A 230,344-nucleotide genomic window follows, 5' to 3' on the forward strand; every position below is an offset into this window, starting at 1 on the left:
TCTAATTTTCAACGACTTGGAAAACAAGATAGCATCTCTGATTTTTTACATTTATTTTTTAATAAGTGAGTCACCATGAGGGTACAGTTACAAATTTACCCATCTTCGTTCTTGTGTTTCCCTCATACAATGTTCGAGAACCCATCCCTCCACCAGTGTCCATTCTCTACCACCAATGAACCCAGTATCCCTCCCACCCTCCACTCCCATCCCCGCCCCCACCCCACCCTGCTTCTGTGGCAGGGCATTCCATTTTGTTCTCTCTCCTTTTGGGTGTTGTGGTTTGCGATAGGGGTATTGAGTGGCCATTGTGTTCAGTCTCTAATCTACTTTCAGTACGCTTCTCTCTTCTCGCACAGGGTCCCCAACCACATTTTACTTGGTGTTCCCTACTCTATCCGGGCTGCCTTTCCCCCAGCATGTGAGGCCAGCTTCCAAGCCATGGAGCCAACCTCCTGGTATTATATGCTGCTATTCTTGGGTGTTAGTCTCCTACTCTGTTATTTTATATTCCACAGATGAGTGCAATCTTTCTATGTATGTTCCTCTCTTTCTGACTCATTTCACTTAGCATGATACTTTCCATGTTGATCCACTTATATGCAAAGTTCATGACTTCATTTTTTCTTACAGCTGCATAGTATTCCATTGTATAGATGTAGCAAAGTTTCTTTAACTAGTCATCTGTTCTCGGGCACTTGGGTTTTTTCCAGATTCTGGCTATTGTAAACAGTGCCGAGAGCATCTCTGATTCTTTTTTTTTTTAATTTTGATGACCTGTTTTATTTAAAAATTGAAAGAAGTTTTATGAAAGGATTCTATTCAGCTATCATTTTGTATGACAATTATTTTGACTTTTGAATTTATTTATTTATTTATTTTACATCTCTGATTCTTGATCATTGATGGAGGTTGGAACTTCGGATTCCTTCTCTAAATTGAGTGAATATTCCAAGCATAGCTCTTTTGATTCCTCTTTGGGATATCCGAATAGTGTTCTGGTCCTATTTTCATAGGACCCAGGTCTCTGAGGTGTATGCTAGTGCAGGAAGAATGGTGGAGCTGAAAAGATTTGCCCGGAGCCGGAGGTTCTTCGTCCTCTTAACCACTTCTTCGACGCTCTTGAAGGCGTTCCACGCTGCTCTCTTCCTCCAGTTCAGGTGCCAGGTCGTTTGTCATGTTAAGTTCTCGACCTAGGTACACTTAACTGTTGCATTCAGAGATGTTCGTTCTGTTGAGAGCAAATCAATATAAATAAATATTTTTTTATTATATCAGCACATAATTAGCCACTTAGCAAAGAACCTATCTTTTTCTTGCTTATCATTAGCAGATTCCTCCTCTCCCCTTTTCTTCAAAAGACCTATTTTATCCCCATTTAAATTTAGTTTGTTCAGGGGCTGAAGAGATAAAATGAGTAGGACACTTGCCTTCCAGGCAGCCAACCTGTTTGATCCCGAGCACAGCATATGGTCCCCAGAGATCTTCCAGAATTGATCCCTGAGCACAGAGCCAGGAGTCAGCCCTGTGTACTTCCAGATGTGACCCCCAAACCAAAGACATTACTTTTTCTTTTTTAAAAAAAATTAGTTTGTCTGTGTGCCTTACCCATACCCTCCTCATGGGCCAGGTTTTCTGAAAATTAGTAAGAAAGACTTTTTTTCTATCGTAATCTCCCAAGATCACCTTTGCTAAGATCTTGAGATCGATGCCAAAAACTTCCCCTAAGCTATGTAAGCCCACTCTGGCTCGCTTGAGCACTGTTTCAGCGTTATCTTTCTATTCTGTTGCCTGAGTTTTGCATCTCAGGACCTCCTTCCTCTGAGAGATAACAGTGAGCAGACATTCCACTCTGATCATAACAGTCGATTAGAAAAGGAAACTCTGACTTGGAAACTTTTCAAAATGTCATGCTTTGCCCTTAAAATATAAGTAAAATATCCACCCCCACAGGGGCTGGAGTGATGGCACAGCGGGTAAGGCGTTTGCTTTGCACACAGCTGACCCAGGTTCAATTCCCAGCACCCCTGAGCACCGCCAGGAGTAATTCCTGAGTGCAGAGCCAGCAGTAACCCCTGAGTATCGCTGGGTGTGACCCAAAAAGCAAAAAAAAAAAAAAAAAAAAAAAGTCTACCCCATACTCCATGTCCTGAAGTTTTCCTAACAGGCAAAGATACACCAGAGGAGAGGAGATGTCTGCCGTGGTGTAGACATCCTGGTTGCAAAATTCACCTTAGGTTCCTTCTGGTAATTTCCAGCTTTGTTTTTCAAGATAGCATTTTTTGGGGGGTGAGTGAGGGGGGCAGGGATGGGGCTCCCCAGGGGGCTGGGTGCCTCCAGGTGTGCTCAGGGAGGTCAGGCGGTGCCAGGGATGGAAGCCAGGCCCCTGTGCTCTAGGCAGGCATGCACGCCAGCCCTTTGAGCCTGCTCCCACACCCCAGATCGCCTTTTCCTACTTCCCATTACTGGAAGTTCCAATGATATTTCAATTATCTTCTCAATAAATTTTTCAGGTAGGACTTTGAGAAAAGGGGCTGGAGTGATAGTACAGCAGGTAGGGCATTTGCCTTGCATGCGCCCAACCTGGGTTCGATTTCCAGCATCCCATATGGTCCCCTGAGCACTGCCAGGAGTAACTCCTGAGTGCAGAGGCAGGAGTAACCCCTGAGCATCGTTGGGTGTGACCCAAAAAGAAAAAAAAATAGAGACTTTGAGAAAAGATTGTCAAATATCCTGCGATGTGTGTCAGATCCCAAAAAGCAGACATCACTGATACATGTTGTCACTGTCTGACATGAGGGAGGTTTGCAGGAGTGGGACTCTCCATCAGCCGGCTCTGCCCCGCAGTGGGAAGCATGATGAATGAATTAAGTTTTCTTTTTTCCATTTCCCGTTGACAGACAAACAAAAACATATAAAAATCATTGATTGCAACAATGCCTATAAATTCAAGTAAGGCGATGAGAACAATACAAGTGTTTCATAAGAGAGACTGTAGAAGGCCTGAGAGATACCGCCAGCTGAATACATGATTTGTATGATGAAGGCCCTGGTTGGATCCCCTGTACCGAATGATCCCCTGGCACCACCAGGAGTCACCCCAGAGTACAGAGCCAAGCTCCTGAGCACTGCTGGGTGTGACCCAGAAACAAAAAAGAATGCAAAGAAAGACTAACTCTGTAATTGACAGCTTAAATAATCACTACAACGCAGCATACAAGGCATGACAGATGTTGAGCAAAATTGATCAGTTAATGCATTTAGAGACTAGATCTGTTTGGTTGTTCTAGGGAAACTGGCTCAGAGAAAACAAACAAGCAAAAAAATAGACTTTAATACTTACCTGGCAGGTAAGATCCATGGTCACGAAGGTGGTGTTCCCAGGGCAAGACATATCCATCCCACTCCACAGGTGCTGACCACTGCACTTCCCAAAAGGTGGGAAACTAGGCAGCAGAATTTGTGGTGGGGAACTTCATGCTCTCCTATGAAGGAAAAAAAAAAAAGGCCTTTATGTAAGTTTCAATCGTACATGAGTCTTAATGCCATTTGGATATACGTATGAGGCTAGACAAAAGATGGAATATATACATTAAAAAAGAGTCCAAGAAAGACAAAATAATGAAATACCACATCATGTAAATTGGCTTTTTTTTCTTTTTAGGTCACACCTGGCAATGTACAGGGGTTACTCCTGACTGTGCACTCAGAAACCACTCCTGGTTCAGGGGACCATATGGGATGCTGGGAATCGAACCCAGGTTTGCTGCATGCAAGGCAAACACCCTACCCATTGTGCTATAGCTCTAGCCCCCACATCATGTAAATAGTAAGGGCAGAATATGTAGAACTGTACAAATTTTAAATGCACAAAAATATAAAATAATTCATTGACTGCTTGTCACAAAGCAAATTATAGGGGGTTAAAAAGAGGAAGCAGAAGCTGTAGTGATAGTACAGCGGGTAAGGCATTTACCCTGCATTATGGCCAACCAGGTTCAATCCCCAGCACCCCATATGTCCTCCCTAGAATCACCAGGAGTAATTCCTGATTGCAGAGCCAGGAGTAACCCTGAGCCAGGTGAGGTTCCCCACCACCTGCCCACCACCAAAAAATAAAAAGAGGAAGCAAGGAAAAATATTTGAATTGGTAAATATAATCCAAATTAAAAATGAAAAAGCAGTTTGCATAAACAATGTGTTCATAAACAAACTTCATTTATGAAGTCAGATCTAGGAATATTACCCTGCTGGCTGAGAGGAGTCAAAATACAAACCCTTGTTCAGATGCGTTTTAGTTTTGGCCACTGGGCTTCTTCTCAGAGTGGGGAAGGGATCGTGCCACTACTCAACTTTTTCTGGATTCGGGGGGATGCGCTTATTTTTCACCTGCCTCAGGTTATAGTATACCCCTTTGTGTCTCCCCTTTCTATTGATTCACTGTGAGATACAGTGATAAAGCTTTCATGTTTGAGCTTCGATCATACAATCATCAAACACCCATTTCTTCACCAGTTCACATTTTCCACCACAAAAATCCCCAGTATCCACCCCCATTCCACCCCTTCCCCTGTCTGTGTGGCAAACAATTTGCATAATACTCTCTCTCTACTTTGGTTACATTCGATATTTCGACACCAGTCCCACCACCGCTCAAACCTACCGAAAAGGCCATGCTACACAATTTGTTTTGTATTGCTTGTTATGGATAAAATATTATGTCGCATGGTCGCGTGCTCTAAAAATTCTAAAATTTTAATAATTAGGGTCTGGAGAGATCTCTGCAGTGAGCTGCTCGGTTCCAAGATTCGTGTGTGTGTGTCTCTGGATCATGGCCATGTGGGAGCTTTAGTAGCTTGTGGCTGATCGTGGGCATCATCTCAGAGTCCCATTGGTCAGGGGGGAGGAGAAGAGCTGGCTCCTCCCCAGTCCTGTGAGGCCTGGCATTTCCAGCCACTGCCACTGTGTACCTGGAGCTTTTGTTGACTTCTAGAAGATGGCGGCTGCCGGGATTTCTAGGTGGCAGGCCGAGGGATGGCACCTGCTCCCATCTGGAGTGGCCCAATGAAAGTGGCCTATTGCAAGCCCTGGAGGCATCTCTGCAGCAAGCTGCTCAATTCCGAGGTTCGTGTGTGTGTCCAGTAGCCCAACCTTTTGTACTTGTCATTGACTATGGGAACCACTCTTGTGTACAAGCAGCCAGACCCACTCCTGAAGGCCTTAGGGCCACGCCAGGCAGTGCTGGGAACCCCAGCAGAATTAGGGCCTCGCCTTGCCCCTTGAGTCACACCCCCAGACCCCTGTTTGTGCCTTTGTAGGTGAAATTATTTTAACAGTTGTGTTTTCCCTTTTGATAGCTATGCACTTGAATTCTCCCCTTCTCCCTTGCTGGCCTTTTAGGATCTTGTGAACAGGTACAATGTCTTTCTCAGGCTTCAGAGGAAGAAAAGAGCAAAGACATGGATCCCAGCTGTTTGCCTTTCCCAGCATGCAATCCATCTGTGGGACACCACAAACAAATATCGGGGATCCCCTACCCGCCTCATTGCAACAACGACTGCAACAAAAGGAAGGGAAGAGGGAAATCAACAACTCTGAGCTTCCCAGAGCTGCTGGTGGGGGGCTGGTGTGCTGAGTTCCTTGGGCACATCACCAATGCCTCATCTTGTCCCTTCCCGATTCATGGCCTCATTAATCCCCACCCCATCCCCCCCCAATCATTTTGCTTCCACTCACCCCACTTCCCTTCATTTTTAGGGGATTTTCTTGGGGGCCTGTTCTGGTGAGTCCGTGCCCAAACTTGACTTCTTCCGAAGTGAGGGGACTCAGCCGTCCCATATGGGTCTCCTTACCCCATAAATGCGGAGCCTCTGTACTGTTGCAGGATGTTGGGTCTCTCTGTTTCTGTTTATATTTGATTTTGTAGATTTAATCACTGAGTCTTTTAGGGAACTTCCTTCTGTTGCATGGGAACCACCCTGGCTATGGAGCTACGATTTAAGAGATGCCTGAACTTTGGTGCCGGTCAGAGGTCAGTTGGTGTTTGAGTTGCTAGTCAAACCTCCTGAGCTCTCATATGGCTGGGTTCACTCTTAGGTTCTAGATGCTTCACTGCTGGTGCTAGATGACAGAGCTCATTTTTGTCAAAGAGACAAGTACAATGTGACCCGTTGGGGCACTTGGATCAAATGAAGGAGGGCTGGCTGCTCACGGACTCGTCCTGTTTTGAGCTCTGAATGGCTAACAATTTTTTTGTCCTGGAGCTATTTTCTCCCAAGCTGTCTATGCTCATCTCCATAAAAGTGCTTTTTTTGAACAACACTGATAAGGCTTTTCCACTCTCAGTTCCTGAGCTCTGATGGGTAGAAAGTCAGGCCAAGTGTTAGTGTGGACAAGCATCTACTGGGAGGGTCCCGGAGGAGGAGCCGCAGGAGAGTAACGGGAGGAGGCTTGGGCCAGGGCTTAGAGCTGAGGGAACACTCCCGTCTCGGCCACTAATTCCGCAGGCAGCTTCAAGCCGGGCATTTCCTTCCTGGACGTGACCTTCTCGCCCTGGAAACTGGGCGCCTCACTAGGTAGTTTCTGTCATGCCTTGCTGATCTGTCATCCTATGGCGCTTTCTGTTTGGCTGTATGGCTAAAGAAGGCAATAATAACAGATCTGTATACACAAAGTATGGATTTCCAAAAAAATGGGGGTAGGCTGATCAGACTCCCATGACTCGATCTGTGGGCACAGCAATGGAGCAATTTGGAGGTGGCTAGTTTGCTGATGGCCCAAAGATAACAAACAGATAACAAAAGCTGCAACTCACTTTCATCTGATTGTAATTGACTTGGAGCTTCCAGATCTGTGACAAGGCTTAGATGGATTCTGTGTTTAATGTTGTTGGGGATATTTTCATTTTCAGTCCAGTGGATAAGTTTGGATTATTTTTGTTGAGGAAACTCTCCCTCTTTTTCTTTTCATTGCTTTTCTTTTCTTTTCTTTTTTGAGGGGGGGGGTCGTACCCGCAGTGCTCAAGGGGTTAGGCTCTGTATTCAGGGGTCATTTTTAGCAGTGATCAGGGGGACCATATGCAATGCTAGGGTCACCTTCAAGCAAGCAAGTACTTTACCCCCTGTGTTATCTTCTGGCTCTAGGAATCTCCCTCATAAAAGCCTCTCAGAGGAGCTGAAATTTCCCCTCTGCCACAGAATGTCTGATAGTAGCTGAGAAGAACAGGACAAGAGGAAGGTTAGAAGTCACCGAGTGCACGGATGGCCCTGCTGGAGAACTGCCCATGGGTTTCTTGCTTTCAGTCAACAGGAGTCAAAAATAAATAAATAAATAAATAAATAAATAAACAAATAAACAAGTCATCATCAGCCCAGTGCCACCTTCCCCAGCCCTGTCCCCATCAGTGACTTCCCTCTGATTTCAACTTTACGGGCCTTCTAGGTCTTTTGGGTTTTTTAACCATTAAGAACGTTCACACACTTGCTTATGTGGGGCGGAGGGTGGTGTTTCAAGTCCATTATTGGCGCGACTCCCTCCCGGTTCCATGCCCTTCCGTGTCTGTGGTGATGGAGGCACTGGCGCTGAGAGTTTCCTGAGCTCAGAAGTACGTACTGGGCCCCTGCAGCATGCCAGGTGCTCTCTGCTTCTGGGGACACAGCAGAGCGGTTTATCTTTGTCTTGGTTGTCACTTTACTCGTCATCATTTCCATCTCCCAGATCCTTCCCTGTTCTGTTTATTTATTAGTGTATTTGATTTGGGGGCCACGCCCAGTGCTGCCTGAGGCTTGTGCTCTGGCTCTGTGCTCAGAGATTCCTCTTTTTAAAAAAATTTTTATATTGAATCACCATGAGATACACAGTTACAAAATTGTTCATGATGGATTTTCAGTCATTCAATGTTCCCGCATGTGTCCTTTCACCAAGTGTACATTTTCCACCACCAATGTCCCCAGTTTCCTCCCTCCCCCACCCCCGACTTTGCCTCTAAGGCAGACACCTCCCCCACCCCGTTTTTTCCTTTTAGCTACTGTGGTTTGCAGTATTGTTACTGAAAGGTTATCCTTCGTTTACTTTACCTCCTTTCTGCGCTCAGTTCTTGTCCAGAGGGGTCATTTCCAACTATCATTGTCATAGTGGTCCCTTCCCTGTCTTAACTGCACACCCCCCCCTTTGTGGCAAGCTTCCTACCATGGACCAGTTCTTCTGGCCCTTGTTTCTACTGCTTTTGGGTATTATTCTCATGCTATTTTTCTTAGATCCACAAATGAATGAAATCATTCTATGTATATCCCTTTCCCTTTGACTCATTTTGCTCAGCCCGATACTCTCCATGTCCATCCATGTATAAGCAAATTTTATGAATTCATTTTTCTTGGTGGCTGTGTAATATTTTATTGCATCGATGTACCATAGTTCCTTTATCCACGTGTCTGTTCTTGGGCACTTGGGTTGTTTCCAGATTCTGGCTGTTGTGAGTAGCACTACTATGAACATAGAAGTGCAGATAACTCTTCTGCATTGTATTTAAGGGCCCCAAGGGTATATTCCAAGGAGCAGTATGACTGAGTCATATGGAAGCTCAATTTCTAGTATTTTGAGGAATGTCCATATTGTCTTCCGGAAAGTCTATACCAGTTGGTGTTCTCACCAGCAGTGAAAGAGAGTCCCTTTCTCCCCGCATCTGCGCCATCACTTGTTCTTTTAGATGTGTACCAGTCTCTGTAGCACCTTACATGCAGTATCATTTGTACTGCCTCTCAGGTCCCCCAAAATCACAGGTTTATTTCAGTAAAGCAAGGTTAGCTTAACATTTGAAAGTCAATGACATTTTGTACTAGTAGACTAGAGAAAAATAAACATGTAATTATCTCAATATGCAAAAAAGGATTTGACAGAGTTCAGTACCTGATGATAAAAACTAATATTGAAAGAGACTCATTTAACCTAATAGTGGGTCTAGCTACAAAAGGCCTATGGGCATCCTTCCTGGTGCTACTTAAATAGTGAATACATTTCCCCAAGACTTCAGAAATGTGAATACTTGGTGCAACTATCTCTGCAAATATTCAATATTTCATCATAGGTTCTAGCAGTTACTATAAAGCAAGGTTGGAAATACACAAACATTGAAAATAAGTTATCAAACTCATTATAAATAACATGATGATATCTTTTAAATGGGCTGGAGCAATGGCACAGCTGGTAGGGTGTTTGCCTTGCATGCGGCTTACCCGGGTTTGATTCCTCCGCCTCTCTCGAAGAGCCCGGCAAGCTACCAAAAGTATCTCACCTGCACGGCAGAGCCTGGCAAGCTATCTGTGGTGCATTTGGTATGCCAAAAACAGCAACAACAAGTTTCATAATGGAGAATTGGTTACTGGTGCCCGCTCGAGCAAATCGATGAGCAATGGGATGACAGTGATACAGTGATACAGTGATCTTTTTAATGTGTAAGAATCAGGGATCAGGAGATGGTTTGGTGATTAAAACACCTCTCTTTAAACTCATCTAGTTTTTCTTTTTCTTTTTTTATGCTTTTTGGGTCACACCCGGCATGCACAGGGTTTACTTCTGGCCATGCACAGAGTTTACTTCTGGCTTTGCACTCAGGAATTACTTCTGGCAGTTTTCAGGGGACCATATGAGATGCTGATAATCGAACCTGGGTCAGCCCCATGCAAGGCAAATAAATACCCTATCAGCTGTACTATTGCTCCAGCCCCTCATCTAATTTTTTAATGGAAAAGGCACAAAGAGGATTTCAAAATGGATAAGGACACATACACAAGAGTGTTCAAATAAGGAAAATAGCAAATCAAGTTGACAGTAATTTTCCAATGCACGCCCATGGTAATAGTTCAAATTTAAAAGATAGGGCCAGAAAGATAATTCATCAGGTAAGGTACATGCCTTGCACATGGCCAACCTAGGTTTGATCCCCGGCACCTCATATGAACACAGCATGCAGACAGGAGCGATCCCTGAATGCAAAGAGTGAGTCCTGCTTGTGTGATCCAAAAAACAAGCAAAAAATGAAAAGCCAGATAATACCAGTTGTGTTTTGTTTGTTTCTCCCCTCCCGTCCCCTTGTCCTGACTGGTGGTCACACAGGCTGTTGCGCATCAGCTTGTGTTGCGCACACACTCAGCCCTGGTGCTTTCGGAGCTGCAGCGCTTGCACACGTGTTGGCCTGTGGAGGAAGCTCAGGCTTTTTTAACTGTGCTGCTTGCGCAAGTGCATCCTGGCTGTGGTGCTCACATATGAGCAGTCAGGGCGTGTACTTCCTGCCCGTGGTACTCACACATCCTTTAGTTTCAGTGATCACCAAGGCTTGAACCTCTTTCATTGTAGTGCTCACACACAGGTGTCTACGGTGCAGGTGGAAATTGTGAGAAGCTGTCATGGTTGCACTTGGTGCATGTCCAGCTCCTTGGGATTGAGCTTGCAGCCTTACCCATCACGGCAGACTTGCTGAGCCCATGAACTACCCACAACCAGCTCCCCACAGGACCATACCAACTGCTGATGGTTATTTGGAACAAGCAATCTGATTTGCTGCTGGAGGGAATGTAAATGTTCACAACTCTGGGAAACTGTAAGACACTGTGTCCTCAAGGTAGCGTTGTCCTCTCCTTGGATGCAGCAGCTCCATCCTAGGAGAGTGAGTATACCAGAAGATATGCCAAAGAGCAATTCTAGCAGTTTAATTCATGGTGTAACAGTTGGGCTGGAGAGATAGTAGAGTAGGTAAGGTAATTGCCTTGCACACAGCTGACCAGATTCAGTCCCCAGCACTACTATGATCCCCCAAGCCCCACGCAAGTGATCCTTAAGCACAGAACCAGAAGTACGCCCTGACCACTGCCAGGTGTGGCTCAAGAAACCAAAAGTAAGTAAATAAATCAATTAATTAAATAGTCAAACACTAGCAACCACCTATAAGTCTTTCCATCAAGGACTAGATCAGCAGGTTACATAATAATGGGATGAAATACATCACAGCAATCTGAAAGAGGGAATTGTTGTACATGCCACAGTAGCAGAAGCTCACCGCCTGGTGTTGAGCATGAGATGCCAAAGAGTATACATTGTTTGTCTCAGTTATGTCCAAGAAACAATGGAGGAGCTGGAGAGACAGGACAGCTGGTAGGACACTTGCCTTGCATGCGGCTGGCTGAGGTTGAGCCCCAGTACTGCACATCAGCCCCAAGCACTGCCAGGAGTGATCCTTGAGCAAAGTCAGGAGCAAGACTTGAGCTGTGTGTAGCCCAAAACCAAGGAAAAAGAAAAGAAGAAGAAATAAAATGATGGAAACCATCTATAGCAGTGAAGTCAGTGTGGTTGTAAGCAGTGGGTACTGATAAAGCGAGGGAATGAGAAAACCTTTCATGGTGTAGGATGTGCTATCCCTCTGCCTGGTGGCGTGCCACAGGGGATTCCTTGAATGGCACCTTTGGGATTGACTCGCTCTGGTACACAGCCATAAAACAAACAGAACCGTGGAAGAGCCCATCTAGACAATGAGAGTAAGGCTGATAACAGTCGTGATGGTCTGGACCAAAACAGAGACCGTGATGATGGGTGTTGTGGGAAGCGGGGCGTGTCCTGGGATTTGAGGGGGATGTCGTTATTTCTGAGACGGAGTCTTCAGAACTTAGTAGAATCGATAGTGTCTTCTTAGAAACAAGTGTTAAGCTTTAAAATTGCCACCCGTGACTTCATACACTTATTTTCAATTTTATCTGATATTTCAAGAGACACTATCACTTTAAAACTTTGACAGAGGGCCAGTGGGATAGCTCAGTGGCACATATTTTGCATGTAGGAAGCCCAGGTTCCATCCTTGGCCCCACATGGTTCCCCCCACTACTGGGAGCAACCTCCAAATGCAGAGCAGAGTAGCCCCTGAGCACTGCTGGATGTGCACCCGCCCAAAGCAAAATTAATAATAAAAAGTTGGTAAAGGTGCATTATCTGCTGCCCACGTTATAATTCATGATGTGGACTCTCTCATCTCTCTCTTCTTTTTCACTTTTCTTACATTTTTATAAGTAAAACTTTTAGTGAGCAGGGGGTAGGTGTAAAAAACTAAAGCTCGCCGAGGGGCGAGTGCACTCGCGGGCTCTCCGGGCGGCTCTATCTCACTGCCCGCATTCGGTGCTCTGGAACCACTGTGTATGGGCTGGATCGGGACGGCCGTTGGCCAAGGACAGGCGAAGGAAGAACAAGGACCAAGCTGGTTGCTGATTAGTTACCGTTTCTTCAATCTTCCATCTTTCCCATCTCCCGCACTTCTCGCTCTGGCCTCTCTCTAGATCTACTCCAGCCTCTCTCCTCTCTAGTCTCTCCTCCTACTTATCTCTCCCACCTTGCCCTCTAGGCTACACCCAGCCAGGTAGCAAAATCAACATAAGAAAGCCCTTCCTGAGGGCAGGGCATTCCAAAGCCCTTACTGACTCTTAAGGGTTTTTTCCTTTCCTTAGTCCAAACACTTATTAACATCTTAATACTATTTATTTTTGTATGGATTTAGCAAGACATACATTGAGGCTTGCAAGGCAGCTCTCCTGGGAACATCTTGCCAGACTCAACTACAGCACTCAGGCCAGATTAATCATTCCTCACCCTAGCAGGGTCCGAATCTAATTATCACTGTTTGGATCATGACAACATTTGTCCATGACCAAGCTCTTAACTTATAGTTAAGCATCAGGCACTCTGGCTAGGCCCATCTCGATGCCAGGGTAGCACACAACTCACCGCTTGCCCTGGGTCCATCTCGTCCCTCGTCGGGACCCTGATTTTGGGGGTGCTAGGAAGTAAGGGCAGCTGAGGCTTAGGTCAAGAGAACAGATGCCCAGGAGGAAAATATCATGTAGAGTCAAATGACTCCCAGGTTACAAAAGCATAGCATTTGTTAAGTCTTCCTGTGTCCATACAAAAAGGACATGGCTCTGAATAAACTATGCAGAGGACTCAAGGAGAAGAGAAAAACAATATTTACAAGTCAACAGAACACTAAGAAAGAAGTTACAAATAAACACAGAGGGATGGGAGCACTGTGATGGGAGTAACCCAATAAACCTAAACTACCTGAGGCTATGTAATCCTACATATCCCCCTTTTTCTTTTTACAAAAACACAAAATTTGAAAATGAGGAACAATTCCAAATCACAACACAATTTCAAATCACAATACAGTCATATTAGTTGTACTAAGATATCAGTCCAACCCTGGGCCCAGAGCAGTGCTTATAGTAAAGCTTCCAATTGTCCTGCACTGTCCAGGGGTGATGAGAGTCACCAATGATTAAGAGTCATTTAGTCCTGTTTTGAAGAGATGAAGTGTCTGGATCAAAATTGAAGAGTTGTCCTGTAACAGCATCAGTAGTGGTAGCAGCAATGAGTCTCAGGGGAGCAGATATTAGGAGTCCGATAAATTCAGGAAGAATTGGATCAGTCGGGGAGCACTGGAACAGGAGCATCACAACTTCTGGCAGGAGAACTTCAGCAGAGGAATGCAGCCATTCTCTGGTCTGGTTCCTCGGCAGTCCTAGATGTGTAACCTAGCTTATGTTTGAGAAAAAACACTTTTTTAAAGTTATCAGAGGCTTTGACAGTTAGGGTTTGATCTCCATGCCTGTGAATAAAGAAAGAGACAGAGGAAAGCTCCAATACAAATGGATATCCTAAAGAGAAATGAGAAGGTGTTCCTGTTAAAGGCCATCCTTTCTCCTTTAGGAACCTGTGGATTCCAAGGAAAGGGTAAAAGTAAAGTATTGTTAATTCAAAATACTTTGAATTAAGTATTGGCCTGGTGTTGTCCAATCCACAACCTGTAAGAGGGGTATAAGGAAAGGTCTTAATGTGACCTCATAAAATGTATAAGGAGCTAGAGGCCTTCGCTCTAGGTCCTCTGATGCTGGCTCCTCTTCTTTCCTTATGACTTCCAGCTGAACTCAGTTTGGCGATGAATCAGAGCTGGAATTTGAAGGGCTGTGAGTCTCTGGTGGTCTGAGATCCAAATCAGGTGGTTGAATTCTACTTCTGATGAGAAGTAAAGGGATCCAAAGTTTCTTAGTGGGGTTATCATTTGTTGAAGCAAAAGCATAGCCTTTTCCTCGAATGAGGAGTTTTCCTGCTACATTCAATTGAGAAAATACCTTTTTGTATTTGATCTAACATTCCAAATGTCCACGGAAAACGTAGAGGTGGTGGGCATGAAGCCGCAGTGTTCTCTATTGAAAAGGGGTTGTAATAATTGTATTGGGGCAGGAAATATCCAAGGCTGTGCTTCCTGCTGTCACTGTCTGCAGCGATTATACTGATTGGAGCTCTGAAACTCCACACTGGGGAAAAGGGCTGCAACTGAGAACATGCCCTGATTTTGCGGGGCCTGGGGCTGGCTCCCTTACAGGTGTCCGAGTTGGGGTCACCCACTGCATCAAAATTAAAGCGACAATCTCTGGCCCAATGATTTCCCCTCTTACACCGGGGACAGGGCCCGGGAGGTGCAGGTCTGGCTCTGCAGTCTCTGGCCCAGTGGTTTCCCTTCTTACACCTGGGACAGGGCCCAGGATGTGCTCTCACAGTAGCACGGCTTGGGGGCGCATTGCAATCTTTAGGAAAGGGGCCTGGTTTTCGACAATTAAAACATCTTTTCTGAACTTGTCTCTGTACCTTATGTTTAACAGAGCCAACATTCCAGCATGCTTTCAAGTACCTAAATATGTTTTCCTTCTCCTTAATAGGGCGCAGAATGGCCTGGCAATCCTCATTAGCATTTTCAAAGGCCAATTGTTTAGTCAATGGCTCATGAGTTTCCTTACCCTCAACCTCCATTTCTATGGCTTCCATCAATCTTCCTAGGAAGTCTGCATAAGGTTCTGAGGCTCTCTGGACAATCTTTGTAAAGCTTCCTTTAAATTCCGCATCTGCATCAACCTTCTCCCATGCACACAGGGCTGCGTCACAGACATGAGCAAAAACCGCACGAGGCAAGGTGACTTGCCTTTCTGGGTCGCGCCATTTCCCTTCACCAGTTAACATCTCACAAGTCAACTCAATCCCTGAAAAGTTTTGTCCAGCATGGCCTAGGCCTTGAAGCTTTGCCTTGGCCTTCTTGTTGAGCCACATTCTCCACTGCAAGTACTGAAAAGGGCTTAAGCATGTCTTAGCAACCATGTGAAAATCTTGAGGTACCCAGTAGGCCTTTTTGCTCCAGTCTGCAAGATACTCCCTACAGTACAGAGATGTAGGCCCGTACGAGACACAGGCCTGTTTGAAACGACTGAGAGAATCCATCCTTAACCTGCGATAAGATGGAGGCCGCCGCCTCTCCACCTTGACTGAGCAATTGGGAGCATGTCCCGAGCGGTCTGGAGGCCGATTGGCTGAGTCACTCTCGGACTCAGAATCTGAGAAGGCAGCAGCAGACTCATAATCTGCATCACTTTCATCTAATGCATGGACGTGGAGCTATATTCATCAGTCTGAGAAATATTTATACTATGACAACCCCTTCGAGACCTAGGTACAGGAGGAGCCGAGGCCATATTACCCCTAATATTCTCCTCTACATCAATCGCACTTTTCAAAAACAAGAGAATAGAATTAACAATCTCCCATGTAGTCCAGAATTCCCCAGGGATCTTAGTCCCTTCCTCAGATGCCTTATAGACATTTTTCTTAACTTGCTTCCAAATCTTGGTTTCTAGAGTTCCTTTATCTGGGAACCATGGGTTAACCTCATAAACTACTTAAAAGCAGGACCGAAGTTGGTCTCTGGAAATGCAGAGTTCCGGGTTTCCTATTTTGCGGGAGAGAGACTGAATCAAATCCATAAATAACTTGCCCTGTTCAGTCTGGCTCGAAAAAATACGAAAGATCTTGGGAAGGCCCAGAATCTGCCCCATCTTAGTGGGGGATTGCTGTTCGGATTCTAATCCGCAGCACACTAAAAAAATCCTGATCTCCCACTCACTTTCTAGAGTGGGGTGCAACGAACGCTATTCTTACCTTTAGTTGGTAGTTCGTGCCCGCTCCAGGGATGCCAGCTGTAAAAAACTAAGGCACGCCGACGGGCGTGTGCGCACTTGCGGGCTCTCCGAGCGGCTCTCTCTCACCGCCCACTTTTGGTGCCCTGGAACTGCTGTGTGTGCTGTCGGTCAGGGGCAGGCAACGGAAGGAAGAAGGCCAAACTGGTTGCTCGATCAGTTTATTTCATTCTCTCTCTCTGCTTCTCTCCCGGCTCTGGATCTGTCTCTGGATCTGTGGATCTGGGCCCCCCAACCCACTCTTACAGCCTAGTTAAATCTCCCCGGCATGAGGAGGTTGGGGTGTACACCTAGGTGTGGTCACCATCAATAGGGTTAAGGTTCCTTTCCCTCAGGGGATGCTTCTCCTAGGACTGACTCCCTTTCAGCAGGAGGATCCACCCAAGGGTGGAGTCCCATGAGTGTGTTTTTCCTCTCCTCAGCCAGCAAACATATAAGAATTCATAATATTAATCATTTTGTATGGATACAATAAGAAATGCATTAAAGCTTATAGAATTGCTCTCTAGGGACAATCTCGATCTCAAACTACAGTGCTCAGGCCAGATCAGTCTTTCCTATCCCTAGCAGGGTCCTAGTTTCATCATTACTTTTGGATGATGACAGCATTTGTCCATGACCAAGCTCTTAACTTATAGTTAAGAATTAGGCACTTTGGCCAGGCCCATCTCGATGCCAGGGTAGCACATAACTTACCGCTTGCCCTGAATCCGTCCCGTCCCTCGTCAGGACCCTGCTTTTGGGGTGCTAGGAACTGAGGGCAACTGAGGCTTAAGTGAAGAAAGCAGATACCCGGGGGGGAATAATATTCGAAGCCAATTAAGTCCCAAGTTACAAAAACATAATATTGTCTTCTTGTGTCTATACAAAAAAGACATAGCTTTAAAGTAAATTATTCAAAAGGCATAAAAAGGGAAGAAAGGCAATGTTATAATATTCAGTGTCCTAGGAAGGTCTGACTTTACAAATTAGCAGAGTCAGATTAAGGGAAAGTGGATTAACTGTTTTGGGGAAGAGAGCATAGAAAAGTGATTACAGCTAAACAAAGGGATGGGAGAGATTTGGGAACACCTTGATGGGTGAAACTGGAGTAAGCCTAAACTCCGGGAAAAACCGGGACAAGCTACTCATGGCAAGGGGGGAGAGGACAAAGTAATGTCATCCTACAGGTAGGGTTAAAAAATTTTGCTTTGCACTGTTCACAATAGCCAGAATCTGGAAACAACCTGAGTGCCCAAGAACAGATGACTGGTTAAAGAAAATTTGGTACATCTACACAATGGAATACTATGCAGCTGTAAGAAAAGATGAAGTTATGAAATTTGCTTATAAGTGGATGGTCATGGAGAGTATCATGCTAAGTGAAATGAGTCAGAAAGAGAGGGACAGACATAGAAGGACTGCACTCATTTGTAGAATATAAAAGAACATAATATGAGACTGACACCCAAGGACAGTAGACACAAGGGCCAGGAATATTGCTCCATTGTTGGAAGCATGGCTCATGAACTGGGGGAGAAGGCAGCTGGAAAAGAGAAGGGATCACTAAGTCAATGATGGTTGGAGGGATTGATCGGGTTGAGAGATGTGTGCTGAAAGTAGATAAAGGACCAAATGTGATAACCCCCTCAGTATCTGTATTGCAAACCATAATTCCCAAAAGTAGAGAAAGATCACTTCTCGGCCTTTTGGCTAAGATCAAGTGTAAAGTAGAGAAAGAGTATGGGGGAAATTTTCTGCCATAGAGGCAGGGGGAGTGTTGGAAAGTGGGGGGTAATACTGGGGACATTGGTGGTAGAGAATGTGCACTGGTGAAGGGATGGGTGTTTGATCATTGTATGACTGAAATTCAAACATTAAAGTTTTATAACTGTATCTCGCAGTGATTCAAAAAAAAAAAAAAACTAAAAAGAGTGCTTGCTGACTGTGTGAGCCGTTCCATTCCCGGCACCATTAGACGGATCCCTCATGGCCCAGAACACGTCCAGGAGTGGCTCCCATGAATGAGTTTTTAAGTGCATTCCCAGAGTGTTATGACCACTGCAGGTCCAGGGAGTATTGATTAACTATGATTCCTGCTACCCCCAATGAGAAATGGCAAAAAGGGAGTGTGTGCAAGGCTGGAGCAAACAGGCTGGGAGTAATAGCAAGGAGTGGAAGTATCTCCTCCACTGAGGGGTGTGTGGGTGAGGGTGTGGGCAGCAGTGCAGGGTTGAGGGTGTAGGTGACGTGCAAGGGTGTGTGTGTGTTGGGGGGGTGCAGGTGACAGTGAGGGCCATGGGGGGAGGGTGTAGGTCATGGTGCAGGGGTGTGAGGGTGAGGATATGGGTGATAGATAGCAAGGGTGTGTGGGTGAGGGTGGAGGTGAAAGTGCAGGGATGTATGGGTGAGGGTGGAGATGACAGTGCAGGGGTGTGTGAGTGAGGGTGGAGGTGACAAGCAGGGGTGTGTGGCTGAGGTGACGTCAGGGGTGAGAGGGTGAGGGTGTATTATGCACCAGAATGAACAAAAAAGTCCCCTCCGGGTCAGATTCTCAGAGACACACTCCGACTTACTACAAACGTAAACTAAGCGAGGGTCAGGCTTTGGGGGGAGGGAAAACTGAAGAGAAATTGTTCCCTCTTTAGGGCCAGGTCAGTTTTCCTTGTCTTATGTTGATCTTTGGCCCCAGTTTCAAAACCAGTTTTCAAATCCTACCTCTGCCACACACGGATGGAAAGTTACATTTACTCTACCGTGCCTTCCTCCCCCCTCCCTCCTTCTCTCTCTCTCTCTTCTTCCCCCTCTCCTTCCTCCCTTCCTCCCTCCCTCCTTCCTTCCCTCCTTCCTTCCTTTTTGGGGCCACATTGTCAGCTGTTCAGGGATTCTACTCCCAACTTTTGCTCAGGGGAGATTCCTGGAAACGCTTGAGGGACTTGCATGGATCTAACCGTTTCCCGCACACAGAGCACGTGCTTCAGCAGGAGAGAAAAGCCATCTCCCCTCAGTTTCGTAATCTGTTAATAGGAATTTTTGAAGAAATTCTCTGAAAAGAACCCCATCGGCAGCCTGCCCCAGACGTCTGGCGTCGGTGCACGCCTGCCCCCTGGTGGCCCCTTGTTAGGACTGTGTTTGTGGGTTTATTTTTCTCCATCCCACGGAGAAAAATAAAACAGGAAACGAAAACAAAAATCCTGACACGCCTTCCTTGAAATCCTTTCCAGCTTTTTAATCGTGACTTCCCTTGCCTCTTCAATGACTTCCCCCTCTGATATTTGAAGTTCAAACGCACCATAGGAATTTCCAGGAGTCATCCAGTTATCCAAGAGAAATTTGCATCTTTCCTTCCCCAACCTAGGTGGATTTGTGGAGCAAATCCATGTCTTCATGTCTTTCTATTAACATAATTTTTGTGTACCAGGGCTGGAACGCAGGGCCTCACACTGCGTGCGTGCTCCACTGCCAAGTCACAAAACAAGGCCCAGCGTGAGTTTTTAGGTGTGACAAGGACCAAGTAAAGAAGATTTAAAAAAAAAAAAAACAACCAACTGGAAGTTATTAAAAAATCTCTAATGGGGCTGGAGAGATAATTCAGCAGGTAAGGTGCTTAGCCTTGCATGCGACCCACCCGGATTCCCTCCCCGGCACCCCATATAGTCCCCTGAATCACACTGCCAGGAGTGATCCCTGAATGCAGAGACAGGAGTAAGCCCTGAACACAGGCAGGTGTGGCCCCACCTGAGCTGGAAGTCGAGGTAAGTCTTTGAGTTTGTGCTTTGTGACCTTCAAGACTGAATTCTATATTTTTCCACGGACGTAGTTTGATTTTAATTTGGCTCATATAACATTCAAGGCATCGGTGTGGGACCTGAGAGACAAAACAGTGAGAGGAGTTAGTATGCAAGTTCTGGAACCAGATGACTTTGGTTCAGGTCTCAGCTCCTTCATAGTACCCGACTATCCTTGGCAGAATGCCTAACTCCTCTAAGTTTCTAGATTTTTTTTTTTTAATTTTATTGAATCACCATGTGGAGGGTTACATAGTTCTCAGGATTATGTCGGTTATACAATTCTCAAACACCCTTCCCTTCACCAGTGCCCATCCTCCATCACCAACCCCCCCAGTATACCTGCCGCCCCCTCCCACCTCCCCAGTCCCCACCCTTGTACTTGATAAGTTTCACTTCATTTATGCCTTATCTCGATTACATTCCATGTTTCAACACACAACTCACTACCGTTGTTGGGGTTTCCCCCAAAAAAGAAAAGCAGTCCTATTGCCAAGGAGGCATTTGATAGTTCTCCACTGCTAAGAATATAGAGATATTAAGTCCCGCTGTTTGTTACATAACTTTTCTTTTTCCCCCTTGCCCCGCGCCACCGAGTTCACGCCTGTTTAGTAATCGCCACGCTGCCTGACAAGGGAAAAGAAAAAAAAAACGAAAAAAACGAAAAGGATGGTTATTTCCCATCATCAGCAGACGTGGGGCTCTGGCTTAGTTGGTAGACTAGTAGAGTGTCTGGAAGCAGTTTCTGGAACCGAAGGTCTTGCGCTGGTATCGGCTCCGGCTCGAGATTCCACCAGCGTCCCACTGTTCCATGTACATAATTTTTCCCCTTATATCCCATTCCCACGCCACCAGGTCTGTTTGCTTAATGGACATCACACTATGGTTGACGCCACGCCACGTTTCTTCCTGAGAAAGAAGAAAATTTCTTCTCAGCTGGCGTGGGGATATAGCTTAGTTCAGTCTAGAGAGATGGCTACCACTTTGATTGCCTTCAATATTTCAGCAACAGACTTACTATTCTTGTTAGGATCTCCCACAAAAGTCCGACCCATTAAAAGCGAACCGTTACATATTGCTGATGCTAAGATGACATTAGGTCGCGCGGTTTTGGGTTTCTGTATAAAGTCCAGGGAAAGTACAACCAGAAATAACATCACTACAAACTTTTACCCTTTTATGGTGCTCATAAGATGGAGAAGTCCTGCGCTGTGTTCAGGAGGGAGGAGTTGAGAGAGAGAGACAGGTTAAAAGAATTGGGGGATGCCCGGGTCCCACTGTTTCAGCGCACCGTGGGGTCTCTGGTCCCATGCCGGAATTAGTTCAGTGGGCTGCCTGGAGTCCAAGGGCGCTCCCTTGGGCTCTTCCATCCTGTTCGCTCCGCAGCCGGATCCAAAGGCAGATTTTTTGTTTTTTAATCAGTAAAATGTAGCACTGTCACTCTGTTGTCCCGTTGCTCATTGATTTGTTCAAGCGGGCACCAGTAACATCTCCATTGTGAGACTTGTTTTTGTTTTTGACATATCGAGTACTCCACGGATAGCTTGCCAGGCTCTGCCGTGTGGGTGGGATACTCTCAGTAGCTTGCCAGGCTCTCCGAGAGGGACAGAGGAATTGAACCCGGGTCGGCCACACGTAAGGCTAATGCTCTTCTCGCTGTGCTATCATTCCAGTCCATCAGTAAAATGAGGGATATTAATAATTCCTCCCTCTATAAGTTTTTTTGAGAGGATTAAGCAAGTTAATAGGCCTAAAACAGCACAGGCTTGGAACTTAAAGTTATAACACTTACATGTTAAAAAGCTGAAACTCTGCAGCCAGAGAGATGCTCAGAGGGCTGGAGCACAGCTCTGCGTGGTGGAGCCCTGGGTCAGATCCCCAACAGTGCACAGTCCCCAGAGGACCTCCACAATGGCCTCCCAAGCTCCACAGTGTATGGCCCCAAACCAATACAATTCGGAAGCTCCTCAGAAATTTAACTTTAAAATTTAAAATATCCACTTAAGCTTCCTTTCTACCACGTTTATCTCAACTCCTTTTCACAGGCAGCTGTTAACTGTTACTTTGTCCCTCAGGGATTTTCCCTGAAAGCTGGGGGTACAGCTCATATATGCCTTCTATGTGGAGATCCTGGGTTCAATCCCTCGAGCTGCCAAAAAATACCAAAAAATAAAAATAAAAACCATCCCCTAATGGACTGGAGCGATAGCGCAGCGGGTAGGGCATTTGCCTTGCACAGGCTGACCCGGGTTTGATTTCTTCGTCCCTCTCAGAGAGCCCGGCAAGCTACCGAGAGTACCCTGCATGCATGGCAGAGTCTGGCAAGCTACCCATGGCGTATTCAATATGAAAAAAAAAAAATAACAAGTCTCACAATGGAGATGTTACTGATGCCCGCTTGAGCAAATCGATGAACAACAGGGCGACAGTGCTACAGTGCTACAGTGCATCGTTTATAAGTGGTGAAATTAAAATGTGCTCTCCACTTGGCAGCTCGCTTTATCCACTTCATCCAGTAACTAGGACCTCTTTGCAGGACACCACATCCGGTTACCTCTTCCCCCCTCCCCCCCATGGCTATCACGGCTTGTCCCAGCACATCGCAACCCCATGACATCCCACAGTTGATTTCAAGCATGGTCGGATGAGTGACTATTTGGGTGCGTTCCAATTTTCCAGTATTATTTTTTTTTCTCTTTGCACATTCTTTTCTTCTTGCAATTCAAAACCTTCTCACTGAAGGCCGGCAGGGCTTCCTCTTTCCCCAGCTGCTTGTTTCCTATTGAGCAAAGCTTCTTCCTCAGGTCAGCTCTAGCCACACCCTGCAGAGTGGTTTTTTTTTTTTTTCCACAGAATGCAGAAGTGGGAAGAGCGTTCCTGGGCCTCTTCCCCCCTGTGGGTGGTGCCCACACTGCATGGCCCAGCAGCTCCCTGGGCTCCTGATGGCTCAATAACCGGATGCAAGAAGATCCACATCCACCTCCCTCCAGGCGAATGGCACTTCATAGTTCCATAATAAAAATTATATAAGAACCAGAGCAATAGCTCAATGAGCTGAGCGCGGACTTTACACGAAGATGAGTGGGTTTGAGCCCCTGAGTACCACCAAGAGCGACACCCCAGCCCCAATAAGGAATCGGGAATAGTTCCTGAGTACTGCCTGGTGTAACCGCGGTACAAAAAAATTCAAACAGAAAAGAAATTTCTGGAGGGTAGCTCAGAAAACTCTAGTGACCCTGAGCCTGATCCCCAACACTGCTTGTCCTCTCTGCAGCACGGGCTGTGCCCCCCCCCCAATAAATATTTCAATGAACGCTGCTTCTGGAAGAGTGTGGCTCAGACAGAATCTGGTCAGCGCAGCATGTGATGGAGCCATTCCTTCCGCTGATTGAGACATTCAACCTTAATTCACACAGCACAGAGTTCCGTTAGCCTCCTTGGCAGCTGCTCCCGATCTGTTCATGCCGAATCTGCTGCCCATTAACCCCCCTCTGTCTGCTGCATGTTAATTGCTACTAAGTGAATTAGTTCTCTTCCATACTGTGCTCCTGCAAGTTGATATTTCTTAATATCAAATGGACTTTCACTTTTCTCTCCATTGTATCCCATCCTGTTGATTTTCAAGTCCGGTCACTCAAAATATTATTCAAACTCTTACTGTTGTTTTTGAGCCACTCCCATGGGGGTCCCAGCCTGTTGTGGAAATTATTTCTGGCAGTGCCCGGGGCACCATATGCTATGCCAGGGACCTAACTGGGCTTCCAACACGCACAGCCTGCCCTCCAGCCCACGGAGCTCTCTTTCCTGCCTCGAAAATTTTGATCCTGTGCAATGGGCTATATCCTATCTTAGTGCCTTAAATTTTAGTATTAATTCTGAAGATCTGGAAATCCACTAACCTATCACTCTTTTGGTTTGTTTGTTTTTTTTTGGGGGGAGGGGGAAGCGGGCCACTTAGTGGTACTGGGGGGTGCAATAGATTCTGGGCTTGGGGTTGCTTCCGCCAATGTTCAAGGAATGACGTGGTGCTGGGGAGTAGCGCTGCATCTCCTTCATATGGGAGACACTAACCATCAGAAACCATATCACACATGCACACACATTTCATGATCTTTTTGTCTGTTTTTAGCCCGTGCTTGGTGGTGCTCTGGGCATACTCTGGGCTCTGTGCTTAGGGGTTCTCCCGGCGGGTCTCAGAGGGCCATATGGGGTACCAGGGAATCAAGTCTGGGTCAGCCGCTTGCAAGTCAAACGCCTGACCCAGTGTACCAGCTCTCCAACCCGAACCTAGGAGTTCTTACCCAAACCGGAAAGCTCCCAGACTTATAATCATAATTAGATTTTCCATATTAAATCTGGGAGCGAAGAATAGACATTGAATTCATTCAATGGGAAGAACGGTGTGTCTGCCATCAACAAACTTTGTGTTTTTTTGTCTGTGTTTGGTGAAAGATGTATCCTTCCAAACAACAGAACAGCCTCTTAGCATGTTTTGCTTGCTCCTTTGTACTTTATCCTTTCCCTCTGAATAAATATCTACTATTAAATCATCCGACATTTTCTTCAAATTATTGATGAATTTAGCCAAAACCATTTGGTGGGTTCTGACTGGGCTAAAAACCTGGGGTTGCTGGGGCTGCTTCTCTCAGCGCTGTGCTTGGACGGCCATTCTTGGTGATGCTCAGGGGACCCAGCCTCCTGCCTAGAAATTGTGCTCAGTCCTTTGAGCCATTTTCTATCTATACAAATGACTTTAGGATCTCGCTGGTTTTCTTCTCACCTTCGCCCCTCATCGGTGTCCCTGGAATCTTTCATCAACTGAGCTGTGTAGTCTGGAGTTTCTCAAAACTCTTGTTTTTGATTTTGTGACTTCATGACCCACTTTTCTGATTGTATCACTTCTCTACCAATTTAGGTCTGAAAAGCTTAGATGCAGGCCGGAGAGATAGTATAGCGGTAAGGCCTTGCACATGGCCAAACTGGGGTTCAATCCCTGGTGTCTCATTTTGTCCCCCAAGCACTGCCAAGAGGGATCCCTGAGCACTGAGGTGGGAGTAAAACATGAGTACTGCTGGGTATAGCACCAAAACAAAAGAAGAAAACACCCCCACTCCCCCAAAAAATTCAAATAAAGAACTTGTGCCAGAAAGAGAGAGGATAGGAAATAAATCGTTTGCTTCAAATGTAATAGACCCTGATTGTCAGTCTGAAGTTGCAGCGGCTAAGCCTATACTGGTCCCCTTCGTCCAACTACCCAGTTGGATCTCCCAAGCATCATGAGGAGTGACAACTGAGAACAGAGGCAGGAGTAACCCCTGAACAATGTAGGGTGTGGCCAACCCACCTCCAAATAAAAGAAAATTGAGACATATTATTTCATAATATCCCAAAAAACCCAGGTGTGTGTAATCCCATCAATGGCCAACATCCAGAGAGAGACTTAAAAGCAAGCTCTCAGAAGCGTGTGGCTGCTTCTCCCTCTGGGAGAAACTGGTAATCTTCTGAGGGTTTCCTGCCCCCCATGGGACAGCCTTGCAAGCTCCCCATGGGGTATTCATATGCAAAATCCAGTAACAAGCTGGATCTCATTCCCCTGACCCTGGAGAGCCCCTAGTGCAACATCGTTAGGAGGGCCGAGTCGATATGGACTTCTAAGATCTCAGGGAAAGAACGAAATGAGATGTTACTGAGCCCACCCGAGAAATCGGTGATTATTGGGATATCGTGATCGTGATCCCAAAGAAAGGTCGGTTCTCAGTGCAGTATACCTGGTGTCAGCACTGTTTTCCTGAGTTTCTTTGCTCTGCCCTCACACGAGTATATCCTCTGGCTGCTCTGAGATGTGCGCACTGTTTGCAGGTGTTGCATCAAGGGACACAAGCAGGCCCGCAGACGCGAAGGGCACTTTTCTCCAACAGAGAGCCAACTCTGCCCCACGAGTCCTGGGGGCGAGGGTGGGGCTTCACAAGCGCCTTCACGTTTTATCGGCCGGAGCTGGTAACATGCCCATCTTTTAAGCAAAAACAGGCAAAAGAAACCACGGGGAAACCAACTGCGCTCTGTCTCTGGATTTGAGACGCACGTGGGAGAGGCTATACTCGCATGCACTGGGCCTCTGGTGGCAACGAAGGGGAAATGTTCAGCGTTTGTGATGATGAGGAAATAGGCCCCTTTCAACCAGGCCCACTTCCAGCAGGCTCAGGCCAGAGAGCAGGAGCTTCGGGGAGCAGCTGGGCCGAATGACACAATAGAACTGTGGAGAGCACTCAGGATGTCCTTGAGATGGTCCTAGTCTCACTTTGCAACCTTGGTAACCCGGGATTGTCCTCCAAATGTGCTCATGTCCTTGAGGAGGTGGAAACCCTGCTTTGCAAGATAACATGCGTGGGAATGTCTGCTTCTGTCCTCTCCTGCCAGCTGCCTGCAAGCGTTCCAAGTCCCACCAGACAGTCCATGAAACCGAGCACTCGCCTTTGTTCTGGGCACAATTCTGGGACACGAGCTCAACTGTGTCCACTAGCATGACGATAATGTTTCCCCACTTCTCAAGGTGTGCTGCTTGCTTCTTAGCTGGCTTTTGATGGAAATTTCTGCAGCAGTGATATTAGGACCTTATCTCAATGGTCCATCATTTTTTGAGGGGGTCACACCCTATTGTGCTTAGGGCTTAACCTGGCTCTGTGCTCAAAGATCACTCCTGGTTGTGCTCAGGGGACCATATGCAGTGCCGGGCATTGAGCCCAGGTTGACTGCATGCAAGGAGAGTCTTACACACTGTATTATCTCTCTGGCCCTTTGTTGAACGCTTTTTGGGGGTTTGTTTTGAGGCAGCATCCAGTGATGTTCAGGGGTTACTCTTGGCTCTGCGCTCAGAAACCACTCCTGGCAGTGCTTGGGGGACCAAATAGGATGCTGCAAAGGATCCAACCCAGGTAGGCTGTGTGTAAAGCAAATGCCCTGTCTGCCATACTCTCTCTCTGGTCCCACCTAATCCAGTTTTAACATATTCTTCTCCGGGGCCAGACTGATAGCACAGTGGGTAGGGCGTTCGCCTTGCACGTAGCCGACCCGGGTTCAATCCCCGGCATCCCATATGGTCCCCCAAGCACCGCCAGGAGTAATTCCTGAGTGCAAAGCCAGGAGTAACCCCTGAGCATCGCTGGGTGTGACCCAAAAAGCAAAAAAAAAAACAAAACAAAACAAAAACCATATTCTTCTCCCCTTCAAAATATCTCATGCTCATCTGAAGTGAATTTGCACTCCTCTGTCTCAGTCCCAGGTAATTATTAATCTGCTTTCTGCTTCTATAGAATTTCCCTTTCTTATATCTTATAATACATTCTTCTGTGGCTTTCACTTAGTATAATGCCTATTGCTGAATGTTGTGCTATTGTGTAGATACTATACATTTTGTTTTTCTCACCAATTGGTAATAATACTGGATAATAATAGTAATAATAATAATAATAATTTTGGATAATATATATAATACTGGATATTTGAGTGTTTCTACTGTTAGGCTATTAGGAATAATGTTGTATGAACACTCAAGTGTGCGTTTGTGGCTGGAGGTACGGTTTTGTTTCTCTTTTACAGATTCCTAGCGGTGCAATGCTGAGTAGCATAGTAAGTGTATGTGTAACATCTTGAAGAAACTGCCAAACAGTTTTTCAAAATGGCTGTCATTTTCCACTGCCACAAGCAACATACAAGGGCTCTAATTGCTTAACTTCCTCACTACACTTATTAGCTGTATTTTTAAAATTACACATTTCCCAGTGGTGTAAAATAGGTTTTCTTTGCATTTTTTCTCTTTCTCACTTTTCTTTTTGGTTTTCTTTCATTTTGGGGCCACACCCAGAAATACTGAGGGGCTACTCCTGGCTCTGCACTCAGAAATTACTACTGGGGTTCCTTGGTGGACCGTATGGAGTGCTGGGGATTGAACCTGGGTCAGCAGGTCCAAGGCAAGCGCCCTACCCCTGTGCTATCTCTTCGGTCCCATCTTCACATTTTCACATTTTCTTAATGTCTAAACATGTTGAACTTTTTTCTTTTTAATTTTATTTTTATAAAGTCGCTCACAATGATTATATTTAATATTCCAACACCAATCCAACCACCATTACACCTTCCCACCACCATATTTCAAATGTTTCCACCCTGACCCCCAAAGCCTGGCCCGAAAGCAGGACCTAAAAAATTTATTTTGTATTGCTTGTTATGAATAATCTGCTAAAAATGATCCAAAACAGTTTTCTTAGAGGAAAGTGTGTGGAGATTGTTGTATTTCACCCTGCCATTAAGCCCTTATCTTGGTACATCAGTGGTGTAGAGTATGATGTCACGCAACCGTGAGTGCAACCATGAGCTCTAGGAATTCCAAAGTGTTAAATTGTTAAATTGTTAACTATGCTGATACGGCTGAGGTTTAGTCTTTTTTTTTTTTTCTTTTTGGGTCACACCCAGCGATGCACAGGGGTTACTCCTGGCTTTGCGCTCAGGAATTACTCCTGGCGGTGCTCAGGGGACCATATGGTATGCTGGGATTCGAACCCAGGTTGGCCGCGTGCAAGGCAAACACCCCACCCGCTATGCTATCGCTCCAGCCCCCTTAGTTGTTTGTTTTTTTTTTTAAATGAATGATGACTTTGGGATCAGGAAGCATCCCTTCAGAGTATTGCTCTCATGTTACTCTTCTGAGAGATTTGTTAAGTCTCTGAATCACGGCCAGTTAATGAGTTTATGGCGCCAGAAGCAGTTTGTGGGCATGACTGCCAGGTTACTGGAAGCACAAAGAGATGGGGGAGGTCGTCCATTCCTAACTCATGCGAGCCTGGAGATTCCAGTCACAAATCCCATATACCTGGGTTTTTCAGCAGATTCACTCATGGATAAGGTTCATCTGAGCCTGTGGAGATTGACTGTGAGCATGGTGGCAATTGAGTTCTGGAGGTTTTTGGCTGCCGGGGCTTTTTGGGGTGGGTGGAGGGACCCACTAGCCCCACTCCAGGTTGCCCTGAATGTGACAGTCTGGCACAAGGTCCAGAGGCATCTCTGTAGATCCTTTTTTATTTTCTTAATTTAATTTTATGATTGTTCACAATAATTTATTACATTCAATATTCCAACACCAATCCCACCACACTATACCGTCCCATCATCGTTATTTCAAATTTTCCCAACCACTACCCATACCTGCCCCAATAGCAGGCCCTAAATAATTTATTTTGTATTGCTTGTTATGACTAATCCTCCAAAAATGATCAAAAATGGTTTCCTTAGAAGAAAGTGTGTGAAGATTGTATCTTACCCTGGAACCATCAAGCCCTTGTATTAGAGATTACTAGCATGGTTACAGGTTGAGCCTTGTGTGCTAATACATTTGTAATTGAGATTGGTTGCCTTCTACCTTACATCATTTCCAATGTGTGCTACTCCTGGTACATCAGTGGTATAGCCTGGCCACACATTCCAGGAATTCTAAAATTTTGAATAAGGTGATACAGTTGGAGTTAAATTTTTAACTGGATGGCTACTTTGGGGTCTGAGACATCTCTGCAGCTTGTTGATCTCTTCCAAGATTTATTTGTGAGTCCCTGGATCATATCTGGTTAATGAGCTTATACCAACTGTTTCTAAATTAGCTCCTCTTTCTTCAAGGACCACTCTTGCCAATTTCATAAATTCTGCATCTCTAGAACTAGAGCCATATCTACTCTAAGGGATGAATGAGGGGGTTAGGATTAGATTTATGTAATCAAACATAGTTGTTATTTATCTAACAATTAAAGGAGCTACAACCTTATAGTATTAGGAAAAGACAAGGAAATTATTGTTTTCATAAGGCAAGGTCTTACTTATGTTGCAGGCTGCTGCAAATGAGCCAGAAGAGGATGAAGCTTAAAGATGGGTGGGGAGAGGTGAAGTGAGCTGTCAACTGTTAAAATATACCATGGACAACCATTGGAATACTATGTAGATCTACAACCATTGGAATACTATGTAGATGGAGAAGGATCTGTGATTTTTTTTTTTAACAAGTGAGTCAGAGTTTAAGAAGGGAGCTGTGAAGGTGTGCTTCAAATAGAAATATACACCATCCAAAATCAACCAAAATCTGATATTTCTGGGGAAATAATATCTGTTGGCTATAGCTAGTCATGTTCTCATTGACAGCAGTCCACTGACTCGGGAGGTGGGTGGGAGGTCAAAAGGGCTTATCGAGGAGGATGTGGTGATGGGGTCACAGGACCCACTTGCTATTTAGGCTGGGAAGGACCTCAGAGTTTCCAAGGCCAGATTGTGTCACAGGGTCCCAGCTCCATAGTGAATGCAGTCAGACCCGAGAGGTCTCATCTGCAACGCCCAGGCCTGGAGGCTGAGCCACGTGTGCTTGTGAGTGGACGTGCTGCTAACGCCATGGGGAGGCCTGCTGCTGTGTCCCATGGTTGCACTGGATTCTCAAGGCTGTTGCCAAGAGACTTTTCCTTGACTCTTTCTGCAGTTCTGTGGACACTGGGGCTAGAGCTCTTCGCTACTGGGGGCTGCAGTGGGTCAAAGGTGCTCAAGTCTCAATCCAAGGGGGACAGGTCCCAGGCAACAGTGGACGGAGAAAACGAGATCTTCAGGACTGAAGAGGGAGTACAGCGGGCAGGGCACTCGCCTTGCATGCGGCCAACCCAGTTCAATCTCTGGTATTCCATAAGGTCCCCGCTAGGAGCCCCACTGGGAGTAATTCCTGAGCATGCTGGGTGTCGCCCCAAACCAAACCAACAGATCTTTGAATTTCGAAAATTCCTTTGCTACCTTTGGTAAATAGGAATGTAAGTTTCTGATGGTATAAGAATAATCCCTTTAGGACCACCAAGTAAAGGGTGCTAGGAGGCCCTGTTCAGGAAGGGAGATGCGAGTTGAAAGTAGACTATAGACCGAACACGATGGCCATTCAATACCTCTATTGCAAACGACAACACCCAGAAGGAAAGCAAAAGGGAATGCCCTGCCACAGAGGCGGGATGGGGTGGAGAGGACGAGGTGGGGATGGTGGGAGGGATGCCGGGACCACTGGTGGTAGAGGATGGCCACTGGTGGAGGGACGGGTACTCAATCATTGTATCACTGAAATGCAAGCATGAAAGTTTGTAAGTCTGTAACTGTATTTTTATTAGTGAATCACAGTGATTCACTAATAAAAAAATATAAATAAATAAATAATTTGTAAAAAAAAAACAAAAAAAAATAATCCCTTTAGTGGGGACATTTATGGATAACAAGAATGGAGGTAGACAGAGTGATGCAGTTCACAGTTTTTTTAATCAGAATTCATCTCCTTGCAGAGAACATTGTCTTTCTACCAAGTAAACAGTCCAGTAGGAAGCAAGATGCATCTGTACACATATAACCTTGTTCAGCAAACAACCTTCTCTTCATAGATCCGGGTTCGTGAATAGGCCTAAACTGGCAGTAGCTGTTGTTCATTTCTTATGAATGGAGTTCCCATTTTACACATAAACCTCATACCTACGGAAGAGGTTCAGGGTTTCCAAGTGTCTTTAGCATACACTTCCTGATTGCTGAGAAGCAGAATTCCCCAGCTGCCCATCAAATGCCATCCATTTGCAGCTGCAGGGCCTCTTGCCAGGGTAAGCTACTACTGCAGAATCAGTCCATATGAAATGGAGCTACGCACACACAAAGTCCTACTGCATACAGAATAATTCCCTGGAAGCCATGTAGTGAAACTTTGCTTGCTGTTTCTCAAATAAAAAATTGAACTCCCCTGACCAAGAGATAATACAGTGGATCTGTTACGAGCAACCTGGGTTTGATCCCAGGCACCACATGGGTCCCTTGAACCCTGCCAGGAGTGATCCCTGAGCACTGCCGGGTGTAACCCCCAAAATAAAATTCTAACTCCTATCTCTTTAGCAGTTTTCTCCCTCCGAGTTTCTATATTTGGAATCCAACACCAGCTTCTCTACAAGTACTGTTACTTCAAGGGTCAGACAGAGTCCCCTCTCTCTATTAAAGGATAAAGCCTTTCCTGAATATTCTACCCGGTAGCCATCTAGATTCTGACCCTCCTTAATCTTCACCAAACCCTTGGTTCTAATGTTTTTGCTGCCTAAAACTACTATTGTTGATTAGCTTTTTGTGTGTGTGTGTGTCACAGGGGTTACTCCTGGCTGTGCACTAAGGAATTACTCCTGGCAGTGCTCAGGGGACCATATAGGATGCTGGGATTCAAACCCGGGTTGGCCGCGTGCAAGGCAAACGCCCTACCTGCTGTGCTATCGCTCCAGCCCCGTTGATTAGCTTTTTACAAGTATTTAGCTTATCTTCTAATTAGATTGTGAACTTTTTTTTTTTTTTCATTTTGGGTCACACCCAGCGATGCACAGGGGTTACTCCTGGCTCATGCACTCAGGAATTACTTCTGGTGGTGCTCAGGGGACCATATGGGATGCTGGGAATTGAAACGAGATCAGCCATATGCAAGGCAAATGCCCTACCCACTGTGCTATCAATCCAGCCCCTGTAAACTTCTTAAAGGCAGACCGTATATTGTCATTTTCCTATAGTACTCATACTCATGCATTTATCGGTAATTGCTCTAAGTATCCTGGTTCTGAAAAGTAACACTGTCAGGACTGGAGAGAGAGTTCAACAGGCTGGAGCACATGCTTGCATACAAATGGCCTGCAAAGTTTCATCCTTAGCACCACATATGGTCCCTCTAACAATGCCAGAAGTAACCTCTGAGCACTGAGCCAGGAACAGGCCTTGAACACTAGCAAATGTGACCCTAGAACAAATTAGAACAAAAGTAATAAGATCAATCCAATTATGGCCCAACACAGATGTATTAGGGTTCTTCAGAGATTTTTCTAGAAGCATGCTTTGGATAAACATGGATTTTCTAGAATCAACTCTTTGCGCGTGTGCTATCAGGACTCATCAGTTGACTCAGTGTCCCAACCACAGGACTGTAGCTGTTCATCTTGTGGGAACTCAACTTCAATGTCATAAACAAAATTTGGATCATCTTTCTTCTTTTGATTTTTCTCAAAAAGTTCATCCATGATGCTCTTCCTTTTGGCAAGTTCCTTATCATCAAGTTTGTTCATGTCTTCCTCAGGGTCGATGGTTGTTTCCTGTTGAATCTGTTGCATTGTTTCTGCCAAACTCTGGCCCCATAAGTAACCTCGTAAAACTCTAAATAATTTCCCTAGTTGCTTTAGGGATACTTGTTCCAGGTAACTCTTGTGTCGGGGATTATTCTTTAATTGTTCAGCAGCTCTGCTGCAATCTAGGAGGAAAACAAAACTATCATATCACACATAACAAACTACTGGCGGACCATAAACTACACACAGCATGAGATGCCGGTACAGGCCAGCAGCTAACTGGCTGTTGGGATTCTCTTACAGAAGTGCTGCTCTCCATGGAGCTTTCAGTGTGGTGGGACAAGGCGGGATGGGTTCTGGATTTCCTTAGCTTAAAATCGCTTTAAAATATGAGACTTTTTCTTTTGGCAGGGGAAGGGGCAACACCTCCCCAACAGCGCTTGGGGACTGAGGGGACATGCAGAGGGACACTGGACCAGTCAGGAAGGGCAGTTCAGTGTTAGGACCCAAGGATGTGGCGCCACTCAGGCCCAGCACTGCCAGCCAGCCCCAGGCTCACTGCCAGCAGAGGGAGAGGCCATGTCTGGTGGTGCCCGGGGACGGGCGTGGAGCCAGAGCCCTGTGCCTATCTCCCTGTAGCGGAGATGCTGAACACTGGGACCTAGAGGAATTACCTGAGGGAAAAAGTGGCATAATAGCTTGAGATATTGGGGCTGGAGCAATCAATAGTACAGCGGGTAGGGCGTTTGCCTTGCAAACAGCTGACCCGGGTTCGATTCCCAGCATCCCATATGGTCCCCTGAGCACTGTCAGGAGTGATTCCTGAGTGCATGAGCCAGGAGTAACCCCTGTGCATCGCCGGGTGTGACCCAAAAACAAAACAAAAAAAAATAGCTTGAGATATTAATATTGTTTCTAAGAAAACACCAATACTACAAGTCAAAGTGATAGTACAGTGGGCAAAGCCACCTTGTGTGTGGCCACCCCAAGTTCAATCCCCAGCACCCCATATGGTCCTCTGAGCATGGCCAGGAGTGATCCCTGAATGCAGAGCCAGGAGTAAGCCCTAGGAACTGCTGAGTGTGGCCCCCAAACAAAACAAAAACAGAACAAAAGGCAAAACAAACAAGAAAATATAAGAACCATAAAAACACACTTGCAGGGTAAGGGAAGCAGTTAATACTGTTGGCTAGAGCTCTCTCATTTAACCCATCCTGTCATTCTAAAGAATGAGACCATTAATTTCCTTCAAAAGAGGAGGAAACTGAAGCCATTGGCATAGAAGTAATTTAGCTAGGATCACACATCAACCGGAAAGAAATGTGATTTGGACCTAGGTCTAACTCAGAGAGTCATGGCACCGACACAAGATGCAAGCCCTCTAGTTATTCATTTTGGTTGCTTGTTTTGTTTTGGGGACACACCTGGCAGTGCTTAGGGCTCTGCACTTGGGGATTACTCCTGGCAGGCTTGGGGGACCATATGGGGTGCCGGGGATTGAATCTTGGTTAGCTGCATGCGAGGCAAGCGCCCTATCCACTGTTCTGTCACTCTGGCCCTCTCAAACTGTTCTTCCTGATTGATTTAGAGGACACTTAAAATTGTGATTTAGACAAAGCTTCACACAGAATACTCAGAGAAAACATGAGGTACCTGAAAACTTTGAAAAGTTGCGAACTGGCATGATCCGCTGGCGACTTTTCCCCTTGATTTCATTCTCATAGATTAAGATAATAGCTGGAGGTTGGAATCGAATTCCACATTTTTTGGCAGTGCACATCATCCTCATACACTTCAGGGTAAATCAAAGGAAATCTGATGAAAATGTGTTAGTCACATAATGACTTCCTGCTTAAAGGGAGGAAAACCAAGAGTTAGATGACAACAATCTTAGCCCTGCTCACTGCACACTTGGCTTTCATCCAGCTCTAGGGGTACACGCTCAGCCTATCAAATGCAGCAGCCAGAAAATGCAATTCAGTTTAGATCCCATTGGGTGCTGCATTCTTTCTAAAATTAATTAAATATTTTGATATTTGGGACCACACCCAGCATGCTCAGGGGCTACTCCCTGCTTTGTGATTCAGGGTTGTTTCCAGCAGTGCTTAGGAACTGGAAGTGATGCTGCAAATGGTTCTCTTCCTCCCTCCCTCTCCCTCTCTCTCCCTCCCTCTTTCTCCCTCTCTTTCTCTCCCCCTCTCTCTTCTCTCTCTCTTTCTCTCTCTCTCTCTCTCTCTCTGGTCCCTGTGTTGTATTCTTATCCAAAGATTAAATATGTACCTTGGAGTACACCCAAGAACTTACAGGATCTTTCAAATTTACTTACAGGATCTTTTGAATTTGCCAATTATACAAGTATGTACAAGCACTCTCTGTGCCAAGTACCAAGAGTCCTTGAACCTTAAACAACATATCCTGAGTTCACCAGACCAGATCTATCTCCTTTGTATTTTCCCAATCATAACATGTTTTGTAATCATTTAATCCTTTATCCTTCCTACTATGCCCTGCTTATGCGGGCAGAGAATTCATCATCTACAATATTCCACCACAACACTTAGAACATAACAGGTATTGTATACATACTAGTTCAGTTCAATGTATTGATACAATATATAACCCCTTTACATCCTTTGAGATCTTACAGTCTGAAATTCTGAGTTTTAAAAAGGCTGAACTTGGGGCAAGAGAGATTGCACAGGTGATAGACTCTGGTTCGAACACTGGCACCACATATAGTCCCCCAAGTATTAACAGTGACCACTAACCACAGAGCCAGGAGTAGCCCCTGAGCACTGTTGCATGTGGTCCACCTCCTCCAAATACCAAAAGCATACCTGATACAGATTCAGCTTCTACTTGTTCAAGGTGATGATGTCTGCATAATTTCAACTTATTTGTCTTTACATGAGATATATGTATATATATATATGTATATGTGTATGTACACATACATACATTCAGTTTAATAGTTTTTTTTTTTTTGCTTTTTGGTTCACAAGCAGCAATGCACAGGGGTTACTCCTGGCTTTGCACTCAGGAATCACCCCTGGCGGTGCTCAGGGGACCATATGGGATGCTGGGAATCGAACCCGGGTCAGCCACGTGCAAGGCAAACACCCTACCCGCTGTGCTATTGCTCCAGCCCCAGTTAATAACACATTTTTGAGCTGGAGAGAGAGTACAGGAGGTAAAGGCATTTGCCTTGCATGCAGCCAATGCTGGTTCAACCCTGACAGGACATCTAGTTCTTCAAGCAGCACCAGGGGTCACTCCTGAGCACAGAGCCAGGACTAGCCCCTGAGCACCACAGGATGTGGCCCAAACCCAAACCACCCTTTGAAAAAAAAAAAACAACCAACCATTTTTCCAGTTTAATACTTTCTATGCCCTCTTCCCTTTCCTGACCCCAATGCCAAAATGCACTTAAGAATAGGCCACTTAGAGAGTCTCAGGAGTATTTGCAAATGGCCAGTAACTTAGAGGGAAAATAGCAGGGGGGGATGATAACTTCATTAGCTCAGTTCTGTTAGAAAATCTCTATGGGAAGATTATTATTTAGTACATGTTCTTTGTAGAAATCTGGAAGCAGGAAGACAAATAAATTAAGTTATCCTTGATTTCTTTCCGTGTCTATTCTAGGCACTCAGTTTGATTTTTCAGTATTTTTAATATTATACTATTTTCTGACTTTCAAACTGAACAACCAGTGTGAATGTCATTTAATGTTTTGCCTTTAACAGCAGCACAATATCAGTTCTTCACAGTCAAGCAAATGAATGATGATTAAAATGCAAATTTTCATGATTCCAAGTGTTTTATCTTAGGAACAATCAAGATTATTGACTTCTTATTATTGTGACTCTGCTTTTGGCTGATTTGCTTTGAAGTCACAGTCAGAAGTTCTTGGGAGCTACTTCCAGCTCTGTTCTTGGGACTGATCTGAGGGATGCTGGGGGCGGGGGGTGTCTTGCAGTGCCAGGGATGGAAGCTGGGCCTCCTGTATGTAAAGCAAATGCTCAGCCCACTGAGCTGACTCTCCAGCCCAGAATTTCTGCTTTTTTAAAAATCCCTGTGCTCGGGTGGGGGGAGATGGGATTGGGGAGGGTGGGAGGGACGCTGGGTTTACCGGTGGTGGAGAATGAGCACTGGTGAAGGGGTGGGTCCTCAATCTTTGTATGGGGGAAACATGAGCACAAAAATGTATAAATCTGTAACTGTACACACCTCATGGTAATTCACTAATTAAAAATAAATAAATTAAAAAAAACTAAAGGTTTAATGTAAATCGAAAAAAAAAATCCCTGTGCTCAGGGCCAGAGAGATAGTATAGGGGGTAAGGCACTTGCCTTGCACACTGCCAACCCAGGTTCAATCCCTGGCATCTCATATGGTCCCGCAAGCAATGCCAAGAGTGATCCCTGAGTATACAACCAGGAATAACCCCTGAGCATCACTAGATGGGGCCCAAAACAAAGCCAAAAATTCCTGTGCTATCTCTGATATGATGCAATTATCCACTCCATCCCCAACTCCTCCTCCTGTAACAAGTATCATCCCAGTCCAGCTTATTAAAGTTCGATCTGTTGAGAAGCTTCCTAGATGACAGTACTGAGGCAAAATAGCAGTGCTATATACCTCACCCTCAAGCAAATGAATGATGACTAATATACTTAGTTGCTTATTTCTTTCTTTTTAAAATTTCTTTTAACGAGACTTTTATTTTTCTTTTAAAAATGTACTTCTAGGGTGGGACATATACACTGGTGAAGGGATAGGTATTGGAACACTGTATGACTGAAACCCAACCATGAAAAACTCCATAACTGTATCTCAGTGATTCAATTAAAAAAATTAAAAAATTAAATAAAATGCTGAGATAACTAAGAATCTGTTATAGAACAAAAAATAAAATAAATTTAAAACTGTACAAAGGTTTCAAAAATAAATAAATAAAAATGTACCTTTAGGCCTGAAGGAAGAGTGCAGTGACTTAAAAGCTGAGTTTCTTAAACTTTCTTAATCTGTGACACCCTTCTGCCTGAGAAAATCTGTACATGATTTTCCCAGGCATAATACACCAAAAGTTTATTTCATTTATTTGCTTTGTTTGGGGGACACACCCAGCAATGCTCAGGGGATAACTCTTGGCTCTGCACTCAGAAATGACTCCTGGCGGTGCTCGGGGGACATTGGCTGAACCCGCGTACGGCACATTCATGGCAAGCTCTCTCTCTATCTGCTGTACTATCTTTCCAGGCTCCCCCAAAGTTTATTTTGAAATAAAATAAAACAAAATTTTGTGGGACCCTCTTCCACATTGCACGACTCCGTATGGATGGATTCCCAGGATCCGGGTTCCAGAACCTCGGACTCAGGGCTCCTGCCTTGCAAGCGCATGGTGATGTGTTCGAATCTCCAGTGCCCACCTGTGCAGCGCACTCTCCTGGCAAGCTCTGCCTCTGCCACCCCCAGCACTGCAGGCAATTTCTGGCCACACGGTGGCCAGGTGTGTGTAAAGCACCACATAAAAGGATGACACCCTCTCCCCAAAGTGCAACTAAAAAGATGTGCGAGCACTCTCCAGGGAGCACTCTCCAAGAAAACGGTCACCGGAGAGTGGGGAAAGTAGCACAACCCAAGCCGCGCCTCAGGAAGGGCGTGCACGAGCCCAGTGATCAAAGTAGCACGAACTCCATCCAGCAAGCACCCCCGCGTGTATGTGACCCTCTCCCCACTCTCACCCCCACCCCCCAGTCCTTACAGTATCGTACCGTCAGCAACAACAGTGATTGGGGGGGGGGGATTTAAACTTTAACTAATGTTTTATTCTCTTTAAAGCATTAAATTAAGGGACCAGAGCGATAGAACAGCAGGTAAGGCGCTTGCTCTGCACTGGACCAACCGGGGTTCAATCTCCGCATCCCATATGGTCCCCCGCCCCCACCTCCAAACACCACCAGGAGTGATCCCTGAGTGCAGAGCTAGGAGGCATCTCTGAGCATGGCCGGGTGTGACTCCCCCTAAAACCAAAACTAAAGTGCTAAGTAAACCTGCGGTCTCTCTGCCCCTTTGGCTAGACAGGCAAGCGGTTTAGATCCTTTCCTTCCAAACAACGACATCTCTCCGTATTTCTTCGCTACAAGGCTCGGGTCGCTATTTTCTGTGTTAGCCTCTGGCTTTCTTCTTTGAGATGTGCATCCTAGAGCCCTCGGTTCTGCTCATTTCATCATCCCTGAGGCTCTCTAGGCCTCCTTACAGATCAAATGCATGCAGGGAGATGGCACGTTTGAGACATTCACACCTTTCTCACCCCAGGGATAAGCCACAGTCCCAGTGCTACCAAACAACCCCCACGGCACCGAAACGGTGACGCATCTGGACGATATAATGGACAGCCCTCAGTGTTCTCACGACCCCACTAAAGTAAGGCTGACTTTCTTACCCTTAGAGAAGCACAGTAGAAACATCATTGTTTGCAGGCCAACGTCTAAAACGGCCGTGAGAGACCTTCTTCCCACCTAACTGCAACACACACACACGCACACGCACACGCACACGCACACGCACGCACACACACAGAGCTCGCCGGGAGGAGCGAGGTGCTGCAGGAAGACGTGGACAGCCAATGCCCGGGCAGGAAGTGCAAATCTGCAAACACCTGCAAGCGGAGGTACTTCCCAACGCCGAGAGCCGGCTCCCGCGACCGCTCCAGCGGGTCTTGGCTTCCGCAGTAGAGGGCGGGCACTTAGCCGTTGCCCCAGCAACAGCCCGGTCGCCTGTCAGGACGCATGCGCCACCCTTTGCCCCGCCCCCTGACGGGCCGGTAGGGGCGGGGCATCGACAAGAGCCAATCAGGAGCCGGTCTCGGCCGCCTCCCGGGACTCCGGAACTTTGGAGCGTGGGGGCTGCGGGGAGGTGGGGACCCACGGAACTGATGGCGTGAGCGCGGTGAGTGCGCTACTCAGCTCGCCTACTCCCGGAGCGGCGGGTGCCGGCTTCTCCGTCCCCATTTTGTCCCCGCGCGTTCCTCCTGGGCGACGGCCCTTCGGCGTCCTGGCTGCCTGGGACGTGACTTTCCGGGCGGCGGCCTGGCTGCTCCTGTGGGTGGCGGCTGGGCTCCCCAGCACACCTGCCACGACCCCGACTCAGACCCAGACCCGGACCGACACAGGTAAAGCAGGGCCTGGCGGGGCAGGAGCCACAGCAGAGCGGGAAGGGCGCTGGCCTTGCACGCGTGCTAGCTACCTGGGTTCAATCCCCCGCACCCTATGTTGTTTCCCCCCGGAGTCCCGTTTCTTAAGAATGATTCCTGAGCACAGCACCAGGAGTAACGCCTGAGCACCGCCGGGTATGGGAGACTGGGCTGCGGGGTGCCGGCGGGACCCGAAGTCCCAGAGGGTAGGTAGCAGGATCCCGGCCTGCCCCGAACTTGGCAAAGGTATTTCGCTGCACCTGCTCGCTGGAGCTGATTAGAACTGTAGGGGAAGTGCAGAGGGTTGCAAACTAAGGCGCACTGCCAGCCCCCCTCTCCTTCATCCCCCCACTCCCCTTTGCCCATTGCTCAGTGACCGTAGCACCAGGGCTTTGCAGAGACGGAGCTTCAGCATTCGAGGGAGTACTTTTTGAGGTCGAATTTTTACTAGAGTTGCAAGAGAAAACCAGACCGAAAGCGATCTGGAACGCTCTCAGGGTGTTGAAGTTCTCTAACTCTGACCACGTCGGGGCCAGCGGGACCCCAGCACCCACAGCGTCCTAGTTCGGAACAGAGCGAGTGGGCAGGGAAGGAAGATTGCTTTTGATTTACGAACGTCTTTGCGGATTGAGCAAGGATTCCTTTTTGGTTCTGGGCAAGCGAGTTGATTCATCTCTTTGGACTATCGTGGTGTATTACGTTCTATGAATCCAACTATTTGATAGGGGAAGGGAAGTCGGTGCAAACAAGTGAGCCTATTTGGAAAAGGAGGGTTTTAGAGTAGTATTTTGTCAAATCATTGCAGCTCTTTTGCATATAAAATTTCCAAATGTATTGTAAGAAAGGAGTATAAAGCCCCCTATGCATTGAAGTTGATTGCTTTTGACGGCTGGGTTTGGTGATCTCTTTAAGGACTTCCAGGGGACCAGAGAAATAGTACAGTGGCTAAGGCGCTTGCCTTGCACATGAGCAACCCCTGGTAGATTTCTGGCATCTTCTATGGTCCCTTGAGCACTGGCAGAGTGCAGATTTCTGAGTGCAGAGTCAGGAATAACTCGTAAGCATCACCAAAACAAAACAAAACAAAAAAGTTTTCTAGCTCAGACATTTTGTAATTAAAAGATTAGAGTGTCCAGAGCCAGTTTAGGCCACAATGAGGCATATTTGGGGCTTCCTGGAGGTGCCCGATCAAACTCTGCCTCCTGCGTGCATTGCTTGCTCTCGGGCTCTGTGAACTGGCTTAGCAGCCTTTGAAGTAGTAAATCTCGAAAATGGAATCAGTTGCAACCAATTTTGAAAATTTGCTTTATATTATCTGGTGATATCCTGTAGAATTGAGCCTATTTTAACCTGTTTTGCTGGCTTATAGGTAGTTATAAGCCCTTCTTCTCCCCCACCCTCCCTGCACTCCATTATATGATGAAGCATTTGGATTTGTACAAGAGTTCCCTAAGATAGTTGTCTGGGAAAAGATGTGCTTCTTTAAAGTAAATACACTATCTTTAAAGAGGAAAAAGAGGCCAGAGCAATAGCACAGGGGGAGGGCGTTTGCCTTGCACACTGCCATCCTGGGTTTGATACTTGGCATTCTGTATGGTCCCCTGAGCACTGCCAGCAGCTCTGTCTAGCTCACTTTCTCCTCTCTCTCTCTCTCTCTCTCTCTCTCTCTCTCTCTCTCTCTCTCTCTCTCTCTCTCTCTCTCTCTCTCTCTCTCTCTCTCTCTCTCTCTTCCCTCTCTCTCTTCTCTCTCCCTCTCTACCCCGTACCCTCTTTCACTCCTCTCTTTCTCTCTCTCTCTTAGTTATTTCCTTGATCTTTCATTGAATGTTTATTTTATTTAAAAAAAGGAATAAATCTTTTGGTTCTTGAGTGTTCATTTTATAAAAGGGAATAAATCTTTTGGTTCTTATAGGCACAAATGCCACTTGTTCTGAAATCATTTTGAGACAAGAAGTTTTGAAAGATGGTTTTCACAGGTAAGTTGACTACTTGATATATCTTTACCTCAAAATGCTGTTTTATATAATTTAGAGTATAAAAACCAGTATTTGAAAAGTGGATAAATTGAATATCACTTGTTTTCTTAAAGCTTATCAATGACAGATTTCTCACATGTTGTTCACAGTTTGAAATAATGGTTATACAAATCATCTTGAATAACTTTGTAAGCCAAAGTATTTATATAAAGTGTGAGGTGAAAATAAAATTTTTAAAAAAGAATGAGGGGCTGGAGCGATAGCAGAGCAGGTAGGGCATTTGCCTTGCATGCGACTGACCCGGGTTTGATTCCCAGCATCCCATATGGTTCCCTGAGCACTGCCAGGAATAATTCCTGAGTGCAGAGCCAGGAGTAACCCCTGTGTATTACCGGGTGTGACCCCAAAAAAAAGAAACAAACAAAAAAAAGAAAGAATGGTAATAACTGTAGAGGCGAGAAAAAACAACTGCTTATTACCTGCATATATACATACGTGTGTGTATATAATATGTATATATATTGCTAGAATATATACATACACTGGTCATTTTAATCTTAACAATCTTAACATTTTAATCTTAACATAACAATCTGATACGCTTCATATCAGATTTTGTTGAAAATCTAGGTTAATTTGTAATGAACTAGTATGTGAACATTTAGGAATGTCCCACTGCATAAGTATGCCAATTCCATTTATTTAGGCTTTGTAGGTTGTCTTAATATTTCTTGCACATGTCCTGTTAAAAACATGGATTCTTACTAGTAAGGTGCACAGTTGAAAGTAGTCTGGACTTGAGGAATGTTTGAGGCATTGAACTAAAATTAATTGCTGGTTGATGGGAATGCTACAGAGATTGGGTCATCAAGTTTCCTCTCTCCTGCTAAGGATTGGGAATATCTGGGTACCAAGTACCTTTGTACTTAATCCTGTTTTTTTTTGAAGTAGGCTTTAGACGCAGCTTGTACATTTTGATAAACTTATTTTTATTTTCAAGTAGCTCAATATACCTTCTAATTTCCTTTATGAGTTTTTTTTCTTTTTTTGGGCACCGCCTCCCCATCAGTTAGTTAGACAGATTTTGTTTGATTTTTAGACTTTAGGGGGCTTTACAGAAATCCATCTTCCAGATATGTCTCTCCCACTTTTTTTTTTTCTTTTTGGGTCACACCCGGAGATGCACAGGGTTTACTCCTGGCTCTGCACTCAGGAATTACCCTGGCGGTGCTCAGGGAACCATATAGGATGCTGGGAATCGAACTCGGGTCGGCCGCATGCAAGGCAAACACCCTACCCGCTGTGCTATTGCTCTAGCCCCTCTCTCCCACTTTTTAAAAATTACTTTTTCCCTCATTTAATAATGAGTACTTCGTTATTAAAAACAAACCCTGGGGCTGGAGCAATAGCACAGCGGGTAGGGCGTTTGCCTTGCACGTGGCCGACCCGGGTTCGATTCCCAGCATCCCATATGGTCCCCTGAGCACCGCCAGGAGTAATTCCTGAGTGCAGAGCCAGGAGGAACCCCTGTGCATCGCTGAGTGTGACCCAAAAAGCAAAAAAACAAAAAAAAAAAAACAAAATAAAAACAAACCCTGGGGTAGTCGAGCATTGTATGACTGAAACGTAACCACAAAAGTTTGTCTGTAACTGCGCCTCACGGGGATCCATTACAAAAAATAAATAAATTAATTTAAGAAAATAAAGTAGATAAATTCTTCTTTAAAAAAATAAATACACTTGGGGCTGGAGCAATAGCGCAGCAGATAGAGTGTGCTTGCATGCGGCCGACCCAGGTTCGAGTCCCAGCATCCCATATAGTCCCCTGAGCACCGCCAGGGCTAATTCCTGAGGGCAGAGCCAGGAGTGGCCCCTGTGCATTGCCAGGTGTGACCCAAAAAGCAAATAAATAAATAAATAAATTTTAAAAATCTGTGCAAAAAAACAAAATAAAATAAAAAAATAAACCCTGGGGGCAGAGAGACAGTACAAGATTTAGGGTGTTGTCCTTGCATGTTTCAGACTCAGGTTTGATCCCAGGCACGGTATATGGTGCCCCTGAGAACAGAGCCAGGAGTAAGCCCCAGTCACTGTGAGGTGTATCCCAACACCCCCTTGCTCCATAGTAAAATAAACACTGATTGGAACCAGAGTGAGAGTACAGCAGGTATGGTGTTTGCCTTGCATGTGACCGACCTGGGTTCAATCCCCAGCATCCCATATGGTCCCCGAACCACCTCCAGGAGTAATTCCTGAGTGCAGAGCCAGATGACCCCTGAGCATCTCCAAGTGTAACCCAAAAAGCTACAAAATAAATACAAAGTAAACACTGATGAGCTTTTCCCATACTAATTCTTAATTACTATGAAGGTGCATATTTTCCTAGCATTCCATATATAAGTAAATATCTCTGACACATGGTAGATTTCATATGATGAAAAGGAATAGGGGCCAGGGGGAAAACTCGAAGGCCCTGAGTTTGATCCCTGGCACGGTATGGAGTATAGTTGGGTGTGGCCTTGGAGGCCTCTGTCACCACTGAACCTGAGCATTTGGCCTCAGCATTTGGCCTCAACAGTGCGGAGCTCTCCCCAATAATGTAATAACAAGTCTAAAACAACATAATGTATTCAAGCAATCAAAATGAAGTGAACTTGGGATAAATGCACTACGAGATTCCAACACACTCGATACTTGTGTTACAGGTACTTGTGTTACAGATGACAGGTATGTTGTTCATGATGGTTCAAGTCTGGTAGGAATGACTAAAGCCCATTTCTTTCAAAGGAGGAAAAAAAAGAAAAGGATTCACTCTATGTACTTTTGCTAAGAACTTACTATGTACTTTTCAGCAAATCTTAAATATTATAGACAAAAAATATATATGTATATATGAACACACAGAAACAAACACAGACTACAAAGTGGTACCTGATTGTACAGCGAGGATCAAAATTAAAATGACCAGCGTGACTAAATAAGTCACAGATACCTGACTTGTTTTATTTTTGATGAAGAACTCATGTTTGAAGGAAAAGCTGTTTATTAAGATGGATTTATGAATTTCCTTATGCCTAAGATAAGATGAAATTACTCTGTTTGTTTGGGGTCATACCTTACACTCAGGGGTCACACCTGGCGGGGGTCCTGTGCTTAGGGCTTATGCCTGGTGGTGGTCTGTGCACCGTATGCAGGCCTGGATTCAAATGAGGGTCGTGGCTACAGTCTTATGCTTGGCCAGCACCTTAACATCTGTACTATCTCTCTGCCACCTCCCCCATCTCCTTTAAAAAAAATAAATACATGCTCAATGATGTGAAAGTGCTGGCCGTAGTTTAGAAGCTGCTAATAATGTACACTTTGTGTTGACTGGGTTTTTCTTCGTTATTGGCCACATTTTCCTATTTCTTTGTATGGTTAGTAACTTTTGATGTGTGTGGATTTTGTTCTTTTTTTAAGTGATTGGGCTTTCTGGTTAGCAATTACGATAATTGTTTACTATCTCTTCCTTTCTAATTGTGTAGGTCTGATATAAAGGTTGCTCTTACTTTAACTTTAGACCTACAGAGGCTAATTAGTTACCATGGCCTTATGCTTTTGGTGTCTCTACTGAATGCTTTTGGTCTCCGTGCTTTAGTTGCAGCTGTTCCTAACCCTCTGTGAAATTGTAGAATTTTCCTTTCACTTCCTTGATAATTTTTTTGCCAGACTTCATGAAATTGTACCTTACTCAGGTTTACCTTGATATTAAAAACAAACAAACTCGAAGTGACCCCAGTCTTTCTGGAACTCCCTATAGTTCTCACTTCTCGGAGGTTCTTTGCCTCTGTGCATTCAGCCTCCTCTCACCTCCATCCCTGTTTCGTCACGTAGCAAAGCCATCATGCTTGGCTCTCCTTTGGCTCTTCTTCACTTGAACTTGGTCCCAACATACCAGACAGGAAGCTGGGACAGTTCTACATTTAGGTGTGTAATCTACTGCAGAGTAATTATTGCACAAAGCTATTAGGCAGAGACTGTTTTTTGTTTGTCTTTTGGGTCACACCCAGAGGCCTGCAGAGGCTCCTCCTGACTATGCTCAGGAATGAATTGGTGAACCACATGTGGGGCCAGGGATTTGAACCTGGTTTGTTGGGGTGCAGGGCAAGCATCTTAACCCCAGTATTATTCTAGCTCCCAAAGTTCACTTTTTTCTATCTAGATCTCCAGCTGTTTTAGTCCCTGTGCTTGGAAAGATTTTTTTTCCACTAAATTGTATGGACATCTTTGCTAAAAATATATGTGTGTCCATTTTTGGCCCTGTTTCTTAGATCTTTACTATCACACTAATAAATGTCATGTCTAGGGGCCAGAATGATAGTACAGCAGGGAGGGTATTTGCCTTGCATGCAGCTGACCTGAGTTTGATCCACGGCATCCCATATGGTCCCCAAGCAACAACAGGAGTAATTCCTGAATGCAGAACCAGGAGTAACCCCTGAGCATCACCAGGTGTGACCCAAAAAGCCAGGAAAAAAAAAACCTCACTCTTATAAATATCATGCCTAATAGACGATTCTGATGTGTAAACCACTTTATAATCTTCTTTTAAAAAACTAAGTTGAAATATAGTTTTCCGGGGCTGGAGCAATAGTACAGCGCTTAGGGCGTTTGCCTTGCACGAGGCCGACCCGGGTTCGATTCCCAGCATCCCATATGGTCCCCTGAGCACCACCTGGAGTAATTCCTAAGTGCAGAGCCAGGAGTAACCCCTGTGCATTGCCAGGTATAACCCCAAAAGCAAAAGCAAATATATATATATATATATATATATATATATATATACACACACACACACACACACACATATATATATACACACACATATACACACATATATATAACTATATATAAAACTATATATATATATACATATATATAGTTTTCTTCCTAATGTGAATAAATGTTATACTATCTTAGAGTTAGCAATTGAATGAAGAGGTTTACTTTAAATATATTTGTGTTACAGAGACCTTTTAGTAAAAGTGAAATTCGGAGAGAGCATTGAGGACTTCCAGACATGCCGACTCTTACTCAGACAGCACATCCCCGCCGGACTCCTTGTGGATCCATACGAGTTGGCTTCATTAGAAGAAAAAAACTTAACAGAGGTACGACTATGGAAGGATTTTTATTTGGAGAAAACTTGTTTTAGGGATGCCATGATCTGAGGCAAAATAACAGACAACACTGTAGTGATTTTCATAATTTTTCAAAGGATATAAAGTAGCATTTTGGCTAGGGTGGAAGGTTTTTTTATTATTGTTTGGGGGGGCCATAGCTGGTGACGCTCCAGGGATATTCCTATTTCTGACTTCGTGCTTGGGTCACTCCTGGTGGCGCTTTGGAGAACCAGGTGGTGCCAGTGACCAAATCTGGGCCTCTGGTGTGCAGAGCATGTGCTCAGCCCATTGAGCTCCCTCTCTGGCCCAGGATGGGAGTTTTTAAGAAGTGAACAATGACTGTCATAAGTATAGGAATGAGCTAACTAAACTGAGCTATTTAAATGGGTTTATTTTTTTGGCTGGGTGATGTATAGTAGAGTGACTAAGAAAATTATGTATGTCTTGAGGGGCTGGAGAGATAGGACAGTGGGTAAGGCACTTGCCTTGCATGTGGTTGACCCAGGTTTGTTCCCTGGCACCCCAGATGGTACCTCTGAACACTGCCAGGAAAAAGGCCTGAGCACAGAGCTAGGAGTAAGCCCTGAGCACTGCTGGGTGTGGCCCAAGAACAAACAAATAAAAATATTAGGCAAAATGGATTTCAGAGTTGAGATTATCATAAGAGCTGATGGAGGTTATTTTGAAAATGAGATAGACTTAGCAGAAAGAAATAATTTTAAATATCTAAACACCTTAAGACTTGAGTTCTTGGGGCTGGAGCGATAGCACAGCGGGTAGGGCATTTGCCTTGCACGCGGCCGACCCGGGTTCAAATCCCAGCATCCCATATGGTCCCCTGAGCACCGCCAGGAGTAATTTCTGAGTGCAGAGCCAGGAGTAACCCCTGTGCATCGCCAGGTGTGACCCAAAAAGAAAAAAAAAAAAGACTTGAGTTCTTAAATCTTAAAACTTGGACTGGAGAGGTAGTGGAGCAGGTAGGCGCTTGCCTTGCACGTGCACATGTCTTACCGGGGGTGGATCCCAGAAGGCAGAGCCGGAGTAAGCCCTGAACACTGCCAGGTGTGGCCTCCCCCTTAAAAAAATCCTAACAAACTTAAGTGTAATAAAGTATGACTACAGAAGAATTAAATTAGAAATCAAGAACAAAAATATCTTAGGGAAAGCTTTGAACATTAGGGAGCTAATTAACATACATCTAAGTAATTCAAGGTCAAGGAAAAATCAAAAAGAATGTCCTATAAATTTGGACTGTCTGAACAAAAATTAAATATCATTAATCAGATGGGATACTGTGCAGAGGGTACTGCTGAAATGCTCCATAATTGGTGGGATTCTGCAGAAGCCCCATTCAGGGGCATTTTATAGCACCGAATCTGTAGAAAGAGGAAAGATCTAAAGTCTGTGATCTCTGCTAAATAACCTTGAAATAGAAAAAGAAGGTTACATATAACCAAGGTAAATAGAAGAGTGGAAATGAAGATTGTAGAGAATAAATATAAATGAAATAGAAAATGGAAATGCAGAAGGGGAAAACCATTGGAATGCAGTTCTTTGAGAAGACTGAGTTTGATAAACCTTTAGCCAGAATTATCGTTTAAAAATATACTGTTTTATAAATTTCATTTTAAAATTGCTTTACTTTTTTTTTTTTTAAATAGGATCTCTCCCAGGGACCACAGACCAAGTGGTTCTGTGTACAAACTTGCTTTGCCATCCTGCTCTGCCCCTGTGACCCTGGGGACCACCAGAGATGCACAGGCTGGCACTGGGAATCAAATTTGGGGCCTTCCGAATGGGAGGCATACTTCCCATTTCTTTAAATTATCTCTCTTGCCCCAGGTTGTATATTTTTGATTAAGTTATTCAAAGGCACTTTTAGTATAATTGGAGCTGTTTCTCTGAGGTGGGAGGGGCCCTAGTCAGTAGCTCAGTGGTGTTGCAGGGCTTGCTCTTGGTGATACTTAGAGGGACCACATGGTGCCAGGGATCAAACTGGGGCCATTTGCACACAAGACAAGTGCCCTAACCCTGTACTATCTCTCAGGTCCAGTTTTGGAATTTTTGTTTTGTTTTGGGCCCATACCTGGCAATGCTCAGGGGTTTACTCCTGGCTCTGCTCTCAAGAATTACTCTTGGCAGTGCTCAGGGGATCATATGGGATGCCAGAGTACTAACCCAGGTCTATTGAATGCAAGCAAGCATCCTACCCACAGGGGCTATCTCTCCAGCCCCTGCAATTTCCTTTCTTAAAAAGGGCTCTAGGGACTGGAGCTACAGCACAGCGGTTAGGGCGTTTGCCTTGTATGTGGCTGACCTGGGTTCGATTCCCAGCATCCTGTAAGGTCCCCTGAGCACTGCCAGGAGTAATTCCTGAATGCATCAGCCAGGAGTAACCCCTGTGCAATGCTGGGTGTGACCTAAAAGGCAAAAAACAGGAAAAAAAAAAAGGCTCTAGTCCCTGAAAGATCTAATACATGTTAACATTTATGGAATAATCTATAGCTTAATCTCTTTGACTTTGATATGGTGATTTATAACATGTAAATGAGTGTTGTCATGAAAAAGTGTGGGTCCATGCCTTTTGACCAATGTAGATTGCTTTAGGATTAATTTTGATGCATCATTTTTAACTTCTTGATAACCCGATACTATTTGTGATGAAAATGGCATAACAAGTTACAATTTCTTTTAAAAGCTGCATTAATCGTTTTGACACATGTTTGAAGATTTATCAGCATCCAGCTTTTGTTCGAATCACTTTCGATTGTTATGTTTTAGTCTCCAAAAATGTTTCCTATAGTTTTAAATCTAAAGTGATATACCCATCTCCAACTTTTTGAGTTCTTAGATGGCCTGTGAACTAGTGTTCTACGACTTTCCCCCTTCCCTGTGGAAGCTAGGTGTGATTGGTTTTGTTCTCAGAGAACCTGGGATTGAAACCAAGGCCACACACTTGTAAGGCAAGTGCTCTGCCACAGACCTAAAGTGCCGTCTCTGCTTCTGGCCCTCTACCTGTTGGGAGGATAGGATCTTTGTTAGTGCTATAGTTGTGCCCAAAGGACAATCAATTCCTACCAGGCGGTCTCTAGGGGACTTTGCTCTTGGTCCTCTGGCTAGCATTTTTCCTCTCCACTCCTGGCAGTGCTCAGTGTTGCTACTTAGGATTACCTGGTGGCTTTGGCAGTGAAACCCAGCCTTTTCTGTGTGTGACTGAAACCCCTCCACACACAAGTTGTCTGTGAGACACAGGGCCAGAGAGATAGCTTAGTGGGTAGGGCACTTGCCTTGCTCACAGCTGACCATTCTATTCCCAGCACCCCATCTGGTCTCCTGTCAGGAATTATATCTGAGCTCAGAGGCAGAAGCAAGCCATGAGCACTGCGGGTGTGGTCCAGAAACTGAAAAAAATTAAAAATATATACACATACACATGTACACATCTATCACTGGAGTAAGATTTCTGAGAAGCTCATGCACATTTTGGCTAAGGAAGGTTAATATGTTCCTGTACTTTCTGTGTATTTCCAAAGGCTGTCTGATGAATGCTGGAAAACAGCTGTGAGAGAACTGTGGACATTTTTTCTGGAGAGAAATTTAGTGAAGGCAGCATGAATTGATTTTGGGATGGGGGGTACTTCTGGGATTGCTTGGGGTTCTGTGTGGTGTTAGCAGTCAAACCTAGACCCTCACACATGCTTGGTATGTGCTCTGCCATTAGAACCATAGCCCTGACCTCACTCGGTTGCCTTCTGACGTCTGAGGGATCCTAGTGGAATAAGGAATAGATTTATTGTAGTGGAAGGAAAGACAGTTGGTAATTGTTTACTGACAGCATCAAGTTTCAATTCTTGAAAACAAATAACCTTTTACAAGCAGATAAAATGAGATGACTCAAAGAAATAAGCTCCCTCCCAGTCACTAGAAGTAGTCAGGCACTAACTATGTGCTTGACAAATACTCGCAGTGGGAGAGTGACTTAATTTGATCACCTAGGTTCCTTCTGACTCATAAGATTATCTAATTCCTTGACCCTTGACAGAAATTCTGTTATTCTTATGATTAACAGAGAAGGAACAATGTGAAAAAGTACAACACTTAGTTTCACTTACCAAATAGCATTAGGCATTTGCTGAAATGAAGTCAATGCTGTTTCCTTCTACCTCCCCTCCTGCTGGATGTGACCCCCCCAATGTTATTTACCACATATATTTAAAGAATTACCAGTTTTCCATGCTCTTTTTATACTTACTATAGAGAATGCTAGCTTTTGCTTTGACTTCTTAGCTACACTGCGGTTTTACTATCATTTTACTTGCTACTCTGAAAAATTGGAGGGTTACTAGAATGTTACCAATCCTTTTTTTCATATTTGGGTCACACCCACTGGTGCTCAGGACTTACTCCTGGCTCTACATTCAGGGATCACTCCTGACAGGGCTCCAGGACCATATGGGGTGCCAGGGATCAAACCAAGGCAAGCAACCTACCATACTATAGCTCTGGCCTGGATACTAAGCCTTTTTAATCTAATACATTGTTAACTATTTTTGTCCATTGCTTTCATATTCTTGGGTAATGCTACATTTGCAAAACTTCTCTGAGTACCTATTTTGTCATATGATCTAAAAGTGACACGGAAATTACATAGTTATAATTTTTATTAACACGGGGAACTTTGGCACCCCAGAAGATAACTTTTCATTTTGCTTTAGTAAGCTACTTTTATTGAATGGCAATTTAATAAAATTTGTACTTTTATCAGTTTGTACTTTCTACTTAAATTGAGGACGGAGAGGCTGGAGAGCCTGTGAGCTATAGCCCAGTTGACCTCTGGCAGGTCATGTCATCGTCCCCTCACACTGCTGGGAACAGCCCCTGAGCCTAGAGCTCTAACAGCCCCCCACAGTACTGGGTGTGACAGAGAGACAGACAGACAGAGAGGGAGGGAGAGAAGGAAGGAGGGAGTATCTTTAAATTAATTTTTTGGCTTTGATATTGGGCTACACCCATCGTGCTCAGGGCTTACTCCTGGCTCTGCACTCAGGATCACTCCTGGCAGTGCTCAGGAGACCATATGGGGGTGCCGGGGATCGAATCTGTGTCCGCCACATGCAAGGTAAAGCGCCCTCCTTGCAGTATTATTGCTCCAGCCCCTCCTTTATTAATTATTTTTTCTGGATTAATATTTATTTTTTCTTTGGCAGTCAGTGATTACTTCAGAAGATAATAATATAGAGGCACCCAGTTATTTATCCAAAGAATTGGAAGTTCTCATGTATGCTACACAAGATCCAAAGTGCATTGACTGTTTCCAGGCTTTTATACCTGTGCACTACCGCTACCATCGGCCTCACAGTAAGGATGGAGAGACTTTTATTGTGATCAATGATCCTGATTTATTGATGTATTGTGACCAAGGTAAGAGTTGTTGGAAATCTTATCTGATGCTTAAATATAAAAACTCTGACAAGTCAAAAGCACATTTCTCTTTTCTTTCCTTTGAGCTTTCTGTTTGCAAAATAAGGCAGAGATAGAGAAAAATTTCACTAATATGCAAACTGTTAGAACCCTTCTTGTAACTACCACAAATAGAACTTTGGCAGTGACCTTAACAACTCTGTGTGCCCCGTCCCAGTCATAGCCTTCTCTTTCCTTTAAGAATAAGGGGCTGGAGCAATAGCACAGCGGGTAGGGCGTTTGCCTTGCATGCAGCCGACCCGGGTTCGATTCCCAGCGTCCCATATGGTCCCCTGAGCACCACCAGGAGTAATTCCTGAGTGCAGAACCAGGAATAACCCCTGTGCATCGCCAGGTGTGACCCAAAAAGCAAAAAAAAAAAAAAAAAAAAAAAAGAATAAGTTACTGCCCGGTGGCAGGAATGGTAGGACAGCAGGGAGGGCACTTGTCTCTCATCTTAACCGCAGCTAATCTGGGTTCAATCCTCAGTATCCCACATGGTCCCCTGAGTTACTGTCATGAGTGACTCTTGAGTGCAGAGCCAGGAGCACTGCTGGGTGTGACACAATCCCTGCTCTCCAAAAAAATAAAAAAAGGAATAATTTACTGTCCTTACTATATATATATGTATATATATATATACACACACATATATATGTGTATATATATATATGTGTGTATATATGTGTATATATATTTTGCGTGTGTGTGTGTGTGGTGAGGGATTACATCCAGCAGTGCTCAGGTCTCACTCCTGGTTGGATTCAGGGGAACAAACGGAATTATGGGGATTGAACCAGGGTCATCTGCATTCAAGGCAAGCACCCTACCTGCTGTACTATTGCTCTGATCCCAGATAGAAAATTTTTAATCGTATCTTTAATGTAGGATGAATGGAGACGTTACTAGGCCTGCAGGAGCAAATCATTGATCAATGGGATGATAGTGACAGTGACCTTTAATGTCATCAAATATCTCATGTTTAATTTTATTTTGTCTCGGGGCTGGAGCGATAACACAGTGGGTAGGGCGTTTGCCTTGCACGTGGCCGACCCGGGTTCAAATCCCAGCATCCCATATGGTCCCCTGAGCACCGCCAGGAGTAATTCCTGAGTGCAGAGCCAGGAGGAACCCCTGTGCATCGCCAGGTGTGACCCAAAAACTAAAAACTAAATAAATAAATAAATAAATAAATAAATAATTTTATTTTGTCTCTATCTTTATTAGCTTTATTTATTTCTTGGCTTTCGGGCCACATTGCAGTGGTACTATTCCCTACTCAGTGCTCAGGGATCACTCCTTGGAGATGTTCAGGGAACCACATGGAACTGGATTGCACCCAGATCGCTAGCTTGCAAAGCATGCTCTTAACCTGCTGTGCTCTCTCTGCAGCCTTTTACTTTAAAATTGGGGAAAACATCATTCTGGGGGAAGAGCATCTGAGTTCTGGTACTATTCAGTAACCTATGGGAATGGGTTGAGTTGTATACTTAGGATCGGTTTGCATTTATGAAATGATTTCATGTTACTCTTTCATTTTGTTTTGGTCACACTCAGCAGTGCTCTCATGGTATGCTCCTGTCTCTGAGCTCAGGGAACCATATGAGGTGCCAGGGATTGAACCCAGATTGGCTGTGTTGCCAGACAAACGGCCTACCTGCTTTTCTATCACTCTGGTCTCTCTGTTACATTTAAAATGATTATTTAAGTGTCCTAAAGTCATGGTGGGATTTGTTAAAAATTCATGCTTAAGTTACACAGTCTGTCATTTTGTGATTTCTTAGGCACTCAGAGTCAACTACTAAAGCAAGGTAGCAATAGACAGATGAGTCTGAATCATATTAAAAGGTTCAAATTCTCATCACCCAACATAAAGACTCACCTGGCTTCAGATTCAGGTTTTCTGATATGATGTTCTACCTTTTTTTCTCAGAATTTCCGATTTTGAAATGCTGGAGTCGGTCAAAAGTGGCACTTCCTTGTACTCTGAAGAGTAAGGATATCTGCCTATGGAACAATATGAAATATAAATCAGTAAGTTAATAGGTTCTGTTGCTTCTGTGCTTAAAGAATTAATATTTTGTTTTCTACTGTAGGAAGCTATTATTATTATTATTATTATTATTATTATTATTATTATTATTATTATATGTTATTCCTCCTTTGTATAGTCACAGAATTGATTTGGGTGCTGAAGATTTAGGGTAATTCCTATAGGCCCATGCCTTATTGTTCCAGAGTATAAGCATAGCTAATCTGCTTTATAAAGGTATGGGATGGCAGAGAGGAACTGGCGTGTCACTTGGTTTGTTTTATCAGTTAACTTTATTGTGTTTTTCTTTGGGGACTACAGGGGTTGAAGGCAGCTTTTCATACATATGAAGCATGTTCTCTACCACCAAGCTACAACCCCAACCCCTAAAATTTTATTTTCGTTTAGAACAAACCTTCTCTTCCCCAAAGTAGTGCTTTTTAGTTTTGAAAACAAAAATTAGCTCGTGCTGTTATATTACACTGAGCAAAGTGATGAAAACAAAACTCCAAGAAGTATTACTTCAACGGCAGTAGTTTCCAACAGCTGTATTGCTGTTGGGGACTCTGAACCCAGGCCGTGTCAGGCTGGATTTGTGTATGGTTTTGACACCCACAGCATTCTAAATTAGATGCTGTGATTCCTAGAGGCAGTGACACTTGTTCTTCTGGGAAGGGGGGCGGGATCCCTCCAGGACGGCAATAGTGGCCTTGGATACAATTGGGGGTACTTTCTGCTTGTTCACTTCAAGATTTCCAGGGGAGAGCTGAATTTTTTTTGTAAGGGTAATTGGCCAAATAAGTTTGTGAACCTCTTAATTAGACTATCAATACTTCATTAATATCAACTTTAAGGAGTCTGTAGTGTTCTGAATTTTCTATTTACCTTTTTCTGTTCTTATTCTTTCAGGTGGGAGTTGAGGGGGGTGGGGAGTGGGTTGTGTGTCCTGGGTATTGAGGCTGAGCCTCAGACTAGCCCTTTGAACTTCCCCCCAGCTTTTCTTTTCTTTTTTTTTTTTTGCTTTTTGGGTCACATCTGATGATGCTCAGGGGTTATTCCTGGCTCTGCACTCAGGAATTACCCATGGCGGTGCTTAGGGAACCATATAGGATGTGGGGAATTGAACCCGGGTCAGCCACGTACAAGGCAAACACCCTGCCTGCTATGCTATTGCTCCAGCCTCCCACCAGCTTTTTACCTACCCTTTGGGTGTGTGTGTGCGTGCATCTGTGTGTGCATGTGTGTGTGTGTGTGCGTGTGTGTGTGTGTGTGTGTGTGTGTTTGTTTGTGTATGAGCTCGGAGAAGGGGGACACACCTGTCAATGCCCAGGGCTACTCCTGGCTCTGCACTCAGGAATTACTCTGTGGGGGGTGTGTGTGTGTGTGTGTGTGTGTGTGTGTGTGTGTGTGTGTGTGTGTGTGTGTGTGTGTGTGTGTTTGTATGTGTATATGAGCTTGGAGAAGGGGGACACACCTGGCACTGCCCAGGGCTACTCCTGGCTCTGCACTCAGGAATTACTGTGGGATGCTGGTAATCAAACCTGGGTTGGCTGTGTGGAAAATAAACATTCTACCCACTGTACTATTACTCTCCCGCCCCCATCCCTACCTTTTTTGATTGACATAATCTACTTTCTTCTCTTCAGAATGTTTTTTTTTTCTTTTTTTTTTTGGGTCACACCCAGTGATGCTCAGGGGTTACTCCTGGCTTTGCACTCAGGAACCACTCCTGGCGGTGCTTGGGGGACCATATGGGATGCCGGGGATCGAACCCGGGTCGGCCGCGTGCAAGGCAGACGCCCTACCCGCTGTGCTATTGCCCCTACCTCCCTCTTTTAAAAAGTACATTTCTGAGAGCCAGAGTTGTAATACAGCAGGTATGGCACACTCGCCTTACACATTACTGGTTCAGCTTCAATCTTTTGGCAAAACAAGTGCCCTACCCACTATATTCTTTTTCTAGCCTTTGATTGACAACATTTTATTTTATTTTATTTTATTTATTTATTTATTTATTTATTTATTTTTTATTTTTTTTTATTCAAATTTTATTGAATCACCATGTGGAGGGTTACATAGTTCTCAGGATTATGTCAGTTATACAATACTCAAACACCCTTCCCTTCACCAGTGCCCATATTCCATCACCAACCACCTCATTATACCTCCAGCCCTGCCCCCCCAGTCCCCGCCCTTGTAAGTGATAAGTTTCACTTCGTTTACGCTTTATCCTGGTTACAGTCCATGTTTCAACACATAACTCACTATTGTTGTTAGGGTTTCCCCCCAAAAAAGAAAAGACAGTCCTACCTTTTTAGGTAATGGATAGCTCTCCATTGCTGAGAATGTAGAGATATTAAGTCCCGCTGTTTGTTACATAACTTTTCTATTTTTTTTCCCCCCTCGTCCCGCGCCACCAAGTTCACGCCTGTTTAGTAATCACCACGCTGCCTGACAAAGGGAAAAAAAAAAAAAACGAAAAAGATGGTTATTTCCCGTCATTAGCCGGCGTGGGGCTCTGGCTTAGTTGATAGTCTGGTAGAATGTCTGCAAGCAGTTTCTGGAACCAAAAGTAATACGCTGGTATCGGCCCCGGCTCGAGATTCCACCAGCGTCCCGCTGTTCCAAGTTCATAATAATTTATTCCCTTGTATCCCATTCCCACGCCACCAGGTCCGTGTCAGCTTAATGGACATCATACCATGGTTAACGCCACGCCGCGTTTCTTCCCGAGAAAGAAGGATATTTCTTCTCAGCTGGCGTGGGGATATGGCTTAGTTCAGTCTATAGAGATGGCTACCACTTTGATTGCCTTCAATATTTCAGCAAAAGACTTACTATTCTTGTTAGGATTTCCCACCAAAGTCCGACCTGTTAAAAAGGAACCATTTCATATTGGTGATGATTAAATGACATTAGATTGCGCAGCCATGGCAGCGGCCTCGAGGCTTTGGATTTCTGTATAAAGTCAAGGGAAAGTACAGCCAGAAATTACACGTCACTACAAACTTTAACCCTATTATGGTCCCCCCAAAGTCCAATCCGTGATTGACAACATTTTAAAAACTATTTGTGGAGAGAAACAACAAAACAGGAATGAATGGATATATTCTTTTTATTGCTTACATTTTTTTCCTGCTCAGTTTACAATTCTGTATTAGGTACTAAAAGGAAGTAATTTTTTTTTTCTTTTTGGGTCACACCCGGCAACGCACAGGGATTATTCCTGGCTCTGCACTCAGGAATTACCCATGGCAGTGCTTAGGGAACCATATGGGATGCTGGGAATTGAACCCGGGTCGGCCGTGTGCAAGGCAAATGCCCTACCCGCTGTGCTATTGCTCCAGCCCCAAGGAAGTAAATATTTTACATTGATTACAGTGGTAACATTAAGATATAGCTACAATAAAAAAATACTCTGTGAAAAAACTGTCAGAACTAATGAGAATTTAATTCTGGGTCATGAGGTAATATTGTGGGAGTTGAGTCTTATCTGGGACATTAAATGATATGTTGAATCCAAAAGATTATTTGAACAGTTAAACAATAATTCAATCCACATGTGATGCTGGATAGACTAACAGACATTTAAGAGAAAAAAGAAAATAAAATGGAAAAAGAAAAATCGAAGGAGTAACTTTCTCGCCATGATCCTGTATTTTCAGTTCTAAGTTTTCTGTTCCTCTCTCCCATAGGTGTCCGGGAACGTGACTCTGCAGGTTCCGGTCGGGCTGACTGTCCACACCTCCTTAGTGTGTGCCGTCACTCTGCTCGTCACCTTCCTGTGTTCCACTTTGATCCTTGTGGCCATTTTCAAATATGGAGATTTTTCATTACTATAATATTTATGCTGTTAAATGCTTTATGTAAACCTAAATGACACCTATCCCTTTATGACTAGAGAATTATATAACTATGTTATTCCTTTTGTCATTTTTGGCAAAAATTGGTTTTCTGAGGAAATTTTGGATTACTCTCACCTGATTCCAGAATTATAAAATGCTGAGGAATGATCCTGGGTTGGCTGTGTGCAAGGCAAGCGTCCTAACTGCTGTACTATCTCTTTGGTCCTATTTTGGTATTGGAAATAAATGTTTTATAACAGGACATGCATAGCTTGACTAGTCACCACATTTCTATTTGGGGGGTTTGGGGTGGGGTCGGGGAGAGGGGTGCTTCTCCCAGGAATTCTCTGTCAATTGGGCTGGCAGGTCCATGTGCAGGCCTGAGGGATGACACAGCTGCTCATAGCTGCCCAGGCCCTGCAGTGCTTGGGGCTTCCAGGACCACACTCTGAGGTGCTTGGGAGCCTCCAGATGGCACCTGACAATGCCCAGTAGGCTCTGTGGTACCAGGGACAGCCACATATAAGGGGTGCCCCTTCAGCTCTGTGATATAGCTCTGGCTCTTTTATTATTTTGTTGGGTTGTGTGTGTGTGTGTGTGTGTGTGTGTGTGGGTATGTATGTGTGTGTGTGGTGACAGCCTAGAGCTTCATACATGCAGGGTATGTGCTGTACCACTGAGCTATATCTGGGCCAAAGTTCTTTTGGAAGCTATTTTTTTGAGATTTACGTATTGAAACAGAGAACCCAATGCTATAAATAAAAAATTATAGGATTTCCTAAAATATTTTGTGTTCTGTTCACTTATTTGGACTTTTGGGTTTGTTTTTGTTTGGGGGCCATACGTGGCGGTGCTCTGGGGTTACTCTTGGCTCTGCACTCAGTTACTCCTGATCTATGGCTCAGGGGACCATAGGGGTGGGACCATCTAAGTTTGTTTGCATATGCTCTAGCCTGCTGAGCTCTCTCTCTAGCCCTACTTAGTATTTTCTTACGAGAAAACATTCCATGATTTGCAACCATTTCTTACACTCTGGAGCAATAAAGTGATACTAATCTTGATTTATATATAAGGTAAAGTTCATTAACTGCGTTTTTCAATATAGTTAAACAGAATGGGCAACATGATACTTTCATTTGGAGGGGAGGCTTCACCTGGTAGTGCTCAGGAGTTATTCCTAGCTCTGTGCTCAGCGATCATTCCTGGTGTTACACAATGACCACATGTAGTATAAGGGATTGAATCAAGGTCAACCACATGCAAGGCAAGTACCTTAACCCTGCACTGTCTCTCTGGCTTCAGCATGGTATCATTTAGCCTTAGGTGCACATGTATGTTTTTTGTGTGTTTTTGCATATGTACATGTATACACAGGCATATGTGTTTTTGTACGTGTATTTGCACATCAGAACCAAGTTTTACCACTGTTTAAACAAGTCTTTAAGTTGATATGTAAGATTGTGAATATAAAAAACACAGAATTTATTCAATTTATTCATTTATACAAGTAACCAGAGTGTAATAGAAGCGTGGATGTGAATGAAGAAAACTTCTCTGTGACTCTTTTCTCTTAAACTTTTTTATTCCTGGCTTTTAGGCTACACTTGGCTACTCAGGGGCTATTCCGTGCATACTCAAGGGTCGCTTCCTGAGGCTCCACGGGAATTGTACCATTCTGGCAAGCAAAGCATGTGCTCTAGCCCTTGGCGCTTTCTCTCTGTCCAGCTTGACTTCTTGCAGTGGTTCAGGTGACAACTTTTTTTTTTTTTTATTTACTTTTTTGGGCCATATCCAGTGATGCTCAGGGCTTACTCCTGGCTCTGTGCTCAGTGATCATTTATGCAAGGAGGGAGTCATATGTGGTACCAGGGAACAAATCCAGGTCGGCTAGATGCAAGGCTAGTGCTCTACCCACTATACTATCTTTCCAGCCACAGATGACATCATTTTTGATATCACAGAATGTTTCTTTTGAATTCTGTTATCATTTTGATATTTGAAAAATGAATACACTAGTTTTAAAATCAGCTTTATAATTCTTTGCATGTTTTTTGTTGTTCTTGTTTTTAGACAAGAAAAGGGCTATTTTTTAAAATTAAAAAAAATTAGAGGGACTGGAGCAGTAGCACAGCAGGTAGAGTATTTCCCTTACACGTGACCAACTCGGGTTCGATTCCCAGCATCTTATATGGTCCCCTGAGCACCGCCAGGAGTAATTCCTGAGTGCAGAGCCAGGAGTAACCCCTGTGCATCGCCGGTGTGACCCAAAAAGAAAAAAAAATTAGATACTATTCTTTTGACGACCATTTATTTTCTTGTCCTGTTCCTTCTTTTAAAAATGTGGGGTTGGAAGAAAAAAAAAAAGGGGGGGGGGCTGGAGCAATAGCACAGCGGGTAGGGCGTCTGCCTTGCACGCGGCCCATCCGGGTTCGATTCCCAGCATCCCATATGGTCCCCTGAGCACCGCCAGGGGTAATTCCTGAGTGCAGAGCCAGGAGTAACCCCTGTGCATCGCCAGGTGTGACCCAAAAAGCAAAAAAAAAAAAAAAAAAAAAAAGTGGGGTTGGGGCTGGAGCAATAGCACAGTGGTAGGGCATTTGCCTTGCACGCAGCCGACCCAGGTTCGATTCCCAGCATCCCATATGGTCCTCCGAGCACTGCCAGGAGTAATTCCTGAATGCACGAGCCAGGAGTAACCCCTGTGCATTGCCAGATGTGACCCAAAAACCAAAAAACAAAGTGGGGGGGATTTGGGCCAACATGGTGGTGCTGAGGGGTATTCCTGGTTCTGTGCTTAGGAGGCCTTACATGCTGCTAGGGATTTGAATCTGGCCAGCTGGATGCAAGGCCAGTACTATCTCTCCAGCCCTTTGTTATTTTATGTATGTAAATAAAATATACAAGTTACTTTATTTAAGGATGATCATGGGGGGGTGAGAGATATGGGAAATAAAATATACAAGTTACTTTATCTAAGGATGATCATGGGGGGGTGAGAGAGATATGGGAGGGAAGGAAGAAGGGAGGGAGGAAGAGAGAGAGCACACCATAGTTATTTCTCTGTAGGGGTTGTCCTTTTTCTTTTCTTTTCTTTTTTTTGAGTTGCTTTATCTTTGGTCTTCTGCAGTTTTGCTTAGATGTATTTTAAGATTTAATCATGATTTATTCATCCTGGTTGAGATTTGCTCTGGTTTGCTCTGGAATCTGAAGATTCTGTCTTTAATCAGTTCTGGAAAATTCTTAGCTATTATGTCATCATTTTTTTTCTTTTTGTTGTAATTCTTGTTAAGCATAAGAAGACTATCACAGTTTATTTCCATATCCCTTAATTTTTCTTTCATATATTCTTATTTCTGAGTAATTTGTTTCGATCACCTTCCAATTTATTAATTCTCTCCTCACTCTGTCTAAGTATAATTTAATCCTAACATTGACTTTCCTTTCCAGAGATGTTTGTTCATTTAAGTGAATAAATAAATGAAACACAATTTTTTTTTTGCTCCTGTCTTTGTTTATTTATTGTTCTTGGGCCACACCCAGTGATGCTTAGGGTTTACTCCAGGCTCTGCACTCAGGAATTGCTGCACTTGGTATTGGGGGACCATATGGGATCAAATTTGGGTTGGCCTTCTGCAAGGCAAGTGCCCCCCTGCTGTACTATCTCTTCAGCCCTCCTGTCTTAAATAATTTCAGTTGCCTTATTTGAGGTAAGAGGTTGAGTGCTTACTTACACTTGGCTGTGCTTACTCCGTGCTCAGGGATAACAAGTGCTTGGGGAGACCACATGCACTGTTGGAGATGGAGCCAGGCCATCTGTGTGCAACTTAAGCGCCTTAACTTCTGTACTATCTCTCTGACCCTATGAATTTATTTTCTATTCTATAACCAGTGATTTCAATATATATCTTTTGAATAGATCTATCTTTTGAAGGGCTTCATTTTTCCTTTTTAAAATTTTATTTTAAATTTAGATAGCACAGCATGTAGGGCCTTTGCCTTGCACGCTGCCAACCCTGGTTCGATTCCTCCGTCCCTCTCAGAGAACCTGGCAAGCTACCGAGAGTATCCTGCCCATATGACAGAGCCTGGCAAGCTACCTGGGCGTACTTGATATGCGAAAAACAGTAACAACAAGTCTCACAATGAGACATTACTGGTGCCCGCTCGAGCAAATCGATGAACAACGGGATGACAGTGCTACAGTTTATTTTAATTGGCTTTGGGGCCATCCCTGGCAATGCTCAGAAGTTACGCTTTTCCCCTCTGCGATTGTCCCTTCCCTAACTTATGACCCTGATCTCTTTGGGCTTCATCTTTCTTGATTGTGGTTTCCATCATTCACTCATCGTAGCTTTTTTACAGCAGTATCCTAATTTCATTTGGGTGCTCATATTTATTTGTTTTTGGATTTGGGGCTACACTTGTCTATGCTCAGAGATTACTCCTGACTCTCTGCTCAGGACTCACCCCTGGCAGTGCTCAGGGGACCATGGGTGCTGGAGGATCTAACCTGGGTCAGCAGTGTGCAAGGCAAACACCCTGCCCTCTGTTCTCTCCCTCTAGCCCTTCAGACACTCCAATTTGTTATGTAATCCTGGTGACAGAAATTCTTTCACACTTTGATTCAGGGTACGTTTGTGGAGTTTGGGTTTGCGCTAGCGTTCTTACCACTCTATTCTTTCCCCTTATTTTGAGGTGCTAGGAATCAACAGTAGGACCTCACACAGGCTCTGCTGTGGAGCTACACCCCTGCCGCCTACCTTCTTCTTGTCTTGAGATTTTTCAAGACAGTCAGCTACTGTAAGTTTGAATATCCACATTCTTATGTGAAGGAAAAATCTGTGGTTATGAATTCTAAAGGGAAAATTTTCCCTGTCTATACCAAATGTAAGCTAAAACATAAATGTTCTTATTTCCCTGGGCTGGTATAGAGCATTCTCACCCCTGCCACCTCATTCTGATCTAAGGGAATATAGAGCTTTTAGGTTTCCTAGTCTTATAGTTCCAAGAATATAGTTGCAGCTCCAAGAAGGGCAGTAATGCTTCTTGTCTTTGGCCTTTTGTCTCCTGTGCAGCCAACAGACATGTGGAGATTCTAAGGCAGGTAACACACAATCAAGCACCACCATGGCTTCATCACCCACTTACCACTCTGGTTTCCTGTCCTGTTTTTGAGTTGTGGCTTTTGGAAGACTAGCAAATGTACTTCCACTTCTTTCTTCAAAGTCATACTTGACTGAATGGCACATTATCCAACAATTCTGGGTGTTTTAATAATGGAATTGTATCTAACTTGTGTTGTATTGGTCCTGTGTTGTGTTTTTCTCCGTTATGACCTCCATATAAAGGTTTTTTTTTTTGTTTGCTTGTTTATTTTTTTAATCTACTGCTTTAAATAAGCACCATTTGGTTATTTTTCCCCGCTACTATCAGTCATAATTACTGCCCCCCCTTGTTCATTCCCCTTCTACTTTTGCATATCTGTACTCCATTCTGCAAAATCTAGCCATTTTAGGGGTTAGAGTGTTAGTTCAGTGAGTGGGGTTGCACGTGGCAGAACCTGGCACCCCAGATTGTCTCCTGAGCTCACCAGGAGTGATTCTGATTACAGAATCATGAGTAAGCCCTGAGCAGTGCTGGGTGTAGCCCCAAACCAGTAAATAATCTAATTATTTTAAAGTATAAATTGGGGAGCATTACTTCCCTTCTTAAAATTCTCTATTAGTTCTTGGAACAAATATGAACTCTTTATTATGGTGTTAAAAAATCTTTCATGAGTTAACACTATTGTGCCAAATTACCTAAATCACAATAATAACAAAACTCTTTATGACACATAGTACCCCACCTTTCTTGTACTATGTACCAACTACATAGTCCTCCTAAACTGGTCATAACAAGCCCTCGGCTTCCTCTTCCTGCCTGTAATGATTTACACTGGGTGCTTCTGGATTTTTGTTTTTCCTTTCACTTCCTTATCTCTGGAGACTGGGGCAGTGACGCAAAGGGCTGTAGCCCGGGAGCCCAAGATCGATCCCTGTCTCTGCATGTTGAGGCTCTAAACGGGGGCACCCAAAGAAGGCCTTGTCTGACAACTATATAAAATTTCTGCAGTCTTATCTCATACCCAAATATCCCTGTTTTTAATTATTGTGTTTTCATAATTGTAAACAGAAGATGTTCGCCCTTGTACCTGTCATGCCTAAACAGTGTTACACATTAAAACACTCAGTTGCAGAATTAGTGAATACATTGACCAACTCTTCCATGGATAAAACAAAGGCCTTAATTTATAACGAGGTGGGATTTTGTAGTAAAACATAGCAGTAAACACATTAAGCATGTAGATAAAAAAAACATGGCTGACAGGTCAGAGCAGTAGAACAGCACGAAGAGTGTTTGCCTTGCATGAGGCCAACCTGGGTTCAATCCCTGGCATCCCGTAAGTTCCCCTTGAACACCACCAAGAGTGATTCCTGAGTGTATAGCCAGAAATAACTTCTGAGCATCGCCAGGTGTCTCACACACACACACACACACACACATTAGTGACTGCTTAAAGATACTATGGTATACATATACAGCAGAGCCTGGCAAGTTACCTGTGGTGTACTGGATATGCCAAAAACAGTAACAAGTCTCACAATGAGACGTTACTGGTGCCTGCTCGAGCAAATTGATGAACAATGGGATGACAGTGCTACAGCGCTACACAGTGAAATACTATTTGGCTATAAGAAAAGATGAAATCGTGCAGTTTGCTGCCATGTGGATGGAACTGGAGGGCATCAGGCTGAGTGAAATCAGCCAGGGTGAAAAGAAATACAGAATGATCTCTACATAATGAATATAACTGCAGCATAGGAACAACAAAAAACCCAACAGAACAGAACCTAAGATCTGCTATACAGAGCAGAGCTTACCAGAACAGTGAGACTGGGGAAGTGGGATGGAGATGGTGAGGTGCGGTGACGCGGGGAGGGAAATGGCACTGTGATTGGTGGGTCTGGTGTCTGAGTGTTGTATGCATGAATCCCTACCATTGACTGTAGTGTAAAACCGTAAATTACGGTGGCTAAAAATAAAAAAGAAAGCAAAAAAAAAAAAAAAAAAGCTCACAGGGCAGGGAGACGACTCAGTGGTTGAAATGCCTGCTCTGTGTGCGACCGTGGCTTTGATTGTGGGTGCCACTGCTTGCCCCAAGCACTATCATGACAGCTCTGCTGTTTGTGCCTAGCAGCTCTGCTGACTGTGATCCCAGGGATTACAGAAATTTCCAAGTACACCCCCAGCAAAGTGTGTGTGAGCCTTGCACTGAAGCAGAGCGTGTGATTCCCATCACCACCACCACCACGGTATCTCAAAAATAAAAAGACCAAACTCAAAATCCACAGTGGATAATGGATGAATTATCAGAAAAAGATTTTCTGCGGCACCTTCATGTGACAGCAGTCCTCTGTCAGCATCGCTGATTGGCAAAAAGCACCTGCTTGGAGACAAAGCTGCACGCAACACTCAGGTCGCAGAACCCGCGAGACGCCGGTCAACTACAGTTCCCGGCAGCCATCGCGCGGCCCCGCCCACAGGAGGCGGGCCCGGCCCCGCCCAGCGGGCCCCGCGCTGAGGGGCGTGTCCGGGTCGGGCCCCGCCCCCTCCCGCCGCCGCCGCCCTCCCCCAGGGTTGTGGCCACGCGCAGCAGCGGCGGTTGTTCCGCTTCCCCTCCGGCCCGGCCCGTCGCCATTGCCGAGGGCTCCCTCCCCTGCTTCCCGGCGCCCCGGGGCTCGGCTGCCGCTCCGGCCCGCCGCGGGGACGGCGGCTGCGCTCGGGCGCGGCTTCTCTCGCCGCCCCGCCGCCCCTTCCCTCCCCTCCCCGCGCCGCGCCGCTTCCCGGGGCGGCTCCGGAGCCCGCCGGGAGCCGGGACGGAGGCGCCTCGCCGGGGCGGGGACCTTCCCTCGCCTGAGGTAAGTGTGCGCACAGGCCGGCCGCCGCTTTCCTGCCTCCCGCGTCGGCGCGGCCTGGCGGGCCGGGCCGGGGCGGCCACCTGCGCGCGGGCAGCGGCGGCGCCCGGGGCGGTGGCTCATTGTCTGCTCCCCGCGGGCCGCGCTCTCCCCGCCCGCGGCGTCCAGCCCTAGGGGCCGGCTCGCCCCGCGCCCCCGGCCCCGGCCCTGCCCGGCGCCCTCGCCGCCGCGCCTGGAGAATGAATTCAGCCTCTTCCTTTCCCCGGCGAGCGGAGCGGCGGCGCCCGCGCTGATTTCCTCTTCCCTCAGCCCGGCCCCTCCTGGCTCACCTCTCGGCGCGGCGCGCGGCTGCCCGGGCGCGTCCCGCTTCCATGTTAACTGCAAGGGCAGCTCGGGTGGGGGTGCTACTCGTTTCGGTTCTGTCGCCCCCCCCGCGCCCGGAGGGTGTTGAGGGCCTCCGTCTCGGAACTGAACTTGGGGCTCCTCTCGCGAGCCCTGTGAGAGCCGCAGCCCGAAGGTGAATACTTGCTCCTTGAGGTAACTTAGGTGAGGATGGGCCTATTTTTTCTCCATGTTTGGCTTTCTCGAGAGCCCGGGCTCGGGCGGGTACACTCACAGACACGCATTCACACACACACACACACACACGCATTCACACACACACACACACGCATTCACACACAGGCACTCACAGACACGCATTCACACACAGACATGCAGTCACATAGAACGCACACACACCTTCACACAGACAAGCACAGACACACATTCACACACAGGGACACGCAGTCACATAGTACGCACACACACGCATTCACACACAAGCACTCACACACATTCACACACAGATACGCAGTCACATAATACGCACACACACGCATTCATACACAGACAAGCACTCACAGACACACATTCACACACATAGTACGCACACACACGCATTCACACACAGACACGCATTCACAAACCGACACGCATACACACACACACACACACACACACACACACACACCACCCCACCCCACCCCACCCCACCCCCCCACACCTGCAGGGCTCAGCCCAGAACCGAGGGGTGGGAGATGATGGCCATTGTCAGAAGGGGCTTGTGCCGGTCCCTGTCCTTTCCCTCTAGTGGGCGTGATTTGTTTGCTCCTTTGTAAAAAATAAACCACGATGCCGGCACCCATTGATATCATTAATCTCAGCGCAGCTTTACAGTGGTCTCTGGGTTTTTTGGTGGTGGTCGTCGTGTTTGGAGATTTTTTTTTTTTTTTTTACTTCTGAAAAGGTTAATAGAAATGTTTGGCAGGCCTAAAATTAGACCAAGAGGAGTTGTGTTTTGGATCAAGGTTTCTTCTGCACGTCACTTTTTTTCCCCCTACTGTTCTAACCCTTCCGCTCTTGTAAGTAGGCAGGATATTGAAATGGGCAAGAATTTGCGTGTTTTCTTTTTTCTTTTTTTGGTAGGACTATCCAAAGGAATCACATTAAATAAAGTCAAATTGGGAGGAAGGCAGTGTGACTAGTAATTTTTAAAGCAGGTTAGAACTTGTCTGATTTGCCAGAAGCTCTGTGGCATTTGGAAAGCACTCCTTATGCTGTGTACATAGTCACTGTGGGGTGTGTGTGTGTGTGTGTGTGTGTGTGTGTGTGTGTGTGTGTGTGTGTGTGAGAGAGAGAGAGACAGACAGACAGACAGACAGACAGGCAGAGAGAAACTATATAAATGAGAAGCTTTGTTCATGTACTTTTTTTTTTATTTTTTTGCTTTTTGGGTCACACCCAGTGATGCTCAGGGGTTACTCCTGGCTTTGCACTCAGGAATTACTCCTGGCAGTACTTGGGGGACCATATGGGATGCCGGGGATCGAACCCGGGTCGGCCGCGTGCAAGGCAAACACCCTACCCGCTGTGCTATCACTCCGGCCCCTCATGTACTTTATTGTTAAGGCTATTGATTTGAAGCATCTCTTTAATTCTTTTTTTTTTGGTTTTTGGGTCACACCTGGCGATGCACAGGGGTTACTCCTGGCTCTGCACTCAGGAATTACTCCTGGCGGTGCTCAGGGGACCATATGGGATGCTGGGATTTGAACCTGGGTCGGCCGAGTGCAAGGCAAACGCCCTACCCGCTATGCTATCACTCCAGCCCCCATTTCTTTAATTCCTTGACTATTTATTTGTGTTTGGTTTTTATGCCACACGCGATGGTCCTCAGGGCTTACTCCTGGCTTTGTGCTCAGGGATCACTCCTGGCAGGGCTTAGGGGACCATTTGGGATGCTGAAGTTCGAACTCAGGTCCACTGAGTACAAGGCAAGTGCCCTCCGTCCCCAAATCCCTTGACAATTCTCTTTGTCAAGGGCACCAATTTACATTCACATTTTGAAAAAAAGAAACCTGAAAAACATGTAATATATGTAGGTCTTAAATTTGATTTCAGATTCTGGTGAAGGAGGTTGACCTAAATTCAGTTAATTTTGTGTTTTTGCTTCATTGTTGCCTAAATGACCTAGTACTGAGCTTCAGCACTGGGATCATTTGGTAATCAATTATTCTTAACTTAATGGGAGGTCTTGTTGCCCTAAGGTATTATCCTGTGGAAATGTTACACGGTGATACCTGATCGGATGATGTCAGTTTCTTTGCCAGTTCATGCTACAATCAGGTGATAACGAGTTTGAGGTATTCTGCTTCCCGTGGGGGCCTGGATTCTGCATTTTACCTTTAGTGGAGAGTTAGTCAGTCTCCTGGACTTTGTTACATTTAATGCTAATCTTGCAAACCCAGATTCATAAAGCAACAGCAGGTTTCTAGTTATCTGCTGAAGGAATGAATGGTGGTTCTTACGCTTTTCTGTTCTTTATGATAGGTGGGTATCCATGAAGACTTTGATAACAGTGATTTTATATTCAATTACACTTTTAAAACAGCCTAAAACTTGTTGAGGCAGCTAAGAAGGAACTTTCAATTCATGCTTTTTTTTTTTTTATGAGATCTTGTTTATATAGTTAATGATAAAATAGGTACTGTTAAATTCTCCCTATCTTTAATCTGCCAACATAAAGTATAATTTTTTTTTTTTGCTTTTTGGGTCACACCCAGCGCTGCTCAGGGGTTACTCCTGGCTTTGCACTCAGGAATTACTCCTGGCGGTGCTTGGGGGACCATATGGGATGCCGGGGATAGAACCTGGGTCGGCCGAGTGCAAGGCAAACGCCCTACCCGCTGTGCTATCGCTCCGGCCTCTAAAGTATAATTTTTTTAACCTGTTGTGCTCTGGGCTTAATTAACTCTTGACTTTGTGCTCAGGGACCAGTCTTAACTGTGCTTCAAGAGAAACTTGCAATGGAACTAGGGCTGGCTGTGCACAAGATGAGGGTCTTAACTGCTGTACTGTTCTATAGCCCCCATGTTTCTTTTGACTTTACTTTTCTGGACTGGAGCAGGTAGGGCGTTTGCCTTTCATGCGGCTGACCCGGGTTTGATTCCTCCATCCCTCTTGGAGAGCCCAGCAAGCTACCGAGAGTATCCCACCCACACCGCAGAGCCTGGCAAGTTACCCGTGGCATATCTGATATGTCAAAAGCAGTAACAAGTCTCACAATGGAGATGCTACTGGTGCCCGCTCGAGCAAATCGATGAACAACTAACTGGATGACAGTGACAGTGCTACTTTTCTGATTTTGATTACAACTAGAAATTGAGCCATTCATGTTGAAGGCTTTATTCAAGGACTCACAGTTCTGATCAGCTTGTTTTAAAGAGCTAATTTTTAATCAGAAGTGTATTATGTTGCTTACAAACCTTTTTTTTTTCTTTTTTTGCTTTTTTTGGTCACACCTGGTGATGCACAGGGGTTACTCCTGGCTCTGCATTCAGGAATTACTCCTGGCGGTGCTCAGGGGACCATATGGGATGCTGGGAATCGAACTCGACTTGGCCTCTTGCAAGACAAACGCCCTACCCGCTGTGCTATCACTCCAGCCCCACAAATCTTGAGTTGTACCTTGTATTCTTATACCTTGATATAAGCAGAAATTAAAAAAAAAAGTTTCTTCTCCCCCCATTGCCTTCATTAAATACTGATTGTTTTCTTACGTGATTAGAGCTAAGTTAATTAGGTCTTCACTTCAGAATTACTAACCTGATTGAGATAGTGTGTTACAGTGAACTTATTTACCTAGAGGACATAATGTTGAAAGAGACTGATTTATAATACCAGAAACTTATAATTCAGTGCTATTTCAGTTAATTTTTTTCAAGAGTAGTCAGTTTGAACATTCATTCCTTCAGAATTTAAGAGTTCTGTTATCTCAAAGTGTTTTATGAGTATTTAGCATTCCATGTCTCAATAGCAGCTAGAGACCTGGGTTTGAATCCTAACTTAGTACACTTGCCAACCCTGAGCAAAATATGTGTTTTTTGTTTTTTAAGACTTGAATTTTTAAGTCTAAATTGAGAATTAATAAGAATATAGTGCAAATTTTGTGCGACTGTTATTAACAAATAAAATAGTACAGGTAAAGAACTTAGCACATGCAGTGCTAAATTGCTCAATAAATGTTAATAGTCGATTCTGAATAGGTTTTACCTTTAATTGCTTTTATAGCAAATGTGATACTCCCAAACATATTAAGACTAGCTTCTTAAAGAGGTAAGATACAGGACCGAATATTCAAGGCTAAAACTGTTAAGGGAGAAATTGTTTTTTAGGGTTGCAATGTGAGTTAGTAGTACAGTGTGTGTCACCCATGTGTAATGCAAAAAATAATTTTTTCAGGAAAAAATATTTCATCCATAACATTGTACCTCTGAGACATAAACATTTATGCTTTTATCAGTGTTACCTCAGAAAAAGTTTTACCACAGAAATAAATAGCAGGATTTTGAAAATATATAGATGTATATATTTTAAAGAACTTTATTCACTTCATTATTACCTTTACCCTTGTTTCATTGTTAATGGCATTGACAGTGATGGGGCTGTCCCCAGTCCTGGCTGGGTGCTCGCACATTTTTTAGCTGTGGTGTTCATGGTGGCCCTTCAGGTTGTGGAGCTTGCACACTCTGCTGCTACATTGCTCCTTGAGGTCCCAACTCCTTTAGTTAAGGTGCTTGCACATGTGCTCACACTCAGCTACTGTGCTCGCACGTGGGTAGCAGAGCTGCCAGGATCAGGGGGCCTGTGGGACATTGGAATGTGTGACCCTTTCCCTCTCTCAGGCCCCTAAACACATATTTCTTAGATCTTAAAAATGTGTTTCTTATAGGGTATTAGGAAAAAAATGAAATTTGCCTGAGAACAGAGCAAAAGTTACTTTAGTGTCAGCTCTCAGATAGCTGCCATCATAAGACTAGAAGTGTTTATTCCCTTATATTTTTTTCCAGAAGCAGTGTTAATGTACTTCTTAAAGGATTCATACAAATTAAAGTAAAACTTGTAAATTGCTGCTTCTCACTTTTCTTGTCCTATTTAAAGGTTAACAGATTTCCTTATTGTGTTAGAAATAAGCACCATGTGTATAGCTTTTGCCTTGAATTTTTTTTTTTTAATAGCACCTGCTTCCACTTCCAGTGGTGCTCAGGCCTACTGGTTTAGTCATCAGCATTATGCACCAAAGACCACATCTGGCGGTTTTCAGTTGTGGGTGGGAGCAGGTGCTGCTGGGATCAAACCCAGGGCCTCAGATGTTAAGCATTTGCTCTGTCTCTTGAGCTGGCTCTCTGACCCTGGCCCTACCTGGAATTGTTTTGCTTTGGTTTTGGGCCTTCCTGGTTCAGGGGTCCCTCCCTCTGGTGCATAGGAGACCGTATCATACCAGGGACTCTCTGACCTTGAGTTTTAAAACTAAAATGTCTGATTGTGTGTGCTTTTCTTTGGTGGTTGTGGTGATGGTGTGTTGGATCACACCTGATGATATGCAGGGCTTATTCCTGTCTCTCTGCTTAAGGAAGTGTGTGTGTGTGTGTGTGTGTGTGTGTGTGTGTGTGTGTGTGTGTGTTGGGGGGGCGGGGGAAGGTGTCCTGAGCATCCTGATGATGCTCAGGGGACCCTTTGTGGTGATGGGAATCTAACTGGGATTGGCAAGCAAGCAGGTTGAACACCTTAACCCCTGTACTATCTTGGCTACTCGTTGTGTATTTTCCCCCGATTGGTACATGTAGGTTTCTCCTTTTTTTGTTTGTTTGTTTTTAAATAGTTATATGTCATTATATCTTTATAAAATAGATAAATACCAAATATTATATGCATTATGTTAATTAATGCTGGCTTTTTCTTCCAAGCCTAAGTTCTCTCTTGAACATATCTCTGTCTGAGAATATGATGTTGCTTGGGCCTTGCAGTGCTGTGGATACCTGGGTCATTGTGGCGGACTGAGGCCTCCATGGATGTGCCTAGTGATATTCTGTGGAGTCTGTGGGGCAGGGAATTGAATCTGAGTTGGGCGTGTACCCTAACTGCTATACTATCTCCTAGACCTGAAACCACCATCTCTCTGCCCACCTTTTTTTTGATTTGGGGTTTTTTTTGCGGTGACGGGGGTGTGTGTGTGTGTGTGTGTGTGTGTGTGTGTGTGTGTGTGTGTGTGTGTGTGTGTATGTGTATAGAATGCACAACAGGCGATGCTTGGGGCTTAGTCTTGGTGTGTGTGTGTGTGTAGAATGCACAACAGGTGATGCTTGGGGCTTACTCCGGGGGGGTGGGGTGGGGTGTGTGTGTGTGTGTGTGTGTGTGTGTGTGATGCACAGCAGGCGATGCTTGGGCTTACTCCTGGCTCTGCCTCAGGGATCACTTCTGGCGGGCTTGGGAGACCAGGATGCCAGGAATTGGACCTAGGTCATCCACATGCAAAGCAAGCACCTGTACACTTTACTGTCTCTGCAGCCACAGGCACACCCCTCCCCCCTTTATTTTTAAGTGAAGCAAAATAGTTTTTATTGAAAAAGATTTAGAGAATATGAGGGATGGAAAGAGGAATATGTGTTCAAGAGAGAACACAGGCTTCTCCAGATGGAAAAGCAGAGAATGACTTTCAGGAGAAGGTTATACAAAATTTCTCCTAATTGTCTTGGCCTGGAGTTGGCTGCATACATGAAAGTTAATCTGGGCACTGTCACAGTAAAAGCCTTGAACTCTAGATGGTCCTTTCATATTCATGTTGCAATCTAAGATTATTTTTCTTCTGATGAGTATACCCTTCTCTTGGTGACTGTTTCTGCATCTGGGTGGTGCCTCAGTTCTCTATCTCCTAGGAGCTCAGGATTTCATCTCAAAGAGGATGTGGTCTGTATGCTTTTGGGCTCTGTCGAGTCTAGATAATTATTTCCCTAAAGCTCTTTAGTAGGGACCTTCTAGCTGCCTTTAACATTCTCACCCCTTTTCCTGAGATTGCACCTCTTAAGTATTTTTTCCCTTTATTTAAACAGTGAATTGCAAAGTTGTTCATGGTGCATTTGTTATAGGCATTCAGTTTTCCAACACCAATCCCACCATCAGTGTGACCTGCCCTCTACCCATTTTCCCAACCACTCCCCCAAGTCTGCCCCTTTAGGGACAAAATAATTTATTTCGTATTATTTGTTACAACTAAATGGCTAATGCAATTATCAAAAAATACCTCATCAAAAGAAAATCTGTGGAAAATGTTATATCTCACCGTGAAAACATTAAGTCCTTGTCTAACGGTTTACTAAGCTGTTGCTAGTTGAGTTTTCTGTTAATATTTTTGTTGAGCTAAGTTGGCCTCTATGTTAGTTTCCCACCTAAATTGGTGTGTTTTACTGAGATGTCTGTATTGTGGAATTCGGAGGTGTTGTATGGCTGCAAATGCAGCTGCACTCTCCAAAAACTCCAGAATCTTCAACTGGGCAATGAGCTTATATGGTGACTGTTGAGGGCTGCCAGGACTTCTCAAAGTCGGGGGTGGAGCAGGAGGTTAGGGGGAGGTTGCCCACCCCCACTTAGAGAAGACACCAGAATTCTCAACCTGAAGACCTGGTGTACTTGATTGTCCTCCTGCTTAGTCGTGAAGCGATGCAATCGGACCTTTGGCATGGTGGCAGCTGTGGGGGTGTGAGTTTGGCTGCCAGGGCTTTGACAGGGATGTGGCACACACAACCTCCTGAGGATGCCCCAGTATTTTTGACTTTGGAGACTGGTGTATGATGAATTTTTGTGGCTAGTTGATCTCTCCCGAGATTTAATCATGAGTCTGTAAAGCTGGACCAATAAATGAGCTTACATGGCAGCGGTTGTTGGATGTCTCCCTTTAAATCTTTGAGGAACCAGGGTGCATCTTTTGTAACTACTTCATGCTGACAGTACGAAGGCCCTGACTATGTAAAGGTGTGAAATCTCATGCTAATTTAATACATGGGGCCCAGGAACCATTCTATTTAGTTGTTTTTTTGTTTGTTTGTTTGTTTGTTTTTGGTTTTTAGGACATCCAGCAGTGCTCATGGCTACCATGGCTACCTGTGTCTGTGTTCAGGGGTCACTCCTGGCTGATGGGGTGTTGAGGGACAGTGTGGAGTGCCAGAGATTGAACCTGCGGAGTCCCCAGATGAAACCAACATTCTTAATAAAGTTAATCAGATTTGCTTATTGCTAGGCAAATCAAAGTAGTTTAATTTGCACTTCCTATTTGTTGAAACTGTTAGTAGATATTCCTATTATTTCTGGTAAGAACAAAGAAGTAACTAAAGTTCTCCTGTTCTTTTTTTTGGATTTGAGGTTTAAATTTTCTTTTAGTTCAAAACCTGTGGTTTGGGGCCAGAGTGGTAGTACAGCAGGTAGGGTGTTTGCCTTGCATGTGGCCGACATGGATTTGATTTCCTGGCATCCCATATGGTCCCCCAAGCACCACCAGGAGTAATTCTTGAGTACAGAGCCAGGAGTAACCCCTGAGCATCGGTGGGTGTGACCCCCCAAAAAAACCAAAAAACAAACAGAACAAAACAAAAGCCTGCGATCCATAGACTTTGAAAATAATCTTATTTTGGGGCCACACTTTGTGGTGCTCAGGACTTAGTCCTCACTCTGTGCTCAGGTTATAACTCCTGGTGAGGCTCAGGGGACTATATGGGATGCCAGGATTGAACCTGGGTCAGCTACATGTAAGGAAATTACCTTTACCCACTGTTCTATTGCTTTGGTCCTAATTTCTTGTTTTAGATTTTGGGCCACACCTGACTGTGCTCAGGGATTATGGCAGTGCTTAGGGGACCATATGTGGTATCACAGATAAAACCCAGGAAGGTGCACGTTCTTTACCAACTGTTCTGTCTCTCAGGCCCAAGAAATAACTAAGTTTTTGTGTTTACTTATTACCTTACTGGACTTAAATAAACTTCAACAGCTTTTGATGTCCAGACTCATTGTCTTTGGGAAGGAGGGATGGTCACACCCAGTGGCGCCCAGGTACAATGCCCAGCTCTGTGCTTGGGTATTGCGTCTAGTGGCTGTAGTGCTACAGTACGTAAGGGACTATTTGGTGCTGGGATCAAACCAGGGTTGACTACGTGCAAGGAAAGTGCCTCATCCCAGTATTATCTCTCTTCAACCCCAGATTTATGATCTTGAGCTGAAAATAATTTTTTTTATCCTATCCATTAGTCAAAATATTTGGGGCCACACCCAGCAGTGCTCAGGGCTTACTTCTGGCTCTGTGTTCAGGGGTCACTCTTGGCAGGGCTTGGGAGACCTTATGTGGTGCTGGGGATTGAACCCAGGTTGGTCACTGTGCAAGGCAAGGACCGTACTTCCATACTATAACTCTGGCGCCTATTTATTTCTATTTTAATAGAAATAATTGGCCAGTCTCTAATTGCCCAGAATCTCCGCATCATGATTAAAATAAGAGGTGATAATTGTCTGGGAATGTCTCTGGAATTTTTACAGCTGTTAATTTTAGAGAGAGATTATTTTTTTCTGTCCTACTTTACAAAAAGTCTTCGGAATTTTGTCAGGTTTTTTTTGTAACATTTAGGGTGATAATGAGGTTTTTCTTTGAACTGCTGATAAGAATATAGGGTAGTAAATATTTTAATAACTAAAGGTACCCTAAGGCATATATTTCAAGAAATTCAAACTGTTTATGATAATTAACTAGACAAAATGTTAGGAATAGAGGACAATCTCATAGAAATTTAGTTTAATAATTGTATGAACAATCTTTTAATGGAAAACTAATTATCAAATGCTTCCTTAGTAGGGCTGTCTTGTTTGGGGGTAAAACTCCCACAACAATAGTGAGTTTTGTGTTGAAATATGGAATGTAATCAAGGTAAAGAGAAAATAAAGTGAAATTCATCAGTTATACAGCTGGGGGTGGGGGGCGGGGGCAGGGGGTATACTGGGGATTTTGGTGGTGGAATATGGGCACTGGTGAAGGGATGGTGTTTGAATATTGTATAACTGAGACATAAACCTGAGAGCTTTGTAACTTTCCACATGGTGATAAAATAAAAATTAAAAAATAAAATAAAATAACAAAAAAAAATAATTGTATGAAAACTTTGACAATTGCTTCTATTAAGTGGGGAGGGGGATCATACCCCACAGTGCTCAGGACTTACTCCTGGCTCTGTGCCTCAGGGATCACTCCTAGTGGAGTTAGAGAACCATATGAGGTGCTGGGAATTGAACTGTGTTGGCTGCATACAAGACAAAGTGCCCTGTCTGCTGTAGTATCTCTCCAGCCGCATAGTTACTTTGTGGTCTTGAAGAATTATTACTTAGTCATGAGTTTTAATAATTTGCTGAAATTTTATGAATATCTGTTACAGTTTTCAAAGTTTATTATTGTACTGGATTATATAACTTATACAAGTCAGTTTTTCTATCATTTACCAGTATTTTGTTGTTCATTAATTTGACTTGCTAGATTTCTTTTTTTCTTTTGGAGTTTTAAAGTTATACCTGGTGATGCTTGGGAATCACTCTGACTGGTACATGGGGTCACTCTCAGTGGAACATGTGAGACCATATGTGGGGGATGAACAGGTCAGTGCATGCTCAGCAAATGCCTTAACGCCATACTCTCAGGCCCTTTTTTAAATTCTTAATAGACAGCTTTGAGATTTAGTCTGTTGATTTTCTGTTTTCTGTTTCCTTGGTTTAAGAGAAAATTTTTTCTTCTCTTTTTGCTTTTTTGGGGGTGGGTTGGTTTTGGTGGGCACACCCCAAGCAGTGCTTAGGTGTTATTGATGGTTCTGTACTCAGAAGTGACCTAGGTAGTACTCAGGTAATTCAGGTACTCAGGGCCATAAGCAGTGCTAGGACATAAACTCCACTGTAGCACTGCACTGTCGTCTTTTTGTTCATTGATTTGCTCGAACAGACACCAGTAGCGTCTCCATTGTGAGCCTTCTTGTTACTGTTTTTGGCACATCGAATATGCCACGGGTAGCTTGCCAGGTTCTGCCATGCGGGCAGGATACTCTCAGTAGCTCACTGGCCACTCCGAGAGGGACAGAGGAATCGAACCTGGGTCGGCTGCGTGCAAGACAAACGCCCTACCCACTGTGCTATTGCTTCAGTCCAGGACATAAACTAGGGTAGGACAAAGTGGCTGCATGCAAGGCAAGTGCCTTACTTCCTATATTATCTTTCTGGTTCCTCTTCATATGCTTTCCTAACTCAATTTTTAGTTCCTTTTTTTAAAATTTCCTTTCTCCTCCCCCTTCCCTTTGTTGTTTCAGCAGTGACCAGGGATTGTATGCCTGACTGGTACTCACCAGGGGTTGCATATCAGGTTGCAGGGGTCTTTACACATGTGCTTGCTAGGGACCACGCCCCTTTGTGTGCTTTTACATATCTAATTTGTGACACAGTAGGAATTGCATGCAGCACTGGAAATCACAGACAGGAGAACTGCCAGGGCAGCTGCTGGCGTGTGTGGAATACCAGGAAATTGAAACTTGTGACCCTATACCTGCAAGGCATCATTATAAACTACTGCATTGGTCCTTCAGATTCCCACCCCTTTTTTCATTTTTATTCAGGTGATTTATAATACATGATTTGTAATACTGTTTATTAGTTTCAGGGCTGAAGCGATAGTACAAGGAGGTAGGACACTTGCCTTTTATGCAGCTGACCCGGATTCAATCCCCTGTATGCCCCATGTGGTCCCCTGAGCTTGCCAGGTGTTACCTGAGCTCAGAACCAGCAGTAGACCCTTCATACTGCTGAGTGTGGCTTCAAACCAACAAATAGTAATAATAAGAGTTTCAGGCACCCAGTGTTCCAAGACTGCATCTACTACCAAAGTGTCAGGGTCTCTCCAACCAGTGTCTCAGGATCTCCTCCCATTTCCTCACCTTACTCTCCTCAATCTTAGTAACGATTAGTAACGACTCTTAGTGTCTGTTACCATTGATCATTTGGTATTCCTGTATTGTTTCTTTATATTCCACATAGGAGATTATTCTGTATTTGTACCTCTCCTTCCTCATGACACTAGTTTCCTTCATGGTGTGGTGAGTTGTGTGATTTCATCTTATAGTTACTATTATTCCATTATATATAGAAACAGAAACCAGCTTCTTTATCCACCTGTTGGTTCATGGGCAATTGGGATGTTTCCAAATATTGGTTATTATGGTGTTGCATAGGAATATCATGTAAATATCTTCTTGGCATAAATATCTTTTGGGGGGTATAACTCAAGAAGTGCAATTGCTGGGTCACACGGAAGCACAATTCTTAGTATTTTGATAAGTCTCCATACTATTTCTCAAAGAGCTTGAACTAGATAACATTCCCACCAGGAGTGGATGAAGACTCCTTTTAGCCAAAACCACACCAGCATTGGTTATTTCTACTCTTTTTAATGTATGCTAATCTCTCTGGTGTGAATTCTTAGATATTTCACTGTTGGTTTGTTTTGTATTACCTTGATGATAAGTGATGAAGAGAAATTTTTATATGCCTTTTGTTTCTCAGTGGACCTCTTTTGAGGACTTGTCTGTTCAACTCTTTTCCCCAGTTTTTGATAGGATTTTTGTTTGTTTGGTTTGGGTTTGTGGGTCATTCTGGTGGTGTTCAGGGCTTATTCTTGGCTCTGTCCTTAGGGATCATTCCTTCCTGGTGGTGCCAGGATTGAACCCAGATCTGACAGGTACAAGGCAGATGTCCTACCTGATGTATGTACTGTCGATCCTGTTTTGGTTTTTTGAGTGTTTTATTAAATCAAGGGGATGTGGTTCAGTAGCAGAGCATATGCCTTATATGTATGAGACGCCAGGTTCATTTTCTGGCACAGCCAAAAAAAAAAAGCAACAAAAAATATCCTAACTTCTCCTTCCCAGCTTCCTCTGCTTTGATGTGTGCTACTTTCATTACAGTCAGTAGACTCTTAACTCGCATACTTATGATTCAAAGTTTATAATTTGCATAAGGTTCACTCTTTGTAGTGTTTTGATAAATGTATGACTGACATGTATTCACTGTTACATTGTACAGAATAATTTCTCAGCCCTGAAAATCTCTTGTGCCATGTACCATGTACCATGGTACCATCTCTGTACCATGCACTTCCTAATATTTTAGCTCTTGTGATTGTATAAAGTGTACTGATGGATTATTTAGTGCGTGTATTTTCTATGTTGTTAAAAATCTTCATTGTGATTATACCTTGTCAATTATGATTGTTGTGTTTAATAATTTTTAATCTTTCATTTTATTTATCTTAAATTCTTATTTGTGTTGTTTTTCTTGATTCAATAAATTACTGTCCAAAATTGCCTGTACAGGACATTAAAATTTTTTTTTGTCTTTTAAATTATACTTAAGTCCAAAATGAAAGCTTAAAATATTTTTAAAATCACAGTGAGTTCTTCGGTCTTTTGTCATTTTATATGATACTTCGATGTTTTAACAATTCATTACTGCCTTGTTGCACAGTATACATGATATGAATTACCATCTCACCATGCATTTATTCATTTTAGAGGATTCCTCCTGGCAGTGCTGGTGTGGGGTGTTACAGGGTGCTAGGGATTAAACTCAGGGCCTCATCCCTCTAGGTATTGCTTTAGTCCTTGAGCTGTCCCCTGGCCCTCACTAGTTTTTAAATATACAGACTTTCGGATTTAAGTACATAAATATTGTTGTACAGCCATTGCTATTATTCATGACCAGATCTTCTCCAACATAACCAGTATTCTCATTAAACACTTAACTCCTCATTTCTTACTACATTTCTCTTGTCCTACTTTTAGCCAAGTAGCCTAACTCGAATATACTTCTGTCTTTGATTTTTTTTTTCTTTTTGGATCACACCCGGTGATGCACAGGGGTTACTCCTGGCTCTGCACTCAGGAATTACCCCTGGCGGTGCTCAGGGGACCATATGGGATGCTGGGAATCAAACCCGGGTCCGCCGCATGCAAGGCAAACGCCCTACCCACTGTGCTATTGCTCCAGCCCCGTCTTTGAATTTTGCTTATGCCATGGGCCAGAGCAATAGTATAGCAGGTAGGGTGTTTGCCTTGCAATGCAGCCAACCCTTGTTCGATTTTTAGTATCCCATATAGTCCCCCAAAGCACTGCTAGGAGTAACTCCTGAGCATCTCTGGATATGGCTCTCCCCAGTGAAAAAAAGAATTTTGCCTATGCTAGGCAATTCATGTAAGTAGAATTAAGCAGTATTTATACATTAGGATTTGGTTTACTTCAAAGTATGCTAACTTTTGTCTACATAAATTCAAATAGAAATCTTTTTTTAAAGTAAAATTGTATTGTACCTCTAAAAATTATACCTGGTTCCCCCCATGTAAAACATTTTTGTTTTTGTTTCAGGTGCCACACCCACTGGTGCTGTGTGGTGGCTGTCCCTGGCTTAGTGCTTGGGAGTTGCTCCTGATACTGCTCAGGGTGCTGGGGTGGACTCTGGGGCTCCCATATGCAAGTATGCACTTCTAACTATTTGGGCCATCTCACCCCACGTCTGCTTTTTAATAGGATCTCAGCTTTAGGCACATGCTAGGCAGGAGCCTTAGCCTTTGTACTAGCTCTCCAGCCAGTCTTAATTTTCTTTCTTTCTTTCTTTCTTTCTTTCTTTCTTTCTTTCTTTCTTTCTTTCTTTCTTTCTTTCTTTCTTTCTTTCTTTCTTTCTTTCTTTCTTTCTTTCTTTCTTTCTTTCTTTCTTTCTTTCTTTCTTTCTTTCTTTCTTTCTTTCTTTCTTTCTTTCTCTCTTTCTCTCTCTCTTTCTCTCTCTCTTTTCCTTCCTTCCTTCCTTCCTTCCTTCCTTCCTTCCTTCCTTCCTTCCTTCCTTCCTTCCTTCCTTCCTTCCTTCCTTCCTTCCTTTCTTTTTTGTGGGGGGGGTCACACTCTGCTGTCCTCAGTGCTTATTCCTGGCTCTGTGCTCAGGGTCACTTTTTGTGTTTAAAAAAAAATTTGATTCTTTTTTAATTGAATCACTGTGAGATACAGTTACAAACTTGTTCAAGAATGAGTTTCAGTCATATCATGTTCCAGCACCCTTCCTTTTACCAGTGTATACCAGTGTACACTAATATACATTAGTGTACATTTCCTACAACCAGTGTCTCCAGTTTCCCAGCTGCCTCTGTGGGGGCCATTCCCTCCCTCTCTCCCTCTCCCTCCCTCCCCCCTTTTGGGCATCTTTCAGGACTTAATTTTGTAGGGCCAGAGTGATAGGACAGTGGGTAGGATGCTTGCCTCACGTGTGATTGACCTAGGTGTGATCTTTGGTATCCTATATAATCCTCTGAGCATCACCAGGAGTGATCCCTGTTTGCAGAGCCAGAAGTAACCCCTGAGCATTGCTGGGTGTGATCCCAAAATTTAAAAAAAAAAAAAATCTTTTGTTAATTACATCATGTTAATGCAGATTACTTAAAACTTTATTAGAATGGAGTCTGTGCTCATTTCCACTTTTTTCCTAATTAGAAAAGATTCTGAATAAATACTAATGTAGTAAGTACTGATCACTAATGTCCTTAAAATTTGTAGAAATCATTCAGTGATGTCATGTATTAGTCATTTTGTTTCAAAGCATCATAATTTCTAGAAATATTTTGGTTATGTTAGCTCTTCCTTGAAAACATTTCCTATAATTTAGCTAATCATTTCTGTCCTTTTGTGTCCTGTTTGTCATTTGTTTTGCTAAAAACTTGTTTTTAATTGATTTGTAATACTGTCAATGATAGGGTTTTATTCCAATACCGCATCCCCCAACCAGTGTTTATTTTACCATTGTCGCAGGATGTACCCCCTTCTCTACACCCACCCACCCATCCCATCACTTACCTTAGTACCATGGTAAGCTCAGTCTGTGGACCAGTTCTCAGATTCTATTGCCTGGCCATTCTCTTATCATGCCTTTTTTAATTTTCTTTTTTGGTTTTTGCACATGCAGCAGTGATCAAGGTTTAGTCCTAGCTCTATGCTTAGGGCATAGTGTCCTGGTGGTGGTTGGGGGACCATATGGGGTGCCAGGATAGATTCCTGGTGGGCCACATGCAAGACAAAGCACCCTATCCACTGTACTAGCTCTCTGGCCCACCATGCTGCTTATGTCACTTTCAATGTAGACTATTTCTTTTATTGAAATTTTAGTTTCTTTGCATTCCATAAAAATTTACCCAACTCCCTATCTTATATATTGCTCCTTTTTACTTGATCTTTTTACTTTATATGTGAGTTTCATAATTTGCCCATATTTTCAGATAAGTTCTGTATACTAAAGTAATTCTGATTCAGGCTTTGATTCTGTGTAAAGAGTATTTTTTCTCTTTTTTTGTGTGCTGTTACTTCCTGATGGAATCAGTTTTGGATTTTTCTTTTTCCTTGAGTGGTAACTGTTCTTTATTTTGTGGCAGCCTTTGTCAAGATGTTTTTGGATTGTCTTGGTGAGTATAATTCACTGGAATTCTACTTGAAACACTTGGGTATGGTATTAAAGGATAAATGAAGAGCTCCTTACCCAAGTTCCAGTAATTAATATACATTGATCTAATATATTACTGTGGGCTGAAATGGTACACTTTTTAACTGTCTCTGATTTCTAGTATGTCCTACTATTACTTGTCTTATTTTAGCATTTATTTTCAACACAAATTCCTTGTATAACTACATCTTTCAGGAAGCTGTTTGCTAGTCCATTTTCTTAGAAATTTACTCAACTCCACTTGAACCTTACATACACAGAGGCACCTAAGATGTGCCCTTGCTTGTATTTTAGAACTTGCATGGTGGTTTCTAAAGGTCTGTGGAAAACCAGTTAAGATAGGAACTCTGCCTGCCACAAAATCTTACCTCTGCTTGTCTGAAAATAGGAAGGGTGACTAGCTTGTTTTTTTGAAGCAGACTTAGAGAGTTTCTAAATTAAACACAAACCAAAAAACTAGCCAAGAAATACAGGGTATCTTCAATACTTTGTATTATAAAGCCTGTCTGGGTCAGTTAAGACTGAGTGACTAATTATAAGTAGTGACAATTCTTCAAAGATTGAATTTGAATTGTTTCGTAGAGATTGGAACAGGTAATTTCTGATTTGATAAAATGTTTTTCTAGAATAAGCTAATTGCACAGGAGGTAAGGTACTTGCCTTGCATACAGTTGATGTCAGTTCAGATCCCCAGCACCACATATGGTTCCCACAGGATAGCACTTTAGCACTTCCAGGAATGATCCCTGAACATTGTCAAGTATGGCCTAACCTCTCCTATGCCCTCCTTCCCCCTACCAAGATAAACTATGGAATAAGTTGGCTTTCATGTTTGGCTTTTTTTTGGAGGGTTAGGGGGCACACCCAGTAGTGCTCAGGGGATTACTTTGTGCTCCTGGATCACTCCTGGTTGTGCTCAGAGGATCATATCAGGTGCCAGATATTGAATCTAGCTTGGCCATGTGTAAGGCAAGCACCTACCCACTGTACTGTTGTTACAGCCCTTAGTTCTAGTATTTTTTTTTTTTTAAACTTGGATAACCACTAAATGATCATTGTGAGACAGGAGCTATAGTACAGTGGAGAGGGACCCTGCTTGCCTTACATGCAGCTGACCTGGGTTTGTTCCCCGGCATCCCGTATGGTCCGCCATGATTCCTGAGTGCAGAGCCAGGAACCTCTGAGCACTACCAGGGGTGGCTCCCAAACAAAAACCAATAAATGATTGCTCTGCTGTACCTTATTGCAATAAAAGGGCATAATTTAGATTAATTGATTGTTTTGTAGTAGGACTTCAATTCAGATCTCTTATGTCTAGCAGAATATTTAACTTTTCTTACATTATTGTTCCTCTCTGCTTTTTTAAAAATTATTTTTTTATTGAATGACCTTGATGTACAGTTACAGACTTACAAATTTTCGTGCTTATGTTTCAATCATAAAATGATCGAGTACCCATCCCTCCACCAGTTGCTTCTGTCATTTTGAATTGGCATTTGAGGCTTGTGACCAAACTTGGGGGAAGTTAAACTTTATGCATTAAACTTTTTTTCTTTTTTTTTGCTTGTGCTTTTATTGTTTTTTTTCTTTTTTTTCTTTCTTTTTTTTTATTTTATTAGTTCACCATGTGGAAAGTTACAAAGCTTTCAGGTTTAAGTCTCAGTTATACAATGCTCAAACACCCGTCCCTTCACCAGTGCACATATTCCACCATCTTGGTTTTTTTTTGGGGGGAGGGGCACACCCTGTGATGCTCAGGGCTTCTTACTTTTGCTCCTGGCTCTGCACTAAGGGATCACTCCTGGCGAGTTCATGGGTATCATATAGAGTGCTGGGGATCAAACCTGCATTGGCCGTGTACAAAGTGAACGCCTCACCCACTGTGCTGTCACACCGGCCCCTTTACTTATTTTTTAAAAGTCATCTTTGTTGTTGTTGCTTGTCTTTCCATTTCATTCCCTATTTTACAGCCAGGTTATTAAAATTCCCACATTCTTCCCTCCCCCCACCTCATTCCACCTGTCCGTCACTTTTGATGCTGTTCTAATGGCGGGGGTGGGTGGGCTGGAGGGTGTCACACAGTGCTCCCAAGGACTTGGGCATTTGTACACCTCCCATTACAACTCTGGTCAGGTGTTGTACATTTTTGCAGTGCTCATGCACACTTGGTTGGCTGTAGTGTGGGTGGAAATGGCTCAAAGTGCCCGGAATCATGGACAGCAGAGCTTGGAGATGATGCACAGCCCCTGTTGCAGCAACAGGGATTGAACTCATGACCAGTATTGCAAGCCCCTGAGCTGGTCCTCTGGGCCCCCTTGGAATTTCTGGAGGCATTTTCTGAGTATGTCTTTTTTGTTCCCTCTTTTTTTGGGGGGGTCACACCCGGTGATGCACAGGGGTTACTTCTGGCTCTGCACTCAGGAGTTACTCCTGGCGGTGCTCAGGGGACCATATGGGATGCTGGGAATCGAACCCAGGTCGGCCACGTGCAAGGCAAACGCCCTACCCACTGGTGCTATCGCTCCAGCCACCTCTGAGTCTTAGTCTTGTGGGAGTTGTTTCATTTGTTTAGTGTAATAATTTGGTGGAAGCCAGAGTGAAAATAGGAATCACATTTAGATCACCAAGTTTCTTTCCCCACCCTGCTCTCTATATTGCAAAGACTTTCCTCTCTTTGCTTGTAAATTTCTTTCCATTCTTCAAAAGGCTATTTTGATTTATTTGCCTAATTACTCATATAAATCAGGAGTTCTGGGTCCTCCTTTCCATTATCTTAGACTCATCCCCGTCAGCACATTTCATTGTAGATGAGTCATCTGATACTGTTTCCCAGTCACAGTGAATTCAAAACTGAGTAAGTCTTAATTTTTGGCTTGTAGTGTCTGACATATACTAGGCACTAAATAATTGTTTGAAAGGAAAAGAAACTTTAAGAGAGGGTTTTTTTAATTTATTTCTCTTTCCTTTTTTTCCTTTTCCTTAATAGATCTTTTGGGGTAATAGCTCAAGTGGTAGGGTGGCTGGTATGCGAGAGCAGGGTTGGATGCTTGGCCCTGACAGTCCTTTCCCAACCCCTGGGTGTGGTCCCTATAAAAAGTAAAAGAGGTCTCTGGGAAGTGGAATTGAGGAAAATATTATTTCCCCCTGAGAGGTTTGAGGTTTGAGGTGTTAGTTTTCCTTTTGTTTCTTTTTTGGTAATGATTATTTACTATGTTTTCTTTTGTTATTTAGGCCACATCCAGTGGTGGTCAGTGCCTACTCCTGGCTTTGTGCTCAGTGATCACTCCTGGTGGGATTTAGAAGACCATATGGGGTGCCAGGGATTGAAACTCGGTCTGCCACGTGCAAGGCAAATGCCTTGCTTGCTGTACTCTCTCTCAGGCCTCCTATTTACTACTTTTATTATGAGAATAACAAAACATTTAAAACCCAAACTCTGAACTCCCTTGGGTTCCTGGCACTACTCAGCAGTCTTATTTCCCTTCTTTGGGACTGCTCGTCTCCTTGCTGTCTGATGAAGAGCATGCTTACTGTTCTTCTTACCTTCTGGGGAGGAATATGATCCCTTGTAACTTGAGAAGGATTAAGTGATAAGAGTTTCATGATTTTATCCTGAATATATGGTGGCTAAGTTGAGGGTTTTATCACCTGTGAAGATCAAGATAGATGGAGCAGTCAGTTTTCTTAACTTTCTAGAATCAGAGACCTTAAAGAAAATAGAATGCAGGTATATTTTCAAATTTCCTAGATTTCTCCTAGGATAAAAAGACAAGACCTTGATTCTGGGACCAGGTGAAATAACTGAAAAGGCTGGAACCTGTGCCTGGCATGGACACGGCTCCAGGTGTGGCCCTGGAGACCCTAGTATTAGTTCCTCTGATCAGGCACTGATTGGGAGCCCCCACCAAAAAAACCATCCAAAACAACAAACCCTTGGTTCTGGTGCCATCATGGGTAAAACTTCCACTCGTTCATTCATAAGCATTATTCATCCCCTAGATTCGCATGAACCAGACACAGTGCTGTTAGAGATAATGGTCAACAAAATACTTAACTGGACTTATGCTTGTATAATTTGTAGGAGAGAAGAAGGTCTTGGGATCTAGGGGTAACCAGTGTGATGAATGTTAAAAATATTTATGGGATGGGGTGAGGCAGTGTCTGAGATTTCTTAAGCAGGTGACACTGAGAACAGTGCTTGGGATAGGTCTTTGACGGGTGGAGGACAACCAACTTGATCCTACTTTGCCTAGCCGGAGGTCTTTCCTGGTGTGAGCACTGAAAACCCCGTGACTCAGGAAACCTGTCTCAGGTGTGCGCGCGCGCACACACACACACACACACACACACTTACTTTCTGGTCACGGAACAGGAAGTCTCTGTGAAAGGTCATGTGTGGAGGCCTAAGGTGACTCAAGAAACTGAAGGAATGCATAAACTCAGTATGAAGAGGGAGAGATAACAAAAAACTAAATGAGCCCAGAAATTTAGGGGTTTGTTTAATTATCCTACTTAAAGCTATAGTTTGAAGACTTGATAAAGTTTAATAATTTTAAAAGTTGCTCCCAGGGCTGGAGAGAGTACAGTAGATCACTTCCCTTGCTTGCAGAAAACCCAGGTTCAGTCCCTGGCACCCAATATGGCCCCAGGCTCAGCCAGGAGTGATCCCTGAGCAGAGAGCTGGGAGCAAATCCTGAGCTCTGCTAGGGATGGCCCAAAAAACAAAAAAGTTGCTCCTGCAGTATGAAAAATAGTCTTGAAGTAAGTGGATTTGGAGATAACAGTAATGTAGTCACAGGCTGTAGTGACTGAGAAGTTTGGGGGAAGGTGTTCTGGGAGGCATGGTTAATTTTGGAAATTGGGATGGTACAGAAGTGAGAAAACCTGAAACATGATTTTTATAAATTGCTTTCGTCCAAGAAAGTTAATTTTTTGAAAATGGAAAAACTGTGGGACTAGAGCGATAGTACAGCGGGTTGGGCACATGGCTTTCATGTGGCTGACCTGGGATGGCCCTCTGGCACCATATACGGTCCCTGAGCCCTGCCAGAAGTGATCCCTGAGCATTGTTGGGTGTTGCCCAAAAACAGAACCAAAAAGAAAAAAGAGACTAGGGGGATAGTATGGTGGGTGAGGTGCTTGTCAAGCAGCTGACCCGGGTTCACCACATATGGTGGGTCTCCTGAGCCCCACCAGGAGTTATCCCTTGAGGGCAGAGCCAGAGGTAAGCCCTAAGCACTGCTGGGAGTGGTTCAAAAACTAAACAACAACAACAACTAAACAAAACGTTTTACTCCTATATTTTTCTTGTTCCCAGTTAAAATTATACCAGCAGATTGATTCAGTTATCCAGATAACAGTTCTTTCTTTACGTATAGGTGACTGTCAGCCCTTTTTCCCTCTCAGGAAGAATGGCATAGATTGTTGGAGCATTGGCTTGCTCTTCAGCCCATGTTTTCCTTTGCACAAGTAATTGTTTGTCTCTGCTTCTTTGCTTGCCCGTTTCCACTCTGGAGAAGTCTGTGTTCTCTCCCCTCATATCTTTCCAAATAAGTTGCAATAAAAACTATTATGCTTAACCAAAAAATAAAATTAAATTAAAAAAGAAGAAGAAAGAAAAAAGAATATGTGTCTTTGGACACATGACTGTGAATTTGTAGAGCAGTTCTTTGCCTAAATGTAGAGCTATAGTTTTGTCACTTTCAGAGTAGTCCTGTTGATAGACAATACTCAGGGGATCAAACTGGGTTAGTAACATGCAAGGAAAGCCAGCCTGACCACAAGCAAGTTCCACAGCTGAAACAGTGTGACTACCTCATCCAGGCATGCACACAAACCCTTGTCATTACCGCCACCAACACAGCAACAGGAAAGGGGGGTGGGCAGGGAAGGGGATAAGAAAAAATAAAGAGCAAAAATTTTAGCATCAAGTAGAGGCTTACCATGACTTACATTTCTAACCAGATCACCCTGAAATTCAAAGATACTTATTATTTTCTGAGTGATATTTGGGAGTGGGGTGCTCCCATCAAAACTGGGACCTTATACTTGTGAGACAAGTGTCATAACTATGTCTGTATCCCTCCAACATAATTTTCTTGTTTACAGTAGTCACCTAGCTGTAACATTGTTTCTGAGTAAAATGTCTTTCCTCATTGCTCACTTTCATGTATATAATTTACATAAAATGTAAACTGTTCATGCTTGGACCCATTATAACCCTGTAGTCATGAGCAGTTTATAAGAATTGAGATATTCATTATTCTATCTACAAGGTCTTGGAGGTCTGAACACATGGGCTGGTCCTGACTTTGAATTCTGATAGTCTAGAGACATTAATGACTACATTCTTTTTATTTATTTGTTTGTTTGTTTGTTTTGTGGGGAGGTTTTGGGCCACACCTGGTAGTGCTCAGGGTTTACTTGTGGTTCTGTGCTCAGGGAGGGATCACTTTTGGTGGGCTCAGAGGACAGTATGGGGTGTCAAGGATTGAACTCAGGTTGGCTGCGTGCCCAAACTGGAACTGCATTTTTATTTTATTATTATTATTATTATTATTATTATTTGCATTTTGGGTCATACCCAGTGATGCGCAGGGATTACTCCTGGCTCTGTTCTCAGGAATTACTCCTAGTAGTGCTTGAAGGACTATATGGAATGCCAAGGATTGAACCCCGGTGGGTTGTGTATACAAGAAAAATGCCCTACTGCTCTGTCCACCCCTCCCTTTTTTTCTTTTTTAATTGGATCACAGTGAGATACACAGTTACAAAATTGTTCAGGATTGGGTTTCAGTCATAAAATATTCTAACTCCCTTTCCTTAACCAGTGTATATTTCCCACCACCAATGTCCCCAGTTTCCCTCTCACCATCCCCCTGCCGTCCCCCAGTCATAGCAGGTACTTTTCTTCTTTTTCTCTAATTCTTTCTCTTTCCTTTTGAGCATTATGATTTGTGATGCAGGTACTGAAAGCTTATTATGTTTATCCCTTTACCTACTTTTGGCTCTCAGTTCTTGTCCAGAGTGATCATTTCCAGCTATCACTGTCATTGGAACTGTGTTAATACTAACCTATATGCTTTGAGTAGTGAGAATTCTAAATAATCAAACATTTAATAGTACATTTGTGAATCATTTGTTACTACCTTTGTGATAGAACATTGTAAAATAATGTCAGACACAGAGAAGTAATGAAAGTGTTTCTTGCAAGCATAAATATTTTATAATGTCTGAGAGATGAAAGATTTAAAGCCAGGTGACTAAAGTTCAGAGAAATGTGTCATTGATAATGGATCAAAGAAGAGCAGAAAGGTTATTGTGATGCTACATTGACAAATCTGCCATCCGGGATGCTAGGGAAAGCTGTTCATAGTGGGTTGTTAACTTTACTAACAAACTGTCTGAAGAGGAGACTGGGCGAGGCTGCCCCACAGGTCTGTAGAATAGATCCTAGTACCTGGTGAGCAGGCAACAGGAGCCAGGAAGCAAACTTGGCCTTGTCTCTCCAGTGCCCTCTACTGTTAGTATCAAGTGGTGTCAGTTGGCAAAGGAAAAATACTTAAGGTCCCAGATCATTTTCAGAGTAGGCAGAGGGATGGATTTAGAACTGAGAGGCGTTAAATACGAACTGGCATGGGACTAATGTTAGTTCTGTAGATGCTCAGAAGAGGAGTGGAAAGCCTATAATGTTATGACAGTAAAGATGGTAGTATTTGACAGAGCTCTTGTAAAATGAGTATGTTTGGTTTTTCTAATGAAAGAGGAGGTGTTTTTTTTCTGTTTTTTTTTTCTTTTTGGGTCACACCTGGTTCTGCACAGGGGTCACTCCTGGCTCTGCACTCAGGAATTACCCCTGGTGGTGCTGAGGGGACTATATGGGATGCTGGGAATCGAACCCGGGTCAGCCGAGTGCAAGGCAAAACACCCTACCCGTTGTGCTATCGCTCCAGCCCCCGGTTTTGTTCTGTTTTCTATATTCTAAAAAGAAAGGAAAAGAACTGTTCTTATTACCTTCAAAGAGCATGTGTCATTGCATCAGAAATACCACTAGTGGTGGGTGTAACAGGAAGAGAAGATACAATTTTTACAAAAACACGAAAGGGGGATTGACTTTGCTAGATAATAGAAACTTCCTTGTGTTCTTGTCTTTGGTTTCATCCTATATATTTTTTTAATTTTATATTTAGAAAGTAGTTCACAGTATTTGATTACGTTTAATATTTGAACACCAATCTCACCACTATTGCACCTTCCCACCACCATATTTCGGATGTTTCTATCCCAAATCCCAACACCTGCCCCAAAGAAGAACCAAAATAATTTATTTTGTGTTGCTTGTTACAAATAATCTGCTAAAAAAAATTATTCTAAAAAGGTTTCTAAGAGGAAAGTATGTGAAGATGTATTTCCAAATGTCCAAAAGGCACATGAGGGGCCGGAGTGATAGCACAGCGGGTAGGGCATTTGCCTTGCATGTGGCCGACCCGGGTTCGATCCCCGGCATCCCATATGGTTCCCCAAGCACCACCAGGAGAAATTCCTGAGTGCAAAGCCAGGAGTAACCCCTAAGCATCGCTGGGTGTGACCCAAAAAGCAAAAAAAAAAAAAAAACCATGAAAAAATGCTCTACATCACTAATCATCAGGGAGATGCAAATCAGAACAACGAGGTACCATCTCACACCACAGAGACTGGCACACATCAAAAAGAACAAGAACAATCAATGCTGGTGCAGATGTAGGGAGAAAGGGAGTTCTTTCATTGTTGGTGGAAATGCTGACTGGTCCAGCCTTTTTGGAAAACAATATGTGCATTCCTTAAAAACCTAGAAATTGAATTTCCATGTGACCCAGCAATACCACTTCTGGAAATATATCCCAAGTGTGCAAGAAAGAAATGACATCTGTACCTGTATGTTCATTGCAGCACTGTTCACAATAGCCAGAATCTGGAAACAACCCAAGTGCCCAAAAACAGATGACTGGTTAAAGAAACTTTGGTACATTTACACAATGGAATACTATGCAGTTGCTAGGAAAGATGAAGTCATGAAATATACTCATATGTGGATGGTCATGGAAAGCATATTGCTAAAGTGAAATGAGTCAGAAAGAGAGGGACAGACAGAATGACTGCACCCATTTGTGGAATATAAAATAACAATATGAGACTAACACCCAAGGACAGTAGAGACAAGGGCCAGGAAGATTGCTCCATAGTTGGAAGCCTGTCTCATAAGCTGGGGGAGAAGGCAGCTGGGATAGAGAAGGGACTACTAAGTCAATGATGCTTGGGATGGGAGATGTGGTCCTATAAAGGACCAAACATGACGGCCTCTCGTTATTGCTAACCATAATGCCCATAAATAGAGAGAAAGAGGAAAACTGTTTGCCATAGAGGCAGGGGGAGGGATGGGCTGGGGAAGGATAGGGATACTGGGAACATTCATAGTGGAAAATGTACACTGGTGGAGGGATGGGTGTTAGATCATTGTATGACTGAAACTCAAAACATGAAAGCTTTTAAAGTGTAGCTCATGGTGGTTCAATTAAAAAAAATAAGATGGGGGGATTAAGTCCTTCTATAAGAGATTACTAATATGTTGTTAAAGGTTGAGCCTTATGTGCTTATACATATATACATATATCACTGTCTTCCCATTGCTCATCGATTTGTTCGAACGGGCACCAGTAACGTCTCTCAATTGTGAGACTTATTTGTTACTGTTTTTGGCACATCCAATACACCACTGGTAGCTTGCCAGGCTCTGCCGTACGGGCTCAATACTCTCGGTAGCTTGCCGGGCTCTCCGAGAGGGGCGGAGGAATCAAACACGGATCATCCACGTGAAAGGTGTACGCCCTACCACTGTGCTATCGCTCCAGCCCATATACATATATATCTTTAAAAATACACTTCCCTCTAATATTGGTTGCCTTCTACATTAAACCCCATCAAATGTGGTGCATTGCTTTTGTAATATTACTGGTGTTAGGTATGAGATGGCAGCTGCGCAGTCAGGAATACATTCACTCATGGGAGAATGGCTGTGAGCATGGAGGTTTTCGGCTGCCGAGGCTGGGTCCTTGGGGCAGCGGGGAACTCACCCCCCACCTCCCACCCCCCAACCCCCACCCCTGGTTACCCTGACTGACTATATTATAGTTTTTTTGTGGGGTTTTGTCCCATTACTGGCTATGCTCAGGGCTTACTCCTGCTCTGTGCTTGGAAATCACTCTGGAAGTACTTTGAAGTTTTCTTCCAGCTTTCATAGCTGTACTGTTTTAGTTTTTTCCAGTTGGTTGTTTTGATCCATTGGTGTAAGTCCCCTCGTCTCTCCCATTTTGTGTCTCCTCGGAGCCAGAGACCTATGTTTGAATGAGCCTGGCTGGCAGCCAGAGGTTTGAGGTAGTGAGAATCTGTGAGGTGGGGTACTTGTGAGTTGAGTCTATGAGCATCAGGCCATTGTGACTAAACTATTCAAGGTTCTCAGTGCTCAGCAACCATTGGGTTGCTGTTTACCTGACCTGAGTGTGCTTAGGTGGGTTTGACAGAAATCTGGGCCTCAGTTCTGCCTCGTGACAGAGTGGGCATGTCAGTGTTGGCAAGGAGCTGAGTTTTGTGTCTGTTTCTTGGCAAAGTTGTCTTTCTGTCTCCAATCTGTTGGGTTACCCTCTTTCTGTACCTTTTGTCGAAGTTGTCAGGATTTTAACTCAGTTTCTCTGTTGATTAATCAATTTTTGAGTAGGTTTGCTGTGATGGGAGTTGCTAACACAGATTTTCCTTATCACCCATCTTAGCCTTGAATACCTGTCCCTACACTCAGTTCTCCTATTTGTTTGATTGGGGGGTTCAGAACCATTCCCAGTATTTTTAACTGGGCCAACTGGTTGAATACTAGGTCCCGAGGATGCAGTGCCCAGGGACATTCTTCAGGGCCTTACCCAACAGTACTGGCCGGAGCATGTGGTGCCAGGGTCAGGCACAGCCGTGACGCCATTCTCCCTGGCCTCTAGTTTCATTTTTAGAGGCCTAGATATTTGTATTTCAGAGTGACCACCTTCCTTTCCCAGTATGAGCAGTTGTGTAGAAAGGGTTAGAACAGTGCCAACCATTTGAAACTGATTGCAATGATGAAAATGGTCTTTGTCTTTGCTCTCTAGTATGGTAGACACTAACTACTTGTGACTGTTGAGCACGTGAAAGAGTCAATGCGGGGGCTGGAGTGATAGCACAGCGGGTAGGGCGTTTGCCTTGCACTCGACCGACTCGGGTTCGATTCCCAGCATCCCATATGGTCCCCTGAGCACCGCCAGGGATAATTCCTGAGTGCAGAGCCAGGAGTAACCCCTGTGCAGAGCCAGGTGTGACCCAAAAGCAAAAAAAAAAAAAAAAGTCAGTGCGACTAAGAAACTAAACTTAATTATTTTATATTTGTGTAGCAATATATGTCTAATAAGGCCACTCGTTGGTGAATATATATTTCATAAGGTAAAAAGGATGTAAAAAAAACCTCAGAGGATGACTTTAGAGCAAATTCCCATTCAGGCAGGGCTAACTTGTTTACAGTAACACTTCGTACCCTCAAAATATCTTAATTTAATGCTGTATTTTTTTCATATTACTGATGTAATTACTAATATTTTATCAAAATCCAATTTGGGGGGCTCTTCCAAGCAATGTTATTATATTGCATCGAAGATAATTTATCTTTTTTATTACAGGGCCCCAGGGGCCACTCCTGTCAATACTTGGCTGGTTGGCAGGTAGCTCAGTGTTAGTGCTGCTTGAACCCTGCAGTATCAGGTTCTGTCAGGGCTACCCTGGCAAGGCTCAGGAGACTAGGTAGTACTGGAGGTCAAACCAGTCAGGTGCATTCAAAGTTTGTGCCCTAACACCTGCATTATCTCCCCAATCTCTGAAAATCCATTTTTAAGGTATCTTGAAAATGCATATCATCTTTAGAATATGTTCCAGTGTAACTACTTACACATCTGATCTTGGTTCATTTTAGTAAACTTTGTTGAGCACATATGTTTGGAGTACACTGATAAGTAGGGCATGATTGCTGTTGTTAGCAGTTCAGTCTTGTTGGGATTAAAGGAGGGAGAAAAGGGAACCTGGGCCAGAGAGTACTGCAGGAAGATGCTGACTCTGGTTTGACTCCTGGCACCATGTATGGTTCAGGTTCCACCAGGAGTGATGCCTGAGCACAGAGCTGGGAGTAAGCCCTGAGCACCACTGGATATGGGCTCTTACCCTTAAAAATAAAGCTTTCCAGGCTGGAGCGATAGTATAGCAGGTAGGGCGTTTGCCTTGCACGCAGCTGACCTGGGTTTGATCCCTGGCATCCCATATGGTTCCCCAAACACTGCCAGGAGTAATTCCTGAGTGCAAAGCCAAGAGTCACCCCTGAGCACTGCTGGGTATGACCCAAAAAGCAAAAAAAAAAAAAAAAAAAAAAAAACCCTTTCCTCACATTTTGATGCCAGGGATTGAATCGAGGACCTCATGTATTTAAGTCATGCATATTCAGCCCTTTCAGCTGATCCACATCCATCCCTGTCCAAAAATACAGTTCTTGGGGCTGGGAGAGACAGTACTGTGGGTAGGGCACTTGCCTTGCACACTGCCGATCTGGGTTCAGTCCCCAGCATCCTGTGTGGTTTCCCCTTAGTGATTCCTGAGTCCAGAGCCAGGAATAAGACCTGAGCACCACTGGCTGTGCCCCTCCTTCAAATAAAAACAAACAAACAAAATAGTTCTAAACGAACTTATATTCTATGTATGGTTTATCCCATAAGGAAATTTCTTTAGAAAGACATGAAAATCTAGTTTTTAGTACAGAAGTAGCAGCTGAAATTAATCTTGTATTTGCGATTACTCCAAATTCCTCTGCTTTGGATGCACTGTCATATAACCCAGCAATTCCAATCCTGTAATATACACCCCAGACCCAGAAGCACAATGCAGAAAAAACATTTGCATGCCTATGTTCATTGTAGCAAAAAGAGCAAAAAAAAAAAAAAAATGGGAAAAACCTAAATGCCTAGGAACAGAGGTTTTTGGGTTTTTCACAAATTGGATAAAGAAACTATGGTACAGATACCAGTGGAATATTATTCAGCCATAAGAAAAGTCATATGATTTGCTGCCACATGGATGGATCTGGAGATTACCCATGTTGAGTGAAATCAGTCAGAGGGAGAGGAACAGATTCATTGATCCTCTCATGTGGGATATAAAGAAATGTCATAGGGGAATATCAAATGTCTAATTGGTAATAGAAAGGAAGAACTGGTCTTCAGGGGGAAGCTTGGCACTGTGGCAGGGCTGCGGGGAATAAGTTAGGGACGGTAACACTGGGACACTAGGGGAGGAGAAAATGTGCCTGCCACTGAGGCAGGCTGAGGGGTGGGAAGGAAATGGGACATTGGTGGACAGTAGTTGGGTACTGGTGAAGGGATTTATGTTGCAACAATATATGCTTGAAACTCAATCATAAAACTCTTTGTATCTTTATAACTCACTGATTCAATTAAAACATTTTTTCCAAAAACATACTTGTAGGATTCATTAACACAGGAGCTCCATTATTCTGAGACTGACCGAGAATCTTTAGAAAAAGACTGTAGTAGTGGCAATAATCTGTTTTAAGATGTTCAGTCTAATGCCTGAAGGTAAAGTCCAGTATTATACTTTGGAGAGAAATTTTAAGTCCTTTTTTCATTCCTTCAACAGACCTTGTTTATCCAGAATCCATTTCAAATAATGGGAGTTATGCCAGAAGTTGTCTGCCATGGAACACGGCTTGCCCTGATTTAGAACCAAAAAAAAGTAGCCAGCTAGTGGAGCAGCCCGTTCAGTAACTGCACACGGCAATCTCATCTTCATGGCTCTGCTCCACTGCTTATCCACTTTCTATGTGAGAAAGTTCTGTCCTTTAGCTCATTTACCAAGTCACAGACTCTCACAAATCATTCTGAGTTATTAGAAGTATGCATTCATTCAGCAGACATTTCTTGATTGCCTTCTGTTTCAGATTTTCTGGAATCATTGAAAGGTGGGGAAGTATGGGATGGGCAGAAACAGTTAAGAATTTACATGGCCTGTGGAATTCACGCCCAATTCAATCAGCTTAATCGATGGCTGAACAAATAGCAGTACTCCTGCTCCTACATTATTAAGAAAAAAAAAATTTTACGTGGCCCCCTTCCACTCTGTTTTCCATTTTGGAGGTGACTTGTTAAGTTTAAGATAGTTGTAGGGGGGGTATGGTTCCACCAGCAGGTAAACCTATACCTGTGGGGCGAGTGCATCAGCAGCTTGGTGATGCCTTCAGACTTCTAGATACCCCAAAATTGCTGCTGTGCTTTTGGCCAGACCCTAACAACGTGGGGCCAAGTTTACTAAGAAATAAATGGCCAAAAGTTAGGTATGTGGGAGACACACCCAGAAACACCTCTGGCTCAGCTCTATAAGCTCACTTATTGGCCTTATTTCAGAGAATCATAAATCTCGAAAGAGATCAAAAGATGCAGTTAGGGCCTGTAGCACAGAGATAGTTGGGAACCCATGACTGAGAGTCGCAGGCTCGCTTGGATCAGGACTTGGCCTCCTCCACCCAGGTCCCCAGTTTTTCAGTAGCTTGGCAGTTGCACCCACAAACTGCCCCTGGCACCATGTAATCTCATCAATGGCCAAGACCCAGAGACTATAAACCAAAGCTCCCAGAAGAGAGCGCCACAGGATGTCCTGACCCTGTACCAGGCTGTCTTTACCCAGGCACCTCGGAGGGGGACGGGTTGGGTTTCTCTCCCTGCCCCAAGCAGAACCCCAGCAGCCGAAAACCTCCAGAACTCAGCCACCAACCACCATGCCCAAGGCCACTCTCCATGTGCTCGGACAAGCCTCACCCAAAACAGGATGAACCTCACCAGGGAGCGGACCTGCAGGAAAACCCAGATATGCGGGAACCTGTGACTGAGATGTCCAAACCTGCTTGGATCCGGACTGGGCCTCCTCCCCCCAGGTCCCCAGTTTTCCAGAAGCTTGGCAGTCACACCCACAAACTGCCCCTGGTGCCATGTAATCTCATCAATGGCCAAGACCCAGAAACTATAAAACTAAAGCTCCCTGGAACAAGCAATGCAAAACAAATTGTCTAACATTGCCTTTTTGGCAGGTTTGAGTGGTGGTGAGACTGGTGTTGAAATATCGAATGTAACCAAAGTAGAGAGAGAGTATGGGGGAAACCGTCTGCCACACAAGCAGGGGAAGGATTGGAACAAGGTGGGGGCTGGGAGGGAGTACTGGGGATTTTGGTGGTGGAAAGGGTGCATTGGTGAAGGGATGGGTGTTTGATGATTATATGACGGAAGCTCAAACATGAAAGCTTTGTAACTGTATCTCACGGTGAATCAAAATAAGAGGGGTGGGGAATAATAACAACAATAAATTTAACATTCAGAATAGAATAAAAAAATGTGGAGTTCATGCTCAATTCAATCAGCTTAATCAATGGCTGAATAAATAGTAGTACTTCTACATTATTAAAAAAAAGTTGCAGCCTATATCTATATACCACCTTAAGCTGGAGTGTTGGTGTTTCATTGCTCGCTGACCTGGGTCCCTTGCATCCCTTATGGTCTCCTGAGCACTGCCAGGTATGATTCCTGAGTGCAGAGCCAGGAGTAAGCCCTGAATATTGTTGTGTGTGGCCCACCCCCAGTTCCCTCCCAAAAAACCACCATAAAGAGTAAAGCTAAAATTTAATACCATTGAGATTTGGAATAGATGTTACTGATATATAACCTAATCCAAGACAGAGTTGACAGTGCTTTTATAGCTGTGCTATTATGACTATTTTTGTTTTGGGGCAATGATCAGGACTTACTCCTGGCGGTATTCTGGAGACCCATGTGTGCTACTGGGGATTTAATAGGGGTCAGCAGCATGCAAAGTAAGCACTTTAACTCCTGCTCTGTCACTGGATTAAACTTTGAAAGGCTGCTTTATGCTCACAACTATTTAACATCAATGCTGCTAACTGAAAATCTTTTGGTTCATAAAACAGTTTTTAAGAGGTGTTATTCTGCCGGAATGAGCATAAGATGCTTGCCTTGCACATGGCCAACCTGGGTTTGGTCATCTGTGGCATTCCATATGATCCACCAAACACCAACCAGAGTGATCACTTAGTGATAAGCCAGGAATAAGCCCTGAATACTGCCAGGTGTGGCTCCACCTCAAAAACAACATACACAACCCCCACCCCCCAAAAAAAAACAGTACATTCAGACAGTTCTTAACTTCCCCCTCCCCAGCATTTAATGGTATTAGCTTTATATTAAACTTCACATACTGAGGACACAGCATATATGAAACAAATCACAAAAAATTGTATTGCCCAAAGTTTTTTTTTTTTTTTTTACTGGGGAGGGGCAGGGGGGAGACGAGTTTTTATTTTTATTTTTTTGCTTTTTGTGTCACCCCTGGCTGTGCTCAGGGGACCATATGGGATGCTGGGATTTGAACCCGGGTCGGCCGCATGCAAGGCAAATGCTCTACCCGCTGTGCTATCTCTCCAGCCCCAGGGAGATTAGTTTTTAATGGGAGTCTTTTATTGGGGCAGGAGAGCAGGAGAACTGATTCTTAGTAGAAAGCTTGCCACTGGCCAAGGATGGTGGGATTGGAGTAGAGGCCGGGATTGGTCAGAGGGACCACACAATAGTGATAGGGAGAAGAGGTCACTCTGGACCAGGACTAGGTGCTGAAAGATGGTAAAAGTGATATTTATGATACCTTGTCAGTAATGGTATTATAAGCCTGGTGCCTAAAAAGGAAAAAATGCCTGCCGTTGAGGCAGACCAAGGAACAGGAGGGAAACTGGAGATAGTGATGGAGGGAAGTGGACACTGGTGAAATGGACACTGAAATGGACAACCAGGAAGTGGACACTGGTTGATGTTGGAACATTGTAAGCCTGAAACCCAATTATGGATAACTTTGTAATTCATGCAAGTCAATTAAAATATTAAAAACAAGCCCCCTAAAGCCAAAAAGATATTATACATCAGTATCTTGGGACATGACTAAAGCAATGCTTAGATTTTTTTTTCAATGCTTAGATCTTAAAGAAAATTTTGTTTATGTATTCAGAAAGTAATTCTTTTTATAACAAAATTATAGAATGGGAAAAAGAGCAAAATAATTTTTTCAAAAGCAGAAATAAGGGCCAGAGAGAATGTACGCTAGGTAAGGCACTAGCCTGCATGCCACCAACCCCAGATTCAATCCTTGGCATCCCATATGGTCTGTCAAAGCACTGCCAAGAATGATTACTGAGTGCAGAGCCAGTAGTAAGCCCTGAGCATTGCTGGATGTGACCACAAAACAAAAGCAGAAATAACCCAAAAAACAAAAGCAAAAAATAAGTGGCTTTTTTTTTTTTGCTTTTTGGGTCATACCCGGTGAAGCACGGGTTATTCTGACTCATGAACTCAGGAATTACTCCTGGCAGTGTTCGGGGGACCGTATGGGATGCTGGGAATCAAACCCGGCTCGGCCGCATGCAAGACAAACGCCCTACCTGCTGTGCTATTGTTCCAATCCAATAAGTGACTTTAAATATATATATATATACATACATATACATATATATACATGCACACACATATACATATATATATATATATACATCTGTGGTGGTGCTTCATTAAACTCAACATGCCAGTCATCTGCTAAAAGTGTGCACACATTTCTGTATAACTGCACATTTGTTCATGTACACACGTATACAGACATCTTTAGGAAAATGTGGTGCCAGGGATCAAACCAATGCCAGCAACATTCAAGGCAAGTGCCTTAAACCCTGTACTTACTTTTTAGCCCCTTGAAATTGTTTCCTTACTAAAAGGCTTTCTGTTTCTCTCTTTAAACTTTAAAAAATATTTTGGAGCTTTATTAAACTTGATAGAGAAAAATGATAGTTCGCTAAATGTTAATAGCATTTTTTGTATTGTAATATATTGCCTTAAATAGCTTTCTGTCTTTTTTTTGCTTTTTGGGTCACACCTGGTGATGCACAGGGGTTACTCCTGGCTCTGCACTCAGGAATTACTCCTGGCAATGCTCAGGGGACCCCATATGGGATGCTGGGAATTGAACCTGGGTCTGCCGCATGCAAGGCAAACACCCTACCCACTGTGCTATCACTCCAGTCCCAATAGTTTTATGTCTTATGGAATTGTTAATATTGTATATTGATGAGAAACTTCTGGTAACAAACAAGGTTAAATAGTAAACATTAATATTATTAACATTATTAATATTTTATTATGCTAAAAATATATAACATACACATTTAAGTTCCCATTACTCAATGAATGGCCCTGCCTGTATTACCAAAATATAGATATCATAGTATTGTATAGTATTTTTAAATGGCAAAAGGAACGGAAATGGCATGTTGAATTCAAAATAATGCCTCTGTCAGACTGCATCCAAGTAATACTAGTATTTGAAAAAAGTTTTAAACATACTGGATTTGAAAATAATAAATTATTTTATATTCAGGCATACCTAAATTTAAAATATTAGATTGGCAAAGATCATTGGCAATTTTTCTCCCATGTATAAGATTTTATGCTATACAGTATCACTTTGTTAATATTCCTCTCTCCTGATTTAAAATCATTGATACAATTATGTTCAAAAAATGCTTAGCCAAGAAACTGGCAATGTTATAGTTAACATCTGCAAAAGGAAGTTTTAGGGTTGGAGGGGGGTGCGTGAGAGTGGGGCACACACAGCAATAGTCAGGGCTTACTCCTGTGAGTAAAGTTCTGTGCTAGGAATTAGTCCTGGTGATGCTTGGGGCCTACTGTATGGGATGTGAAGGATCGAATCCAAGTTGGGGGCTTTCTGTTTTGAAGAGTGCTCCAGCAGAGCCACAGTCAGCCTTTGCAGTGTGTTTGTTTTGGACCACTGCTCAGAGTTTTCCAGATTGGTCTGTTGGGTGCTCAGAGGAACATGCTGTGCGAAGGATCCTGGCTTTTGCAGACAGTGCTCTCTCCCCAGGCCACACCCCAGCCAGTCTGGGATTTGGGATTTCTTACAGACTAAGAGATGGGATTAATCAAACCACACACACATTTCCTAGTTTGAGTTTCTTGAAGGCTTGAACTTTTCCTCCCCTCTGACGGCCAGGTTAAAATACTTTTTTTAAAAAAAATGTTGCTTTCCAAAGGGCCTTTATTCCTGTTTACGCTTTTTCTTTTTAAAGGAAATTTCTATTTAAATCCTCTCTGTTTTTAGGGTTTTTTTTGTGGGGCGGAGTGGAGGGGGGAGGACCTACACGAATTGATTCCCAGGACTTGATCTTGGGCTCTGCGCTTAGGGATCACTACTGGTCGGATTCGTGATACCATATGGGGTGCTGGAGATTGAACCCAGATTGTGAGACCATATGGGTTGCTGGGGCATAGAACCCAGGTAGGCAGCATGCAAAGCAAGCACTCTATCCACTGTACTCTTGCTCCACCCCCTTTTTAAAATTTCATTAAATTTTATATTTGATCTCATTATGGTAATAATTATGCCTTACCTGTCTTCAATAAAACTTGTAAAGAAAATCTGTGCTGATAAATTTTGGAGTTTACATGAAATAGGTTCCCCCTATATCTGATATAAACACGGTGGTTTGCAAAGTTGATCATGATGGTTTATTATAGTCACTATTATAACACCAATCCCATACTCTGGCTTCTTAAATCCTTTTTTTTTTTTTTTAACTTTAATTTTTATTTTTTGCTTTTGGGGCCACACCTAATAGTACTCAGGGCTTACTCCTGGCTCTGTGCTTAGGGATCACTCCTGATGATGTTCAGAGAACCATATTTGGTGCAAGACAGATGTCTTAACTTCTGTATTCTCTCTGGCACCCAGTTTTACTTTTATGTAGATTATAGCCTTCAGTTTATAGTGTTTATGGTGGAGAGACTTCCTGTTAGATTTTTCAATTAAATTTTTTTTCAATATCACCAATATCCTGTGACAGTTACCAAAGTGGAAGCACAGCTGGAGAGATGAATTTGGTGGCTAATAAGCAAAGGCTTTGCTTGTATTCCTGTGCTCTGTACCCAGGAATGTCCCAAGTGCTGCCAGGAACATCCCGCAAGCACAGACCTGGTTGGAAGTAGCCTCTGAGTCCCATGTGGTGTGGCCAAGAATTACTGAAGTGAAAGCTTAAGGGCTCTAGTGATTTTAGCTGACTCTCTCTGGAATAACTGGAGAAGTAAATTGCTTGCTCACTTGGAGTTTCACTTTGCCTTGGGGCTCTGTGGAAACATTCCTTTGATATTAACTAGCTTATCTATGCATTTTTAAACACTTAGTATATTACCCAGGTTTTTAAGTTGGAGGCAGCATTTTTCTTTCTTTACAAGTTTGTGATTGTATTTTCTATCTCTCTTACCCCCTTACTCCCTTCTTTCTGATTCTGCTTTTGATAGTCTTTTCCACCAAGTAAATGCGTTTCTTGTGATTTATGAGCTTTTCATTTACTGTGTATAGTCTTCATTTAGTTGATTTGAGATCTTATTGGTGTTTTTGTTCAAGGCACTTGATGCTTTGTTTCCATTTATTTTGGAAGGATGGGGAAGGCCACTTCGTAGTCTTAGTGAGAGATTGTTGGAAATGTATTATAATACAAATAGTGCTATATTATTACATGTGTATGGTACTGACGATCTAAGGTTTGTTTTTATATGTAAAATATAAATAAGATTGTGCTTTGAAAATTATATTTTTCCTAGTTTATATTTAAAGGACCACAGATTTTAATAAATTTAGTAATTTCTACTAGTTGAACTCACTGATCCCAAATACCACTCCCTTTTTCATTTGTATAATTAGCTTCTCCTAGTCTCCTTCAGTAGACAATTGAAGAATTGTTTGTGTTTGAGTTGTGTCACAATTGAACAATGGGCCTGTTAAAAGAGTACAGTGTGTTTGGGGCATGCTTTTTGTTCGCCTACTTGTTTTTCACTGAAAAGTAGCAAAAAGTGTTTGAATAGATTTGGAGGAAAGTGTTGGTGAAACTGAACATAGATAAATAAATCCGTGTTTTTTACTTACATGACTTGTTTATATATGGTTTTTGATTAAGATATAAGATGTATGGAGTGATAGCACAACGGGTAGGGTAGCCTTGCACATGGCTGACCCAGGTTCGATTCCTCTGTCCCTCTCAGAGAGCCCAGCAAGCTACGGAGAGTATCCCAGCCACATGGCAGAGCCTGGCAAGCTACCTGTGGCGTATTCGATATGCCAAAAATAGTAACAAGTCTCACAGTGGATATATTACTGGTGCACATTCAAGCAAATCAATGGACAACAGGACTACAGTGCTACAGTCTTAGGGCTGGAGCTATAGTATAGTGGGTAGGGCATTTGCCTTGCACGCGGCTAACCCGGTTCAATTCCCAGCATATCCCATATTGTCCCCCTGAGCACCGCCAGAAGTAATTTCTGAATGCAAAGCTAGGAGTAACCTCTGTGCATCGCTGGGTGTGACCCCAAAAAACAAACAAACAAAAAAAGATGTATACAGTCTTATCTTTTCTCATTTTGTCCTTTTTAGGCATTTGATAATGTCCATAGTCTCAATTAAAAAAAAAATTACACCACTATGGATATGGATTGAGACAAAGGTTATAACTTTTTTTTTTTTTTTGCTTTTTAGGTCACACCCAGCAATGCACAGGGCACAGGGGTCACTCCTGGCTCATGCACTCAGAAATCACCCCTGGTGGTGCTCAGGGGACCATATGGGATGCTGGGATTCGAACCCGGGTTGGCCGCGTGCAAGGCAAACGCCCTACCCGCTGTGCTATCGCTCCAGCCCCCAAAGGTTATAACTTTATGGTTGCTAGGAGAAAAGTCTGAATCTTTCCAAATCTTTGTCTATGCATGGTAGTTTATTAGTGAAATGATGGCAGGTGATCTAGGGTATGGTACTAGAAACCAATAAATATTTAATGGAGATCCCCAAACTCATTTGGCCTAATGCCCTTATCTCTGTGACCTCCTGGAAGTATACTTTCTTTGAGCAAACAAAGTAGAAAGCATCTCTCAGTTGCAATGGTGATGGAGCCTGTATCAACCAATTTAGGGCATACTCGTCTAATATATGCAAAAATCTCTGCTAAATGTGACAGGATATGGTAGATAGCAGAGTTGTGCGTTGGTGGTAGTAGTAATCTTGTCTGCTAATGTCTTGAAGTTTGGGCCAAGAAAGACACCTGAAATAACAATTAGTGATGCACAGTTGTGAGTCATTGCTAAGAAAGATATAATATAGTAATATAATTACTTCTACAGAGACTGAGATTAAGAAATGTTAGTAGCTTTGAATTCTTTTGTTTTCACTATGAAAGAGACTTCTCACATCTTAACTCTATGTTGTTTATACCACTTCTTAGATCCCATCCCCATTTCTTCTCTCTCTCTTTCTGCCCTGCCAGGGATTGTAGCCAGGACCTGACACATGTTTTGGGCATAGACTGTCACTGAGCCACATTCCTCAGTCTGCATTTCTTCCTTTGACCACCAGTTCAGTTTCACTGTGGGCAGTCTTACTTCCACACAAGTAGGGGGAAAGGGTTTTTTTTGCACCTTTACCTACCTACCCCCCCAGAATTTTTTTTTTCCTCTTTTGCCTTTTTACATTCTTCCTCTGTGCAGTTTGAAAATATATACCTTTTATTATGGTATATAAAAGATAGAGTGCTAGTGACTTATCAAGGAGATCAAAAGCTTTAAGATGTAGAGTAAGATTAGGTATCTGTTTAACTCAATTCTTTTTTTTTTTTTTCTTTTTGGGTCACACCTGGCGATGCACAGGGGTTACTCCTGGCTCATGCACTCAGGAATCACTCCTGGTGGTGCTCAGGGGACCATATGGGATGCTGGGAATCGAACCCGGGCCGACCGCGTGCAAGGCAAACGCCCTACCTGCTGTGCTATTGCTCCAGCCCCCATGTTTAACTCAATTCTTACTGGTGTGTGTGTGTACAAATTCTTAGCTAACCACTTGTTAACATCATTGGGATGATCATTTTTATTATTAACCAGCATGTTATATTATTTACAGGTATTCTTATTAACGTTTTCATATTTTGATAATATATTTTAGAATTCCCAAATGGGGAAATGATTGTTACTGTATTGTGCTTGTCTGCACTACTGTTTTTTCTTTTGGGCCACACCTGGTGGTGATCAGGGCTCATTCCTAGCTCTGTACTCAAATATCACTCCTGACAGCTCTGGGAACCATATGGGGTACCAAGGTCAGCTAGACCTGGGTCAGCTGCATGCAAGCAAGTGTCCTCCCCCTGTACTGTAATCTTTAGCCTTTATCTTGTGCTACTTTTTAACCCAATTATTTTCTCTGCCCTTTTGCTTATCTATTTCAGGCTATACATAATTTGAATCATGTCTGATAACGGAGAACTGGAAGACAAACCTCCAGCACCTCCTGTGCGAATGAGCAGTACCATTTTTAGCACTGGAGGCAAAGATCCTTTGTCAGCCAATCACAGTTTGAAACCTTTGCCCTCCGTTCCAGAGGAAAAAAAGTCGTCCAGGAATAAAATCATCTCTATATTCTCAGGCACAGAAAAAGGTAAGTAGCTCCTGTGGTTTCCAGAGTCCATTAATATGTATTTTTAAAAATTATAGCAGGGGCTGGAGCGATAGCACAGCAGGTAGGGCATTTGCCTTGCACGCGGCCGACCTGGGTTCTAATCCCAGCATCCCATATGGTCCCCTGAGCACCACCAGGGGTAATTCCTGAGTGAAGAGCCAGGGGTAACCCCTGTGCATCGCCGGGTGTGACCCAAAAACACACAAAAAAAAGTTTGAAAAATTATAGCATAAGGGGCCGGAGCAATAGCACAGTGGGTAGGGCATTTGCCTTGCACGCGGCCGACCCGGGTTTGATCCCTGGCATCCCATATGGTCCCCCAAGCACCGCCAGGAGTAATTCCTGAGTGCAAAGCCAGGAGTAACCCCTGAGCATCGCCGGGTGTGACCCAAAAAGCAAAAAAAAAAAAAAAAATTATAGCATAATCAGTATTTATCATTTATGGTGAGGGTAAAAAACAACTAGGAAAATTATTCCTGTTTGTAGAATTATTATTAGGAAGGTTCATTTTAATACCAAAAAAGAATTAAGCTTAAGTTGTTGCTCACCCTATTATGTATTGAGAATTTCTATACTTGTTTTCTTAATTTTTTAAGACTTAAACCGTAATTTGTGAGTGCACAGCATTAATCATATTTGTGACTGATGAGAACAATGTCTCTTATAACACTGCTAATTTAGAGTCTTCAGTGATCTCTGAAATCTGTGAAGTCAAATATTAAAGATATGTTTCTCTGATAATTTTGAGTAATAGCATTCACTTTTTATCTTCTGAAAAGAAAAACAAACATGTATCTAGGTCAGGGTTTAGTCTCCCAGCCTCATTACTGATTGACATTTGGGGGCAAATTATGCTTTGTGTGCAAGAATCTGCCATGTATGTTATAAGCTGTTTGTTGTCATTCTTAGTTTTCACCCCCTAGATGTTAGTTGCACATCTCATCCAGTTGTGACAACCAGAAATATCTCTAGACATTGCCAGATTGTCTGCAATATCACACTTTGTTAATGAAATTAGAAATTAAATCTTTTGTGGAAACTTGATGGAAGAAATGTTTTTCACATACCTGTTAATATGTATTGTACACATTGTGTGTCTACAAAGAGAATGGTGGTTCTGCCCTCATGGTTCTCCTCATAAACTCTAAACCCTAATTACCACTGTTCGAGTGGGTACTGACAAGCTTGTGGATTAGCCTGCTGAGGGGACTGCACAGGACCAATCTGGATTCGATCCTGACACTACATGTGATTCCCCTGGAACCACACCAGGAGTAAGCTCTGAACGTGGCCAGGTGTGTATCCCCCAAAACAACAAAAAAGATTAGCTTGCCAACCACCAGACTATGTCATGAAAAAGCAAAGCAACCTCATTAGCTTTTCTTCTTCTCCTTGCCACTGTACTCTCTGTTTGGAATCTGCTCACACTTACCAGTTCTGTCTTCTTCCTCATCACATGTTCTACTTTCTTCCTACTACTTGGTCTTTCACCCCAGAACCCCACTATGTAGTGATCTGGGTTTATACACATATCTCCTCCCTTTCTTTGCTTCTCCTATTTGATTGGCTGTGCCCTAGGAGACATCTGATTGGAACAGCCAGTTGGATTGTGTATGCAGATGAGGGCATGGGGTGATTATGAGATGACCAGTGGGATCACACATGCCTTGTGTTTCATGCTACCCATTCTAAGGGTTTGTAAGATGATCTCATGGATCCTTAGGCAGATACATTTTGTAGGATGATATGTAAAATTGGGGTGTATAAGATGATCCATCCAATTTCTAGCTCCTCCCTAATTCCTTTATAACAACACAATCATGAAAAATAATAATATGGATTATGTATAAGACATCGGTCTTATCTGGAAAGGGATCTTAAAGATATATTAGAGCTAGAGACTATACGATAAGTGAAACAGCTGCCATCAGGTATGTCCCATGCTTAGAAAATAGATCATTTGGGGCCGGAGCAGTGGTACAGTGGGTAGGTACAGTGGGTAGGGCATTTGACTTGCAAGCAGCCAACTTAAGTTCGATCCCTGAGAAATTCCTGAGTGCAAAACTAGGAGTAATCCTTGAGCATCACCAGGTGTGACCCAAAAAAACCAAGAAAAATAAAAGAGAAAGAAAATAGAGATCATTTCAGTAGACAGGAACAATCATACACAGCACATTCTTTTCTTGTTATTTTGGACTTTTCCCCCCTCCTTCTTCTGTTGGCAGGGAAGTATAGAGAGTAGGGCCTTTTGGTCCACACCCAGAGATGCTCCTGGCTCTGCATTCAGACATTACTCCTGGTGATGCTCTAGGGACCATATGAGATTTCCGCATGCAAGGCAAAAATCCCTACCCTTTGTATTATTTCTCTGATCCTCATAGCACATTATTGGGACTATGTATAATCACATATATATAGTATGATTTGAAAGAAAGCAAGAATAATGGCATGATAATATGTACGAAAATACAGTAGAAGAGGTTGGAAAAGTAGGTAAGGAGCAGGTACTAAGGGCATTATGTTTCATGCTACAAAACTCAGATTTTACCATTTCCTGGGGAACCATTATAGAATGTTGTTATACAAGGGGAGTTTTTGATCATATTTCTTTTTTTTTTTCAAATAGGAAAAGCTTCTAGCTCTATAGAAAAAAGGTTGAAGGTCCAAAACTGAATTTGGCAATTAGGAGGATTTTACTATAATCCAAGTCAGAATAGCTTTGCAGGTCCAGAAATTTTGATTGTAAAAATTGTAGTCAATCATTGTCTTGGCTTATTTTTAAATATTCTCTTCAGAAAGTTAGGCTGGAAAAAAAATAAAAGAAAGGCTGAACGGTACAATTTTCACATCTATTTATGTTGTGTATGTATGTACATTCATATTTAGTTTTTGGTTCTAAACTTGCTAGACTTAGAACTAATCTTATGCTAAGATTAATACTAGCCTATACACCTGCCTTTATTGGTAGAGAATGCCCTCAATGTTTATTTTCACCAGCTTGAAACCATTCTAGGTCAAAAGTACAAAGGGGTAATAACTGATTGTTAGAGTAGAATAGACCAAAGTGTCTTCCTTTGAAAGAGAATAGGGTTTTATCTTAGCCTTCAGCCTTAACTCACATGTAGCTTGGAAAGTGATGGCTCTAAGGATGAGACAGTAGTGTGCTTAAGGTTCTTTTAAGTGCTTTTTTAAAATATAAAACACGATTTAAGCACCCACGCCTTTTGATTGAAGGTTGCTACCTTGCTACGTCTTTTATATATCTAATGAAGTTTGAAAGTTATGAATTGTTGCCATATTGATGGGTTGTGTTTTTATTAAGTTGTTTCAATAAAACAATTGGTCCATTAGTTTCTATCAAGTGGACACTGTTGCCTGCTGGACATCCTGTGTAGAGATGTCCTATGAGTTTTGTTGCTTAGTTATTGGTACTTCTAATTCCAGACTTCATGAAGGTTATAGAATGGTGGTATTGTTTATATGGCAGTTTCCTGCCAGTACATTCTTCAATTTGAGACGTGCTCATGTATCTTTTTTTAGATACTCTTTTTAATATTCTTTTCCTCCTACTACTAAGATTATTAAAATACTGGGAGTATTTGTGTATAGATATGTGTGTGCTATGTTAAAAAAAATGAAAGTAAACAGTTTTTTTAGGATGGTGTCCTCTTTTACATTAACCACCGTATATCTCAGATTCTGCTTGATCATTCTCACTTCATTTGGCGATTGGGGGACATTCCCAAGTGTTGCTGTCTGCCAGTTCAGTGCTAGGACCTACAGATAGAGTGCTGCTTGGGCCTTGGGATACTCGAATTGAACTGAGGTCAGGATTTTACAAGACATGCACGTAACCTCTGTATATTCTCTCTCCAACCCACACTTGTTCTTTTAAAAATATTGGGGGTTAGAGTGATAGCACAGTGGACAGGGCTTTTGCCTTGCACATGGCTGACTGGGGTTCAGTCCCCAGCACCACATATGAACCCCTGAGCACAGAGCTAGGAGTAAACCCTGTACATTGCCAGGTGTGCTTCCCTCCCCTCACCCCCGCAAAAGACTTTTAATCTATATGGCAAACATAGTTTAATATACATGTCTCTAAATTCTAACATACCCAGATTGAAGGGCTGGAGCGATAGCACAGCGGTTGGGCGTTTGCCTTTCACGCGGCCGACCCGAGTTCAATTCCTTTGCCCCTCTCGGAGAGCCCAGCAAGCTACCGAGAGTATCGAGCCCGTGCGGCAGAGCCTGGCAAGCTACCCGTGCATATTGATATGCCAAAAACAGTAACAATAAGTCTCACAATGGAGATGTTACTAGTGCCTGCTTGAACAATGAGCAATGGGATGACAGTGACAGTGACCCAGATTGAAAAATATTGCTGGGCAATAGACCGTGTAAACCAGGAACTCTGTTGTTATATGTTTTGTCTTTTCCCTTTTTGCACCTATTCATATTTATTTCTTTTTTCAGTTTGTTTTTGTTGTTGTTGTTGTTGTTAGGAAATTGAGTCCTCAGTGGTTCCTGGGCTTTATTTCTTATAACTTTGTTCACTGGTGAGAGATTGATTTTCAGGATGCAGAGACTGTCTTGGGTTAGGTATCCACCCCTCAGAATAGCCTGGTTCCCTAGAAATATTTAAGGAACTTACTACCTGGCTTGAATTAAATGACTGCTTTGGACTAATCATTTGTAATCAGACTCACATATGAATATAGCATCTTTTCCAACCATATGTATAACTATATGCTGAACAAATTAAAAGAAGAAAAGTATTTTCAGATTCTGTGAAGTTGTCAGTTCTGAGAAGTATAAAAAGTAAAATAGATGATTATAGTCAGTTGGTGAATATTTTCTTTAGTATGCAAGATACTAGAAAAATTTAAAGAACATGTAAAGAAAAATAAAGTTCTTGACCTGAGATTACTCATAGTCTAATGGAAAATGATAGATGTAATGGTGTATTTCAGTAGAGATCGTAAAATTTATACTGTGTTTTTTAAAATAGGCTCTTTTTCTTTTTTTTTTTTTTAATGCCTTCTAGGAAGTAGGAAGAAAGAGAAAGAGCGACCAGAAATTTCTCCTCCATCGGATTTTGAGCACACGATCCATGTTGGGTTTGATGCTGTTACTGGAGAATTCACTGTGAGTTTGCCTAATTTACTGATTTACTGTTGTATGTGTATAGTGTCCTTCAAACGTGTTCCTTCAATATTGTTGGAAATTAACTTCTCCATTCACTTGTTTAACTATACTTTCTGAGTGCTTTTCTGTTATAAATGTCTTGTGGATCTGTCTTTGTTCTTTGAGCCTGTTATAATTATGCAAAATATCCTCAGGAAAAATAGACATTTGGAAAATGGGCTTTTTAAATTGGGGGGGTACATTGGGGCCACATTCGGTGGTGTTCAGGGGTTGTTCCTGTCTCTGCACTTAGGAATGGCCCCTGCTGACTCCAGGGACCATGGGATGCTGGGACTGAGCACAGGTGGGCCATGTGCAAGGCTGTACTATATCACTCTGTCCCCGAAAAGTGCCTTTTAGAATTATGTCAGACTTCGAGACTGGAGAAAGAGCACAGATTGTGGTAGGGTGTTTGCCTTGTATGTGTCCAACCTACAATCAGTCCTTGTACCCCATGTGGTCCCCAAGCACTGCCAGAAGTGATTCCTGAGTACAGAGCCAGGAATCTCTGGACAGATTTTAATAGATCAACTTACAGAACTAATTTCTGAATATCTTTTTTAGGGCATGCCAGAACAATGGGCTCGATTATTACAGACCTCCAATATCACCAAGCTAGAGCAAAAGAAGAACCCTCAGGCTGTGCTAGATGTCTTAAAGTTCTATGACTCCAACACAGTGAAGCAGAAATACCTGAGCTTTACTCCTCCTGGTAAGACATCAGGCAATTTTTCAAAGGAAAGTTAGACTTTGGTTCATGTCTCTACTTTCTTCCCTATGTAAAGCTGCCATATGTAAACTGATAGGGACAGCTTTTAGGCATAATTTGGAGTCTGGTGTTTATATGAATGTCTTAGTTTTATAAAAAGTGCAGTTCTATTTGTTTTTTATCTTAAATACTTTTATATCACTTCCAGTAAGAGAAGGAATATATGCTAATTTATCAACATATATTAATACTTGAAATGTATTTATTGTGATGGGACAGAAGAAGGTTATTTTACTATAAAATACAGATTTTTGAAGTAAAGAGTGTTTGAGTACACTCAAAATTGGAACATCAAAAAACATTTCTACATACAATAAGCATTAGAACTAAAAGTATCTATTTCAGAATTAGAGTGTCATAAGGTAGAATTAGAAGATAGTGGATGTTTTAAAAAGAGTTTATTTGGCCCAGATGAGACGCTTGGAGGCAACCAGCCTATCTCCAGCACAACATAAGGGTCCTCTGAACACTGCCAGGGGTGATCCCTCAGCATAGATCCCTGAGCACAGCTGGGTGTACACTCTTCCTCGCCCCACACAAAAAAAAGTTTAAGCCAGTATCAGAATGAACTCCACACTCAGCTGTGCTCAGGGATCAAACCCAAATATCCTACATGCAAGACAATCACCCTGCCCTCTGTACTACTTTTCCAGCCCCAACAACTTTTTTTGATCAGGACTGGAGATAGCACAGCGGGTAGGGTGTTTGCCTTGCACACGGCCAACCCAGGTTCAGTTCCTCCATTCCTCTCAGAGAGCCCAACTAGCTTCCGAGAATATCCCGCCAGCATAGCAGAGCCTGGCAAACTACCTGTGGCATATTCGATATGCCAAAAACAGTAACAAGAAGTAACAAACAAGTCTCGTAATTCTGGTGCCCTCTCAAGCAAATAGATGAATCTATTTCTGACCACAATTTTTTTTAAAATTTATATTTATGTATGTAGTAAAGTATTGTGATCATCTTAAAATGAACAAAATTGAACTTGCTCTAATAATTTCCAAGATGAATATTTTGACATTTAATCTTCATACAGTTTCTGTTTTAAGGAATTTGCTTTCATGCTGATATAAATTTATGTCAAAAATTTTCCCTTTTGGGGGCTGGAGCAATAGCACAGCAAGTAGGGCGTTTGTGGCTGACTCGGGTTCGATTTCCAGCATCTCATATGGTTCACCTGAGCACCACTGAGCATCTGAGTGCACGCTGGGTATGACCCAAATAGCAAAAAAAGAATTTTCCCTTTTGGAAGCTCTGGTAGTGCACAGTATTGCACATACTTGAACTCTAGCTCCACCAATTTTTGTTTCCTTTGCATAATTGCTTTAGATACCTCAGTGAGTAATTTTCTAGAGGAAGTATTTAAGTGAATTTTTTGTATTCTGTTTCAACACAGATTTCACAAGAATAGTTTTTTTTAATCATTATAGCTTTGTTAAATAATTTGCATGCCATAAATAAAATTCACCCATTTAAGTATGTCATTAATGATTTTTGTGTTAACCAAGGTTGAACCAAGGATCTCACATATGAAAAATGTTCTCTACCAGGTCCCCAGCCTATAAATAAATAATATTTAGAATTTATTTCCAATTTTTTGGCTTTATTTTGAGGACATACCTGGCAGTGTCTGGGGCCTTCTTCATCATGATGGTTGCTCAGGGTACCGTAAAGTGTCAGGAATTGATCCTAGGGTTGCTGCGTGCAAATCATATACTCCAGTCCTCGGCTCCATTTCCTTAGCCTCTAGATAATGTTTAAATAAGTTTATTGAGTTTGATTTAGTTTTTAAAATTTATTTTATATGTGTTTGGGCCACACCCAATGATGCTCAGGGCTTACTCCTGGCTTGAGGTCAGGGATTATTCCTAGGTATCTTGGACGAACATATGGGGTGCTGGGGGTCAAGTTAGAGTCAGCAACATGTAAGGCAAGCATTCTACACACTGTACTACTTCTCTCGCCTCTATTGAATTCAGTTTAGATTTGAGATTTACTAGCTCAGTTATGTATGGTTGTCTATCTGAAAACGAAGAGTCATTTAAAAAAAATTCAATGTAAAGTTGTGTGAGAACTTAAACTTTTTCCGCTTTATTTATATGGAAGTTTTATGTTTTGAATTAATAGCATTATTTTTTGTTTGTTCTTCAGAGAAAGATGGCTTCCCTTCTGGAACACCAGCAGTAAGTTTATATGTTATTTCTTAACTACTCTTACTCTAATATACTTACTCAAAAAAAGTTTTATTTTCTAAATTATTTAGGTGTCTAAATTAATTAGTTGTCAAATAAAATTACTTGTTAATGTTTTAACTAGCCACCTGGTTAAGAGAACTGAAGAGACTTGATATGATGCTTAAAGTATATAAATACTAAATAAGTATATAAATACTCGTTCAGGCGAGCCTCACGCATGAAGGAACTGGCAGAGGAACTCGGGTGTGTGGGACCCAGGGCCGAGATCTCCAAGGCTGCTCGGATTGGGACTGGGCCTCTTCCACCCAGATCCCCCATTTTCCAGTAGCTAAGCAGTCACACCCACAAACTGCCCCCACCACTGTGTAATCCTATCAGTGGCCAACATCCAGACTATAAAACCAAGCCCCCAGAAGATATCTAATAGCCTAGACTACACATCTAATAGCCTAGTTCTTCCTCTTGGAGAACCTAACAAGCTACTGAGAGTCTGTTGCTTGCACAGCAGAGCCTGGCAAGCTCCCCATGGCGTATTCATATCCCGAATACAGTAAAAGATATATACATAGATATATACATACCTCTCTGAGAGCCCAGCAAGCTACCAAGAGTATCCTGCCCACACGACAGAGCCTGGCAAGCTACCCGCGGCGTAACAGTAACGATAGGTCTCATTCCCCTGACCCTGAACGCCTCCAATCATTGGGGAAGACGACTAAAGGAAGCTGCTAAAATCTCAGAGCTGAGTGTAATAGACTCGTTACTGGTACCGGCTCGAGTAAATCGATGAACAATGGGATGACAGTGATACAGTGATAAATACTAAATGCAGTAACATGTAAAGTACTTCCTAGCGCACATTTGACATGTGAGATCTTCTATGTAAAGACTAAAACCTTCCTTTTTTGCTTCATTTTGTGTTTTGGTGAAATTGGCAGGCATAGCCAAGAACATCTTTGCTTTGGGTCTTAACAAAGTAATTTTTTTTTTTTTTTTTTTTTTTTTTTTGCTTTTTGGGTCACACCCGGCGATGCACAGGGCTCACTCCTGGCTCATGCACTCAGGAATCACCCCTGGCGGTGCTCAGGAGACCATATGGGATGCTGGGATTCGAACCTGGGTCGGCTGCGTGCAAGGCAAATGCCCTACCCACTGTGCTATCACTCCAGCCCCAACAAAGTAATTTTTTGCTGTTGCAAAGAGTATTCTCTTTGAAGGGTACTTGCTTATGTGGTCAGGGATGTAGCTCCAATAGAGAGCACATACCTTGCACATATATATATATATAGGCCTTGTGTCCAGTTTTTGGAACTGCCAAAATAGAAATTTAAAAATGAATACGTGATATTTACTGTACATTTGATTCATAAACTTTCTATAACTTACATAATTGTCTTTGCTTTTTAAATTAGTTGGTGTGTTAAAAAGAGAGGGAGTCATATTTAAACATATTCTTTGATTTGTCATCCTTACTTTACTCATATGATAAAATCACAGCTCACCACCAAGGTATCTGAAACATCAGCAGTAGTGGCAGAGGAAGATGATGATGATGAAGAGGAGGCTGCGCCACCTGTTATTGCCCCAAGACCAGATCATACGAAATCAGTAAGTAGATCTGACTGGTGAATTGGGCTTTGTATGTCTATTCATGTCTGTGGATTTTCTTTTCCACTTCCCCCCTTTGTTGTTTTGATATCCAGGGGTCACATTTTTGATCTGGCGCTGGGTTTCCCTCTAGGGTGTGGGCAGTTCTGGGAACTGAAGATTGTCTGCCATTGCGCCACTTGGGCTTCTGTGCTTACATGTTTTTAAAAACATCAGCCTATTTTTGACTTTTATGGTTAAATGTTCATGACTTCTCGTTATTCCATAAAGTCCTCAGATTCAAAATATTTAAGTACTGAAAAAATGTTCGTTTGGTTTTGGGCCACACCCAGCCGTGCTCAGGGCTTGTGCCCAGGAATCACTTTTGGCAGTGCTCAGGGGACCATATGTGATGCCAGGGATCGAACCCAGGTTGGCTGCAAGGCAAGTGCCCTGCTTGCTATATGATACTGCTCTGGCCCAGTCCTGAAAATTTATTTAAGATATTCTTTTTTTACTTAAAGAACATCTGGGTTTTTTGTTGTTGTTGCTTTGTTTTGCTTTTTGGGTCCCACCAGGCGATGCTCAGGGGTTACTCCTCGCTCTGCACTCAGAAATTATTCCTGGCAGTGCTTGGGGGACCATATGGGGTGCTGGGAATCGAACACGGGTCGGCCACGTGCAAGACAAACACCTTACCTGCTGTGCTATCGCTCCAGTCCCCAAGAACATCTGCTTTTAAGGGCAGAGCAGGTAACAACATGGCTGATCCAGGTTGGATCCTTAGCATACTATATGTTTTCTCAAGCACTTCCAGAAGTGATCCCTGAGTGTAGAGCTAGGCATAATTCCTAAGCACTGCTAGGTGTGGCAAATAAAATTTTTTAAAATTTAAAATCATGGTTTTTCTTTAAAATTTAAAGTATTAGATTGGGATAGAGTTTCCTGTATATTTTCTCACTTTTTTCAGTGGGGGAGTATTGTTTTTTGGTTTTGGTTCATTTATCAAAATTGGGTATTGTAACTTTCATTTTACATTTCTCTTAGTGCCTTTGGTGTCTACTAAGAGGTTGTTTAGAAAAATTACTAACCCAGGGGCTGGATTGATAGCACAGCAGGTAGGGTGTTTGCCTTGCACGCGGCCAACCCAGGTTCGATTCCCAGCATTCCATATAGTCCCCTGAGCACCGCCAGTGGTAATTCCTGAGTGCAGAGCCAGGAATAACCCCTGTGCGTCACCAGATGTGACCCGAAAAAGAAAAAAAAAGAAAAAAGAAAAATTACTAACCCATTATGGGGGGATTTTAATAATAAAGACCTTAGATAGTGCCCTGAGACAGAGCTCTGGCCTTCTAAACTAATCCAAATGAAAAATGGGTAAGGGGCTTTTTGCCAGAGGGAGAAGTAGTGGCACAGTGTGCTGTTATTAGATCCTTATTTAATAATGGTAGAGGGCTCTGGTTTTGATGTTTGTTTTTGAGGGTTTTTTTTTTTTACTTCCTAGAACTGACTCATTGGAATGCAACAGTAAATTTATGCATAAAAACTTTTGTAATAATTATTTCACCTTTAAGCGTTTTTTAAATTCATCTTCTTTATGTAATAAGAGCATGGTTTTTAACGCTAAATTTTGATTGTTTTTTCTTTTCATCGTATTTTTCTATGTATATTTAGAGTAGGTAACAGTTTACAGAAAGGATACATAGGGTAATAAATTAACACAAGTACGGGGATAATAACAATTTTACCAATTACTCAAAATAGTCCTTAAGCTACAAGAGCATAGTTTTTAAACTTGTGTTTTTTCCTCTTTTGGGCCATACCCAGCGATGCTCAGAGGTTATTCTTGGTTCTGTATTTAGAAATTATTCCTAGAGGTGCTCAGGGGACCATATGGGTTGCCAGGGATAACCCAGGTAGATTCCATGCAAGGCAAAAACACCCTACCCACTGTACTATCACTCCAGCCCCTGAGCTTGTGCTTCTGTTTTTTTCTTTCTTACTGTGATAACGATTTGTAAAACTATGTTTTAAAGGTAAAATTGCACAGAAAAATATGGAAAACATAAATTTGCTTGTATCTTTGCTCAAAGGCCATTCTAGTATCTATACTATTCCAATTTAAGTATATGTGCTAACAAAGCTGAAAATTTATATTTGTTTACTATGTTGTTAGCATGTCATTTTAGATTCTGGTACACTAAAATTTTTATGGATTGGCTGTTTTGTTAGACTATCAAAACTGTACATGTTAAGTATAAATCTTTTATAAGACAAGTCTGAGGGTATTCTCATTCTTAAGAACAGTACAGATAACTTAAGTTTGGTTGAAAATCAGAGAACTGAACTGGAGAGATTTACAGGAGTTTAGGTGCTTGCCCTGCATGTGGCCAAGCCTGGTTTGTTCCCTGGCATACCAAGCACTGTCAGGAATAATCCCTACAGAACCAGGAGTAAGTCCTGAGCACTGCTGAGTGTGGCCCGAGCCCAGCCCCCACAAAATAACAAAGGCATCAACTGAATCGAGTGCTGGTAAGAATTTGTAAAAATAGTTTTACATCAGGTTTCAGTAATGATTATCTTTCTGCAGATTTATACACGGTCTGTAATTGAACCTATTCCTGCAGCAATTGGTGATTCTAATATTGATAGTGGTGCCAAGTCTTCAGACAAACAGAAAAAGAAGACCAAAATGACAGATGAAGAGATTATGGAGAAATTAAGTATGTTAACTTCATTTTCCGTTATCCTTAGGTGGCTAATGGTTCTTAAAACATTGACCCAGATGGGTTTTTAGTTTATACCTTAAAGTTTGGTGTAAAACTAATAGTAAGTTGTTTTCTTCTAGGAGCTGTGTTTCAATTCAAAGCTTCTAATGTCAGAGTACATATTATCTGATTATTGTGTGTTTATTTGGGAGCACTATTTTTTCCTGAAGGGCCATAGTTGGAAATGTTGTAAGCTTCAAAGGAAACTTACAAATACTTTGTATATATCTATAATTTCTCTGTTTGAAAATCTAAATAAATTGAAATTATGTGTGTGTTAGCATAATATGTGTATTTTTCCCTTCTTCCCTTTTATTAGCTACCATTGGAGCTTAATCAAGCATTAAATGAATGCTTGATACATTGATAAACAGTTCTAGGGAGAAGGTAGTAATATTTGATTACAATTCTTTTTTGTTTTGTTTTGTTTCTGTTCTTTTGGGCCACACCAGGGGTTGCTCAGGGATTATTCCTGGCTCTCACTTAGGAATTACTCCTGGTGGTGCTCAAGGACCATATGGGGTGCCAGAAATCAGACCCCAGTGGGCTGCATGTGAAGCAAGCTCCTTACCCACTGCACAATCACTCTGAACCTCTGATTACAATCCTCAGACCATCTGTAGTTATGAAGAACTCTGACTTAGAAAGATCAAGGAGATACTATAACTGTAGACTGGAAGTAAGATGCCAGTATAAAATAGCATTACTGATATGAATTTTCTTAATATGCCTTTGTCTTCCTATAAGTAAAAATTTTAAAGCATCTGAAAATTTAATATGGTTTTCTTTTTTTGACTTACTTGTAAACAGAATATATTTTGGGGACTGCAGTGATATTTTACAGCGGGTAGGGCATTTGCCTTGCACGCAGCTGACCTGGGTTCAATTCCCAGTATCCCATATGGTCCCCCAAGCACCGCCAGGAGTAATTCCTGAGTGCAGAGCCAGGAGTAACCCCTGAACATCACTGGGTGTGACCCCTCCCCCCAAAAAGAGAGAATATATTTTGGTTTTGTCTAGCATCCTAATTTTGAAACCTATTTCTTAGTTATAACTTTGTGAACTTCTCTAACAGTGACATTAGTTCATATTAGAACAATCTCTGTGTTCACTTTATTAGAGAGTAGCACTGTAGCACTGTCTGTCCAGTTGTTTATCAATTTCCTTGAGCGGGCACCAAAAACTTCTCCATTGTGAGGCTTGTTACTGTTTTTTGGCATATCAAATATGCCACGGGTAGCTTGCGGGCTCTCTTAGAGGAACGGAGGAATCAAACCCAGGTTGGCTGTGTGCAAGGCAAACACCCTACCCGCTGTGCTATCGCTCCAGTCCGGAGAGATTATTAGAGAGTAATATGTAAAAATCTAATAAATACACAGTTTGTTATGCTTTTTTGTTTGTCTTGGAGTCAAACCCAGTGGTGCTCAGGGCTTAATTCTAGCTCTGCACTCAGGAATCACTCCTGGTATGCTTGGGGGACCATATGGGATGCTGGGGATGGATAGAACCGGGTCAGCCACATGCAAGCCCTACCTGCTGGGTGATCACTCTGGCCTCCATGTGTTTTTCCTTTTGTAAAGAAGTAACTAGAGGGACTGGGGAAATAATTCCAGTGAGGAACAGATGCCCTGTATGTGCTGCAAGAACCAAGTTTGTTTTCAAATTTTTTAAATGTTTTCTGTTTGCTAGAGGTTTCCGGCACCAGAAAGCTTTGATTTTTTTTTTCCCTCTATTCTGCTGGGGAAACATGATGCTTCCCCATTTCTGTTATTTCTGATTGTTGTTTTTTCATTTCTGCTTTCATACTTTCTTGTGCTTTGTTGACTCTGTGCTACTGTTTCTTGGTTCCTAGAACAATATAATAATAAATAATTGCATAAGTGTATTGAAAGGTAGAAAGTACAGAAGTTAGAACTACTATTTAAGATATTTCTCTGTCATTTATTATTTCTGATAGCAAATAGTCGTATAACATCGTTATGGGGGGCAGGGGGCTTTTTAAAACTACACCCTGCAGTGCTCAGGAACCATGCCTGGCTCTGTATCTGGGGTTTGTTCCTTGCTTGGGGACCATAGGGTACTGTTGATAAGAATCTAAGTTACCCTATGCAAAGCATGTCCTCCAGTCCATTTTATGACCAGACATCCCTAGTGCTGAGAATTCAGTTTAGTGTCACGACAGATTAGTGCAGTTGGTCATTTTAAAGCATGATCATCTTGAGAAAGTGACAGGATAATCAAGATATTTCTTTGGAGGTCTGACTTAATGGATATATTTGCTTTATAACACAACTGGTAGGGCATTTGCCTTGGCACATGGCCAACCTGGGTTTGATTCCTCTGCCCCTCTTGGAGAGCCCAGCAAGCTACCGAGAGTATCTCGCCCACATGGCAGAGCGTGGCAAGCTACCCATGGCGTATTTGATATGCCAAAAACAGTAATAAGTCTCACAATGGAAACATTACTGGTACCCACTCAAGCAAATCGATGAGCAATGGGATGACAGTGATACAGTGTGACGAGATACTGCTTTTGAGATTATCTAAAAAAATAAGGAGATGATTTAAAGAAATATCAGTTTATAACTTTATTTTGCTTGAGTGGCTTCCAACTTTGTTGTTTTTGTTTAAAATAGGAACTATTGTGAGCATTGGTGATCCTAAGAAAAAATATACAAGATACGAAAAAATTGGGCAAGGGTAAGTATTAGTAACTATATTACTATAAGCATTGAAGCTTTCTAGGTGTATAGCATGGCATGTTTTTTGCCAGTTGATTTTGGAGCACTTATTATAGCCTATGAATAGTACCTTTAAATTTGTGCAAATAAGTAGTACATTTTAATTTTAGATGCTAATTAAAAATATTGGGTCAAAGAGAGTTCAGTGGGCTGTGTGCATACTTTGCATATGGAGACACAGGTTCTGTCCTTGGCATTGCTGGCAGGAGTGAGTAGCATTCTCCTCACCTTGATACTTTTGTTTGTCTGTTTGTTTAGGGGCACACCTGGTGGTGCTCAGTGGCCAGGTTGTGCTGGGGATCAAACTGGGGTCTCCTGCATGTAAACCATATACTTTAGCCTGTTGAGGTATCTGTCTAGGGCAACGATAAAAAGATCTACTGCAAGGTTAATCCATTAATAACAACATGTATTATAATCATATCATTTAATATTGAACTTTAAGTCAGGTGATCTGATTTTATTTAATAATTTTTTTAAAAAATTCTTTTTTGGGGGCTGGAGAGATTGCACATCGGGTAGGGCGTTTGCCTTGCACGCGGCCAACCCGGGTTCGATTCCCCGTATCCTATATGGTCCCCTGAGCACAGCCAGGAGTAATTTCTGAGTGCAAAGCCAGGAGTAACCCCTGTGCATCGCCAGGTGTGACCCAAAAAGCAAATTAATTATTTTGGGGGTCTCACCCAGCAGTGTTCAGGTCTTATTCCTAGCTCTCCAGTCAGGGTTCATTCCTGGCAAACTCAGGAGATCGTATGATGCCAGGAATAAAATCTGGGTCAGCGCATACAGGGCAAGCACCCTACTTGCTGGTCTATTACTCTGACCCCAGTAATTGTTAATTTTTTTTTTAATAATTGGTATTTTTTAATGTTCTGCCTGAACTCCTGAGTTTCTTTTTTTTTTTTCTTGTTTTTTGGGGGGTCACACCCAGCAATGCTCAGGGGTTACTCCTGGCTTTGCACTCAGGAATTACTCCTGACGGTGCTTGGGGGACCATATGGGATACCAGGGATCGAACCCGGGTCGGCCGCATGTGAGGCAAACGCCCTACCCGCTGTGCTATCGCTCCGGCCCCACTCCTGAGTTTCTGTTGTCACTAACTTCTGGGCACTGTTCTGTGATTAGTAAGAGAAATCTTTTTGGAAATCTTATGAATTTCTTTATAAAAACTAAATCAATTGTAATAATAGTTTTAGTAAGAAATACTTGAAAACTTTTACTTTTGAGCCTAGTAATAAACTACAGCATAATAAACTACAGTGATTAATGCATATAAATAATAATGAGTATAACTCCAAACCATTAGAATGCCCATCACAAATCCACTGTTGAATACAAAATCTAACTGTGGGAAAACACATAAAATGAAATCATATATGTGTGTGAAACATTTAAAAACTTATATTTTGTAATGATAAATTATTTCTTTCATAAAGTATATAAATATGCATGAAATGGTGTGTATCAAACGTAAACACCTAATATAGATGACTTCTGGAAGAAGGATGTTTTTGAAAACAACATCCAGAACCTTCATTTTATTACTGCTTTTATTTCTTAAAAGACTATTAGACCTAGGGCTTTATGCTAATCTTTTTTCTATATTTTTGTAGCCTGAAATTGACAATTTTCAAACATAAATTTTGCAACTGAATTTACTTTTTCTTACTCCACCCCCATCCTTTGTTTTTCCCTTTGGTCACACTGGCAATGCTCAGTGTTTTTCCTGGCTCTGCATTCACGAATTATTCCTGTCAGTGCTCTGGGGACCATATGGAATGCCGGGATTGAGCCCAGGTCAGCCACGTGCAAGGCTATGTACACCCTATGTGCTATACTATCATTCTGGCCCTATTTCTCCTTTTAATGTTGCTTTTATTCTTTTCACAATTAAGTCTTCAGTGTTCCTTAATCCCTTTTTGTCAAATTCATGATCCTTAATCCTAGTTTTGGGATGTTATCAATTGCGATTATTTATAAACCTTACTGGAGCAATAGCACAGCGGGTAGGGCATTTGCCTTGCATGTAGCCAACCAGGGTTCAATTCCTCCATCCCTCTCAGAGAGCCCGGCAAGCTACTGAGAGTATCCCACCCACACAGCAGAGACTGGCAAGCTACCTGTGGCGTATTCGATATACCAAAAACAGTAACAAGTCTCACAGTGGAGACGTTACTGGTGCCTGCTGGAGCAAATCGATGAACAGTGGGACGATAGTGCTTCTAGAAACCTTAAATCTGGTTGTGTTTTTTCTCTTAGGGCTTCCGGTACAGTTTTCACAGCTACTGATGTGGCATTGGGACAGGAGGTAAATACTTTTTCTTATTTCTGGGGTCTGCTGTTAGTTTTTAGTGGAAGGAAACTGGAAAAAAAAAACAATTAAAAAAATACTGCATATAGTCAGGTTTTTAAATTGACTGTTGAAAGAATTACTGTACTTATTAAGGGGAAAGATGGAATTATATATTAAATTTCATAAGTAAAATATTAAAAAATTAGTTTTTCAGATAGGAATAAAAAAGCATTAATTTTTGGCAGTGGGCTAATGTAAGGTTGGTTAATGAGCTTCAAGAAATACAAAATATGAAGTTGGGGATGTATCTCAATTATAGAGCATTGGCCTTGACTTCATGATGTCCTCAGGGCTGGTGCCAGAAAAAGAGGGGGGGAGGGGAGAGGGAGAAAATACTAATAAGCAGTATTGCAAAGCAATCTAAGCAGCTAGTATCAAAGTGAAAATGTTTCCATAACTACCGTTATCATCTTACTGTACAACATACTACATATATGTGCCATAGAACCATTGATTCACTGTATGGTGCTTGTAATGTTGTAAGTTAATTAGGAAACTTGTTCTGATTTTTTATTATAGGTTGCTATCAAGCAGATAAATTTACAGAAACAGCCAAAGAAGGAGTTGATCATAAATGAGATTCTGGTGATGAAAGAATTAAAGAATCCTAACATAGTTAACTTCTTGGACAGGTAAATGTTAATATTTTCTGTGCATTGGAACAGAAGTAGAGAACTTGGAACCAGAGAGATAGTATAGTGTATAGGGCCCTTGCCTTGCAAGCGGCTGGCCTGGGTTTGAGTCCCAGCACCCCATATGGTCCTCCAAGCCCCACTAGGAATTATCCCTGAAGTGCAGAGCCAGGATTTAACCCTAAGCATAGCTGATGTAACCCAAAATTTGGGACTGGTATGGGAGCACCAAAAAAGGGAGAAATTTCAAATCTCATTGCTTGGGCATATTTCCATTTTAGTTGGACAAGAATGTCATTACTAAAAGTAAACTTGAAGGAAGAAAATAGTAGTTCTGGAGATGTTTCCTAAGGAGATGTCTTTTGGCAAGTGAGAACAGACAGTTAAATGTCTGTGTCTGGTGCATCTATCAGTTGCAACAATCAGAAGCAGAAACTTTAAGGAAAGACTGGCTGTGTTTTATGTCTTGACATAGTCCCACAGTTTTTACATTTAGAAATAAATTTTTATTCCAAGTGCTATGCTATTCATCTATCAAAGCTTCATTTAATTTAGTAAATAGAATTATGTGCCCCTCAACTGTTTTGTTTTTCGTGTTAATGGTCAGCATTATTTTAGAGGCCATATGGTGATATTTGGGTACCACTGAGCACCAGAGCCCAAACCCAGGCCTCTCAACACTTGCAAAATACAGGCTTGATGATTTGAGTCACAGCCCTCATCCCTCAACTTGTTTTTTTCTTTCCTTGTTACTTTTTTTCCTTTGGAGCAGTTATATGTGTGAATGAAAGAAAATTAAGCCAAATTTGGGCCAGAGCAAATAGTACAAGTAGGACACTTGCCTTGCATCCAGCCGACCAGGGTTCGGTCCCCAGCATTCTGTATGGTTCCCTGAGTGTAGAGCCATGAATAACCACTGAGTATCACCAGGTGTGGTCCAATAATCAGAAAGGAAAAAGAAAAATCAATTATAATAATGATTGTATTAGATAGATTTTCTCATGTCCATGTTCAAATTTCCTTCAAATAGAGGGAAAATAGCACATTTTAACATTTTAGTCTTTATTTATGGGATTCATGGTTTTAAAAGTCACTTTCTATCCATTTCCCATGCTTTTTAAAGTAGTTTATTGTTTTGTATGTTTTAGATTTTGGAGCCACACCTAATTTTTGCTTAGTGGCTTCTTCCAGCTCTTGATTGGGGAGAGAGATCCCTCACCATGCAGTCTAGGGATTGAACCTGGGATTCTTTGTTCCCAGTTTCCTATATACAAAGCCTGTGCTCTGAACTGTTGTGCTATGTCTTTTAGCACAATATATAATGCTATTAAAGTAATATTTTATGGTAGTTTAGCATAATTTAAGGTAAGCCATAAGCTTTGGAGACTGCTGTTCTTTATGTCTGTCCCGTCACTTTTTAGCTATGATACCTCATATGAGTTACTAAAATTCTCTTTGCTCCTGTTCCTTTGTAAAACAGAGCAAAAAATTCCTACCAGAGGGGCCAGAGCCAAGAGAATAGCTGATAGGGTGCTTGCCTTGCACACATCCAACACTGGTTCAACCACTGGCATCCCATATGGTCCCCAAGCCCACCATGGGTGATCCTTCAGCACAGAACCAGGAGTAAGTCCTGAGCAACACTGGTCAGCCCATAAACAACAAAAATTCCTACTAGGAAGGGTTATTTGAATTGGAACAATCTTTGTGCATGAGCAACTATAAAGTAATCCAGGAGAATCTTTAATGAATGCTCTTGTTATTTTTCTGTGTTGTATAACAAATTCTGTAATAAGTGCTGTGTGTTTAAAGAAGTAAAACTGTGTGTGTTGTATGTGTAGTTTATTGTTGTTGTTGTTTTTCAGTTATCTGGTGGGAGATGAATTATTTGTAGTAATGGAGTACCTTGCTGGGGGGTCACTTACTGATGTTGTAACAGAGACCTGCATGGATGAAGCACAGATTGCTGCTGTATGCAGAGAGGTGAGTTAGTGCTTGATATATTAATGTGATACGTGATTGATTAGCCGGAGTATTAAAAAGGGAGGGTTTCTTCCCCTCCCCCCCTTTTTTTTAAACATAGGTAATTCTTCTTGTCTGATATACTTTATACACATTCCCTACAAGTTATCTCCTACACAAGAGTTTTTACCTTTTTCGGGGGCTGGAGTGATAGCACAGCGGGTAGGGCGTTTGCCTTGCACGCGGCCAACCCGGGTTCGAATCCCAGCATCCCATATGGTCCCCTGAGCACCGCCAGGGGTAATTCCTGAGTGCAGAGCCAGGAGTAACCCCTGTGCATCGCCAGGTGTGACCCAAAAAGCAAAAAAAAAAAAAAAGAGTTTTTACCTTTTTCTTCATGTGTAAGGATAGCTCTGGAAGGAAACATACCCAGTTCAGCAGGCAGATTCTAGTGGGGAAAAAATTCTAATTATCATTTAAGCAAGATTAATTTTAGAGTTTTATACCTCTATAAATATTTTGACTATTTAAAATTTTAAATACTTTAAAATTTTATATTTTAAATATACACCTCTTAAAGACTATCTTAGGCAATGCAGAACACTTTATCTGATCCTGGTTTCAGTAGTCTCAGGACAGTGAAGAGGGTGTTGGTTTCTGTTTCTTTATATTCATTGATGACTTAGACTTGTTTGCTTAAGCCAGAATTCTGATAGATTACCCAAGTCAGAATTTTAAAAAGCTTTCATTTGTTATATATATTTGTTGTTTGTTTTTTTGTTCTGTTTTTGGGCCGTACCCAGCAATGCTCAGGGCTTATTACTGCCTTTGTGCTCAGAGATCACTCCTGGAGGAACTCGGGGCACCCAGTTTGGCCATTTGAAAGCCAAGCACCTATTCCTCTATCCGTCTCTGTGACCCCTTAAATAATCTTCTTAATTGCTTTGTAAATTTACTTTGATAATACATAGCTATTTTTCCTTTAATGAAGTTCTCCGAGATTTTTGTTAATAACATAAAAACTTTATTCGCTGTTTTCTAACTGGAGTAGAAGCAGAATATTGTTTCCAGTTTTACAATTTATATTCTCAGTTTTTATTAAAGACTATAGTAGCATGCCAGTACTTAAAATCTGATCTTCTGGGGGCTGGAGTGATAGCATAGCGGGTAAGGCGTTTACCTTGCACGCGGCCGACCCGGGTTCAAATCCCAGCATCCCATATGGTCCCCTGAGCACCGCCGGGGGTGATTCCTGAGTGAAGAGCCAGGAGTAACCCCTGTGCATCGCCAGGTGTGACCCAAAAACCAAAAAAAATTAAAAAATAAATAAATAAAATCTGATCTTCTTAAACTTAAGCAAACAGTCCTCACTTTTGAAATATGACATGGGGGAGCTAAAGAGAGTACAGCGGGTAGGGCACTTGCCTTGCATGCAGTCATTCTGGGTTTGATCCCCAGCATTCCATATGATCCCCCTGAACAACAAGAGTGATCTCTGAGTGCAGTCGGGAGTAACCATTGAGTATTGCTGGATGTGGCCTAAACACAAAAACAAAGAAGAAAGAAAGATAACATGGATTAAGATCTTGCCCAGTTTTCAGTTTTGTTACATTGATTTGATTTCTGAATATCCCAGATTCAAATGGGAAAGTTCTTACTTATCTCTACTGTTGTGCATATTTAACAAGTGCTGCATGTCCCTAGGTGTTTAAAAGTTGAAAAGTGGGTGGGCTGGAGGAACGCCAGAGCCAGAAACAAGCCCTGTGCTGAGTATTCCCAGGTGTGGCTCAACCCCTCCCCATTCCCCCAAAAAGGCCTAGAAATGATATAGACATATATATATCATTTTACAAATTAGAACATTGAACATTAGTGATATTCTTACAGTTTTAAGTAATCAGTGACAGAAAAAAAACAAGTAAGACACTATGTAATAATGCTCTCTAAGAGGAGATTCATTAAGAAATTTTGTTTTCATCACTGTACAGAACTATTGAATACTTGAAGCAGTACTGAGTACCAAACTGCTCACTGTGAACCTCTCAGATTTTTTTCAGGAATTGTTTCATTGAATGTTTTTTTTTCTGTTCAGTGTTTACAGGCATTGGAGTTTTTGCATGCTAACCAAGTCATCCACAGAGATATCAAAAGTGACAACGTACTTTTGGGAATGGAAGGATCAGTTAAACTTAGTGAGTAATAAACAAATAACACTTGGTATTTACTTTTCTGCCTTTTGAAAACCTCTTTTAGGAAGCTCTCTTGTTGAAAGCCTCTTCTGTTAATATTTACATGTGGATAGAGGCTGAGAAGAGTGGTTGAGAAAATGTACTTTATTTAGGCAGCTGGGATTGATAAAGTATCTGCCTCAGAATTCAAGTGTTAAATTGTAAGGTGCTGGGAAGTAGTCTAAAGCTGTTTTAATAGTGGTGCCAGCACCCAAAGATAAACCTGAATTTATCTATTACAGTCTCATGCTATTCATCTTTAGACTTGGTTGAACATGTCTTAATTTGGAGAATGACTTGACTCTGACCTCGGGGGTGACCAAAAGGGGGAAAAAAAACACCATGTAAACCACTTTGACCTAACTATTTTCTGTATTAGTCATGGAAAAAAATCAACTTTCCTGTGCTATCCATGTCCTCCAGTGGACCTAGCAAACTTCTGCTGAAGTTTCTTCAACTGAACAAAGTTTGCTATCTTAGTGGATAATTTAGAAACAGTGTGGCCTGAGATGTCCCCTCAATAAAGTTACTAAGCATATGCATAAGAAGTACAGTTATTTTTTTGAAAATGAAAGTTGAGCAGTAAGGGGGTAGCTAAATTATATTTTTATGTTTCAAAAAGTTATGTTGTTACAAAAATGTTAAACACCATGCCAATATAGAAATAGCTTTAAAAATAAAATTTTGAAAATATCCAAAATAGCTCATAAGTATTGCGTTTGGGAGCCCATGGTTGAATCCTTAACACCTGAGCAAAAAAAGTAAGCAATGTCCTAGTTAGATAGAATAAATCAAGCTGTTTATAGAGATTATTTATATGCATATAAATGTATAAGAAAAGTTTATATCTTACACATATACATGTTAACAGTATTTTTAAACAGAGTACGCTGGGTTGAATAGTGGGAGAGTGGGAATTTTTAAAATTTAACCCTGACTCCCACTGAATTAACACTGAGTACTAAACTAAGTGTTCTTCTCCTCAATTATGAAATAGATAGAGCAGAATGATGCTGGGGAAGACTTTGTAGGTAAGTTGTAGTGAAATGTTTCATCTTTCTCTGCTCTTGGCAAGTCAGATGCTTGTAATTTTTGTTGCGCTTCATTTTCTTCAAAAGTAGTTACTACCTCCTGAGCTTTGTTTACTTAGTTTACTACATTTAAAGTGTCCACCTTCGGTGACCTTTTCCTTTACACTTTTTTTTTTCAGTTTTATTAAAAATATGGGGCTGGCAAGGTAGCACAAAGTGTTATGAAGGAGGGGTTAGGGCTAGTGGCATCCACACGAAATTATACACTATACATACTATGTTTAGATAAATAATCCTGTTGTCCTCAGCTTAAAAAAAAATTTTATGTGTGACTTTTGACTCCCTGAAAACTTAACCTGGGGACTGGAGAGATAGAACAGGTAAGGTATGATTTCCTTGCATACAGTTCTCCAGGTTCATCCCTGCTTCACATATATATAGTCTCCCAAGCCTTCTCACAATGATCCTTGAACACAGAGCCAGCAGTAAGCCCTGAGGCTGCTGGGTATCAACTCTCCCACCCCCTTAAAAAAAAAAAACACTGAACAGAAAGATACCAATCATATAAATAGTTCATTAGCACAGAATTTCTTACACGTCTTACCTACTGTATTCTTACAATCAGATAAAGCATTAAGAAATCATTAAAAGAAAGTACATTTCTAGTACTGTATTTTATTGGTACTATAATTCACAATTACAGAGGATACTGTGTAAAAGTTGACCTTCATAGTTCAAACCTGTTTCATTCAAGGGTCAATTATAATTATTTAGCATAAAGGTCCTCCTTGAAAGCATGTCGCTTAGATAAATTATCTGGAACTCATTCTGGTTTACTTTATTAACAGTTTAAAAGCAGGCTAAACTTAAATGTAATTTAAATATCTAAAGTGAACTTTGATAGAACCATTCATGGTCTCTACTAACTAAATGTTTTGTGTTGTTTTTTTTTTTTTTTATAGCTGACTTTGGTTTCTGTGCCCAAATCACCCCTGAGCAGAGCAAGCGAAGTACCATGGTTGGAACACCGTACTGGATGGCGCCAGAGGTGGTTACAAGGAAAGCTTATGGCCCCAAAGTAGACATATGGTCTCTGGGTATCATGGCTATTGAGATGGTAGAAGGAGAGCCACCATACCTCAATGAAAATCCCCTGAGGGTAAGGTTTTATCACAAGAGAAATCTTGTTCTTTAGAACGTTACTGAGAATTGGTGTGTTCCCAGTACTGACTGAGAGTTTTGGATGCAAGGTTGATAAAACCTAATTTTTGATCTCTGAATAATAAAAATGAATCAGTTTAGCATTCTTTTTTTTTTTTTTTTTTTTTTTGCTTTTTGGGTCACACCTGGCAATGCACAGGGGTTATTCCTGGCTCATGCACTCAGGAATTACCCCTGGCGGTGCTCAGGGGACCATATGGGATGCTGGGATTCGAACCCGGGTCGGCCGCGTGCAAGGCAAACGCCCTACCCGCTGTGCTATCACTCTAGCCCCCAGTTTAGCATTCTTAATATAGGTTTCTTAGATAAGTATGACTTAGATACGTATATACATCATGTAAATAAGTTTTATAAATATAAAAGTGTATGTTATATAAATAAGTAGATATTTTGGCTCAGAAGGCTGAAGCACATGCTTTGCATATACAAAGCCCCAAGTTCAGTCCTTGGCACAATATTCCCAATAATTTTCTTCCATCCTTTCCTCCCTCCCTTTAAAATCACCACTTATGGACTGGAGATCTGCATGTGGTTGACCCTGATTTGATTTCCAACACCACCTGGTCTGTGCAGCATGCTAGGCACAGCCTGGAGCGGCCCCGATAACACTAGCACCTACAGTACCTGCGTAGCATAGTATCCTTGGGTCCTTGCATTTTTTTTTCTTTTGCATTCTTTTTTCTTTTGCTCAGCTACCAGTCTGGTTAGCTGAGAATCAGTAGAAAGGTCTCCCAGACTTCCTGAGCACCATTTGAGACAACTTTCCCCCCCCAAAAAATATATTTATATCATTTGTGGATTAATATTATTAGTTATTAAATACAAAGCCTGGGGCTGGAAAGATAGTACAACATGTACCTTGCATGTGGCTGACTTTGATTGATCCCTGGCATCCCATATGGTTCCCTGAGCCTGCCAGGCGTAATTCCTAAGTGCGGAGCCAGGAATAACCCCTGAACATCTTCAGGTGAGACCCCAAAACAAAATAAAAAATCACAATAGTGCTAAGCCAGGTTTCTCAAAAGATGTCACTCCACACCTTCAAGATCACTATAATAAAAAAGACAATAGTGTTTCGATCAGAATGTAAGGAAATTGGAATCCTCATGATTCCTTTCAGTGAGCGCTGTATGTAAAGGGTTAGAAATTTGTTTTTTTATCTTTTAATGTTTGAAACATTACTTCAACACTTGTGACTTATAAAGTTGTGTCATAATTCAGTTGTTTTAAATATTCAAGTGTTCCAATACCAGTCCCACCCACAGTATGACCTTCTCTCCACCAATGTCCCCAGTTTCCTAATCCTGCCTCCCTCAGCCTTCCCCCTTAGCAGGCACAAAATAATAATAATTTTTTTCTTTTTGAGTCATACCCAGCAATGCTGAGAGGTTACTTCTGTCTCTGCACTCAGGAATTACTCCTGCCATTGCTCAGGGGACCATATGGGTCAGCAAATGCCCTATAGGCACAAAATAATTTAGTTGATACTGCTTGTTTCAACAAAATGGCAAATAGCATTTACCAAAAAACAGTTCAGTAAAAGGAAATTAGTGAAGATTGTTATTATCTCACAATGTGTTACTAAAGTCATTGTCTTCGGATTTACTGAATGTTTGGTGCCAGTTGTACCCTCCGTGTTACTGTTTCTCATTGAGCTAAATGAACTTCTACGTAACTTTTTCATACAGTTAGCTCTGTGCCTATGGGCTATGAAATTTGGAGGTGTCACTTGGCAACTTATGTGGTCATGCACTCTGGGAGCTGTGAAACTGGCATGATTGAACAACTTGAAAAGCTCCAGAGACTGTGCTAACTGGGACGAACCATTCAATGATTTAGCAGTGATATCTCTTTGAAATCAGTTGTGGAGCCATGAGCCTGGCTACTTACATGGCAGAGGATGTTGGGTTGGGTGGGGTGCTGGGCCTTTCAGCTGGACTTGGCCCTCCCCCATCTCAAAAAGGCACTGAAAGATCAACTTTACAATGGAGGAGCCTGGCAATACTGGTTCAGGCAGTCAGCAAATATCAGGTAAAAGTTAAGCTGAGGGCCAGAAAAATAGACCCTTGCAGCAGCTTGCCTTTGGCAAAGTTGATCCCAGTTCAGTCCCTGGCACCGTGTAAAGCGCCACCAGGAGTGATCTTTGATCTTTGAGCGCAGCTGGATGTGGCCCCCAAACCCAAAAATAGATAGTAAATTATGCTGAAACCTTTTTAATATGATGCAATGAACATGGCATGCTATTTATCTTCCTCACTAATAACCATAATCTCAGTATATAATGAAAAAAATTAAAAAACTAAACATTCCATTAGAGTTATATCCAATAATATATAACTTGATCAGTTCTTCAAATCATCAAGATTGGGGCTGGAGCAATAGCACAGCGGGTAGGGCGTTTGCACACGGCCAACCCGGGTTCGATTCCCAGCATTCTATATGGTCCCCCGAGCACCGCCAGGAGTAATTCCTGAGTGCAGAACCAGGAGTAACCCCTGACCATTGCCAGGTGTGACACGCCCCCCCTCAAAAAAAAAAAGCAAAAACAAATCAAGATTATCGAAGGAAATGAAAGTCTGAAAAATAGTCATAGTCAAAAGATCACTGTATGAGTGAAATGTAAACACAAAAGTTCATAAATTTGTAACTGTACATCACACTGATTCTCTAACAAAAAATTTACAAAAAAAGATCCTAAGAGAACATGACATGACAGCTTCTGTTGTAATGCAGTGGTCTTCAGACATCAGTCTGTATTCTGGTGCAGTCTGCAGGTGTAGAAAGGTTGAAAACCAGGACCAGAGAGATGGTTGCAGGGGTCAAGGTATTTGTCTGCACACAATTGATCTTTGTTCAAATCCTCAGCTCTGCATGCAGCACCCCAACAACTACCACCAGGAGTGATTGTTAAACAAGAACCAGGAGTGATTCCTTAGCACTGCTGGTGTAAACACACACCCCCCAAAAAAAATAATGTAAAGGAAAGAAAAGGTTAAATACCAATGGAACATTGCCCCTGTTCTTACGTTAATCAGCCTCTTTCTTTTCCCCACCTCCCTCCCCCTTGTTAGTTTTGTAATATAAGGCCAAGATTCATCACTGTTCAGTATGTGGATTATTGTGTTTCGTTTCTCCTTATATCTCTTTTATTTTGTTTCTCTTATTATATGCATACGATCTTCTGGGATTTACCCATATTTCACCTAACATGATATCCTACAATTCCATTCAAGGTGCAGCAAACTGCAAGATTTTATCCTAGAGCTAATTTGTATTCTGTTGTGTATTTATACCACAACTTTATCCATTCATCTGTTACTGTGGTTGTTACCCTGGCTATCTTGCTTAGTGCTGCAATAAAATTAGCTGTACATTTATTTTTCCAAAGTAATAGTTTTGTGGTTTAAAATCTTTTTCAATTTTTGGGGTTTTTTTTTCCACACCCAGCAGTGCTTAGGTCTTATTCCTGGCTCCTTGATTAGGGATTAGTCCTGATAAGGCTTGGGGTACCATATGGGATACAGTACCTACGATCAAACCTGAGTCGGCCACTTTCAAGGCAAGTCTGTAATATCACTCCAGCCCCCATTTTATTAAAGTATCGTGATTTACGAAGTTAGTCATAGTTGAGTTTCAGACATACAATGTTCCAGCATTAATACCACCACCAATATCAACTTTCCTTCACCAAAGATCCCAGGTTCACTCCCATATCCCTACTACACCCACCCCTGCCAGCCTGCTCTCTTGACAGGTACCTTTTTAAGTTAGGTTTTTGATGTTGGGTCTCATGACTTCAGTGTAGTTGACTCTGTTTTGGGTATTTGGCTCTATTGTTCGTTAATACCACCAGTGTACCAGAGTTTCCTTGACCTGTGCATCCCCTTTTCCTCACCCCCCCCCCCTTCTCATCTGTCTCTTCTTCCCCTCCCCTCCATTTGATTTCTTTCCTTTGCCATATACTTTGGGACCAAGGGTGATCTGGGCATTCCCCCACACACCTTTAAAACTCATTCCAATTGCTCTACCACATATATGTGATCTCATCCTGTGTGTATCCTTCTGGCTTATTTCATTCGACATGATGTATTCTAGTTCCATCTATGTTGCCATGAATTGCATGATTTCCTCATTCCTTTGTAGTGTAGTAGCTGTATAGTATTTTGTGTATATATACCACATCTTCATGATCCACTTAGCCATTAGTTGGATATCAAGGTTGATTCCATATTTTAGCTGTTGTACTGAGTGCTGCAATAATAATGGTGTACATACATTCTTTTGAATGAATGTTCTCTGTCCCGAGAATAGATACCCAAAAGTGAAATTGCTGGGTTATATGGGAGCTCAGTTCTGAATTTAGTGAGAAATCTCCATAGTGTTTTCCTTAGGGTTTGGACCTAATAACATTCACCAGTATGGGTGAGAGTTCCTTTTAGACCACATCCCCGCCAACAGAGATTGTTCCCAGTATTTTTAATATATGCCATTCTCACTGGTGTTAGATAATATCTCATTGTCCTCTTCATTTGTCTTTCCCTAATAAATGACAACGAGCATTTTTTCATGTGCCGGTTTGCCATTCATTGGTCTTCTTTGGATAAGTGTCTGTTCATTTTTTCTCCCCATTTTTTGATGGGATTTTTTGTTATTGTTGGTCTTTGTGAGTACTTGATATATCCTAGATATCAACCCTTTATGTGTTGAGTGTAAATAGTTTTTCCTACTCAGGTAGCTGACTTTTTTTTTTAATCTAGTGGCATTTTATTTCTTTAAATTTTTCTATCAGAAGAAATTGTAGCACTCATAAATTCCTATTCTCAAAGTAGGTTTAAATATAAAATAAACAAGGTACAGAATATAAAGGATCTTTTCATAACTATATAGTAGACTTACCCAGAAGACATTGCCTCTTAGCTACAAACTCTTACTGTTCTTTTCAAAGAAAAATCACTTTTGAATGGGACAGATCATTGATACAGAATAATGAAATGTAGAAATTAGAACATTTATTATAAATATTTCTAGAATGTTAACCTTGAAACTTTTTGAACTATTGTATCCTAGGTTTATTATCATAATGTATTTAATTTTCCATTTCCCAATCTAGAAAATACACTGCAAGTTAGATCTAACAACAAAAAATTCAATCATAATTTTTTCATGCAGAAAACTAATGAATATAAAACTACCCCACCCAAAATGAAAACAAACCCAATCAAGAAATAGATTCTGCAAAGCCTATTAACTTTCTGATTTACAATAACCTCCCAAGGAAAAAAATACTTCCACCATTATAGAAATTTGATGAATAAAAGAGCCACTGTCAATAGGGGAAACTATATGTGAGAAAAATATAATAATGCTTTTAGAATGTGAGTTAAATTAATTTCCATGATGGAGAGTAAGCATCTACTTTTTGTTAACTTGGGCTTTGTTAGAAGTGAAAGTACCTGTTCACATAAGGAAAATGATATGAATATGAACATCTTAAAACCAAGCTCAACTAGTTTTCAACTGAACTTTGGGAGCACCAATTCAAGAGCTTCAAAATCCAAGGATATACTGGTCCCAAAGCATTTCTTCATCTGTCCTTTCTTTGCCTTGTTCCATTTTCTCTTTTCTACGCTTACATTTCTCTTTCCTAGAGGCTACATCTCGACTTTTCTTCTCCTTTCAATTCTTAAGTTTTTCAGTACTGACCTTGACTGTTTCCAACTCTCTTTTATTCCTTTGGTAGCCCTTGTGTTTGTCTAAATCTATTTCCTCAAAACTGTTTTTTTCCTTATGCTTAGGCCTTTCCTCTTTGGGTCTTTCTTTGCTTTCCTCTGTATGCCTTTTTCTCTTGATGTATCTTTTTATGACTGTCCTGATGGGCACTGGTATTATTTTCTGGGAAGAGATGCTTATGAACTTCAGATTCTACACTGTATGAGTTAGAGTTATATTCTTGCTGACTAGGGTTCAGGGCTACTGCTTTTTCTGAGAAACACTCCCTGGTGAATTGACAATAGCTCAGTGAGTCTAATCTCAGCCTATTGTCATGAGCAGGTAGCCATTGTGGTAACTGGTTTTCCACTGTTTGTGAAGTAGAGCATGATCTTGGGTAGGTCTGGACGGTTCCAGATGGAAGTCTTTGAGCAAACATTCTATATCTGGGTCTGTGATCAATCTCTTCTTTGTACCTACAGGTTTCCAAATAGTCCTCTCTCGTCTTTCTGAAACAAGTCTTTGGCTCTAAGCCTCTGGCCTTCTGCACTTTGATATAATCTTCAAGTTCATCTTGAAAAGAGTCGTATGTCTTCATTGAATGCTTCATTAGGTTGACAACGAGAGATTCTCCTTATCAGGCTGAGAACTTGGTGGAGAAATCTGATCATATTCACTTATTAATTGCTTCAGTGTTTTAGCATACAATTTAGCCAAATAGTTTCATAAAGTGAAATCCTCTGTGATTCGAACTGAAGCACTGCTCCACATTTACCTTTTATAAGAGTTGTCTGTAAAATGTTCAAATCTTGCTCATTTGCTGTGGTGTCTTCTCTGAGGCAGGGGCGGGCATCTACAACTACTGTTCCCCCTCCCTCAACGCAGCTATCCAAGAGAGAGGCCGAGGTGGAGGTGGCGGAGAGGCAGGGACAACCGCTGTTGCCACCGAGCAGGCAGGGTGGGGGGAGGGTAGCTGACTTTTAGTTTTAGCCTATGTTTCTTTTGACGTACAGAAACATTTTAGTTTGATATCATCTCAGTTTTGATTTTGTAGCCTTTACCATTGGCATCTATTGTTGAAGAATCCTTTGCGATCTTACTCTGGGAGCATTCTGCCTATGTTTTCCTCAGTGTATAGATTCAGGTCTGATCTCAAGGTGTTTGATCTACTTTGAGTTGACTTGTTTAAGGTGTGTGATTTAGATCCAGCTCTGGTTTCTTGCATGTGGCTATCCAGTTCTCCCAACACCGTTTGTTGAAGAGGCTGTCTTTATTCCATTTCATGCTGTCGGCTCCTTTATCAGAAATTAGCTGACCATATATATGGAGGGTTATTTTTGGTACTTCTATTCTCACCCATTGGTCAGAGAGTCTTTGTTCTAGTACCATGCTGTTTTAATCACTATAACTTTATAGTATTGCTTCAAGATAGGTAATGAGATGCCCCCCAGCTTCTTATTATTTAGTGTGGATTTTGCTATTCAGGGTCTTTTATGATTCTATACATGTTTCACATGTGTTTTGTTGGGGGGGGGGGGGCACTTTTTCTTAGTTTGGCCACTTGGAAGGCAAGAGCCCTACATGCTGTACTATCTCTCCAGCCCCTCTACTCATGTCTGTGTTTTGGGGATAAAAGCCAAGTAGTGGAATCATTGGGTCATATATATGAAAATTCCATTATTACTATTTGTTTGTTTTGGGGCCTCACCTGGCTACGCTGAGGGCTAACTCATGACTGCACTCAGGAATCACTCCTGAAGGGGCTCAAGGGATTAAAACCCAGTCGGCCATATGCAAGGCAAACACTGTACGCACTATACTGTCACTCCAACCCCAGTTATTATTACTTTGGGTGGGGGGGCGCTGGGTCACACCGGCAATGCCCAGGGGTTACTCCTGGCTTTGCACTCAGGAATCACTCCTGGCGGTGCTCAGTAGACCATATGGGATGCTGGGAATCGAACCCGGCTTACCCGCTATTGCTCCAGCCCCTATTATTTTTTTTAGAAGTCTACATACTGTTTTCTGTAGAAGCTGAACTAGACAATACTCCTAACAGTGAATGTGGATTGCTTTGTCACTTCATCCCAACCAGCACTAGTTGATTGGAGACACTTTGATGTATGTCATTCTTACTGATATGTTTGGTATCCCATGAGCATGGAATATATTTTTAGGGCAGTGAAGTAGTTATTGTAATACAGTAATAATTCTTGGTTACCTGACAGTATGCATTGTTCAGAATCCGTAGAACTTTATAAAGATTTAAGGTATAATTCTGGGAATGCTTTCCTAGCAGTGTGCTGGGTGTAGCCCTTAGGCACTGTTGAGTATGACCAAAAACAAACTTCCCCCAAATAATTGTTTAATAAAAGTTTATCGGTATTGATTCATCACTTGTAACTAGTGTGTCAGGCTAATGTACAGTATTATCAGGAACAAGCTACTCAATTTTCTGTACATTTAAACTGTGCCAAATTTAGTTTTGTTGTTGCTGTTTTTTCAAAAATTATGTTTCTAGGAACTTAGATAAGCCTTTAAAGACTGCAGAGTTTTTCACAGATATCATCTCATGAATCTTCATGCCATAAGGCACTATTTCAGTTCACTCATTAAAATAATTTTGTACAGGCCAGCAAGATGGTACAGGGCTTAGGACACATGTCTCACAAGTTGCCAACTCTGGTTCCGTCCCTGGTACCACACTCATACATTTGGTAAAATATTCACTTTGTTGAACTACCGTAAATATATCAGTGATATTCTACTTTTAGGCCTTGTACCTGATAGCAACTAACGGAACCCCAGAACTTCAGAACCCAGAGAAGCTTTCCCCAATATTTCGGGATTTCTTAAACCGGTGTTTGGAGATGGATGTGGAGAAAAGGGGTTCTGCCAAAGAATTATTACAGGTGAATTTGGAAATGTTAATTTTTTAAGAATAAGTTGGCTTTTTTTGAGTAACCAAACAAAATTTTACATAGGATTAATAATTACATTGCATTATCTATTCATCACCTGCTACAAGTTGGGATTTAATTTACTGGAAATATGTTACCCATAATATAGTAATAAGTGTGTGCATTTTTGCATGTTATCAATTTTTAGACACATTCATTGCTATCCTCGGAATCTGTTCATTGATATTTTATGTTAGAAATCTAATATTATACTTTGAACCTCAAAAGTGCATGTGTTGGTGGAATTATTAGATGCCTCAAATTGCTGGAACGCATGTTTTGCATGCAGGAGCCTTGGACTTGCTCCCTGATACTGCATGATTCCCAGAAAACTGTTGGGACTGAGCACCACCATGTGTGACTCTCACCCCCCCACCCCCCAAAAAAACTAGGGTACAAGTATTAGGCCAGCAATTTATCTCTGAGCTGGAGATCTCTGGCTACATGTATGAGGCCCTAGGTTTAATCCCCAACACTGCCCAGAAGAATAAATGTGGAAAGTATTTTTTTGTGGGGGTTGATTTTATATGGGTATTAAAATGTATGTGTATTAAATTATGATCCATCGGTTTTGTAGGGCTTTACTGAAAAAGAAATACTTTGTTTCTAAATCAAGGACAGTAATCTTATTTATCTCCTCCTCTTTTTGGCAGCATCACTTCCTGAAACTGGCCAAACCATTATCTAGCTTGACACCACTGATAATGGCAGCTAAAGAAGCAATGAAGAGTAACCGTTAACATCATTGTTGTGGCCTCATTCTTTTTGTGTTTTTTTTTCCCTTCATTTTCTAAAGAAGTCTTTAATATATGGAAGTTACTACTCTTTGGGTGGGGGGGGGTTATAAAGAAATGGTCTGCATAATATGGAAGAGAGAAGCAAACTATTTCCTGAAGACAACCAAGAAAAAATTGCAAAACAGAATGTCAACTTTTGTTGAATCCCTTCTTTAGGGTCCAAAAGGAATTGTGGACTGATTCACTAGCCTTACTTCTTTCAGTAAACAGCCTGTTAGGGCTATTTATCATGCTTGAGATTTGCATTTTATTTTGCTGACTTATTGTAATGGAACCCACTCATCATCCCTTTGAGGGCATTTTCTGTACTTGGATGTCAGATTTGAGTTTTTCCAAGTATTTGATTCAATCTTTCCTCTCTCCTTCATAGCTCTACACCTCCCTCTTCACTTGCTCTTTTGATGAGTTCCTTTGAGATTTTTTTTTCCCCTAAATTCAAAGCAAGTGTGACAGAAATTATGTAGTTCCTTATAGTGGCAAGGGAGCTTGATAACGGTTTAACTTTTGTATAGAAGTTAGGACCAGCTATTGTTACAATATTTCAGTTCAGGATCTGAACTGAAGGAAAGGAAGTATGTGATTTTTACCTTTTTTAACAAATGTGAAAAAGTCAGTTTTAGAAATTTTGTGGTAGTTGTTTGGCCTTTGTTACATGTATAGAAAGAAGACTAATAATCTATATTTATAACTAAATCATTGAGATAGAAAAAAATTCCACTGACTATACATCTTTACAATTTTGTTTTCCTTTCTGATTGTCTACTCTCCAGATTTGGCTTCAGAAACCAAAGTGATTTATTCTGGTTCCAACTTCCGCTTTATGACTGGTTGGTGCCATCACTTTTCTCCTCTTTTCTTATTTTGGAAATAAGTTTCTGTATATGTTGTAATATTTTTTTTTAATTAACCTTTTCTCTCTTCTCCCCTGACTCCCTCCAATATGGTAAATAATATAACCATTGAATTTTCAGAATTTTAAAGTTAATTGTTTTCTTTTTTCTTTTTTTCCATTTAAAGGAGAAAAATATTTGAGGCTAGCAGAGACAGAGTGAGAGACTTAAGCCTTGGTGAGCTCTAAAATAAGTAAGATTATATTCATGAAAGAAAAATGTCAAGTATATAAAGATGCAGTTTCTGACCAGTAAACTGGAGAGGTTTGTAAGTTACAGTGTTCCCAAACCTGTTGCCAATACTAGTAAAATGACTTTGTGAGAACTTATGTTTCAAAGTTCTTCTTGAAAAATTCATGAATCTTTTGAGATGTTTAATTACTTTTTTCAAATAAATTATCTATCTTCAAAAATAAGAAAAAGTGAGAAAATTTATATGTGCTTATTGATAATTGATAGAAATGCTTTTTTTTTTTTTTTGAAGATGAAGAGGTCTGTGACCTATAGCATTACATGAGTACGCTGTCTTCCTTTCCACCCCCTTCTCCCTCTCTTCTTTTTGTTCTAGCTGTTGTTTACTCTCTGGGACAGTATCAAGCCCCTTTATCATGCCAAGAATTGTGTAAAAGGAAAATCTGTGCTTTGGTTCTGATGGTTTGTCCTGCCATCCCCTCTTAATGAACTTTACACCTACTTGCTATCTTGCAGTAGTATAAAGTATGAATAAAAATAGTTTTGACATTTTGGAGTGTACTAGGGGAACTAACAGTTTTTTTATCATTCCCATCATATTTGTGATAAGATAATAGATATAAGCATAGGTTTTTATTGATAATGCAGGAAGACTTTCACAAAAGTTAGTAATAGAGTGAAACCTGTATAAGCACTTAATGTTCTGTTTCAATTTAATTCTTCTATTCACTTTCTCTGGATAATATTGAACTTCTATAGCTGTTACTAAATTACTTTACAGAAGCAAGCTGGTTTATTTCTGATGGAAAGCTACAGTGCCTCTTATGTTCCAGATTTGAACATTCTTTGTAAATAGTTGCTGGATGGATTATGATAAAGAAGATGCTACCAGTGAAAAAAGCAAGTAGATGATAAGACTGTGATCATCGCTCTAGAAGGCACTTCCATCTGTATTATAAAGACCATAGCCATTGAATACAGTGCCAATGCCCCATTTTTATGCCTGTGACCCAACAAGGGTCGTTTCAGTTTATAGAAGCAGTTTGGGATTTGTACTTGCAACTTTGATGGTTACCTGCACGTCCATTGCTGGCAACGGACTTTGTCATTAAAACCTGACTCCTCGGTTAAGGGAGCTACACTGTGGTTTTGTCTTCACTTATTCGGTTAAACTAACTTGTTACAGAATTACATTACAGTTAATTCTCAAATGTGTCATTTTGAACAAAATAACTTTAAGAGCAATACAGACTTGTGATTCATTAAAATATTTAGATCTTGTTAAAAGAAATACTATATCTGGATCGAGATTCATGGTTTTCTTTTTTTAATGATTGCCTTTTTTTCCTCACTTTAAAATGAAAATTCCCTTTTAAATGTAAAAATTTGCCTTAGTCTTGTTTTATTAGGACAATATTGCCATAGTACTTATTTATTCTATTTCAGATTCTCTGGTGGTCTTAAAGTTTCCTCCTTCTCTAATTCCTTTTGCTGCTCTATGGGACGGTTGAAACTGGGAAACCATGAAAATATTAAATACGTTAATAGATGAGTTTAGTGTTTGTGACAGCTTCAGGTGCTGGTACAATTCTGTCCTTATGTGTTTAATACTTGGCACATAATACAAATTCTCTTTCCTTCAACGTAAAAATATTAAGCTGCTTAAAATAGTTACCACCAGTATAAAATGAAGCTGCCTTTTAAAAGGAACAAGCAGTTTAAAGCTACCTATGAGTATTTCTTTGTAGGGCTCACTTAAAGACAAGTTTGTTTATACATACCGTACCCTAGTCAAATCTGATAGTAGGGGATGGGTGAAGAAATTGCATCTTTTTTTTTTTTCTGGAAGTTTTTAGTGTACTGAGATGTATAGTGAAATGTCAAAAAAGTCATAGATTATAGATAAAATTCCAATTAAATAACTAATTTTGGGTTTTTTTATAGTAGAATTTCATAGTAATGTGAAAAGCAAGTGTCTTCCTTGTCACACTGCTCCCACAATAGATATTTCAAGTTAAATGGGTTTTCTGCCTTGCGTATACATATTTGTGTGTGGTGAGTAAAAAGAAAAAAAGAACCTGTATGTATATTTGTGCACATATATACATATATAATTTGACCTGTGCATTCAGTGACGGTCAGTCACTGGTAGATTCCCCAAGGACTTTTAGCCTGTGGCCTGGCCCAAGACAGCTGCAGCCTTTCTCTTCTCCATCCAGAATCTGCCTATCAACTTTTTTTTATTATTAAGAAAAGCAGTAAATTTATCATTTGTAATTGAACATCTTTGGTAGGAAAATGTTGCTCTTATTTTGGTAGATAGAGATGGAATTAAGTGAAAGTACTTCTTCTGTTTGTCCTCAAATTTTGTCCTCTTAATCTTATCCTGTTTAATGTTACATTGACTTTAACTGCTGTATTTGATGACTTTGTTTAATAATTTTGTTCTTTCAGGGGTAGAAATAAATTTTTTTTAATGTTTATTTTTCCCTTTCCCTTTCCTAAACTTTTTTTCTTTAGGGCAGATCAGAATAACTTAATAATTGTAATGGTTTATCTGTGACGGTTCTTCTTTTATTTTTTGCTTTATTTTTGGTTATTTGCGGGGTTTAGAGTTACACCCAGCAGTGCTCATGTGCTACTCTGGACCATCTTCAGGGTAACTCCAAGCAGTGCTTAGGGGACCACGAGGTGTACTCGGGATCAGAGCAGGGCCCCTGCAAGCAAAGTATGCACTCCTGTGCCTTGAGCCATCTCCTCTGCCTGAGCATTCTAGTTTTTTGCTTTGTTTTTGCGTTCTAGTATTTTTAAGGAAAAATGTCTTCTAACATGTCTTGGCATCATTGTACATACATTACAACGGTCCACATTTGAAAGCTTTCCAGAAACATGCATAGGAGGTATTAGATTTCCTCCCTTCTAACTCGTTTCAGAATAAATTTCTTACAAATGTTCTGGTTTTTCTGATTGTTTTGAATACCTATAATAACTTGAAATTTGAAGGTTTATCTGGCTGAAGTAAAGAATCTTATCAGGATGTTTGTGTTAAATGCACCAAAATCTTTTAAAAGTGCATTATTTCAAGGCTTCGTTATAGGCATTTAGTTTTGACTGTTGAATATTCTGACCTGTATAACAGCTACAAGACAGTTTACTGTCAAAAAGGGAAATGAAAGGATTGCTCTTCAAGCCCATGTTCTTCCTTATGTGTATCTCTCTTCTCCACTCTGGAGAAGCTCATGTTCTCTCTGGAATTACATATTCCTCTTTTCCTCTCTTGCATCTAAGTAATTTACATTCAATAAAAACTATCTTGCTTCACTTAAAAAAAACAGATACATTTCTTAGCTGAGAATGAAGGGTATTAGGCAATGACTGCTTGAAATGTATTTGTTACAGTATCAAGTTGTTTAAGTGTTGTTGTAACATTTATATTTGTTTATAGGAAATGCTCAGAACTTTGTCTTAAAGTTTAAGGTGTCTGGAAGATTGATTTCAGAAGCAATGTTTATAGGCGTTTAATGCATGCCTTAGCACTACTTTGTTGTTTATGGCTTTTAATTTTTAATTAGGGAGTTATTTTTATGCTAAAATTATTTTTTATATTTTAAAATTTATTGACTTATTTTCTTACAATTCTGTAGTATTTCAGGGGTATAACTTTATGTCTATATTTTTGTATATAGGACTTACCAGATCCACCACCAAAGTTCTGGTGCAATCCTACCTCCCAAAAGAGCTAAAATTTTTTATGCTGTACTGTTTAATTGCTTTTGTCTTTTGATGAGGCCACAGCGATAGTATAGCAGGTAGCATTTGCCTCGTAGGCGGCCGACCTGGGTTGAATCCCCAGCATCCCATATGGTCCCCCTGAACACCGCCAGGTGTAATTCCTTAGTGCAGAGCCTGAGCATCACCGGTGTGATCAAAAAAAGCAAAGAAAAAAGTTTTTATCTTTTGAGAAGTAAAACAACAAAAGGAACTATCTTTTCAGGCCCAATTATCTTAGGCTTTCAACAGTATTTAATTGTTGGAATAATTTTTAAGAGATTTAATGAGCAATGCCAAGCCCACAGCTTTATGCTTCCTCACTGCCAAGACTGTTCCAAATTCATAATAACCACATTTCCAAACTTAGAGTTCCACAGGTATTTCTGTATTACTTCAGTGACTTTCTGTTGTGACATTTGAGTATTTGGACATAGTGATACTATCCCTTTCTCTCATTTTCTATTGAGAGGTGGCAGTTTTTATTAGTAATGGGTGTTTACCTTATGACTGTGTAAGAGTGCTGTTCACTTAAGTGCTAATTTATTTATTATGTTTATGTGTGTTTGCCTTCTCAGTCTCAGTGGCAAGTGTCCTTCATCAGGGCAGCAAACCCACCAGGGATCTGTTCTCCTGTGTTCCACCTCCTCCCTAGGCCTCAAACCACTCTGGCTTCCCTGTTCCTTTGGTATCCGTAACCTGCCTGTCCCTCCTCTAAATCTTTGTGACATTTTTTTTTCCCACTACTTTTTGGGGTATGCCCAGTGATTCTCAGCCAGTCAGACCAGTAGTCAGTGCAAGGACCTGAAGATACGGTTGTTGGGGGGGCCTTGCAGACCTGTACAATAAAGTTGAGATTTTTCTGTTAATCTTCTAGAAAGGTGCCAGCAGTGGCCAAACTTTCTCAGTTCTCATCACACTGTATCTTCCATAGTCACTGAAAGTTCCTTAGTAACATCACTGGTCGACGCTGAATTTCTGCGCTGGGTATTTTAGGTGGGGAGTTGGGGGTCACACCTGGCAGTGCTCAGGGCTTTTCCTGCTCTGTGCTCAGGGATCACTCCTAGCATGGTTCGGGGGGATCAAATGGGGCACAGGGGGTCAAACCTGGGCCGGATATGTGCAGAGTAATCACCCTACCCACTATGTCTCCGGCCCCTCCAAGAGATTTTTTTTTTTTAAACCTCAAAAAGACTTTGCTTGTGTACTCACAGATCTTTTTAGAGCATTTCTGCAGGCCCAGAGCAGTAGTACAGGGGTTGTTAAGCTTACCTTGCTTGCAGGCAACTCAGGTTTAATCCCAGCCCTATATATAGTCCCCAAGAACTGCCAGGGGTCCTTCCTCAGCATGGAACCTCTGAGCATTGCAGGCAATGGCCCAGAAACAAGCAAAAAATTAGAGATTGTGTACAGTCTGCTTGTTCCACTTGTTATTAGACTTCCTAGTTAAAAAGTACAAGACTTTATTCCTAGCTTTTAAATGCTATGACCAGATGTGTTTGGGACACAGGCCAGAATATGATATGTAGGTATGGATCTGATAAATTTCAGTCAGTATTAGTATAAACCTATTTTCACCATTCAGTATACAATATGCAAGCATCTCTTGGGCTTAGTAGTTAGGAGCATTGGTGAGAGAGGATAAAAGCAAAATCTTGGGCCAGAGAGGTGGTACAGGAGAGAGGGCATTGCATACAGCTGCAGCACCTTGAATGCTTGTTGGAATTGCCCTCACCATATATGGTTCCCCTCAGCAGTGCCAGGGCTCAGCTCTTGAGCACAGCTGGGTGTGGCACAGAAATAAACAACAAAAAAAAAAACTTTAAAATATCATCACAACTTCATATGTAAATGCTGGCTTTGTAATTTTGTATTAAACTACATAACACATGAGCCACCTATGGTATGCACTAGTGTCAATGTGTTGCTGTAGAATACACATCAGATTGATCCTCTGATGATTTTTTTTTTTCCATTTTAAAATGTTTTTGTTCCCTGAGTACATTACTGTGGGCACCAAGTGGCTTCTCATAGAACAGTTCAGGTGGCAGGGGAAAACCAGCAGCCTTTAAAACCAGACGCAGGGCCCCAGAGAGAAGACAGTAGGTAGTGTTGATCTTGGCACTGCAAACTACCAGTCCCACCAGGAGTGAGTCCTGACCATATCTGGGTGGCACCCCAAAACATAAACGGTGTTGCCTGGGGCCACAGAGGCCCTCATCAGTCTTGTGCTGCTCATTCCCCTAAACACTGTCTGATATGGTCTTGAAACTTCAACCCCCAAACTCAACAACTTCAGCTGGTTTTTTGGCCAGGAATTAAAAGTCTCTGCTGTGCTTCCATCTTTAAGAATATGGTTTTGGTTTCTGAATCATACTCAGCAGTGCTGGGGGTGGGGTGGGGTTGCAGGGATCAAACCTGGAGTTTCTATATCCAAAGCATGAGCTCCAGTCCTTATGAGATTTTTGTAGCCTTAGTGACTTTCAGTGACTCTTAGCAAGCAACATGTCTTAGTTTGGGGTTAGGTGCAAAGACTAAAAATTACTGCATTTCTGCAGAAATCTGTTCAGCAAAAGTGATAGATTATAAGTTTGAAACCCAATTTTATTTTGAAAGGAACACTCATGTCTACGCAGTTTCTGATACACTTGTTGAGGAAAAAATACCTGTTACATTGCTTTCCATCTAATGACCCTAACTCTTGGGATTTTACACTGGTAAAAATATTTTTTTTTAGGGCCGGAGAAATACTGCAGGGGTTTAATAGCAGTGCTTTAACAGAAGTTACGGCACTTGCCTTGCATACCCAAGTTCAATTCTGAGCACTGAATATTGTCCACCAAGCACTGCAGGGAGTGATCCCTGAGTATCTGTGTGTGGTCCAACCTGTCCCCTGCCACCACCACAAAAAAAAAACCCAAACACAGCCCTAACTGTGTTGTCCTTTTTTTAATCAAAACAGTGGCAGTGCCACCAACATTCCCTTTTCCGTTCTTAGATGTTTATGTGTATCATCTTGAATGCCAAAATTTTCTTCTTTTAATGATGTACTTCACACTAACTCCTAGTATTTAAAAACATGCAACACTTTCAAATTTTATATGATGTGGATCTTAAGATTAAGGAATATCTAACTATTTCAAACTGATTCTGATTGATATATTGTCATTAAAATCTTTAAGACATTTTGTAGTTGAAACTAGAAGACGTAACATTAAATATTTCTTAAACTTTAGGATACTTAAACTTGCTGCTAGTAATTGTTGAAGACTTTGTTTTTCAATAAACTATAAAAAGAACCTTAACTATGTGAGTTTTTACTGGCAGTTGTCATTGTTTTTGTTAACATCGTTGTTGTGATGTGAAAACTGTTTGTTCACTTTATTTTGCTCACTTAGAGATCTTACAGTAGTGAATTTCAAGACTACTTGTGTCCCTGAGAAACATCCTTAAGAGCCTGCAGTGTATCGCAGGTAGGGTGTTTGCCTTGCTAGTGACTGACAGGGGTTTGATCCCGGGCATCCCATATTGTATCCCAAGCACCTTTTAAGGTCCATCTATGGTTTAGCCTCGTGCAAGACAGATACCCTACCCACTGTACTATTGATCTAGTCCTATCTGAACTTTAAGATTGTGAAGAACATGGGGTTGGAGAGAGAGTACAGAGGTACAGTACTTGGCCTTGCACATGCTCAGCCCGAGTTCATTCCCAGGCACCCTATATGTTCCCCGAGCACTGTTGCCATGAGAAATTCCTGAGTGCAGAGCAGGGCACCACCAGCTGTGGCCCAAAACAAAAGAAATGAGGAACTAAATTTGTTTATTTTCTTGCTCAAGGTGGAGAGGACGCAATGGTAATTGAGAGTCCTAGTAGGGGAAAACTTAATTTGACATCAGATCTAACTTCCAAAGAATGGTGTTCATGGTAAAAAGCTAGGGGAAGTGACTGTTGTTAAATGCAGCTTAAAGGCGGTTGCAGCGTTACACAGTGGCTAAATATCAGTGGGAGAGACTGCTATAAATCCTTGGCTGTGTGACTCAGTGAGGTGGCCTCCTAGAGATCATAGTGGAGATGATCCATTTTAGGTGCAAATTCGTTTTGGTGGCTTTCTGTGTTCCTTCAGAGGGCACTGCTGTCACAGGGCAGGTTACTAGCAAAGGTGAAAAATCCAAACCTTGCCACTGCCCGGTTGCATTCCACCATTCTGGAAAACAGTCTGTTTTAGAAACGCCAAATTTGTTAGGGAGATGGTTCAAAGAACTGGAATGCATGCTTTGCCCCTGACACTACACCAAAAATAAGCAATAAATTTAAAAAATTATTATAACCCCTCAAACCAGATTCATAATTCAAATCCAAGTTCCTTTCTTACAGTTTCTCTTTTCAGGACATGTTCTATGTATTAGATCTAGATATTTACAGCCATATAGAATAGTTCTTTTTCCTGGAGAGATGGTACAGCAGGTAGGTAGGGTCGCCTGGGTTTGATCCCTGGCACCCCATATCGTCCTATCCCACACTCCCAACACACCCTGCCAGAAGTGATCTCTGAGCACAGAACCAGGAGTAAGCTCTGAGCACTGCCAGCTATTGTCCCCAAACATCAGAAGGTCTGATAAGAAAGAGAAAATACTAAAAAGAACCGGAGCATGCTCTTTCTGAACCATTCTCTTCACAGGAACCCTTGTCCTGAGACCTGGCTGCTCTGTTCTCCTTTGACCTCTTCCCCTCTTCCAGGGGGTCCCCAGCCCCGCTTAGTTCCTCTGCTGTTTTCATACCCTGGAGACTCCAGGCAGTACACTTGGGACTTCAGGACACACCCATAAATATTCCAATTCTCAGGCCAGAAAATTATCAGCCTTATGGCAAATTCCTTGAAAACTGTTGTTTTATACTTTTTTATTTTTGGTGTTGGGTCACACCAGGCGGTACTCAGGTTACTCCTGGCTCTGGACTCAGGAGTTAATCCTGGAAGTGCTCAGGGGACCATATGACATGCGGTGGATCAAACTCCCACTGGGCCACATTCGAGGCCTACCCCTGTACTACCTCCAGTCAATTATCGTTTGTTTTGGGAACGAGAAATCTGAGCTCTGTGATACGATTTTTTGTTTGTTTGGCTTTTTGGATCACACCCGGCTTTGCTCAGGGGTTACTCCTGGCTTTGCACTCAGGAATTACTCCTGCCGGTGCTCGGGAGACCGTATGGGATGCTGGGAATCGAACCCGGGTCGACCAAGTATAAGTCAAACGCCCACCCCGTGACTTTGGATGGAAGTGGAAACCCTGTAAGATTTATGTAGGTAGAACCAAATACCTCATTCGTGAGAGACATGTGCTCCACCACCGAGTTACATCACTGGCCACAAACGCTTATTTTTAGGGACCTGGAAGATGTGTTAGCGCACAGGCCAGTAGCACAGGAAGTGATCTGAGCACCTCTTAGATGTACATTTTGTGAGATATTTATCACTATGGGGAGCTGGGACACACACGGTTGTTTGTGCCCAGGGATCCCTCCAGGCGGGGCTGGGGTGGGGTTGAACCCTAATGGAATTCTCCGGGCTTAAAACTGGGTCCGCGGCGTGAGAGGCAAATACCTCCTAACCCCAGTCACTCTCTCGCCCGCCCCTGCAAGTCACTTTCTTCTCCCATCCGCAAGAGCACCGGGAGCCACTAAGCACGTGTCAACTCTAGGAGTTGGAAGCTCAAGGGTGCCCCAGCCCCGGCCTGGCCTTCCGGGACGGCTCGCCGCGGGGGCAGAGGCGGGGCCCAGCTGCAGAGGCCAATTGCAATCACCCTGGGTAAGATTACCGTGGGAAAGTGGGAGGGAAAAGCTCGGGCCGGGCTCCCCGCGCATCCCGGGAGGGGGGTGCTGTCGCTCGGGGCGAGAGGTATGGAGAGAGCTGGGCTCTGGGCGGACAGAGAGAACCAGCGCAAAGGCGAGGGCTGGGAGGGCGGTGCGGCGGGTGGGGACGCTCGCCTCGCACACGGCCGACCTGGGTTCGAGCCTCCAGGAGCGATCCCCGGGCGCAGAGGCAGGAGGATGCTCCTGCGCATACCCTTGCGGCCTTCACCCCACACTCCCCTCCCCAAGCGAATACAAATAGAACCCCGGGCGCGGAGCCCCCCGGGCCGGCAGCCGCGCGGCGCCGCCGGAAGTGGGCGCGGGGGCCGAGGCGGAAGAGCGCGGGGAGGAGGTGACGCGGTAAGCTAGCGCCCAGGGGCCGCGGCGGCGGCGAGCAGGCCGGACGCCTCGTCGCTGCCGGGCTGTCCCCGCACCCCGAAGCCGGCCGGAGCAGGGCGCGCGCGGGGAGCGGCGGCGGAGAGGGTGCGGGCCGCCAGGGACGCAGGTAAGCGGCCGCCGGGGGGTCCGGCCCTGCCCGCGCCGCGCGCGCCAGCTCAGCACCCGGGCCCGGAGGCCGCGGCGCTGCCCACCCTGCCCCCACGCGGCCGGGCCCGCGCCCCGCGCCCACCCCGACGCCCAGAGCGGGGCTCTTCGCCCCGGCGGCGCCGCTTCCATTCTGCCTCTCCAACCCCACTCTTGCCTGGCCAACAAGCCTGAAAGAAGCGAATATGCCAAGGAGGGGGCAGCCGGAGTGGGGGTGCGGGAACCCTGTTTTCGTGGCCGCCTGCCCCTGATTGCTCGGGCAGGTCGCCCTGCCTGGGACAGAGCCGAGCCGGACCCCCAGCCTGCCGTTTGGGCTTGAGTCTCGTGCTCGGGGGACCCAGGGACGTTCTGAGCTGCGCGTGGAGTTTTCTCCTCCCCGGTCGTGATTAGGAGCGGAGATGGGGGGTGGGGGGAGAGCAACAGGGACACGGGGAAGGCAGGTGGGCTCTGGGATTCCGATCCAACTTGGCTTAAGAATCACCAGGAGAGGGGACCAGGGGCCTGAGACATGGGAGAACCAGTCGGGCACTTGTCTTGCACATAGTTGATCTGGGTTTGATCCCCTGGCCCCCCAGGAGTGATGCTTGAAACGAGCATCTGGGCAGGAGTAAGCCCGGAGCGCACCCGCTGTGCTGGGGGTGGGAGGTGGGCCACCCCCAAATAGAAGTGGGGCTGGAGGGGTTAAAGCGCTTTCCGTGCATGCGGTTACTCAGGCTCCGTCCCCATTTGGTCCCCTGAGCCTGGCCAGGAGTTATACCTGCACACCACTGGGTGTGGCCCCACGTAGAAATATTTATATATGTCTATTATATTTATATGTATGTACATTGTGACACTTCCAAATTCTGTCTTTTACCCAGAGCTGGTGTGAAAAACGGTGCGAGAGCAGGTAACAAGCTGTGGTCTAAACCGCAGTCCCTGCTTTGGGTTGGGAAGCTTTGGGAAGAATAGGACACTTCTGCTTACCACTAACACCCTCCTCGCCCCCCCCCCCCAGCCGCTTCATACTTACTGACCAGGCATTATTCGTGTTTTAGGGGTGACCCAGATCACTTTTGCTCCTTGTTCAAGAGGGCTTTGCCCAGTGGGCCCTTTCTAGGAGAAAAGCTGGGAGGAGCTTTCTTTTCACTTGCTCCTGTGCTCCTTATTTCTTAGGAACCCTCATTCTCATTCTGCCTCTCAAACATTTCATGTCCATTGAAAATGTTCAAAGAATAAATACAGAAGCTCAAGTCCTTTTAGTAGCAGAGTTATAAGTTAAGATGTTGCAGTGTCCTAATACTGGGGAGATAACATTCATCTCTCCCCAGTCTATTTGATCCCAAGTGTAACATCTCATTGATTGGTGTCTCTTAGTATTGGTTTTAAACTTGTCTTTGAATATTTGGTTTTATCTGCCTCCTCTTTTTTTGGGGGGAGGGTGTTTTTTTGGTTAAGTGTGGACCAGAGATATAGTACAGTGGGGTAAGGTGTTTGCCTTGCACATACCCCACCAAGACTCAGTCCCCGGAACCCATATGATCCCCAGAACACCGCCAGGAGTCATCTCTGTGCCCAGGAGTCATTCCTGAGCCAGGAGTAAGCCCTGGGCACTGCCAGGTTTGTGCCCTAAAACCAAAAAAAAATCACTGAGAGTGAAATTGATAAATGCCTGTACAGGATAATGTGTTGTCAGTGCCTCACCTTTGTCTCTTACACAGGACCATAAATTCTCACCACTTTTAGGAGAGAGGTCACATTTTCAGAATTATTATGGGAGTGTGTCCTCAGGCCGTGTTGAACTTTGTCTTTGTGGGAGCTAGGTCCGTTTTTCCAATTGATCTTTGACAGCCCTCTTGATGTTTCAGCATTTCCTGTTCTTTGTTAGTGGAAAAGCCAGAAATGGACCTTAGGTCACAAGTCTCTAAAGGAAGATGCTGAATTATTTTCTTTCTAAAAATGACCCTGTTGGTGGCATGCTAACTCTGACAGCCAGAGAACAAAAGGTATTCTGAACTTGGATAGTTAATCTACTTTTTATCTGGTGGCCAGGCCGATACAAGTATTAACACCAGTAGGTACTAGTTTAAAAAATTACTATTTTTTTTTCAACAAGAGAAGGGCTTTATTGGCTGCAAAATGACTTATAAGTTGGGAAGCTTGTCTGGCTGCCACAGACTATACAATAATTCTCATAAGAATTGTATTCTGGGGGCTGGAGCAATAGTACAGCAAGTAGGGCGTTTGCCTTGCCACGCAGCCAACCCGGGTTCGATTTCCAGCATCCCATATGGTCCTCTGAGCACCACCAGGGGTGATTCCTGAGTGCAGAACCAGGAGTAACCCCTGTGCATTGCCAGGTGTGACCCAAAAAGCAAAAACAAAAAACCAAGCAAAAAAAAATTGTATTCCGAGTATACAGTTCTTGTTTTATATTTAGGGGCCACATTTTATGGTACTCCTGGGCTATTTCTGGCTCAGGAGTCACTCCTGGCAGTGCTATGATAGAATGTGTTGCCTAGGATAGAATCCTGACCTCTTGCATGTAAAGTATGCCCTCAGCCAGTTGAACTACTTCCAGGTCTAAATCTACATTTTTTTTTCTTCCGTTTTGAGTCACACCTGGCAATGCTCAAGGCTTAGTGCTCAGGGGACCATATTAGATGCTGGGGATCCAATGCAGGTCAGTTGCATGCAAGGCAAGTGCCCTACTTGCTGTACTATCATTCTGTCTCTAAATCTACAATTTGAGGTGTTAGGGGGGCGTGGGTCACATCCAGTGGGACTCAAGACTTAATTCCTGACTGCACTCAGAGATCACTTCTGGCAAGGGTTAGAGTACCATTTGGGATACCAGGGGTCAAAATCAGGCCAGATATGCAAGGCAATCCACTGTGCTACCTCTGTGTCCCCCTCCCCCAAACTGCAGTTCTTGATCGTTTCATTCTTATTTATTTATTTATTGACTTTTTGGATCACAGTTGGTGAGGCTTAGGGGTTACTCCTGTCTTTGTACTCAGGAATTACTCCTGGCAGGATTGGGGAACGATATGGGATGCCGGGGACCGAACCTGGCTCAGCTGTGTACAAGCCAAGTGCCCTCCCCACTGTACTACCGCTCCGCTCCCTTACTTTGATTTGTAGGGGCTGGGAGACCCTGGGCACTGCACTAGGTGTGCTCTAGCACTTGAGCACATTCCAGCCCTCAGGCTTGAGCTGTTTTGTTGTCCTCTGTGCCCTCTTATCTCAGGAAGCAGTTTCTGTTGGTTTTAAATCATGTTTCCTACGATATCTCTTTTCTTCTCTCTCATTTTTGTCAGGTGGGTGACCCTCTTGCTGTTTACTGCCCAGTAGCTCTTCTCTTTACTGTCTTACTGCCTCTAGGAGAAAGAACTCTCTCCTACAGTTGCCTGAGTTAGCCTGCAGAGTCAGCTGTCCTGCAAACTTTCACCCAAATATTGGTCCCTTTAGGATTGTCCAGGCTTCGGCTGTCTTAGGGTCAGTGAATGTGTTGAGTTGAAAACTCACTTGCGTTTCCCTTGTGTGTGTGTTTTATCTTTGAAGGAATGTTGGTATTTGGTGAACATGAACACACAACCGCACGACCAGGAATATGGGGACAGAAATGTAAAGGGACCCTGTGTGGAGGTAATTCTTAATTACATGTGCTCTGAGTACGTGCTGGGATTATTGATTTTAGGGTGCACAGACTGACCTCTTTAATTAGAGAAGCTGTAGTAGTACTATCTTTTGAGCTAGTTTGAGTCTCCGAGGAAGAATCTTCAAAACTTCAAATCTCCCTGCTCCTTATAAGCTGGTTTGTCAGCATATTCAATACATTAGCACTCACTTGTCTTTATTTAACTCAACTGTTTCAGTATTGTCCTCGTGAAAATATGCTGCAGGCATTTGGAAATGTGGGAGAGGGTCATTTGGATGGTTTTGTGGAACATAGGAGTATCTACATGATGGGACCAGTTTTATTTTTTGCCTCACGTTCACAGTTCTTCGAGAAACTACCACTGCCAATTCCTGACTGTTTTTGAGACTGTTCTCTTCATTGGATTGCTTCCTTCTTGCAAACTTGAGATCATTTTCTTAGGTCTTTAAATCAGTCTGAATTCCAACTTCCACAGTGCCTTTTGCTACTGTCCTATTTTCCTTTATGTGTACATTTTAAAAAGTTTTTTGCTCTTTTAATTTTTTTTTTCCTTTTGGGTCACACCCGGCGGTGCACAGGGGTTACTCCTGGCTCATGCACTCAGGAATCACCCCTGGCGGCGCTCAGGGTATGGGATGCTGGGAATCGAACCTGGGTCGGCTGCATGCAAGGCAAACAACCTACCTGCTGTGCTATCGCTCCAGCCCCTGCTCTTTTAATTTTGGGTGTTTAGGTCACTCTAGGCAGTGCTCAGGGTCCATTCCTGACTGTGTGCACAGGGGCTGCACACAGGAGTGACCAGTGGCAGTTCTCAGAACCAGATATGGTGCCCAGGATAAAACCCAGGTCGGCCACATGCAAAGGCCACTGCCTTAACTTCTGTGCTGTCTTTCTGGTCCCAAGGCAGGTGTCTTACCCCTATACTCTCATTCTGGCCTCTACATCATTTTTTTTTTAGCTTTTCTTGGGGGGGTGGAGGGGTCGTCACACCCAGCAATGTACAGGGGTTACTCCTGGCTCTACACTCAGGAATTACTCCTGGCAGTGCTCGAGGAGACCATATGAGATGCTGGGAATCGAACTCAGGTCAGCCGTGTGCATCACTCCAGCCCCCTGGTGTTATTTTTTAAACAAGAAATAAAACAGCCTTTAAGAGTATTTCACTGTATGTAAATAGTATCTAAGAAATGTAAAAAAATTCTTTATTCTCACTTTAATAAGGTCTTAGGAAGGAGTTTAGTAAAATGTGTTATCCTGTTGCCCAGCTTCTTGGTTATTGTTTTTGGGACACACCTGGTGGTGCTCAGGGTTCACACCTATCTCTCTGCTCAAGGATCATTCCTGATGACTCAGGGGACCATTGGGGTCCCTTAAAGGCAAGAAGAGCCTCACCCACTGTACTGTCTCTCTGGCCCCTGGAATGTAGGGAGAAAGTTTAAGAACTTAATTCTGTGCTTTTTCCTTTCAATCAGCATTTGTTGTGGACTCCTAAATAGAGAGAGAGAGAGAGAGAGAGAGAGTGTGTGAGAGTGTATGTGTGTGTGTGGTACAGTTGGTGGTGGTGTTTTTTGGAGAAGCAAGATAATTGTTTGTTTTTGCTTTGCTTTTGGGGTCATATCCAGCGATGCTCAGGGGTTCCTCCTGGCTCTGCATTCAGTAATTAAATTACTCCTGGTGGTGCTTGGGGGACCGTATGGGGTGCTAGGAATCAAACCCAAGTCGGCTACATGCAAAGCAAACGCCCTACCCACCATGCTATCACTCTGGCCCCAAGCAAGATAGTTTTAGTTGAACAAAATTTACTTAGCCATGATGGGAAAGAAGGGAGAAATATGTGTTCAAGAGAGAACAAAGGCTTTCTATGGAATGGAAAAAGCAGAGAATTCCATATTCAAGGGAGAACACAGACTTGAAAGAGCAGGCCTGGATCATGTTAATAAAATTTTAGAAGAGGGCTCAGTAATTAAATTGCTGAGGTAGTATAGCAGGTAAGGTGCTTGCCTGCCCATAGCAGGCCCAGGTTAGGCCCCACCAGGAGGGATCCTTTTTTTTTTTTTTTTTTGGTTTTTGGGTCATACCCGGCAATGCTTGTGTAAAAACACAAAAATAAAAAGAACGGGGGCGTGGGAGGAGCGCCTCACCGCACCGAGCCAGGCACAAGGCGAATGAAGGACGGAGGCAAGCTGGTTGGTCTCAATCGCAGTTTATTCCAATCTCCTCTCTAGACACTCCCATCTCTCTCTCTGCTTCTTCTGAGTACCCCTCTCTGCCCCCACAGTCTTAGTTTATATAGCAAATTACATAGGGCGGTGGCACAAAGGTGGGTTTAACATCAACAAATCAACAAAGATCATTTTTTGAGGAGATTAACAATCTCATCTAAGGAGATCCACTCAAGGGTGGGGGTCCAAACAAGGGTGTATCAGGGTGTAATCTAGTAATCTACTGAAATAGTTACTGTAAATCTACTTCTAATATTTCTTACAATGTTATTCTGTATGAGCACAGTAAGAGATATAAAGTTTGGTTTTTCCTGAGGACATCTCCAGACCACAGTCCTCAGGCCAGGTTAACCTTCCTAACCCCAGCAGGATCCTAATCTCGTCGTTACTTTTGGATCATGACAGCATTGTCCATGATCATGCCCTCAACTTATAGTTGAGTATTGTGGCACTTTGTCCTGGCCTATCTAGATGCCAGGGTAGCACATAACTCACTGCTTGTCCTGGATCCGTCCTGTCCCTCGTCGGGACCCTGTTTTGGGGGTGTTAGGAACTAAGGGCAACTGAGTTGAGAAAGCAGATGCTCAGGAGTAAATATTATTGGAGTCAATCAACTCCCAAGTTATAAGCACAATATTAACTCTCTTCCTGTGTCCATACAGAAAGGACATTGCTTTAAGGTAAACTATGCAAAAGACATAACTTATAATACAAGTTCAGAGCCCTTAGAAGGATCTGATCTTACAAGATAACAGAATCTGATTAGAGAAAAGGTGATTAACTGGTTGGGAAGGAGGGTGCAGAGAAGAGTTTACAGATAAACAAAGGAATGGGAGTGTCTCGCAGTGTCTAAACCTAAGCTCCCTGTGGCAAGGGAGGAAGGATAATCAATGCTATCCTAAAGTATTTAGAGCTACACTCCAACAAATGCTCAGGGGTTACTCCTGGAGATGCACTCAGGAATTACTCCTGGTGGTGCTCGGGGGACCCTATAGGATGCTGGGAATTGAACCTGGGTCGGCTGCATGCAAGGCAAACGCCCTACCCGCTGTGCTATCTCTCCAGCCCCAGGAGGGATCCTTGAGTACAAAGCTAGGAGTAAGCCCAGAGTACCTCTGGGTGTTGCCCCCAAAACCAAAACAAATGGAAACAGACCAGCCCATATATGCCATACACATGGGAAGCTGGCAGGGTGGTGACGGAGCTCAGAGGTGGAGAACTTGCTTCAATGTATTTCAGGTCCTGGATTCCATCCCCATCCCCAGCACATGTTCCCTCCCCTCCCCACCTGCCCAAAATAGAGACAAAGAAAAATATACAGGATTGTTTGAAAGTCTTTAAGAAAAATATTTTCAGATCTGAAGTTTACTTCTCTCTTTACTGTAATCAACACGGTAGTTGGAGATTTAGTATCTGGAGTGCAGAGGGGAAGTAGAGCTTGATGGGAGAGATTCTGCGCAGCTGAGGGAGTGCTTTAAACAGAGGCTCCGTGGGAATCAATGTACCAAAGGCAGAAACCTGTAGCCTTTCCTGCCCTTGTTCCCCAAGCCCTGCCCCCTGCCATCATTTCCCATTCCCCAAAGGCAGTCCCTTACAAGTCTGTAAAGTCTTCTTGATTTGAACATCATGTCTCTAAATTAAATTTTATAATGCTGCTTTTGATATCCTAGATCAATAATTTGGCTGGATCTGATATTCTGCATTAAAAATACTTTCCCCTCAGAATTTTGAAGATATTAGAACATTTTCTTCTAGTTTAGTCTCTTTTTTTATTTTTTAAGACTGGAATGTGACATTTTGTTCTACCAAAAATGAAGCAGGTCCAGAGAGAGTACAGCGGGTAAGGCACTTGCCTTGCACTCGGCCAACCTGGGTTTGATCTCTGGCACTACATACGGTCCCTCGAGTCTTGCCAGAAGTGATCCCTGAGCACAGAGCAAGGGGTAAGTCCTGAGAACATCCAGCTGTGACCCCAAAGCCAAAACAAATTAAAAAAAAATCAAAACATAAAGATACAGCTGTACTGGACTTTTCAGTATATCTTTCCTAGACTTAAAATTATATAGATTAATTTAAATTAAATTACATAGATTTCTCAGGGATACTGAGAAAATGAATCATAAAAATAATGCATCCAAGGCAAGTGCTACTGTACTGTCTGTCCGGGTCCTTTCATTAATCCCTGGCGCCTGATTAAGTTGATACCAAATTTTTTCACAGAAAGACAAGACAGTATATCACTTTGTAATACTAGGTATTTGTGGAAGATATTTTGAACCCTGTATAAATACCGTTTTGCAACCATGAGCACCCATTGATTCCTTTTTGAAGTCACTTATTTCTGAGAAGAGTTGCAAATTAGAGTTTTTCTTTGTCCATCATTCCTCCTTTACTTACTAATTTTGAAATTCTGAGTCAAATCTGTAACACCTGGGCCTGAGTGACAGTACCGGCGGTAGCCGGGAGAGCCTTTACCTTGCACATAGTCAGCCTGGGTTCTCTCCCCAGCGCCTGTAGGGCCCCCAGCCCAAAAGGAATGATCCCAGAGTACAGAGCCAGGAGCAAGCCCTGAGAACTGCAGGTGTGACACAGAAACAACCCCTGTGACTTCCCCCCGTTTCTGTGGTTTGTGTTTTTGGCTGAGCGAGCCCGCTGAGGAAGTCCAGGGCCTCCAGCGCCACTCCTTGATTCTCAGCCTTCGAGGCTGGCAGCTCTGTGCAAGGATCTGAGGATGCCTCAGCCCACCCTGTGGTGCCTGGGAGCCTCCACGTGTGCCCCAGCAATGTTCAGGGGAGGCGGTTGGTGCCAGGGCTCAGCCCCGACTACCATACTCCCTCTGTTCCTTTACTCAATGATATCACTGTCAACTCGAGATATCGAAAGGTTTTTGGGTTTTTTTTTGGCTTATTTAGTTTTTTAATTTTACTTGGTTTTGTTTCTTTTCGCTTCGGGGTCACACCTGGTGATAGTCGGGTAACTCCTAGCTCTGCAATCAGGAATTACTCCTGGTGGGGTGGGGGGAACCATATGGGATGCCAGGAACATACGATGCAAGCGCCTTACCCACTGTACTATGACTCGGGCCCACAGATGCTTTTCTGTTCTTGAGTTATGACCTACTAGTTACATACCCATTTGCTCTGTTAGTTTTTGGACAGAGAGGTGGTGTTATTTTGGGTCACGCATGGCAATGCCCAGGGCTTGCTCCTGGCTCTGTGCTCGGGGGTTACTGTGATCCTCAAGGATCATATACAGTGCCAGGGTTGGAACTGGTTCAGCTCATGTAAGGAGAGCTCTTTAACGCCTGTACTCTGATTTCCAGCCCAGTTTGCTCAACTGTGTGTTTTGGGGTTTTTTTCTATTGCTAGGTTTTTCAAGTTAGCTCCTATGTTCTTTTGACACTCTATATTTTGAGTGCTTGCTACTTTCTTGTGCTACAAAGATACATTCATTTCCTCTGCCCTAGTTCTGGAATTAGGCATTTCTTTAACTGAAAAATAATACTTGGAAACCAAGATCTGGGTGCTAGGAATGCTTATTACAGCTGAATGTTATTCTTGATAGACTAAGAGGCTGGAAGCTAGTAATAAGTATATGCTTGTATCCAGATATGTATCTGTAAGCACAATGAGCTTATAGTTACATCTCTGTCATCACAGATAATAGGTTGTCTTTCTGTATTTCTTTCAAATTTGTAGCCCCTCTTAGTGTAACCATTTTTTAAATAAAATGTAACTTTTTAGGGTGAAATGCATAGTCAAAAAGTTTTTATGTTTATGGGGCTGAAGCTATAGCACAGCGGGTAGGGCGTTTGCCTTGCACGAGGCCGACCTGGGTTCAATTCCTAGCATCCCATATGGTCCCCTGAGCACTGCCAGGGGTAATTCCTGAGTGCAGAGCCAGGAGTAACCCCTGTGCATTGCCGGGTGTGACCCAAAAAGCAAAAAAAAAAAAAAGTTTTTATGTTTATGCTTCAGTTATGCAGTGTCAGTGTAACATTTCAACAGTGAGAAAGCTAGTTCTAATTGTCTACTTAAAAACTAGTTTCAGAATAAACTATTTCTCTATGAATAAAAACAGATTTACAAACTAATACAGTGCTTCTTTGTAGTTCTTTTGGTTTTTCTCTTGTATAGTCAGTTGTTTTTCAAATTTTTCAAAGTGGGGTGGGAGTGATAGTACAGCGGGTAGGGTGTTTGTCTTGCACACAGCTGACCTAGGTTCAGTCCCCGTCATGCCATGTGATCCCCCAAGCACTGCCAAGAATAATTCCTGAGTGCAGAGCCAGGAATAACCTCTGAACATTGCTGGGCGTGACCCAAAAAGCAAAAAATTAAAATTAAAGTAGTTTCAGAATTAGCCATTTCTCGATAAAAAAACAGTTACAAGCTAATACAGTGTTTTTATGTAGTCCTTTTGGTTCTTGTATAGTCGAATGTTTTTCAAAATTACTTGGCAATATTTTTCCACTCTGCTTTCAATGTATTTACAATTATCTGTAATATTGTTAGGTTTATTTGTTAATGTTTGCATTTTGAATATTTCATGCATTGTTTTTTCCTTGCTGTTGTTGTTTGTTTGTCTTGGGGCCATACCTGGCAGTGCTCAGGGCTTACTTCCTGCTTCTGGCAAAGCATGTGGTGCCAGGGCTCGAACCCAGGTCAGTCATGTGCCAAGCAAGCACCCTGCCTGATGTACTGTTCCTCCAGCCCCATTCTGGTTGGTTCTGAACGTCTGTATTTTGTAACTTTACTCCTTTCTGTGTTTGTTGTGAGTGCCACACGGGTGGTGCTGGGGACCCATTATCCAGCAGTGCTTGAGAGGGCTCATGTGCTGAGGAGCAAGTTTTATGCTCCCCCATGGGACCCACACTCTTGTCACTCATTTGCATTCTTTTAAGAATACGAAGCATTAAAAACTGTTCCCTGAGTGCCTACAGGAGTGATTCCCAAGCCAGAATTAAGGACCGAGCACTGCCAGATGTGGCCCCAGAATAAATAAAATTCATTAGAGAACCCACAGAATAACATTAGCAGTAGTCTTCTGCCAGATGTGATGGTGTGGCATATCTATTAAAAGGATGGTCTTTGGGGCCAGGATCGATGCTCAGAGTAGAGTAGTCACCGTGCGTGTGTGAGGACCGAGGTTTGGTCCCCACCAGCAGCACCAGCACCAGCGGTCTCAAATTACGAGACAAAAATTAAAAAGCGGTCTGGAGGGGCTGGAGTGATAGCACAGTGGGTAGGGCGTAGTGCGTTTGCCTTGCACACGTCCAAGTACGACCTGGGTTCGAATCGAATCCCAGCATCCCATATGGTCCCCTGAGCATGGCCAGGGGTAATTCCTGAGTGCAGAGCCAGGAGTGACCCCTGAGCATCGCTGGGTGTGACCCAAAAAGCAAAAAAAAAAAAAAAAAAGCCGTCTGGAGAGGTCGCCTGAAGGCAGGGCGCGTGGTTCCACTCACCAGCCCCAGGTCAGTCTCCAGCACCACATGTGGCGCTGATCCCTGAGCACAGCAGAGCCAGGAATAAGCCCCAAGCACCCCTAGTGTGGCTCCAAAACCAGAAATCAAATTTAAAAAAATTGAAAGTCTTAAATTACAGTACATTTTAAAGATTACTGTAAAATGCCAACCATTGTAAAGCCAATATTAACTACCTGTTTTTATTTTATTTTAATTATTTTTTTGCCAGAGGAATTCAAGATCGGATCCAGAGACTGAGAATAGTATTAGGACAACGCACCCATTTTCAAAAGTAAAGAAAATGAGTATAGAGTAACCCTGGTTTTAGGCAAATATTAAGTTGAGCCAAAATATATCAGACACTGTCAGGACCAGGGAGATGTCTCGGAGGGCTCGAACTTTTGCTTTGGATGTGGGAGTCCTGAGTTAGGTTTCTCTCACTGGTAGGTTTCTGGAGCACCCCTGGGAGTGAGTGCACCCAGCCCCCTAAATGCTTTTTTTTTTCTTTTTGGGTCACACCTGGCGATGCACAGGGGTTATTCCTGGCCCTGCACTCAGGTATTACCCCTGGCGGTGTTCAGGGGATCTTATGGGATGCTGGGAATCGAACCCGGGTCGGCCGCGTGCAAGGCAGACGCCCTACCCACTGTGCTATTGCTCCAGCCCCCCAAATACATTTCTTAGACACCAAGACCTGGGGGTAAGTCAGCGGGAGTGCGCCCGCTTTGCAGGTGTGAGGCTGCTGGGCTGGGAGTTTGAGCCCCGGCACTACCCCACATACGTGAAGAGAACAGACTATGAAGGGGGTAGGATGCCTCCCTTGCACATGGCTGATCTGTGTAGATTGCCGGCACCACATATGATACCCCAGCAGTGCCAGGAGTGAGCCCCCAGCACCTGGTTTTAGGCCCAAAAGCCAAGAAGGAAAAAAGTGAAGATAACAAGGAAGCAGTCAGTAAGCTTGGAAAGAAAGTCCCTTGTAGTTTCCTCTTCCCATTCTTCCAGGCATCTTATTAGTTCTGAATGGGGCTTCTTTCCCTCTTAAAACCATTAAGTATTTCTTGGAAAACCACTTTGGTGACAGTGAATCCCTTTCATTGTGTTTGTGTGAGAAGACCTTTATTCCTTTTTAAATTTGGGATCACCTTCCCAGGTAGAGTATTGGCTGGAGATCTTTTCCGTGTAGCACTTTGATTTTCTGTTTCTTTTTAGGCCGAACCTGTTGGTGCTTAGCGGCCACTCCAAGCTCCGCTCACCCTTGCTCTCACAGTGCGGGGGTGGGACCAAAGCTTGTCTGCAGCCTGTCCTTGAGCTGTTTCTCCAGCACCCCACTTAACACTTTGTATATATCTTGTATAACTTTCCCTTTACTCTCTGTTAAACTTTTCATCTCTTATATTTTCCTTTTTCTTGTTGGTTTTGCTGTTGTTTGTTTTTGCTTTGGGGCCACATTCAGTGATGCTCAGGGCTACTCCTGGCACTCAGGAATTATTCCTGTGCTCAGGGAACTGTATAGGGTGCCAGGGATCGAACCCAGGTCAGCCGCATGCAAGGGAAATGCCCTACCCACTGTGCTGTTGCTCCAGCCCTTATTTTTCTCTTCCCCTTAAAATTTTTTTAGTTTAAGGCACAACACGATTTCAGACACCATTCCAGCACCACTCTCACTATATCCTAATATCCTATTATTTTTAATTTCCAAGTCTCTTATTGTTTTTGTTTTCTTTTCGCTTTGGGCAGTACACAGATGCCACTACTGATGCAGTTCCAGGATCGAATGTGTGGTTCCTGTGTGCAAAGCATGTACTCCAGCCCTTTAAACATCTCCCTAGTCCCGATTATTTCTTTAAAATGATAATAATAAGAATAATAACAACTCCTGGAACCAGAGAATTTGCTCAGTGAACTAAGAACATGCTTTGTGTACAGGACCACTGGTTTGATTTCTGACTCTGCATGGTCCCCTGAGCACCTCTGGGAGAGACTTCGAGCACTGCCGGGTGAGACCCTGTCACTGTCACTGTCATCCCGTTGCTCATCGATTTGTTCAAGCGGGCACCAGTAATGTCTCTCATTGAGATACTTATTTTTACTGTTTTCGGCATATCCAATACGCACGGGTAGCTTGCCGGGCTCTCCGAGAGGGGCCGAGGAATCGAACACAGGTCAGCCGTGTGAAAGGTGAACGCCCAACCGCTGTGCTATCGCTCCAGCCCACCGGGTGAGGCCCTACCTTCCAAAAATTAAAACAAAAAAAGCCACTTTCTGATCTTCTCAGTGTGCCCCTATGCGTGATGTGTCTTTCTTGGTTGTTTTCAGAAAATGAAGTTTAGATTATTTGCTAGGGTAAGAGAAGGGGTCTTGGAGTCTCACTGCTTCTAATCAGACTTCTTTTTTTCTCCTTTTCTTTCTCCTCCTTTTCCTCCTCCTTCTTTCTCCTTTTTATTTGGTTTTCGTGCCACCTCCTGCTCCACACTTAGGAGTCACTCCTGGCAGTACACTGGGAATCTAACCCGGGTGGGCTGCGTGCAGGCAAACGCCCTCCCTGCCGTCCTGTTGCTCCTCCCCGGAAGATTTGACCTTTGGGAAACCCTTGTTTCTGGGTCCCCAGCAGCTCTACATCCTTAGACTTTAGCATGAGCTGTTTGACTGCTGGGCCTCGAGCACTGCTTGGGGAGACCCCTCCCCCAGAAAAAGGGAAAAAAACCCTCAGGCCGATAGTGATAGTGTAGCGGGGAGATTGTCTCCCTTGCACGTGGCCAACCCAGGTTCGATCCGCAGCATTCTATATGGTCCCCGACCCATCCAGGAGTTGCTCCTCACTGCAGAGCAACCCCTAAGCATTGCTGGGTGTCACCCAAAAAGCCAGAAACCAAAACAAGCAAAGCCCTGTCTGCATCTGGATTTGTCAGTGGGTCTGAGAGAAGTGTGTTCAGTTCTTTGTTGCCTCCCAGAGATAGCTGACCAGCAGACAAACACAGCTTTTCCTCACATGTTATCAAGAAGCTGAAATTAGAGTGTTGGGGGGCTGAAGGATGGCTTGGTGACGGCAGTCCCGCTACTGCTGTCCCGGTCCCCGGAGAAGAGGCTGGGAAGATGACTCAGTGGGCTTCAGCGCTTGACTCACAGGTGCAGGGCGAGAATTCAAGCCCTGGTGCCCCCTGTTAGTTCCATGGCAACAGCTCTGCGGCTGGGGCCAGTGCGGAAGGGTGCTCGGACCCAGGGCAAGTAGGACCCGAGCTTCAGCCCTGAGATGATTTTTTTTTTTTTTTTGCATTTTTGGGTCATACCCGGTGATGCTCAGGGGTTACTCCTGGCTCATGCACTCAGGAATTACTCCTGGCGGTGCTCAGGGGACCATATGGGATGCTGGGAATCAAACCCGGATCGGCTGCGTGCAAGGCAAACGCCCTACCCGCTGTGCTATTGCTCCAGCCCCCCTGAGGTGATCCTGACACGGTTCCAGCAGGAAGATTTTTTTTAAATAAAATGCTGGTTTTCTGATTCATAGTCTGGAATTTTATTCCACCTGCAGTGGCTGGTGCTTTTTTAGCCAGGAGCCCTCTGTAGTATTGGGTGTCCCTCATCAAGTCAAATGATTTCTGTTGTTTGTGTGGGATGGGGGAGTGTCAGGGCCACACCCATTGGTGCTCAGGGGTCACTGAGATGCCAGGAGTGAGATTCAGGCTTCCCGTACACAGTGTATATATTTAGCCCATTGACTGTCGCCCCCGGCCCTGGTTTCCACTGTTAAGTTTCATTTACCATCCCCTTGAGCGTTCCTGAAGCACGGACACGTGCCGACATAAGTATCTACGTGTATCAGATAGATGTGCCTCTGCTCTGGTTTCTTATTCAGGCCCGTCTCAGGAATGTTGCAGGTTCAGTTCCAGCCACTGCAGTGAGGCTAATACCACAATAGAGAAAATGCTGTGTTAACTGGGGAGTGGGGGTAGGGCGGGGCGGTTAGCATCACAGCTAGGGCTTTTCCTGCCTCTTTGGTCCGGAGTGACCCCTGTGTGGCGCCAGGAATTCGCACCAGAGTTGCAGTAGAGTGCGGGCAGTCATTGTTCAGTTTCCGCAGCTAGTCTGGTGAACGTGCCTTTTGTCTGAAGGAAATAAGGTACACCTCAATTTAGAATTTCTCTTGGTAAAAGCATGCTGACCGTCACCGAGCCTTCAGAAAGGCCATCTAGAACACACAGTACCTTTGGTTTGGTTTCTGGGGCATACCGAGCAGTACTCCTAGCTGCGCTCAGGGATCACTCCTGGTGGTATTTGGGGAACTGTATGTGATGCTGGGGATTAAACTTGGGTTGACCACGTGCAAGACAAGCACCCTACCTGCTGTTGCTCGGGCCCCAGGAAACACTGTTCAAAGCTCAGTAAAACAAGCCGTACCTATATTGACTTGAGTGGGAGAACAGTGACTCACTGCGGGGCCTTGGAGTATCGTGCCCCTGCATTGCCAGTCAGCGACTTTGGCTGAGTTTGGGGTCCCAAAGTGACTCCTGAGCACAGCCAGAAGTAAACCCAGAGCAGCGGTAGGTGTAGCCCATGCCCCCCCAGAACATGCCCCACCCCCAAGAAAAAAGTCTTTGAGCTGGTAAAGAGACTCAGCTCCCTACTGAGATTCTGATGTGTATGCGTTTATTGAATCATTCCCTGTGTCTGCGTGTATGATGTGAAAACACATGCCCTTTCCAGAACGCACTGCATGAACAGCTGCTACTCTGCAGGTGTCTAGTCTCTTTTTTCTTCCCAGGCTTTTAAAACTTTTCAGTGTTAAAATTAGCTGTGATGGGGCTGGAGTGATAGCATAACGAGTAGGGCGTTTGCCTTGCATGCAGCCAACCCGGGTTCAAATCCCAGCATCCCATATGGTCCCCTGAGCACCGCCAGGAGTAATTCCTGAGTGCAGAGCCAGGAGTAACCCCTGTGTATCGCCAGGTGTGACCAAAAAACAAAACAAAACAAAAAAATTAGCTGTGATGAGAAGTAGGGTGAAAACTTAAAAATTTCCCTCTGACTCTCTGCCCTGTTTGTTTTATCAGAAACAAATTTCAAGGCCAGAGAGAGGGCACAGGAATTTAGGTCCTTGCGTGGTAGCACAGGGCCCAGTCCACTTCAGTTCCAGGCACTGCTGGGAGCGACCCCTGGCGAGCGCTGGCATAGTCAGGTGCAGCCGGCAAACCAAACAACAAAAAACAAACTGTTTTTCAAGAATTGATTCTTTGTTTTTGTTTTGGGGCCACAGGGCTCATTCCTGGTGGGTTTGGGAGACTGTCTGAGTGCCAGGAATCAAACCTGGGTCAGCTGCATGCAAGGCAAGTACTTTACCTGCTGTGCTATCTCATGTGCCATCTCCTTTATCTGGATAAAAGATAGCACAGTGGATTTGGTTTTTTGTTTGTCTTTTGGCCACGCACAGCATTGCTTAGGGCTTACTTCTGGTCCTGTGCTCAGGGATCACTCCTGGCAGTGCTTTGGGGGATCAAACATGAAGTGGAAATTGAATTGGACTTGGCCACATGCAGGGCAAGTGCCTTAATCCCTTTACTGTCTTTCTGGCCCCAGGGAATTATATTTGACTCATTTGCAGATTTTTTGCAACTATAGCAAACACTCATGTTAGAGTATTCATGTCTTCCAGAAATGTCACTAGGTGGAGTTTCAGTATTTAATTATTTATTCATTTATTTATTTAGGCTTTTTTGGGTCATGCCTGGCAATGATCAGGGCTTACTCCTGGTTCTACACTCAGAAATTATACATGTTGGTGCTCGGAGGACCGTATGAGATGCTGGAGATTGAACCCGGGTCGGCCTTGTGCAAGGCAAACACCCTCCCCACTGTACTATTGATTCAGACCTTGAGTTTCATTATTTCTCATAAGTCTATTCCTCAGAACTTTCTGTACTCCCAGTTTTCAACCTTGTAACTTAAATTGCAATGAATTCAGGTTTCCCCGCTCTAACCAAATGTAGAATGTGCCTGTGAAGCCTTTAGAACAGCATGAAGTGAAGAAGCAGTTCACATTAAATTGTATGGAAACATATGTTTGGTGCCCCAGACCCACATAACCTACAAAGTCACATCAGATATCAGGTGAAACAAAATAATGCTAACATAGAGTGAACCTAAGAGTTGGTGTTATATTGGGAGTGTTCCGTGATGTGTGAGACTCCCCCCCCCCCAGAACAGCTGCAGCAAATAAATGTTGAACACACTTTTCATCATTTTGCCATCAGAAGAGGAAACGCTTCATGTTTCTTTTAGTTTATGAAAAGTAGTGTTGATGTAAGTCTTTTGTCAAAGTGAAGTGGCATAATGTGAACCTTCAGAAAGTGGGAATAGCTTGTATATTGTTAGGATTTACTTTAGGGTTGAAAGTAACTTTTTTTCGGTGGCTGGAGAGATAGCACAGCGGGTAGGGCGTTTGCCTTGCATGCGGCCGACCCGGGTTCAAATCCCAGCATCCCATTTGGTCCCCTGAGCACCGCCAGGGTTAATTCCTGAGTGCAGAGCCAGGAGTAACCCCTGTGCAGAGCCAGGTGTGACCCAAAAAGCAAAAAAAAAAAAAAAAAGAAAGTAACTTTTTTTCTTTGCCTTACAGCTGCTTCCAGATTTCATTATGCATCAGAAAAATGAAAAAACAGAGGAAAATTCTATGGAGAAAAGGAATTCGCCTCGCCTTTTCTGAAAAATGGAATGCAGGATTTGGAGGTTTTAAGAAGTTTTACTTTCACCAACAGTTGTGCATCGTGAAGGCCAAGTTGGGAAGGCCCGTTAGTTGGAGCAGGCGGCTGAGAGATTGCCAGTGCAGAAAGAAGGCCCTTCGGCTCCAGAAAACGTGGATCCAGGTTGAACCTCCTTTTGCTAAGATAAAGTCTAGCCTGGCTGCTCAAAATGTTAGTATCTTGTCCTCTAAAGTGAAAAGGAAAGACACGAAACACCTCATTGCTTCTCCGAGGCTCCTCCTGAAACTCCAGACGGAGAAGCCGCTGGCCTCGGCAGAGAACTCTGACCATGAGTACCGGGGGGAGGAACGTCTCCCGAGGGCCGTTGCTGACGTGCCAGCAAGTAGCGTTTTAGGTCGGGCCAACGGTGGTCACAGACCTCGGACAGAGCCACGCGCTTCTGAGTTTCCCATGAAGTTCATCGGGGAGAGCCAGAGGCCAGGCGGGAGTGGCACGATCGTGGTCACGCTGAGCAACCAGAGGAGAAAGCGCTTTTGTTATGGCTGTTATCACCACAGGAATGGGGGCTCTCTGGTTCCAAAGCGATTCCAACTTAACCACCATCGAAGAACAAAATTATCTCTTATGATGTATGATAAATTATCCATGATCAGATTTCGGTACAGGATTCTCAAATCCCAGCACCTCAGAACAAAGAGCAAAGTTTGCAAGCTGAAGAAGGCCCAGCGGAGCTGGGTGCAGGTCACTGGGGACCATCAGGAGACCCCGCAGGAGACGGGTGAGGGGAGCAGCTGCAGCCCGCTCCCCTCCCCAGAGCCTGAAGACCCTTCCTGCCGGCATCCACCCTTCTGCCCAGATATGGACAGCGATGCTGTGGCGCGGGGCAGGAGCTCTCCCGTGCCTGCCGGCCCCGCTAAGGGAAGCTCTTCCCTGGGCAAGGAGCCCAGTGTAGACGGGACGTTCCCTGCGCAGCAGAACGGCAGCGCCACGTACGGCTGGGACGGGTCACCCTCGCCCTCGCCTGGGTGGGAGTGCACAGAGATGCTTCCTGGCACCCCCTTCCCAGAACACCACGCGAGTGACATGCTCATCTCAGAAACCGAAAGGGAGGTGCAGACCCCAGACCAGGAAATTCGGACGAGTGTCGTCAGCGACGACGACCGAGGCGCGCTGCCTGCGTCTGGGGCAGATGAGTCTGTGCGTGGTGTCAACGGGCCCGTGGCTGGCGAGCCTGTTGAGAATGAGGGCGCCTGCCAGATGGAGGAGGCTGGGTCTCTGAAGCAGAACATCCTGAGTTCCGAGTTGCTGGACCACCCTTACTGTAAAAGCCCCCTGGAGGCGCCGCTCTCGAGCAGTGGGCTTAGACTAGAGAACCAGGTGGGCGGTGGGAAGCACAGTCCAAAGGCCTCGCCCGTGGATGACGAGCAGCTGTCCGTCTGCCTGTCCGGTACGCCCTCCCCTCCCTCCCCCCTCCCGCCGCACTCGCTGGGAGAGCGCCCTCTCACGTCTGGATTTTCCCCTAAACAAGTAGGCGTTCTTCCCGGAGCCTTTGTGTTGCTGTATTCTTAGGTATTCCAGAGGTTACTTCATTTTGCTTTCTGGGCTACGTGTGTTGCTGTCTGCATCTTCCCTGTCTGAAAGAAAGAAGCAGCTTCTTTATGCTTACACAGTTGTTTCTGTACGTTACATTCCTAGCAGTGGAGTAGATGTTGAGCGAGCACTCACTGAAGTTTTAAAAGAATTGTTAAGTTATCCTCTGAAAAGTTGAGCCAGTGTATACCTATTGAGCCCTGTCAGTCTCATTAATCACATAAGTTCTTTGTTTTATTACGAGTATTTATTTTTTTTTTTTAAACGGGGTTTTGTGGGTGGGTCTGAGCTACACCTGGCTACTCTGTGACTGGCTACTCTGGGGCGGCTCTGCTCCCAGCGCTGCTCTGGGGTCACTTGGAAGAGCATGGAGTGTTGGGGGTTAAACCAGGGTTGGCTGTATGCAAGGCAAGCGCTTTAACTCCTCAGTCTCTCTAGCCCTAATTTGAGTATATTTTTATATGTTATTTTCTTGTTCTGTATATAGTTTTCCTTTATTTATTATGGAGAGGCCGTTCCCAGCAGTGCTCAGGGCTTACTCTGTGTTCAGGAATTACTCCTGGTGGGGCTCAGGGGACCATATAGGGTGCCAGGGATGGAACCTGGGTCAACTGCATGCAAGGCAAGCACCCCGCACCACTGCACCATACAGGCCACCTTTGTTTTTTATTTTGCACTGTTGATACTTATTGAATATTCAATCCATTTGTGTATAACACAGACTGTTAGCGTTCTGAAAAATGTGGCAACAGATAGGATACAACTCTGTGGATTTTAAATCATTCTAATTGTAAAGATAATAATTATAGATAATTATAAATGTCACAAGTTTAATTTTTTTCTCTCACGAAAGGTAAAAGTTTCTGTAGCCTAACTTTGTTTGTGGCATTTTTCTTAGTAGAAATTTTGTAAAGAGTCAGGTCATTCTTCACTTGTTTTTGCTTTGTTTTGTTTTACTTTGGGGGCACACCTGTTGATGCTCAGGGGTTATTCCTGGCTCTGCACTCAGGATTTACTCCTAGCAGTGCTCAGAGAACCATAAGGGATGTTGGGGGTCAACTCAGGTCGGCTGTGCACAAGGCAAATGTCCTACTCGCTGATACTGTCTCTCCGGCCCTGCGTCCACTTGAAGGCTCCTGATTTTTACATTATGCTTTTAAAAGTCTTGTCATAATCTTTCCCATGAATTAAATTGGTTTACCTTTCTCTTTTGGAAGAAATGTGGCAATATCAGTCTTGGAATTTACTCAAGGTATGAAAGAGTGCAAGTATATTGGGTCATTAGTGTTGTCTTGGTAGCGAAAAGAAAGAAAGAAAACAACCAAAACAAGTATTTCCATGGAAACATAAATTATGCTGTTGAGGCAGCAGCATACCATGAAACTGTTAAAGAATAAAGTCGGGGTCAGAGAGATAGTGCAGTAAATCGGATGCTTGCCGACACACAGCCAACCTGGTTTTGATCCCCAGCGCCCCATAGGGTCCCCCAAGTCCTGCAGGGAGTGTCTCTTGAGCACAGAATCAAGAGTAAGCCCTGAACACAGTCGAGTGTGGCCCCAAGACAACAACAAAATCAGTACTCAGTTGTGCTTGTACAAGGCAGCTGGAAAAATCAGTACTCAGTTGTGCTTGTACAAGGCAGCTGGAAAAGATTCGAGAGAGGCTGAGGATGTGGTGTACAGGGCAGGGCACATCTGCAGGGCGCAGGGACCTGGGTTTGGTGCATCAGGCCCGCGGGGTATGGCGCCCACAGCAGCCCCAAGAGTTGAGGGAGAATGCGAAAGTCTAGGATTTGCATGTGGTGCTTTTTGTCTTGTTTCGGGGCCACACCTGGCGTACTGTGGGCTTGCCCCTGACCCTGCACTCAGGGCTCATTCCTAGTTCCTAGCAGGGCGCAGGACTCTGGGATGCTGGGATCGAATACAGGCCTGCCATGGGCAGGGCACGCACCTTACCCACTGTACTGTCTCAGGCCCCGCACTCGCGCAGTGGTTTTGTAAGGAAGATTTCCGGTGGCACATCGATTCTAGGTGTTTGAAGCATTGTTTTATGTTGGGGTCACACCTGCAGTGCTCAAGGATTACTCCTGTCTGTGTTCATGGAATCCCTTCCAGTGGGGCTTGAGTGGGAGACCCCTGACGGGGTGACACGGGGGGCTCACCACGTGAGGCGCCAGGGATGGGACTCTGGGTGGCTGTGTGGAAGGCAGGCACGTTATCTGCCATGTTATCACTTTGATTTGGATCCCATGGTTTGGTGGTGTTTGTTTCGGTTTTGTTTTTGAACCACACCTGGCTGCTGTGCTCAGGGAGCACTCCTGGCTGACTGGCGGGACACTATGGGAGGCCAGGGATTGAACCCCTGGCATCCACGTGCAAAGCAAACGCCCTACCAGCCATTCCAGCCCCAACATGTTTGGAAATTTTTAATTAGAAACAAATACAGATACAAAACTCACACATAAATGTTGATAGCATCGTTATTCCTAATAACTTAAAAGTGAAAACAGTTTAAGTGTGCATGAACAACTGGTAGTTGGATATATATCATTTGGCCTAGTCCTGCACTGATCTGCGGAAAGAAGTGCAGTTACTAACACAGTTTCCGTGTGCATGAACCTTGAAAACATGTTAAGTGAAAAGAAGCAAGACAGGAGGTCAAGTCCCATGATTCTTTTGATTGGAAATGGCAGGCAGAGGCAAATACAGAGACGGGAAGTAGATTGATAGTTACCAAGGGCTGTGGTTATGGGAGAAATGAGGGACTGCTTGTGGATACAAAGTATGACAGAGTTTCTTTTTGGAGCAGTACAAAGTTTCTGGAATTTGGCAGTAATACTGTTTATAGAATGAGATTTTTTAGAAAAACAGCAGTTACAGTTAAAGAGGGTCAAGTTTGTGATGTACACATCACAATCCTGGAAAGCTGTTAAGAAGAAACATTGGTAAAACGTTTGAAACATGATCAGAGTTACCACAATAAGAATACCAACAGTTTGGACCCCACAAACACAGAATCTCGTGTTTGCACATAACCAAAGTCATAAATGGATATTTGAAATACTTAGACATACATGTTCTTTGACCAAGAAACTTGAGGAAGCAGTAGAAGAAAGATATAAAGAGTTAAACATGGCATTATTTAGTCACTTAGAAATGAAAAGTCTAAATGGTCATTAGAAGAGAATTCTTTAAAAGTACGGCATATTCATTTAAATGTCATACTAGATCGCTTCTATATTGACTTGAAATCATGTGTTGAGCCTAGAAAAAAGCTTCAAGAAGAGGAGCTGGAGTGATAGCACAGCATGTAAGGCGTTTGCCTTGCATGCAGCCGACCCGGGTTCGATTCCCAGCATCCCATATGGTTCCCTGAGCACCGCCAGGAGTAAGTCCTGAGTGTACAGCCCTTGTGCATCGCCGGGTGTGACCCACAAAGCAAAAAAAAAGAAAAAAAAAAGTATGGTCATAAGGGCACAACAGTTCTAAATGAACCGTGGGTGACTGCCACTTTATTTTATAAAATTATTAGAAAAAGCAGTTTATGGGGCTGGAGAGATAGCACAGCGGGTAGGGCGTTTGCCTTGCACGCGGCCGACCCGGGTTCAAATCCCAGTATCCCATATGGTCCCCTGAGCACAGCCAGGGGTAATTCCTGAGTGCAGAGCCAGGAGTAACCCCTGTGCGTTGCCAGGTGTGACCCCAAAAAGCAAAAAAAAAAAAAAAAGAAAGAAAAGAAAAAATCAGGTGCCAGAGAGAGCTTAACAAGCTGAGCACATGCGTGGACCCCTGGCCTCGCATAGTGCCCCCAGCACTGCTGGGAGCACCCCCTAGGCACCACCATGTGTGACATCCCCCCCCCAAAAGAAGGAACTACTTAAAGCTCCTATCCATTTCAAGTTTATGAAAATGGTCAGTCCTACTTTCTTCTAGACTATTAGCATGTTTTTTCACTTAGAAGAGAGTAAAGATGTCTCTGGCTGCTTCTTTATAGCAAAATGAATTACCTCTGTGAATAAAAGATGGTTGACAGTTGTGATACTGCTTAGCGCTCGTGGTCAGGGGACGGCCCCTGCCATCAGGGCCCGGTCTGGACTTGGTGTCTCTGTCTTTATTCTGTTCTGTTCCAGTTACTGTAGTTAGCGTGATCATTTGGTGAGAGTGGAACATCCTAATCGTGTCCCTACTCACCATCCCTTTTTCTTTTCTTCTTCGTTTTGTTTGTTTGTTTGTTTGTTTGTTTGGCTTTTTGTTCTAGGGCCACACCTGGCAGTGCTCGGGGCTTACCCCTGACTCTGCACTCAGAAGCCTCTTCTGGGCGGTGCCCAGGGGACCCTGTGAGATTCCAAGTAACAAACCCCAGGTCAGCGTCGTGCAAAGCAAGCGCCCTACCCACTGTACTTTTGCTCCGGCCTCTCACCTTCCCCATTTTATCTTTTAAAATAATTTTAAGAGTTTCTCACATTTTTGTCCCAAGATTAATTTCTGGTTCTTTTTTGTTTTTGTTTTTCAATTAAAAAATTAACCGTGGGGCCAGAGAGATAGCTCAGCAAGCCGGAGCACATGCTTTGCGTGTACTCGGCATGTCATGGCCCTCGAGCACTGCCACTTGTGGCCCCAAAACAGAATAAACTTTGGGGGTTGGAGATCTAGTACATCAGTGAGGTGCTTCCCTTGCACACCGCCAGCTTGCTCAATCCCCGGCCCCCCAGATGGTCCTCGGAGCCCTGCCAGGAGTGACCCTGAGCACAGAGCCTGGAGTAAACCCTGAGCGTTGCCGGGTGGAGTCCCCAAAAAAACACAGTCCAAAATTAACTTTGGTCTTTGATAGGTATCACATTATGCTTACAGGATAATTGAGTAAAAATCGCATTAATCGCTGAGTTTTCCAGCTATTTTTTCTACAAAGCTAATTTTTATTGTCACTTATTTTATTTTTTTTATTTTATTTTATTATTTTTTTTTACAGTTACAGATTTATACATTTTTGTGCTCATGTTTCTCCCTTACAAAGTTTGATAACCCATCCCTTCACCAGTGCCCATTCTCCACCACCAGTAAACCCAACATCCCTCCCCCCTCCCCAGTCCCGTCTCCCCCCACCCCACACTGCCACTATGGCAGGGTATTCCCTTTTGTTCTCTCTCTCTCTGATTAGGTGTTGTGGTTTGCAATAAAGGTGTTGAGTGGCCATTGTGTTCAGTCTCTATTCTATATTCGGCCCGCATCACCTTTCCCCCACATGACCTCCAACCACATTTTACTTGGTGTTCCCTTCTCTGAGTTGCCCAGAATGAGAGACCAGCCTCCAAGCCATGGAGACAGCCTCCTGGTACTTATTTCTACTATTCTTGGGTGTTAGTCTTATAGTCTATTATTCTCTATTCCACAGATGAGTGCAATCTTTCTCTGTCTGTCTCTCTTTCTGACTCATTTCACTTAGCATAATACTTTCCATCCTTATCCACTTATATGCAAACGTCATGACCTCATTCTTTCTAACAGCTGCATAGTATTCCATTGTATAGATGTACCAGAGTTTCTTCAACCAGTCATCTGTTCTAGGGCACTCGGGTTTTTTCCAGATTCTGGCTATTGTAAACAGTGCTGCGATGAACATATAAGTGCAGATGTCATTTCGACTATACTTTTTGGCTTTTCTGGGATATATTCCCAGGAGTGGTATTGCTGGGTCAAATGGGAGCTCAACCTCTAGTTTTTTGAGAATCGTCCATACTGTTTTCCAAAAGGGCTGAACTAGCCGGCATTCCCACCAGCAGTGTAGAAGGGTCCCTTTCTCTCCACGTCCTCTCCAACAGCGGTTGCTTTTGTTCTTTTGGATGTGTGCTAGCCTCTGTGGTGTGAGGTGGTATCTCATGGTTGTTTTGATCTGCATCTCTCTGATGATTAGTGATGTAGAGCACTTTTTCATGTGCCTTTTGGCCATTCGTATCTCTTCCTTGGTAAAGTTTCTGTGCATTTCTTCGCCCCATTTTTTGATGGGGTTATTTATTTTTTTTTTTTTTGCTTTTTTTTGGGTCACACCCAGCGATGCTCAGGGGTTACTCCTGGTTCTGCATTCAGGAATTACTCCTGACAGTGCTTGGGGGACCATATGGGATGCCGGGGATTGAACCCGGGTCGGCCGCGTGCAAGGCAAACGGCCTACCCGCTGTGCTATCGCTCCGGCCCCTTGATGGGGTTATTGTCACTTATTTTAAAAGATGGGAGGGTTGAGAGGAGAAGTATGTGCTTAAAAGTGAACACGGGCTCCTCCAGAGTGGAAATAAGCAAGCAAAGGAACAGACAAGCAAGTGAGATATGTGTTCAAGGAAGAACATGGACTTAAAGATCCTACTTTCGGGCTGGAGTGATAGCACAGCAGGTAGGGCGTTTGCCTTGCACTCGGCCGACCCAGATTTGATTCCCAGCATCCCATGTGGTCCCCCTAGCACTGCCAGCAGTAATTCCTGAGTGCAGAGCCTCAGAGTAACCCCTGTGCATCGCCAGGTATGACCCAAAAGGAAAAAATAATTCCTAGTTTTCCTTTTTTTTTTTTTTTTGCTTTTTGGGTCACACCTGCCTCTGCACAGGGGTTACTCCTGGCTCTGCACTCAGGAATTATCCCTGGTGGTGCTCAGGGGACCATATGGGATGCTGGGAATTGAACCCGGGTCGGCCGCGTGCAAGGCAAACGCCCTACCCGCTGTGCTATCGCTCCAGCCCCAGTTTTCCAATTTTATTTTATTTTATTTTATTTTGCTTTTTGGGTCACACCCAGCGATGCTCAGGGGTTACTCCTGGCTTTGCACTCAGGAATTACTCCTGGCGGTGCTTGGGGGACCATATGGGATGAATGCCGGGGATCGAACCCGGGTCGGCCACGTGCAAGGCAAACGCCCTACCCGCTGTGCTATCGCTCCCAGTTTTCCAATTTTTAAGCAAAGAATTATTCCAGTTCTTTGTCTCTGTCTTACTAGAATTACATACTGCTTTTTTACTTATGTTTTGCATATCCTTTAAGTTTATCCTTAAATATTTGTCCTATTTTGTTTTCATTTTAAACACTATGGTGAAAATAATGATATAATGATAATAATGATAAGATATAAGTGCATCAGATATGCAGTTGTAATGCATATCTGATGCACTTATAACATTTTATAAGTCCAAAGTGTTTATTAATACTCAGATTAATACTTATCAAATATTATTTACCTGTATATTTTATGAAGCCTACACACTTAACAGTGCTAATTTTTATCCCCATAAAGATAGAAAAAAGTACGACAATATCTCAAAGACTTTTTTCTTTTGGGGAGACACACCTGGTGGTACTCAGCGCTTACTCCTGGCTCCCTGCTCAGGGCTCACTCCTGGCAGGGTTCGGGGTCCCATATAGGGTCTTGGGGATTGAACCCAGGTCGCCGGCATGAAAGACAAGCACCCGACCTAGTGTACTGTCTCCCATCCCCTCAAAAACAGTTTTCAGGAACAAGTCAGAAATTATTGATCTCTGCAGTCTTGCAGACTAGGGGAGAAATATATATTGTCAAAGACTGCAAAAAGCAGATAATTTAGAAAAGTTGAAAAAGTAGGGTCACTTGAGTCATAGAACTTAGAAAGGCCTTTGAAGTGGAGGAGATTGGCTACCGTCCACGTAGGCTTTGAGCTCAGTGGGCCTCTGGTCACCTCATTAACATTGATGAGCTATTTCAGGCTGGGACAAGGCTACTAATACTGTTACGTGCCTGGGCTGAGCCAAATTTTTGTTGATAATCAAGTGTGTTTTACTTTGAGCATCCTTTCTTAGCAAGATACTGAAATTTTTGTTGCAAGTTCATATCTAGGCTCTTAAATCTGACAAAACATTTCTGCAAAGGTATTCTTTTTCACAGCCTTTATCTCTTTATTCATTGAAGTATAGTTGACTTCTTTTCCAGTGGTACAGCATAAATGTCTTGTTGTTTTGGTTTGGGGCCATCCCCAGCAGTGCTCAGGACTAAATACTGGCCGTGGTCAGGGGACGGTATGCAGTGCTAGGAATCAAGCCAGGCTCATCTGCTTATTAAATTGACCTGAAAACTATCTTATATTCCTGCAAAAAGTTACCCTTTAATCCTGTTTCCTCTCCTAAAACACACTTGACTAGCTGTTATCCAGTTAAACCACTTCAGACTATCATTTCTGTATCACCATAATTCTGCCAAGCTGATGTTAAAAATTGCCTTAGAATTTGTCCCCTGCTGTGTGATGGAAATTGCATGACGACAGTCTCAGCAGTTCATCACTGTGCTTTCTGCGCTGTTTTGCCGTGAGGTGTCCGGGGTTCATACAGCAGTGCTCCGGGAGTCACATCTGCTGTCACACTGGGCTCTTTGCTAGTGGGACTGCCTGGGGACCCAGCGAGCAGCTTCAAACATGGACAGCAGGGTCTTTCCAGTGACCACATTCCCAGGCTCGGGATTTTTTTTTTTTTTTAAGAATTATTTTTGTTTCCAGTGTTGTGGAGAGGAAGTGGGCAGGGCGGCAGGGCTCTTGGCTCGCATGCCGCGGACTCGGGTTCAATCCCCAGCATTCCCTTCGCTCCCCTGAGCCCCACCAGGACTGATCCCTGAGTGCAGAGCCAGGATTCTGTCCTGAGCACTGCTGGATATAGCCCAAAGAAAGGAGTCACCTAGTTGCCAAATGTGTCAGACACATTTAGTCTGGTGATTAAGATCTTTGAATTTTATGCTCTTTATAAAAATGTTTGAGGGGGGGCTGGAGTGATAGCACAGCGGGTAGGGCGTTTGCCTTGCACGCGGCCGACCCGGGTTCGATTCCCAGCATCCCATATGGTCCCCTGAGCACCGCCAGGGGTAATTCCTGAGTGCAGAGCCAGGAGTGACCCTTGTGCATCGCCAGGTGTGACCCAAAAAGCAAAAAAAAAAAATGTTTGAGGGGCTGGAGCAATAGCACAGTGGGTAGGGTGTTTGCCTTGCACGTGGCCGACCCGGGTTCGATTCCCAGCATCCCATATGGTCCCCCAGCACTGCCAGGAGTGATTCCTGAGTGCAGAGCCAGGAGTAACCCCTGTGCGCTGCTGGGTGTGACCCAAAAAGCAAAAAAAAAAAAAATGTTTGAGAAGGGGGCCGTAGAGTACAATGGGTAGGGCCCTTGCCCTGCGTGTGGCCAATAGGATTCAGTCCCCAGCATCCCATATGGTTCTCCGAGCACTGCCAGGGGTAAGCTCTGAGCACGAACAGGTGTGATCCTAAAACCAAAAATAATTTTTTTTTAAATTTTAAATCATTCTGATGCATGTGAAATGGTTCTTTGAAATATTTAGACAAAGCTTGGTAACTGGATGGGGGTAGTAGGGGTGGGGGCACCCTCAGTGGTGCTCAGGGCTTCCTGGCTCTATGCTCAGGGATCATTCCTGTGGGGCTGGGGGACGCTCTGGGGTGCTGGGGTCAAACCAGGTCATCTGCCCGCAAGGCAAGGGCTCTGCCTGTTGTACTACTATCTCTCTGGCTCCTAGATTTTACTCCTTAATAGATCGAATTCTTCCTCAAGAATTAAGCTACTTAAAGATATAAGATGAGTAGTATTCCATTACTTATATGTGGGTATATATATGGCATATATTCCATACTATCTTCACTTATTCATCTGTTTAACTGGGTTGTCTCCAAATCTTTTTGTTTTGTGTTGGGGCCACACCGGCAAATCTCAGTGATCACCTTCGTGTGCTCAGGAAACCAGGTAGGGTGCCAGGCGCCACAGCAGGTTGGCTGCATGCAAGGCAAGTGCCCTGCCCATGGTGGCATTGCTCCAGCCCTGGTTTCCAAATCTGGTAACTAACACAGCAGTGAACAGAGGTATGTTTGGTGTATGTGGTAATGACAGGTTAGGTATTTGTTAAGTGTTGTCTGTAGGTTAGGAGCTGGAGAAAGACTTTGCTTACTGAACTTTTTTTTATCATTTTAATTTCCATTTCTTCCTTTAAGGATTCCTGGATGAGGTTATGAAGAAGTATGGCAGTCTCGTCCCACTCAGTGAGAAAGACGTACTCGGACGATTGAAAGATGTCTTTAACGAAGACTTCTCAAATAGGTCTGTCCGTGATGCTTAATCGATGAGCCTTTGAAAGTAAAACTGCTATGACTTTTAAGAAAAGTAACAGTAAACTGAGAAGTCATGATTTATACCTTTCCTTAAAATTTTTTCTATTTCAGGAAACCATTTATCAATAGGGAAATAACAAATTACCGGGCCAAACATCAAAAATGCAACTTCCGCGTCTTCTACAATAAGCACATGCTGGATATGGATGATCTTGCCACCCTGGATGGTCAGAATTGGCTGAACGACCAGGTCAGTGCACTGGAGCATTTCTGTGTGGGAAAGGCCCAGAAGGTAGTAGACAGTACATTTAACTCAGAACCTCTAGGTTGGCCTCACAGTATTCTTTGGTACCAAAGATTCTTTTTATTCCTTACTAAAGTAACTCTCGGTAACACCAGTATCCAAGAGATTTAGTTACTGTTAGCAATATGAGTGTGTTTCTTATTCTGAGTGGGACGTTTTGAATTTTATATATATATATATATATACATATGATTATTAAAGTTATTTTTTTAATGTTGCCCTTTTTTAGGTCATTAATATGTATGGTGAGTTGATAATGGATGCAGTTCCTGACAAAGTAAGTGAAAACTTAGTCTTTTGCTTCTAAAGGAAAAGTTATTTTTAAAATTTTGTATAATCATTTTATTCTCTTTAGATTTTCAGAAAGGGGTAGATTTAGTTTTGATCATGTACTAGTTTGGGGGGTAAGTTCTAAAAAATATTTCTGTACAGGGATGATTTTTCTATTACTCTTTTTTGTTTTGTTTTTGTTTTTGTGCCATCCTTGGAACCATTTCACATTGCTGACAATTATAGATGTTAAGTTTTGGATTTCTGTATAAAGTCCAGGGAAAATTCTGCCAGAAATTGCATAGCCCAGCTCACAGTCCCAGTGCATTGCTGTAAGAAGTCTCTGGAATCAAAGTCTTTAGACGCAGAGGGTCCGTTTCAGTCTCAGCAGCTCCGAATTTATCTGGGCCGAGGGCGTGCCGGTTACACCCACTTCCCATGATTCCCTAGGAGCCCCAAGTGTAAAAATCATATACCTCTGGGTTAGGAGTCTTAGAAGATGGCTCCTGCCATGTGGATGATGCTGCCACCGCCATTTTCCATGCAGGGAGACAGGGTGGGGAGGTAAGATCCACCCCCAGGCAGCACGGAGTTGTAGCCCAGTTCACAGTCCCAGTGCATTGCTATAAGAAGCTGCGCTGGATGCCCGAATGTGTTAGGTCTCTGGAATCAAAGTCTTTAGGCGCAGAGGGTCCCTCCTTTTTTTTTTTTTTTTTTTTTGAGAGGTGGTAAAATTGTTATAAACATTCTCTTTTTTGGAGAGGCGGCCATAGCTGGTGATGCTCAGGGGTAACTCCTGGCTCTGCACTCATGAGTCACTTCCTGGCATTGCTCAGGGAGCCACTCAGGATGCTGAGAATCGAACCTGGGTGGGCTTCATGCATCGCCCACACTGTGGGGAACTTTGACTCCAGTCCATTCATGGTCATGTTCACAGGGACAGATCTGAGAGTTCAAATGCAAATTTCCTTAATTTCTTTCAAGAATCTAGTTACGGGCTGGAGAGATAGCACAGCAGGTAGTGCGTTTGCCTTGCACTCTGCCAACCCGGGTTCAATTCCCAGCATCCCATATGGTCCCCGAAGCACCACAGGGAGTAATTCCTGAGTGCATGCGCCAGGAGTAACCCCTGTGCATTGCCGGGTGTGACCCAAAAAGCAAAAAAAATAAAAAATAAAAAATCTAGTTACAGGGACTGGAGGGATAGCACAGCGGGTAGGGCGTTTGCCTTGCAGACGGCCGACCTGGGTTCGATTCCCAGCATCCCATATGGTTCCCTGAGCACCGCCAGGAGTAATTCCTGAGTGCAGAGCCAGGAGTAACCCCTGTGCATCGCCAGGTGTGACCCAAAGAGCAAAAAAAGAAACAAACAAACAAACAAAAATCTAGTTACGTATTTATGGGGCCAGAGTGATAGTGCAGTGAGTAAGGCGCTTGCCCACGTTAGTGCCCGGGCACCATGGGGTATGGCCCAAAAAAACAAACCCAAAAAAATAATAAATTTAAAAAAAAACAAACTTGTATATTAAAAACTCAAAACATTTAAAATACCTTTTCTTTTTCAATGTTCAAATTCCTGATGGGCTGTTTCTCCAAAACCTTTCTAAGTGTCTGTAAACTTTCGTACATCTTGTTGAGCAGGTGCATGTAGCGAGGCTCAGACCCCGACACTATTGACGAATTCCAGTAAAAAATCCCTTTACTTTACACTTGAAAGCACGACTCTGTGGTTTTTGAGGGAGGGAACCTCCCGAGCAGTTCTGCAGGAGGCCCAGCCTCCAGGCTGCCCCGTTAACCGGCCAGGCCTCAGTCAGCGGCCATGCAGATCCCTGCGGAGGCCCGGGCGGTGCTCCGAGCTCTGGCCCACCCCTGCAGCGTTGGGGGGACTGAGGTGCATGGGCTCCAGCCCTTTGAACGACCTCCCCAGTTCTTACATTTCATTGACTATTGTGGCCTCATCTGGTGGGCCACAGTGCTTAGGGATCACTCCTGGCAGTGCTTAGGGGACTGTACAGTGCTGGGATTCAGTCAGGGGCAACTGGTGCCGGGCAGGCACCTTAGCCACCTGCTCCCCCCCCCCACCACCACCACTGTCACTGTCATCCCGTTGCTAATTGATTTGCTGGAGCGGGCACCAGTAACGTCTCCATTGTGAGACTCGTTGTTACCGTTTTTGGCATATCGAATACACCACGAGTAGCATTTTAAATTGGAAGCATAATCTTACATCCCTCATCCTTACATAGCCTCATTCGACTTTGTCACCTGATTTGGAGGCATTAGTCAAGAGTAGGTCATAGTAATTTGGAATAGAATTGTTTGTGAGCTGTCTAGTGTTTTTTCTCTGTTGTGATCATTATTTATAAATTTTTGCTTTCGCTTTTGGGCTACTTCCAGCTCAGTGCTCAGCGATTGTCCCTAGCATTGCAGGGGGTCCTGTGGCACCGGGGATCGAACTCAGGCCCCTGTATGCAAAGCATGTAGTCTATTGTTGAATGATCTCTCTAGCCCCTGATCTCGCTCTTATTTTTTTTTTTTTTTTTTGGCCATGGGTAAGCACAGGTGCAGTGGGAGTTGGGCCACATCTGGCCCAGGGCTTACTCTCTGCTCTGGCTTGAGGTCACCCCTGTCAGTGCTCAAGGGGCCATATGCAGTGCCAGGGATCTCGCCAGGGTCCACTGCTGTGAACATGGCAACAAGCACTTAAAACCCTGGCACTGTCTCTCTGGCTCCTCATTATTTGTAAAAGAAAGTTTTCATCACCTTTTTTGCGTACATTCTACTCAAGGATTTTCAAATTCCTATTTTCTTTTGATGTTAAATCTGACACAGCATAATGCAATAATAATATAACATAATGCATAATAACACATATAGTGCTTGCATTTGGTGTCTCTTCTAGGTTCACTTTTTCAACAGCTTTTTTCATAGACAGCTGGTAACCAAAGGATATAATGGAGTGAAAAGATGGACTAAAAAGGTACTTTGATTTCTTTCTTTTTTTCTTTCTTTATTTGAGTAGATGAGGCCACATTTGGGCCACATCTGGCAGTACTCAGGGGTCACCCCTAGCTCTTCACTCAGGAATGACTCCTGGCAGTGCTCAGGGACCGTATAAGATGCTGGGAATTGAACCCATGTCAGCAGTATGCAAGGCAAGCGTCTTACCCACTGTGCTATGTCTTTGGCCCTCTCTTTTCTTTTTTTTATTCTAAATTAAAAATGCATCTGATAATGCATTTTTATCCTTTGGTGAAAGGATAAGAATTTTAGTGCCAACTTGCTGTTATTAAAAAACTTTGTGGGGGCTGGAGCGATAGCACAGCAGGTAGGGTGTTTGCCTTGCATGCAGCTGACCCGGGTTCGATTCCCAGCATCCCATATGGTCCCCTGAGCACTGCCAGGAGTAATTCCTGAGTGCATGAGCCAGGAGTAACCCTGTGCAACGCCGGCTGTAACCCAAAAGCAAAAAAAAAAAAAAAAAAAAAATTTGTGATGCAATGGATAGCTTTAGTTGGTTGACTGGTTATTTATGAGCACTGCACTCACTGGCGCTCAGGGGAAACTCCCTGGCACAGTGCTCAGGTACCTGGAAACCCAGGACTCCTGTGTGCAAAGCAAGTGCTCCAGCCCTTTGAGCTATCTTCCCAGCCCCCTTTCCTTGCTCTTATTTTCTATATTTAGTCTAAAAATTTACCTCCTATGTTTTCTTGTAATAACTAGATTTAGGTATTATGTTTAGATCTTTGAAATACCTCAGTTTTTGAGAAAAACATGAATAACAATAAAGGGTGTTTGTTTGGGGGCTGTACCCAGAGGTGCTCAGGGGCTGCTCAGCATGGTGTCGGGGTTACACCTGAGCTCTGGGTACACCAGTGCCGGGAATTGAACCCTGCTCTCCTGTGTGCATACACGCAGCCCATTGAACTCTCTCCGGCTCGTTTGTTTCCAGATGGTACTCAGTTTTTCTAGTATCTTTGGTTAAAAGGATGTATGTTGGAGAGGTAGTACGGAGGTCAAGGTGTTTGCCTTCTCTGCTAACCCCTGGCATCTCACACAGGTCCTAAGCACTACCAGGAGTAAACCCTGAGCACCGCCAAATGTGGAATGGGGAAAAAAAAGATTTATTTCCTGGTTTAACACTTTAACACTGTGGGTTTTTTTTATGTTTTTATTTTTGGAGTTTTCTTTTTGGGTCACACACAGTAGTACTCAGGGCTCACTCCTGGTTCTGTACTCAGAAACTATTCCTGGCAGTGCTCGGGGGACCAAATGGGACAACGGAGATTGAACCCAGGTGGGCTGTGTCCGAGGAAAGTGCCCTACCCACTATACTATCTTTTCGGCCCCCCAGTGTAGCACTTTTGTAGCCACTTCAAAGTGTAGGTCTATTTCTGGACTCACATATAAGTCTTTTTTTTTTTTTTTTAGTGGGAGTCAGAGTAGCAGTGCTAGGGTACTTCCACTTCCACTTTAGCCTCCCGGGGCTGCTCTGGGAGGTGCTCCCAAGCCGAGCCACACAGTGTGTGGGAACTGAGTGTTGGGCTCCCGAGTGCAAGGAAGTGCCCCAGCCCCACAGCCTTGGGCTCCTGCTGTCAGCCACGTCCCCAGCCCTCGACAGTCGGGCACAGCGGGTAGGGCGTCTGCCTTGCATGCGGCTGACCTGGGTTCCATCTCCGGCCTCCCATATAGTCAGACCCCTGAGCACCGCCAGGAGTAACCCCTGAGCGTTGACCAAAAACAAACAAACAAAAAATCAGTGCTACCAAGTCGTATCAGGAGGTTAATGAGCCCAGAGTTAGCAAAATAAACAGAAACAGCACTCTTTTATGCACTAGTAGCTTCGTGGTCAAATGCACAGCCTTTAGACTGAGATCCGCTTCCCGGTCTGGCTTCCCCACTTCCTGCCCCCCGTGCGTGACTGCTGTGTGCCGCTTTGCACAGCCCGAGCTGAGAGCTGCGTTTCTTTGTCTTTTCTCCATTAGGTGGATTTGTTCAAAAAGAGTCTTCTGCTGATTCCGATCCACCTGGAAGTCCACTGGTCTCTCATTACTGTGACTCTCTCTAATCGAATTATTTCATTTTATGATTCCCAAGGCATTCATTTCAAGTTTTGTGTAGAGGTAAGTTCGAGGACTGCCTCATTTCCTTTGTTCATCTTGTGAGTGACCAGGCGCTCTCCTAGCTCTAGCTAGGCCAGCAGAAGTTGGTATCCTAATAAGTTTCCCCCCCGAAACGCTGAGCGCTGCAGAGGAAAGCGCTGCGCGTGGCAGCCGTAAGCTCCCTCCCAGGCTCTCTCACCTACCATCCGGCTGTGTTTCCACAGCGCCCCTTACTTAAACTGTATTTTGAGGGGCTGGAGCGATAGCGGGTAGGGCATTTGCCTTGCATGCGGCCGACCCGGGTTCAAATCCCAGCATCCCATATGGTCCCCTGAGCACCGCCAGGAGTAATTCCTGAGTGCAGAGCCAGGAGTAACCCCTGTGCACTGCTGGGTGTGACCCAAAAAAGCAGAAAAAAAACTGTATTTTGAAAGCAAATAGAAATAATTTGACTAGTTCCTCTTAAGGTTGAATCATTAGTGCACTTAGGAAAACCAACTGGCAAAATAATAGAGTTCAGTTCTGGTCTAGTGGAAGTCAAAACAAGAATGATCACTAAGTTCTAAGAATCACCAGATTTTCTCATACTAGCAAGACATGGTTGGGAAATATAACCAAGATTCCATTTTCCAAGGCAGCAAAGACAAACCCTAATACAAATCCAGAAATAAACCCTAGAAAAATTATCAAAGTTAACATGAAAAATCTAAAATATTTAAAGGAAATCTGAATATGCAGAAAAATTGGAAAGAGGTTAGCAATTCCTAGGTAGTAGATACCAGTTTAATTCATTTTATAATAAAATCTGACAAGCTCGTCCTAGGCTTAATATTGTATAACAAGTAACTGTGTGATTACAAAAAAAAAAAACGAGCTAGAACAGTGAAAGTGAGATTATGCGGTTTATTAACTGTTAAGCATATTATAAAATTTTAGTACTTAAAACTATATAACGGCTTAGTGAACAGACAAATAGATTGATGGGATAGTATAGAGAGTTTAGGAATGTCTCTGTAAATGACTCCCACCTGTAAAGTTGGAAAAGAACAGAGTAGTCAATATTGAAAAATCAGCTCTCTTAAAATATAGGTCATATTTCTTTTTTTAACTAAAAAAAACTAGAATTCAGGGTCCTGGGATGTGACTCAGTTGTAGAGCTCTTGCTTTACATGGATGAGGCCCTGGGTTTGATTTCCGACACTTCCTGGTCCCTTGAGTACCACCAGGAGTGACCCCTAAGCACTGCCTTAAACAGCACTGTTGCCCCAAAACAAAAGCACTAAATAATTATAGGTGAAACAGTGACCTAAATATAAAACATAAATCTGCATAAGTCAGAATAAAATATCGAAGATGTTACATTCTTAGAGTAATGAAAACCAGCTTACATGGAAAAGAAAAGGCATTAAGGAAAAGATTGATAAGTTTGATTAGACCATTTTTTAAAACTTCGGTATGCCTTAGTGTTAAAAGATAAAGGACTGACTTGGAGAAAATGTTTGTGACATAGACCATTTGGTCACTACCCAGAATATATAAAGAACTTATACCAATGGAAAGAAATGGACAAAGGGTAAATAATTTTTAGGAAAAAAACATGGAGTGAGTGCTCAGCATCACCAGAAAAATACAAATGAAAATTAATACTATATCTGGGTTTTATTTTTTGTTTTATGGGCTATGCTCAGGGTGTTTATCCTGCAGTGCTTAGGGCTTACTACAGGCTCTGCACTCAGGGAACACTCCTTGCAGTGCTCAGGGGAGCTCTCATGGTCATATGTGGTGTCAAGAATGGAATCCACATTGGCCACGTGCAGGGCAGTTGCCCTACCCACTCTACTCTCTTGTCTAGCTCTGAATTGTGTTTTTTGTCTTTTAGGAATGGTTTGATGATATTCCCTATGTAGGTATAAGGAAACAAGTATTCTATTTTCTGATGGAGTACAAATTGTTATAGCCTCTTAGGGTCAGTTGCGATTCTAATCAGGTCTAAGTGCCTTATAAACTAAAAGGATAAATATCCTACTGCAGATTGGTTTTGTTTCTTGGTATCTGCCCCACAAGTGTTCATATATGTGTACAAGATGGGACATACACCAGAATGTTCATCACAGCATTATTGAAACAGTCAAAGTTTTGACTTAGCTCTCCAAGAGAATAATAGCCACAAGCTTATGCTATAGTATACTCTCTTTAAGTTGATCACAGAAGTTAGGAAGGATAGAACAAACTCCATACCATGGAAGATCATCAGCCCACCTGAATTTTACAAAGCAGGTTGCAGGGCTCTTATGTTTACAGAGAAGCCATGTTTGCATCCAGGTACCTATGTGTAGAAACTTGCATACGTTCACACACATCCATCTGCTCTCACATCAACTCTGCTTCATCTTCACGAGGGTCAGTTCCTTTGATGTAACTGATTTCACCTTAGAGAATGCAGAGAGCTCTGAAGAGGCTGAGAGCTTGAGGATAAAGTTGGAGACCTCATAGGCTTCCTCTTCATAGAGACTTCAGGAGTGGACGTCTATATTAGCACCTAGAGAGATTTCCCTGTAACTTCCTGGCGCCTGGGGGAGCTGCTGCCCACGGCCTCGGGCTGTAGGAGCCTAGCTCCGGTGGTTGATGTCTGCCATGGGTGTTCCAGGGTTGAGCGTTGGCAGTCACTGACGATTCCCCTCTGTTGTGCCCGTATGTGAGTTTCCAGTTCGGCCGTTGACTCAGTGTTGGCGAAGGCTGACCGAGTCAGGGAGGTCTAGGTGTATCTTCATGGTACCCGTGCCAGCTGCAAACTGCGCCGTGGGGTCGGGCCACAGCCTCCTCTTTGCTTCTGTCTGCTGTGGGCATGTTCCCTTTTCCACCAACTGATGGAACACAGCATGTGTGTTGTGGTTTCTTTTTAACCAGAATATAAGAAAGTATTTGCTGACTGAAGCCAGAGAAAAAAATAGACCTGAATTTCTTCAGGGTTGGCAGACTGCTGTTACAAAGGTAAGTCTGTAATACAAATAAAGCCCCTGGCATGCCAAGGGGATGGAATGACCCAGGGGGCTGGGTGTCTGAGAGCCTTTGAAGACAAAGATCTTTGGTGACAAAGATGTGGATACAGAGCCTGAAGGCTGCCTGGAGGCAGCGTAGCCCAGTGTAGTAGTATCCTCTGGTCGTGCGCTTGCTGGTACTCATGGGGCAGCCGCTCATGGAGTGATCGCTCTGTTGGCGGGGAGGGGGGTATAGATCAAGGAGGGGGCTTGGGGGGATTTCGGTTTGGGGTTTTTTGGTGGCACCTGTCTTTTTCTAGTGCTTATTTTCCCTGAGAGGCGGGAGAAATGCGTGAGTGCCTGTTTGGCCCCACGAGGGAGGAATTCCCTCCAGGCGTCTAGGTCAGCACGTGCTCTGGCAGCGCGCAGCGTGCAGGGGACAGAGTGCCACGTGTCTGGCCCGCATTGGGCTCTCTCCAGGGTGGGCAGGGACGTCTCATGCGATCCTCATGTCTCGCAAGGGGGGCGGGTCCGTGGGCAGAAGCATCCTCTTGGCGCTACGCGCTGACTCCGGAGCTGTGCTCCCCTCCGAGGCCGCTGCAGACAGCGCCAAGGCCTGGACTCAGGTGGGCCTGGGTCACAGGCAGGCAAGCCCCGGCCGGAAAGGGACACAGATTCGTTTCTCATCCTTGAACAAAACCAAGAACTCCTTTGTACACTTAGGTTTTCTATGTTAGATAAAAACTTAATGCCAGAATTAAATTTGTACATTTTCTGAATTTACTCGGTATCAAAATACCTAGGTATTTTCTTGAATTTAGTCCAGATCTTCCACTGATAAACGTCCTGCCTGATTTCACGATTTGACCCTGTCACAGAGTTGTGTATTCTGGGATTAAAGGGAGGCAGGATTGTTACCATCCAACTATTCAGAATCCAGGCGTCTGTCCTTTGAAACGCTCTTTCATTTTTACTCCATTGTTGGTAACTAGCAAAACTGATTTTCCCAACGCGAGATTTAAAATAGAGTTTCAGGCGATGGTTTGTTGTGCAGGAAGTATTCTGCAGATTGTGGTTGGTAGCGCTCTCCCTGTGGCCCAAGGCCTCCAGGAACTTAGACACTTAAAATGACAGACACATATGCCAGCTGCCATGGAGAGATACAAGTATCTTGTCACCGGCTCATTTTTTCATTAAATACTTTTTCTTATTTGAAGAGGAGTACTTGGTCTTATTTTAATGATGATTCTGTTTTTTTCCATAGTGTATTCCACAACAGAAAAATGACAGTGACTGTGGGGTCTTTGTGCTCCAGGTAACGAAATCCTATTTTTCCAGCACTTACAGTGTATGTTAGACTTCCTGGGTGGGGGTGAATAGGGTCCTTGGGATTTGCACCTAGGACAGAGGTACAGGTGAAGGAACTTTCCTCTCTCCCCGTGTTGTTTCAGAGTAGTTCTGTACTTGCAGATTTCATGGTTGAAAAATGAATGATTGGCATTGTCCCTTACCTTCAGAGCCACAGTCGTGCACTAGAGGCCCTGCTGCTGCAGTGAGCCATACTGGCCACTGACCGGAACTTGTCTGTGTCATACAGAACTACATAATTTAGCCTTCGGCAAGTGATTTTGAACTCTAGAGTAAAACCTAGACTTTTCGGGGGGTCAGAGTAATAGTACAGTGGGTAAGAATTTGCCTTGCTTGCGGCCAAAGCAGGTTCAAGCCCCAGCACATTTGGTCCCCTAAACACCAGGAGTAAGCCCTGAGCTCCAAAACAAAATTTTTTCTTGGGGTGAGAGCCATACCCAGTGAAGTTCAAGAGCTGGGAGCCATTGGGGGGGGGGGTCGCTGCGGAACTGGGGTGCCAACCCAAGGCCCAGCATACGTGAAGCAAATGCTTTGCCACTTGAGCCACACTCTGGGCCCCCGAAGTGAATTTTAAATAAGGCTCAGAATAATCCGCTCTTGTCACAGGTTCCCTTAGTTATTGGAAAGGCTATTGGTATGTTATGATTTATGAGTAGTCTGTAATCCGTGTTTTGGAAAGATACACATGCAGAAGTTTGCAAAAAGTGTAGGAGATGGGCTCAATCACGTGACTCCCGAATGTCTAGAGTAGAAGAATTCAAGTTGTCACTCACGGGCAGGTTGGGTCACCTCGGGCTGCTCCCTTGGGGTTGGAAACACATTAGTGCCTTGCGCCTCTCACCCGACTCTCCGGGAAGGGAGTGGCGACCCCAAACTCTGCTTGCCTGAATAGCTGACCAGAGTTTAGAAATGTTTTCCTACAATGCTTTCCACATCTGTAAACTCGAAAATGCTGCCTTAGACCCCGTCCTGTTCGGTTCTCCTCGGGTGAAATGTGCCAGGTCAGTGCACAAGCCCACGGGTCACTTGTGTTTCTGGGACCTTTGCAGTACTGCAAGTGCCTCGCCTTAGAGCAGCCTTTCCAGTTTTCCCAAGAAGATATGCCCCGCGTGCGGAAGCGGATTTACAAGGAGCTGTGTGAGTGCCGGCTCATGGACTGAAGCCGGCAGGGACTCTAGGAGGTCTGACCAAGTTGGAGCAGATGGTTCGTTACTTGAATCTCCACTTATTTGAATTTTTACAGAGATTTCAGATCGGTGGTATTGGGCCACTGTTGTTACCTCAAATTTTATTTTATTTTTTGCCCGTATTCATTACTCTAGCTACCATGTACTATTTTTTATGTTCAGTTTGATTTCATTTTTAATTTTATGGATTCCGTGTGTTCCCCACCCCCCATATTTAATATTTATTATCCAAACGCATGCATATAGACAGAGCATGCAGTGCAGAGTATTAAAAAAAAAAGCAGCCTAGTAGATTTGGTGCAGCTTTTGAAACTTAGATGTGAATTGATAACAGGTTTAAAATTTAAATCCAGAACCTAAAAATACCGGATGTTTTTGATAATGTGTAATTCTAAGAATAGATGTTCCCTGGGGCATACGTGGTTTTGACTGATCCAGTACTGTCTGACCAGCAGCACCTCTCACTGACTTCCCTCTCACACATGAGACTCGGAGAGCGAGTGCATTCCTTCCTCCTGAAGGATGCGAAGGGACTACTGCATTGTTTCTGGAGGAATTCTATGAGGACAGGACAGTGCCCGCGTGGAAAGAGTTGATTAAGCTTTGAGGAAAGACAACCTGGGGGCCAGTTATCTTAACATGAGAGATTTCAGTCTTCTTCAAAGAATGGTGATAATGCCTAATCTTACAAAGGCTCTTGCTTAGAATCCCCTGCATTTTTCTGGGTTTGACCTATTAAAAACTTAAAATCCATCAAACTACTAGTGGTCAAATGAAAATTCAGCCTGACAACTTTGCAAGTTGTTGCTTGTATTGCCACCCAGGTGGAAGAAATTAAGATTTACCAAATACTTTTCTATTTCAAGAATATCTAAGATGTAAACATTCAGAACAAAGACTAACTTCTGGCCTTTTGTTAGGGTGAAGGGAGAGAGGGAAGTTTGGCTAAGCTTCGACTCTCCTGGAGTATGAGCAGATGTTCTATTAGCTTTCCCTCCTCTCATCTGTTCAGTGGTCTTGGCAACGCGCAGGCTGCCTCTCAGCCTCTGTGACAGACTCCCACACGGGAGTCTTTTGCTTCCTTCTATGCATCTCATCTGGGGAAAGGCAGAAGCGGCTCTGTCCTTACACTTAGCTGCATTAGGATGAAAGTGATAGACCTTGCTGCATCTTTAATTTACCTTTTTGTGATGTTTGAAAAGGGAAATGAAGAAAGATGCATGTTAAACCTGCACAATTTCCTAAAACAAGGCAGGTAAAACAAGTGTGTATATAAGCAACTCGGGGCTTGTACAGAAAAATACCAAGTAAATGTCAGAAGATACTTGGATTTATGCTGAATGAGGTGTGGGGTATTGGGAGTTTTAAAAAAAGGAAAAAAAAGAAAAAAAAAAAAAAGCTAAAACCTGCAGTTCAACTGACCAGAAGGCTGACTGCTGGCAGTGAGGGTGGAGTCAGACATGTTTACATGCAGGGTTCCTGCCCCAGACATTCCAGCACCAACTCCAGTGTTTACATTGTAAACAGCCACCCCCCACCCACCCCCAACACTTTCCTAAATTCCCAGGCTCGACTAGTATGAAACCAGGTCAGTATTTCTTATTGTGTGCTTCAGGTCCTTAAGTAGGCTGAGATTAGAGGCACTTCTTGCTGCTACAGGTAGGGGGCGTGTCAGCACTAGGGAAGATAATTTACAGTGGGGAGAGCGTCTTGAAGTTTTTCAGATATAATTATGCAACATGCGATTTTTCAAATCTGTGAGAAGCATTAGCCTAATTTTATTTTTTGTAGCTATTTCATAGTGGCCAGTAATAGGCTGTTCATCCAGACTGTCTCATACTTTAGAATTCATGCTGTATATCCTCACCGAGAGAAACAGGCATGCAGAGACATAAAGAATAGTGTGTTGGCAGGAACCTTCCGTTTCAGTGCCCAGCTTGACTCGCTGTTTCCTGCTGAGAGCTGGTCCCTCGCTCAGCACAAGGCAAGCAGGGGTGTGCAGAGGGCCTGGGCTGAGCAGTCCCGGGCCTGTGTCATAGGGCACCTGGAGGTGCATTAGTCTAAATGTTGGATATTTTTTAATGCTTCTGTCATCCAAGGATCTGGGTCTTCGCACACACGCACACACAGTGGCTTCCCCCGCTCATGATTTAGCTATAGACCTTGATTAGGTCTCTGTCCTGATTAACTGCTTCCCTGCCACAGACATTTTGGAAGTACAGTCTGGACCACTGGTGGGAGAGACAGGCATTGTTTTCTTGTCAGTAGCTTGGCACTGAACTACCAGAGTGCCCACAGGTGGGCAGACCTTATGCTTTTCGGGTTGAGTGCAGGCCTTGTACAAACTAAAAGCTATTCATGATGTGCCTTCAACAAGCCGTTCAGTTCTCTCCATCAGCAAACTTAGCAGGCAAGACTTGCTTCTTCCCAGTGGTGTCTCCTTTTGTTAAATCTATAGCAATGAATGTAGACTTAATTCAACTTTTAGTTAAGTCCTGAACCTCAAGGATTATAAAGAAACTGACTTCGAAAGGGAAAAGGCAGCAGTTGCTGCCAAATGATCCCCAAGTTCCTTTCTAAAGAAATTTAACATTTTATTTTCTGTGTATCACTGAACAAAAGCAATGCTGGTGATCTTGAATTCGTAGTTGGAACAAAGATTAACAGGTCTAACTGGGACACAGCCAGCATTAGCTTCAGCTGAACTGCCCACCCCTGCATCTGTGCTTCGTGCGATTAGGAAAGGTAACTGGGGGTCTGGCTTTAACAGACCCTTCAGGCAAGACACTGTATTAATAGTGTGAACAACCAGATATACTGACAACCTGCTCTGCTTAATTATGTTAAGAAACTGAACTAATCCGCCACGAGAAGCACATGCTCTGTTATGTATGTGCTCAGCTCTGCCTCTTGGCCTGCAGATAGTCAAGGTGACCTAGGAAGTACCATCCGAGAAATGCTTGTTCTTTTTGAGTGTTACAAAAGCAGATCACACAAGATGTTCACTTAAATGCTATCTTTGGTCAGGAAAAAATTTATTTAAAGATTGTGATCATGTAAAATTAATCAAACCTTCTAGCAAAAATATTTTTTTGAAAAATAAAACTAAATGCCTTTATAAATGTGTATTCTCTTGTGTTGCATAACGTGCAGTTTGGCAAGTAGCAGTTCTTCCTAGTAACATCCCCGAGATGGCAAGGCTTATTTATGAACAGAACCAACAGAACTGGGCTAGACCCCTAAGCACTCTATCCTTCCAGCACAGTTTTCGGGGAAGACAGAAATGTTCTAAATCTGTATTCAGTACAAATAGCCACGTGTGTGAAGTGTGGCTAGTGCGAATTCGGAACTGGATGGTTTAGGTTAAATAGTGTTAAATAGGTTAAATGGCTGTGTTGCTAGTGGCTCATTAACTGTCACTTCAAACTGGGGAATATGCAAATTAGTACAGTATTAATTCCACATAAAGCACAAGTGTTCCAGAGTAAGATAGTTTCTCTGTCCCTCTTTACACAAGTGAGGAAATGGGCGCTGACAATAAGTTGGTCCAACTTTATTGAAATCTATTACAGAAGATACAGTTCAAATAAGAACCACTATCTGTGGTTTTAAGGCCTGTAGAAATCCGAGTTGTTTTATTACAAAATAATATAAAAGACATTAATTCAAACTACCGTGTAAAAAGAAACTTTAAAAAAGTATAACATTAAATTAAACGTTTGCAATACAACTGTAGTTTTAAAAATTCGAATGACCAGTCTGCACTGAATGAGAAAACTTACACTTAGTGCAACGTGAAAGTTGCTCACATTGAGAGCCTTCAGCCTCAACTGTCACAGACTTACGTGTCAGAAGAACTGCTGCTAGGTGAAAAAAGCTTTCACTTTGGGGAAATGATAGAAGACAGGTAATTTCAATGAGCAAGTTCACGTTCGAGAGGATTCACCTTGCCTTACAACTGGAAATCTACGTTCTCTAAATTCCCCTCTCTCTGTAAAGACCACTAGCTCACTGTCATGGCTCTGAAACTCAAAAATAACATTAGAGAAAAACTAAAAGAGAGTTCAGTATGGAAATTTGACCAAATACATTTCCCAAGGGAAGCACTTATTTCTGTTCTCTCAGCCTTTATGCTGTTTAAGATCACTCCACTCCCAAGATCGCTCTGAAGCTGAGTCAACATGACCCGCACTACAACCTTCATTCTGCAAAGGTATTGTTTCAGCTTTTTCCCTGACAGCCTGTTTCCTACCCTAGTGCTCCTTCCCCACCTAACCCAACTTAGAGTATCTCAGAGTCTTCAGAGTATGAACTACCCTTCTTGTTGGGTTTTTAAAGCTTTTGGTACAACTTATGTCTTTTGAAAGTTGTACTGCGTAAATACCCTTCAAGTTCAGTGTCTTATTTCCTGACAGGTACAGCACTGGAGTGGGTGGTGTCTGGCATTGAGGCTGCTTTTGCACCAGTAGCTTAAGAAGTTCCCTTGGCTCCTAAATTCTGCTTACAGAGCCAGAATCCCAACACTGAAAACCAGTTAATCCATTCAACATCTGTTTCTAGTTTGGAGCACAGCTGTGTGACCCAGCAAAGCTCCTATCTGCTGAACACAGATACATCTCAGGCAAACAAAAAACCACTCCAGACCCAAATATAGACCAAAAACTTACAGGGACTGAAACACGGTAAAAATTTTTAAATTTTCCTCATCTTCCTAAAAGAAATACGGTGTCTGGGCTCATAGAGTAATCAACATTACAGAATAAATCTGTTGCCAATCACAATTTCCGACCTGGTATAAAGAAAATTCTTCTGATAACCTCACATGGCACATATTCTAAGATTTGAAATTTTCTGAAGAGGACCATGAAGAGGCTTCAGTTCAGCAGACACACTGATGAAATGCTGGTAAAAAGGGCAGGTTTGCAGGCTTTGGGTAATGCACATTAACAAACTCAAACAGGCCAAAGGAGAGATATCACGATGAGATCCTCACCGCTCACTGGTTCTGGGCCAGTTTCCCATAGCCACCTCTGCCGGCATCATAGTCCTGCCGGTACTCATCTCGTACCTATGGGAAAGGACACAGGTTACACGCTCCAGAAAACTGGTGCCACAAATACACTTCCCTCCCATAAATATGTCAGGATGGGAATATTTAAGTTGGATTTTATTGTTGACCAAATAAAATAAAGCTCGATTGCCTTGCAGAACTAAGATTACCTATTTCAGAAAGAAAGAAAAGCAGGCTTGTATTAATTAGTCAACAAAAATAACATCCCAAAGAATATTTAAGTTAGACTCTTATTTTAAAAGAAAAATTTTAAACTATTTTCGGTGCATTGCAGAGCAGGTGGAAAAAATGTAGCATAGCAGGACAATACGTGCTGGCAGAAAGGGAGAGCTCACAGCCTACCAGCCCCGCGCTGTTGCTCCAACTGTCTAGAAGCCAGAGTTAGACACAGTTCTTTTCCAATGAGTCCGTACAAAAACACCTGGGGACAGTGGCCACTGTGGAGGATGGGGTGCGGGAGGAGGTAAAAAGTGCCTGCCACAGAGGCAGGCTGAGTTGCAGGAAAGGAGGAAGAGAGGGAAACTGGGGACACTGGTGGAGGGACGTGGACGCCGGGAAAGGATTAGTGTCTCGACACTGGACACCTGAAACTCAATCATGAGTAGCTTTGTAACTCAGGGATAATTTAAGTCTGCTTGTGGGGGGACCTGTCTCCAGGGCGGGGCTCCCAGGCAAATGGGGCTTACCTGGCCTCCAGACCGCCCTCGGCCATACTGCCTGCCCTCCTTGAAGCCCGCGTCCCAGTCTGTGCGAATGATGCGGTCATCTAGCCGGGTCCCGTTTATGTACCGCATGGCATTTTCTGCATCTGCTCTGGAGTAGTATCTCAAGCACAAAAGTTAAGGCATGCTTTATGACATTTTTACCAAGTTTTTTCAGGAGTAAGGAAGTGTACTTCCCTCCCTGGGTCTTTCCACGAATTGCTCTGGGGTCCCTGGGGTCATTCAGCTTTCACAGTGAGGGAGGGACTCAGGCCCAGTGGTGGTACAGGCAAGCGCTCCAGCTCTTGAGACCTCCCTCACCCCTAGAGCTGGCAAAAATATAAAAACTAACTCAAAAGATACTTTACAGAAAAACAGTAACAGGCTTGTTTAAAGATGGTCGAGAAGCACCAAGCAAGTCAAATGTGCCATGGCTGCACAGATCATGAGTTCCTGAGTAATTCCATTCAAAATGGCTTGGCCCCGGGGCTGGAGCAGTAGTACAGCGAGTACGGCGCCTGCCCTGCATATGGCCAACCTGGGTTTGATCCCCCGCACTCCATATGGTCCCCCAAGCTTGGCAGAAGCGATTCCTGAGCACAGGGCCAGGAGTAACCCCTGGGCATTGCCAGGTGTGGCCCCAAAACAACAACTAAAGAGTGATAGAAATTTCTTCTTTTGTTCTTGTTTTGGGGCCATAGCCAAGGGGTGCCCAGAGCTTACTCCTTTCTCGGCACTCAGGGATCACTCCTGGAGGTGCTCAAGGGATCATACGCAGTGCTGGGGATTAACCAGTTCAGGCACATGCAAAGCATACTCCCTACCTGCAGTACTATTGCTCTGGCCTCAGGGATTTATTTTCAAAACAGCCATCTGCATGTTTTTAACACCATGAGACTAGATATTGTCAGAAGACTTTTTCTTAAAGCAAAGCATGGATTTCAGAGTAGAAGATAACTGCTGCCAGCTTTCATACCTCAGAATGAGAACACAGTGCTATGAAAAGGAGCTGAGGTAAAGGGGAAGGATTAGCAAACACTGTCATTCACTTCTTCCAGAGAGGTGACCCACCACCCACCCTGAACTGACACGAAACATGTGGGAAGGATACTCCACAAAGCAGAACCCACATGCAGTTTTCTTCATTTTATCCAGGCCCATAATGATTTTCTTTATGTCACCACTTTTGCTGAAGAGTTCATAGATTTGTTCTTCAGTTGTGTAAAATGAAAGGTTTCCAACATACAGCGTGCAGCTCTTCTTCAGTAATTTTTCCTGCTCTTCATTGTCACCCTAAGATTCAAGTACAGAAAAGTTAAGCAACACCATTGAAGAGCCTGGTCTAAAAAAGTATTCCCAAGCCAGGAAAATACATCCATCCTGGTTTCTCTCACCAGTGAGGGCAGGTGGGGGCGCTTACACATCCCACGCCGCCCCATGCGAGGTACAGCTCCGCTCTCGGTGTGAGCCCCGGTGAGAGCCGTCCCGAGGGCAGGCCTCCGGCACCACACTGACCAGTGCCATGCCTCGCCTTGCTCATTCCCATTCTAAGCAATGGGTTCTTCTCTGATGGACCAAATTTAGTTTCTCTAACTTGAACTAATACATTAGATGTGCCTTTTCCTCCTTTGTAATGGAAAATTAAATTTTAGAGAGTACCCATAGAGAGCAACTGCTTAATTTAAATGTATTTGCTATTGTCTGTTTCTCTAGGGTGACACCCAGCAGTGCTCAGGGGACATGATGCTGGGTGACCCTACTGCTTATATTCTTCTCTAAGATCAGGAGAAAATGATCACTGAGAATAAGAGATCTTACTTTTCTGAAAGAATTACCAATTTATAACCAGGATGATGGGGCTGGAGCAATAGTGTAACAGGTAAGGCACCTGCCTTGCACATGGGAAGCCCAGGTTTGCCCCTCAGAATCCCATGTGCCCCCGAGAGTGCTGGGCGTAATTCCTGAGTGCAGAGTCAGGAGTAGCGCCCGAGCACCAGCTGTGTACGCCCCTCCAAAAAAAAAAAAAAAAAAAAGCCAGAATGAAGCCAGAGACAAGAATATAGCTAGGCGTCAGCACACCTGACAATCCCTGATGACGAATGGCTCATGATGGGCTGGATGCTCCTCGACTATCTTTGGCATCCCCAGCCGAGAGGACAGTTGCTTAAATAGGTTACCAGCTGAACCAGCTGACTTGCTCTCAGGTCCTGCTGACCCACGCTGGGACTTGAAGTAGCTAACTAAATCCATACGTGGATCCTCTGAGCACTTCTTCGTTTACTACTCCCTAGGTAATGCTGACTCAGCTTCCTTCACCCTGAAAAGGAGTCTCTGTGTGCATTGTCTCCCAACGCTCAGAAAGAAACCATCGAAATTGATGAGGGTAGGCCACAGATGGACAGCAGGCAGGGCACTTGTCTGCACACAATTAACCAGGCTCAATCCCTGAGCACAGCTGGGTATGCGCCCCCCCCCCCCAAAAAAAAAAAAAAAAACCCAAACTCTGATGGGGCCACGGAGAAAGCTGAAAGGGCTAGTGTGCACGTTTCGCATGGAGGGGTGCAGGGCTGCATCCCTAGTACCGCCTGGTTCCCTAAGCACATACAAAAGTAACCTGAACTGTCACATGTAGTCCCTGAGCACTGCCAAGTGAGGCAAAAAAACAAAATGAAATAAGCACAGTCCTCTAACACATAAAACATATACTCCTGCCAGTTGAGCTATAAATACCCCCCAAAATTATTTTATATATTGGTTTAGGAAACCATGCAGTGCCAAGAATTAAACCCAGGGCTCCAGTGAGCAAAGCCCTCCATGCCTTTAAGTGAGCACCCAGCCTCAAGTTCCACTTTTTATTATCCTATCTTTGGCTTTTGGTCCACACCCAGTAGGGTTCAGGGCTTATTCCTGGCTCTGGGCACCATATGAGGTACTGGGAATTTGGGGTCAGCCATGTGCAAGGCAAGTATTTTACCAGGCTATATCATCCCTCCAGCCTAACTTATGGCTGCACTATGGTTTTGGACCACAACCGGCAATGCTCAGGGATCAGTCCTGACATGGCTCGAGAGACTATGGGGTGCGGGGCACCGAATCCGGGTTGGCCACATACAAGGCAAACACCCTACCCACCATACTATTGCTCTGTCCCCAAGTTAGGCTTTTTTAAGGTAATTAACACATAGACATCAAACCTAAGAAAGAGGTGTGTCTGCCAAGATCCTAGTGGGATCAAGGGACCGTGAATCACAGACTTACATGAGATACCACTTACAAAACTGAATAAGGTATTTTTGTAATGAAGCATTATATCCATTACTGATCCTAGGAAAGACAAGTAACCTATCCACAGCAACAGCTACTAATCAATAGTTATAGCTGGAATGGAAACACATTACGATCTGCAATCCCAAACCTATCCACAATCCACAATGGTCTACAATCCCATACTGCTTCAAGTCTGAGGCCAGTGGCCACCAGTGTCTGCCTTCCAGCTTAAGGCAGCCAGCTGGATCCCCGGTGCTGCCTGTCTGCATTCCCCAATGATGGTCCTGACAGCCCGGCTGTCTGATAACCTGGTTATACACCTGGTTATCCAGGTGATTCCTGACCACACCATAGCCAATGTGTGTGAGCACCAACTACACAGTGCAGATCAGCAATCACTACACCTGCAGTTCCACCGCTGGCAAGCATGCATGTGACAACCACAGCAACCCCAACCAGAATGTTCTGAACACCAGAACTAAAGGGGCACGACCACAGAAACATGGAAACCAAAGTGCTCGAGTGTGTGTGAGCCCCACCCCCTTCACAGCATAGCCACAGGAAAGGCAGGGGAGTCCACAGGACATGAGCCACCGTACAGAGTAATCAGCGGGCTGGGAGACCGCCCAGGGCTGCAGCGCTCAGATCCTGAGTTCAGTTCTAGTGCTCTGGGGCTGAGCGGCTGAACCAGGATGCCCGCACTGCTGGGTGGTATTGCGCGGTGTGCTCTCCTGGCCCTCGCACCACCGGGAAAGCCAAAAGCAAATCCTGTCTTTCCTAGGATCAGTAATGGATATAATGTTTCTGAACCTGCACTGAGTCACCAGGGAGAGTGCACTTACATTATTACTGTTGTCCTCCAAAAACGATTGCAGTTGGGGGGGAGGAGGACATTTTCTTACTTTTTGCAGAAAATGTAAGTAACAATTAAAGGGAAAACTCATGGCTTTATGCAACGGCAATGTCATTAGTGTAAATCCTATTCAGGGAAACTAGAAATCATGAGTTTCATGATTTACATGTGTTACATCAAAATAAAGCTACAGACTTCAGACTGCAGAGATGAGTAGTAACAAGTCTCATCCATTTAGTTTAAACTTTGTATCGATTCAGTTTAAACATGTTTGATTCCAGATGGGCTGAAGAGGTAACAGGGCTGGAGGTAGCAGGGCTGGAGCAATAGCACAGCCGGTAGGGTATTTAAATTCCTTGCATGCGGCCGACTAGGGTTCAATTCCTCCGTTCCTCTCGGAGAGCCCAGCAAGCTACTGAGAGTATTCCGCCCGCACGGCAGAGCCTGGCAAGCTACCCGTGGTGTATTCGATATGCCAAAAACAGTAACAAGTCTCACAATGGAGACGTTACTGATGCCCGCTCAAGCAAATCGATGAGCAACGGGATGACAGTGACAGTGATGATTCCAGATGTGGGGCTTTCCAACAGAATACAACTGTTAAAATAGTATAAATGAGAATCCTGCCTGATCCACCGTAAGTCTTTAAAAACAGTTGTGGGGGCCAGAGCCATAGTATAGCAGGTAGGGAGTTTGTCTTGCATGCAGCCAACCCAAGTTCAATCCCTGGCATCCCATACAGTCCCCAGAGTGCTCCAAGTTCAGAGCCAGGAAATCCCCGAGCATCACCAGGTGTGGCCCAAAAACCAAATAGATAAAATAATAAATAAAAGCAGCTGAGGTTGAAGCATGAACAAAGGTTAAGGAATTTTCCTTGCAGTGGCTATACTGACAGCCAACCAGGTTTATCTCGGGCACGGTATGTGGGCCCCTAAGCACCATCACGAATCACTCCTGAGCACAGAGCCTTGACTAGCTCCTGAGCACCTCAAAGAGTGAGCCCCAATAATTAAAACACCTGCTTTTATTTAAATTAAATCACCATGAGATAGTTACAAAATTGTTCAAGATTGAGTTTCAAGCAGAGGTAGGGCCTTTGCCTTTCATGCAGCCGACCCGTGTTTGATTCCTCCGCCCCTCTCAGAGAGCCCGGCAAGCTACCGAGAGTATCGCGCCTGCACGGCAGAGCCTGGCAAGCTACCTGTGCGTACTGGATATGCCAAAAACAGTAACAATAAGTCTCACAATGAGAGATGTTACTGGTGCCCGCTCGAAAAAATCGATGAGCAACGGGATGACAGTGACAGTGACTCCCTTCACCAGTGTACATTTCCCACCACCAGTGTCCCCAGTTTCCCTCCTTCCACCCTCCCCCTCCTAAGCCTGCCTCTATGTCACTTTTCTTTTCCTTTTAGACACTGTGGTTTGCAATACTGCTACTGTAAGGTTATCAAGCATATCCCTCTCTACTCCTCCTTTCAGCACCCACCCAGTTCTTGTCCAGTGATCACTTCCTACTCCCATTGCCATAGTGGACCCTTCTCTGTCTCAAAGGCACCTGCACCCACCTTGTTGGCAAGCTTCCTACTAGGAGACAAATCACCTGCTGAGAGAATGAATTCAGGATCCTCCTCCACCTGGCCTCAAACAACAGTTCCCTTTTCCTTTCTTGGGGGTGCGGGGGGGGGGAGAGCTGGGCCACATGGGGCGGCGCGCACGGCTTACCCGACTCTGCTCAGGGATCCCCATGGCAGTGATGGGGGACCATATGGGGCAAGTGCCTTGCCCGCTTGTGCTGATCGCTCTGCCCCCACTCAAGTTCCTTCTCCCCCTCTGCTAACAACCCACCTTCCTGGCAGCCCCTGTGCCCCCTCTCGGCTCCCCGCTTACCCCCGGCGGGGGATGGGGGGCGGGGACTCTCTGCTCGGCATCCTCCGCCCCTGCCATGCTCGTTTCTCCCCGGACCCACCCGGGCTGCACCCGCCCGGCTGACCTATGGAGCAACAGCAAATACATTAACAACCAGCCCGGTGGCGGAATGAGAAGGACGGCTCCCCGGAAAATCAATTTAAAAGACCAAAAAAAAAAACCAAAAACCCGCTACTCTTCCCGCCCGCACTGCCCAGCAGGCTGCGGGAAGACGGAGGCGGGAGGACGACACAATGGGCGCCGCGGACCCCGCAGCCTCTCCCGGCCGCCCGGCCTCCCTCACCCGGAAGTGCTGGTCCCGGTACTGGCTCAGCTCCACGTAGGAGTCGCTGCGCAGCGCCTTCAGGAGACCCCCAGACATCGTGCCGAGCGCGACGGGGACGCAATCACTCGCGTGAGCCCGGCGCCTCGGCCTGGCGGAAGCGGAAATGGGGGGGTGGGCGGTGGTGCGGGGTGGGAGGGTCAGCACTCCCCGCCCGCCAATCCGAGCGCAGCACGGAGGCGTTTTCCCCGCCCTCCCGCCTGCCGCGCGCCTGCGCGCCGGGCGTGTGGGCGGGGCGGAGTTCCGTCCCTTCGGCCGTCCCGGCTGGGAAGCGCGAGCGGCGCGCTCTGGATTCCGGGCTCGAGGATGGTGCTCCGCAGGCTGCTGTCCTTCTGGCTGCACAACGCGCAGCTGGTGGAGCGCCTGGCCGAGTCGCGGCCCATCCGGCGGGCGGCGCAACTCACGGCCTTCGCGCTGCTGCAGGCGCAGCTGCACGGGCCCGAGGTGGCCCGGCGCCTACGAGCCCTGGCGGCGGGGTCCTCGGGCTCCCTGGCGCGCCGCGCCGCCCGCTTCAAGGAGACCTTCGGGCAGGAGCTGCGACGCGGCCTCCGAAACCGCCCGGGGCCACCCCCAGGTGACCACCGCCCGTAGGCCCGGGCCGGGCCCGCCACCGGCTTTCCCCGATGCCGCCGACGCCTCGATGTTCACCGCGACCGTCGCTCTGCAGAGGCCCCGCCGTCCCTGCGCGCCCGGCAGGAGCCGCCCCGGAGCGTGACCGCGCGCCGCGGACCCGGACCCGGACCCAGACGCAGCCCCGAGGAGAGCCTGCCCGCCGCGACCTTGCCCGCTGCCCTTGTCGCCGCGCCGATGACCTGCAACCACACGGCGCAGGACAGGGGGTGGAGAGAGCCGGACTGCAAGGACAGCCGAGCCGCAGCGACCCGGACCCACTGATTAAATGTGTGAGCTGAGCACTGGGTGTGCCAACGCGTGTGCAGTTACTGTTCAGGCGGCCTAGGGTGCCTGGGGACCGCAAGCCGTGTGGCGGTGACAGTGTGAACACACGTGAGGGCCGGGCCTGGGAGATGACCCACTTCCGCGCGGCAGGCGGGAGTCCCAGGCTCCCCAGACCCCTCTCTCCCCGGGATCCTGAGCACGGGGGAGGACGCCCCAACACTGCGCCAGAAGTAGCCCTTAAACCTTCTCAAAAGTAAAGCGTGTCTAGGGCTTACTCTGGGCTGGAGCGCTTTTGCGAATTGCATTTGTGTTTTCCCACTTACCCTTACTCTCGGTGCGAGGAAGCATATTCTACCACTTGGGGGACACAAACACACTTCTCTGTGATTGGCATACAGGTGTTTTAACTCCTGGGTCTGCATCCCTTAAGCTCTAGATCCTTCCCCCAGTCCCATCCTCCTTACCCCCATGAAGGTGGTAGTTAGGACTGCTATCTAGAATGGAACAAGCTGCTTGATGTTATTTATTTGGGGGAGGAGGGGCGTTGAGTCACACCTGACAGTGCTCAGGGGTTACTCCTAGCTCAGCACTCAGGAACTTCTGGCAGTGCTTGGGGGAACCATATGGGATACAGGGATCAAACCCCGGTGGGCCAGGTGCAAGGTAAACACCCTACCCACTCTACTATCACTCTGCTCCCCAACAAGCTACTTGGATTCCTGGTCTTCGTTTGAGGTCTGGATACAATTTAAAGACTGTGGTCCTGCCAGTGGACTCGTGGCTAGGAATCCGTGGTGTACAGAAATGTCCTGTGCTTTGTGGCTTCTCACTGGGTCTCTCATCCTCTCTAATTAGGCTGGAAAGTTCGAAACCACAGGAGAAGCTTTTAGGCGCTAACCCAATAATTTACATTCCGGCTTTTTGTTTTGTTTTGGGGCTACACATTGAGGTGCCCCGGGATCATTCTTGGCAGTACTCAAGGTACTTATATGGAATTCTAGGGATCAAACCCAGGTCAGCCGTGTGCAAGGCAAGCACCCTACCCTCTGTACTATCTCTCCAGTCCATTCACCCCAGCTCTACTGATCCAGTGAGGAAGCTGAATAGGGCCAGAGACCCTGGGAATAGAGGGAATAGAGAAGCTCACTTAGCTCTTTTTTTTTTCTTTTTGAGTCACACCTGGTGATGCACAGGGCTTACTCCTGGCTTTGCACTCAGGAATTACTCCTGACGGTGCTCAGGGGACCATATGGAATGCTGGGGATCGAACCTGGGTTGGTTGCGTGCAAGGCAAACGCCCTACCCACTGTGCTAGCACTCCAGCCCCTCACTTAGCTCTTATTCTACTTTCCTGGCGTTCAGACATCTGATTTAACAGCCCACCCTGCAGTGTTTCGTAGAGATGCTCTCACTCCTCCCGGAAGGCAGAGGGCGCACACTGCCGCTGGCCGCTCCCCATGCAGGCTCCTTCCAGGGCCTCTCTGCAACCCTGGCAGTGTTAGCAGTGCCCAGCCCTCATCCTCCCTGGGGACAGTCACACATTCAGGAAGCAGTGAGCCTTCTAAACCTGTTTGGACTGAAGGGAAAGCATGAATGAAGGGCAACTGGGGGGTGTGTGTATAAGTATTTTATGGACCCAGAAATAGGAAGAGGGTCTGCTCTAGAGAGCTGGTGTGGATGCCTTCCCTTCACTGGGGACGCCTCTGGTGTCCATCAGGGGCTGACTGCCCATCAGTGACTCACTGACAGAGTCACACACCAGGTCTTCTGGCACCAATGCCATCCTTGGCCCACCACAGTTGACAGGGACATGGATGGCTCTACCAACAATTCCTCCTGAGATGGGACGACAAAGAATCCCCTCTCTTGCAAACCCAACAGTCTAGTATTTTGATTTTTTTTTGTGTGTGTGAGTTTTTGGGTTTTTTGGGCTATGCCCAGTGGTGCTCAGAAATGAGTCCCGGCGGTGCTTGGGGGAAGCAGGGGAGATGTTGGGGATCAGGTGCAGTTAGCCACGAGAAGCCGTGCTGTCACCCGGCCTCTCAAGGAGGTGTTTATCTGTTCTAAAGGCCATTTGACTGCAGAGCGAGTAAACGCCGCCCATAGGCCACTCTGCCGCAGACACAGGGTGGACACGGAGGGGTAGGGAGAAGCAGCGTGAGCTACAGATGGAATGGCCGGTCCCGTGGGTTCGAGCCTTTAATTGAGAGGCATGTCCAGTGGTGGGCTCCATCCCCTCACACTGGCTCACAAGGGCAGGTCCTTGGTCTCTGCTCGCGGCCCAGAATTCAGTCACTTGAACCTGGCCAGCGTGGGAATCCGTACACCGCAGAAATCAGCCAGCCGTTCCGATCGGGGCTTCCCAGAGTTTCCCAGCATACTGCTGACCCCTTCTAGGGGCTGGATGTGGGGCGCCCGAGCCCAGGGCTGTCACAGAAGCCCGGGATGCATTTCCCCGTTTGGACATCTCTGGCCTCCTCTCCCCGCCTGAGCCCCAGCGCCCGGGTCTTTCCTGCCTCTGGTTCTCGTCCGAGATGGGCAGAAGGTGGGGACAGTGTCGCAGCTCCCATGTCCGCTGGGATGGACTGGGCTGGGCGCCCTCGGGCATGCAGGGCAACATGCTAGGACAGGAGCAGCCTGCAGGGGCCCCTGCCTGCTGTCGAAGAGCAGTTCCACGCAGGGAAGAAGATCCAGGGCACACGGAGGGTCTGCTTTGGCTTGGGGGCCCGCCCAGCAGCCCTCGGGCCTTACTCCTGGCTGTGTGCTCAGGGATCACTTCTGGCAGAGCTCTTGGGAGTATATGTGGTGCCGGGACTCAAATCCGAGTCACACGCATGCAAGGTAAGCAAGCGTCCTGTGCCCGCTGTGCTCCCCCTCTGCCCCCTTTCCTCCGGGCCTGGGGAAGAAGAGAGGATCGGCGGGTACCAGGTTATCTCCAGTGCCACCAAACACAGCACACTGTGCTTCCACTCCCACCGCGACAGACCGGGGAATGAGGCATCTGGGAGGACTAAGAGTCAAAGTATTAAAAAGTGCAAAAATGAGGTGCAGAAGGGTTCCGCTACCTCTCCTAGGGAGAGCAGTTGGAGAGGATTCCAAGGAAGGTTCCAGAATGACTTGTTGGTGACCACACTGATGACTCACACTGCACAGGCCCCAAAGTGCACCCGGGGGTACATCGCACCCACTCCAAGCCCAGCTGCCAAGGACCTCAGCGTGACGCTGGCAGCCAGCAGATGCCTCGCCGGCTTATGTCACAGAGGGAAACTTGAGTCTGGCTTTCCTCAGATCGCACAGCCCGCCGGTGGCAGAGCAAGTGTGTGGCACGGAGCTGTCTGCTCCCTGCCATGGTTAGGAAGCCAGAGGGTGGACGCGGGCAGAGGTCGTTCCCGAGTGGCGCCAGCAGGGGGCGCTTCTGTTCGTACTTCACACCTCACAGTGGCCCGAAGGAATGGGCCAGGGACAGACAGTAGGTGTCACTAGTTACACCAAATTCTTGGGGGGTCTTGGGTAATTTGTCAGATCTTTGGTCTTCCAGGGAGGGCGTGTGGGGGCTGGGAGGGAAATAGAAGGCACCAGCTCCCCCAGAACAGAGAGTGGCCACAGGGATGCCCAGGAGAGCAGAGGGGAAGGAAGAGAGGCCCAGGAAGATTGTTCCAAGGGCTGGAGCTTGTGCTTCACATGCGGGTTCGATCCCCAGCATTTCATGCTCTCCTGAGCACTGCCAGGAGTGATCCCTGAGCACTGAGCAGCCAGAAGTAGCCCCTGAGCACCCCTGGGCATGGCCCCCGACCCAAAGACTAGAAAGGGTAACAAGAAGGCAAGGAAGAGCAGGTCCCACGCCGTGAAGGGGCGTCCCCCAGCGCGGCTACGTGGTGGCCCTGTGGCCAGGCTCCTGCCCCAGCTCCAGGATGTGAAGGCTCAGCTGCTCCCGCCAGGCCCCGCTCAGCAGGGAGGTCAGGACCGGGGGGTCCTCCAGGCTCAGGTGGGGAAACACGAGGGTCTCACTCGCCAGGGGGAAGCCACACTTCTCCACGGCGGGCCTGGTGGTGCCGGGGGTCACCACAAAGAGGCGACAGAGCCACGGCCCGCCAGCCCCCTGGCAGTCTGGCTGTCTGGCCAGGTCCTTCAGAAGGTGGCACAGGGCATGGACCTCAGCCCCACCCACGTCCACTACCTCCACGGGCGAGCCTGGGCGCGGGAGGCGCAGGAGGTAGCGGGGCGGCATGTAGGTGTGGCTGAAGAGGAGCGTGTAGCGGGTGGGAGCACCGGGGGGCCGGGGAGCGTGCACCACCCGCCTCAGGTACTCCAGGCCCCCCACCAGGCCGCCCTGGTGCAGGCAGCCGAAGAAGAGGGCACCCAGGACATTGAAGAGGACCAGGGTGCCCTTGGAGGGCACAGGTTCCGGGTGTGCACTGCACAGCAGAACCAGGGGGACCAGCAGGGGAATGAGGAAGCGCGCCTCCTGGTGGCTGAAGGCCGACAGCACGGCCAGGGGCGCGAAGTAGAGCAGCAGGAGGGGCGTCCTGGGGCCGGCGCACAGCCCCTTCGGGAAGCCCTGCTGGGCAAAGGCCTGGAGGCCGACTTGCAGCTGCTGCCAGGCCGCCCGCAGGGCCTGGGCGTGCAGCCCCCCGAAGAGCAGGAAGCCGTTGGCCGCCAGGTGCGTGAGCCGCACGTGCGTGCCATGCTGGGCCAGGTTCTGGGGGTCCAGGTTGTAGCGCAAGAAGTTGGCGGGTGTAAGGACCAGGGCGCTGGCTCGGGAGGGGCTGGAGAAGTACCAGCTGTCCACGGCCACAAACAGCGCCGCCGTGAGGGCTGCCCCCGGGAGCAGCGCCAGGACGTCCTGGCTCAGCGACCTGAAGCCCGGGTTGGGGGCTCCCCCGACGCCCCAGAGGAAGAGAGGGGCCAGAGCGAAGGCCAGAAAGGTGGGCCGGTTGAAGAAGCCAGCAGCCACGATGCCCCCAAGAAGCCAGCTGCGCCACCAGGGTGTCGCGGCCGCCGGCGGCCGGGCCCCGAGGCTGCGGCCCGCCCGGGGGGACACCAGCACCAGCAGCCACGCGAACAGCAGCCCCTCGACGGCGTTGGAGAAGGTCCTGGTGTAGAAGACCAGGGTGACGTAGGAGCCGGCCAGCAGGACCAGGGCGGTCCAGCGCTCCGCACCCCACCGCGGGGCCAGGAGGTACACGGCCACGTCCAGGGCGAAGGAGAGGGCCGCGAGGAGGAGGCGGGGCGCCACCAGCAGCGCGTAGCCGCTCAGGGGGCCCGGGCCCGGCCCCCACTCTTCCCAGAGCCGGAGCAGCCAGAAGGCGGAGCCCGAGGTGAGCAGCGGGAAGACGGCCGTGCGGCAGGAGTTGTTGGGCTGGAACTCCCAGGGCCGGGCCGCCTCCACGCCCAGGATGTCCTCTGCGGAGAGAGGCAGGGAGAGACGTGAGGGGCTGTGCCTTGGGGAATGGGGGGAAGGAGCTCTAGGACCCGTCCCGCTGTCTGCCCCACCAGCCCCCAGGACTGTGAAAACAGGGGTTTGTGGCTTTGTTTGGGGGCTACTCCTGGCTTCCTGCTGCGGGGTTGGGGAGAGGTTGAACCCAGCCCTCCTGCATGCAAAGCCGCTGCTCAGCCTGGCCCCAGACAATCGTGTGAGCTGTGCCAAGACAGCCAACTCTAAGACAGGGGCCACAGAGACAGGAATTAAGGCATTTATTTGCCTTGCATGCGGCCAACCCAGCACCACATACGGTCTCCCAAGCATTGCCAGGAGTGACCCCTGAGCACTGTGTAAGCCCTTTACTTTTTAAAACCTGTTATTTTTTTGGCTTGGGGGTCACACCTGGTGATACTCAGGGGTCACTCCTGGCAGTACTCAGAGGACCATATAGGATGCAGGGATGGAACCCAGGTTGGCCACATGCAAGGCAAACCCCCTACCCACTGTACTCTGTACACTGTACTCTGGCCCTATATATAAGCCCTTTAAAACCAGAGAGTTTTGACCCGGGTTGTGGTTCAGTGGTGAAGCTCAGGCCAGACATGTGTGAGACTCTAGGTTTGATTCTCCAGCACCTCAAAAATAAAGAACTGAAAATAAAAACGAGACTTTTCTCTAGCCCAGGTGAATGTCAGGAATTCAGGTCATGATTGGGCTGATATCATAGCAGGTATGATGCTTGTCCTGCACATGGCCAACCCAGGTTCAGTCCTAGGCACCTGGTATGGTTCCCTGAGCCTGCCAAGAATGATCCCTAAGCACAGAACTAGGAGAAGCCCTGAGCATGGCCAGGTGTGACCCAAAAACAAAGAGAAAGAAAAGGAAGGAAGGAAGGAAGGAAGGAAGGAAGAAAGAAAGAAAGAAAGAAAGAAAGAAAGAAAGAAAGAAAGAAAGAAAGAAAGAAAGAAAGAAAGAAAGAAAGAAAGAAAGAGGGAGGGGGGGAGGGAGGGAGGGAAGGAAGGAAGGAGGGAGGGAGGGAGGGAAGGAAGGAAGGAAGGAAGGAAGGAAGGAAGGAAGGAAGGAAGGAAGGAAGGAAGGAAGGAAGGAAGGAAGGAAGGAGAAAGAACAAAAGAGAGAAAGAGGAAGGGAAGGTGCACCCTCGCTAGCCCAATATGGGGCCCCTGCGAGCTAAGAATAGCCCCCACCCCCAGCCCCGGTGGTCAGCCGGCCAAAAAACTGGCTCTAGTTTCACCACTGAAAGAAACTAAATTCTGCCAACCAAAAGGAGCTTAGAAGCAGATCATTCTCCAGAGCGTGCAGATAAGAGCCGTGTGGCTCTCGCCTGACCGCAGTGTGTGGAACCTGAGCAGGGAGCCCTGGGCCGACCCCCCCTCCCCAACACTCCTGCGAGCTGAGGCTGTGGTGCTTCTCCTCCTGCAACCCTCTAGCCTTCTGGAATTCTCTCTGTCAGGAGTGAAAGGGGAACAGAAACTGTGGCCTGAGGCCAGTCGGGGTGTTTTTTGCTGGCTCCGGGGTTTTTGTTTTTGCATGTCCAGGAAAGAGGACTGTCCCTTTCAATCTAATAAAAACACAATCCCCCTCTGAGTGACCCCCGTCTCCCTCATGGCCCTCTCTCCCCGCTCCTTCTCCCTCCAACCCTAGCCGGCGCTTGGTGGGCTTTCGAGATGAACATCGTAGCTGTGTGGGCCACTTGACCCATGGAAATGGGCCAGAGGGCATGTGGCCTTCAAAGCACGCCCAGGAAGAGGACAGTCCATCTCCTGGCCGCCAGCCAGACACACTTGGTTTTAGAAGCAATGGCTTGAGCCGTTTTGAACCAGGAGGCAGATGCCATCCCGCCACGATGTCTCGAGAAGCCTTAAGGTCCCGACAACCGTCCCCAGGGTGTACCTGCACCACTGAGCACATATGGCCTAAGGAGATAACCGTCCGGGGCTGGGTCCCCTCTCCTGACCGCACAGAAGGGAAGGTTCATTAGCGGAGGCCACTGCCTTGAAGAGGCTTCCCGGCTGCCGGGAAGCTCAGCTTTAAAATCCCTCTGGGGGGGCGGGAGGGGGCTGGAGTGATAGCACAGTGGGTAGGGCGCTGGCCTTGCACATGGCCAACCCAGGTTCGATCCCCAACATCCCATATGGTCCTCTTAGCCTGCCGGTGGTGATTCCTTGAGCATGTCTGGGTGTGGCCCCAAAACAAACAAGCAAAAAAAAAAAAACCAAAAAAACCCTCTACTCAGGGCTGGAGAGATAGTACAGGGATTAAGGCACTTGTCTGGCACGCAGCCCACCTTGGCTCAACCCCTGCCCCCAACACCACATATGGTCCCCCTGAGGAGTGATCCCTGGAGTGATCTCCTGAGGACCACCAAGTGTGACCCAAAATATACAAATACACTCCCCTTCCCCCCACTAATAAAAATCCACTGGTGGAGGACACAATGGTTTGCATTCTACACAAGCTATCCTGCGGGTTCAAGCCAGAGAACATGAAAGGTATGTCCTCCGCAGCAGACACAAGGGCAGTGCCAGCCCTCGGGAAGGGCAGCTCTTACTCCAGAGAGGTGCCCCGCTGGCCATCCCCGGCAGACACGAGTGCCCCTCTCCCACCAGCCTGCTCCCACCGGGACTGGGCAGCCTTACCTGCCATGACCTCGGGGTTCTGGAAGAACTCATCTGGGTGCACGTAGCCCGTCTGCGGAAGGAGACACCACGCCAGGCGGAGCAGGCCCAGGCCACCCCACAGCGCCCGGGCTTCCATCTGTGGGTCAAGCTGCCATTTGGACCAAAAACACACTGGCCGAGAGGCTAGAAAGACTCCCCAGCGGTCATTCCGGATCCTCAGAGCTGCATTCAGTGAAGGAAACTTCCGGTGAGTTATCCTAATGTCACTTTAATAATGTGATCTAAAACTCCACCTGGGCTACATGTGATGAAAATGTTACCAGAGCCATAGCACAGCTACGGGAGGGCATTTGCCTTGCATGCAGCCGACCCGGGATCAGTTCCCGGCATCCCATATGGTCCCCCAAGTACGGCCAGGAGTAATTCCTGAGCGCAGGGCCAGGTAAGCTGGGTATGACTTCAAAAGCAAAAAAAAAAAAAATTGTTACCATAATAGCAATGGAGATGGTCAGGGGTCACTTCTGCCCCTGCACTCAGGGATCACTCCTGGCAGGCTCAGGGGACCACATACCATCCCAGGTCGCCCCGAAGTACAGGTCACTCTTCATTCTCTCCAGCCTTCATGCTGCAGAAGGGGAGAGTGCAGCCCCTGGAGTGACCCGGCTCCCGGCTAAGCAACACGCCGTGTCGGAACGTGACATTTGCCGTCTGGGCTTCCCGGCTCCATCCTGTCCAGGGCTCTCTTGGCAGTGTGTTCCTGACAACCTGGACACTTCAAGGGGTTGCATCCGCTGCCCCCAGCCCCCTAATGCAGCACACTGGTGGGGGGAGAGAAAGCTCAGTGGACCCCCAGGTGGGATCGGGGCCACTGCCAGGAGCGACCCCCGAGCACAGGGCCAGGCTTACCCTGCAGCACTGCAGGATGTTACCCCCAAATTAAACAAGCCGAACAAGAGAATTACTCTCAGGGCCGAAGAGATATTACGGGGGAAGGCGCTGGCCTTGTGTACTGTGGGGAGATCTCGGCCACCACATGTGACCCCCACCCTGAGCACAAAGCCAGGAGCCAGCCCTAAGCACTGCAGGTGTGTCCCCCCAAAAAATAAACACCCCCCAATTAATTACCCTTAGCCCTGTTGTTTCCAGACACTCTCTCCAGCTCTCGAGGTCCTAGAGGTTTGCATCCCTCCAAAGGCATCTACTGAGGGTCCGAGGAAGTGTGGCCTGGGGCAATGGGGGGGAGGGGGAACAGGGGGTCTTTGGTCTGAGGATGAATGGGATGATGGGGTCTGTCAACGTGACCATGCCCAGATCCCCACCCTGTCCACTCTGAAGACGCACCAGAAAGATGCTGGAGTGGTTCCCGGAACCTCCTAGGCAGAGCGGGCTGTGTCCATTAGCCTAATGGACGAAAGCCCTCACACCAATCTGGGATCAGGCCTCTCCCGGGGGACCCTGGGGCTCAGCCCCAGGGCGCCTGTGCACTGCACCCCCCAGCGCGCCTCTGATGAACAGAAGTGTGAGTCTGACAGCAGGGTTACCTTCAGGTCCTGAGATGCGACTATTCCCTCCCCTCTCCCTGGGGTACTGGCTGGCGTGAAGCAGCATCTGTTACTGGGTATAACATTACACCAGAGGTACCAGACTAAAAGGGCAAGGCCACCTCCGCCCTTATTTTCTGTTTCTTCTTTTCTTTTTTTTTTTTTTTTTTTGCTTTTTGGGTCACACCCAACGATGCACAGGGGTTACTCCTGGCTCTGCACTCAGGAATTACTCCTGGCAGTGCCCAGGGGACCATATGGGACGCTGGGAATCGAACCCAGGTCGGCCGCATGCAAGGCAAACGCCCTACGTGCTGTGCTATCGCTCCAGCCCCTGTTTCTTATTTCTTATTTTCTGTTTCCGCCACATCCGGTGGTGGTGCTCAGGGCTTACTCTTGACTCAGTGCTCAGGGACCCCTGCAGGCGGGCCGCAGGACCGTATGTAGTGCTGGGAATCAACCACGGGTTGGCTGCGTGCAAGGCCCAGCTAAAGCGCTGTACTGTGGCTCCAGCCCCTTCTCAAGGACCCTCCTGACGGGAGCATCTTTCTGAGCTCGGGAGGCAAGTCTCACACTGGCTCGGGCTTGCACTGGGCCAGTGACTGTCCTGATCTTTGGGGCCGTGTTTCCAGCTAGAAGAGAAGGGCCAAACTTGGGACTGGAATGAAAAGGTCGTACCATCATTTTCCTTGTTCGCAGCCAGAGTGATACTGCAGGGTCGGGGTCTGGGGCGGGAGACACAGTGGGGAGAAGTGCAAGCCCCCAACTCTGTCCTTTCTACTGTGCTCTTTATTTCACTTATTTACTTATTGTTTTAGTTTCTTGGGTCACACCAGGCGATGCTCAGGATTACTCCTGGCTCTGCACTCAGGAATTGCTCCTGGCGGTGCTCAGGGGACCATCTGGGATGCTGAGAATCCAACCGGGTCAGCCGCGCAGAGCAAACACCCTACCCGCTGAGCCGTTGCTCCGACCCTTCTACTGTGTTTTGTATGTCTCTTATATCTCTCAACCTCAAGCTCCTCCTGGGGAGAGTCAGATACTATTAACCTCCTGGTGCTGTGTTAGGTTTGGCCTGGCAGTGCTCAGGGCCCTGGCTCTGCACTCGGGGATCGCTTTGGGACCAGGTGGGGTGCTGGGAAATTGAACCCAGGCCGGCTGTGTACAAGGCGAGCACCCTACCCGTAGTACTATCACTCGGGCCCCTAGCTAGACCGCCCCCCCACCTCCATTTTATTTCGTTTCAATGCTTTGTGGCGCAGGCTGTGGACATCAAGTGCAGGGAAAGCAAGCGCCTGGCCGCTGACCGCAGCCCCGGCTGTGTTCCCATTGGACAGATGTGGAAAGTGCGGCTCGGGGAAGTCAGGGGGCACCTGCGGTGGGGAAAGGACTCGGGCTTGGCGCTGCAGCATGGACTACCGCCACAGGCTCCCGAGGAAGCATGTCCAGGAGCCCGCCTGTCCTCCCTAGCTGGGGGGTGGGGGTGGGCAACGAGCCCCCCAGAAGGCAGAAACGGAAACGGCCGGTCTCCCTCCCTGCCCTTCCCTCCTGCTGCTGACCCTCTCAACCCACTCACCCTCACGCTGCCTCTGGGCTGGAGCCGCGGGGGCCGGGGGCCGGGGGCGGGCAGCGGCTGGCGCGTCCTGCAGGCGGCCACCCCTCTGCGGGTCCCCGGGAGCTGGGCACCGCGCAGTGAGTCAGCAGGGGGGTGGGGGGGCGGAGATGTGGCCGAGAGCACTGCAGGCGGGGCTGCGCGGGCGGGCGGGGCTCCCGGGGGGCTGCCCGGGGCTCTCACGGCGCGCCCTCCCCGCCGTCCAGCGCGCCCCCGTCGCCGCCGGGGCGCCCCGAGGTGGGGGCGGTGCAACGCGCCGGGCCGGGTCCTCCCGGAGCATTGCGGAGGTCCCCAAGGGTGGCCGGGCAGAGGAGGGACGAGCCGGCGGCTGCGGGGTGGTACCCGGGCGCTGCGCATCCGGGCTGCCCGCACGCCCACAGCTCTGCCAGGGAGCAGGTGACCTGCCCCGGGGGTCCGGCCGGGCTGGACGCCAAGTCAGCGTCCACCCAGGCGCGGCAGAGGTGGCGGGGGCGCGCCCTGGAACGCCCCTCCCTGGACCTTTGGGGAGGGGTCCGGGGCGGAGCTCCGAGCGCCGCACTGGGAGGAGCTCGAGGTTTCTGGGGTTCCTCCGGGTCCTCCCCCACGCCCCGGGCTGCCGGCCCGCTGCACGGCGCCCCCTGCAGGGAGAAGCTTGCACTGCGCCCGCGCGGCCGGCCTGCGACACAGCACCCCGCGCCCTGTGGATTACTACATGCAGGCACACTTTCAAAATTTATTTATTTATTTATTTATTTAGGCTTTTGGGATCACACCCGGCCGTGCTCAGGGCTTAGTCCTGGTGGTGCTCGGGGGACCCTATGGGATGCCGAGGATCGAACCCGGGTTGGCCGCGTGCAAAGCAAACGCCCCACGCGCTGCCCTATGACCCTGACCCGAATACTCGAAATGTTAAGTGCGGTCTGCGATCCTGGGACTGATGGAATTTGGACAGGAGGAAACAACACCAGGCTGAACCTCTGTCCGTGACCCCGAGCTTAGCGTGTCCACGACTCGGACAAGTCCCCTAGCAACCCCTTGTCGTCAGTTCTTAGTCCCCCGCCCCTTTTCCTGTCGCAGACAATTCCACACGGGGTTCCCAGCACCCGATTCTTTCTTTCCTAGAACTTTATATAAATAGGAACATCCAGGATGTGATTTCTGAGCGGTGGGTCTTTCACTAAGCACAAATGCTTTTCTTTTTTTATTATTATTTTTAAATTTTTTTCATGGGGGCACGGCTGGAATTGCTCAGGGGTTACTCTTGGCTCTGCACTCAGGAATCACTCCTGGAGGTGCTCGGAGACCATATGGGATGCCGGAGGTCCAAGCCCGTTGTTGGCGTGAGAGTTAATGCCCTCCCTGCCTCCCCGCTGTACTATTTCTCTTAAGCGCCCTGCTTTTTCGGATATTCCTCGTGCGGTTGCGCTCCTAGCCCCCAACCCCTCCTCACTGGCGTGGGGTATTGCATTGCGGGCATATTCCGAAGGTTTTTACCAGCCTGGACATTGGTAGGTGGCCTGGGGGAGGCACCTCTCAGAATGTGCCCACGGGAACACATCTGAGTTCTTGTTTAGACATCTGGGTTAGTTCCAGTTTTGAGAAATTGTGGGTAAAATTGCCTTAAACATTTTTTTTTTTTTTTGCTTTTTGGGTCACACCTGGCGATGCACAGGGATTACTCCTGGCTCTGCACTCAGGAATCACTCCTGGCGGTGCTCAGGGGACCATATGGGATGCTGGGAATCGAACTCGGGTCGGCTGTGTGCAAGGCAAACGCCCTACCCGCTGTGCTATTGCTCCAGCCCTGCCTTGAACATTTCTATATAAGTCTTGGTGTGACCTTTTATTTCTCTTGGCAAAGATACCTGAATGGTGGGGTGGTTTGGTTGTATGGTATTTGGGGGATGGTGCCTGGGAACTAACCAGAGCTTCATACATAAACAGATTATGTGCTACCACTGAACTACACCCCCATTTTTTAAAAAAGTTCTTGGGTCACACCCGGAGATGCTCAGGGGGTAAGCTACTCCTGGCCCTGCACTCAGGAATTACTCCTTGAGTGCTTGAGGATGCTGGGGTTCAAATCTAGCTTGGCAGGATCGAACCCTGGTCAGCTGGGTGCAAGGCAGGTACCTTAGAGTCTCTGGAGAGACTGTCCTATCTCTCCAGTCCTGGGTGCTTTTATTGTGTAGGAAACCGCCCCGTTGTCTTTCAAGGTGGGGCCGTACTAATGTACACCACTGTGCAGTCTGTTGAGTTTGTGCTTTGTCACTGCATTGTCCTAGAGCATCTTTCATTTAACTTCTTTCTTGCTTGGGGGAGAGCTCCCCGGTGCAGGAAGCCACTTCCAGTCTGAAGTGCTGGCAGCGCTAGTGTCTCAGAGTCACCGGAAGTCTTGAACCCGTTAGCCCCACTACTCTGACGATGTCCCTCGGTGTCAGCTCCCCGAACATCTGCTCCTTCCTGGGCCCTGGCCCGCCTCATCTGCTTGCTGCATCCAGGGCCTGAAGCAGCGGAGCGTTTTGCTAGGCTCGGCCTTTTGCTCAGCTGCCTAATCACACAGCAGCTTCCCAGAGCCCCTGAGACACAGGCTGGGAGGAAGCCGCTGTGCATGGCAGGGAGCGAGGCTGACTGGCTGGTTTGGGGGGGGCATACCCTGCCTTGCTCAGGCCTCTTCCTGCTCTAGTCTCAGGAGGAGCAGTGTAGCAATGCTCAGGGGACCCTAGGAAGTGCCTGAGATTCAAACCAGGATTAGCGGAGTACAAGGCAAGTGAGTTATCCCTGTACTATTTCCGAGACGTAATACAGTGCTTTGGTTGTTGTTGTTTGTTTTAGGGCCACACTGGAGGTGCTGAGGGCTCCTGGCTTTGTGCTCGGGGATCACTCCTGGTGATGCTCAGGGGACCATATGGGGGGCCAGGGAGGGAATCAGGGCTGGCCGTGTGCCCCATCTGCCAGCCCTGCAGTGTGACAAGGTCCACGCATGGTGGAAGGACATTCGAGGAATGTCTTCCTGGAACAAGACAGCAGCCTCCGGCCCCCCCAATTCTTGGAATCAATGAACTTACATATGTGCATTGTGCTTGGTCTGTATGTCTAGTCCTGCGAGTTCCAGAAAAATGATGATTGGAGACTCAGCCCTTGCGAAATATGCAACAGGTCATAAACTACATGGGTCTGTGAGGAAACCTATGAATGGCTTATGGAAATGTGAATTAGCATTTACACAAACACCTGACAATGTGTTAGGCACCCAGAAAGTGGAAGATTAAATAGAAACTAGAAAGCCCACTATGGGCCCCGAATTAGGACAAGTGTAGTGCCCACTCTACTGACTAAATGTATGACACACTGAGCCTTTGGCAAAGGTGCCGCAGGCCATTGTGGTGTTTGTTAAATATAAAACAAAAGGTTGATCTTATCAGGCAAATTAGAACCTCGAATCATTGGTGGGGAAAAAAGTTGGTTACAGTTTAACGAGAAAGAACAAAGGGACCTGGATATCCTGAAAGCCTTAAAAAGTGTCCTCGGATATGGAACAAAAAATAGTATTGAAAATATAGTTAGATATAAATCAGTGTCTAATGAACCCTTTGTGCTAATTTGACGCAATTTGTGAGTTGTATTTCCGAACCCTGCATGCTATGCTTGAGCTACTTATTTTTTAAGTCTGTGCAACCACAACAGGCGAGACAATGCTTCCTTCCTCATCTCTGCTATAATGCAGTTATAAGTTAGATGTGTATGTAGAAAATGAATATCAGTATAGACACAAAATGGAATAGAACAGAGATCTTCTTCAACACCTGAGAAAGTTTGCTTGTGTTTTTTCGCCAACTCTACCAGCCCACCTTCTGGGGTTCTGCAGCTGGACCGCAGCAGCCGTGTGCAAGACAAGTGCCCTACCCACAATACTATCCCTCAAGCTCTAGTTAGTGAGGATTAATTTAGTGGCCTGGCTCAGTACCTCTGCTAGCACTGTCTGCCCTCGCTGGCCCAGCGGTACTCAGATAATCAAGTTTGTGTGCATGGATCTCCTTGGCTGTCACCTTCTAGGGTTTGTATCCACAGCTTGGAGTTGTTAGAAAATCAGGACATTAGGATTTGTTTTCCTTCTGTGTCACACCCGGTGCTACTCAGAGGCTACTCCTGGCTCTGCACTCAGGAATTACCCCTGGCGGTGCGTGGGGGACCATATGGGATGCTGGGGATCGAACCCGGATTGGCCGAGTGCAAGGCAAACCCCCTACCCGCTGAACTATCGCTCTGGCCCTTTTGACCCACAGCTTGGGAAAAGAATCTTCTTCCTAGAGTGGGAGAAAACCCTTGAGTGGGAAAACTGTGGCTCAGATTCAGACTCTGAGCCCAGCCATGAATCTGCCTCACTCAACTGAGTCACCTTGTGCTACTTATTTAAATCCCTTTCAACATGATTTTTGTCACATCTCCAAAAGGGACAATTAATCATACTCACCTACCTACCCCAGAGATGTTCATAGAGTATATGTTATATATTATCTTTATTTTATTTTTAAAATTTATTTTTTCTTTATTTCAACACCATGGTCTAAAAGTTGTTCATAATACTGGGACTGGAGCGATAGCACAGTGGGTAGGGCGTTTGCTTTGCACGAGGCCGACCTGGGTTTGATTTCCAGCATCCCATATGGTCCCCCGAGCACTGCCAGGAGTGATTCCTGAGTGTAGAGCCAGAAGTCAGCCCTGAACATCACCGGGTGTGACCCAAAAAGCCAAAAAAAAAAAAAGTTGTTCAAAATACAGTTGTTTCAGGCTTTTGATATTCCAACACCAATCCCTCCACCTGAGTGACCTCCCTTCCACCACTGTCCCCATTTTCCCAACCACCTCCCTCCCCCAAGCCCTTTAGCAGACATGCAACAATTTTTTTTCTTTTTTTGGGTCACACCGGCGATGCACAGGGGTTACACCTGACTCATGCACTCAGGAATTACCCCTGCCGGTGTGCTCAGGGGACCATATGGGATGCTGGGAATCAAACCCAGGTTGGCCGCATGCAAGGCAAACACCCTACCCGCTGTGCTATCGCTCCAGCCCCACAACAATTTGTTTTATATTACTTATTACAACCACATGGCTAAAGAAAACATTAAAAAATACTTCAGTAAAAGAAAATCTGCGAAAATTGTTATATCTCACCACGGGGTTATTAAGTCTTTGATAATTTACCAGGCTGCTCCATGCTAGTTGAGCCTTCGTGTTACTGTTTTTGTTTGCTCAGTTGAGTGGGCTTCTACGTTATTTTCTCACCTAATTTGGTGTGTTCCCACGGCAGTTGCTGCACCGTGGAGTTTAGAGGTGTCATATTCTGGCCGCACAGTCCAGAAACTTCAGCATCCGTGGAACCAGGGTGAGTCTGCAGAGATCCTTAGTGAAGCGGCCAAGTTAGGCGGTAGGCGGCAGCAGTGGCTTGTGGGTGCTGCTTGGGCAGGGCAGGGGCGCCTGAGGACGCCGGAGAGGGCCTTTCAGCTGGGGGAAGCCGTGTGTTCATGCATTTCCGCTGCGGGGGCTTGCATCTCCTGAGTGCTTAGGTGGTGAATCTCAAGGGCAGGGCCAGTGGGGTGGTGAGTGGACATGGCGGAGGGGCTGGGGGAGGTGTTATTTTTATTTTAAAATTTATTTCATTTGCGGTCCCTTGATTTACAGCCCTGTCGATGAGAGGGCTTCACGCATGCAATGTTGCACCCCCACGCCCCGCACCGGAGTGCACCCGAGCACACGTCAAATACCATGCGGCGCGGTGGCAGTGATTACCCAAGGAAAGCTCCTCTGGCCCGCGGATTTCAGCTCCGTTCCCGCCGTGGGAGTTCCAGAAATATCACTGTTCTCGTCTGCGCAGTTCATAAAACAAGCCCGGTTTTCTTTTTTCGGGGCGGTGGGTGGGTGGGGCAGCTGTGCTCAGCTCCACTCCTGCCTCTGAGTTGCGGGAGACCTGGCGGAGACCCCGTTTTTTTCTCTGACCACCAGGTGGCGCCACAGCCCTTGATCCATAGTCCATATTGCTGTCTCTCCAACCATCCAATTACCTGCAGTTCCCCGCGGTTCTCGTTGACGTTTTTTCGCTGCTGCAGTTTCCTTTCCTGAAACCTTCAGGAAGCCTTGGCTGTGTTAGTGCCGGGGACGGCCTGAATCTGCCCACTGGCTACCTCCCGCCCCACCCCACCCCCACACCCCCAGCTGATTTGCCCCAAAGACTCAGCTGGAAGGATGGCATTAGAAAGAAGGGACACAGAAAGGCAGAAAGAAAGCTGGCCGTCCTAGGAAGCTCGGTAGCAGAATCTCCCAGGTTGCATGCATGCAAATCTCCTTGCTGAGTCCAGGAAGCCATTTCTCAGGAGATTCAAAGGACACCCAGGCTCAGGTGCCCCTGACCTTCTGTTCCCTCTCTCTGTTCCCTTCCTCCCTCACGAGGGGCGCTGCCCTTGGGCCCCTCGCATTGGGAAAGAATTGAGAAACACGAGAAAGATCTCAGATCATTAACAGAATAGACTAGTGACCCCAGTCGGTGGGGGGGAGTGGTTCATTGAGGGGGCCCCCGGGCAGCACTTGCAGGGGCCCTCAGGCCAGCAGCGGCCGGCGTGCTCCGAGGTTGAGCAATGCTCCACATCTTTATTTTGAGGGATCCTCTGCACCATCAATCTGCGTCTCTCCAACCAAAGGGGCCCCAGAGCTTTCCCTATGAAGATGAACTTGGATCTGCTGAAGAAACAGAAGCATTTTATAAGCAGCTTTTCCATATTTGTATTCATATACAAATTTGAAATCTTTTATATTTCATATTCACATATTTGGTTTGGGGGCCATTCCCGGGGATTCTCAGGGCTTATTCCTGGCTCTCTACTCAGGGATCAGTCCTGGCAGACTCCAGGGCGCATAAGGAGTGGTGGGAATGGAACTCAAGTTGACGGCATGCAAGGCAAACACCCCGCTCACTGGAGGCTCTGGCCTCCATGTGCATTTAGTATATGTATACATTTTTTCAACCGTCCCCAGCTGTACTCAGGGATTTCTCCTGGCTCTATTCTCAGAGGGTCACTCCTGGAGGTGTGGCACTGGGGGTCAAATGGGTCAGCTATGTGCAAGACAAGTGCCTTACCCTGTACTATCTCTCTAGCCATTAATATAGTTTTGAAACATGGATTCACTAAGAAAGTGGCTTTTTTTTCTTGAAGAATTCAGGGTTATTTAAAAAATACTTCCTGGGGCTGGAGAGGTAGTATAGTGGGTAAAACACTTGCTTTGCATGCAGCTGATGCTAGCGCTGGCATGGCATATGGTCCCCTGTGACCCCTGAGTGCAGAGCCTCAGTGGGTATGGCTGGTTGTGCCCCCACCCCTAGAAAGACAAAAAAAAAGTGAAAAAAGTAACTTCTATCATGTATAAGGATAATTTAGTATTAGGAAATCCATCAATGTAGTTCACTATATTAATAGATAAAAAGAAAAATCGTCTCCAAGAGACTGAGAAGCCCAACAGTTTAATATGAATGAATAATCCTAATAAAATAGAGATAAGTGGCATATCCTTATCGTGCTGTCATTTACCTCAATATCAAAGGCAACCGTGAGCTTAAGAGGGGACACACAGGAAGCTCCCCCCAACTGCAGGTCAGGATGAGCTGGGAAAACAGCTTACAGGGCTGGTGCTCATGTTCTGCACTGCATTAGATCCCTGATGCTGAACGTCCCCCTGAACACTTCGAGGAACCGCTCCTGAGCACTGGACAGGGAGTAGCCCTTGAGCACCTTTAGGTGTGGCCAAAAAACAAGATAAAGCAAAACAACTAAAAGTATTAGTCAGTGTGGGGCTGGATCGATAGCACAGCAGGTAGGGTGTTTGCCTTGCACTTGGCCGACCCGGGTTCGAATCTCAGCACCCCATATGGTCACCTGAGCACCGCTAGGAGTAATTCCTGAGTGTGGAGCCAGGAGTAACCCCTGACCATCGCCAGGTGTGATCCAAAAATAAATAAATAAATAAATAAATAAATACATAAACAAATGAATAAAAGTATTAGTCGGTAAGACCTAATTAGATAGAATGTAGGAGTATAAAAATCCCAAAATTTGGGCTGGAGTGATAATTCATCATGGCAAGATAACTTGTCTTGTGTTTAGCTTACCTGTTAGTTCCCTGGCATCCCATATGGTCCCCCGAGGACCACCAGGCATGATTCCTGAGTGCAGTCAAGAGTAACCCCTAAGCACTTCCTGGTGTGAGTCCTCTCACTCCCCACAAAAGAAAAGTACACACACACACACACACACATGAAAAGTACAAGTTAGAACTCAAGAAACTCCATCTCTGTGTGCTCTCCACCTTTGGAGAAGCCAATGTTCTCTCTTGAGTGCATTACTCTCTGTCTCTCTCACTCTCTCCCTCCTTCCTCAAAACCTCCAAATAAAATTTTATTGTATTAAAAAAAGAAATTCCAGAGGCTGGAGCGATAGCATGGCAGGTAGGGTGTTTGCCTTGCACGCAGCCAACCCGGGTTTGATTCACAGCATCCCATATAGTCCCCTGAGCAGAGTGCAGAGCCAGGAGTAACCCCTGAGCATTGCCGGGTGTGACCCAAAAAGAAAAAAAAAAGAAATTCCATTTCTACATATATATATATATATATATACACACATACATGCATGTATGTACAACTGTATATGTATTTACTTATGATCTCTCTCTCTGAGCCACATCTGGACACAGAATTATTGTGTGATCCTGTTTCCTGAAAGGATTCAAACTTATTGGAAAGTAGTAAAGTACAGATATTAAAAAATCATAAGCCAAAAATTTACAGCAGAAAAATGCATTAAGTGCAAGCTAATGTAGGAAAATGAGATTGATGAGCAAAGACCGTGTCTTTTAAAGACACGCAGCACGGAAAGGCGAGCTTCATTGAGGTGCGAGAGGACCTAGGACACACTTAGATGCCACTGGGCAGGCGGGGTCAGGAACTGGGCCCGGGATAAAGGGGAATGATAAAGAAATAGATGAGAAGGGCCTTGGGGTGTGACAATGGTGATAAGGTCTGAAGGAAGGGCATGGTCACCTCCGCTGGCACGCCCTGCCCCCGATGCCCCCTTGCCTGCTTTCCTGTCAGCAGGAAGGCTTGGCTGTCACGTGGCCCCACCCACAGCACATTCTAAAGGGCAGGGGTGAAGGGAGCTCTGAGGTGGGCACTGGCCAGTCCCCTCTCCCCGCACCCCAACCCCCCGCACTCCAGGGCTGCTCGAAAGCCCCACTCACAACTGCCATCTCAGGCCCCAAGAGATAGTACAGGACAAGGCGCTCTTGCCCTATAGCCCACAGACCCGGGTTCAAAACCCTGTTGTTTTTTTTCTTCTTAGTTTTTTTTTTTTTCTTAGTAACATGTATGGTCCCCTGAGTACCGCCAGGAGTCACTCCTGAGCACAGCCACGAATAACTTCTGAGTACTACTGAGTGTCACACACACACACACACACACACACACACACACACACACACACACACACACTGGGCGTAATGACCAGCAGGAGCGAGGCAGAGCGACTTCTGAGTTTCCTCAAGCCGAACAGGGTCACCAGAGCAGAAGGGGAGCCCAAGAGGGGTGGGATTTCTCTTTCCACCCACTCCCCCTCAGGACTGCCTAGGAGGCTGTGGGGAATCGTAGAGAGAAACAGCCCCCAGAGACCACCTTGAGAGCCTCCGCAAGAGGAATTTTTCATCCAGTGTGAAATTGCCTGAAGGACTTGACCGGAAGCATCACAAAGGACCTGCAAGAAGGAGAAAGACCCTCAACAGTGCCCTGCCCCGAGGGGAAATGCAAACCAGTACCACACACCCCATTAGGGTGAGGCTATGAGCGTTTTTAAGGGGCACACCTGGCTGTGTTCAAGGGTTAACTCCCGGCTCTGTGCTCAGGAAATCCTCCTGGCAGTGCATGGGAGACCAGATGGGATGCTGGGGTCTGAGCCCAGGTGGGCTGCCCGCTCTCTGCCCGGGATAAGGCTGTTAGAAAGAAAAACAAAGGTAGCTTGGGTGAGGGTGTGGAAGGATGGAACCGCTGTACACTGCATGGACAACAGCTGTGCAACTACCGAGCGTTCAACATGATGAAGATCTGAGGGCTGGAGAGAGAGCTCAGAGTGAGCTCAGGTTTGACGGGCCAGAGTCTGTGTGGGTTCTGTCCCAGCACTGCGGGCTCCCCTGAGCACTGCTGGGTGTGGCCCCAAAGCAAAGAAGCCAAAAATTAACATATAACAAAAAAGAAGTGACAACAGTTATTTTGTAGAAAGATGGAAATTACCCAACTGAATGTACAGGCTATATGGTATATGCATGTACATATGGTCTGTCGGGACCAAGGGACATTGTGGGGGGCGGGGACTCAGCGACGCTCAGGGATCACTTCTGGTGGAGCTTGGGAGACTATATGGGGTACGAGGGATCAAACCCAGTTTGGCCACTTGCAAGCCAAGGACTGTCGCTGTTCTTGCCTCATGTTACTCAGTCTTAAAAAGGAAGGCCCTGGGGCTGGAGCGATGATAGCATAGCTGGTAGGGTGTTAGCCTTGCACACGGCCAACCCGGGTTCGAATCCCAGCATTTCATATGGTCCCCTGAGCACCGCCAGGAGTAATTCCTGAGTGCAAAGGCAGGAGTAATCCCTGTGCACCACCAGGTGTGACCCAAAAGGCAAATAAATAAATAAAAAATAAAAAAGTAGGCCATTTGGGGCTGGAGTGATAGCACCGTGGGTAGGACATTTCTCTTGCATGCAGCCAACCCGGGTTCGATTCCCAGCATCCCATATGGTCCCCTGAGCACCGCCAGGGGTGATCCCTGAGTGCAGAGCCAGGAGTAACCCCTGTGCATCACCGGGTGTGACCCAAAAAGAAAAAAAAAAAGGAAGGGCCTTCATGCTGAGTGGAGGAGGGCGGGGGATACAGAATGCATTCATTTGCTGGATATAAAATAAATCTATAGTGGAATACTAATATCCATGGCCAGGGAAAACAGGGGCTAGGAGGACAGGTCAGTGGCTGGAATCAACTACAAGTGTGTCCAGGGCAGAGAGTATGTAATAGAGAAGGGACCGGTATGACAATGATAGTTGGAAATGATCACCTGGACAAGAACTGAGTGTTGAAAGCAGGTACAGGGATATATATATATATATATATATATATATATATATATATATATATATATATATATGATGTTTCAGTATTTGTATTGCAAACTGCAATGCCCAAAAGGAGAAAGAGAGGGAGTGAGAGGGAGGGGGAGAGAGAGAGGGAGAGAGAGGGAGGAAGAGACAAGGAGAGAGAGAGAGAGGGAGAGAGGAGGGAGAGAGAGAGGGAGTGAGAGAGGGAGAGAAAGGGAGGGAGAGACAGGGGGAGAGAGAGAGAGAGAGAGAGAGAGAGAGAGAGAGAGAGAGAGAGAGAGAGAGAGAGAGAGAGAAAGCTCCTGCCATAGAGGCAGATGGGGGTGGGGAGTTGACGGGAGGGAACCTGGGGACACTGTTGCTGGGAAACGGGAAGAAATTGGCTCTGGGGGATTGTCATACACGGTGAGTCTGCAATAAGGAGGGAGCACAAACATGCAACTGTGACCCCCGTCCACCGCTACGAGGCCCCCACAGCCCACAGTCTGGACTCAGAGAGATGGTTGCTAGGGGCGAGCGGGGCTAGGAGACGGGGTTAGTGTTTGGTGGGGCCCAGATTAAAGTGTGGATGGTGATAGCAACACAGTGTAGAGACAAACTCTTTGCCACAGAACCGGCCACTTGGGGGCTGGAGCGATAGCACAGCGGGTGGGTAGGACGTTTGCCTTGCACGCAGTTGACCCGGGTTCAATTCCCAGCATCCCGTATGGTCCCCTGAGCACCACCAGGAGTAATTCCTGAGTGCAGAGCCAGGAATAACCCCTGTGCATCACCGGGTGTGACCCAAAAAGCAAAAAAAAAAAATTAAAATAAAATAAAATGCAGAACTGGCCACTTACACAGTTAAGGGGCTATGGGAGGCTATGTGTGTGTGTGTGTGGGGGGGGGCGCCTGCCGTGCCTGGGCCAGACTTGGAATTGGTCTCTGCCCCACATGGTACCAGACACCTGTGGAGAGCCACCATGGGACCATGCTTTGTAGCGCTCTTTGTAATCAACACCTGTGTGCTTCGAAAACAACTCCTAATAAGGAAACAGGATGTCTTGCCACGCCCATAAGCTGTGACTAACCTATCAGATGCGGACACGTGGGCATAAGCAGGCAGCGAGAGGTATATAAGGGGGGAGGTCACCTAGCTAGTGGGTTCTCCCTCATGCGTCCCTTTTTCCGCCTTACTCCACGTCCCCTTTCCTGATTTCTTCTCTAACGCATGAGAAAGTTCCTAAATAAATCGCAGCCAAAAGGATCTCCGAGTTGCGTGTTTCTTCGCTGGACGAAGCGGCGCGCGACAGACACCCCCAAGTGTGACCTGGAGATGCCTGAGCACTGCCCGAGGGGCCTGGGCCGTCCCTGGCACCACATCCCAGGCAGTGCCACATCTTCCAGCCTGGCATTGA

The 230,344-nt window shown here is 44.8% G+C and overlaps 7 protein-coding genes and 1 pseudogene across 16 annotated transcripts; 4 read left to right on the top strand and 4 right to left on the bottom strand.

Moving 5' to 3' along the window:
• Positions 1-31,119: 31,119 nt before the first annotated feature.
• Positions 31,120-39,741, bottom strand: CEP19 (centrosomal protein 19). 6 transcript variants are annotated; one of them, XM_055126426.1, is made up of 3 exons: positions 39,614-39,741; positions 34,606-34,803; positions 31,120-33,134 (listed from the first exon to the last, which is right to left on the bottom strand). In XM_055126426.1, exons 2-3 carry the CDS (start codon positions 34,739-34,741, stop codon positions 32,773-32,775), a joined length of 498 nt encoding a protein of 165 aa, XP_054982401.1. In that variant the 5' UTR covers positions 34,742-34,803; positions 39,614-39,741; the 3' UTR covers positions 31,120-32,772. The 6 variants fall into 6 exon arrangements, with proteins under 6 accessions (XP_054982401.1, XP_054982400.1, XP_054982399.1 ...); XM_055126425.1 differs by having other exon boundaries at positions 34,606-34,800; positions 39,614-39,727; XM_055126424.1 differs by having other exon boundaries at positions 34,606-34,744; positions 39,398-39,711.
• Positions 39,581-58,884, top strand: PIGX (phosphatidylinositol glycan anchor biosynthesis class X). Its single transcript, XM_055124790.1, has 7 exons — positions 39,581-39,666; positions 39,783-40,126; positions 42,060-42,123; positions 47,132-47,273; positions 52,493-52,706; positions 54,679-54,779; positions 58,473-58,884. The coding sequence occupies exons 1-7, from the start codon at positions 39,581-39,583 to the stop codon at positions 58,617-58,619; spliced, it is 1,098 nt and encodes a 365-aa protein (XP_054980765.1). The 3' UTR covers positions 58,620-58,884.
• A 7,406-nt stretch (positions 58,885-66,290) lies between these two features.
• PAK2 (p21 (RAC1) activated kinase 2) lies at positions 66,291-144,916 on the top strand. Of its 2 annotated transcripts, none has more exons than XM_055124929.1 (15): positions 66,291-66,583; positions 106,982-107,190; positions 112,259-112,359; positions 112,963-113,110; positions 115,319-115,350; positions 116,860-116,970; positions 119,540-119,672; positions 122,354-122,417; positions 124,718-124,766; positions 125,331-125,443; positions 127,309-127,426; positions 129,498-129,597; positions 131,627-131,823; positions 140,369-140,506; positions 141,208-144,916. In XM_055124929.1, the coding sequence occupies exons 2-15, from the start codon at positions 107,001-107,003 to the stop codon at positions 141,292-141,294; spliced, it is 1,581 nt and encodes a 526-aa protein (XP_054980904.1). In that variant the 5' UTR covers positions 66,291-66,583; positions 106,982-107,000; the 3' UTR covers positions 141,295-144,916. The 2 variants fall into 2 exon arrangements, with proteins under 2 accessions (XP_054980904.1, XP_054980905.1); XM_055124930.1 differs by lacking the exon at positions 66,291-66,583 and adding an exon at positions 66,881-67,126.
• On the bottom strand, positions 137,433-138,204 carry LOC101551190 (lysine-rich coiled-coil protein 1-like; annotated as a pseudogene).
• Positions 144,917-152,074: 7,158 nt separating the features above from the next.
• Positions 152,075-196,653, top strand: SENP5 (SUMO specific peptidase 5). 4 transcript variants are annotated; one of them, XM_055128008.1, is made up of 11 exons: positions 152,076-152,096; positions 156,137-156,220; positions 170,536-172,067; positions 182,202-182,307; positions 182,430-182,568; positions 182,852-182,899; positions 185,795-185,872; positions 187,878-188,015; positions 190,902-190,985; positions 192,237-192,287; positions 193,390-196,653. In XM_055128008.1, the coding sequence occupies exons 3-11, from the start codon at positions 170,567-170,569 to the stop codon at positions 193,498-193,500; spliced, it is 2,256 nt and encodes a 751-aa protein (XP_054983983.1). In that variant the 5' UTR covers positions 152,076-152,096; positions 156,137-156,220; positions 170,536-170,566; the 3' UTR covers positions 193,501-196,653. The 4 variants fall into 4 exon arrangements, with proteins under 4 accessions (XP_054983984.1, XP_054983983.1, XP_054983982.1 ...); XM_055128007.1 differs by lacking the exon at positions 152,076-152,096 and adding an exon at positions 152,377-152,555; XM_055128009.1 differs by lacking the exon at positions 156,137-156,220 and having other exon boundaries at positions 152,075-152,096.
• A 411-nt stretch (positions 196,654-197,064) lies between these two features.
• On the bottom strand, positions 197,065-205,787 carry NCBP2 (nuclear cap binding protein subunit 2). Its single transcript, XM_004602974.2, has 4 exons — positions 205,632-205,787; positions 200,411-200,592; positions 199,285-199,423; positions 197,065-198,595 (listed from the first exon to the last, which is right to left on the bottom strand). Exons 1-4 carry the CDS (start codon positions 205,707-205,709, stop codon positions 198,524-198,526), a joined length of 471 nt encoding a protein of 156 aa, XP_004603031.1. The 5' UTR covers positions 205,710-205,787; the 3' UTR covers positions 197,065-198,523.
• An 86-nt stretch (positions 205,788-205,873) lies between these two features.
• NCBP2AS2 (NCBP2 antisense 2 (head to head)) lies at positions 205,874-206,581 on the top strand. The gene has a single exon (XM_055128011.1). The coding sequence runs from the start codon at positions 205,977-205,979 to the stop codon at positions 206,259-206,261; it is 285 nt and encodes a 94-aa protein (XP_054983986.1). The 5' UTR covers positions 205,874-205,976; the 3' UTR covers positions 206,262-206,581.
• Positions 206,582-208,748: 2,167 nt separating this feature from the next.
• Positions 208,749-218,273, bottom strand: PIGZ (phosphatidylinositol glycan anchor biosynthesis class Z). The gene is made up of 3 exons (XM_055128010.1): positions 217,746-218,273; positions 214,647-214,850; positions 208,749-211,970 (listed from the first exon to the last, which is right to left on the bottom strand). Exons 2-3 carry the CDS (start codon positions 214,762-214,764, stop codon positions 210,436-210,438), a joined length of 1,653 nt encoding a protein of 550 aa, XP_054983985.1. The 5' UTR covers positions 214,765-214,850; positions 217,746-218,273; the 3' UTR covers positions 208,749-210,435.
• Positions 218,274-230,344: the final 12,071 nt, after the last annotated feature.

This window comes from Sorex araneus, chromosome 2 (assembly GCF_027595985.1).
Source record: "Sorex araneus isolate mSorAra2 chromosome 2, mSorAra2.pri, whole genome shotgun sequence".
In the NCBI taxonomy this organism is placed as follows: domain Eukaryota; kingdom Metazoa; phylum Chordata; class Mammalia; order Eulipotyphla; family Soricidae; genus Sorex; species Sorex araneus.

What these genes read in the sequence shown, in the direction of transcription:
- SENP5 (XM_055128009.1), top strand. Translation starts at nt 170,567, where the DNA reads ATGAAAAAACAGAGGAAAATTCTATGGAGAAAAGGAATTCGCCTCGCC. An exon ending in TGAAAAGATGGACTAAAAAG is followed by an intron (nt 185,873 to 187,877) that starts GTACTTTGATTT and finishes TTTCTCCATTAG; the next exon opens with GTGGATTTGTTCAAAAAGAG. An exon ending in GGCAGACTGCTGTTACAAAG is followed by an intron (nt 190,986 to 192,236) that starts GTAAGTCTGTAA and finishes TTTTTTCCATAG; the next exon opens with TGTATTCCACAACAGAAAAA.
- CEP19 (XM_055126426.1), bottom strand. Translation starts at nt 34,741, where the DNA reads ATGAGGATGATGTGCACTGCCAAAAAATGTGGAATTCGATTCCAACCT. An exon ending in CAACTTTTCAAAGTTTTCAG is followed by an intron (nt 33,135 to 34,605) that starts GTACCTCATGTT and finishes TTTTCCTCCTAG; the next exon opens with ATTGCAGCAGAGCTGCTGAA.
- PIGZ (XM_055128010.1), bottom strand. Translation starts at nt 214,764, where the DNA reads ATGGAAGCCCGGGCGCTGTGGGGTGGCCTGGGCCTGCTCCGCCTGGCG. An exon ending in GAACCCCGAGGTCATGGCAG is followed by an intron (nt 211,971 to 214,646) that starts GTAAGGCTGCCC and finishes CTCTCTCCGCAG; the next exon opens with AGGACATCCTGGGCGTGGAG.
- PAK2 (XM_055124929.1), top strand. Translation starts at nt 107,001, where the DNA reads ATGTCTGATAACGGAGAACTGGAAGACAAACCTCCAGCACCTCCTGTG. An exon ending in TCCCTTCTGGAACACCAGCA is followed by an intron (nt 115,351 to 116,859) that starts GTAAGTTTATAT and finishes ATAAAATCACAG; the next exon opens with CTCACCACCAAGGTATCTGA. An exon ending in GGAAGGATCAGTTAAACTTA is followed by an intron (nt 129,598 to 131,626) that starts GTGAGTAATAAA and finishes TTTTTTTTATAG; the next exon opens with CTGACTTTGGTTTCTGTGCC.
- PIGX (XM_055124790.1), top strand. Translation starts at nt 39,581, where the DNA reads ATGCCCGGGCAGGAAGTGCAAATCTGCAAACACCTGCAAGCGGAGGTA. An exon ending in ATTGATGTATTGTGACCAAG is followed by an intron (nt 52,707 to 54,678) that starts GTAAGAGTTGTT and finishes TTTTTTTCTCAG; the next exon opens with AATTTCCGATTTTGAAATGC. An exon ending in ACAATATGAAATATAAATCA is followed by an intron (nt 54,780 to 58,472) that starts GTAAGTTAATAG and finishes TCTCTCCCATAG; the next exon opens with GTGTCCGGGAACGTGACTCT.
- NCBP2 (XM_004602974.2), bottom strand. Translation starts at nt 205,709, where the DNA reads ATGTCTGGGGGTCTCCTGAAGGCGCTGCGCAGCGACTCCTACGTGGAG. An exon ending in TGTGGGTTCTGCTTTGTGGA is followed by an intron (nt 199,424 to 200,410) that starts GTATCCTTCCCA and finishes TTTGTGCTTGAG; the next exon opens with ATACTACTCCAGAGCAGATG. An exon ending in GAGGGCGGTCTGGAGGCCAG is followed by an intron (nt 198,596 to 199,284) that starts GTAAGCCCCATT and finishes CCTTTCCCATAG; the next exon opens with GTACGAGATGAGTACCGGCA.
- NCBP2AS2 (XM_055128011.1), top strand. Translation starts at nt 205,977, where the DNA reads ATGGTGCTCCGCAGGCTGCTGTCCTTCTGGCTGCACAACGCGCAGCTG.